This window comes from Acomys minous, assembly GCF_964271855.1.
Source record: "Acomys minous genome assembly, chromosome: 7".
NCBI lineage: Eukaryota > Metazoa > Chordata > Mammalia > Rodentia > Muridae > Acomys > Acomys minous.
Window position 1 is genome coordinate 42,360,634 of NC_140488.1, and position 288,358 is coordinate 42,648,991.

Below are 288,358 nucleotides of genomic sequence, written 5' to 3' on the forward strand. Positions count from 1 at the left end.
TTATTATTATTTCATTTTGGTTCTGGGTGGTTGTTGTTGTTGTTGTTTTGAGACAGGGTTTCTCTGTGTAGCCCTGGCTGTCCTGGACTCATTCTGTAGACTAGGCTGGCCTTGAACTCACAGCGATCCGCCTGCCTCTGGCTCCTGAGTGCTGGAATTACAGGTGTGCTCCATCTGTGCCCAGCTAATTATAGTCTCTTATAAGCAAATGGTGCTGGTGTCCCTTCCTATTGCCAGCCAGCATGCTCAGAGGAAAGTCATTCATGAAGTCATTAGTTTGGCCCATAAGTGTACTTTAAGGGGCAATGCTTCTTAGACAGGGAAAAAAGAAACAGGAAAAGCACCAGAGAAACAAGAGGCCTGTGGTGTGCAACAGTCACACACCCTTTGCATCCTATCCTGAGCACCAGAGCCATATTGCCAAGAGGAAAGAACCTGTAAAGGCATCAGAAGACAGCAATGAAGACGATTAAGGGATTGAACAGGGGGATGAAGAAGAAAAGGTTAAAGGTATTAGGATTATGAGGACAATTTAGCCCCGAGAGAGAAAAATATAAAATGTTCTTCCTTTCATTAATGACACAGAATAAAAGAAAGGTGTCAGGAAACATTTTGTCTTAAATAAAAGAAAGCGCATCATAACTAGTGTCTTTCGTCAGTAAAGGCCGTTTGTTCTTCATTTCTTTTGTCTGTTTGCCTTTTACTAAGATTTCTCTGTGTATCCCTAGCTGGCCTGGAACTCACTCTGTAGACCAGGCTGGCCTTGAACTCCAAGATCCGCCTGCCTCTGCCTCCCCAAGTGCTGGGATTAAGGGCATGTGCCACCAACGTCTGGCTATATTTTTCATTTCTAAGGCATCGTGTGAACCTAATCTCTGGGACAGATGATATTCTAGGCCCTGGTGGAACTCACAGAATAAATGAGGGAGACACACAGACCTGATCATTAGAAGACTGGGGTGTGTGCTACAATTGAAAGAACTCAAAATGCTTGCGATTGTACAAAGGTGATAGAACGTATGATACAGCATATACTACATATCTTCTCTGGTGGGGTCTAGGCAAGCCCAGTCGTCAAGGACCTAGGTACATCTTGAGCAAAAACACCCAAATTTCCATCCAGGGTGTGGTAAATAAGGAGAGCACCATACCAGGTCAAGTTTGGCTGCCAAGCGAGTTTGTCTTCCACCTACGAAGGCTGTCATTTGTTCGTAGCCCTTATATATTTGGAATCATAGATATGGGCCTGAGAGCCTGTGTAAGGGGAATCTGAGCCAGCACTAGAGCATGGGACTGCCAGACAGCTGTGGGCTCTGGAGAGTACGTGGCTCTAAATGCCTCTAAGGCGCTCTAGCTCTGCTATCTCTGCTCCTTCCCTGACCCCTCCCCTCCTCCCTTGGTGTGTCTCTGTCTCTCTGAGTCTCTCTGTCCCTCCCTCTCTCTCCCCCTCCCTCTGTGTGTTTCTGTCTCTCTGTCTCTATCTGAGTCTCCCGCCCCGTGTGTGTGTGTGTGTGTGTGTGTGTGTGTGTGTGTGTGTGTGTTAAACTGAGGAATGCCATTCTTCCCCACATGTCCCCAAAGAATAAGGCCTTTTGTAACCTAATGCCCGTATGATTGCAAACATTTGTCTTAGAGTTCCTAGCAAGATTAACTTTTCATGGGAGAGAATCCCTGTGTTTCTGTGAGAGGAGTCCCATCTCTAGCCTTTTGTGTTCTGTGAAGAGTTGGGGCGGAAAGAGCTTGGCCACCCTGTGTCCTCTCTTACACAGGCTCCAAAAGATGACAGGGTCTAGCAGGTGATAAAGCTGCAAGTCCCACAGGGAGGGGCCCCGCCTTCTGGTTATCTGGCTTGGGGAACACCCAATTATCCTCTCCTGGCCAGGCAGCTTCACATCGGGACCAGCCTCCCTGGTGGGAAAACACCCAGCAAACTCAGCCACACCCTCCCAAGTTGTTTGCTTCCCAAGGAAAAGGAGGCATTCTGCTGGCTTGCCTTTCTTTTAAGAAGACTCCTGTTAAGCACCATTTTCTTCTTTCACCCCCCCCCCCACCCTCAACCATCTCCAATGACTAAGCTTAAACAAGCCACAGCACTCTGTTCAGCCTTAGCTGCCTGAAAACACGTCTTCCCCTTTGGCCCAGTCTTCCCCTCCGCCCTCCAGGAATCTCAGCTCACATCATTTCAGGATGAGCTAAGTCTCTAACCACTCCCTTACTCCCTCTGAGGCCTGCCTTCCCAGACCCAGTCGTTCCAAAGCACACATCTGTTGCAACACACACACACACACACACACACACACACACACACACACACACGTACGCACACACAGCCCACCCTAGGCAAAAGCTGGGGCCACGGTCCTTAGTCCAATGAGTTCCCACACCCCCACACACCACCCCTGCTTACACTGCCTTCTTTTTCCTTGGGGAGTCAATTCCCTGGAACCCTTCCCTCCGTTCTCCCTGCCAGGAAAGTCTGTGATAAAGGGATTTGTAGTGCGATATAAATAATAACACTGCTTTACAGAGGCACCCACCCCTGCCAGACCACCCCTTGCAACTGGATTCAAATGAATTCTACAGTGATGATGGAGTTCCTGGCATCATTAACAACTTTAAAGGGGGCAGGGCGGTATTTGTGGATGGGATGTCTTTCTGGTGTCCATTGGATTGTGGACCGAGGACCACCAAGCCAGCTCTGGCCTTCTTGACGTAACATGGGCCATGGAAACACTCCTCACAGTAACGGACTGTTTTTGTTGTTGTTGTTTTTTTTTTTTTTTCAATTCAAAACCAGTTATAAAATCAGACATCTGGAGAGATTATCTGGAATGGGGATGGACCTGGAAAGTCTGACCTATAGGGCTGCCAAAGTTCCGATGTTCTGGAGGAGAGGGAAGAAGCGACTTAAAGCAGGCATGTGCCGATGAGAAAAGGAAGGAAGGGAAAAAGGCCCAGGGAGGGAAGAAGCAGGGAGGGAGAGGAATGTGGATGTCAGGAGGGTGAAGCAGATGGCTAGTAACAATGGACTGGGGAGAATAGGGAACTTTTCAGTGCTCGCTTTGGACTGAAGTTTTGCAGCTGTGTTATTTCACATCATCTCCCACAGCAACTCAATGAGATGCGCATCGGCATCACATCTATTTTCTTTAAATATTTGTTTGGATTGCTTTGAGACAGGGTTACACCATGTATCTCAGACTGACCTGGACTATGGCATGTAGTCCAGCCGGGGCTCCAACATGTGAAGATGTGTGACCCTCCTGTCTCTACCTCTCCAGTGCTAGGATTGCAGGCATGTGCCACTACAACAGGCTCATGAGAGCTGTTTGAAAAGGGAAGAAACAGGATCACTGAAGGTGTGTAATTTGTAGCAAATCCCAGCAGGTTAAATGTAGACGCTAGGGTCAACCCCTGATCCGATTGTACATATCTTGGGTATCTCTGGAAGAAGCCAACCAGTTTTCACTTCTAGGAGGATCTTCCTTGGAATATCTCAAAAAAAAATAGTTCCTAGAAAACCCATTCCCCTCACCATAGCATAACATTTGCCACATGAGCAGGCTGTGGTGTGCATCAATTAATCCAAGCACTTGGGAAACTGCAACAGGAGAATCACCACAAGTTTGAGGCTATCCAAGGTTAACTCGTGAGTGCCCAACTAAGAGGCCACAGAATGAGGCCCAGTATCTAAAAGAAAAAGGAAAATCAAACCCCGTCATTTGATGGCCCATGAGTCTAGCCTAACTTGCCACCTACTCCTCTGTAAATAACGTTTCATTAAAACACAGTCACAGCGTCTTCTGGCTTATAGATTGTTTGTTTTTGTGCTGTGGTGGCAGTGCTATTGCATCCCAGTCTGTATGGTCTGTAAGGCCTGAAATACTTATATTCTAGCCATAAAGCCAGTGTGTGGCAGCAGGCATGGTAACACAAACCTGTAATCCCAGCATTTGGGAAGCTGAGGCAGGGGAATCTCCAATTTGAGGCCACTCTGGGTTATATAGCAAGACCTTATCTAAAAACAAAACAAGCAAGACAAAAAGAAACCAAATCACCCACAATTCCTCTCACAAGAACCACCAGCTCTTGGATTAAACAATGCTTTCAAGCTGGGTGTTGCAGCACGTGCCTTTGATTCCAGCTCTCAGGAGGCGGAGGCAGGCTGGCATCTCTGAGTTGGAGGCCAGCGTGGTCTACAAAGCAAGTTCCAGGACTGCCCAAGACAAAACAACAGTAGCAGCAGCAGCAACAACAAAAGCCCTAGCACAATGTAGAGTCCAGTTCCAAGGTCTTAAAGAAACTGAGAAGGAGAGGTTCTCAGAAAGTGGGCTGTCTGATTTAGCCACAGTACACTATGAGGAAGTGGAAGATTGGCAGGATAACATTTTGGCACATCAAGTCTGTGAGATATGCTTGGAGTCTCAGGACACCAAAAGCAAAGGCAAAGTGCTTCACTGTTTTGCCCAGAGCTGCCTATTGTGCTCCATACTGACCCTGAAGGAAGAAGTGCCTGGGCAGTGAACACAGGGATTAGAGTGACAGTAGAGTTCAGGTCCTGGTTTGCTAACTGACTAGCTATGCATCCCCACCCTTGTCAACCTTATTCTATGCTTTTAAAGTGCAGTGGCTGGCAGTCATAGTCCCATTCCAAAGGGGAGGGGGGGGGAGAAATAAGCAAGAAAGGAAAAACATACTGTAAACAAGTTCAAGAAGAAACCAGCAGAGGATATTAAAGCTAAAGACTTTAGAATACTCTTCCTTTAATGTGCCACCTCTTGAATACATTGGAGAGCCTGGGTGCCCAAAATATTGGACAGCCCAGTTCTTCCCCCCCCCTCCTCCCCCTGCCCTTAGCACATTACAGCAGCATGCAATGGCTAAGGTCACACAACTGCAGTTTTTCTAGGCTACTTCTAGGCTGCTATTGTACACTAGTGACTCCATAAATCTTGGGCCTCTACGATAGCCTTTTACCCATGCCTCCACTGGGCAATTGCCCTGGCAAGGGCCATTTGTTGTAACCTGCTGCCTGGAACAGGTTTCTAGCTCTTCCTCTAAACCTTTTTCAATGCCGGCCTTGAAATCTGTCTGGAGGCCTCCTGTGTGCTCCCACAGCTTAGCTCAAGTACTCCAAGCAGCTGCAGAGTCAAGCACCGCATGAATGCCTCTAAGTATCACTGTCTGTTCTCGCCAAAACTATAGCACCTTGGAGCCATGGAGGAAAAATTCAGAGGAGTGCTATGCTAAGACAAGGGGAATGAAGGGGGGTGCGGAGAGCAGGCCCAAGGGAACAAACTCTACAGTTTCCTTGGCTGCCCTAGTATGATTTTCTGTTGCTGTGGTAAACATCACCACCAAAAATGACTTGAAGAGGCAAAGGGTTTGTTTGCCTTACATATCCCAGATCACAGTTCATCACTAAGGGAAGTCTGGACAAGAAATCAAGACAGGAACCTGGGGAGGAAGAGACTGAAGTAGAGGCCAAGGAGAAATGTTGCTTACAATTTTGCTCAGATTGCGAGTGCTACTTGCTGGCTTTCTCCTCATGGCTTGCTCATATGGCTTTCTTATACAAGGACCACCCAGGACCACCCACCCAGGCGTGGAACAAAGAAGGAAGCCTCTTATCAAACATCAACCAAGAAAATGCCCCCATCAGATTTGGGGCACTTTCTCAGTTGAGGTCCTCTCTTCCCCGATGACCCTAGCTTGTCAAGTTGACTGAAAGAGGGAGGGGGAGAAAAGGAAAGGAAAATCACCTGACTAGCACATTGATTGGTCATTCTGGAAACCTGCACTCCAAGGTCCTACCTTGTTTTGAAAACCACTGCAAGGCCTATGGAGTCACTCTCCAATTATGTAAAAGTGCCCAGCTTCCTTTGAGTCATACTGACCTCTAACAAGAAGCTGCTCGGGGGTTCTCTCCCAATCTCAGTCTTTAATTGCATACATGGGCAGGAGGAGAGAGGTTTCCAGACTTGGCGCCCTCCTTCCTTTTGGCTGTAAATGCCATTATATCTTATCCCTCTTCTCTTTTTTTGCCCATATTTATAGTAAATAGCCAAAAGAAGCATTTGTGACACTTGAAATTTTGGCTGCTGGTATAGTTCTCCTCACAGATATGCTAGTGTGTCACTCTTCAGTTCTACCTCCCAGTAATTCCTTGGGCCTGGATACAATTCAGTTCATTGCAACCACATAACGAGTATGAGCTTTATTTACTTCAGCTTCTGTTACAGTACTCCTCATTTCTACCTGAGCCCTCAACCGAATAGCCCTTAGTGTCCATATCTGCCAAAACTCTCACCACTCTTTTCTTCTGATCACTGACCATAACCGTCTTGAATACATGCTTGCTTGCTTATTCCCCATTCTCTACAGCTGAGAGCCTATCAATTTCTGTCAATTACAAAAATACCTGGTCTATGATATTGTGTTATGTTGTACAGTTTACCCTTGCTCATTCAAATGTTGATTTCTTCACCGCACTCTCTGGATCAATCTGGACATTGTATTGTGATATTCATTCTAAGTATCTCCAGTATCAACTTTGTGCAAACATGTCACCATTTGTTCTCCGTGTTGTCAATAAAAATGAATTAGCCAATGCTGAATAATAACAAAGAATTGGATGGGACATCCTGATCCAGTGAGGAGAGGAGAAAGAGAAGGAAGGAGAGGATGGAGCCACATGGGAAGACCAGGAAACATCAAGAGAAATGAACTGGGCCTAGGAGATGAATTAAAAGCAAATACAATGTGGAAAATCTGAATGGGAAGAAACTATACTAGTATGGAGGTTTAGGATGCAGTAATTATTGTGTAGCATTGTGTGATAGGCTAATTAAATAGATCGTGGTCTCTCTGTGGGATTATTTGGGCATAAAGTTGGTTAAAGAGTAATGCTGATTTTACTAAAATGATAATTCAATATTAAATATTAATAATCATTCAGTGGTGTTACAATTGTGCCACATGTACAAAGGAGAAAATTAGGTGTCTTGCAGGCATTGAGGTCACATGCCTGCAACTCCCCTAGGCAGGACTTGCACAGTGGTAACTCAACAAACCTGAGGGCTCTGAAATAGCCTTGTTTTATGGCTCTGCTAGGAATTTCCCTGATTGAGACTGTCTTCAATGGTTTTATGCCTTATAAGAAGGCTGGTTGAAACGTGACTGCATAGCCCAGGCTGGCTTCACATTCATGGCTGATGGCTGTCTTCTGCCTCAACCTCTCAAGCAGAATGCTGACATTGCAGACATGTATCACAATGCTCAGCTTGGAAATACACCATTCATGACAATCTACATTTCCTCAACCTGATGCACCCCAAAGTTTTTAAAAATTTCTATACACTAGTAGATTCCAGTGTTGGTTGTGCTTTTTCAGGTATGTGCTACAGAAACAAACATGCTTCTCAGTCCCAATTTTCTCCTTAGTGTAAATTGCACTGTTATAACACGATATCATAGACCAGGTAATATTGTGATAAACAGAAACAAATTGTTTCTAAGTTCTAGAGAGTTCCAAGATCAAGGGGCTAGCACACAATGCATTCCATCCTGCCAGGTCAACCCATGACAAAAAGTGAGAGGACAAGAGGAAGTGGAACTCATTTTTGTACCAGATCAAATTTCACAAAAACAGATTCACTCCTGTCATAGCAACATTAATCCATTCCCACTCAAATGGTCAAACCCAACAAATGATTGATATACAGTGTAATTGGTTGTAGCCAAGGCATGTGAGCTGTGGGAACTCAGGAATTCTGAGAAAACTTAACAGAGAAAGTATTTCCTAGAGCATTTGAGGATTACGCGGCTATTTTTAAGCAGATGAGTAAAGAATGTGTAAAGAAGAGGCAAAGAGTACAAAGTACGGTAGGCTTCCATGGAGCATGGAGCTGACTCCTGAATTTAGGACACGACACAGTAGATGTTGATCAATTATGCTAGAGAAAGAAGTAAGGGGGTCGGAGAGTATTGAGCGACAATTCTGAGCCTAGAGAAAGACAAAATAGAAAAGTTAGAATAATAACCATGTGACATGGTGCTAAACAATCAGAAAATGCCTACAGCAATAGGGAAGGCCATATTGAGGCCTCTGCAAAAGTGAATTCCTCCTCCTCTTCCCCCTTCTCCCCCTCTCTCTCACTCTCCTCCTCCTCCTCCTCCTCCTCCTCCTCCTCCTCCTCCTCCTCCTCCTCCTCCTCCTCCTCCTTTTCCTCTTTCTCATCTTCTTCCAGCAATACCAGGAACTGAGTCCAGGACCTTGAGTAGTGTGTGTCAAGAGCTCTGACATGTAGTTATGTTCCCAACTGATATATCTCATTGATTGATTGACTGAGACAGAGAGCACTCCATGCTGCATGCTTAGATTTCCAAAGACAAAGCACCAGACAGAGGCTGTTGATCCCTTCTACTGTATGGCTCTCAGGGATCAAACTCATGTTGTCAGTCTTGACAGCAAGGACCTTTACCTACTCTGCTATCTCACCACTACTCCCTAGCTAGTATTTCTTAGATTTAGGACAATTTTTATAGGGGAATATAGGTAGATAACCAATAGATTTGTTATTACTGAGGCCTCTGTGTCCCTTGAACATTTAGCCTGACAGTAACAGTTCCCTTAGTCGGTCCTATATATATATATATGCACACACACTGGTTTTCAGAAGCAATTTTACACATCTATGTGCATACAAGAGTCTTTACTACCAAATATATTCAGATTTTTCCCAGGGAGGGAGAGTGGAGAATCTTAGCAATCCACCTAAGCACATAAGCCACAGCCAAACATTTAACATTACAAAGTCAGTGGTATTGAATGCCTTCCCTTTGGAATTTGAGATCTGTCAATTTCTTTTAAACCTGGTACTTAATCATTCTAATTAGCTTTCTTCTTCCTCCTATCTGTTCATTGCCTTTGCTAATAACTCCAGATATCCTTAGGTTAAAGAATGAATCTTTTTAAATTCTTTTTAAGTTCCGTGGAATGCCCTCTTCATTATCTTCTGATTCTCTCTGACTCATCCATAGCCTCCCACACTGTGATCCCAGGCTAGTAGAGATGTTGTGTGACCTGTTGTTTTTCTGTTCCTCCCATACAAGAGAATTAGCAAGGCAGGGTAGCCTCACAATGAGGTCATATTAATCATTTATTTGTAAGTGAGCCAGGTCACCTTTCACATCAGCTCTCCTAACATGTCAATTTTTAACACATTTCATACAAAATAGACTAAAGAAATCAGTTCTACCTAGATAAGAGCTTGCTAGCAAACCTTGTTGAGAAAACTAGTTAAAACCAAAAATGAATTTGTTTCATCTAGTCCCAAAAAAGTAGGTGGGACCAGGGCCACCACCACCTTCTGTAGACTGTGAGGGTGAATTCAAGGTTGTGTTTGTAAGACGTGAGAGCCCAAGGTTTCAGCTTTGGAATTAGGCCAGCTTTAGTTTAAATTTCAGCTTTATCATTTTGTGTGCTGTGGACTTTGGTGTTTTTTGTTTGTTGGATTTTGTTGTTTTGTTGTGTTTTGTTTTTAAGCTTAACTGAGCTGACGCTTCTGGATTGGTAAGTCAGGGGGTCCAACTACCAACTTTGAGGGGCTGAGTAGAATTAAGATAATGTATAAACGTGAAAAATGCAGGGCATGGGGCCTGGCAGTATATGGACACTTATTAAGCTATAGTTATTACTGTTACTGCTATCATCAGTCTATGCCACCACAGAGCAAATATAAAACTATGAATCAGGAACCCAAGTTCTCTTCTTAGCTATAGCACTAATAGGGCGGAGACATTGTCCCCACTCTGCACCTTAAGAAACCTTGTCTATAAAATAAGATCTGCGGATGGATGTGTAATTGATAGCATGATTCCACCTCTCTTTTCTCCAACACCCAATAATTAGTACCATCACTCATTCCTAATAAGCAAAAGCATGGGCCTCAAATCATTCTGAATACTGGGTTCCAATTAGGTTCCCTCATGCAATTAAAGTTGGCAAATAGAATGAAGCTTATTTGCCTTCCTTCAGTGAAGTGAGTTCAGATGTACCTTTCAGGACAGGCATTAGATGGCTTTAGTGGGGAGAGTGTCCTCTAATACCGGTGGCTACTCAACTGAGATGAAGGTAAATGCAGAGAGTGACTTCCTGTGTTAAGGAGAGCAAACAAGTCAACAGTGTGTGACACATTAAGATTCACCTAGATTTGTGCTTATCCCTTCAGTTGTGCCTGAGCTCTGTGACCTCTGGCAAGTCACTTAACCTCTGTAAGCCCTAGTTTCTTCATTTGTGAAAGGAGCTAAGAGATGGTTGTGCAACAGATTGGGTTCACATGGTGGGAAATTGAATGAAAGACATGTGTATTGCCATTCCAACTGTTCTGTGGATCTAAAATGATGCTGAAGTTTAAAAGCTTATTGAAAAAAGGGACATGTGGATGGGAAAGCTAGGTTGGTTTCCTTATTTGATCCCTTATATGTCTCCCTTTATGTACACATTCAAATCTGTAGAATACCAAAAGAATCAGGAAGATTGTTTGCTGAACTATGATGCAAGCAGGTTGACCAGTCTGGCAGCATTGCAACTCTGAGCCTTGTTGCCAAGCGGAAGCCCAGAAGGCAAGAAGGCCTGATCCCCCTTAGAGCCAATGAATGCATCACACCTGGCCAGAAAGCAAACAGGCCTGCCTGTCTCTATTGACCTCTACCTCGTAAAGTGGTGGGGGTGGGGCTTGCACGGGGTTTAGTAAGAGAACTGGAACAGAATCTAGATGATGAGATGGGCTCATAGACAACCAGGGAAGAAGGTTCTCGCTTCACTCCCCATGCTCATACCAACATCTGCTCTATCATCATGCCTTTGGGCAAAAGCACTGTATCCAGATGCACCTTGAGATAGCCAAATATGTTAGTAGGCGAGGTGGAAGGAGGCCAGAGGAGACCAGTGCTGTCCTGAGGCCCCTTGGACCTCCAAATTCATATCTCCAGTTTCTCTTTTCTGATGTCTATTGAAACATAGAAGTGTCTGGGTGAGATAACCTTTGTAGACTGCTTCCCAGTTTTGGTGGGTTTTGGCCAAAGGATAGGAAAGGTAACATGTGAGAAAGCAGGAGAATTAGAGAAAGCAAAGTATTACCTCTTTTTCCTTTTCTGTCTTATTTGGTGTTCCTAGCAGTGGCTGGGCCTCTTTTGTCACTATGGGTTTTACTGATCAGGCTACTGATGCCATAATCCGGCCCTGACGATTGTTTTAGCAATGGGAGTCAGTAGCCATTCCTTGACTGGAGCTGTAGCTCTTTCATGGCCCACCAGGTCTCTACATTGAACCCTAGTCTCCGGAACTAGTCAGACATTCTGCTTCCTGGCTTGGTTGTTAATTACCGGGGGCTGCTAATCCTCTGCTCTGAGTCCAGAGACCCTGAAATACACAGAGTCTGCACCATGGGTACCCAAGGTTATCAATCCTCTATTAGCCCATAGCCCAGAACCCTTCTTCTCCCTAGACAACTTTCAATTTGGAATTCAAGACTTTCCTTTTTTTTTTAAAGATGTATTTATTATTGATACAGTGTTCTGCCTGCAGAAAGAAAAGGGCACCAAAGCTTATTATAGATGATTATGAACCACCATGTGATTGCTGGGAATTGAACTCAAGACCTTTGGAAGAGCAGCCAGTGCTCTTAACCACTGAGCCATTTCTCCAGCCCGAATTCAAGACTTTCAGATGATTAGGTGGAAATCTTGGTGTGCAGTCAAGGGAGTAGAAAAGGCCTGAGGAATTAGAGATGGAGGGCGACTTTAGGGGTGTAGGAGGCTCAGGCATCTAAGAAGACTTCCTGGAAGTGGGAGAACAAAAGCAACAGTGTGGCTATGCTAGTCGCACTGCTCCTTGAGTATGGCCCATCCTCTGCACGCTCTGGGCCTCCGAAGCAAGTCTAGGCCTAAAAAGGAGGGAGACATGAGAGCCCCAGAGCCGAGTCCAGCAGCAAGAAGAGACAAAGGAACCATAGGGAGGTCATTGCCCTGTCTTTAACTGGAGGGTTTGGTGGAAAGCAAACATAGGAGTCAAACTGATCCTCTCAAATCAGACTGTCCTAATGGACCATTATCAGATTGTCCTATGGAAAGAATTTGCTTGAGGTTAAATGCAATGACTTCAACAGCAACAGGAGCCATACAGTCCCATCCTAAAAACAGGAGTCCCTCCACTTAATTTCCTTGCAAATTGTATTGGGGGCTGTAGAGACCCAGCCATAGTACTTGAGTCCCATTCATCAGCCACTAATTGACTGCATGACCTTGTGCAAGGCACTTAATAGCCCCATCTCCTCCATCTCTCTTTGTAAAGCAGGGCGAGGAGGTGGGCCTAGTCCCCTGCTTACCTAAAAGGGCACATTTTGAACGCATAGTACACGTCAAGCTGCAATTCCAGATTTGTGTTGAGTGCAAGAAAAGATGCTCATGAATGCTTCCTATGGGGGTTGGGTAAGATAGAAGTGTAGGGTAGCTCTGCGCTCAACAGCATGGTTAGAAAGAAATTGTTGGTAGTATACTTAGGGGTAATAACAACTGCCATTATTTATGAAAATATGTTCAATGTATTTAAGAAGCACACTGAGCATTTAAGGATAAAGGAGAGAGTACCTGTGATTTCTCTCAAAATATTTAGGCAAAGCCAAAAAGAAAGAAAAAAAGAAAAAAGAAAGAAAGAAAGAAAAGAAAAAGAAGGTAGTTAGAAGTAGCATAAAATATGTTGATAGTTGTTACATATGTGCACATTGGGAGTATAATACTATTATATTACTTTAGTATCTTAATTTTTAATTGAGTTTCTTTTTTCAAGATTTATTTATTATTATGTATACAGCGCTTTGCCTGCATGTATATGCGAAGGCCAGAAGGGAGCATCAGATCACATTATAGATGGTTGTGAGCCACCATATGGTTGCTGGGAAGTGAACTCAGGACCTCTGGAACAGCAGTCAATGCTCTTAACCTCTGAGCCGTCTCTCCAGCCCTTGTGTCTTAACTTTTTTATAATACTTTTAAAAGTATATGTTTTAGAGTCACGTCTGGATTTAGCTCCATTAATTCAAGCACTTACATGATGAATATATTTGAAGCCTTGAACTTTGACTCAATAGCACTAGGTGGATGAGGTATAAAACATAGAGTCAAGATTCCCAAGTGAGAAAAAGGCATTTAGCTTGGTAGGGTGGCTGAGGCAAGAGTATCAAAAGTTTGAGGCCAGACTGTATTACAATAGGAGATCTGGAGTTGGGGAAGAGGAAGAGGGAAAGATGGAGAGGTGAGAGGGAGAGAGAGGTGGGAGAGAGAGAGAGAGAAAGAATATGAATTTAGATATTTTATGGCCAGAAAAAAAAATTAGATGTCCATTTCACCTTCTCTATTCTTTCTGATTGAAGATCAGAGTGTTCTCTGATAACTCCTCTCCTAAGCCCTGCAGACAGAAACTACCCCCTGCTTAGAAGTACACTCTGTGACCTCTGCTGTGGTAGCCAGCAACTAAGCAGGTCTGAAGTTCTCCACAGGGTATACCATGGAAACTAGGTGTGGGCTGCTTTCCTAGTACCTGAGCACCCTCACCTAGGCCTACCAGATAGATAAGTTCTCCTTCCCAGGAGATCTAAGGCCTCCTTAGATCACAAGCAAACTGTCTCTTACCTCCCTTGCCTGTCTACTCCGCACAGATTTGTGTAACAGAAGTCATGAGGCAAAAGTTAACCAGCTGTGAAGTGACTCCAAGCCCTCCCCTTCAGTAAGATTGCCATTTTGAGCAAGTCCACCCTATACTCCCTGTCTTTTTCTGTAAAGGTACAAAAAGATGGTTCGTCCCTCCTTGCATTGTAAGCATTAATTAGGCAGATTAATTAATCAATAGGCAGATTACTCAACACCCTACCGGGTATAAACGATGCTGTGCAAAACCTGGGCACTACTGTTATTAAAGGAAAGGAGAGAAAACAGTTCCATATCTCCAGCCATGATGAAGAGCAAACAAGATGTAAGCTGAAGTGTCTTTGAGACAGGGCCTGAGGGTTCACTTTAAAGGGGTGCTCTTTAGCATGGGTACTGGGATAAAAGATGTGATTCACCTCGCAGAGGCCAGAGATTCCACAAAAGTGGTGATTAGAAGCACCTGAGATTTTAGAAGAGATTCAACAAGAAAAGCCAATGCTGACCCAGCCAAATACTTCCATATCATTACAACAAAGCAGCCCTGAACCAAGCCCACACCATTCCTCACCTCTCATGTCATATGCTCCATCTACATACTGAGAGTTATACAAAAGGAGCCCCCGAGGACTGGGCATATAGCTCAGTGGTATAGTGCTTGCTCATTATGTAGAAGACCTTCCATTCCTAGTCCAAAAAGGCTCTTGAATTAACCAGGTTCTTTAACCCTGTAATCTTTCTGGATCTAGAATCATCAGCTACTATCCAGGCACAGCAGCACAGACCAATATTCCAGCACTTTGGACATTGAGATTAGAGGACTGCCATGAATTCAAAGCCAGTCTGGATTATAGAGCAGTCCCTGTCCTCTCTCAAAGTTGAGGTGGGCACAGAACAAGAGAGACAGAGACAGAAAGTTCCCTAGCTGCCAACTCCAAATCTGGACTGAGAATAACCTTGGGACAGCCCAAGGCTGACAGACAACCAGCTGAATGACACATAGCACCCCCCCCAGCTGTTCTGCATATGCTAACTGTCCTTATAGAGAGTTAGCCTTCTCTTCCTAAAGGCTAAGCAAAATGCCACAAAAGCAACCCAAGTGCCACACGTTACAGATCTCATTTTCCAGCTGAAGAGACAGAAGCATGGAGAGGTGAAGTGGGTCACGCAGCATGGTCCAATGCCTGTCCAAGGGCTGGAAAGTGGCACCAGTCCTCCGCACCCTCCAATCTTCCTCCCCCTCCCCCTCTATTGTCGCTGGACACAGTGCTACGGCAAAGGAAGTCCTAGGGTAGAATGCAAAAACTGATGACCGCTTGGAGACGAGTGTCCCTTTTCTAGAGCAGTGCAACTTGGCTAGTATTTTCTATGACACAAAGAAAACTTTAGAAGCATAGGCAGAGTGATGTGTTGAGGACCTGGAGCCTTGATGTTAAGGAAGAGAGGGATTTGAAGCCTTGCTCCTGCTTTTCCTCACAATGTGGCCTTGGGCCCACTCACCTGCAAATGGAGATAAAGAAGTAATTGTTTCTGTCATACAGGGTTGTGAAAATCAAAGCTATAAAGTACCTTGTAAATAATGGTCACTTATTAATTATAATGACCAATAGGTGCCTGCTCTGTATATGTGAAGAGAGGCTAGGCTCATGGATGTTAACTAACCCAAGATGACACAGAAAATTACTGATAGTAAGAACATCTATTTTATCTTAGGGTGCAAATGCATATGTGTGTGTTACATGTGCATGCCTGTGAGTGTACATCTTCACATATGTGTAGGACAGCCTCAGGTATCAGCCCTAACATTCTACTTTGTTTCAGACAGGGACTTTGTCTAACCTGAGAGCTTGGAGGGATTCTTTTAGCTCTGCTTCCCATCTCTGAAGGAATACTAGAGTTATAGGCATGTTCTACTGGAGCCCGGTTCTCCATGTGTTGGGCAGGGGGGGGGCATTAAAACTCAGATCTTCACCCTAGATCTGAGTGTATAGAAATGCAAAGTTTCCACCCACTGAGCCATGTATATCTAGTAGGACCCATCCCTGGCATTAGACAGTGTCCAGACTCCTAACATATTCAATCTGTCTCTGCTTTCATGGGAGATCTATGTATACATACAGGAGGCAGGTCTGGGAATCAATCAAAGGACTATATAAATGGGGCCAGTGTGGGCTTTATCCAGGAAGCCGTGCTTGTTTGAGCATATACCCCCCATCAGGAAGTTTCAAAGAGGCCAATTCCTAGTCCTCATCTGTTATCTGTCTAGCCTGATGACTCCTAATCCACCTTGTCCATATGTTTACTGCCCAGTCTTTTAACCATGCCTCCCTGGTTTCATAAGATACATAGAAATATCTATGTTTAAGTCTCAGAGACCCTTTTCGGCCTCAGGCCTCTTCTAGACATTCTGAGTGTTGAAGGATAAATGTCATGACACACTGAGTCACAAGCCTTTTCTATACACTACAGATACAATGCCCTAACTATAGATTTCCAATTCAATGCATACTCAAGAGGCACTTCAACATGTGTCCTCATGAAGGGATTTTTAGCTCCTCAACAATTTTTGGCTCTTAATCTTTTACTATATTTTGAGTTTTGGGTCCATTTCCTTCCACATACGTTTGAAGCTGATAGATGACGAATTGCCTGACAATATCACATTGTCATTTTTGTACATGTTATTTCAAAGTTCTAATCACTATGAATCCATTTGTCACTCTTTCCTGAAAGCATGGAACATAATAAAGTCATTCGTGATTCATGAGAATGTAAAATATACTGTCATGGAAATTTTATTTTAATTCAATATTGTTGGTCTTTTAAAATGAAACATTATCTGTTTTCTCTTCTGAGCAGAGAATTCATTGGTAATGACCTAGCAGAGGGCAAGAATAATAGTTTTCATAGCTTTTTTTAGCACTTGACAAAATCAAGGGTAAAATTTAGCCATGTCTGCATGAAGCTAAAATATCTAGATGAATAAAAAGATGATCTTGTTTGATGACTATACTGTTGCTCCAAGTACTTCTTGTATCTGATGAAAGAGAGGTGATGCATTTTCTTTTCATCCACATAGAAATCTTGTATCCTATCTGTGCCTTCTGCTCAGGCTACAGCTCTATGGCCGAGGCAGACTCCTTTTCTTTTCTTTTTTTAATATTTTATTAATTTATTCATATTACATCTCAATTGTTATCCTATCCCTTGTATCCTCCCATTCCTCCCTCCCTCCATCCTGCTTTCCCCCTACTCCCCTCCTCTATTACTGTGACTGAGGGGGACCTCCTCCCCCTGCATATGCTCATAGGGTATCAAGTCTCTTCTTGGTAACCTGCTATCCTTCCTCTGAGTAAAACCCAGAGTCCTTTTCCAGAATGACTTGTGCCATGGTTTCCCTTCATCTCATCATTTTCACTTGAAACTCTGAAGCTCTTTATGCCTGCCTGTTTACATATTTTCCTATGCATTGGAAGATTAGTAAAGCAACACTAGGAGGCTTCAACAACGATGGAGGCATCGTGCTTACTATAAACAACACAGGAAGGGGGATGAGAAATCAACAGTGTAGCGCTGGCCAGAGACTTGTTTAGTCTGAGTGAGGCCTTATTACTCCAAGCTCAGCAGAGGCTAATGTGATAGTCCTGAGCATGATGGTTGGGAAAACAATTCCTGGCCCCTGAATGCAGCCGCAGAAGGCCCACATGGTAGTCACACTCACTTTTAATACATTATTCAGTTGTATCTCTGAATTGAGTTAGCACATAGAGGATGAGAAGCAAGACAAGGGGATTTCATGTTATCAAAGCAAGCCCCAAACAGCTCTGTCGATAGAAAAGCAGCCCAGAAGAGCACTGCTTTCAGCACACCTTTTCAAGTTGCGGAGCCATAGAAAATAACACCAAATTGTAGAAGGAAGGAAATAGGCCGAGAGAAAGGACTTCAAAATGATTCTCTCTCCATTCCACATCCCAGAGTAAATCGGGCTCCTTTTGAAGTAGTGGCTACTCTGAATACCCATTGTGCCCTTTGGGGGAAAAAAAGAGGGTGGGAGAGAGAACATCAGCACTCTTCACTACCAACGCTGACTGAAGAGTGAAAGACGGTGAGCTCTCTGGAGAACGAAAGCCGTACTGCGGAGGTTTATAAGCGAGATGCTGAGAGCCTCTGTCCTGAAGGACCTCATGATCAAAATCAATTCCACTTTCTTCTTTTTAATCTTCTTTCTTTCTTTCTTTCTTTCTTTCTTTCTTTCTTTCTTTCTTTCTTTAGAACACTGCCTCACCATATAGCCCAGGCTGACCTAAGCTTGTGATCCTCCTGCCTCAGTCTCCTAACAGATGGATTACAGAAATAAATGCCACCGCGCTGGGCTTCAATTTCATCTTCCTGATAGCGCTGCTTGGCTGCGTTTGTCAGCTGCTTGTATAGAGTAACCAGACAACTGAGTCAATACATCTTAGCACCTTCTGACCAAAAAACACATGACTGCTTTTGCTTTCTTCCTTTTTTGGAGTGATGGTGGTGGTGGTGGTGGTGGAGGAGGAAGAGGAGGAGGAGGAGGAGAAGGAGGAGGAACAGCAGGTATGATTTCTACTGAGCACTGGGATCTTGGGCTCTACAGCCCAATTGTATCAGGGGACACAAGTGGAGTGTCCCCTGAGCCCCTTTGGCCATATTCAGTTCACACAAATGCAAGAGCCACCTGAGATCTGATTTGAAAATGAAAGATAAAAATGAAACTTCTGAGCTGTACTTCTCAAATATTTTAGGCAAAGGCAGCACTGATGTTCTTGTCATTTTCTGTAAATCAGAGTTATGAGAATACAGATGCTTTCCAATCTAAAATGGTCTGATTTTCAAAATGTAGGCTTTACAATGGTGCTGAAATAATACAAATTCAATAAGGCCATACTATTAGTTTTGAATGTTGATCTTTCCCTTGGATAGTATTTTATGCTCTGATACGTGCTGGGCCCCAGCAGCAGGGTGCCTCAGGTCCTAGTCAGCCATGTGATCAAGAAGAGAAACAAGTGACACTCTACCGTGTGCTTTGTTGCTAGGCTACGGTGTTTAGAAGGTTGGCTGTCTTCAATGTGTTTACGACATATTTTCAACTTACACTGCCTTTAATGATATTGGAACCTCATTGTACTTCGAAAAGCCTGTGTGTTTATGTGCCTCCTACGGGTTCAGAAAGTAGTCACTGAATTTTAAACCTACTCAGTTTCTTTACAAACCATTGTTTAATGCGACCATGAAATTTATGTGTATATCGATGTGGATAGTTTGTGACAATACACAGCTTCACAGTGTTTCTGTACTGGTTCCAGTTTCTATTTCATTTAAGCGAAACAATGATTGAGGTATAAACACACTTCCAGTCCTCTATGGTAAACAAACAAACTGACTCAGTGTCCTTGGTGAGACACAACTTTTTTTGAGTGCCAGGAATAAAATAAACACAGGATGTGTCTGCTTCTCAGCCTGGTCTTTCAATGGCTGGTCTGCCTTTCTTGTTTCTGCCCGTCCTTTTCTTCTCCACCCTTTTCTTTTCTCAGCATAAGGCTCCTTACCTTTCTGACTTGGAAGACAGAATGTCTCTTTGGGCCTGTTGAATTTTATATATATTTTTAAGTGTGTTTTGTGTTTTTTTTTTTTTCCTTTTTGGCTAGATGTCACCATTCAAGACGGAATGATGTAGTCACATTATATGAGCAGGTCTACTTGTGACAGAATGGAGTGACCCAGTGCTAATTCCATTGTTATAAACATCCTCACCCATTGATAACGTATTTGGGGACTCTGGATACATCAAGGTTGCTTATCCCATGCTCTACAAGAAAACTAGTTAGCTGTTAATAAGGGATGCTTGGCCGACTAAGTCTGAAAAGAGTGAGTAATAAGAAAAAATGGCACATATCCTATCTTTCTGTGGAGATTGGTACTATATTCACTCGGAGCCATGGTGCAGCAAAGAATGCCACAATTATAATATAGAATGTTCTCACTTCTTTCATTGTGCATACTTTCTCTTAACCCACTGATAGGGGAAACGCTAGTAGAGTAAGTCAGAAACATGTGGCTCAAACTTACTGTATTCTGGACACCGCTTAAGGAGACAGGATCCCCTTAGTACTGGAAACCATTTTCTCTAGGTTCCTGGCCAGTCACTGATCTCTCTACTATGGATAGCACAGGATTTCTCTATGTTCTTTTTAAATGCCAGTTGCTAGAGGATGCTCAGATATCTCTAAGCAGCTACCCTTTAGACAGATCTCCTGTTAATCCAAGGTCATTGTTCTTGATGGTGTAGTTCCTAGACCAACAGCGTGTCACCTCAGAATGTGTTAGAAATGAAAAGCCTTGTACCCTACTCACTTTAAATCTACTGATCTAGAAACTTGTGGGAGAGTATGTCAGTGTTTAACTAGCCCTGCAGTAGATTCTGATGGTTTTTGAATGACTACTCTCCTAGGGCAAGATGTAATTTGCTTTCCCAAGAATTTCTATTCCTTAATCTATTGTCACTCAAAGCATTCAAGGGAAAGCAAGGTTCAATCCGGAAGTGCACAGCTGCATAAGAGCCATCTCTCTGTCCTTCCTGCAAGTAAAATGAAGAGTCATTTGGCAAACAAATGTTTTCCTTTAATGCAATTGTTTTAGTATAAAACAATATTGAATCTGGGTGGTTTAATCCCAACATTCAGGAGGCAGAGCCAGGCAAATCTCTGAGTTTGAGGTCATCCTGGTCTACAGGGTGAGTTCTGGTAACAATAAAACAATGTTGAGTTGAGAAGCAGAGAAAATGGATTTAGTTAATATTCTATAAAATAATAATAATAATAATAATAATAATAATAATAATAATAATAATACAATTCTAAAACTAGGAAATGGAAACAGATGTATACTTTGTGTACATTTCCATTTATGACCCATGATTCTAAAGGTTTCTCACTAGTAAGTCCTCAGATACAAACAGGAATTCAATTGACTATGGCCTTGAAGAGTGAGTGCTGTAACCCAGAACTACTAGATCTTTCTGCCATTTTTAAGAAAAATGCCATTTTTTCTAAGTAACTCACATGAAAATTGGTCTATGAAAAAACATTTCAGCTCATTCTGTGATTTTAATTGGGAGAAACTAAGTAAGGCTGTGAGCCAGATGTGGCGACTTGCCTTGCTAGCTCACCTCTGGACAAGACAGAGGCTACAACAGTCTTAATCAGGAAAGTTGGGCTATGAAGATTCCCGCTGAAGTGAAATTAAATACTACTATCAATTTAATCATTAAAGTACCTCACTTCCAACAGAGTCAATATTTTTTTTCTCTCCAAGGCTTTGTTTTGTATTACACAGGACTGGCTGTAGTCAATTATAGACTGCTTAGATTCCCTCCTTCTTAAAGTTTTCCCTGACCACCCCAGCCCCAAGTGCTTTTTTCCTCTGTTGAGTTCCCATAGCAATTATTTTCTGTGCAATTCATTTGGCAATTAATCACACAGTGCCTTGTGTCGTCTTTTCTATTGTGGTCTTGATCTGCTATTTAAACATATTATAATTATTTAAGTTTCCACATGCTTGTATCTTCTCTCCCCTCTGAGTTAGTGAGCCCTTTGAGGATAGAGGCCTCTTGCTCCCCACAGTGCCTGGCACAGAGTGGAAGCTAGATCTGTTTTGGATTTTGTTTCAAAGGAAAGCTGTAGAGCAAGTGAGTGTACCTAAGGACATCTTCTAACCAACTTTTAGATCTCATCTTTTTGACTACCATTTTTCCTCTTTATTATATGTGTACTTGTAACTTTCTACCTAGTAAGAACAGCTTGAAGAGCATTAAAAGACCATCATACAAAATGTTCAAAATATTCACATGTATCTGAGGATGACTTGTTTTCAGAATACAGTCATTGAAACTCAGTCATAAAAAGACAAATAAACAAATAGACAATTAGCTCAACTGAAAATTAGACAAAGGATTTGAATAAGCAGTTTCCCAGTGAAGACACGGGAACAGCTAATAAGTACATATAAGTTATCTGCAATCTCATTAGTCATCAGGGAAATAGAAATCAAAACCACAGTGGGATACAACTTCACACCCTCTAGGATGGATATAATAAAAGACAACAGGAAAATAAAACAAGTATTAGTAAAGAAATAACATATTGTAACTTTTCTTTGCACAACTGGATGGAATTTAAAATGGTGTGGCCTATTTGGAAAACAACTTGGCAGTCCTTCAAATGATTAAACACCAAGGTACCACACGATTCTACAACTTGACTCCTGGGTATACAACAAACAAACAAACAAACAAACAAACAAGCAAAAAATCCTGAAAACATATCTTCGCACACAAGCTTGTAAAGGAGATAGATGTGCATGCCTCTAATTCCAACACTTGGATAGGGTCAGAGTCAAGCAGATCTCTGTGAGTTCAAGGCCAGCCTAGTCTATATATCGAGTTCTGGGATAACCAAGATTATACACTGAGAATATGTCTCAAAACAACAACAAAATCTTGTAAAGGTATATTAATAGTAACATTATTCACAATAGTCATAAAACTAGAAACAGCCCAATATATTTATGCAAACAGTGAATTATCATTCGTCCATGAAAGGAAAATTCTGAGACATAGTGTATTGTAGATGAATGTTTAAAATGTTTAGCTGAGTGAAAGATGCTTGTGGCCCATTTATGTAAAATGCCAAGAAGAGGAAACTCTATAGAGATAGGAAGTGGTTACTTAGGACTGGCTGTGTATGAAAAAAGCACAGAGATAAGACTAGTCATCAGCAAGTTTCTCTTTGAAGTGATGAAGAATTTCCAGTATTAGATTATGGAGATGATTGCACAAATGTTGCTAAAAGCAACAAAACTGTAAACTGGAAAATGAATAAATCTTGTTTACTGCAATGTGAATTATGGCACCATGAAGCTGTAGATGAAGCTGCTCATATTAAAATATGAATGGCTAATGTCTGCATTATACTTACTATATTACAGACACTCTTCTAAGTGATGTATATTTACTCAGTCATTACCAAAAGTCTGTATCAGTATGTGTACTGTTTTAATTGACAGATGGAGAAATGATTGCACAGAAAATTTTTACCAATTCACTCAAGGGCTTAGTGCAGGTAAGTGGCAGAACTAACCTTCCAACCCAGGCTATTTGGGTCTAGATTATTTTGTTCAATCCATTGTGTTATTCTGGGCTTTGCTATTGCTCCTCTAGATCCATAATGGAATGAGTTTAGCACTTTCAACACATCTTTTCTTTATCAATATAGAGTATACTGGAGGTGAATATAAGGAAAGTTAGTGATTAAAACAGAAGGGAAATTGAAGTCAAAATAAGCATAGATGCATAAACCCTCAAGCTTTTCAATAATTGTGTAAACCCTTCCACTCATCACAGCAAGAGAGTATACCTAGCATTTAGTATGAGAGGCAGAGTCCAGTGAACTACAGTGGGGCTACGTCAATCCCTGCATAAGAAAGTGCTTACAGTGACTCAGCTGACTACATCTGTTGCCTTCTGTGTGATGCTGTCCTGGTTCAGAGTGACCTATGAAACAGAATGAGGATGATTCACATTTTCTTCCCTGGAGTCAGTCAGCCTGGATCCCCTTGACTCCATGGTGATTTTTTTAAATGGTTGGTGAGCTCATTCAGTGCAAGATATTTTTTTCCTTTTTCCATCACCATGTATGGTGTGTGCATATGTGTGTATACATGTTTTGGGTATATGTGGACATGTGGACATGCATGCATATGCATACATGTGCCCATGTGGATTCCAGAGTTTATGTTAGGAATAATCCTCAATTGTTCACCTTATTCATTAAGGCACGTCTCTCAGTCAAACCCAGAGCTTTAGATACAGCTAGTCTCCCTAGCTCATTTACCTGAGAGATCTCTCTGTGCCCTCCAAGGCTTTAATGACAGGCAGGTTGACATACCTACTTGGTATTTATATGGTTTCTTGGAATCTGAACTCTGGTACTCATACTTGGGATGTAAGCCCTTAAACCTCTGAGCTAACTCCCCAGCCCCAGGTGCAAGAATTTATTAATTTATATGCAAGGATAATAGCAACCGCTTAGGTTGTATCTATTATATGTTGAGGTTTTCACATACTGATTTATTTAATCTTTAAAACATTCATATGAGGTATGTACTACTATTATCACCTTTATTTTCTTCATGAACAAACTTATGCTAGGAAGATTAAACAGTACAACAATTAGAAATAGAGTCAAAAGTCGAACCCAAATCTACCAGGTTACAGTGCTTTTTTTCTATTGTTATGTATATACTGCCTCTGGCACATATTTAATGATCCCACATTTACACAAGGCACTATGAAAGAGAGGATAATACAAGTGTTCTGTACTCAAAACACTGGTAAACCATGTGAGGAGACATAGTAAAAATTATACAACACTATAACAATGCTGCCAATATTTGTATAATATGCATACAAATACATATATGGTAGCAATGAAACAATAAAGGTTCATGTCTAATATTGATTAAATTTTGTGGGCTTTTTTTGTTTGTTTGGTTGGTTTTTTGTTTGTTTGTTTTGTTGTTGTTGTTTCTTTTTTGGTTTTTCAAGACAAGGTTTCTTTGTGTAGCCTTGACTGTTGATTAAATTTTGAACTATGGCTGACTATTCTAAAGACTTTACAAGAATTATCTCATCTACCCCATATGGAAAAATTACCAGGGAAGTGAAGGTAAAAAGAATTACGGATATGGTCGAGCACCAGATAATTTATTAGAGGCAGAATCTATTCAAGTTAAAATAATCTTCCTTAATCCTCCATCTCTTTAGTTACTACATTGCATTGCCACAATCAGTATGGCTCTATAAAAAAGAGTATGACAAATATTACAGGAGCTCTAAGGAGGATGACATCAGTTCTAGGTGGCAGAGTTGGGAAAGGTTGGGAAGCAGCATGTATGAAATCTTAGAGAAAGACAGGAATTGACTGGCAAGATGAGGAGAGTAAAGGTGTTCTAAGCAGAAGGAACATCATGTGCATGAACTTTTACAAAGGCCTGGTTATTTGAGAAATGTTAAAAAGTTCAGCACGTCCAGAATCAAAGGATATGGTAGAATTATGAAGGGTGGAGAAAAGCAGTGAAAATGCAAGATGAAGCTGGTGCAGTTGTCTGGGTAACCATCGAAGGCAAAGCCTTATGTATGGTAGAAGAATCCATTTTTAAAATGATGTTTAATATATATTGTCTACTACAAGATTCGATCTCTGCTCCCCTTTGCTTACTCCTGCTTTTGAAAAATATCCCTTTTCTTTCTCCATGTGGAGGAGTTGAGTTTTAAGTGCTAGACACAGACAAGAGTTCTTGGCTTGGGGAACTGAAGTTTGAATGAAGGATATACTTTTTGGAAAGAGGACAGACCATGGTGAGAAAGAAGGATGTAATGGGACAGCATCCTGGGAAGGGGAGCCTTATATATTCAGCTGAGAGGGGAATGGCCAATTTTTTCCCCAATTTGCACATAGGTTAAACACAAGAAAAAGTTACCCATCACTTCTCTACACAAGCTCTTGGAAGAAGGATAAGTGCTGAGATGAGAAGGAAAAAGGTATTATTTATTTGTATTAAGAGTGTTTCAGCCAGATGTGGTGGTGCATGCCTGTGATCCCAGCACTCAGAGGCAGGTAATCTCTATAAGTTTGAGACCAGCCTGGTCTACAAAGTGAATCCAGGACAGCCAAGGCTACACAGAGAAACCCTGTCTCGAAAAGCAAAAGAAAAAAAAAAAAAAAAGAAAAGGGATAAAAAGTTCTTCTTCCTGCTTGTAGCTCCTTAGTTACTTTATCCTCCAGGATCTGAAGAATTCTTTGGTTGTTTTACCTTTACATCATTGAGAACTAAAGAAGTTCTATGATTTTCAGTACGCATTGGGCGGGAGGGCAAGTTTTATAAGCAAAAAGGTATAAGGAAGCTCAATCGTAACAACACTGGAGCCCCCACTAGAGGAACTGGGGAACTATGGGCAGGAAGTATGGTCTGGGTGAGGGAGAATATGTTATTTAACATGCTGTTTCTGTTAGTAGGGGAAGGAGGAGAGTATTGGTTCAGGATACCCTTCTAGGGTAGACACACGTGACTATGACAAATTGAATTTGAACAAAAAAAAAGGGGGCGGGGAAGAGAGTGAATAAGAAAAGACTCTTGAAATACTCAACAAATCTGGCAAACTCATCACCAGTAGTTCTCTTTGTAATCCTCATGTTGTTTTGGTAGCGCCCTGTTGAAAACCAGTGAGCTTGTCTGACTGGGTTCATACACCCACACCAGGTCTGTATGGTAGCCTCCCTCCCCAGTTCCCTTCTGTTTCACCCCATTTCCTCTACCCTTGAATTCTATGGTTTTCCTGTGCCTCTTGTTTTAGTTTACCTCCTGCTTTTGTAAGAAAGAGAATCAGCGGATCCAAAAGTGCATGTCTATAAAACCTCCATGAATCTCTTTCAGATCTGACCTGCCTTTGTTTCTTGCTACCGAGGGTGGTGTTTTTGATGCTAGTTTTTTTCCTCTTTACAATTGGGACACAGCTTATTCACATTCCATTCAAGAAAGTTTGTCATGACCCACTGTGCTCTTCATTCCAGAACTTGAACATAATTATCTTGTGTTTGTGTGTGGCTTGTTTTTTCTGTGTCTTTTTCCATGTGGCCTCCTAAATTTTCACTAAAACAGTTGAAAACAAAGAATTTGGACCAAAGCATAGGCTTGGGGTGAGTAAAGAATTCTTAGTAGAGAAGTTTTGTTTGGTTTTAAAATACTATCAATGGCAAAAAGGAGCCACGGCTTCAGTACTGAGTCACATTAACCTTCTTAAAGTACATCTCTGATTACATTGGCTCATTCCAAAGGCTTTTACTGTTCCTTTGGGTTAATGGAAAGGAGGTCATATTTCTAAACCCTATGTATTCTTTTATGTTGCAATTATAACTCCTACTACTTTCTGATGAGTAAGCTGTGCTTGCTCATGTCTACACCTCTAGCCATTGTCACCTTTCCCTCTTTCCCATCCTGTCTTATTCCCATGTACCACAATGCCAGCTCTTCCTTAAATCTGGAAGACATAATGATGATAACGAGTCACACCTATTTTCTCTTACTGACTAAGCAAAGTTGGGCAAGTCATTTCTTCTGAATGAGATTCATCTCTCAATGTTCCTCCCTGTCAACGAGGATCATAATGATCTCTTCCCAAGAACATACTGAAAAAATAGTTATGTGACACATACAGCAATATCAACATTGTGCCCACCATGTAGTAGATGCTTAATAAATTCATGGATAAATTTCAGGAGAATACAAATCACCCAAAGGTTGTCTGTACATTTCAAATGGCAAAGCCCTGAACTTTATTTCGTTACTATTGGGAAATGAAATAAATGAAAAACAATGTTTGTGTCCCTATTTACCATTGCTTTCCTCATCCTTCCAAAGTCTTTTATAATTGTGTGTGTTCGTGTGATAGAGTGTGTGTGTGCTTGTGTGTGTGGTAGAGTGTTCTGAAAAAGGGCAGTGGGTATTTATTTCCATGACTACATTTCAAAAAGAGTCAAGAAAAGAAGCTATATTTTCCAAGTAAGTGAAATAAAGTGCATGTGAAGTGGGGTCATTCTAAAGAAGACCCAGAAGAAAAAAAAAAAACAAGTGGGAAGGAGGCCTGCATAGAAAGCCACGAGGGACTGCAGTGTTCCCTAGGTTTGAAGTAACAACTCATCACTGAAGAAAATAGCTTGAAATAAAGGTGACAACCTGACAGAAGCCTCCTGCGACTTACAATGTAAAAGAACAGCTGAAAGCGGCGTTCTTTCCCCCCTTCTTTTTCTGTCCTTCATAGAGAAAGAGTTAATATTAGATGAAAATCAAAATTCTACTGAAGCATTTGCTAAGAAAGTAGGCCAAGGAAAGGCTCTCCCTAGAAGCTATCATGGAGGTGGAAAGCAATCAAGCCTGGAACACTAGAGAGCAATTCAAAGGCACAGTGAAAGGGGCTGAGGGTGGTGTGAGGTGGAGTAAGGCATTGTGAAAGGAGCAAGGCTGTTGTTAAAGGAAAACGAAGGAGGGGTCTCCAAACTTCATCTGAGGGATGAGAAAAATGACGAGAACAGAGAGACAGAAAGAGCAGGGTCCCTTGGGAGGGTGTGTTTGCAGTTTGAAGAAGTCCGTGCTCCACTAGACTGTCAAAGCCACCAGAGGAGAACAACAGCTGCCATTTCAGTGACTCTCATGACCATTCAAATATGTTCCCTGCCCCAAACATTTCATATGAAGGAACAGGTAGATCCCAGGGCACACCCAATTGGCAGCTGGTTAGTATATTTAGATTAGTTGTACCCACTGTGGTGTGTTCATTAAGTAATCATTATTGACATAAATGAGATTGCCTGGGGGAGCTGTCTTTCCCCAATCTGTGTTGCTATCCAATTTGGTAAATTCCACATAATACTCATCTGCATGATATGTACCCTGTATTGTGCTTAAACACTCAAGATCATTCATTCATTTACTGAACACTCGCTGAGCATCACGCAGCACTGCACACAAATGCCTGTCCCTATGGAGTTGCCACACTAATGAGGTCAAAGAAGAAAGCAAGCTGGCTGCTACTGAGAATCTCTTCCATATCTGATACAGGATCACATTTAATCTGCACAACAATAACCTGTGCAAAAAGTTTTTTTTCCCATTTTATAGGCGAGATAAGTAAAGTTCAGATTAAAAATAAAACCAAGCCTAGTGATGGTGGTGGCACACACTAATCCCAGCACTCAGGAGGCAGAGGCAAGTGGATCTCTGTGAGTTTGCGGTCAGCCTGGTCTACAGAGTGAGTCCCAGAACAGCCAGGGCTACACGGAGAAACCCTGTCTCAGAAAAAAAATAGTAATAAAGACTACACAGGTAGGTAATGGAGAAGCTGACATTAGAAACCATTCATTTGTCTCATCCACAAGTCTATAGATCTCTCTTAACCTTCTTAAACCATAGGACCAGTTTCACGAATGCCAGTATTATTTACGTTAAAGGCCAGCAGGTTCAGAGTCAGACCCTAGGCATACAGAGATGCTAAGGCGCAGCCTTTGCCTTAACCTATTCACTAAGTAGAAAGTCACTGTCTCATAGTGCTTAAGAGCTGAGGCAGGTACTGAGAAAAGACTGAGTTCCAATCCCTGATCTCTGTACATTATGACCTATATATTCTAGACCATGTTATCTAAGTTCTCCATGACTTGTTTCCTTAGAGACCATAAGGATTTGGGAAAGCTATTGATGGTAAGCACTTTTACAGTTCCTATTATGGAATAGACCTTATTCTAAGCACATCATATATGCTATGTCTTTAAGCCAGGCCAGCAGTTCCCAAAGCATGACTAAGAAACCGCTGTAGAGCTATGAAGTCAAAATTATTTCCACAAAAACATTAAGAGCTGGGCGGGTGAGATGGCTTAGTCAGTAAAGGTACCTGAGGCCAAGCCTCATGACCATGACCTCAGGGTTAACTCCTACTAGATGTTATCTGAATATCTACGCACATATTGTTGCGTGTGTGTGTGCGCACACATGGGGGGGGGGAGGATGGAGAGGGAGAGAGGGAGGATATGTAAATAGAAACAAATACACTAAGAGCTGCTTTGTTTGTTTCCACCTCATCCTCTCACAAGTGTGTGCTAGAGTTTCCCAGAGGTTGTGTGAGGTATGACATTGTAATGACCTGAATGCAGAAGCAAATATTAATATCTAGATAATGTCTTTAAGGCCTTATACTGAAATGGTCTGTGAAAATAAAAGAATTCTTTTCTCATTGTACCGGAGGAGGTTAAACTAGGACTAGTTTTCATTGAAATGTGCTTATTAATACATAAAATGGATTTAATATTAGTACATTAATAAACATTTTAAAGTTAGGCATGGTGGTGCACACCTTTCATCCCAGCACTGGAGAGGTAGAGGCTGGCAGATCTCTGTTAGTTAGAGGCCAACCTGGTCTACAAAACAAGTTGAGGATAGTCCGGACTAAAAGAGAAACCTCGTCTCGAAAAACCAAAAAATAAAATAAACATTTTAAGTATCTCAGTTACAGTATGTAATGAAAAGCACTGATTGAAACGCTTTGTAGATTAACACTCTTGAAGGTCTTCAATTAGTCTGTAAAGATGTAAACATGTAAAGAACTTGAGGCCAAAACATTTGAGTAACTATGATGTACTTAATACCTGGGAACTGTTTAGGACAGTGCCTGGATGACACTTAGTAGTGAATATGTGCATGGTAATGTTTATTATTATCCACATAAGCATAAATGGCTCCAAATGATTAGTTTCATAATAAGAATACTAAATGTTAATGTTATAGAAATTCACAGGGAAAAAAAGTTTGCATCCTGCTGAAGTGTTCTGGAAAGGCTCCATGACGTAATTAGTGCTTGACATGTGCATTAAGGAATGAGTAAGGTCGGATTGGGAATGTGGCTCAGTGGCAAGGCACTAGCCTGGCAAGCATGTGCTGGTGGGGCTCAGATTCTATCTGTTACATCAATAGAGTAAAACAGGAGAAGGATAAATGGAGAAAAAGAAAGAGAAAGGTAGGAAGGAGAACAGAATGTCTATTGAGTGGAAATTCTTCAAAGTGGAAAAAAAAAAACAAACTGAAGCAGTTTCCTCTGGAAATGAGGAGTGGCCCAATTTGGCTCAGGCCCATATGTAAGAAAGACAACAAGGAAGACTGGTAGACTGGTAATTACACAACCAAGGGGAGCCTTGAATGCCAACATGAAGTTTGTATATTACTCATTAAGGATCTTTACTCAAGAGTTGTGGTTTAGACAGATGATCAATGGCTGTGTTTAGGGTAATTTGAGGAGAAGGAGACTAGGCATGTAGTAACTTGTTAGCAGGCTATAGCAACAGTCCAGAAAGAAAAAAGAAAGAGCTGAACTAGTGTGCTGACACCGAGATGAAGAAGACCCAGGACATGAAAGAACATGAACATCTGTTAAAATCAACAATTAGGCAATAAATTTCCATGTTTCACTTTGTTTCCCCCTCCAACTTAAATCTCCCATCAAAGGTAGATAATGATGGAAATATTTCATATTTATGATGCCAAAACTGAGCCTTGTGGACCAAACATTAGATAGAATAAATATATAAGATCACAAGAATTATGTCTGCAAGGAAACAGAGATGCTAATATAAAAGACAAAGCTGGGGAGACAACAAAAGTGTAAGTGTGCGTGTGTGTGTGTGTGTGTGTGTGTGTGTGTGTGTGTAATTCAAAGTCCATGCAAAATGAAAAATATGTGTGCAGACATATGTCTGATGTAACCTAGTGAAAAAAGAAGCTATCCTATGATCCCAAGGTCAAATAAAAAGTATTGTTTTTCAAAGAAAAGCAAAAGAAATGTTCCACTCATCCTGAGTAAGAGATTGCAAAACAGCATGTGGGCATGAGAGGGGGCGCTTAGTACATAATAGTTAGGGCCTTTCTGCTCAGTTAATTAATGATTTGATGTGAATGTGTTTTTGTAATTATCAAAAGGAGAAAAAAAAAGCCAGGCTACTCAGTGATTTACCGCAATGCCCCTTTAGGTCTTGTATACTATTCTTTCTGTGCTGTGTTAAGGACAAAGAAGTTCCTTGGAACCCTCTGGGTATCTGAGCTCTGCTGTGCAGGTCATTCCACAGGATTGTGAGGAGGTAGGAGAGGCCTTCCAGACAAAGGTGGTAAGATTATTGCTATTTCAAGTACCTACCACATATAGCTATGCTGGGCCGGGAGTGAATTTTATTCTTAGTTCTCATTCTGTGAAAAAAAAAAAGTCAGTGTAAGAAAAACACTTCCCTGGAAGAACTCCAAGAAAGGATTTAAACTGTTCTCTCCAGTGAAGGCGTGTCTTCCGGATGAGGGGTAGTCCTTGTCAACTCCATTCACCTGGAAGGTGTGCCCACTAGAAGATTCCCTTCACTTTAATTCATGGTCAACTACTGACGTTGTGCAATGCTTAGAATTAGGGTGTAAAAGGCTTTCCGTGTGAGATTCAAGCATCCTCCCTTAGGCCCTCTTGTTGCTTAACTTCTTTGGGTCCGTGGATTGCAGGATGGTTATCCTGTATTATGTGGCTAATAACTGCTTATGATTGAGTATACACTATGCGTGTCTTTCTGGGTTTAGGTTACCTCACTCAGGATGATCATTTCTAGTCCCATCCATTTGCCCGCAAATTTCATGATATCTTTGTTTTTGATAGCTGAGTAGTATTCCATTGTGTAAACGTACCACAGTTCCTTTATTCATTCTTTGGTTGAGGCACATCTAGCTTGTTTCCAGATTCTAGCTACTATGAATAAAGCCGCTATGAATACAGTTGAGCAAATGTCCTTGTTGTATGGTGGAGCATCTTTTGCGTGTATGGCTGGAACAGGTTTCTATGATTTCTTCAAAGCTTAGCTAGTAAGTCTCAGAGTTAGAATTTAAACCCACATCTGAGTATATTATGCTTCAATGTTACTAAAACTGCTTGTGGTTGTGTTCAGCTTGGTTCTTATGCTGTTTGTCGTATCCCAGATCATTATAGCACCTTGCTGTCTTTCAGTTCTCTTGTAGCATTTTCTCTCATCTGATTATCTCTAAGTTGTCATGTCAACCACTCTAGGAAGTGTCATTAGCCCTTCTGATTTAATTGGTGCAGAACGTTGGTTTTCAACCTGCATATAAGATATTTACATTGCAATTCATAACAGTAGCGAAAATACAATCATGAAGTAGCAACGAAATAATTTTATGGATGGAGGTCACCACAACATGAGGAATTATATTAAAGGGTCACAGCGTTAAGAAGGTTGAGAACCACTGGTGTTGGACTGCAAAATCTCAATTTAAAGCTGCCTATATCTGTGTGTCAGCTCATCCTGACTCCTGTCTAACATCCTTGTTCAGAGGCTGGGGAATTTCTCAAAAACATCTACTGACTTTATGTCCATGGGGCCATTTCATTTTGCACTGGGCTCTGTAAATTATGTAGTAACCCTGTCTCCATAATGAGAAACTCATTAGCTCAATCTGGTCCACCTTTGGATTACTGTGTCTCCTAAGAAGGGCATCTTCTTTTAATTTTATTTTATTTTTAAAATTTATTCACTTTACATCCCACTCATTGGTATTGATGTTTGTATCTTTTGTTCCAAAGATTCCATTTCAAATCATCTGTCCTACAGAAATACTTTGCATCATCGTTTGTCTCTAGTAAGCTTCAGCATTTTCCCTTTCTCTGCAGCTACACATAATGCACGTGCAGGGCATTGATTTGTCTTTATTTATTCTAATTAGGACCTGATATGTAATCTTAACCTAAGGATTCCTATTTTATTATGTTTTGGAAAACTTCAATCATTTCTCTGTGAGCCTGTTTTATCTTTGTAGGACTTTAGATTATATGAGGTTTATGTGTGTTGTCCATGTTCTCATTACCGTTTAGTGTTCAACAGTGCTCTGCTATGCTCTATGGTCATGTCAGCTCAATTTAGTGTTTTACTCCTTCTCTCTTAACTTGAGTCCTATTTATAGTTTAACCTGTCAACTGACTTTTAAGACATTTTCATTGAATCAGTGCTAAGGGCTTCCAGTGCTTATCACATATTGTATATAATCCTCATTTTTACAATATTTCTGTGATAAGCATTGACACAAACACTCAAGTTGTGTTCTTGCTTTAGGTACTGTGCTCCAGTTTATATCTTTAGAGATGCACTATCTTAACATCTTTTCCTATTACTACATCATTAGAACAAAATTCTTTCACTTGGTGTATGTAGCCATGAACTCTTATTCTAGTGTGGTTACTCGTAAGCTTTCTCAGTTTTGCATGTGAGAACTCTTCCACGAGCATTTTGACTAAGAGTTGAAGAAATAACTTTATGTACTCCTTCATCTTCACTGTGCCAGGCTTCTGTGATATTCTCATTTCTGGGTTAGCTTTTATACTAAGCTCTCAGTGTAGGATGAGGAACACCTGCATCCCCCAAACATGCCAGGAATATTTGAACCCGCACTGTACTTACAATCATTTTTTTTGTCAATGTAACAGATTTTTACGCAGGTTCTATTATGTGCTAGGTGTTGGGGATATAGCAGTGACAGAATAACGCTCCTTCCTTCCTGAGCATAGTGGTGAAGATAGACAGTAAGCAAACAGGCACCTTTTAATGTATTTAGTAATAAATGTCTCAGAAAAACATAAAAATGATTAATGTATAGGGAATGTGTAGAGAATGGTGACCTTCAGGAATGGAGGTCAAAGAGTTATCATTGATAAGATAGTTGCACAGAGAGCTGAGAGCACTCCGTAAGCCCATGGCTGTATGGCACAAGAACATCGCATTTATAGAGAACTATGAAGGCCCTCTGGGAGGTGTGTATGTGTGTGCGTGCGTGTGCGCGCGCGCGCGCACGTGTGTGTGTGTGTGTGTGTGTGTGTGTGTGTGTGTGTGTGTGTGTGTGTATGTGTAAGGAGCAGCAAATAGGTTAGAGAGTAATCAAGGGGAAATAGTAGGCAGACAAAAATGTCAGGGAGACAATGGGAAAGAAGGAACACCATGTACCCTTTGATGATCAGTCTAAAGACTTTGAGTTTTACTGTGAACAATTGAAAAGGACATGGAGAAGCTTGAACAGGAGCAAATTATAACCTGACTCACAGAGTCAATGGTTTCCTGAGATGTCCCAAGTAAGAGGTGATATTGGTTTCCACTAAGATGACTGTGCTGGACATGGGAACTAACAAAGTCTAAATATATCTTTTAAAAAACAGCAGAGCTAAGTGCTGATAGATAGAGGAATTGAGAAATAGTCCAAGGATTTGGCTTGAACAACTAGAAGGATGAATAAAAATGACTTGATGATGCAGGTATAAAGGAAAAATGTCATGTTTTCTTGGAGAAACTATTCTATAAAATATTTTAAAATAATTTTTCTCCTTTATTAATTTATGCTTGTTACATCTCAACGGTTATCCCATCCCTTGTATCCTCCCATTCTTCCCTCCCTCCCATTTTCCCCTTATTCCCCTCCCCTATGACTGTTCCTGAGGGGGATTACCTCCCCCTGTATATGCTCATAGGGTATAAAGTCACTTCTTGGTAACCTGCTGTCCTTCCTCTGAGTGCCACCAGGTCTCCCCCTCCAGGGGACATGGTCAAAGGTGAGGCACCAGAGTACATGAAAAAGTCATATGCCACTCTCCACTAAAACTATAGCTTTGAGAATTTCATATGTGTATACAATGAAATATGATCATAGCTACCCACCATTTTCCCTCTCTGATTCCTTCCATATCCTCCCTACTAGGCCTCCCTCCCAATTTTATATATTTATTTTTTGATTACCCACTGAATCTTGCTAGTGCTGCTCATATGTGCATGGATGTGAGGCCATTCATTGGAGTGCGAATAATCTACCAGATTAATAGAGTACCATTTGATATACATCTATAGGGAGATATATACATTGTATGATGTTCACTCAAGTGAAGAAAATCTGTCTTTTTAAATAGTTGTCATTTGTTTGGCTTGTACAAGATACTAAATCAGACTAATTACTGAAGTGAGAGTGGAGCCTAAAATGTGTGGTATTCAAGAAGCCAAGTGGCTGGAACACCAGTGTTTCAACGAAGGAGTAAGCAACGGTATTAAGTGCTACTGCTGGATCAAATAAAATAAGAGGAGTAAAATGACCATCGGATTTAACACTAAGGAGTTATTGTTAGCCAGGCTGTCACTCCTTAGTGTAACCCGATGATGACATGTCTGATTGGCTAGGTTCAAATGAGGAGAACAGAAGGGGAATTGGGACTAATGAGCTGAGATAACTTCTTCGAGCATTTTTGCTTGAGGGAAAGAGAAATGGACCTTCTTTGAGGAGCAAAGGTTTTAGATCTTGTTTTTCATTATATGCTAGGATGTTGATTAAATAAAAGAAAATGTATTGATGTCATATGAGGCAAAGTGGTTAGATCAATGGCCTTGACAAGAGAAGAGGCAGAGCTTGTGGTACAGATAGGAGTACACTGGTAGATAAGGTGGTGATCATTCTTTTCTGCCTGCCTCTGTTTTCTCAGTGAGACAGAAAGCAAGGTCACTTTCAGATGAAGGCAGAGGGGCCAGGGTGGTCTAAGGGAGATGCAAAAGTGACTATAGTGATGGACAAGTAATCTGAGCTGTGCAAAGAAGAAATTGGAGCAACTAGGAAGCTGAAGGACACTACTCTAGTGTTCAAAAGGCAGCTCATTTCTTGTTCATTTTTATCATTTATGGCTCAAAGGATCCATATTTCTTAGCAAATGGGAGTCACTACTTACCTTATAGCAGTTTTCTCATAACTGTGTTTCTGACACTAGTCCCTGACCACTATCCCTGGGAGTAAATGAAAAAAATAAATAAAACCTGAAAGCTGTGAATTCCAGCCTTTTCTAGGAGGTTCACATTGCCTGCTAACATAGAAAGGACTTCAAATATTCTGGCAGCTGGGAAAACATATTGACTCATGCAGTGGTTGACAACCTTGCTTGTTCACAGACTTGTTTCTGTAAAAACTATCAAGGTCACTTCCCAGAGACTAGTACACCATGGAATGCAGCATGAGAATTGCTAACTCAGAAAGCATGTTGGGGATTAGAAACTGAGTTTTAGGACAAGACACTGGCTGGGTTGGAGGCACCACAGCTTTTTTTTCTAAAGCAAAATGTGTCTGAAGCTACTCATGCCTTTCCCCAGACTAACTCCGTATTCTGTCACTGAGCCAGACTGCAGAGATGTGGGTTCTATCTTGTTTGCCTAAAGTCAGATAAACACAATATTGTCGATGCAGCTGATTCCCTAGTTTTCATTCAGAGGCAGTTCTCCAATTTTATATTTTCAATAATTCAAGAGATATTCTTGTAGCAGCGTAGCAGAAGCAGCATGAACATTTATTAACCATTTCCTTGCAGCAGGAACATGGTGCTCAGCATACTGCATATATTGTCTCACTCTTCAAAGTACTTAAGAAGGAATGTGTTATGAGAAAGCATTATCTTTTTAAGAAACTCATTATCCAGAAGGGAAATACATCCCTTCTGCAACAAGCAGTGTCTCTGTTACAAACATATTTGAAGCTCTAGGAATGTTTCTAGGATCAGAATGTTGGAGTGGAAAGAGACCTTAGGGATTAATTCAAGATATTAGGGAGTGGTTATTGTAGCCTCCTCAAAACTTATTACATACATTCCTTTTGGAGAGTGAGATTAAGAAACCTTACCATAACTGTTTTTGCTTTGATTTAAATAAAGCCATATGGAATTATAAGTGTGTGAACTAAAGCCTACACTTCATGATGCATTGGCATCACTGGTTATTGAATAAGACTGTAAATGAGTATTTGGAGTTGGGTTTGTGTTTCAGAGTCATGGAAGTCTCATTTAACTAGAATGCAGTGATTCTCAAACTCAAATATATGTGTGTGTATTTGTGTAATATTATTTATATATTACTTGAGGTACTGATCAAAAGAGTAGACTCCTAGACTCCATCTTTAAAAATAACTAACTCAGCAAATGTGGTATTAACATTGGAGAGTTGACATTTTTAACAAGTTGCCTGGATGAGACCTTGTGGACCTGATTACAGTCGAAGAAACACATCTCTAGGGATATTCTCTTCATAATCAAGGTGTTGGGTTTGTGGTGTCAAATGGTCAGCTGGGGCAATTGCTCTGCACTCCCACCAACTCAAAGGCATAGGAAGTCCCATTTCATTATTTGAATTTTTTCTAGAGAATTCTCGTCTTACAGTGACACTGCTTGCTTAAAGATCTCTTTTCTATAACTTGATGTAGCTAGCTAGGTCTGGAAGTACACAGCATAGGTGCTATGAGGCATCTTTTTTTGTATATGATACAGAGGTGGGTGTAAAAGTCCTGTAAGCCTTTAATAATTAGAAATGTTCTCAAGCATCTTACCAATTCATACCCATTTACATAACAAAGACATGGACAAGGATGGAGGTCTTTGGGATGGCCATACCTCAAGAAATGTTGGTCTTTATACAGAGACCAATCCCTAATTTTGCTGGATCAAAATAAAATTTTGTCAGTTTTAACCAGGAAATGATCAGATTCTGGAGGACAGGTTGAATGCAATATGAACACTTGCAACAATATTTTAGAAGCCAAAAATTATCTTATTAATTCATCTTGATGATTAACCATAAAGTTCACTCATGTCAATCTTCACTGTAGGAAATTTACCAAGGAAATCAAATAATGGCAAAAGACTGTTTGGTAGAGACAGCCTACTCTAGTAGAAAATCCAACAAATTACAAACAAATAAATATTGACTAGGCCCCTGTCTAGGTGATTTGTACTGGGTTGAAGGGTATCTCCCAAAAGATATGCCCAACTAGAGCTTCAGAATTTGGTGAGATTTGGAATAGGTGTCTTTGTAGATAAAATTATAGTAAGGATCTGCACCGGTACTCTCCCAAATTAGAGTAAGCCTAGAGAGATGACAGGCATACAAAGAGAGGTCTTGTGAAAAGGGTGGCAGACATTGCACCAGCCAAGCAATATTGGAGCCAATGAAAGTTTTAAAAAGGCATGGAACTGAATCTCCCTTGAGTCTTGGAGACTTTATGGCACCACCAACACCATGATCTCAGACTTGTAGCCTCTAGAACTGTGGGAGAGTACATTGCTGTTGTTTTCAGCCACAGCGTTCTGAATCCTTTCTTATAGCAGTCACAGATAGCTCGTATAACTTCCATGTCATTTTAGTCGCTTGGGTAACTTTTCTGAGCTTCAGCTCACTCATCAGAAAATGGGGCTCATAATAAATACCTATGAAATCACAGGCTCACTGTGATGATGAAATAAGATAATTCATATAAATTGCTTGTCTCAGAGTAGGCTCTCATTACATACTGGCTGCTGTTACTGATGCTTGAAGAGATGGTATAAGGTGTGCAATGATCTGAAAAGATGGAGTCTTATAGTTTATGCAGTCAGACACAACTATTCATGTCCCTAATCAAAAAGACAGTAAATGCACCAGCAAGTCAGGGCACAGATGAAGAAAGAAAACTTCTCCCTCTAATTAGTTTTATGTTTGTTTCTACAAGGGCCAAGTCACTTGTTTGCACATGTCAGGATATGACCTTGTTCTTAGTTTTCTATGGGCTTTCCAGCCACTGCCCTTCCAAAGCTACAATGCAGTTTTCCAGTGTTTCATTAAGCAATGCTGTTTATTGACATATTGGGAGGTTCCTTATCAGTAAATATTTTTTTTCTGTGCGCAGCTTATCCAGATTCCATGGAAAAAGTTTTTATAATCATCTAAAGCCCTTCAGAATTGCATGCTCTTGCCTCTTTGTTATCATTACATCTAAAATGATAGACTAGATAAGGGTCATATCCTTTCAAGTGTCTAGCCCACAGGTGCCATTTAATTTTTCAGGATGCTGAATTCAGAGCGCTATGCCCACTTTCTCACCAACTTCTTTGTAAATAGGAAATTCCCTAGTCTGTTAGCCATGCAAGCTAAAGGAAATTATTTCAGTTTTGGCACCCCAGAGGGCCCTTCCCTCCTAGATCCTTAATAACAATGAAATGGGTTAGTCAATGAAAGCCCTCAGCACACCACCACATACATCTGGAATACTCAGTAGATGCTAGCAACATGTGAAAGACCATATGATAGAGCAAAGGAGCTTAAGAGACAAGACAGCATCTACAACCTCAAGAAACCTGTAGAGCCCAGTAGAGATCCAGTGAAAGATGAGACAGCAGTAAGGAAACAAACAATGGATACTTAATTTAGCATAGTCCTTATCAAGTGTTTCCTACTGTTGGGAGTACTTGAAAGCTACAGCATATCAGGACAAACCATTCATATCAAATGCATGGGAGGAAAATCACACTTCCTAACATAGTAGTAGCAGTTGTGTAACTTCTGAGAGTCCTTCAAAATGTGCCAAAGTGTTAAAAACTGTAGAGTTGTCAATAAGAGCGATTGCTAACATTTGCTTTAAATTCATTAGAAACACTGATTTCAGCATTCTGGTTTTAGTGCAGACTATTTGAGTTCTTATTGTTATTAGAGAGTCTGAGTCAGGAGGATTGAGTAGACAAATGACAACATTAAAGGAAGTCAAATGAAATTTCACACACCAGGAGAGTTGCATAGGCAATGAAAACAACTTTTATTTACTTCACAGAACAGGCTTAAGTGGTAGTGTAGGGATGAGAGGGGATGGGAGGAAAGAGAATTGATATGCTATAAATCTAACCAAAGCCCTTTCTTGCTCAATATTCTGTGCCTTCAATGGTACTATTATAATTCCTTTGATTATTCAGGTCTCTGGCAACCCATTAATTTGCTAATTTCAAAATATATCAGGTGCCTACTATACGATGGCACTGTTCTCATCATTTGTTGGAAATGTGGAAGTAAATGAAACTCTTTTGTCTTCCTGGAATGTATACTGTAGTAAGAACCAACACTCTAGCTCCCAACATTTGAGTCTGGCCTGCTACCTACTATAGTAAACACAACCTTATTGAAACACAGACATGCCATTCTCATGCACATCATTTGCAGATGCTTTTGTGTATCTTTTAAAAAAGATTTATTTGTTACATATATAGTGTTCTGCTTGCATATAAGCCTGCAGACCAGAAGAGGACAATTGATCACATTACAGATGGTTGTGAGCCACTATGTGGTTGCTGGGAATTGAACTCAGGACCTCTGGAAGAGCAGCCAGTGCTCTTAACCACTGAGCCATCTCTCCAGCCCCCACTTTTTGTATCTCTATGATATAAAACAGGATACTAGCAATGGAAATGATGGAAATGATAGCATCCTAGTTGTAACCTAAGGCAAAAACAAGGTTTGTCAGTATAACAAAGGATGTGAAAGAAAAAATAAATAAATAAAGGCTAACTCTCCCATGATTCTCTCATCTAGAATCCCACTAGAATGTCCTCTCCTCTGTCTCAGTTTCCTGGTAAGTGAAGGCTTCCCAGAGGGTCCTAGAAGCCTACAAGTAGAACATTATGATAGGCAGATTTGGGCTCAGGGGTCCCGCTCAAACTAAGGCACCAGCCAAGGACAATACAGGCGGTAAACCTTAAACCCCTACCCAGATCTAGCCAATGGACGGAACACTCTCCACAGTAGAGTGGAGAGTGGGATATTACTTTCTCACATACTCTGGTGCCTCACCTTTGACCATATCCCCTGGAGGGGGAGACCTGATGGCACTCAGAGGAAGGACAGCAGGTTACCAAGAAGAGACTTGATACCCTATGAACATATAGAGGGGGAGGTAATCCCCCTCAGGAACAGTCATAGGGGAGGGGAGTAAGGGGAAAATGGGAGGGAGGGAAGAACGGGAGGATACAAGGGAAGGGATAACCATTGAGATGTAACAAGAATAAATTAATAAAAAAAAAAGGAAAAAAAATAAAATAAAATAAAATAAAGGCTAACTCCTAGGTCTTCGGCCTGAGCCATTGGGAGAATGAGATCAGATTTCAGTGAGAAAACTGAGGGTCAGGCTTGGCTAGTGCAGTCAGGGAACCAAGCATTCAATTTTGGACAGGGGATGTTAGATGTTTATCAGGCATCAAAATCCATATGCACAGAAAATGCAGGTAGGTGGACATGAAAGTGTGGTCTGAGTGCAGCCGTGAGATGCAAATCCAGGAGTCATTAGCGTAAAAATAGTATTTCAAGGCATGAGAATGGATGCTTCAAAGAACAGGAGAGATCTGAGGCTTCCAGATAGTCTCTATCTTGCAAGTCTATAGTCAGTCCAAGACAAAATCTGGTCAAGTCTTCCTTTGTAATACATTTTAATCTAGCATTTCCTTTCCATTCTCACAGCTGGTATCCCAATCCAGGATTTCATACTGTCTGGCCTGGCCTTTTGCAATGGTCTTCTGATTGGATTCTTTGTCTCGAAGTTTCAGCTTGAAACTCATCACTTCATCTGTCTTACCCGGGAGAAAATAAAAATCTTTTTGAGCCAGTGAGATGGCTCAGCAGATAAAGGCTTTTGCTACCAAGGCAAGAAACACGTGAGTTAAAATTTCACACCCCTCATGGTGGATGGAAAGAGCTGACTCCTGAGAGCTGTCCTCTGGCACCCCATCTGCACACTGTGATACAGTCCTTCCCTTCTCATTTGTAGTCACTTGTTCATATTTGAAGCCTGGAAGCCACTGATTTCTCTTACCAAACCATATCATTTTCTTTTTCTAATTTTATTACATTTTTACTTGCTTATATTGGGTTCATGTGTGTGTGTGTGTGTGTGTGTGTGTGTGTGTGTGTGTGTGTGTGTGTGTACATGCCACAGAACACATGTGATAGTCAAGTCAAGAGACAACTAACTTGCAGGAGTCGGTGTGCTCCTTCCAACATGTGAATCCTAAGGATAGGACTCAAGTCATTAGGCTTAGCAGCAAATATCTTTATGTGATGAGCCATCTTGCCCGCCCTGAAACCATGTCATTTTCAATTCCACAATATAATTCTATTCTGCCTACTGTTTCTTGCCTCTATTACAGCCGTTCAGGACCAAGGTACCATAATTTGTCATATGGAAGATGTTAATAACCTACCAACTACTTTTCTTCCTTAGAGTACATCATTCATGATGATGACAAGATTGTCCTAAAGTAACGCTATGTGCATTTTATCTACATATTTCTCTTGACTCACAGAATAAAATTAAAGAATCCTTTATCATCTAGCTATAATTTTTCTTTCCAATCATATCTGCCATGGCATGGCTCTTTTGGAAATTCCCTCCATCTCTTCTGCATAGCCATGTTAATAGTATACCCTGATCACACTGCTGTAACTTGGTTCAGACCATCTCAAGATTACTAAAAGTATTTGAAACTCTGAGTCTTGCCTTTTGCCCTCAAAGGAGGGCAGGCACGCTACAGTTGAAATGCCTGGAATGCTTGCCTCTGATGTGTAAGATTCTCCCTCCACTGAGCCTGCATACTTTTCAAACACTATGCTTCCATCTGCCCAATAACATGACAGATATAGATACAGATTGCATTAGTGTACATAATACCCACAGCTTGGAAAATGTTGCTTTAATTTCCTTCTCTCACTTCTAAGCACCCTCCTATGCCAAATTCGAAACCGGCTTCCTACTAAAGCAATCTTTGATGTTATGAATCCACTTTCAAAAATCCTATATGACTCAAACAGACCACTAAGTATATGCAACTGTGCTGTTATTCAGCTCTTTATGTGAGACATCATCTCACTTCCATTATCAGATCCTTGGAGGCATAGAGCTTTATACTGACCTTTCTTATCCCCCAGTGCTTTGTGTGTGGACACAATGGATTGTTATAATAGTAATGAAGAAACAAGTAGTTAAATGAGTAAGTTCATGAATTTTCTCAATTAATGCAATGGAAAAAAACATTGGGTTCAGAATAAGAGAACCTAGAATCTAGTTCATTTTTGCCACTAACTGGTTGTGTGAGACATTAGGCAACAGGCTTACTTTTCTTTTTTGATTCATGTAATATAAATCAAGCTTTTCTTTCTTTCTTTCTTTCTTTCTTTCTTTCTTCCTTTCTTTCATTTTTCAAGAAAGGCTTTCTCTGTGTAGCCTTAACTGTCCCAAAACTTGCTCTGTACACAAAGATGACCTCAAACTGAAAGAAGTCCTCCTGCCTCTGACATGATGATAATGGACTAAGCCTCTGAAACTAAAAACCAGCCCCAATTAAATGTTTTCTTTTATGACAGTGGCAGTGGTCACTGTGTCTTGTCACAACAATAGAACATTGATTAATATATTTCCCAAGTTAAAAAGGGATAATTTATGGAACAATGTTAGGGATGTAGTGAAAAGGTGATATTTGCAGTAAGTAATGTCAAATGAGTCAGGATGAAGGATGACAAAGGAACACCAGAACACTGAAGAAACAAGTGGGAAGCCAAGAGGTTTGGGGAAATTTGCTAGCACAGTACACTTGCTAAGGGGTAGCTGAGAAGTAAAAGTACAAGAGAAAGGAAATTCAAGCTTCTGTGCTGAGAGGCAGTATAACAGAGCCACTATGTCTTGATTGCTTAGATTCAAAGCCTCACTCTGGTGCTTACCAGATGTACCAACTCAGATATGCAAATTAACATCTCTGAACTTTAGTTAGATTATCTGTATATAAGGATAACAGTAATACCAATTTCCAGGGAGTTGTTACAAGATCGGAAGGTGCTAATGATTGCAAAGTCTTCAAAAGCACCCCATCACCTCAACTGGCACTTCCTCCTTGAGCCACACAAGCTATGAGTTGCATCCCATTGGTCAGAACTTTCCGAGTTCCAGAGGCAAATCTTCTAAGCCTAGCCTATATATCTCAAAGGACACTGGGCTTCCAGCCTACAAAATGTCCTCCCCATTCTTTGGCCTTTTCAGAGCTCAGTGGGGTCCATAGTAAAGACAGACAGACATGAATTCCAAAATCACTGAAAACAAAAACAGGCAGCACAGCCTTATACTTAAGAGCACTGTATCTACAATCAAGTAAAAGGGAGTTTGAAAGTCAAAGATCAATTGTGTGACCACTCTGGTCTGTAAAATGAGACCTCATAGGTGGTTGTCAGGCAAGATCAAAGGAGAAAATGGATGCCAGGCATTTCCCTTAGGACCTCGCACATGGTAAGCACTTTTAAAGTGTTAGCATTTATCGTTAATGACTGCTATGATTACGGGGCTAGATTTTGCCAGTTACAGTGCCCATCCACTATTCCTCTGTTTTCTCAATTTGCCCTTTCTAACCTTAGCAGGTGTAAAAATATTCCTAGGGCCAGTAAATTGAGAACACTCTACATTTTATACTCCATTTGATGTTTATGCCATGTTAAGAAAATATGAAAAAAGACCAGCAGCTCTTTGTACACCACAGATTTCAGTATGTCTGCTAATGCCCCAAAGACAGTGGGGTGCACCAAGTCTAGGGTAAACATCAAATCACGTATTTATCATTAAAAGGAATTCTGCTTTTGCACATTTCTACACATTTAACAATTTCCATTGCTTTTCATTTGAGTTTTGATGCCTTTCATCTTTCATTAGTTCTCATCATGTAAATTTGAATTTAATAAAAAATTTTAAAGTAAATGGCTTTTCAACACACAAAAATACAGCTTTTTTTTTAAATGTCAGAGAAATAAATCTTTTCAAAATGCGCACACATGCTTCCATTTTCCCTACAATGGTCCTCCAATTGAAATAAATTTCCCATGTGGAGACTGAAGGCTAGGCAACTGTGTTTTCCATAACTTATCAAAATGGGTCTTGGAAGCATCATGGTACCACAAGGGGGACTGGAAAGTGAGTTTGTAGAACAAGGTGGGCCCTTGATTCAAGAAGAATGCAAGAAGGACAAGCATAACTGCCCACATAAAGTAGATGTGTAGAAACCCACCTATGCTCACCAGATGAGAACATGGTGTTTCTCCCCATGTGTCAGTCACAGATGGCTTTTCTCCTACAGTTGCATAGACACAGCAATTGGAGTATTGTTCTTAGTAAGAATGAAAATGTTTCCATTCTTTGAAAATCCAACTATATTTAATGACTGGATCAATTACTATTTAAGTCTGAAGGGAGGAAGAATGGTTACCAAATAATCTAATTATTTTTGGTTTGCCACATTTGTTCTTGAAGCTAATTTTTTGGCTGGCAAAAACTGGCCGCGGTTACTATCATTAATGAATGTTCATATATTTTACATAAAAGAATCCATCTCTCAAACAGCCCTAATCAAATCAAGTAAAAACAAACAATTTTGAAAAGAATAGTAGAAAGCAAAAAGAGAGTGTAAAAACTCATAATTTATAAAGACACCCCTACATCTGTGAACACATGTAAAATGGTATAAACACTCCTACTTTGGTGGTCCAGCAAAACCATAGGTTGTTTCCCCCTATACTATCTCTTTTCTTGGTAGGGGGAGTAAATTTCATTATGTTGCTTTGTCTCACCTGGAACTCACTATGTAGACCACACTCACCTTGAACTCATACAAATTCGTCACTTTAAAGTGTATTTTTATTTAAGTTTTTCAAAAGTAGACTTATTTTATATCAATGTAACCTATGATAATAGGTATATACTAACAGATATATACCTAGTTCTATTTTCAAAATTGTTTATAGCCAAGGACATGAAAATGTTTGAAAACCAAACTTAAAAAGACATGCTACCCTTATTTTAATATTTAGTGCAAATTTTAATCTATAAATGGGATATACAGACTCAAAAGTCAAATAGAACTGATTTGATTTTCATTCTGATTCCTTTCTTTATCCTTTACTGTCCCCACACACCTTGGGTAATATCTTTCTACTCTGTCTTTTTATAAGATTGATTTTTTTTAGATCCCACATATAAGCAAGACCATTCAGTGTTTGTCTTTCTCTGTCTAACTTATTTCACACAGCATAATGTACTCCAATTCCACCCACACTGTCGCAAATGACAGAACTACACAATTCTTAAGGCACACTATCCCATTGTGTATATGTACCATCTTTTCTTTATCTAATCATCAATTGATGGTCATTTAGATTGTCCACATATTTTAGCAATAATACAGAGATGAACACAGGGGGTGGAGAGAGAGAGAGAGAGAGAGAGAGAGAGAGAGAGAGAGAGAGAGAGAGAGAGAGAGAGAGAGAATGGTTTCCATTTCTGACCATTCTCAACAACACTTGCTATCTTTTAAAGAAAAATACTTGCTATCTTTTACAGTAGCCATCTTAACAGGTGTCATGTATCATAGGATTAGTTTGCACTTCCATAATGATTGGTGGTGTTGAATTTCTTTCATATTTCTTGAAAAAAAATCTGTCTGGCTTGTTTGTGTCCATTTTGTCAGGTAATTTGTTTTCTTGTGATTGAGTTGCCTAAGTTCCTCATATCTTTTAGGTCTTGGCCCTTTATTGGATATATCTTGCCTTAAAACATTGGAAGTGGCAGAAGGATACCAAATAGGCCAGCCTGCACTGCATACTGAGACTCTGTTCCCCCCACCCTCCCCCATACCACCAGTCTCCATCTTCCAGAAAAGCTGGGCAGTCCTTCTTTTCACCTCAGTGCATTCAGTTTCCCTGACTTTCTCTGTTTCACCTGCTCTCACTTGCTATCTCCTTAAAACAGAAAATAATCTTTCTCTCTCCTCTTCCTCTGTTGGGAGAAGGGTCAATGTGGTCTAAATAAATAGCTAATGGTATTATTTTTATTTTTAAAATAATGAATAATATGGCTGGAAAAGTGACTGCATCATTTTCTTTTTTAAAAAAATGAGAAGAGTGAGATGGATGGATAGGTTCGATTTGGGAGTTAAAAACTGGGTTGAGTTCCAAAGATTGGAATTTAGTGTTTGATTTAAGTTTAGGCTCCAAACCCAGACCTCTTGAAGATTCATTGAGAAATATTACAGAAATTTATTAAACACGTATAGTGGGAGACATTTCCCTGGATAATGCACTTACTTGGTGAAGAGGATACACATAGCTCATCTCTCAAAGAATTATATTCTAGTATGATCATCCACAGGATGATTAAGACTGAGCAAAACCAAATGCATAAGGATATTGTGAAGAATAAATGAGTTATTGCAAGAAGAACATCGTGATAGGTGGATCGGGGCCCAGGGGGGTCTGCTCAAACTATTGCACCAACCAAGGACAATAAAATAGTAAACATCAAACCCCTACTCTGATCTACCCAATGGACAGGACACTCTCCACAGTTATGTGGAGAGTGGGGACTGACTTTGACATGAACTCTGGTGCTCCATAGTTGATCACCTCCCCTTGGTAGAGAGGCCTGATGGCATTCAGAAAGAATAAGCAGGCTACCAAGATGAAACTTGATAGCCTATGACCATATAGTGGGGGAAAAGGTCTCCTTCAGTCTTAGACCTAGGGGAGGGGATTAGGGTGAAAGCCAGAGAAAGGGAGGAATGGGAGGATACAAGTGATGGGATAACAATTGAGTTATTATCTGAATAAACTAATAAAATTAAAATAAAAAATAAATGAGTTATTGTGTTCTAAAAATGCTTAGAAAAGTACATGTATTAGTCATACTTATCCACTATGAACAATACCTAACCAAACAACTTACCATGGGAGAGATTTTTTTCTGCTCACAGTTTAAAAACTTTCAGTATGCTGTGATAGAAATGTCATAGATCAGGGCAAATGACAGTGTGGCAACCAAGAAGCAGACAGGCTTTGGGGTGATACCACCCATATTCACAGTTGATTTTCCTCCCTCAATTAACCATCTTGAAATTAACTCATAGACCCAGCCAGAGGTACCATTTACTAATCTCTCAGGTGCTTCTTAATCCAATCAAGGTGACACCAAGATTGACCATCCCAATATGAAAGCACACAGGACAATCTCTGGTACCATAGTAAATTGCATTTAAGTAGTTACTACTGGGCTATGATGTGATGTTCAATAACAAAACCATGCTGTAAGAGCCAGCCAGATAAATGAGGTGGAAAACTCTACTTGGCTTCTATGGGCTGAGGATTTGTAGCTTCCAAAAGTTCATGCTGAGGTCATAGTTTTCAATATGGTCATATTTAAAGACAAAGGTGAACCTTTTAGAAGGTAGCTGGGTTTCAGAGGTAAGTGGAATTTCCAAGAAAGGAAACTATGGGCAACTTGTCTTCAATCTTAAACTCTGAGCTTCTGGAACTGTGGAAAATAAACGTGACTTTTATACTACCCAGTCTATTGTGGACTTTCTACAACCCCCTGATCAGACTAACAGATGGTCTCCAACAAACTAATTTCTATAACCATTGGCTTTTTAAAATTATAAATGTAGAGCAGAACCTACTTTGCAAGGTTATTAAAAGGAATCAATTACATAATTCCTATGCAAAACCTGGATGAATGGTAAGTATTATTGTTGTTGCTCATGTCCGTATCTTGAGAACAATGCATTCTGATTACTGACATTCCCCTATTCTGGCCTGGGAAGGGGGGCATGTAAAGAACAAGTTTCTTTCTTTCTTTCCGTAAAGGAAACAATTTATAAGGAACTTCAGTTAAAGAAGATGGTTTCCATAATTATAAAATTATACATATTATAGAGCTATATAGTGAAAGGTAAAACTCTCTATATATCTATTTCAGACCCTTTGTCCCTTCCTTTTCTAAGGATAACAGCAATAAAAGCAAGTTTGTATTATATACACCTAGACTTTTATGCATACATAAGAACACATACATTTGTATTTTCATAAATAAACCTTACTGTATAATTTTTCTGTGATTTTGTAGTTCTGCCACAAGAGTGTATCTAACATTTTTGCATTTGAGTCTATAAAGATTCATCTTTTTCTCCTTAGAAGCTATTTGGAAATCCATAAAATAGACATACCCATGGTTTGGTTTCCAAAAATCTGCAATCATCATTTTCAGAATAGTAGCATGAATAGTATTATAAGATGCCAACCAGAGTCTCTTTCCTTCCCAAGCTGATATTTAACAATATAGTGTATTGGCATGCAGTTTAAGATAGACTCATGATTTGCATAGATGATGCATAGTTTATTGAATCCTAAGGTGTAGGGATACAAAAGATAGCTTTAAAAAAGTTACTACATTATTACTACATTTACATTTTTCCTTATAGATTCTCCTATTCCATGACTGAATAAAAAAGAGGGCTGGAATGAAAATCAAAAGTTCAAGAAAGAGTTACTAAGTACGGAAGTTACTCAATCCAGGGATTTTAAATCCATTTTAAATCACTATTGCAACTGATCTTTTGTACTATGAAACTACTATAATTCTTTATGCTGAAGAGTTACAATAAAATCACGGCTGGATGAGAAATTGGTCCATGTATTTGAGAAACTATGATAGCCATGCATTCAAAATGATTACGTTTACATAAAGAAACCCACAGAGGAACATTCAAGGTTCATAATTCAAGAATAAACAAAAGAGATTATGTTCCTTTTGAGCAGACCTCAGCTACTAGTGTGTTGCTGATAGAGGTGTCAGGATTTCAGGCAAGCATTCACGGAGTTCATGAGCGTGAGAATGCTGAAGCGATGTGTGGTATAAGGGAAGAAAATGAATGACTGGAATCATGTGTTGAGATGGAAATGCCACTCACTGTAGTCTCTGAGCAGGAGGTTGTAATCAAAGCAGTCAGCAATTAGAAATCACAGGGTCCCAACTCCCACAGAATTTTTGAAACAAGCAGCTCTGACAGCGGACAGAACTGTTATCAGATACTTTGTAAGAAAGCTTTGTCAGTGGTAATGCCTGCTTTAATGACATCTGGAAACAGCTGTCTTTCTCTAAAAGACAGCAATATGTCTAAGTCTGCCAAATACAGATAATAAGGTGCTTACCTATCATTAACAAAATTATGCTTTCCTTATTGATAGAAAAGATCTGTTCACATTTTGAAAAGAATGTATTACTGAACTAGCAAAAAGCTGTTGAGAAATATCATAGGGATGCTTCAAAGGAGGCATTTAAATTTGCCTCCCTCTGGAGTGGATACAATTATCCTAAGGAGCACCATGATCTTTCTGAATACTTCTCAAAACAAAATTAAATATGAGGTCCTTGAATATTTAAAAAATATATGCCATACACAATTTCAAGGAAGAGAAGGAATTACATAAAAGCAAGCTAATAATAGCAGGGTATTGTAAACTTCCAAAAGGTTTGGAACCAATAATAGTAAGATTAGTAGAAGATATAGACTCATTGGTAGGGTTTTTAAAAATGAATTCAGAACCCTGTACTAAGAAATCCATGAAAAAACAAGTTCTAGAATAAAAATTAAAACTGGTAACAATGAATTGTATGAGTTTTCTGTGCATTTCACAAAAAAGTAGTCTGTGAATTCTGTCCTCACTTTTTGAATACATTTTGTCATTAAGAATTGTATGGATGTCTCAAATGTATTATGAAGGTTATAACAAAATTGTTGATTCATTGAAGAAATATAAAGTGTTAGCATACTATATGGTAGGTATCAATAAATACAGTGCCCATGGGTATATGTGTATCAGCAATGAATAGGACTGCAGGTTTTCCTGGGCCTTCGTAATAGCATATTAATATGCCTTTAGAAACCTCATATTGTTGAAAATTGTTTCTTATTGTATTTTATTATTCCCTGGAAGATGAGACTAATGAGACTGAATGCTTTTGCATGGATGTATTGGCTATGTGATTATTCATAATTCTAGTTAAAATAATCTGCTTACATTTTTTGCCCATTTTTCCTGATCATTCTGATGTGTAATAATTCTTTATATGATACTGTGTCATTTATATGGAGTTGATACATTTGAGTAGGTATTTCTAGAGATAGGAAAATTGCTTCATATCTCTCAGAGTGTTAATACAAAACATACTGGTTAATATATATCTAAAAGGGTTTATGTTACATCAACATTATTTTCACGGTGTTCACATACCCTGTTTCTACATGAGATCTTACTTTATGTACATTTAACCAGATTAAGCTTAAGTCAAACAAATTCTGGGACAATCTGAATTGAATATTGTTCAATGATCCATAGAGAAGGATACAGACTATAAATTTTGATTTAAAACAAAATATAACAAAGGCCCCTAGAAGATGTTAATATTGTTGCCTCAAGTTTTCCATTATTCTTGGTGTTAGTATTAATAGCATCATCTTTGGACTATTTCAGATCTTTTTCCTGAGAAAGTTCTGTTCTGGCATCCAAGCCAGATTTTGTCACTTGCTTTAAAAAAAATCCTTGCAGGCATACACAATTAGGTACTGGGGCCTGGTAGATATGACAGCAATACTGACCTTTTCACAAGAAATGGCAGAAGCTAATTTGAGGCAATACCAGTGCTGTGCAGCAACTTGGGCCTTCATTCTCAATGATAAAGTATTAACATCTCTGCAGAATTATTCTTTCCTTGTGATTCAGGCTCAACAAACACCCCCTGCATACCTAATATATGGCAGATGCTTTAACAGGAAATCTTTCTTCCAGTCTTCACTACTGATCAAGGTATTTTGAAGTCCATGAGGAGATTAGAACTTAAAGAAGTTACACACTTTCTTCATAGTCATAGCAGTAGTCATTAAAAAAGCAGAGACAGAACTCAAAGCCAGATTTTTCAACTCTAAGAATATACAGTTCTTCTAAAATAATGACAAAAATTCATCTCTGTGTGTGTGTGTGTGTGTGTGTGTATCAGGAACACACTCATGACTTGGAGTATGTGCATGTACCAAAGCATGTGGAGACCAGAGGGAAATTTTGTGGGAAGGCTTCTCTCCTTCTACTTTTCCATGGGTTCCAGGGATGGAACTCAGGTCTCCAAACTTGTGCAGCAAGCAGCTTTGCCCACTGCACCATCTCACTTGTCCAATTGTGCTTTTAGCTGCGTCACAACTCGTCTCCTCACGCACGAGCTATGTGGATTTTCTAAAGTGACTTGGGACTGTTATTCCAGTGGCTCGTCCCTTGAAAATCTTTGCTCAAAATTTCATTAATGAAAGTAGACAAAGACAGAACTATTACTAAAAATGTATACCTATTTATATTCGAAACAGAAAATGTACAATATGCACTGACAGCAGTAACATTTGCCATGTACTAAGTGGTTTCCATATGTGGTACGCCTTACACGCCTTGTGTCATTTCACCATTTCACCATTGACAAAAATGGTGATGACAACTCCTCCAACTCCTCCTCTTCCTCCTCTTCCTCCTGCACCGTTTTCCTTTCTCTTCAACCCTCCCTTTTCTTTTCTCATTTAACATAGCAGACCCCAAAGGTCAAGATGAATAAGCCATTATCACATAACTAGAAAGTGGAAGAACCAAAATTTGAGCTTTCAGACTCTGGCACCTGAGCCCACGGGCATGAACACAGTGTTTAACTGCCTCCAAGTACAGGCAAAACCTAATCTGACATTTTGACTTACTCATTTCTTACTTCATTTGTTTTGTCATTTTAAACATGATAGCCCTAACTTAAAGAGGTACAATTTTAAAATGAGTTAAATGAGAACATGTTTATAAAATTACATTGAACCCTCTCTCTCTATTTTGTTTGGTTGACAACAGAGCATTTTCCACTTCCTGGTAATTGGTATTCTGTCTTCGGTTTTATAAACCAGGCAACTCATAAGGAAGTATATTAGAAGACATAAAATGTGATAAAAATAGAAATCCCCAATTCCTAATGCACAGCATTACGGCTGCAGTATTTTGATTCCAAATACCAACTGACAATGAAGAGTTCCCTTCTTTAAGCAAGTACCCTCTTGTTAATCTCAAAATCGCTGACATACGGGTTGACTTTCTTCTACTCCTTGCCAAGAATGTGTGGGTCTGAAGACTGCTTGAATTTGGTACTTTATTTAAGGGGCTCAGACTCTTCTATTACAATTTCATGTTTGTTTGGTTGGTTGATTGGTTTTTGAGACAGGAGCTCATGTAGGCCAGGTTGGCTTTGAGCTCACTGTGTAGCTGAAGATAACCTTGAACTTCTGATCTTCTTGCAACCACCTCCCAATGCCAGTTATCAGTCTTTAGCAAGAGAAATGGCCAACTATTGCATCACTTATCATTTTTGGAAGTACTGGGGAAAACAAGATAATTGGCACCATTACAATGACTTATTTGTGGCTTAAACACAAATTTTATCTTATCTAATTGATGATTGGTTGATTTTGAGACAAGATCTCACTTGTATCCCAGGCAGGCCTTGAACTTTTGATTCTCCTGCACCAGCCTCCTAAACATCCATTTTAAATTATCATCTCAACAACTTCCTTGTTGGCCCATTGTTCAATATTCTTGGCTATCTCAGAAATGTTATGGAGGAACAGATGGGTCTAATACATATCATAGTAGTAACCAAAACGCATAAGTTGATGAATATATACATATATTAAATGACAATTTTCTGTACCTCTTGGATGACTCTAATGACCATATAGATTGCCAAACAAAATTTACTTTGTAGTGTTTCTTCATGCTATCATTTGTAAACAGGTGGAATTTAATTGTAATTCATGTTAAAGGACAGCCGTAGCTTGCAGATTGAATACTGATGTTGACAACTATGCACTGTAATTACAATGTTATTTTATTTATTTATTTTTCTTTGCCTGTCCCGGTCTACAAATGTAATTTTAATATAGGACATTTTGTTTGTGTAATTATGATGAGCTTTAGATAATTACAAAAAATGATCATAAGCAGTGGAAGGACATTTATAATCTGAGCTTCACCTATGTGTTAAACTGAAGCAAAATCTTACACTGAAAATGAAGTGTAACATCCAGTGACAGGAGTCGCCCATGCAGGCTTCTAAGTCAGTCTGCTCAGTGAGCATGTACATACTTCTAAGAAAGACTCAAAGCTTTACTCATTGAGTTCCCCTAGAATCAAGATCACAATTCTTCTTTACCCCATTTGTCATAAGTACACCTCCCCAGTAGGCCTTCTTATTGCCACATGTATTGCATTGAAATATATACAACATAAAATGTATCATCTTAACTGCTTTTAAGTGTGCAGCTCACAGTTATTAACTGTCTCTACACTGGTGTGCTGCTATTATACCACCCACTTCCAGAGCTCTTCGTGTTTAGGAATGTAAACAATAGTGGTTATTCATCAATAATCCCTATTCCTTCTGCCATCCCACCCCAGGTCCCTGGCAACTAACACTCTACTTATTATCTGTTCTGTCTCTGTGAATCTGATCATTCTAAGTATCCCACAGAAATGCAATTATAAAGTATTTGTTTGTTTGTTTTTCTTGAGGTGTTATGTGTATATGTATGTATTGTATTTTGTCTTTCTGTGGGTGCACTTGCACACACATGGAGTCAAGGGGTTACTCTGGGGTGTCTTCTTCAATGAATTCTCTGCTTTATTGTGTGAGATAAGGTTTCTTGATGATTGGCTAGACTGCCTTGCCTTTATTTCCCATGCCAGCCATAGGATTACCAGTGCCCAACACCACATCTAGCGTTTTCCACGGATACTGAGGACATCAACTCAGTTCTTCACATCAAGCACTTTACCAATTGAGCCATATTCCTGGCCCTAGTGCTTGGGTCTTCGTGTGTGTGTGTGTGTGTGTGTGTGTGTGTGTGTGTGTGTGTGTGTGACACCAGCTTTTTCAGTACAGTGTCCTCCAGGTTCATCCACGTTCATGCATATTTCAATATTTTTCTCTTTAAAGGTCAAATAATACATTGTACATTAACATACCACATTTTCTTTATTCACCTGTCAGTGAAAACTGGAGTTGCTTTGACATTTTAGCTACCATGCATAATGCAGCAATGAGTATTCAAGTACAGCTATCCGTGCAAGATCTTCATTTCAGTTCTTTGCAATGCATATCCAGAAGTGGAATTGTTGGATCATATGGTAATTCTATTTTTAAAATCTCAAGGAACCACCATACTGTGCTCCACTGCAGCTGTACCATTTTATATTCACACCAGGAGTGCAAGAATTCCAATTTCTCCACACCCTTCACAACACTTGTTATTTTCTGTTTGTAGATAACAGCCATCATATGCTTTGAGTATTAATAAGATAGCTCATACTTGTGGAGGTTTTGAAATCAAGTACTGAGAGAAGTAGATTTACATCTTGCTACTCAAACAAACAAACAAACAACAACCCCCCAAAAAAAACAAAACAAAAACAAAGCTTCCTTAAAACTCTAAAGAGAAATTCAGTGGTCACATTTTGGACTTTCACATGATAACAAATAGACTGAAAGTGTAACGGAATATTTTAAAATGAAGACTGCCCCAGAAAACTTGGATAATTATAGCTATAATATATTTTGAGCGCTTACTATGTGACAAGCACCAGGAAAAGTACTTTTCTTGTATATTATCTCACTTAATCGTTTCAACAAGTATAAGAGGCCCTGGATCCACATGTCTATAGAAAAGAAAACTAGTGTGAAGTGAGTTTGAGACGATTCCTCCAGGCCACAGAGCAATTAAATGGCAGATCTTGGATTCAAACCCATGTCTAACTAATACTGAGAACCTATTATCAGCAGTAGGTTCTGTCAGACCTTAAGATGTTTTACCTTTTTCATTTTTATCTCACAAAATCTTGAAGGTACAAAAGGGAAAGTCACCTGGAAGCCTCCTCCATGACAACTAGCCTTCATAGTATCTGAAGGTGCCATGCAAGATGCTAAGGAAGAAAAACAATCAATATTTCTACATATCTGTGAAACCTATGAACCACAACAATGATCAGCTTGGCAAGATATCTCCAAGGATGCAATACTGGCACACATGTCTTTGGAGCAACCAACACCTGCCTAAGTGCACCTAAGCACCACTCAATAGGAGGGAATTAATGCCTCGTACTGGTACTGTAAACCTAGCCAGTACCTGTGACTAGGAAGGTCATGGATCCTAGAAGAGAAGCTACTTTTACCGCTTTCCTAAACCAGTATAATTTCTAATCTCATTCTAAATACATATCCTTCTACTCCCAGATAAGTGGAACTCTCACCACTCATCAAAGAATCTTCTTTTGGCTGTAGACGAGGATCATTATAGACATCCACAACTGGTCAAATTGCAAAGAACAATTGACTCTGGGGTATCCATCTCCCACTGATACATCTACAACACAATTTGTACATCTAAAGATTCAAGGAACAGCATAGATGAGAGGTGGAAATTTTTTTAGAGCTGTAGATGAGAGGTAGAAAATTTTTTAGAGCCGGAGGACCACGATATCTGCTGCAGAGTAACGCCTGCATATGACAGTCAACTGAACCCACTAAATTATCATCTCCTCCTCTCCTTCTCCTCCTCCTCCTCCTCTTCCTTCTCCTCCTCTTTCTCTTCCTTTTGGTTTTTCTCTGTGTAGCCCTGGCTATCCTGGAACTCACTCTGTAGACTAAATTGGCCTTGAATTTAGAAATGTGCTTGCCTCTGCCTCCCAAGTGCTGGAATTAAAGGAGTGTGTTTACCACCACCCCACACGCCCATGAAATCTTAACAGCATGATTTTTTAAAACAAGACTTGCCAATCTCAAGACCAGTTGACATGTCAACACGAGTGAGGGAAATCTCACAAAGTCCCACCCCTATATAAAGAGCTACAGGAAATTAATGGTTTCTGAAAGCGAGAGAATCAGTCTTCTCAAGAGAGGAGCCCCTGATCCCAAGAGATCAGCTCTAAACTGGAGTCAAAGGCTTAGTTTTATATACATATGTGTATGAGTGCTCTATCTGCATTTATACCTGCATGCCAGAAGAGGGTGCAGATCACATTATAGACGGTTAGGAGCCACCATGTCGTTGCTGGGAATTGAACTCAAGACCTCTGGAAGACCAGACAGTGCTCTTAACCATTGAGCCATCTCTCCAGGCTGGGCGGTGGTGGCGCATGCCTTTAATCCTAGCACTTGGGAGGCAGAGGCTGGTGGATCGCTGTGAGTTCAAGGCCAGCCTGGACTACAAAGTGAGTCTAGGCCAGCTAAAGCTACACAGAGAAACCCAGTCTTGAAAAACCAAAAAAAAAATTATATACATATGTGTCTATATATGTAACATATGTGTGTGCCTGTGTGCGTATGTATGCATGTGTACGTGTGTGTGTGTCAATAATGGTAGAAGAGGTCATGAATTTGAGAAGAAAGTAGGGAGTGGACACAAAAGAAGTTTAGAAGGGGACAAGGAGGGCTGGAAATAATATAGATACAATAATATAGGCATGAAGCTCTCAAAAATGTTTAAAATTTATAATGGAAAAGAAAAGTAAGGTGGCACCCACCTAAATATTTTCATGTGTGCATAAACTGCACAAATTTTTGCATTCCAAAGACAATGTTAATCAGAGACAGAAATGTTTGGGTATTCTCTCTTTTATTCCCTGGGGATAAGGGTGGCAACTTTCCCAAACTTTGGCATAACCCATCTATCTAGCATCCATTCCGATCTATCCAGGCTGCTTTCTGAAAAGTAAACTTTGATGCCCATGTTATTCTCATTTCAAGAAACAATTCTTACAGAAATATTCACTGCACATTAGTTACAGTGATGATGGTGGTGGTGGTGGTGGTGGTGATTTAGTTAGTTAGTTTTTGGAGACAAGTCTTCATAAGGTAGGGGAAGTGACCTGGAACTCCCTGTGCAGTCACGCTAGCTTCAAATTCATGATCTTCCTGCTTCCATCTCATGAGGGCTGAAAACACAGGTGTGTACCATCATGCTCCACTCTAGATGGAGTTTTAAAGGCATCTTAAAAACTGTTCATCTGTGAGCAATAAAATTCACCTTGTGTCTCCCATAGGTTCATATATAGCACATATAGCAAGCATTGATCCAGATGATCTTTAAGTGACTTTCTAATCTTGACATTCAATGAAAGAACCTGTAAAAAAGGGCTTTACAATTTTTTTTAAAATGAGACAGGTTTTTGGCAAGATGGCAATTTGCCAGTCCTTTTTCATTTTCTCCTTGTGCCATCTCTAATGTCTGTTTAACTGTTCATTTTCTCAAAAAATTTTTTTCACAGCTTTTCAGAAGAAATGGTCCACTTCCATACAGCAAGCTATTTCTATTTCTGCAATTACTGATCGTAAAACTTGGGCTCCGGTGTTGCATCCTTGGGGAAGCCTTCTGTGACCACTCACCCTAAAGTAACCTCCATGAAATGATACTCTTTTATTTTTCTCATAGCACTCACTTTTCACTAGTTGAAATCATCTTGTCTACTGACTTATATCTTCCTGCTGAATGATAAGCCTCTCAAAATTCCTGGAATCTAGCATAATGCCTAACATATTTAGCAAAGAGTATTTGTCAAATAAATATCTGCAATGAACTAGGAAATTTAAAGTCATGAGGGAAACATACAGCTCATAAAACAGAGTCAACACAAGGAAAGCTGACCTTTGGATTGTACAGTGCATCCAAATAAGGTCCAATGGGTACAAATATGGAAAGGTGTGTAACTGGGGTAGATAGCACCACCCCTTCTTTCTTGAGAAATTACTGTAATCAGGCCATTGTGCTAAGCTCTCCATTGTGAACTGTTATTGAGCTCTGGGGACAATTCCATTGGTAACCTCCACTTCCATCCATTTTATTCTTGTTGATTGAGTGACTAGAAGCCATGCATTGTTCTTTGGGGGTCTAGAGCAATAATCAGGACACTACTTGCCCTTCAATAAGAGTAAGTGACTCTTTCCAATAACATTATGAGGATATTATTATTGCACCCATTTTTTTTTAGAGAAAAAACCCAAAAGCTTAGTGAAATAAGATGGTATGCCCAATACCATGTACTTCTTCCTTATGACAGAATATGCAGCAGTACCTCTTATGTATTACATATGCTCTCCCTTCAATTAGAAAATAGGACACTGCCAAAACACTCATGCTATAGGGTTGTCAGAGGATCTGGCAATGGTAAGCACAGGTTTTCCTGCATGGTCCAGAACATGAGGCAAAAGTGCACTTAAGCTATAGATCAGTTGTATCAGTTATTATAGTAAGTAAATTAGGAATTATTTGAACACAAATGTGATATGGATGTGACAAATAAGATAGCTTATAAGTGACTAATGGAAAGGTAGTTTAGCAGCATGGATATACTTGAAAAAGGATAATTCATATACATATAAGATTTCAGTATGCTATTTAGAACACCCAGCAACTTAAAATTTCTTATTAATTATTCCTGGAACTTTCCATGTAATGTTTTCAGATGGAAGGTGACCTCAGCTAACTGAAATTCTGGAAAGCAAAACCTCAGATAAAGATGTTCTACTGTATTGAAGATATACTTTAGGAAGACAACAGTATGTATTTGTACTTTTTTGTTTGAAAATGATTAAACACAAAGCAATTAGAAGCTGAGGAAAAGAGCTAGTGTGTTTGTAGAGAAATATTAAAACCATAGCTCAATACAGGCAACCAAAATTCTGATAACAAATATATTGTGCTATCATTTTTATCACAATATATCTTCTATGTTCAATATAGAATTCAAAGCTATACAAAATGTTTTGTTCTTATCCTGATTGTAAATTTTACTGAACCTATTTATTGCTTTTTCAAACTATTTTTTTTTACCTTTTTCATTTTTATCTCATAAAATCTTGAAGAAGGTGCAAATGGGAAAGTCTTGTCTTTGTTTACAAAAGTATAAATTTAAGCTAAAGTGGGGAAGTAATTTACCAAGAATGCTAAATTACAATTGTGGCAGTAAAACTTGGTCCACACCACCAGACTTCAAAAATGATGTATTTCTCTATGTCATAGCCACAGATTCAGTCTGCGCTGAGCATTTCACCTTTCTAGCTGAGTCAGAATTCAATCTCACTCACTCATCGTTATTAATGGTCCTAGCCCTCCACACCTCAAAATGCCAGGATCGTAATTTTCAGGTTAAACCTTTAGCTTTTTTACCCACACTCTCATTGCTCATCTGTTTGTCAAGAGAATCCCCTACAAAGTACACAAATCATTTGTTCCTGGGCCACTTTACATGTTGCTGGTGAGTGTGGGGGTATTTTTTGTTGTTGACCTTAGCAGCCTTATGGCATAGAATCTATGTCTTCCTCACATGGGGCAGGCTTAGATTTTCCTTTGTGGCCTTGCTTCTTCTTTAGAGGAATAGGAAGGGGGTAATTTGCTTGATGAACTTTTTACTTTTCCCATCTCCTCTATGATCTAAAGAATCCTCCACCTTAAGATCAGACAGCGTCTGCTGCTTCTCAAGTCCTTACCTGTTAACCCTGTGGAACCAGTTTGCATAATTTCTCACAACATGCCTAGAATTTTGAAATCAAAGCTTTGGATTCAGGCAATTTAAGTCCCTGACAACTTCTGCCTCATGTTTCTAATTCTAACATCCCTTCCCTGGACCTAAAGAAAAAGGGAACATATGGCACAGCTGGCATGTTAGCACATGTATGTATTCCCAGAACCTGGAGAAACTAAGGTAGGAGAATTGGGAGTTGAAAGTTAGCCTGGGCCTAAGTGTCCCTCAGTAGAAGAATGGACTAAGAAACTGTGGTACATTTACACTATGGAATACTACTCAGCTATTAAAAACAAGGAATTCCCAAAATTTGTGGACAAATGGATTGATCTAGAAATTATCATAATGAGTGAGTTCACCCAGAAGCAAAAAGAGACAAATGGTATATACTCACTTACATAAAAACACTAGTCCAAGGGATACTTCCCATGAAAAACTTTATTTAGCAAGAAAGTGGGTCAGAGGAGAGGACATCCTATTGAGACTTTAGGAGAGAGTAGCATGGAAGAATGGGGGAATAGTAGGATCCACAGGGTCCTGGAAACCTACAAGAAGATCTTTATGACAGGCAGATCTGGGTCCTGGGGTCCTCCTTAAACTAAGGCACCAGCCAAGGAGAATATAGGCAGTAAACTTTGAACCCCTACCAAGACCTAGCCAACGAACAGGATATTCTCCACCATTGAGTGGAGTGTGAGATCTGACTCTCACACGAGCTCTGGTGCCTCTTTTCTGACCACGTCCCCTGGATGGGGAGGCCTGGTGGCACTCAGAGGAAGGATAGCAAGTTACCAAGAAGAGACTCGATATTCTAAGAGCATATATAGGGGGAGGAGGTCTCCCTCAATCACAGACATAGGGGAGGGGAGAAGGGGGGAAGTGGGAGGGAGGGAGGAATGGGAGGCAATAGGAGAAGAGCTAACAATCGAGATGTAATATGAATAAATTAATAAAAAAAGAAAGTTAGCCTGGGCTTCAGAAAACATTCAAAGCCAACTTCCGTTACAAAAATCTCACATCAACAAGGAAATACCAAGGCAGAGAATATGAAACTGCCAAATGTCCAGTACTAAAGGAACATTCCACCTTTTCAAAGCTCAGGAATTATTGAAGTGGGTGGACATAATGTAAAAGACAGAGGCACTGGATGACCACATGAAACATTATCTTCTGGACATAGCAGGAATAGATGTGGAGCAAGGGGAACACTCCTTCATTGCTGGTGGGAGTGCAAACTTGTACAACAATTTTGCAAATAAATGTGGGAATAGCTCTACTTCAAGACTCAGCCATACTACTCCTGGGTATATTCCTGAAAGATGCTCCACCATACAACAAGGACACTTGCTCAACTGTGTTCATAGCAGCTTTATTTGTAATAGCCAGAAACTGGGAACAATCCAGATGTCCCTCAACTTAAGAATGGACAAAGAAACTGTGGTACATTTACACAATGGAATACTACTCAGCTATTAAAAACAAGGAAATCTTGAAATTTGCAGGCAAATGGATGGAACTAGACATGATCGTGGTGAGTGAGGTAACCCAGACCCAGAAAGACATGCATAGTATATATTCACTTATAAGTGGCTATTAGCCATTGCATGCATTGTCCTTGTTTGGTGTAACAGTTTGTGCAGGCACCCCTGGGTCCAGATCCACCAGCTTTGATGGTCTCCTTGTGGGGCTCCTGAACCCTCTGGGTCCTTCCATCCCCCCATTCTTCCATAGCACTCTCACTTGGAGTCCAGCAGGAAGTCCCAGCATCTGTCCCAATCCCCCGCTGAGTGGAGACTCTCAGAGGACATCTATGTTGGGCTAATACATACTCCTGAAAGAAACTTTATTATACTACTTACTGGTACTTTTTTTTCTATTACTATCATCTGTGTGTATGGTATATATAAGATATGGTTTTTACTTTTTGAGATACAAATCTTTGGAATAGAATGAAGGAGGGCAGAAGCAATTCCCAAACCAAACCAAAATCACTATAAAGAAATGAACCCACACACTGATCCTTAACACCACTCTCTTTCTGATCACTTCCTGTTTGTAAATATTTCCATATGCAATGCTAAAAAGATTGAGATTCTTGGAGGCAATATGAAATGAATGGAAGGTCACTGTGATGTACAATTTGAAATTGTTGCTTTCTGACAGAGGGCCCCGGTGGGTTAGAGGAGAGTAATAATAGTTATGGAGAGGGTAGTCAAATGGCCATGGGTGGATATCAACCAAAATATGGAAAACCAGAAGAGGGACAAGGTTGCATGTGTAAGGAAATTCAGAAATGATGGATTTCGAGTGTCTTTGAGATACCCTATGAAAACTATCTAATAATCTAATTGAAAATTCAGCATTCCAAGGAAGCCAAGAATGGAGTTAAAATACCTAAAGGTCACATGAAGCATAAAGAAAGGCTTGAGGGCTGAGTCCTTCAGAACAAGGAACTGGAGTAAGGGTAAACACTACAGGACATAGAAAAATAGAAGCAGATGAAAGCTGGAAGACAAATACAGGAGAGGTCTTTGGAGGGCAGCCTGGCTATGAACAGAAATGCAAAGTGAAATCAGAGCATGCCAAGGTCTAGAAGGGACAGTATGGACTGGAACTTGTCCCTTTTGTTGGAAGTGTAGTGAAGGTATGAGGCAGATTACTGTAGTTTAGGTGCTAAATTGAAAACAAGGAAACAGTACTGAGACCCGTTCTTTCAAAATTAGTTCGTTAATGTGAAAGAATGTCTGTGCAAAGTGAAGCACAAGGGAAGAAAGAGATAATGAAGGCAACTGAGTCTCAGACAAGTTGACAGAGGATAATGAGCCCCTAATTGGGTATCCAATCCAAAGGGGCCAGCCCCCAAAACTGTATACACACAAACACGTACACCAATGATAGACTCAGCAGGTGGTGTGAGTGTGTGTGTGTGTGTGTGTGTGTGTGTGTGTGTGTGTGTGTATGTGTAACAATCATCAAATAAAAGTGGGCTATCAATTAGATGATGATCATCCATGGAAGGAGATGGAGGAGGAGGAAAGTGATGTGATTATATTTTAATCAAAAATGTATATAAGAAAGAAAGAACCAGTAAATACAAATAAACAAACTTAAAAATAAGATAGGATGTGTTTTAAAGTAGTTCTTCTAAATTTATCTCTGATAAAGGGTCATTACCTTGAAATGTCCAATCTGTCCTATATTTGTACTTTTGTGAAGTACAACAGAAATTAATCATTAGAAAATATGTTGTGCAAAAACAAAGATGTTCAAACTATTAGCTCTTATTTTTTATTACAAGATTCAGTAAGAAAAAAAAAAGTTATCAAATTCCTGTAAAGGTCTCTAAATTATTGCTCTTGGTTTCAGTACGTGTGATGATGTGGATCCTTATAAAACACACTGACCTTATAAAACACACTGAGTACCTGAAGGGATCCAAGGTCACACACTGAGGAGTTACTATTGTAGAACCTTTAGTAAAGGTCCCTGGAAAAGCAGAAAGAAAGAATACTCCAAGAAAGGGGACAACTGAAGGAAAAGAAAGAACTTTGGAATAGAATGGCAGAGAGTTGAGGGGATTTGAAAACAGGAGCCACTGTTAGTTAGTGAAGTAGGAAACTCCATTTTCTTTCCAAGAGGAAGGAGCTGCCTTGGGAGCATCGGAGGAGTGGAGTTACTGGCTAAAACAGCTGCTGCCGGAAATGAGCTGTGGAGCAGAGGTAAAGGAAATCAAAGGACTGTAAAAACAGCCCATCATATAGAAGGTGCAGCTTAGCCTGCAACTAGTCAACTTATCATGGAGGCAAGCATTTTAAGCGTGTGACTTTGCTGCCACAGAGCAGAAGTAGAGAAAACAGATAGTGGTGTGCCAGTAATGTAGTATGCGGACTTACTCTCCCTCAGGAAACAACCAAAATGCTAGATGAAGGGAAACAAGGATCTTTTTAAGGATGTCAAGAAGCCAGACAGATAGTGAATCATTTTAAACGCAGACCTAGCAAAAGGCAGAATTAGGAAGTTACTGTTCAGAACATTCCCTGATGGTAATTTTCAGCTTTAAGGAATGAGCTCTAAGGCACATGAAAACAACGAGGAAACCGATCAGAAGCAAGGAACTTAATAAGACTTCTTCCCAGATAAAAGTTAAATGACAAGAATTGAAATGACCATAATATTGGTGAACTGGAAATAATGCTACAGACTCATACGTACGTCTGCTTCAGAGAGTTTATATAATCTCATCTATTAAAGATATATAACACACATTTATATTTCCTAGGTACTCTCAAGTCCCCCAAGTCCTGAATTAAGGTAAAAACAAGTGCAGACTGTAGTATCATCAGGCACCTGCCAGAATGCAAATGCTCACTGCTAGAACTTACTCTTGTCTTAAAATTCTAAATATCCTCAAAAGTAAGAAATGATATCTTATTTATTTAAAACTCACCAAGTATACAAGGGGGAAAAGACATCACAATTAAGACAAATAGTCACTTCAAAACAATATACCTTTGAATAAGTAATTATATTTAAATACAAGTAAGAAATTACAGTAAACACATAGACTAAATGTTTATGTTAAAAGATATTCATCTAAGCTCCCATGCTTATTGTAATACTATTTACAATAGTAAAGAAATTGGAAGAATTTAATGTTCCATATTAATTACTTCCTAATTAATGTTATGGTGTGTTACTGTATAAGAAAATAACTAAAGCCATGTGCATGAATGTATGTGTGTATATACATATGTATGTGTTACTATATGTATACATATACTTTATGCTAAAAGAAAGTATTGTGAGTATTTTTCAATAACAGATGATAATTTTGAGATCGATATGTGCTACCTGATTATACAACATGTATAAGTATTAAGAAATCACAGGGTAGCCCATTAATATGTGCAATTTTATGGCCTGTTTACTTGACATTGAGTTTCACTGTGTAGTCCAGACTGGCCTTAAACTTACTATCCCCCTACTGCAGTCACCTTAGTGTTAGGATTATAGTTATGCACCACTACATTCAGCTTAATTTTTTGTTTTTAATGCACCAACAAAAAAAAAAAACTTGATTACTACACTAACTTTTAAGAATCCAACCATATAAATGGGTGATGATGGCACATATCTATGATCCCAGCACTCAAGAAGGTGAGGTAGGAAGACTGAATATTGAAGTTCCACTTGCTTTGTATATAGAGACCTGTGGTAAAGATTAAGCTTTGTCACAGGTGGAAGCAGTCTTGGTGGGCTTTACCCTTGGGGCACACCATGAATACCTTGTGGTAGACTTAGTGGAGCCAATCTGGGCCTGGAATTCAGGAAGCAGACCTGGGAACCCCACCTGGGCTATTGTTTTCCTCATTGACCCTCAACGGGAGAAGGAGACCGCCCTTTCCATGTGACTGAGGGAGGTGGGGAGGAGAGAACAAGTTGAGCCCAGGCGAGAGCGTGTGGAGAGCAGCAACCAGGCCGGACCAGCACGCGGGCCAGAGAGACACCTAAGGACCCGTCCCGGGGAACGGATACCGGAAGGTTCACTCTTTTGTCCCTTTAACCTATTTTTCCTTCTTGTGTATGCTAGTTGGGTTGTATAATAAAGTTTAATTGTTAAGAAACAGAGCCAACAGAGACCCAGTCTTCAAAAATGTCTCTATATAAGCTACTTATAATAGAGGCATCAAAATACAGAGAGATATGACAGGTAAAAGTTGAAAGCACAGACATCACATAAATACAGACCATAAGAAAGCTGGTCCTGTCATTTAGATTCAGACGAAATAGAGTTTAAAAAATAAATCAGGGTTAGAAAGATGGCTCAGCAGTTAAGAGCACTGTCTGCTCTTCCAGAGGTCCTGAGTTCAATTTCCAGCAACCACATGGTGGCTCTTGACCATCTATAATGTGATCTGATGCCCTCTTCTGGTGTGCAGGCATGCATGCAGGCAGAACACTGTATATGTAATAAATAAATAAATCTTTTTAAAAAATCTTTAAAAATCATTACTAAAGATAATGAGGGCCATTTCATTATTTTTTATCCAATCCAATAGGAAGACATAATGATGTTAAATTTGCATTAATATAATATTTACTTCAAAATAAAATGAGATTAACAAAACTAAAAGGAGAAATAGACAAGTGCATAATCATGAGAGATTTTAACATCTCTCTCAGTAATTTCCAGAAGAAGTAGACAAAAAAAATCATTAAGTGTAGAGAAGATTTCAATAACACTATTAGCGTAACTGATCTAACAGCGTATGAAACTATTCTCCTCACGATTGCAGACATTCCCCCAAATTAACCATATACAGATTCATAAAACAAAGACTCTTATAGTAATAAATGACACTCTATAATCACAGTGTAATGAAGCCAGAAATCAACACAAAATCACAAAAAGAAAAGACATATCGGAACATTTAAAAACATACTTTTAAATAAACTGTGGTTCAGGGAAGAAATCATATTCGAGTCTAACTCACAGAAGCTAGAACAGAGCTGCTTCTTGCCATTCTGCCAAAGATGCTCTAATTATTTTCAATACTATCCTCATAGAATCAGTTTCTTTCTTGACAAGTCAGCTTCTCTCATAACCTTCCTACACAGAAGCTTCTTGCAACTGTATTGTCCTTATCTCAGACGAAGAGCTTAGTGGCTCCATCTTCCTTGCAAATCTACATGATGTCCACAGCTTCCTTTAGGAGACCCTTTCCGCTCTAGACGGTGTACTATGAGATCACACCACATCATGTACTTGGTTTGTTTGTTTGTTGTTTGGTTGGTTGGTTGGTTTGTTTTCACTGTGACGGGACACTTGAGAGAAACTAGTCCATGACTCACAGCTTGGGTTTTGGTCCATATTCCTTAGTTCCATTGCTTCTAAGCCCATTGGAAAGAAAAGTAATGGTAGAAAAAAAAACTATGCAGAAGAAAGAAGCTACTCACCTCAAGGAAGGCAGAAAGGAAAGGAAAGAAATTCAGGAAGCATTCATGGAGGAATTGTAGTTCCAGAAAAAACATGACCCCAGCAATCTATTTCCTTCAACAAGACACTCTACTTTTCACTATCTTTCCATAAAGTCACCCTATTGTGAATCGACCAGGAGATTAACCCATTGCTTCAGCCAGAGCTCTAGGAATCCAGGAATTTCCCACAAGCCCATCAGTCAGCAACCAAGTTCTCAATATGGTGTTGGGTGAGTTAGACTATTTAAGCCTTGGTTTTTCTCATCTGTGTAGAACTGCAATAATGACCCCAATATCAGAGAATTTCATGAGGCCTAAATGATAGACTCTGCAAAAGTCCAGTACAGCGCTTTTTAGCATAACATAAACCCCACATAATGATTAGCTTTTCATTTCAAATGCCACATCATTAACGCTCCATTTCTTGGGAGACTTTGTCCAGATATCAAGGTATAATTCATAAGAATGAGAACTAGATGTTTTGAATGCCTACCTTGTGTCATATGTAATAAAGGTGTTATACACATGACTTCATTTAGTCTGTAATGTAGCTCTACAGGAAGCTAGGCATGGAGCCTTACTCTTGTGGTCACAATACTTTGGGGGTAGAAGCAGTAAGATTAGAAGTTCAAGTTCATCCTCTTCTATATAGCAAATTTGAAACCATCCTGGGCTACATGAGACCCTGTATAAAATCAATCAGTCATTCAACTAATAAAATGCAACAACAAAAGCTATCCATGGAAAATAGCATGGTTTATTTGTAATAGATAAGGAAACTGAGATACACAGCAGTAGCATACATTCCTACAGGACCTCCCCAACTCGCAATACTCCTGGAATGTTATTCTTTTCTTAGACTAGGCAAGTGATAGGTTGAATTTTCTAGTCTCCTTTCATCTCATTCTTTGTTGTTGTTCTTGTTTTTAGAGACAGGGTTCCTCTCTGTAGCCCTGGCTGTCCTGGGCTATGTAGATTAGGCTGGCCTCAACTTCACGGAGATCTCCCTACCTCTGCCTCCCGAGTGCTGGGATTAAAGGTGTGTGCCACCTTGCCTGGTTCTCCTAGTCTCCTTTAAAGTTATATATGGTCATATGACTATATTTTAGACAATGGAAGTGAACAGTTTATTTGTGTGTGTGTGTGTGTGCATGTGAATTCTTTTTTTTTAAATATTTATTTATTTATTTATTATGTATACAGTGCTCTGGCTGCATGTACACCTGCATGCCAGAAGAAAGCATCAGCTCACATTATAGATGGTTGTGAGCCACCATGTGGTTGCTGGGAATTGAACTCAGGACCACTGGAGGAGCAGTCAGTGCTCTTAACCTCTGAGCCATCTCTCCAGCCCAATGTATATGAACTCTTTTAGCTACATTTTAAAAATATCTTTCTACTACATTCTGAATTCACTTCTAGTTGGACAGCAAGGCTCGTAGGATAACCAAGTTACAAATTGGATTTAGACTGGGTTTTTGAATGACCTTGTTAAGAGAGCCACTTTACTGAAAGGAATACTCACAACTGCTAGGTAAGAAACTGAAGCCCTTTACTGAGCTGTTATATCTTTGAATCTACTTGTTAGAGCATGTAATCTACTTTAATCAATATAAACATCATGATGAGGTATTTAGGCATTCTCTCTCTCTCTGTCTCTCTCTCTCCAAAAAGATTTATTTATTTATATTTCATATGTATGAGTGTTTGTCTTCATGCATTTATGTGTATGCAACATATGTGTGGAATTCTTCTATTTAAACCCTAACAGCCATTTTATGAAGCATATACTGGCAGACAATTGGTGATATTAAGAGGGTGAGGTTAAATACCATGCTTGAAGTTGTGCACTAGATGAACAAATGTTGTGGGGATGACCTAAGAATAGATGCTTCCAGTAGCCTCAGCCAAGCTATGTGAAAAGCAACCTTGAGATTCTGGAGAGCAAAAGTTTGCTGAACCGGTAGGAATACAGTCTATCACGTGTGACTTCTTTGACTTCAATTATGAGCTTTTCAGACTCCACCTAGATCCTCTAATTCGGACCTTGTTCTTGGATTGTTCTGTCTTATTGATGCCCTTATTTATGAGACTAGAAAAGAAGAGTTGTTTTTTTCAAGATAGGGCTTCTCTGTGTAGCCTTGGCTGTCCTAGACTTTGTAGACCAGACTGGCCTTGAACTCACAGAGATCTGCCTGCCTCTGTCTCCCAGAGTGCTGGGATTGAAGGCGTGCGCCACCATGTCCAGCAACAGTTGACATTTTTAAGATCTAAGTATTTGTTATTTTCAGGATAGAAGTGATTCTGTCCAACAACTGCTTGTAGATGAACTTCACAGAAGACTTTAATGATGGCCATCAAAGGCATAATTCCAATAAAGATAATAACAACTAGCAATAAGAGCTCTAAAACGTATCCTTAATTAAATAACAGCCCTTCTTTGATCCATCATTCCTCTCTAACTACTGTCTCATGTCTCTGTTTCTCTTCAGAACCAAATATTTTTGACAGACTTGTCTATGTGTTCCTCTTGACCCTTTTCAGCCCACTCCAATAAGGTTTGTGGCCCCTTGAAAGATCTATTCATGTCATTGCAGCAAGCAACCTCTAGCGTGCCAAATGCAATAGATATTTCTCTATTTTGTTTTATTTGAATTCCTTGTGGCATTTTACATTGCTAACGATCACATGCTTGTTGAAATGCTTGGGGGAGGAGGAAACACAACATAATCTGCTAACTTTCCTCCTATACCACTGGTGAAACTTCTTTTTCATTTAAAATTATTAATTAAAGGTGAACTTTGGTTTTAGTGTTCAATCTTAGTCTTAGAATGTTTTTTTGTGTGGGTTGTCTGTGTGTATGTGTGTGTCTTACATATTTGCATGCATGTGAAAGCATGGTGATAGGGTCTTTATTGCTCACTCTCCACATTGCATGTTCTTTCACTAAATCAGAATTCACTTATTTGTCTAGCCTGGCTGGCAAGCTTACTCCTCCATTTAGTCAATCCCTATCTCTGCCTCCTGCACACTGGCATTATATACTAAAACTATACAAACCTTAAGTAGCAGGTATGGGTGTAAATTTTCATAATCTTGTATTTGGCTACAGTTTGTTACATAAGATATCAAGAGTATAAACGATAAAAGCAAGTATTGGTGAGTTGTAATAATAAAAGAAAACATTATTTAAAAAGAAAACATTATTAAATTGGACTCTGTAATAGTAATAACAATGATGATGATGATGATGATAATGGTGATGATGATGATGATAATGGTGATGCTGCATCATAAAGATGTGGAAAATTAGAATCCTAACATACACTGAAATAGGATAGTAAAATGTTGTAGCCAGTTTGGAAAATTAGTCTCTCACTTCCTGTAAAGGTTAAATGTGATTAAATATATAACCCAGTCATTTCAGTATGAAGTATATAATCAAGAGAAATGGGGACATACATCTAATGTCTGTCACTAATTTGCTTAATGGACATAGTATCAAGCTGCATTCTAAGTATTTATCTCTCTACCCATAGATTAGTGCAGCTTTCAGCCCTCAGAAGAAAAGCTTCTTTTTTTTTTTTTTTTTTTTTTTTTTTTTTAACAGTGAATGATCGTTAAGCCAGCGACTCCCAACTGTGGAATTCTTAGCCCTAAAGGGGATGATCTTTATCACATGTATACCCCCATGGCCCAGGAAATACCACAGAAGGGTAGAGAAAGAGTAGAATATAAGAGCTAGAGGCTGGGGAGGAGTCCTGCAAAACATTGCCTTCTTGACATGACGTGGCTGATACACTCAGGAACTCATAGAAACTCTGGTTACCTGCACAAGATCAAGCCAGTCAACATTCCAGCAGTGGTAGGGGAGAGACTCCCAAGGCCACACCCCCAGCTGAGAGCTTTCAGCAGTTGATTTCTGCTAAGGGAGGAAAGGAGAGTCAGTTTCTTTCAGGGCGTGGCTCTAGCGAATGGGCCCCACACCCATGTGTGCACACTGGCACCACTAGATAGATTCAGCTGGTTATTTTTAAAAAGGTAAAGAGAGGAGGACATGAAGCTAGGAGGAAGAAATGTTGAGGAAGGGTGCAGGAGGAGTTGAAGGGGAGAAGGAAGGGGCATATGATAAAAAATACATGAAATTTTCAAAAAATACATTTAACATGCTGTATATATAATTTTTCATGGCAGCATTATTCATAATAATATGTGCAAACTCCCAACTATCAATGGTTGCATGAACTGGCGAACAAAATTTGACCTACCTATATGATGGAAGTCTAGTTATTCATAAAAAGGAATAAATTACTGGTAGATGCTGTCACATGTAGAAATCCTGAAAATATTGTGGTAAATGAACTAAGTCAGCCATAAGGCGCCAAACATTGTGTGACTCCATTTATGAGAATAAGAAGGTAAATCCATAGAAATAGGAAGTAGGTTAGTGGTTGTCTGAGGCAGGAGGCAGTAAGAAGATATGGGCAATAACTGGTAATTGGCACAGGGTTTTATTTTGGGTGAATTTGTTTCATAATTGATAGTTGTAAAACTACAAGAATACTTTAGAACACTGTGAATTCTAAAACTTAAATGGGTGGCTTGTATGCATGTTGCGGTTGGAGAAATCCAGAGCAAGGTAGAGCATGAGACATTGCAAGTGCTTCTGAAACTGCATGCTCATAGGAAAGCAAATGTAGTAGAAATGGCCCCTTGGGTTTTAGTTAGAGAAGCTCATGAAAGAAATGCAGACCTCCTGGTGGAATTCTGTGAATTCCTTGCAGATGCAGGAGACAGCTGGGGGATTAAACAGCAGCTGACTTGTCAGGCAGTTTTTGTGGCACGGGGGTGGGGGTGGGGGAAGGGTTGGGGTGACCTGTTCAAAAGAAGAGTCTGTGGTATGAGCAGTCGATGCTAGTTGGACAGAAATTGGCTTCATGGCTCCACTAGAAATTGGGGGCAGGAATTCAGGAAAGTAAGCACCCAGAGACAGCAGCCCTCCAGACCACCATTCTCAGGATGGATTCACTCATGCTGAGAATGAGACATAAACTGTGGACCTTTAAGCAAGGGATACAGTGGAACCAAATGAATATGATCGTGTAGAAACTCTGGGGTTCAGATCCCCGCTCCTCAGCTTCGTAAGTGAATCTGAGCTTGAAATTGTGTATTTGCACAAAAGAGAGATCTAACTCAGAATAAACTTTTCACATTTTAATTAACAAAGTTAATCCTCACCTTGCCCAACCAGTGCCTCTAATAAGCTGGAATAGGTTTTCCAGAATGTGATGTGATTAGCTATAGAAAAGAACTATATTTTAATAATTAACTTAGAAGCTGAGTGTTGTAACATATAAACTTCTACACACTAATGGATGTATAGACAAACACCTTAAAAGAGAAAGAAACAATCAAATTAGGATTCTCCAAACTACAGTTGAGACCTTCATGTCTTGGTTGCTATAAATTGCTCCCTTTCATCGTCTCCTGCCTGAGAAGTCTCCCTTTTTAATTTACAGTGTGTTGGCTCTATCATTTGTTCCAGACTCACCTCATATTAGCATATCTAAGTCTCATTAAAGAGTTAAAGAAACTCTGTCTCAAGGAAATAGGTAGCAAAGCATCATTCAACAAGCGTGTACTCCAGTAGACTATAGAAAATGTCAACAGTGTAACTGGAAAAACAGAAAAACTGGAAATACTTTCACCTCTAAACGTTTCCTTTAGAGAAAGCAAAAATGTAAGAGGCAAAAATATATTTTGTTACCAGGAAAACAAAAACAGATTCTTCAGTTTGAATTAAAAATCAGGTAAGGAATTTTAGTATTAACTCATATAGTAATGAGACAGAAAGGGGGAACTACTGTCCACTTCTACCACCATAACCATGGGTTACATGTGTACAAGGTTAGATGAAAGTAGTAGCTAAGAATATTCCATTCTGCAGTTGTTCAAGGATGACAGTTGAGAAAGTTGGATAGCAGAGGATAAAAATAACACTTGTTTAGTCATAAATGGTGCTTTGTTTTTAATTTAACAATGTGAATGTTCCTTATCTTACCACAAAGTCCAGAAACTTAAGAAAATAATTTTGCAACACTATGAAGTTAACTTATCACATCAAAGTACAATTATTCTTTTTTTCTGAAAAGAAAAAAAACTACAAATATGAGAACAAATTGAAGTAATGATAAAATAATCAATAGCCATAAAGCTTAATTCAATTTTTAGTTTACCATGTAATAAATGATGTGCATATTCTCTGTTTGAGTAGTATTTCCACTGTTTCAATAACAAAATATTTGACAAGGTGGTTAATAGCAATTTAGAGGCAGAAGAAGCCGAGATGGTTTCTATCTGAATGTCCAATTTGAATGGTGATAGAGAGCCAGTGGCTTATTTACTTATTTTTAATTGCTTAAGAGAAATGTGGAATCTTTAGCTTCCAGCTTGATGGTTAGTTACAAAGGGCAAAAAGTGTCTTAAAGGTTCCTTGGGAAAGTATTATCACTGTGCTCCAGAATCAGCAGAGTGTAGAAACACCGTGCTATCTTACTTAGTTGACATTTGTATTTGTGCTTTGAGTCAAGAGAAGACTGATTATGGTCAGTTTCCCATCTAGTATACAACTTAGAGATATATCATTTATTTTGTAGATTTCATATGTTCGAATTATATCCGTGTATGTATCTGTATGTGTCTATATAAACTGGTTTCTGTGTTAGTGACTTTATTATGGGACAGGAGCTAAGTTAGAAGTTAACACACAGAGAAAGTTTACTATTTATTTCTTTTCATTTCAGCCAACCAATACAACAAAGGACTAGAGATGAGTAAGATAGTCAGGTAAAGATGTCAGGTAAAGACAGGTAAAGACAGGTAAAGATGTCAGGTAAAGACAGTCAGGTAAAGATGTCTTTTCTGCAATGATCACATTTGTGGCAGTCTAGTTTCCTTGTGATAGTGAAGCTTGGAGTTGGAATTTTAAAAACCTTGGGGGGAAAGCTATTTTTGTAATTCAGCTGGAGTGTCCTTGTCATTGGGTTTCCCATTGCATCAGTCAGTCCCTTAGCCTGGCAAAACAGCCGAGACAGTGTTTTATCTTTTAGATGAAATGCAGAACTAAAGACATGTCTACTGGTGCTTATTAAAGAATCCTTGCTATTTTCACGAGAGTAGGGGCGTTAGACTCTTGTCTACTGGCCAAAATGCTAAATCAGGAGATTACATTCTGCTTTCTTAAATTCCCTCAGCAGAAGCAGCACCCATGGTATCCTACTTTGAAGTGTGATGTCATAAATGGTTCAGGCTTTAGACTCCACAAGTGCTCTCACTTTTGCGGGTGTGAGGAGTAAATTGACACCTATTGTATAATATTGTATTTGATCTAGTTACCTTCTCCCCATTTTATTGAGATATAACTGACAGGCAAGGTGTATTTGTTTCAGTTTCAGAATGTGGTATCTCCTAATATATGTATATATTATGAAATGGTAAATGAGCTGCATAACATAGTCATATCACATTAGTATGATTTTCTTTTTCTTTCTTTTAAAAATAATTTCTGTTTAATTGAAATATAATAGTTGTTCTTATTTAAGGGATGCAGTATTAGAATTCAGTACTTGTATCCAGTATAATATTGATTCAGTTTCAAAAATAGGCTCATATGTAGAATAAAGAACAAAACAGAACATGCAGTGTATCACTTATACTGCTTTTAATTTTTAAAGTACTTTGTTTTCTGTTTTTCAACATAAAAAAATGGCATACATTCACTCCAATAGTAGTTGGTAATAATTACTTGCCTTCTTTATCACAAACCAGTTAAATCTTTTTTTTTTTGTCTTCCTCCTCCTCCCTTCATCTGATTTTTTGACACAGGGTCTTTGCTATGTAGCTTGGGTTAACCTTGAACTTGTGATTTTCTTGCTTTAGTCTTCTGTGTACTTGGATTACAGGTATGTGCCATTCTACCCAATTTAAATAGTGTGTGTGTTGGGGGCGGTAGATAGTGGTTAATCATTCCAGTTGATCTGCCCATTTCATACAGTATTTTTTTTTTTTGGAGTGTGTTTCTTTCTTGGTAACATATTTTAGTGTTTTCCAATCTTTCAATCCCTAAAAACAATTTTTTTCTTTCTGTTTAACCTTGATACTACTCTACTAGAGTTTAATGTCATTTTTCTTTCCTTACTTTTTTTTAAAGCATGTACTGTGGCATCATAGTTTGTTAATTATTTCCTGATGCTGGAGCTCAACCCCGGGTCCTTGTACTCAGTTAGGCAAGCACTCTACCCACTGGCTATCTACACCTCCAGCCCCATGTCAAAGGCTTAAGAATAAGACATGCTTGCTTTTATTGTTGGGCAAGCTACTTAAGAATCGGTGAGTTCTGGTGCCCCATATTTGACCACGTCCCCTGGATGGGAAGACCTGGTGGCACTCAGAGGAAGGATAGCAGGCTACCAAGAAGAGACTTGATACCCTATGAGCATATACAGGGGGAGGAAGTCCCCCTCAGTCACAGCCATAGGGGAGGGGAGTAAGAGGAAAATGGGAGGGAGGGAGGAATGGGAGGATACAAGGGATGGGATAACCCTTGAGATGTAATATGAATAAATTAATAAAATATATTTAAAAATAAAATAAAAATACACTGTGAAAAAAAGAGTCGGGGAGTTAGTTCGTTAATTTACTTGTTTATTTATTTATTCATTCACTTTACATCCTGGTTTTAGCCCCATCATCCCTCCTTGGCTAGCTTTTTGATTATTTAAGAGTTTGAACTGAAAGCTGCCTGTGGTGCACACTTTTAATCCCAGCACTTAGGGAGGCAGAGGCAGAGGCAGAGGCAGAGGCAGGTGGATCTCTGTGAGTTCAAGGCCAGCCTGGTCTACAAAGTGGGTCTAGGACAGCCAGAGCTGCACAGAGAAACCCTGTCTTGGAAAAAAAAAAGGTTTTACTGAGGAACTCATTCTGTGAAGATAAAATGAGATGATCCATTATTTTCTGGAATGATTGTGTAAGACAGCTATAATACTGACGCCTAAAAAGTGCTTACTAATAGCTGCATTTTTTTCTGATGGCATAGACATATCTGATTTAATTTATAAATGTGAGAGTGGAAAGTATACATATCTTCGGCACACATCTCAGCTTTTAACACAAATGCACTAGGATGTGCACAGAGGCTCATGTTTAGTATGTAAATAAGCCTCTCTTTTCTCTGCCCTGAGTGGTATGAAATGCTCTCAACTATTTGTAAGGTCCCACACACTTAGATCAAAGGGACCAAAAACAATCTTCTACTGTTTACATACAAACAGACAGACTCCTGACTTTGTGGATGATGTTTTGGCATGATGTAGACACAATGGAGATCGCTTATTTTCTATCAGGCCCATTTTAAATGAATTTTTGCATCTGATTATTGTCATTTTACAGCCCCTTCTTCAGTGCCCAGAATGGGCTGACTCAATCATATACCTCCTCATTTATTCAACCAGTTTTTCCTTTGTTTGCTTGTTTTGTTTTGCTTTGTTTTTTGAGACAGGGTTTCCCTGTGTAGCCTTGGCTGTCCTAGACCAGCTTTGTAGACCAGGCTGGCCTCATACTCACAGTGATCCGCCTGCCTCTGCCACCTAAGTGCTGGGATTAAAGGCGTGCACCACCACACCTGGACAATGTTTCAAAAAATGACAAAAAGCCCACGGTTGCAAGTCTGAAAACGTAAAGAATATCTATGAATCTGTGAGGTGTTTGTAAGGCACTTATTTATATATTTATTTTTGCTTTTTAAAACATTCTTCATGGGCTACCAGAAGAAGATGGAAGGAACAAGTCATAAGATATACAAGATATATTGAATTGGGCTAACAGAATCTCAGAACAACAGTGGTGTCTGCTTAGGGTAGCATTGAAGACTGTACCGTGGCCACTTCCAGGACTGCTTTGTACATTCTTTACAGTGGCTGTCTTAGGTGTGGAGCTCCAAGGAGCACCTACTTGCTCACACTCCAACAGTTCAGAACCAGTGTATTTGAGGCCGGGTGGCTCAGGTTCCACCTAACTGGGCTCAAGTGTCACTAACACTACATGCAATGGGGTATCACCAAGGTGTGCTTTGGAACTTGGATGCTTATTTCACACTTTCTTCTTTCTTTCCCTCCATACACTAGTTTCTGTCTCCCTGCTTCTTCTTGGAGCTTGCCCACCTCTCCTCTTTGCTCCCACTCCTCCCAGTCTCATTCTCTCTTTGCTGCTTCTTCGCTTTTCCGTCTTCCATCCTAGGACCAGAGCCCAGCTCCTAGGAGGCGCGAGTCGGGCGGGACCCACCATAGGCGCCAAGCCACGAAAGCTAGAGGCGCGCGCCACAGGCGGGGCCGCGCGCACGCTGGAGCAGTGGCGGGGCCGGGCAGCCGGTCCGCCGAGCCGCGTGCGCGCGCAGACCGCGAGCCCCCAGCGCGCCCCCGGCGGCCGGGGCCGCAGCGTGCTCGCCCCCGCCGCCAGCTCGCCTCACTTATGGGTCGGAAGCGCTGCGTGGGGGAGATTGTTCCAAGATGGCGGCGGGTTGCTGTGGGGTGAAGAAGCAGAAACTGTCCAGTTCGCCCCCCTCCGGCTCGGGCGGCGGTGGTGGCGCCTCCTCCTCCTCCCACTGCAGCGGGGAGAGCCAGTGCCGAGCCGGGGAGCTGGGACTAGGAGGCGCCGGGACGCGGCTCAACGGGCTGGGCGGGCTGAGCGGCGGCGGCGGCGGCAGCGGCGGCGGCTGTACCCTCTCTCCCCCTCAGGGCTGCGGCGGCGGCGGCGGCGGGGGCATCTCGCTGTCTCCGCCTCTGAGCTGCGGAGTGGGAACCCTACTTTCTACTCCGGCCGCCGCCACTGCCTCCTCGCCGTCCTCCTCGTCCTCATCCCCGGGCTCCAGGAAGATGGTGGTGTCAGCGGAGATGTGCTGCTTTTGCTTCGACGTGCTCTACTGTCACCTGTATGGATACCAGCAGCCCCGGACCCCCCGCTTCACCAACGAGCCCTAGTGAGTACCGCGCTCCCCGTCGCCCTCTTCCCCCGGGCTCGGGATGGGGCTCAGAGTTGAGGCAAAGTGCAAGTCCTCCGCCTCCTGCTCGCGGGTGCCCCTCAGCCCCTCTCGCCGCCCGGGTCCCCTGAGCCGCCCGACCTGAGGGGCACTCGGCGCTCCTCTGCTCCACGAGGCGAGCAACCCACACTTGGAGCAGGGGGCTGCTTGCCAGACATGGCCCCCTGGCTTCCAGACTGCTCCGCTTCCTCTTTGCGCTAACTTCCAAGAGTTTTGACCCTTTCCTTCGATTCTTTCTACCCCTCACCCTCCACCCCACCAGCGGTTTTGGATATCTGGATCACTGTTGGTACCGACCTCTCCTCACTTTGCTCGCCATTACCCCACGTGAAAGCCCCGCTAGTATTCCCGCCCGGCGTACCTTGCACATGGAGAGCTACTATCCCATTGCAGGGTGAAAAATAGCAGTGATCTAACTTCTATTCTGCTAGTGATGGAACTTAGCTCTCAAGCTCCAGAGAGATTGCCCATCCTTTCCTCCGGGTTTCCCTGTTCCTTGGGGAGGGGAGAGGTTTCTTAAAACACCTTTCACCTTCTATTTTTATCTGAACATACCCATTAAAATGTGTTTCTAGTGAAACTAGCATACTACCAGCTTCCTCACATTTGAGAGTGAGACTTTTTTTTTTTAAACCCCTTCCTTCTTCATTCCAGTGTCTGGGTATAGAACATTCAAAGAACGTTGTCCCCAAAGAGGCACTGTCAATTTGTACCAAGCGTGTATTCGCTTTTGTGTAGATTTCACATTTAAGCAACCTATGTTAACTCAATGATTTGAGGGATAGTTAAACAATCCAGTAAATGTGTAGGCACTTTTACGATTTTCTTTGGTTTTTGTACTTTACATGCTTTTTACCCTTCAAGTATATGGTTGAAATTGTTTAAAATAGCACTGTTACAAGCTAAAAGCCAGGTTACCTCGAATCTCTGTCCATTTGGATGTGTGGGAGATGGGGCATATGGTTTTTCTTTTAAAATGTGTAAACTGAGTGTAAACTGACTTTCTGCGTTAAATGCTAGACAGAATGTAAAGTCCAAAAGAAGGCAGAATGGAAAAAAAGACGATTGTTTTTATTATGACTATTCTCATCCACAAGAAAAATGCAGAAAAAAATTCAGTACTGAAAACCATCAAACCCCTCCCTTCTGCCTAAGAGCGCCTTGTCTCCTATAGCGTAAATACCTGAATTGATGTTCTTTTTAACTTGCTGCTTTTCATCTGTGAGATTAGAGGAATGAACTGCTGCTGGATACTTATAAACAGTCTGACTCTACTAAAATATTAAATTAATATGTAAAGTGGAAATTACAATAAAGTGTCCTGGAAATTGTGCATTTGTATTGTTTGTTTTCTTTGCTTTCATTCTTTAAATGTCTTTAATTTGGTATGACTCTGTTGTGCTCTGTGCATTTCTTTAGATTTGGTTCATCTTTGGGTATCAGTTTATGAGACATGTATGAAAGGGTGTCCAGGTGGACACTGCCAAACAAGTTAAGTACTTTCGTACATTTCCTAATGTTAATTCCAGAAGTTTAAATCCAAAGTCTTCACCTTTATCCGGCCTATTTATTTTTTCATTAAGAAGTAAAATTCATTAAAAACAAAGATGGCCATGTTAAAAAAGAAATTATGAAATTCTCTCTAGCTCAAGTCACTTCTTTGTGACTTTTCCCTCCTTCTCTTCTTTGGGTGGCTGTGATGTAGTAAAAGCTAGACCTGGGATGATTATTAGGTTGCCTCTGTAAAGTCATGGGACTGTAAAAATGTACTCCTGTTTGGTTCTTGAGCTGTTACATGAGTTTGGCAAAGGCTGATTTAGCATTCACGCTCCATTGCTCCAAAGCATATGAGAACACACTTTCAGGAGGTGCTATTTTCGCACATTTTAAAGTGAGTTTGGGTTAACTGAATGACTATAACAACAGTTAAGAAGAAAATGAGCTTGACCAGTTCATAAAGAAAATGCTTCTAAAAAAAAAATTCAACCGTGGCCACTTTCCACACATACTTAGGTTGGTTCCTTTTTAATACCCTAGTTGCTGAATTGCTGCCTCTGAAGTTATTAAACAGATAAATAAGACACCCATCTGACCACTGTGAATATGTTGAGATGGTGGTGGCAGAATTGTAGCTATGGAGGGTTAGCAGGCGTTCAATGTGTCACATGTCTCTAGATTGGCTAGTTTATAGAAGGCACTGAACCCAAGCAACCAGAGAGTGAAGGACTGTGTCTCGTTTTCATCTAAACAGAATTTTTAAAGTGTACTATGTCAAATTCAAAAAAGTCTTCTGATTGTGGGAGTGAATTCACTATTTCACAGTGCCTTGGTAACCACCACACATTTTCTCTATTTTCCATACTTAATGATAGTGTGTGCTTATTAATGTGGCATTGTATAGGTTTTAACATTTATTTTTTCCCCACTGACTTTTGGATATAATGTCATGGGCAGCATGTTTAAGCTCTGTTTTTATTTTCCTGTCTAGCAAAACACAGGATTTGGACAATTTCAAATTGTTACATGTAAAAGCACAGTGTTGCCATCTCCTCCTAGGCCCTACCTATCAGAATGTTTGTAACTGGTGGAATCTGCCTTTTAGAGATTTAGACATTGCAGATATGTCCGTTACTCTGCCACTCTAAAAGGTCACTAGAAATTTCAATTATTTATGTGTTTCAGGGTTGGGAAAGAGGTCATCTATGAAAGGTCATGTAGATACAAGTACTCCATGGTTGCCCCTGTCTTTTGAGTACCCAACCATTGCAGGAAGCACATTTTCTTCTTCTCCAGAAATAAGATTCAAGACACAAGGAAACCATAATTTTGGGTACATTTTCCTATTGAACAATTAAAGCACTTTTATGTGAGGAAGCCCACATAAGCCATTTTAGAAGAACCTGTTGGCTATTATAAAGGTTCCACTGTGGCAGGTGTGGAACCAGTTAGACTCCAGAGCATTCCTTCTCAACCATGACTGCGCATCAGAATCACTGGGAAGTTATTCCAAATGTGGACTTTACCCCCAGAGATTCTGATTTAGTCCATCATGGGTGGGACCTGGGAATCAGGATTATTCAAAACTCCCCAGGTAATTTTAGTGTGTAGTTGGAATGGAGAACTTCTGGCAATTTTCTAGTTTTTTTTTTCTTTTGAGATTTGGATTAATTTGATCAGGGATAGTGCCATGAACTCCATATTTTATGAGCATCTTAGGTAATTTTGGCAAACAATCAATTTGGTCCATAAAAGACCTCACCTGGGAACTTATTAGAAATGTAGGATCCCAAGGCCCACCTCAATGCCCCTGAATTAGAATCTGCATTTTAAACAAGCTCCCCAGGTAACTTTTAATGCACAGTAGTGTTTATGGTGGACTTGTTCTGTGACTTGAGCATACATTGTAGTTTTCTGTTGTGCTTGTTAAAACTGCAAGTTGCTGGGGCACTTTCCCAGAGTTTGATCCAGTTGCTCTGGGGTGGAGCTGTACATTTGCATTTCTAACAAGCTCCCTGGTGATGCTGATGCTACAGTTCCCAGGGTCACACACTGAGTAACTGTGGGCTAGAGAGAAATGAGGGCCTGAATTGGTGCTTCAGTGACTGTCAGTGGCAGTTTGGACTGGTCCTTAGTCTGTTTTTCTGTCCCTTATCACTCTCACATAACATTAGGGAAATTGAGTGCTACTGAGAGGAGGAATGAGATTCTGGGGATGGTCTGGAGATGGGCTTACTCTAGGAATCTTGTGATATAATTTTAGGTTTTAAAAGGAAAATGATTCATGCGAAGGTTATATTTTAGGAGTGAAAAACAGCACAAATGGAATATCTCAACGTGAGGCTTTTTTTTTTTAAGTGAAGACCCCTCTTGTTTTCATGAAAAGTACTTTTACAGTTGGCTCCCTAAATAACAGGATGAGTTAAGATTTTTAAAAGGCCCTTATTTGTATGTATGTTTGCTAGAACTCCATTCAAGAATTTCCCTCATAAGTAAAGACATATGAAAACAGTCCTGCTTAAAGCACTGAGATTGTATAGAGCTTTAATGTGTTATATCTCATGAACTTTTTTATTATCTTACCATCTGGGAAATTAATGTAATGCTAGATTTTGTGTAGACAATTGCACATAGATCTTTTGCTTTTAAATACCAGTAAGTGTGATTTTCTCTTACAAGGGAGAAAACCTTTTTTTTTAAAATCCACTCTTGGACATGCAGATCTTGTTTGTGATGCTCAAGTCAGAGGATTGAGCATTAACTCTTGTCTTAGCACAAGAGGAAAAGTACTGTTTTCAACATGTTTGGGAGGACTTGGCTTGGGTTAGAGATGTAGGCACTTTGTTCTACCAGAGTAGTAGCAATCTTGTTTATTGAGCTGCCAAAAAGATGATTTGATAATGCAATTCAGGTTAAAATGATAGTAAATTAGCATTTTAAACAGAAGCTATTACGCTTCTATTGTGGTTTGTTTGGCTGAAGAGTGGCAAAAATAAGTAGAAAGTGTATCTCTACTGCAGATGATACAACTGGACCATGACAGGTATCCTTATCCATGCTAACAGAATGGTACTAACTTCCTTTCTCTGACCATATTGTATAGCTTTTCTTATAAAAGAAAAACTTTTTTTTTCTGATACTTATTGAGACTTTTGAGGGTGTAGTATGTTTTTTATATTGGAAAACAACTTAATGTCTTTTCCTACTGAGAAGACAGGCTTATTCTCACTTATTACTTATGCCACAAAGCATCAGCAATTGACATAGAAAGGTAGAAACATAAATTATAAAGGTATTTTTATATCTGTACATACAGGTGTGTGTGCAGCTGAGTATATTTAGTTTTTAAAAAGTGAAGCTGTGTTTATTTTTCATTTTTCCCCATATGGCTGAAAGGAGTGATAATTAGCCTATAATTTTTTTTTCCTTGCTTATAAATTGTGGTTGAGTTCAGAATCCAGTTTGTAGCAGGCCAGGAAGAGTCTCTGCTAGGATCTTTCAATTCAATGAGAAGGAAGATCATACAGGAAAATGTAAAATATACTTTGTTAGCAATGTATGGGTTACTTTTCTATATATGTTACTATCTCTTACAAACTGTCCACTTTCTGAAACTGAAGCTGTGTCACAGACACAAAACCCTTTTGCTACAATGGATTCTTTTTTTTTTTTTAAGTCAGTTGGGTTTCCCCTTTCTGTGGATAAATTCACTTGTTGAGAATGTATATGTATGGAACACTAAACTTGTGTAATGAGATTAGTCGGAGCTCCCAGGTTTCCTGGATTTCAATAGGCATTATTCTGTGCTTTCCATGTCACACATGCTCGCCTGTTTTAAAGCAGCACAATGACCAGAGCTTTTGCATTTACATTTCGTAAGTAGTCTCTTTTTCAAACTTGTGTAATAATGTCTCTTTTTATACTGTTCTGAATCAATGAAGCTAAGTAAGTGAAGACTAGCAGTAAAAGCCAGTGGCTGCCAAGAATGGACCTCAGTGTGTAAGCTGTCTTTCCACATTCAGTAATTGGGTGGTTGCTCACAAGACACTGGAGGCTGTGGGAAGCCAGTGGTTGTGTAGGTGGGAAGACTAGATTCCCAACAGTAAACTTATTTAGGGTTGAGCTTCTGTAGTTATTGTTGCTAAGAGCAAAAATGAACCACAAGCTTATGTAGTATAAAGAAAAAAAATCCAAAGCAAGATGTATGGTGTAATAGTATATTGTTGGTTGGAGGAAAATTATGTTTGCTTCAACTATAAGTGGCATTTTTTTTGTATCAAGTGTGGGTGTATTTTCTGCATTTCTTAATATATCATACTTTACATCTTGCTGAACCTTAAAATATGTTAGTGTTGAATAGCTGACTTGAAATTCTGTGTCACTGTGTTGGTTTTGTGTGTGTGTGTGTGTGTGTGTGTGTGTGTGTTAAGCATGTGGAAAAAATGATCCCATTCTCTTCAAGTTTCCTACATTATTCAAGCAATGATACAAATAAGAAAGTTGCTTAAAATTATTTCAACACAATGTATACATGCTTAGTTAATAAAACAGGTAAAATGAGAAGGCGTGTCATAAGAGAGTGATCAGGAAGAAGATATTTGGGAAGGAATGACTTAAGTTAGCTTTTTAAATGGAAAAAGTACAGGGATTACTGGTGAGGAGCTTTTATGACCAACAGATTTTGAACTCTTGGCTGTTCTCAAACCAGTTGCTGTTACTGCCACACCCTTTCCACAGTACTCGGGGATTCCCAGCAGCTGTCTTCAGTCAGCAAGTTGCACTCTCAGCATTCTTCACACCATTCTGTTCTGCTGCGGTCTCTTTAATTCATAAAACTTCAAAGAAATTACACTTTGTGTTGGAAGTTTTCAGGGAAGTCTAGCTAAGAGGTTTTGAATTAGATAATCATTTCTGGTTTTAGAGATCAGGAATATAAGAGAGTCGTCTACAGTGTAAGAGGAATTGGAAGGCGAGTCTTCAGATAGGAGACACCAATGTGAGACGCTGTGGTAGGTAGTAGGAAAGTGGTATTGGAAAGTGGGAAGGTTGGCACTGAGTGGGGATTGTGGTAGTGGGAATGCTGCAAAATGAAGAATTGGAATCAGCTGTCGGCATTTTCAGGTATTCCTTCTCTAGGGCCAGGTTTTGTGTAGGAGTGGGAAGATTGCAGCTCACCTGTTTTTTGGCTTCCCTCATTGCCTAAGCTATTCCTGTGCTCAGAAAAGTTAAGCTACTCTATTGGAATGGCTGTGTAATTTGCTTAGGAGTGTATCTTATTGAAGAGAAAGAGGACATTGGTTTATGGAATTTGGATCAAGTATAAAGATAGGATAGCTTTTGGAAGGGGATTTTATGCTAGTTGACTACATATGAGTGAACAAAACAAAACTAAAAAACAAACAGTATACTCATCAGAGTTCTGGTTGGTGGCATTGGGAAATTAAAGGAAGAGAGGGTTGAACATGATTCAGAGGTTAAAAGGCTGAGGCCTGTGGCAGGGTGCACCAGAGAAAACAGGAAAAACCAAATGGTCCAACAGGTGAAATCATATTTCTTGGTATGGAAAGCCCCACATTTCGCCAGTTATTAGATGCCATGTCTTTTTCTACAGTTGAGTCTGTCCTCCTAACTTTTTTTATATGGGGATTGAACTTGGATCATCAGACATGCATGGTGAGCACCTTTACCCCTGAGCCATTTCTTTTTGAATTATCAGAACCACAGAGCAGCCATAGAGCTATTGTGATGTTTGGGTTAGGCTTTTGGGATCACGTCTGCTTCTCCAGCCACACGGTGCCTTTGAACTGCACAGATGGACAGAGATCAATGATAGCTTCCGGCTTTGTACTGCTGGTCAAAATAACTGGCAGAAGATCGCATTTCCCTAATGTATATTTTTACATTCAGTTGTCAGGCTTACCAATTTGTAAAGCAGTCAGGGATTCTTATATTTTTTTAGTTATGTATTATAATACAGCCTTCAGCAAACTTGTCTCACGGAGGCGCACCCTAGGAATTCAATAGTTTCAAAACTTCAATTATAGGAAAATTTGAAGGACTAGAGTTGTTGGTTGGTACTAGATGCTAGGTTTTGTGCCCTCAGGCTTAGCAGGTAAAATAGATTGACTCAAGGGCAGTCTTTTGCAGCTTTGCTCAACAGTAGAGGAAGGATTAGCCGTCTTGCTTTATGATCTTTGCTGTGAGCCACTGTAAAAAATCCTGCTTGAGTCCAGGCCCTACTCATATTAGTTAAGAGAATATGATCTATGATAGTCTTGATGATTCTTGCCTTTCTCCTATCCGTTTTGTTTTATAGATAATCTGTACTGTGACCCAAAGCCACATGCGACGGTGGGAAAGCAAGGTTGACTGTGTATTAGGCAGTATCCTGCCAGAAGACGCTGACCAGCTCTCTAGTAATGGAAACTAACGAGACTGACTGACTTACCAGCTTCTGTAGTCTGCCTTGCCATTCCATATATTTTAATGCGGCCTATAATCATATCCTAGAACCATATTTTCCCTCCATTGGGGTTTTGACGTGTGAGGTGACAACAGCTTTTATGCTTTCCTTCAGGTACTAGTGGATCTTTGTGTCATTCTTATAGAATGACTTACAGAAATGGAAGGTGTGAAAAGTAATTTTTGTAGTTTTGGCTTAAGGTTTCTACAGGACTGTGTCTTCCTTCTATGTTCATGTAATTGTCACTTTCGTGTGTTTCTTCTCAGTGGTATCATAATTGCTTATAGTAGCCTAACAACTACACAATTAATTATAGGTGGCTTGGGTGCAAATTCAGTCTCATAGCTGGGAAAAGGACCCCAGTACATGTCTCCATATAGTGTTGGCTGATTTTGAACCATTAGGAGGTAAGTATTTGTATATAATGGGTGCTTTTTTGCATCCTTTTTATGTGGTAAGTAGACAGTGGTATAGATTCATTCACTAAAGATGAATCTTGCAACGTCCTTTGACCCTGTTTCTATGTTGCAGTGGTGCTTTCAACATGTTTCACGAATTCCCTCATTACAAAAACAAAAATCAATGTTTGGTGAAGTCAGCAGTAGGTGCTGGAGCAGTAAGTAGCTATCATTTTTGTTCAGTTCCAGAGTCCACCTATTGCTGAGGTCTTCTCCTTATCAGTTCAAAAAAACCCTCTCAAGAACAAATGGGAGTGAGAAAACCTTCTAGTCCTCTGACATTAACAAGGCGATGTGTGGCTTGTGGGGTGCTTTACTCCACGAACTCCTCCGACTCACTTTCTCTCTATTCCACAGGAATATTGTTATCTGCAGAAAGAGAGTCACACAGAGCTGGAGGCAGGGACTAGAGGGCTCATGGGCGTCAAGGAGGGTAATAAGTGGTGTAACCTTGATTTAGGGGCAAACTCTTTTTGACTCCTCTGAGTCTGAGCACATGGTCTGGAGAGGAGGGCTCTAAGAGGCATGTTTTATAGTATATGAACTGAGGTGTTTCTCTTCCCGAACCAGTGGCCATGGCACTCCTGATAAAAAGGAATTATTTTAATCAGAAACAAATATAACAAACGTAGGTCCTCTGTGTACGTTCAGCCGACCACAGTAACAACTAGTAGCACATGCTTTCATCAGAGTGAGGCCTTTGTAAATATTTGAAAGCTATAAGACAAACAATTTCACCCTAGTTATAATTGCCTCTGAGCGTTACCTTTATTTTTCTTATACTGCTGTGAGTATAGTTATAGATTCTTGGCTATTCAGCTATATCTTATGTGTATGCATTTATATTTATATAATAATCACCTCTACCTAGATGTATGTGATATTTCTTTTATTTAGTTTGCCCCCACTTGTTATTTATAACAGAGATCATGGGACAGGTAGTATTAAAGAATAGACCCAACTATAACTTTTTTCATCCTTCCCTCCTTTTCGTAGTACTGGGGATTGAATGCAGGGCAGCCCTAGCCCTGCACTCTAGTTTCTATTCTACAGCTGCATAATACGGCTATATGAAGGCTCCTCCCTATATGTTCTACGTTGTTGTCTCCCAAAACCCTTAACAACCTAATTTACACATAATGTTTGCACAGTACCAGCCATCTTTAATCATACATGTTGCTGATTTTAGTTTCTTTTATGTATATGAGACTGATAGTCTGCCTGCTGTGGCAAGGAATTACCTATTTTCTGGTTTTTAAAGAAGTATTCATTTTAAATGCATGTGTGCATATGTGTATGTCTCTGTGCATGAACACATGTGTACATGTCTCTTTAGAGGCCCAGTGCTCTGTTGGGAAACTTTTACTGGTTGTTTTCCACCTAATTCCTTGAGGCAAAAATGTCTTACTTGGAACTATAGTTCCCTAATTCTGGCTAGTATAGCTGGCCAGCTTGCTCCAAGGATCTTCTCTCTGCATTTCACATAGCTGGAAATTACAGCTGGGCCACCACACATATTTACATGGTTTGGGGGAGGGATCCGAACTCGATTCCTTACACTTGTGCCAATAAGTGCTTTACTTGGTGAGCTGTCCATCCAGCCCAATTTTTGTTTTCTTTTGGACTCAGAGTCTTACTCTAACCCAGGCTGACCTGGAACTCACTCTATAGACCAGGGTAGGCTTCAAATTCATGGCAATCCTCCAACTTGAGGTTCTCATGATAAAATTAAGGACGTGAACTACCATGCCTGGCTACTTTTTTTTTTTTTTTTTTACTGTAGTAAAGTCATAACAAGATTTATCTTTCCTCTAACAACTATTAAAGAGTACTTATTTTAGTGGCTCCATCTTTTTCATAGGAATTTGGGGACTACTTTAAAAGTTAAATTTCCAAACATATAGTAGAGAGTACAGAGCTATTTACAGTATAGCTCAATTTAGGGTTTAATATGTTTTTCCAAACTTGCTGATAATTATGACTAAACTAGGTTAAAATGTAATAACTGCAAATCAATATCTAAAATGTTTTAAACTACTAGAATTTCCAAATTAGCTTCATACTAATCATTTATTGCTATACTTAATTCTAAGGGGTTTTATTTGAGAAGAACTTGACCTTCTAGTTTTCTTTTTAGATTATTTTTTTCCTCTCTGTCCTTTAGGGTTTTATGTTGAATCTTCTAATAATAATATACAGAAATATCTTTGACAGGTAGAAGCTTTGCCTTTGTTCACCTACTTTTAAAGGTATGAGGACTAAGGCATTAAAAGAGAAAATTGTTTTTGACGGTTTCTGAGAAATCTGCCTGAGAAAATGTACTTTCTAGAGAGATGGAAAATTGGAAGAAGATAAATTGCATAAAGGGTATTATAAGTAGGGCCTTTATGTCCATGTGTATTGTAAGCAACTTTAAGTTAAAGTACTTTATGAGCTTGCTTTTTATACTGTATACACTGGTTTCTAATGAAAAATGTCATTTAAAGGTGGGAGTAGCACCTATGAAATAATACATGTGGTCAAGCCATGGATCTACGTTTCTTTTTCCCCTCTTGTTGCTACCCAGCCAATGTGTGGTTCTTTGTCATTAGTGGAGGATATGAAGATATTTTAATATATTGCCATTGAATTTCAAACTGTCAATTTGGATGTAGAAACTTTTCCCCCTTCCATTTAATGATAGCTTTTCAGTTCTAAATTAGAAAATGGAATTTCTACCATTCTTATCACTTTTAAATTGACTTTAAAAATGAATATTCTTCAAACTTTAAAAATGTAATGGCCAGTGTTATTTTAGGGTAGTACATTCTTTATGTTATAGATAGTTGTAATACTATATGCAATTCAAACAGTATGGTTGTTGTGGGCAGACAACTGTGCTAGTGTAGTTTTGGAGTGGATGTGAGAAGTCTATAAAAAGGCATTTCTTTCCTTTAAAAACTTGAGGAGTTGAGGTTCATGAAATTCATAATGAAGTTACACATCCTTCTGTCACTGAATAAGTGTTAGAGACAATGAGGTTCATAGGAATTTTCACCAATTGATGTGGGCTGGGATTGCATAGAAGGGCTTTACAGACAAGAGAAATTCACTCTGGGTAGAATTTCATAGACAGAAAAAAACATTCTAGGTGGGGAAACAAAGAATCAGATCAGAATGAGCATTATACAGTGGTTATTGAGTACCAACCAAGGGTACATTGAAGTTATCAGGAACCTAGCAAGAAGGGGACCTGTTAGCTGTTAGTTGAAATTCAGGCGTTGGGAAATGATGGCCTACCAGTTGACAGTTTTGAGCCAGTAATGTTCCTGTGAATTTTCTCTTTCTTGCTAAGGCTTCCCTTTTGTTCAGTTAATTATGCTTCAGCAACTCTTTTAATGCCATGAATGTCTTGAAGCCTGGACGTGAGACTGGGAAATAACACAAGCAGGAGTCCGCTGCATAGACAAAGTGACAAAGTGCTTTCATTCATCAATAACACACTCAGCATAAGTCAGTTAAACATAGGTTACATCATACTATGGTTGAGTGCTTTCTCTACTCAGTATCCTTTTCCTTTATACCGCCATTCTTAAATGTGAAGTTGGAAAAAGTGACTTACTGCGAAGATTATGTATTTTAAAAATAAACCACTCCAAATTATTGTTGAACTAAATAGTTCAAACCACTTTTTTCCTCCACATTTAATACAATTTTGCTTGGATACTCAAAATTTATTTAATATAATGAAGGTACTGAAAGTTATATTAATTATAGGAGGATTATATCTTAATTGTTGAATAATTTCATTTTTAAATTGGTTTAAACATCTATTAGTCTAATGAATGTGCTCATTGTCGTTCTTGACATACTCTAAAACTGTTTCAACTTTGGGACAAACCATATAAGCAAATTTCATAAAGGCTCTATACTACTATTTTGGAACAGATTTTAGAATCATTTCCTAAATTATCATAGAACAGCACTTCATTGCATATTGAATACTGATTATTACTCTTTGCAAGAAAAAAAGCAAAACTTTCCATCTGTTAGCTAATAATTTATCTTTAATTATATTAAGGCATAAATTTAAGATACAGAACTTGACGACTGTTAAATGAGACCTTTCTTTCCTTTGTGCTTTTTAAAAACAATCTCATTTATTTCAGGCTGCCTCCTAGCTATGGAGTGGAGGATGGCCTTAAATTCCTGGTTTTTCTGCTTCTTTGTCTGAATTGTTGGGTTTCAGGCATATGCCACCATGATTGGTTTATGTGGCACTGGAGATCAAACCCAGGGTTTAGTGCATGCTAGGTAAACACACTCCCAATGGAACCACATCCCCAGCCCAGGCGTGGGAGCTAATATTATTTACATAGGGCAATATTGTTTATCCATGCACGCTAACTTTATTTTTCCCAGGTTTCAAAGACTGTACATTTCTTTTTGTTGGTAGCCACCATAGAGTAGGTATAATAGTGAAGAAAGAGTAATTTTGGATATGGCAGTAAAACAAATAAATTCCATATTAAAGTGGAAAGCTGGGCTTGAGTCCCATGGTTCTTCATTCTTGTCTTGAATAGGCTGCTCCTAAAACCATGGCTCATGTTTATTGCAATTCAGTATAGCAACATGCATGTCAGTTCTTACAGAAGACTTGTTTAATCTTGAAGCTTCTTTTCACAGTCATGAGGAATTATTACCGTTTGCTAGCTTAAATAATTTTTCAGGCAACCCAGGATGGTCTCTGCTGCTTTCATGTATCAGAATTGCTATGCTAATTTGGATACTTTCTTCTCCTAGTCTGTCTCACCTTAAATTTAATATATAAATTTAGGAAGAGCCATTTTCCCTTCCATTGCATAATTCCTCCTCATTGTTTTGCCAATTTCAAGAATGTTCAATTTCTTGAATGTCTAAATGCCTGGTAGCACCTACATTATACAGTTTTTACAACTTGAATTCTAGCAGTGCTTATCCCTTTATATCATATGGAAAGTTATTCCCTAGTCTTACTTTTTCTTCCATTTGGGGAACCTAGTGTAGTAATGAGTGGAAGGGACCATAGACTTATGACTGTCAAGTTGTCTCACAGAGTGGATTTGAGTTATATAAAGAATGTGTATATGCTGTTTAGTGGGATCAGTTTTGAATTTGTGGTAATATAATTCTGAAAATTTTATAGAATTCCTGGACTGTATATAAAGCAGAGAATAAGTGAGATGTTCTGTACTGCATAAACTTTCATGATGTTCACCAAAGCTCTGAAATCTACTCTTCCACGCAAATATACTTGAACATACACATATTAGGAAACAATGAAGTTTATCTAGTCATGAGTGCCTAGACTCTGTGTTTGGATTCTAGATTATACTTCCTGACTGTAGAAACATTTAAGACACACACATTAGCCTGAACATATTGATACCTGTCGTAGATACCTAGTAGAAGACAAATAACACATGCTAGAAAATAAATGAAGATAGCTTTCTGGAATTAAAATTTAAAACACAAATTTGATATTAAAATAAATAGATATTAGCGTTGATTATAAAGTCATAAAAATAAAACATAAGAATACCAAGAAAATTGCTATTTGTGAAGAGCTACTGTTATTGTTAGGACATGGAATGTTTCCCAAAGGCAATTTATTCCTTATCTTGGTAGTATTGAGGTGTGGTGGAACCTTTAGGACATAAATCCTTAGAGGAGGAAGTTAGCTCATTTGGGACATGCCCTTAAAAGTCCCCTTCATTTCTTTTCTCTGCTTCCTGGCTGCCATCAGGTGAGTAGCTTCACTCCACCATGTGTTCCCCACAACAGTACATTATGCTGCCACAGGCTTAAAGCAACAGAAACAGATGACTGTTGACTAAAACCTTTCAAACCACGAGCCAACAGTAAACCTTTCCTCTGTTTAAGTTGATGATTTCAGGTATTTTGTCACCTAACAAATGACTGACCAACTGCTACTCACTGCAACTCTCATCAAAACCAACCCATTTATGCTTTTTCATCTTTTGTCTATATCATGATACTTAAATTGAATAGTTTTAAAATATTTATGGTATATTGGCCCAGTGATTATTTACCAGTAAGACTCCTTTGTTGAGGATGGCTCAGCCAGCTAAGAAGAAAAATAATAAGGCAATGTAATTGAAAGGTGACTTCTACCATATACTCACTTTGTCATTACATTATTGCCATATATTAGATAGCCTACATTTTGTGAAAAAACAAATTCCTTTTAGCCCGAATAGACATTTCTCCTAATTAGATACAGATAGCCACCAAGTACATGAAAGATGCTTAATATTACTAAATATTAAGGAAATAAAAATCAGAACTATTAAAAATATATCATTTCATACCTACTAAGATGGCTGCTATAAAAAAAGGGAGAACATAGCAAACATTGGTAAGGATGTGGATGAAAAGAACTCTTAGATATTTTTGGAGTTAATGTTAGCCAATTCTTAACAATCATGGAAAGTAGTATATAGAAATTCTTAAATATAGAGAGCTTCCATATGACCCAGCTAAAGCACTCTTTGGTATACATTTGAAGAGAACAAAAGCAGTGGGTTGAAGATACATCTGCATGCTCATGTTGTTACATTATCGATAGTAGTCAAGATAATGACTTAAGTGTATAGTGATAACATCGATAGGAAATTGATGCACACATAGACATACATGTACGTTGGAGTGATATCTAGCCATAAAGGAAGGAAATCCTGCCATTTTAACAACTTAAATGAACCTGGAGAAGATTATGCTAAGTGAAATAAGCCAGGCACACACAAAAGGCCACATTAGGTCCTTTATCTGTTGAATCAAACTCATAGTAAAACATGGATATAGAGTAGTATGCCAGGGTCTGAAGGGAAAGGCTGAAAGGAATGCTGACTCGACATGTATAGACTTAGTTGTAAGCTGAATCAGGTTTTAGGGATCTGATGTACAGCATGGGCATGATGGATGTTCATTTGATCGCCATAAATCATTATAAAAATATATGCATAAAGTAATCACTATACCATGAATATATGCCATATTTTTTGAGGCAGGGTCTTTTTTATGTAACCCTGGCTATCCTGGAACTTACTGTGTGGACCAGGCTGGCCTTGAACTCACAGAGATCCACTAGCCACTGCCGCATGAGTGCTGGGATGAAAGATGTGAACTACAATGTGATGCTTATACCATATTTTTAATTGAATGCTTTGCAAAGAAAAGAGAATGTCTTTGTATGTGTGGCAATTTGTGTGTGTGTGTGTGTGTGTGTGTGTGTGTGTGTGTGTGTGTGTAGAGGGTGTGTGCATGTGTGTATATGTGCCTGTGGTGGTCAGTGGACATCTTGGGTGTCATTTCTCTGGTGCTCTTCATCTTTCGTTTTGAGAAAAGGTCTGTCATTGACTTGAAGTTTTGCCAGCTATGTCAGTCTAACAGGCCAGCGAGCTTCCAAGGAGCTTCTTGTTCTCTGCTTTCCGTCTCACCATCACTAGGATTAAAGGCATGTACTGCTGTTCCTGTTTGCTTTTTTAAACATGGGTGCCCAAATGGAAGTCCTCATGCTTTCAAGCACTTTACCTACTAAAACATCAGTCAGCCTTGTTTACATAAAAAGTCTTGATGTATCTGTACTTACATTAATAAAATGTAGAAAAGCAGATTTGGGGACGCCTGATCCACGGGATTATAAGGTATCTTTGAGGGCACAAATACTATTTTCATATGTAATCACCCTCAAAAATGTTCTATGGCCCACTTATTTATTTTGTAGCTCTGAATCAAAACTGAATTCAACACATTAGTCTTTAACTTGTGCAAAATTAATCTTTTGTCTGAGAGCCAACACTAATTTATAACTCTTAAACCACTCCTTATGTTAATCTCCAGCAAGAGGTATTTGAGAAGAGTGTCTTTAAAAAGAAAATGTTATCACAGCTTGAATTATTACATAATTTATAATGCAAACAAAACATCCAAGCCTGGTCAGGTAACATGAGAGACACACTAAGCACCTGATTCCCAGATTACCCTTAAAACATATAAGATTGACAATCTTCAAATGAATGCCCGTCAAGTGAAAAATTATTTAATCAAGGACCTTAATGGCTGTCCATAAATGTCTTTTTGCCCATAAATTTTTGAAATTGCAGACTTTAATTCCATAGATTTTAAGGTTTAGTAATGAAAATACATGTCGTACATTATACATACGTTGTGTGTCCATGCTCTCTTTGTACAATCCATATGGAGTACAACAATGAGGCAATGAAAAGGGGACAGCATCATAAATAACAGCACAGCTGTTGCTGCTTGTATGAGTGATTTCTTATATTCAATATCTGTTCTTTTAAATTGGTTTCCCAGAAAAGGGCTTGGATTTTGCAATCACTTATAAATTGCCACTGATTTTCAACATTTTTCTTCCTGCAGCAGAAATATATATATATATACTACCACATGAGTCTCCAAACTAGTCTCATATATAACTTCAGGTGCTATTCTAATAGGGGCAGAAAAAATGTGACATATTAGTCCGTCTACCTGTCCCATTATTTCTTCTCTTTCTTGCCTCTCATGATCTCCATCTCTCTCACCCTCTTCTCCTCCCCCGTATTTCCTTCTCTACACATCTGAATGCACACACAAGCATGCGCACACATTATTATATTTATGTTGTTATTAATCATACCCGAAAAGCTCTTTAAGTGGAGAGTCACTTTTATGTTTTCTATCTCCTAATCTAGCATTAAGATGATGTTACTGTTGTCAAACTTTCATAGCCTAGTATGTTTTGGCAACATCATGATGAATAGTCAGTTGTAATGCATAAAGCAATAACTTTGTACTGAAATGAATTTTTAAAGATTTTTGGTTGTTTATGAAAGGCAAGACTTAGAGCTTATAATTACTGTGCTCTTCATTTCATCATTGATTCCTCTTTGAAAACTTTCATCTCTTGAGTTACAAGGTTAGGCATTGAACATTATTGTGTAACTAGCCCGACTGGCTAGCATCAGTCATTTTTTCTCATGTTCTTTTATATAAAATTGACATGTGAATCTTTAAAACCATAGCAGAAATGTTGATAGTAACAAATACATTTTTATTTTATCTTTCACTGGAACTCACATTTATTTCTTTGTATTCTTTGTATTCACCAAAGGTTTTTTTGTTTTTTTGTTTGTTTTTTAAAAAGGAACAGGTATCAAGGCCTATCATATTTTTTTCCTATATTGATATTATAGTCTTTTATATAGTACCTTAGAATATCAATCTAGGTGTTGATATGACCAGGGACCCTACATATTTTACTATGTGAGTTTAGTCTCTGAAGGTACTTTTTAAAAGGGACCATTACCAGTATCTTTTTCAAACTCAAGAGAGGGATTACTGGATTTAAGAACTTAGAAATTTTATTCCTCTATAAAATCAATGAGACTATTGACAACAATTGCCAAAAACAACTTTTTGAGGCCAGCAAGATGTCTTACCAGGTAAATGCTGTAAAGACTGATGACCTGAGTTTGATCCTTGGGGCCTACATGGTGGAAGGGGAGAAACAACTCCTATAGATTTTCCTCCGACTTACACACACACATACACACACACACACACACACACACACACACACACACACACACAGTATAATTAAAATATGGTTCTAAAAATTTGATTAAATGCTCCCAGTAGCATGAAAGAACATTTACTTTATAAAATATCTAAATATTGTATCAGAACAGTAAACCCTCTTGTGCCTTAATTTCCTTTATTTTTGTCTTCTTTCCCATCTCCGTGATAGCCTTAAAAGCCAGCAACTTCACAAACATGTTAACTGGAAATATGTAGACACCTCAAGGGGAAATCTGTATGGTATCCCTGTCTTCATACAATTTTTATTATTGGGACTCTATGAGAGGTCTATGAAATGTTGTATTCACATGAATTGTATTTTTTTGTACTTTCTCATCCTCATTCATTGAAAAAAGCACAGGGCACTTGTTGAAAACCATCAGGGATAATATTGTAACCCTGAATCTTCCTGAAGTGCTTGATTTTAAAGACCTGCATGTAAGCAGAAAGCAAAAGCTAAGATAGGATTTTATCTACCACACTATTGAAGGTACATCTCTATATAGGACACTTGGATGAAGAGTGGATGATCTTTTGATTATAAACTTATCCATATCCCTAACTGACTCTTAAGGTAGAGAGACTTTAGTGGCCAGACATGACAGAAAATACAGGCTTTACAGAATTAGTCCAGAAAACTCTCAAACAACAGTGAAAAACAAAAGAGGGAGGGAATTTGATTTTCAAACATTCTATATCATATTATTTAAATGTCTAATTTTTCTAAACAGGGCACTGCATAAGTAAATAAACAGCCAGTAGAAATTGTGCCTGAGGAAGCCCAGATATGGTATTTATTACCTACTTTAATTTAGATATTATAAATAAACTCATTTAAAAGAAACTATGTCCAAAGAATTTTAGGAATGATGTCTTGACAAATACAGTAGAAAAAGATAAATTATAAAGAAAAATATCTGTACTTAAAATTTCAATAAATGAAATGGAAATTCACTAAAATTACATAACAGGAAGAAGAATTAATAAAATTTATTTTTGTTTTTTGAGACTGAGTCTTGTTAAATAACTCTGGCTGGCCTAGAGCTTACTGTATAGAGCATTCTGCCTTGAACCCACAGAGATCCACCGTCTTTTTGCCTTTAGAGTGCTAGGACTAAAGGTAAGAGGCACCATGTCAGAAAAAAAAAATCAAGAAATTTGAAAGTAAGTTAATTTAGGTGATTTTTAAGGATCAACAGAAACATTGAATGTTTTTTTAATGTGGCATTATGCTTATATCAAAGTGGTAGATACTCACTAGAGGCTGTAGTTTGAATTGTGAATCTGTAACTTTTACCAGGCTAAGGATATGAGGTATTACGGTGTCTCAGGGTACCAAGCAGTTAAAGTCCCAGCTCCCTGTGAGCCATGTGATCTTGAAGGTAAACAAGGGAGACTCCAGTGTTCTCTGTTGCTAAGCTGTGTTGTTTGGACGGGCTGGTTTTATTAAATGTATTTTAGACTTAGGGTGGTTTTTAATTCATGATGGGTTTATTAGAATGTGATTCCATATAAGCAAAATATCTGTAGATATATATATATATAAACTTAACTGCACACAAATAAAGGACAGTTGCAAAATTAACTATAAAGGTAAAAAGAAAAGATACAAGTAGTTTGATTACAACTGCTTTCTCTGATTTAAAAGACAGCAGCTGCGTAAAACTGTTGGTGGGTTTATCACTTACAAATACGCTGTTTGAAGTCAGGCATGGTGGTATACAGCTGTGATCCCACCATTTGGGAGGCTCAGGCAATAGAATCATTTTCCAGAACAGTCTGGGTTATGTAGTGAGTTCCAAGCCATCCTGAGTTACAGAGAGACCCTATCTTAGAAGAGGGAATGTAACTGAATGGTAGAATAGCACAAAAAAGGGAGGTGGTAATGAACAGATGTAGAGGTAGAGGTTTTTTTTTATATTGCTGTTTTTTTTATTAATATAAAGTAGATGGATTTAAGATATCATTCCCAGGTAATCCTTAAGAAAATGACTTAAGAATTGATATTTAGCACTAGAATCTCAAGGCTTTGTCATATACTCAGAATCTAGATTCTGAGAGTAAAAATAAATGGTATTTCCAAAATTAAGCTTTATTTGACACTTTCTTTCATTTATTCTAACTAGGTACAAATATTTTGCCTATGTAGAATATTTTAGTTTCTTTCTGAATAAACTTTAATAAGATACTTAAAAATTCACAACAATCAGCTCTCAGAACATTAAAGTGAATTATGAGTTCTTATAATTTGATGTTGATAAAGCTCTACTGAAGAGAATTTAATCTTTGCTTGTTTGGAACTTACACAAACTTACATAACTTGATTAATTGCAGAATATACTGATGAAGTTCTGTGTCATAAGTAATATTATAGTTTATATAACAATATTGTTGATTTGTTCCTATGGGAAGAAAGTATCCTCTCCCTTGGTTTGTTTGTAGTTAAGTTTACTTAACAGGGGAAATGTGACAGACAAAACGAGTAAAAACGGAATAATTTTCAGTGTTATTTTGAGTTGGTTGTGAGCAGTACCACACAAGCAATGCGTGTTTCTATGGCCTTCAGAATCCAGGATGTGAACAGACAAAGCAAGATGCTTTGCTACTAGGAAGCCATTGAACTTGTGCTCTCAGAAGGGACTACCATCTTCCATCTGCCTCCAGGGATCCTAGCCTCCTTATTTAGCATTTGTTTACCAAGTTTCAAGAGAGTAGTTTAGTGATTTTGTAGTAATGTTTCAGCTGAGAAGCAAGCTCTGCATGGTGAATGGCAGGAGAAAGGAAACAGTTTTCCTTAATGCATGAAATGCTGGTCTCCCACCCACAAAGTCAAAACAACATCCTCAAGGGATAAAGCCTTGTTAGTTATGAGTGCATAATTTCTTTCTATAACACTTATAAAATCCTTTTCATTGCCTTCACAATAATACCACTGTTCTATTTTAAGCAAATGAGTTTGGCTTTCAATTCTATTTTTATAGTTACTTAATTTTTAAATTTTGAAATGTTAATTAAATAAACTATCTTCCAAGATGAGTGACCTACATAATAGTTGCTGTGAGGAATGCTATGACAGATGCAAAGGCATCCCTATCCTTAAGAAAGTTATTCTCTAGAGCAAGAACTAAGTGGAGAAGCTCAGAAAACTCCTAAGTGCCTTATAGAGGTCCAAATAAGGCTTAGAGAATTTTAGCAAAGGTGGCACATGATCATGCTTCACAGACATATAGAAAGAATATTATTATAACAAAGATGTATAAGTAACTCATTTCCACAGGAAATTCTGCCTTCACTATATAAGCTTACATCCTTTTCTGTATTGATGCTAAAGGTTAGACAGGTGACTAGAGAAGGACTTAGCTTGGGAGAGGCTACGTTTCTTCTCAGTGTCATCCCAGGGAGCAGCACTGTTGGTAAGGAATTTTTCTGGGGGTTTAAGAGTAAGTCAAATGGAAGGGTCAGGCTAATAGGTTGAATTAATTGGTGATGGTCTGTGTCTGTTACTGTGTCAGTCACTGTGACAGCAGCAGCTCGTACAGTGGTACATTGCACTTGAGTAGCTCAGAATACTGCGTCAGCAGAAAACAAACCTATCCCTAAATCCCATCCTATGATCTCCAGAACTTCTCAGCTGGATGAAAGGCAATATGCGAGATGGAGGAGATACCTTAAAAGTTTATAACAGGAAAAATGTGCCCATGAAGAAGACTTCTTTTTTGAGGAAATAGTATATGCTCATGATATAAACATAGTATGTTCAAAAATGTATGAAGAAAATGCAGCATAACCCTACCCCATCTCTCAGCTACCTAATTTGTCTCTGCAGAGGTAATGTAACCGTCATTGTATCCAATTGGTTGTGCCTTTGCAGAGAGTTTCTATGTGTAGACTGGTATTTATAGTGCATATACTTTGTTGTTTTATAAAAAAAACAGAATAATATATACATAATTTTCTACACATTCTCCTCAGCATTTCAGAATTGATTTTGGGTGTCCCTTTTTTTTTTTTTTCAGTTTTTTTGAGACAAGGCTTTTCTGGGTAGCCTTGACTGTGCTAGACTCATTTTGTAGACCAGGCTGGTCTAGAACTCACAGTGATTCGCCTGCCTCTGCCTCCTGAGTGCTAGGATTAAAGGCATGTGCCACCATGCCCAGCTGGGAGTCACTTTTATAAAATTTTTATTTTGGGGGCAGAGAGAGACACCATACACACACACACACACACACACACACACACACACACACACACACACACACACACACACACCAAGAGTACATTTTTTCTGAAGGAAAATAAAATGCATTTTATTTATTTTTTATTCTTGTTACATCTCAATGGTTATCCCATCCCTTGTATCCTCCCATTCTTCCCTCCCTCCCATTTTCCCCTTATTCCTCTCCCCTATGACTGTTCCTGAGGGGGATTACCTCCCCCTGTATATGCTCATAGGGTATCAAGTCTCTTCTTGGTAACCTGCTGTCCTTCCTCTGAGTGCCACCAGGTCTCCCCCTCCAGGGGACATGGTCAAATGTAAGGCACCAGAGTACATGAGAAAGGGACCCAGATCTAGCCAATGATCAGAACATTCTCCACAGTTGAGTGGAGAGTGGGATATGACTTTCTCAAGAGTACATTTTTTAAAATTGATGACCCTACATTGGTAAGCCATCATCTCAAATTTCAAGCACTGCGGGACTCACTTTTGTGGTATACATTTTACAGACTCAAACATACATAAATGTCTCCTGTCATAGGCTCATGTAGAATAGTTTTACTGTCTTAGAACTCCTCTGTGCTTTATTGATTCCTTCCACCACTGAAACCATTGATCTTTTTTGGTGTTGCCATACTTTGGCCTTTTCCAGAATACCTTGTCATTGCAATCATGTAGTAGATAGCCTTTTCAGATTGGTTTCTTTCACTTAGTAATTTGTGTTTAAGTTTCATCCATGTCTTTCTGTGGCTTGATAACTCATTTCTTTCTTTAAGAAAATTTATTCATTCCTCTACAGCAGAGATAGGGAAGTAGAATAAGTCTGTGCAAAACGAAGTGAGTCTCGTATCACATCCTTTCTAATGCAGGCTTCGTTGTTGCAACCTTACTCCAGGCTCTCCAGATCCAGCAGGAACATTTCTACTCTGTTTTGGCCTGTAGAGCTGCCTCCTCTTTCAGATGGGCTTTCCTTTCTAGGTTCAAGGTTGATAAAGACTCATGTCTTTTCGCAGCCTTCTTGCCCTCAATAACCGTATAGATGTCTCCTGCCATGGTCAGGGCACTCATTAAATAGCTGGCCTTCACTTGGAGCTTGTTCTTGGTGGCATCAAGCATCTCAAAAGAGATCGTCTCCAGGATCTCTTCTTCCTTCTTGAAGAAGCCTGACCACAGCAGTACCTTCTCAAAGTTCATGGGTTTGTGCAACTGCACTCTGTGTCTATAAGACTGGATTGTAGCTTTGGGACTTTCTTGTGGCTTGGTGCAAGATCCATTGATCCCCTTCAAGTCAGTGTTTCTGGTAAATCTTAGAGACGAGGAAGCATTTTTCACATAACCTAAAACAATATCCAGCCATCAGGCACAGGCTGACTAGGCTCCCTGTGACTGACTGCTCTGCCCACACGTAGCACCCACAGTGGCTGAGGTGCTTGTTTCAATGTCACCAAGTGCCTCTTGATAGCTCATTTCTTATTAAGTGCTGAATATTACTTTATTATCAGTATATAGCATGGTGTATTTATTCCAGTTGTCCAGGTTTGGGCAATTAGGCATAAAGCCACTTTTAAATATCAGTGTACGGGGTTTTTATGGGACAAAAAAATTGAAGTCATTTGTATAAATATCAAGGAGAATAGTTATTGAATCACGCAATATGAGTAACAGCCAAACTCTTCCAGAGTTGGCTGGACCATTATCCCCCTGCAATCCCTATCCTGCCCATTACCGAGTTAGAGTTGTGTTGCTACTCCAAATATTGGACATACTTCTGTCAACAGTGTATTTACAAATGCCAAGTTCTCTGTTTACTTTTCATTTTTATTTTGAAATAATTATAGACTCATAAGATACTGTAAAATGAGAGATAGCTCCTATGTATGTACTCATCATAGCTTCCTCCACTGAGAACCATCTTACACCAATATAATGCATTATCAATACCAAGACATTAATTTTCAGTATATAATTTACTATTCTACTGTCTTTTATCTTAATGCCTTCAAAGTATAACATTATGTAGTATAACATAGTTTATTTAATCAGTTCTTTATAGATGAGCATTCAGATTGTAGTATTGCTGGCATAAAGAAGGACACGAAACAGGACATATCTGTATAGTCACAACCACATATGTTACTGTGTCAATTAGGAAAAATATGCTCTCTTGATGTATGTAGCTCTATAAACACATGCATTGGAAAGCAGAGTGCAATCAGAGCAATTGCATTTAGCACCTGTACATGCAATTCTCTGGATCTCTGTTGGAATCTGTGTCTGATAGTGCACTGTACTTTGGAATTCTTCAGCATGAAAGTACTGTTCCAATTTGAGCCTTTGAAGTTGCCCATTTCAGAGTTAGCACACACGGCTTCTTAACTTGTTCTTCAAGTGTTGTATATTTTTTATGGTGTATATGTCTGCCCGTTACATTGGATTGTGAGCTCTCTTAATACCAGAGACCTCATGTCTTCATCTTTGGTCACCTCTCCTCATGGAACATTTTCAAATAAAAGTGCTGCAGGAATTTTTGTTGACAGTTCTTTAAGTAAGCCATGAGCAATGAATTTTCAATCTGCTTCTGAACACTTTAAGAAAGTGTCTTGAAATTTGAAAACTCAAATTACTTGAATTAAAATACCCCCACACACCACTCTTGCAAGGGAGCAAAGGAATATGCTATGAAATCAACCCGCTAATGACGGAGTGCTGCAGTTTCAAAAGCTTGAAGGATTATAGCTTTGGGAAGAAAAACCAGAGTAACAGCACTTCTTGTGAATAAGCAGGTTGTTGAGTTTTTGTTCCATTGAATATTATAACATTGGAAGAGGAATAATTTTTTACAAGGGTATCTTAAGAACTTGATGTATGTGAAATAATTTTATATTTTTATAGGTCAAAGAAAGCATATCAAGCTCTATTTGGAACAAACCTAAAGTCTATTATATGCTTTTGTGCTTATGTTAAATAAGTGTAGTTCTGAGATAGCACATATATTTTATATCATAGAAATCCTTGATTTTATCAGATCTTAATTTATCATTGATTTAGGAGGGAAATTGCATTTTTAAGAATGACCGTATTGTAACTCTTAAGCACTAGAAATGCTTTATGAATTTATATTAAATATTTCATTAAAAACATATCACTTGAATCACATGTGATATACACACACACACACACACACATACACACACACACACATATGACTGCTATAAGCAGAGAAGGAAGAATGGAAACTATACTGTTTGGTTAAATACATTATCTTCTGAGTAAACTTTGTATTAATAAATAAAATTAGTAGATTGACTGTTGAGTCAGATCAGGATATCTTACACAAGGGACAAGTGAAAATAGGTAACGATAGCTGTAAAAATGGCATGATTCTGAAAAGTAATCCTAAGATGAGGGAATGAACTGTTTGACATTCATAATGGGGAGGTATATGTAATAATTAAGGAGATAGTAGTAGAAGTTGTGTTGAAAGAGACTGTGAAAGAGATTATTCTCCATTTATAATGTTTATAGTGAATTATCAAGTAAGAAATGCTTTACTAGCAGCACATGAATATTTTTCATTATAAAAGATGGTTAGTACCTAAAGAGAATTGGAGAAAACATTTTTTTTCTTGATTATTTGCTGTAAACAGTTTTCTTGGAACCAAAGCAACAAAGGATTATGGGTTCAATGTGAGACTGAGCATTGTTTCATAGAAGCTCTGTTAACCTGCTGTTAATTATAACAGGCTTTTACCTGTATTTCAGAAAATACAGCACGTTGGGTTGATTCCAGTAGGCTTATTTTTCAACATTAGTGCTAAAATCAGATTATGTACAACTCTGAATCATAATTCTATAAATTCTTGGCTACACTAAGTAAATTACAGTATTACTTCTAGTATAATTATAAGAATGCTTTAACATGCAGGATGTTGATTTTGAGAATTTTTATGATTAAACATTAATTTTCTCCTGAATTTGAATTAGCACTGTCAGCTATCATTCCAATGCTATGTATGTTTTTGACAGCTTATTGTATACTAGTAGGAATGTAAATAATAGAAGATACCTTTTTTGTTTCACAAGTTTTTATAGTAGTGACAAGGATGGGCACATTGATGCTGTGACTATGTGTGCACACATACCTTATAGTGATCTTGGTCTGAATACTTGGCATATCCATCAAATAAACCCATGTAGTCTTATAGCAGAGCATATGTAAACATGCAATCTTTTCTATGGAGCAGAATGATGGACTATTTCTGTGGCTGTGAGGTATGTGTCAGTTTATTTTACAAATTGACATCACATTTGTATGTCGATATGATTCCTATACCCATATGTATATAAAGACAATGATGACTATCCAACTTTAAATATATAGAGAAATGACTGTCACTTTGCATTATTCTTGTTTTTGTGAGGGACCTTTGTGCTACATAGTACTATGATCTTGATTCCCTTTCTTGACCTGTCCCCTCATTTGTATGTCTTTTCCATTTTGCTCCATTGCTTTTAGTGGAGTAGGTGGTTTTAGAAGTTGGGAACTTAAGGAGCGGAAATGTCACACGGTGAGTTGAATAAGTATGTTAGACAATGGGAATGGCAGTGTACATAGTGGTCATTTTTCAGTTAATGAACTGTATGTTGAGGAAGGATTCAGGAATAGGCTTGAATTATAGTTCAAGTCATAGTGATTAGACTTTGATTGTGAGGATGACAGTTAGATATTCCAGTCACTGAGGGCTACAGGCTGGGCTGTGTGACTAGTTTTATTCAGAGAACAAGGTACCGAGGATATTTGAGAATGCTCAAATCAAGTGTGTTCCAGATTATTGGAATGCATGTTTATTTTGTTTTCTGACCTACAGGAGAATGCTGTAAGACTTATATGGATGAAACAGAGTAAGGGAAGGTCATATATAATAAAACCAGGTTTTGTTAAAGAGATCACTGGAAGTGTACAGCCCAGAGAGTGCTCTGGTCTAAATAAGAATTAGTGGTGAAGTTAGATTTGAGAAGAACAAAAGAGTGCAAATAATAAGACATCAGTTGTACAGATCTCCAGTTTAATGCTACTGAAAGAGAACACAGTTTGTGATGTGTGCCTGGCTAGATGCTTCACATACCATTATTTCTCTCTTTCTCCACTAAGCTAATCCATGTGAGGGTATGTATGCTAGTGTGTTAGTAAATGGACTCTTGGTTGAATGAAAACTGCCCATCTGTCAAGTCCTCTGTCTTCTAAAAAAAATTAACTACTCTGGCCTTTCTTTTCCTTTTTCTCTATTGATTTATGGTTTCTGATGGCTCCAAGACATATATATGATATAATATACTTCCTCGATAACCATCATCTTTTCTTAGTTACTTGAACTTGAAAATTGGGTAATTGGCCTTCTTCACATTTCTCATTCATAGCTACATTTTTTTTTTGCTTCTCTATACAATTTATTTTTTAAAATTTTTTATTAACTTATTCTTGTTACATCTCAATGGTTATCCCATCCCTTGTATCCTCCCATTCCTCCCTCCCTCCCTCCCATTTCCCCCTTATTCCCCTCCCCTATGACAGTTGAGTGGAGAGTGGGGTCTGATTTTCACACGTACTCTGGTGCCCCATATCTGACCATGTCCCCTGGAGGGGGAGACCTGGTGGCACTCAGAGGAAGGACAGCAGGCTACCAAGAAGAGACTTGATACCCTATGAGCATATACAGGGGGAGGAGGTCCCCCTCAGGAACATAGCTACATTCTTACCATATATTCCTTTCATACCACATCTGGAAGCCCTAGGAAAAAAAAGAAGCAGAAACTTCTGTTTAATTTTTCTCCCATTCTTACTAGCCCCTGAAGACTAGGGATGGTGAATGGCCTGTTAACTTTTGATTCCTAGAACATGGCACATAATAGAGAAGATGCTTCGTAATTCTTTCTCCTTGTAGATTAATTTTTACTTTTAGTTGTACATGCGTGTCTCTGTGTCTTTATGTATACGAGTGCAGTGCCAATGGAGGTTACAAGGATATATCGGATCTCCTGGAGCTGGAGTTGTATATAGGTGGTTGTGAATCACCTGGTGTGGGTCCTGACAACTAAACTCAGGTCCTGAGCAAGAGCAGGGCCTGTTCTTAGGTGCCACGCCGCCTCTCTTATATTAAATTGACTTGATCAACTGCAATCTGGGTTCTCATCTTGCTTGTGTTATGGGATTGTGTCTTGCATACTCTAACCAGTTCTCTCTACAAAGGAAAACCTCATAGGCTTGTTTGGAGTCTCTCTTAATATAGGCAACCTATGTCTGAAATCCCTGCAGTGGCTTGCCTCTGTGTAACACAGTAATCCTCCATGGGTGTAATGTCTACATTCTACCATGTACAAGATGCTGCATAGAGGTTGAAGAGTATGTAGTGATGGAGACAAAGAATTCAGAGCAGCAGTATACATGCTCATTTCTCTCCCAGAACAATGAAAGCCAGGAAAGTAAGGATCCCCCCTGGTTACCCAACAAAGAGTCAACTGCTCCAGGTAGAAATTAGAATAAACTATGCCAGTTTTTGTCACTATTGTGCCCGGAGTCCTGATATCCAGGTGTCCTTTCTCCTACAGCAGCAAAGTGGCCTCTCTTTCAGGACTGGAGAAGAAACTGGAACTTCTTGAGAGTTCTTAGTGAGTTAGGTCTGGAGGGGAAAAAGCTTTTCCTTTAGTGACTCCTTGTAACTCAGGTTAGATGACTGAATTTTATTCTCTTGGTAATTGTTGCAGACTATAGACAGGTACCCTACTGGACAGGCGAGAAGAGATTTTATTTCTCCTGTGGTAACTTGGTATGCTTTGACTAAGAAACCAATATGCCCTCTGCCCTTCAGCCTCCAGTAGTTTTCTTGCATGAGTCCAACTATCTACATATTTCATTTCACATATGAGATGAGATTACATGGCGTTTACAGTTCTGTCAAAAGCTTATTATATATGGCATGTTCTCTATGTTTTCTTCTAGTAGTTTTCTAATTTCAAATCTTATATATAATATTTAAGTCTTTTATCTCGAATTTTTCTATTTTTCTTTCTTTTGGGGAGTTCCATACATGTATACAATATATATGAGAGAAATAATATATATAGATATATTTGCTTAGCCAATCAGCTGGGCAGAAGGATAGGAACTGGAAGGCGGGGCTTCCACAGGAGGTGGGAGGAGCCAGGAGCAGGAGATTTGACAGTTGACAGAGGGAGTTGGTGGAGGAGGAGCAGATTTGCATATATGTAGCTTATGAGGACATAAGATTAGAGTAGTTTATTTTAGCTGACTAGATTAGTACTACTAAGATTCTGCCCAGCATAATGCTTGCAGCTTTAAAATACAATTCAGTCTCATTGTATCAGTTATCAGCTTCCTAAGCCATACAGATCAGATAATTGCAACATAATTGCCAGCTACGGCTGTCCACAGCTGGCTACATTCTCACAAAAAAATGATCTTCCCTCCCCCAGAAGGTATCTGCCAGTAGCTCCCTAGTGAGACGGGGAGCTTGGGGCTCATATAACCCATTTACACTAGGACTTTAGCCAGCTTATTTTTGTGCTGTGAGTTCAAGAGTATGACAGCCATGTATGTCATGTCCAGAAGACAGCATTTCATAGCATTTTCCCAAATCCTCTTTTGCCCCTTCTTGTTTGATTACCCTGAGCCTTGGTCAAGGGAGGTTTTGTATGTGGCATATGGTAAAGGTCTGATTTAATTCTTTTGCACATGGATATCCAGTTTTCATTAAACTGTTTTCAAAAGATACTGTCCATCGCTCACTGTGTACTCTTAGGCTCTTTGTAAAACAAAACAAACAGTTGACCATAAATGAGTGCATTTATTTCTTGCTGTTATGTTAGTTAATGTGTTTGCATTTATGGCAGCAGCCCGGCTGCTTTTATTGTTTGTGGTGGCTTTATAATATGTTTTTAATTCAGAGAGCACACTGGTTCCAGCTTTATTCTTCTTGCTCAGCATTGCTTTGGCTATTTCCTTGTTTTTCTTACTCACACATTTAAGGGTTCTTTTTCTATTTCTAGGGAAAAGGACATTACAGTATTGACAGAGATTACATTGAATCTGCAGATAACTTTAAATAGTATGGTCATCTTCTCAACAGTTTTCCCAGTTTCTGAACACGGAATAGCTTTCCATATATTTTCTTTTTGTCTATCAGCATTTCATATTCTCAGTCTATAGCTCTGGTGCTTGATCTTCCCTGTCAACTGGAATGGATTTAGACTCACTTAGGACTGTTGGTAAGCATTTTTCCAGAGGTCAACTGCAGAAGGAAGAGCCACCATAAATGTGGGGACATCATTCTGTGGGCTGGGGTACTGGGTGGAATTAGAAGGAAGAAGTGAGCTGAGCACCAGCATCCATTGCTCTGTTTCCTCTCACATCTATCTACCCCACAGCTAGAGCCGCCATCACCCCCACGCTTGTCCCACCACGAAAGCTGGACCAGCAAACTATGAGTCTCAAGAACCCCTTAGTAGACTTTTGTTGGGGGCTTTCTTTGCAACAAGAGGAACTATAATGAATATCTAGCCTTTTATCTCCTTGCTTAAATTTGTACATTTTAAAAAATACTATTAAAACGAAGTGGTTTTCTTTACAAATACTAAAAAGTATATTTAAAATGTTATTTATTGTAGTTGTATGTCTATATGTGTTTTGCCTGTGTGGATGTCTGTGCACCACGTGCATGCCTGGTGCCTGCAGAGGTCAGAAGAGAGCAGGGTGTCAGATCCCCTGGGACTGAATTTATAGCTGGTTCTAAGCCACCAATGTAGGTGCTAGGAATCAAGCTCAGGTCCTCTGCAAGTGCAACCTGTGCTCTTCATGGCTCAGTCATTGCTCCAGTCCTGCTTCTCTTAATGTATTTCTGAATAGGGTTTGGCTAATATTTTTCTGAAGACTTTTGTACTTATATTTAATAGAAATATTGCCTTGTGGTTTCCTTGGCCGTCTTGATGTACACCTACCTATCTTTGACTTTTTCAGTTGGGGATGTTTTTTTACTGTGTTTAGTCCTTTTACTTAATATTGATGGGTTCAGATTTTCTATTCCTTCAGTTTGTTTTGGGCTTGTTTTATGTCTTTAGGAATTAAGGTTCTTCTAAGCTATCCTGTTTGTTAACATAGAATTGTCCATGGACATCACTCTGTGTTTTGATGATATCAGCTGTGTAATGTTTTTAATTTTTGGTCTTATTCCAATAGTCTTTCTCTTCATTAGTTGAGCGAGGGGTTTGTCTATTTTTTTCTCTTCAAAAAAAGAAAGGAAGAAAGAGAAAAACTCAATTTTTTCATTGTTTCTCCTTATTTTATTTTATTGTTTTTAGGACATTCTATTTGTTTCTGATCTTATTATTCTACTAAGTTTTGAGATGGTTCTACTCTAGCTGAAATATAAATGTTTGCTGTTTATAAGTGATCTTTGGCTTTTTTTATTATATTGATTTACTCAGTTTTATTATTTTACTAATAGAGTTGTTTTTAAATTTGGTTTTGATATTTTTTTTCATTTTATTTTTCCCTGTTTTTTTTTTCCTAGAGCTAGAGTCGCTTACAAAGTCTAGGCTGTCCTTGGCTTCATGGCAGTCCTCCAACCTCAGCCTTCTAGGTGCTGAGATTGTAGGTGTGTATGGCACTGTGCCTGGCTTCCAGTTTCTTCTGACTAAAGCATTTTTATTACTTTTTAAATTTCTCCTGTAGCCCATTTGTTGTTTAAGAACATGTGTTTAATGTCCCACTATTTGTGTGTTTTCCAAGATTCTGTTAATAATTTTTAGTTTTATTACATTATGATCTAATTTAAGAATATTTTCTACCCACCTGCTCTTATCATTTGGTGTCAGATTTTTAGTCCTGAAGTTTGATGACTTATTCTTTTTTTTTCCCACTGCTCTGGACCTTCCGTGCTTTGACTTAACTGGCTTTTGTTTAGAACATTCTGTCTCTGGAACTATTTTCTTGCTGTCCAGTTTTATTTTGTTTTGATTCAAGTTTCTTTGGTATTTTGTTCCTATGCAGGAAAAGAGTCTCTTTTTGTTTTGTTTTTCAGACAGGGTTTCTCTGTGTAGCCTTGGCTGTCCTGGACTCGCTTTGTAGTCTAGGCGGCCTTGAACTCACATTGATCTGCCTGCCTCTGCTTCCCGAGCACTCGGATTAAAGGCATGTGCCACCATGCCTGACTGGAAAAGGGTATCTTAACAAACACTATGATATAAATATTTATTTCCTCTCAAACTTCATATGCTGAATCATAATTCTCAAGTTAATGGAATTAAGGAGTAGAACCCTGGAAGGTGACTTAGAACGTTTTCATGTAAGCCTCATAAGTAGGACTTCGAGCCCTTTTAGAAAGAAGGCACAAGGATTCATATTTTCTCTTCTACCATGTTAAAATACAGCAAGAAGTTGCTATCTATGAGCAACTGACCCTTACCAGACAACTTACCCACTGGTGCCTTTATCTTAAAATTCAGTGTATGTAACTTTGAGAAATCAATTTGTCTTGTTTATTATTATCTTGTTTATTACCTACTTAATGATATTTTATCATGGCAATCCAAATGAATTGTGGTAGGCATTTCTTTTAGGTATTTCTAGGAAGAACACTTACTTAATCAGCTATATATGAGTTTCTAAACCAGAGAATATCAGATGGACAATATTAGAAATGGACATTTCTAGTTGACAAAGATATTTCAAGTTTTAGAAGTCATCTCATCCATATTCAATAGACTATTTCCTATTTCTCTGCACCAAAGGGCTAGATTTAACTCTTTTCCCCAAATTGAGAAGCAATTTTTACCAGCAACTTAGAGATTTTTCCTTAATAATCTAGGTCCCGTGGCAAAGAGTGTACACATGTATTTGAGCCCAGTTATTAACCATGTGAGTGAAATGACAGGAAAGGAAGTGATGTACAAGTGGCCTCATACCTGGAAATGAGAAGCCTTTTCTGTGTCTTTGAAGTTAAACAGTCATGGTTGGTCCTATTATGTCTGCTCTATATTATGTCGTCAGCATGTAAACTACTGTCTTCAAAGATAGAATTATACTTATTTTTTTACCATTTTTCTAAACATGCAACAGTTGTATATAGGTAAACCAATCATGCTGTGAAGGTTAAAACACATATGAAAACACCCAATAGTATTCAATGCCTAATGTGCTTTCACTCAATGCTTATTCTTATTTTCCTTCTTGATGTTCTTAACTCTGAACCATTTGAGTGACCAAGGTACAGTCTCTTGTGATGTGCCCATATCAGCTCCAGAAGCTTACAGTTTCTAGATGTGGAATCCTTTCATGAGATACCTGCCAAAGGATTTTCATTGTAATTTATAACAGTCCTTAGAATATCCCTTATTCTCCCAGCTATGTAAGCAAGGGAATTGAGAGGCTACGTACCTACTTAGTAGCATCTCACTGAGCCAAAATGATAGTAACATTTAGAGTTATTGATAGGGATCTACTACATGACAGTTTGCAAAATACCTTTAATCAGTAGGGTTATGGTAGTGTTATGTAATAGTTATTTTTCACATTCCTGTGACCACATCCCAACATAAGGGAGTAAGGGCTTCTTTTCACTCATGATTTCAAGTGATCTAAGTCCACAATGTATGGGAAGACATGGTGATAGAACCAGCTCATCTGTTGCAGTAGGAATATGAGGCTTTGATTTTTTTCACATCTCTGGGGATCTGGAAGCAGAGAGAAAAGGAAGTGGGATCTGACTATAAACATCAAAGTCTGCCCGCAGTGAACTACTTCCTATACCTAGGCCTCACCAGCCAGAGGTAGCACAGCTTCATAAAACAGCACCACAGCCAGATACAGTGGTGTGAGCCTATAATCCCAGCACTCAGGGAGGCGGAAGCAGGCAGATCTCTATGAGTTTGAGGCCAGCCTGGTGTACAAAGAGAGTCCAGGATAGCTAAAGCTACACAGAGAAACCCTGTCTCAAAAAACTAAAGAAAAACAAATAAACAAACAAACATAAAACAGTATCACTAGCTAGGAGCCAAGTTTTGAGATACATGAGCCTACAGGAGGCATTTACCTCCAGACAATAACAGATCTCTACAATAATTCATCACACGTGTGGCCTTCATCTTGAATAACCATGTCTGTGGATGAAGAGAATAGGATGGACCCCTTATACTTTTTACTGGATATTGTCCCGTAGGCACATGCTTTCTGATAACCCTCTCCTCCCAGCCCTATTCCATCACCTTTGTCTTACTAAGCAACAGTGATTTGAACTGTGAAGTTCTGGTACATGATTTATGTAATTACTGGATTTCTAAAAATGAAGTTTTTCTTGCCTTCTCCCAATTTTATCCCTGGGATGCCTCTCTCCATATGATAGTCTAAAGTGTGTGCTGTCTTAGAAACTCAGGAAACATTACTTATGCCTTTGGTATACATTCCATGCACTGTACATTCAAAAACAGTATTTTTTTTTTGGTCTTAGATTTGTGACAGAAATGATTTTTATGTGACAGATTTGTGTTAGAACTGTTAGATTAAATTATTTCCTCACATTTTTTTCTTCAACAAACCTATTTCATCCTTATTATATGCCAGGGCTATGGTCATGCCCATTTGAATGATTGGCCCTCTGTCCTCCTGTGACTTACAATCTAGTGAGATAGAGGATAAAAATTAATTATTATTATTATAAAGAAAAATGAAAGCACTTCAGATTGTGCCTATGTTAGGATATTACCAAATTGTAAGAGCTACCATTGATAGCCCCCTTTACAAAGTTGATACAGGGAAGGTGGCCTTAGAGGAAAAGCATTGTCTTTGAAAGCTCTCTGCAGGGCTCACCTTCTTTTCCATCCATTTGGGCTATTTCTTATATAGTTGTGACAAGCTTGATCAGATTGGAATTTAAGGGCATGGCCAAGCAACTTGTACAGAAAAGAAGTTAGGAGTGAAACAGCTTTGGAGAAACAGACTCATATCATTTCAGAGTTATTTTATCTGTTATTTTTTCAAATGTTTTGCCTGGTAGTGTCTTTTACTGGGAGCAATGAAAATTGATATTCTTAAAAATATCTATTAACTCTGCTATGTTTATGAAGAGTGTATAAAAAGCATTCTACTTGGATGCTTTTAGTTCTGTGGCATTAGGACCATAGAATAAATGCTTTTTGACATCAGTTATGAGGAAGAGGGAGCCTGTAAGATGGAAAGAAGCAATTTTTTTTACCATGGAGTAAACATACTTGAATGTAAATTTTAAACTATAACTGTGGTTTGACCATAAATTAAAACAGCCTCTGTAACAATGAGAAAAACATTTAGAGCAGCTGCCATCAATTCAACCGTGCTGGTCATAAATAAATATCCGTGGAGTTTTAACTCATTGAAGCCAGTCTCTTTAGTGCCAGTGTCTTCCTGGAAAGCATTTTGATAAAATGCATAGAGTGATAAAATATTTTCAGACTTTGATCTGGTAATTCCATTTCTTAAGCAATCTGTACTAAAAAAAAAAATCTGATATCCTGATAAACCATAATACACGGGCGCTTTGCCCAACAGTTCAACACGAAGGAAATGATTAGCTAAGGATTGGAATACTTGCGTAATGAAATATCATGGAGCCCATCAAACATTGTTAAAGAGTATTAACCATGCAGGGACATGTTTATACAGTTCAACTGAAGAAAACAAGCTATATAAAACCAGGCCTGGAAATCAAATCTATGGCCCCACATGTGATCGGCTGACACTTCACTACACTGGGTTTATACCTCCAGCCGGCTTCTATAGACAACATTTCCATTATAAACCTTCTGTTCTTTGTGTTTGAAGATGTGGATTTTTCTTCTCTCTAGATATCTGTGTTACAAGATAATGTATAGCCAACATGAATTAAATTCATACCGAGTAAGCATGCTCTATAAGTATATTTCAGCCTTTGCTTCAGTGGGACAATTTTTACTACTATGTAATCCATTTCTATTAGTATCATATAATTTTTAATATTTTTATCTTTAGAATATTTTTTCTTTGTACTGACTTTTTAATCTTAAGTTTATTTTGATTTTTTGGTATGGTTTTATCTTTGTTGATGCCGATTTCTAAATATTCTCCAAAAGACCAACAATTTAGTTCCACATAATAAGACTATTTTTCAGTAAAGTGCTTGCCTAGCATATGCAAGACCTTGGATTCAGTGCCTAGTACCACTAACCCCCCATACAAAGTAGGTACTCTCATTACTAGCTATGCTAATCTATTATTTGCCTAATGCACTGAATCCCTAATGTAGTGGAGAAAGTGGATAAGGACAGGTGTCAGTATATCCCAAATTAAAGAACTATATTTGTTTCTTTTAAAACTCTATGATTGCCACATGTGGTGGAGCACGCCTTTAATCCCAGCACTCTGAAGGCAGAGGCAGGTGGATCTCTGTGAGTTTGAGGCCAATCTGGTCTATAGAGTGAATTCAGGACAGCCAAGGCTACACAGAGAAACCCTGTCTAGAAAAAGAAACCCTCTACACTCTATATTTCTCTAACTGAATCTTATCTTCCCAAACATATTGGTGATGTGAAGAGATGCAAAGAAAATTACCTTTCATTGAATTGGTCATTGAGATAGACACTCTGATGTATTTTACAGTTTTGCAGTCTACTACAAGAACTCAACGTAAAACAATAATTTGGAAATTGTACTCTTACATTAGAAAATTACAAACAAGTTCCCGCAGAAAGCGATTTGAATGTAACTAAATTCTAATGGTTTATTTCTAACGGATTAGTTCCTCATAGCTAATGAATTTAGCCCTTGCTTCCTTTCCTTCCACTGAAGAAGAGGTTTGTTCATGGCCTCTACCCACTCCTTCCTTTCTTGCTGCCTCCAGCTTCTTTGATCCTGGATACCAGCACCCTAATACAGAGTTGTAGTTCCCAGGTCTCTTTCTTACTTTCTATTTTAAGAAGGGTTTCCACTAAGTTACCCAAGTTGTTCTTGAACTCACTATAGCCCAGGCAGACCTTGAACTTGCAATCCTTCTGCCATAGTCCTTTGAGTAGCTGAGATGATAAGGCCTGTGCCAACAGGCCTGACCCATTGTGCTTCCTTCTGTTATCACTGTGATTAATCTAACCAGGTTGCTCTCATTCTTAGACCATATATTAGTCTCTATTTTACTGTGTACTTAGCAGTTTAGTTGGAGACATTTTAAACCCTAGCATTTAAATACACAAGGGAGGTATTAGACGTCGTTGGTAGAACTATTGTTTTTTTTTTCTTTCTTTCTTTTTCTTACCTTCCTAGGGGATTTGGTCCCTTTTTTAACCTTCTATTTGATTTGCTTACAAAGATGCAGGCTTTGAAGTAGACAGTTATGTAGAACTCTTAAAGAGAAGGGTAATGCAAGTCGGGTGCTTTATAGGTAAGCAGGTAGTCTCGTTTTACCGTCTTACTGCTTGGCGTTCTCAGCCATTGTTGTGGATTTTCCTTTTCTCTCACTTGTCTGCATTGCATCTCTTACTGTTATCCTAATTTTCTTCAGAAATTTACTTTGTCCCCCCGAATTAGAAAATAGCTCATGCTACTTTATAAATATTGAAGTATCATAGTGCTGCCTGATGTATTAGTGGGGTACTTTTTAAATGAATTTTTGGATATAATTATTTTATCGTATTCTTCCCCCCCCCCCCCCGCGCCTCTGTGTGAATAGAGGCTTTTTATATCTGCTTTCTTTCATATGGAGTTCTTGTCATTAGGGAACTGCTCCTTTTTAGACATGACGTTGTCATTGCAAGATTTGTACTAGTAAAATTGATACATTTCGTGTTGTCTCTGGTCACAGTGAGATAAGTAGCTGTGATGTAAGACTGTTTAAATAGTCACAGCTGAAATGTCCTTTTTAAAAATAGAAATTTAAAAAAACATTTGATATAGTTCATGATTACTGAGAACATCCTCAAGTATGTAAGGTCTTATAAATATGGTTCTTCACATTGCTTTTATTTTTTAACTCATAGAGGGAGAATAAAAAGAGTGATCTATTTTTGTCAAGGTGTGACTGTTAACTGGCACTTTTGTCAAGTTCAATTTCTACCTGAGTTCTTTGGATTTTTTTTCTTCCTTTCTTTCATTACTTTGGACATTAGAGTTTTCAAAGTGAAAAATTTAACAGTGACATCTCTAACCTTTAGGTCTAAGCAGTGTGTTACCCCTGAAATTGGTTGACTCACTTAATATTTTTCACTGCCTGTCAAAGCTGAAGAGACCTGTACCATTTGCCTTCTGCATCCTGAGCCATTTTCCTGTTCAGAGTAATCTTCTATTATGTGTGGCAAGTTTTTCCCCATTTCTGATATGAAGCCTACCAGAGTTTGATCCTTGAAGTTCACCCAGGGTTATAAGGCTTCAAGACTTACACTTTTGTTCATGAAAGAGTAACTGTTACATGACTGGCTACTTTTCAAGTCTTACCTCCCATAAACAACTGGAAACCAGACAAAATGTATGAAAACAATGTCTTCAGACTTTGGGCAGCAGGCATATAGGCTGCCATCTCTAAAAGGGAATGAATGAGTGACATTTGTGTTACAGGGGCCCTGACATTTTGCCTGCAGGCACTTTCAAGATCTGTGAGCCTGTGGTCTTGCTGAGCTTAAGAGACAGGGAGGAGTGGATAGCAAGAATTGGTGGAAGAGGTTGTTAGAAATGGGGAGCTACTCACAGAAATGTCTCTCAACTGCTGCACAGATGTAAATCTGAGCATGGTCAATTATAAAGGACATCTGAAGTCCCACACTAAGCATTAGGAGAGACTGTCTAACTACCGTGTGCATACAGTAGAGACCCGTAAGTGGCCTTACCATAGTAGTAGAGCTAAATTAATCCTAGACTAAGGCTATTCTGGTCTCAAATGAACAAAAACATAAAACCATACCTTGAAAAATGACTAGCAGTAATTTCACTGCACGTAAAACTTGCATACTCCTTAAGGGAGTAGAGCAAAATCCAGATACTCAACAATCTAGTTATTGTTTTTTTTAAACTTGCACTAATGTGTCTAGCTTTTATTTTATTATTTATTATTAATTTATTCAGATTATATCTCAATTGTTATTCCATCACTTGTATCCTCCTGTTCCTCCCTCCCACTTTCACCCTATTCCCCTCCCTAGGTCTAATTATTAAAAGATCTAGTTTCCCCTCCCCAGATTATTAGATCTCCCAGGAAACAGTGAAATGTGAGCTGTAATTATGAGAAAGTGAGTCAATAGAAATAGAACCAAAGATGATTGCAATAGAATTAATAATTAAGAACAAATAAAAGGAATTAATAGAGAAAGCCTTAATCAACTCTGAAAATGCATTGAAGGATTAAACAAAAAGCAGAAATCTAACATAAAAAAAATAGAAGACTAAGCAGGGTGTGCACCTGTAATCTCAACGCTCTGAAAGGCAGAGCCAGGCAGATCTCTGTGAGTTTTAGGCCAGCCTGGTCTACAAAAGGGAGTACAGGACAGCCAAGGGTACACAGAGAAACCCTGTCTCAGAAAAAAATAGAAGACCAAAAGGGACTTCTGGAAAACTGTGCCGTATGAAATGAAAATTTACTGGATTAGATAGATAGCAAATAAAACATTACAGAAAAAAAATGGACTGATGAATTTGGATATATTAGGGTGGAAATTGTCCAATCTCAAATAGAATGGGAATAGCCGAGCTGGGGCAAGAGGCAGTGAACTATGAGGAAGTATTAAGGAGATTTATATCCCATGTAACTAGAGAGTTAAGGATATGCAGAACATAGTTGAAGTAATGAGTATAAAATGCCGGAGTATATTGAAAACTTTGGACCCTTCTCTCCATAGATCCAAGAAATTTAGTAACCAGAAACAGAAAAATCTACAAAGAAAATAAGTATAATAATTATAATCAACTTGCTAAAACCGGTGATTGCATTTTAAATGCTGCTGGAGAAAAACAAAAACATATTAAGTGCAGAGAGGGTCATTTACTTCTCATCAGAAACATTGTCAGTCAGAGGACAGGATGCTGGCATCTTTAAAGTGCTTAAATTGAGAAAAAAAAAGTACTTGTGACTGTAAAATCCCTAGGTAACAAAAATATCTTTAAAATGGAGAAGAAAAAGAAATATGGACGAAGCACATGGTTTGAGATGAAAATGGAAAGAATGGGCACCAGCATACCCCACTTGTAAGAAATATTAATGGCAGATGGGAGCAGAGACACGTAGGTCCTGGGGCTGGCTGGCCGGGCAGTCCAAGCAAACACCGAACTCCAGATTTGGTAACACAGTTTCAACCTCTAGCCCACAGATGTGTACTCACATTTCTCACATATATATGTATATATCATACGCATGAACACGTACACACAAATATAGATATTGTAGACTTAAACATAGCCATACAGTAGTTAAATACGAGTAATGCAACCACTGCTATTAAAGGTTGCCAAGCTGCAAGACCTAATGAAGAACTAACTGAACTAACTTTAAGAATAAGCACAAGTTAAAAGGAAGAATATGAAAAAAGATACGTAATCAGTAACCATGAGGAAGCTAGTATACCCTATTTATATGGGATGAAGTAGTCCTTAGGAAGAGTGCTGTTACCAGAAATAAGGCTAGCCATTTCAAAATGATAGTGATAAATTCATCAAGAAGCCAGTGACTATAAATATGCCCCTAACAGAACTTCAAAATACATGGCAAATAAACACATTCTGATGAGATAGACAAAACTGTTATCAGAATTAGATATTTTAACTATCTAAACATGGTGCTTGATAGAACTAGAATTAGTGGATAAAATTGAATTGAGGAGATGGAAGGCAGATAGCACAACTAAATTAATCTAATTAACATTTATAAAGTATTGGACACAACACGATCAGAATACATTTTCTTCTCCAATTCATGTTACATTCACTCTCAGCCATAAAATACACTTTCAGCACATTTAACAAGAAAGTTAGACAATGTATGCTCTTTCATAAAAAATAAAATTAATTAGTAGTAACAAAAGAATATCTGGAATTTCTCAAATATTGGCCTGTACACAGTATATTTGTTTGTTGTTATTGTTCTTCCAGACTGTCTCTCAGTGTAATCCAGAACAGCCTAGATCTTACTACGTAGCCAAAGTTGGCCTCGAACTTACGATCCTCCTGTCTTAGTTTGTTGTGTGCTAGGATTGTTGTCATGAGCTGCCATGCCTGGCTTTTAATATACATCTAAAAAGATAATGGGCCAAAACCATAAGAAAGTTAGAAGATTTTTTAAATAAATGAAAAAACAGCATATGCAAATTTATGATATGCAGGTGCCACAGTGCTTGGATAGAAACGACTTTAAAATGACTTAAAGTCAACACACTTCTACTTTAGGAAACTAGTGAACAAGTGCAGATCCCTCCAGGTAAATGAGAGACATGGAGAGAAGTAAAAATCAGTACATAGAAAATAAGCAATACAGGAAAAATATAAAGCAGATGTCAGCTCCTGGTAAGAGCAATAAAATTGCTAAGCTTATAGCTAGACTTACAAAGATTAAAAGGGGGAAAAGACATGTTCACACAAATACCCAATCTTGGAGAAACATAATAGACCCTGCTAACAACTCTTAGAGCTATTAAAAGAATAAGAGACCATTCTGAATGGTATGCTAGGGATTTCTACAACATAGATAAATGAAAAGATTTCTTGAAGGGCATCGTTGATAAAAATGAACTAAGAAAGAGCTACGACATCTGAAGAGCTTGACATCTGTCAAAGAAATTAACTTTGTAATTAAGAATCCTCCCACAATTAAAATTCTACCGTCTGATATATATGATAGTAAATCCTATAAGATGTTTAAAGAACAAATAAGACAAACTCAGAATATAGAGGACAATAGGATTCTTCCTACTTCATGCTGCAAGGCAGATGAGTTTGGAACCTGTTGGCGGGAATGTGCAGCAGCCATAAAGAACAGTATAGAAATTGTTCAAAAAATTTAATTCAAAATTGCCACAGTGCTCGAACAGTCCCACATTTGAGTATTTATTCAGAAGAATTGAGACCAGGAGCTTAGGGCTTATCCCCAGTCTAGTATGCATTGTGTCATTATTCACGGGCCAAGGTATGGCAGTAACTCAGAACAATCAGCACAAAAATGAATAAAGGAAATGTTATACAGTTTTTAAAATGCAAGAAATCCTGGCATTCACAACAATGGGGATTAATCTGGAGACTATTGTGCTAAGTGAAATAAAGCAGCCACAGGAGGACAAACACTGCGTGATTACAAACACCATGTGATGATGCTTGTGTGAGAAATTTGTAATAGTACTTACGAGCAGCTTAAGACAGGGCTGGAGGGTTGTTCTTTGTGTGTTAGGATATAGTTACACTTGATGTAACCTGTAAGAAAAATGCCTATGTGACATAGTCCTACAGTGAATAGCATGTGCTTATATCAAAATCTATGAGGGTAATATGATGTTAAGCATCCCTACCACAAAACAAAACTAAAAGGATATAACTTTGGGCAAGCTGACAAATGTATTTTTTACCTTGATTGGGATGACAGTATCATAGTTGTTTGTAATTATACAAACTCATCAAATTGTGTATTTAAATTTATCTTACTAAAGCTGTTAAAACTTGAGGGAAATTAAATATCAGTGTCCTTATTTGTAATAATCTCAAACTTGAAGACACCTGCATATCTGTTGCCAAACTGGAAGCAACCTACACATTTAGCACCAAACTAGAGGCAACCTACATATCTATCAGCAGTCTATTGGATGAAGTCCTTGGTATATTCATTCAATGGAGTGATAAGCAATAATAATAAGCATCCAAGAGGTTTAGATATCCAGAGCACTATGCCAGGTCAAAGAATACTGACACAATGGATGCTAGATAGAACAATCCTATTTATATGACATTCTAGAAGTGGCAAAACTACAGTGATAGAAAGTATATTGGTGTTTGCCAGAGTACAGGGTTGCAAGGAAGGAGGCTATTACTAAAGCTGGGAGTGTGGCACAGGCCTTTAGTCCCAGCACTCTGGGAGGCACAGGCAGGCAGATCACTGTGAGTTCAAGGCCAGCCTGGTCTACAAAGCGAGTCCAGGACAGCCAAGGCTACACAGAGAAATCCTGCCTCAAAAATCCAAAACCAACCAAACAAAAAATTTCCAGACCTACTGTGGTTCAACTTATATATAATGTGTGTGTGTGTGTGTGTGTGTGTGTGTGTGTGTGTGTGTGTGTGTACACTTGCTACAGTTTGTTATATTTTACATTTTATTTTGTTGCTTTTTTGCATAAAAATGATATTTAGATAAAAGTGATGTTTAAAGAAGAACTTTGGAAGAAAGATAATGATTTTATCTACAAAACAGTGCAGGCCAAGCAAGTATAGCTAGCTCAGTGCTTGCCTATCTTGTGTGAGGGCTTGGGTTAAATTCCCAACACCACACCTCCCCCCCCCCCTTTCTCTCATTTATGGAGTTCCAACGGTTTTCTGGAAAGTAAAAGAAGAAATGCAGAAAGATAAAACTAGACTGTCAATTGTCTGCTTTGCCCCATAATTGTGATTTTCTTCCCTCTAAAATGAGGTCCTGCTGATATTTCTGCTCAGAGTGATGTCTCTCCAGCTCCTTTCCCCCATGGGAGTATGCAATCCAAAGAAGGACCTTAAAAATCAAGAGACTTAACCTTGGTAGGCCCAGAGAGCAGATGACAAACAAATGCATCTGTTTTATTGCAGGTCTTCCTTTTAGGCTGACCCATTTCATCCAATCTCCATGGAATGAGAAACAAGATAAAATCTCGAATGGAGAAGCTAAAATGATTTTCCAGCACATTAGTGCTTAAATTAATCAGCATATTTATTTCCTAGTGACCCCATTTCTCCTGAGTGGGCTCCACAGCAAGGACAAGATAGTAAAGGATAGATCATTAACTGAAGACATAGAATATAGGCACAAAACTCTTGTTTGCTTTAAAGTGTTATGATTTCCCTGAATGTGCAACATACTTAGTCTCAGGAAGGTACCAAAGCGAATCCCCATTAAAAAATCTATAATGGTAGGGAAAAATGTCCATTAATTGTGTCCATTAATATTCATTGTAAAACTTCTGGACCTAATTTTGTTTTCTTAGTTTTGTTTATGACGAAGAATCTTCAGATGTCAATAATAAAGTCCCTTTTTATTTGGTCTGTTTCAAATTAAAATAACCCTCTTCAGAGCAAAAGCTGAGTCGTAAGGTCTTAAAGCCCTTTGGGAAAATTATTTTGGAATAGGAAATTATTTCACTTTTAAATCTGTAGTAAATTGTCACCTAAAATTAGTGAGTTAGATACTCAGGTAATAAAAATTCGTGGTGTGTTCTTCTTACCAGGAGAGAAACCAAAGCTCAAAATGTTGCTACGTATTAAATTCAATGCCCACTGCAGTGTAAGTTGGGAAAAGAAAATGTGTACAGATATATTATTTTTTCCAGGCTAGGTAATCATTCTTATCTAAATTGGACTGTAATAAAAAAATAAGACAGCCTGTCGACATGAAACTGATTTTTTAAAGAAGTTTGCTGAAAATGGTTGATTTAGTCGTGCTAAGTGGAAGAAATGGTTCTTTCAGTTCAAAAATTGGCAGAGTCATGATAATCTCTGAAAGTCCACTTCTTATTGGGGGAACTGCATGTCCGTGGTGATTATTCTTGATTTATAAAGAGAATTCAGCTTCCCTAATCCTCTGTTAGACTTTCCCTCTTCTTCCCCTGGCATTTACCAACTAAATTAGAAATATGAAAATGTGAGAGAAGCATTTGATGCTGCTATTGTTTTATTTCTGTGAATAGCAGACCCCAAAAGTTATTAGACATCTATGATCTTCTATACTATTCCTGCTGTCTGCTCTTATTGCCTTAGTTTCCCAGGGACCATGGGGTACAGGCTGCAAACAAAGGTTTAAAGGGGGGTGTGTAGTATAATGCTGGGGTTTTTGTTTTTGTGTGTAAGGATATTTTTTATCTATAATAAACAGTGTAGACAAAAAAGTGTCAAGTCCATTTGAACTTTACTTTGTCTCTCCTGACTCCTCCCATTTAGCCAGTTTTTGCCTCATTTCCAATCAATTTGAAATTCAGATTCTCTGGAGCTTAAACATTATTCATTCCATAACATAGATTGTATAATTAAATGATCAGATCTCATACCTACCTGAATAATCATTAAGCAATCATTTCACTTGGAGGACAGTTTGTAGAGAAGACCTGAAATTCACAAAAGCTGCTAAATAACAGGAGCCCATGAAATGAGAAGGCAAGGAAGTGGTTAGAAAGGGTGTTGGTAAGGCATCCTTGTATTTGTAAGCAATCAAGGATGGAATGGTAGGCTTTGATGTGGGTTTCTAACAAAGTGTAAGAACTTATAAGTTGAAGCCCGTCTTCCTAGATCAGTGATTCTCAACCCGTGGGTCACGGCCCTTTTGGAGGGGCAAATGACCCTTTTCACAGAGGTCACCTAAGACCAACAGTAAGCACAAATATTTACATTATAATTAATAACAGTAGCAAAATTATAATTATGCAGTAGCAATGAAAAAAATTTATGGTTTGGGGTCACCACAATGTGAGGAACTGTATTAAAGTGTTGCAGCATTAGGAATGTTGAGAACCACTGTTCAAGGTGGTCTGGCATTTCTAGTGCATCCTGGTATCTTTTCAGTGAATGCTTCCACTCCTGAGCAGAGGAAGCGGAAGAGACTGTCCCTTCTGCTTATCTATATAGTTAACTGTTTGGTATCCACAAAATTATCCTATTCTGTTGTGATTTACATAACAGCTGTACTTACTACCCTGAAGACACCACCACAATATGCTCACAGGAAGTGGCTTGTAAAGACGAAGAAGCTTTCTAAAAGCCTGGAAGAGGGATTTCTCTCCAAGAATTAAGCTCTCTTATAACCTGGATCATGGGATTTGTACCTCTGAAATCTATAGGAAAAGTTTCTTTAAGCAATTATTGATAAATATTCATATGATATTTATCAATATGACAATTATTGTTGCAACCCACTGATTAATTCAGGATGTAATGATATTGGGCATGTTTCATATTTAATTTATATGGCTTGGGAAAAAAAACAACTTCTTTTCATTGAAATAGGAAGAAAAATGTCTTAATTTGGTGGTGGAAAGAAGGCACCACCTTTTTGTCTTTACTTAAGCTTCCTAGATCCCAGAGTTTAGTTGCATGGTATGAGGAGCATAATTATATTTTTGAGCTAAATTGCTGATGAGGCCAAGTAAACATGACAATCATTATTTGGCGGTGTAAGAAACAAACTAAGATACATGCCTTCTCTCTTTTCCTTTTCATCTACCTTTAAAATAATCTTGTTGAGTGCCCATAGCAAATAGGGATGGCTTATATTGTTGCATTGTGTTTTGTACTATGTTTTTGCTACCTGTAAGCTTCATTCTAAACAGGAGACCTGAGAGCTCACTGTGGGCTCTATTGTTTTTAACTTCTCATTTTATGTTGGTACAGAAGTAGGCCTTGAGCTACACTATTGTTAAGGAAACACATCTTTTGCATTGTCTCATGTAATTGTACTCCAGTCCTCCAAACACATTTCTAATGTATTGTGGCTTACATCAATAGACCATCTCAGAAGAGGGCATTGCAAGTGGCATGAAAATTTGTACTGGGAAAATGCTGTGCATATTTATATTGCTCTTTGTGTCCTGACGGTTCCATAACAGCTGCATCCCTGAGAGCCACTTTTGATCTGACAGTACTGGCTGCCAGTTGGCAGAGAGGATTCACCTAGATTAGGTGGGTTTTTTTTTTTTCTGTTTCTATGTACAGGCTTGGGAAAATGGGGTTTGCTTTCCTCTGAAGGTCTCTCAGAACAGACTCGTACAAAATGTTCAGAAGGAAGATAATTCCTTTAAAGGCTACATCTGGTTACCCTCAGATAAATATTTCCATTAATATTTCAACTCATTTTGAGTCTTTTTGTAGCTTGTAGTATTTTTTATGTATGTAGGTGGCCTTAAACCATATGGCAAAGGCATTTTCCAGAAAACATTCAGTCTTTGTCTTACTATGAACTATTTCTCTTATTTCCATGTTATTTGAATAAATTCTCTCTGCAGGCTCAAAACCCCCTTTTCACTTTGATCTGATTCTTCTTATGCTGATGGCTTAGCTTACATACTTTGGCAAACTCGTACATGTTTTAATACCATATTTAAGAATGAAATCACCTATTCTTTTCCTCTGTTTGGAGTGTAAATATGTTGTTGCTATTTTTAGATAATACGCATTGAATGTTCCTGTAGTCATTGCCCTGTACAAAGTCATTATTATGCACACAATGCTATCTTTTGGGCTCAGTGATTTGTTTTGTATCAGTCTATTTTAAAATGTTCAGCTGCCTAGATTTTTTCCCATTAAATGATGCTTTTAGGCATCTTATTTTTAAGTCTTTGAACACTTTTTTCAAGATAAAAGTTACTGGGTGTGCATTTGTACATGACAATTCGGAGATCCAGACATTTAAGGAAAAACTTTATTCTGGTCTGCTAAACGTCTGAGCTCTTACATCTTCAAACATCTGTCTTAAACTTAGTTGGGTTCTCATTTCCTCCCATTCTTGACAGCTGCTTTGCTACAATCTTAACTCCCAAAGAGAATATTGACTGGGGCAGGTAAGGAATAGGAAATAGCATAGACAATTTACCTGTTATGAGGACTCTTAACAACACATACTCAATAGCATCAAAAATTCAAAGAACGTTCAATCTGGAAGAGACCACAGCAAGCTATAAAGGCTGTTATCAGACTACCAGTCCCCTGTGTGGTTTGACATCCCCATATCCTGGGTTATTGTGAAGTGCCTTTGCTTCTTAGACTGCCTTGCAAAAATACACTCTTGTAGATCTTCTATTTATCCTTTATACTTTAAGTATTTACTGGGGAAGATGTGGTTATAGTAAGAATGACATATGTATGTATTCTAGTGGGGTAAATAATTGAAGGCATAGTACTTTTAAATGGCTTTCAATTGTTTCGGTGAGAAATGATTTTACTTCCACTTCTTTGGTTTCTTAAGCCACTGGTAATGAGAATGTACAATATAGGTAGGACCGTGCTGTTTGAAAAGTACCCTGAGGTACTTTGAAACCACAACATTATATACATTACAGGGTGACTCTCTTCATTCTGAAGCTGTCAAAGTTGTCAGAGGACCTGTCTTATGTAGGGATGCCATCTAGCCAATGCGGTCAGAGAGGACTGATGGATGACCTTGCTGTCTGTAGAGGTGGTTGCAGATGTGGGCTACACCAAGTTGGAAGATGGAAAAATAAGGAGCTTAAATTTATCTTCAAGAATGCATAAATCTTATGATACTAGTGTTTCTCTGAGTAATGGGAGAGTAGGTGGCAGTGTAACCCATCTAATTCTTATGAGCTGTGACTCAGAAGCATTTAGAAGACAATTTTCAAATGGATGATTATAATCTCAAGTTATTTATATTTATCACATAACAGCTAGAAAGCAGAAAAGTTGGGCCATCCTTTTTGCTTTTTCCATTTAGTGGGGGTCACCCAGTGCCTGAATGCCACCTTTGCTTCAATAGCGCAATCATATTTTTCAGTACTGTTGAACATTGAGTTCCTGGAGGAAGGGAACTTTTCATAGCGAGCCCTCATTTGTCCGTGGTGTTTGTTTGGGACCCAGTCTTCCATTGTGCCTATCTGTCAGAACTTATATGTTTTAATTGTTTAAAGTGGATGATTAAACTGTCTTTTCTCCCAAGAACATTTAAAAGAATTTTAAGACTTTTTATTGATATTTTTTGTGTGTGAATTAAACATTATGTACCCCAACCCCACTCATCTCCCCATCCCTTTGTATCAACCCTCCACCCTTGCAACCTCTCCCACAAAAGAAAACAGCACAACAAGAAACACACACACACACACACATACACACACACACACACACACACACACACACACACACAATCTCACTGTGGAAGGTGCAGTGTGTCATGGTATCTCACATAGTATACTCTTTTGTCCAAACACCTTTACTTACAATGAGTCCTTGGTGTGGTTCAAGGCCTCTGGCTTCCGCTACACCATCAACACTGGATTCTCACAGGGACTCCTCTCAGTTCTTTTTGCTCTGTGTCATAGAGATCCTGATGCTTTATTTTTCTTTTTGTTTTTGATTTTTTTTAAAACAGGGTTTAAACAGGGTTTCTCTGTGCAGCTCAGGCTGTCCTGGAACTCATTCTGTAGACTAGGCTGGCCTCGAACTCACAGAGATCTGCCTACTTTTGCCTCCTGAGTTCTGGCATTCAAGGTGTGCACCACCATAGCCTGGCCTCTTAGAAATGCTTTTTAAGAGAGAATATTCTCTAACTCAACTAGTGAATAATTAGAAATATATCAAATATGGTATATTCCTTAAATGTAAAGATTTTATAAAGCAGAAATATACCACTATTATTGTGAATAGTCTTAGTAATACAGATCATTTGTTTATTTATATTTTTGCAAAATGTTCTAAAGTCTATAGGTTGTATAAAGTTATTTCTTATTAGAACATAATTGTTTTCAGATTTAATCATTAATTGAGGCTGCCATTGGTTTGCTGCAGAACTCAAGTGTCTACCAAATTGAGCCACATTGTATCTACTACGTGTTATGTAATATCTTTTGGGTAAAAAATTAAATTTCTGGCTTAAAGGAATTTGCTGGTTAATGTGTACAGGCACACTTCACCTACTGAACCATCCTGATTTTACTCGGGTAAACTGAAGACACATCAGGTCTGATGAAATGTTTTTCTATCCCTATAGCTTTATTCATGGCGTTTTTGTCCCTGGTTTATAGTGCTTATTTTCACCTGCCTTGTGTTAGTTAGCTGTGAGTGTGTCTGGCTCTGTACTGGCTTCCTACAAACCAATGACTGCCTTTTAATCTTTCATAGCCTCTACACTTTCAGGAAAGGTGTCTGTTGAAGTTGTTGACTACCTGCTCCCAGTTTTCTAAGTCAGACTTACAAATCAGTCAGTGATCCTAGGTTGAAACAGGTAATCCTGCAGGCATCTGTGATGATTTAAGGCTCTACATTCAACGTTACCAAGTTTGAGTGTTTATTTTACTATGTTTTCTCTGTTCACAGGAAATTAATATCAGTCTGTGAGAAGTGCTGATGAGAATTAACATATATATGTTGTTAAAACATTCACTTTGGTGCCTAGTATACTGAGCACACTCAACACAGTGCACAAAGCACTCTATTACTAAGTTAACCTTGAGCTGAGGGCTTGTCTTTTAGTCTTTATTTCTTAGGTACCTAAGCTAGCATACGGTACCTACTCAATAAATGCTGTCTTGGTTGAATTGACTGATTTACCCTATTTTATGTTCTGTTACAGCCCACTGTTTGTAACATGGAAGATTGGTCGAGACAAAAGATTGCGTGGCTGCATAGGTACTTTTTCTGCCATGAATTTGCATTCAGGACTCAGGGAGTACACACTTACCAGGTGAAGACCAATTTTTGTTTCATTTACTTTTACTTACCAAAAAAAAAAAAAAAAAAGAAATCTTATGATACTTGAACGAAGTACTTTAAATCCTTTTCATTCACTAAAGTTTTGCCATTCCTCTCTCGTTTCTTGTTAGGTTTTTCCTTTTTGGTGTCCAGCTACCTTCACTTATAAAGTATTATTGCTGTGTATTAGTATAAAAAGTGCTGTGATGACATTTATCTTGCCATTGATTTTTAAAGTAATTTTTCTCTTCCAGTGGGCAGCTTATTATAACTTGAAAAGGAATAATTGAATGTCCAGCAGTTATCAAATGTGTTATTTCTACCCTAACAGTCTTTATTTGTTCCCCTTTAAGACCTCTTAAAAATACTAGTTTTTCCTTCATTTTATACATTTTGCTACACTCTTATGTGCATTAAAGCTTCAAAAGAAATCCTAGGAAGAAAGTGACTGTTCATATTCACACTTCACCCTCAACTTGATTGTAGCTTGCTTATTTTGCTTCCCCTAACACAATGGGAAAGTTAACAAGTGCCGCATTACACTTTTTAAAGACCTTGCCTTTAATTTCTAGACTCTCAGAAAGCTATCTAACATACCATCTGATTTTTTTTTTGAAACGCAATCTAGCAAGTTGTGTTCCACAATTATTTCAGAAGAAAATGTCTTAAATAATGAGCTATTGGTAAAGGTATTTCCTGCTTTTGTTCATGTTTTAGCATGGCTACCAATACATAGTTATAATCCAACAGTATTGGTGCAATAAGAAACTGGTCTGGGGCTGGAGAGATGGCTCAGAGGTTGAGAGCCCTGTCTGCTCTTCCAGAGGTCCTGAGTTCAATTCCCAGCAGCCACATGGTGGCTCACAACCATCTGTAATGAGATCTTTTGCCCTTTTCTGGCATACAGGCATTCATGTACACTGTATACATAATAAATAAATTTATTTTAAAAAAAGAAGAAAAAAGAAACTGATCATTGCTAACTATTGGTACTTGAGGCAAGTTGCATAGCTTCCATAGGTAAAGTAACAATTATAGTGTTTTCTTCTGTATATTCAATATCGGTGTTAGGAGGATGTTAGTAGAATGAAATAATATATTACTATTTTACCACAGGATTAATGTGAAAATTATCTTTCTATAGAATTGTATAAATTTAGGCCTATAACCAGTTAATTGAGAAAAACTATAAGGTTACTGTTCTCATATTAAGGTATGCAATAGCTCAGAGATGCAAGGTTTTCTGAATCACAAGAAAAAAGATACAATAATGTGGAGGGTCACATTTATTGTCTCTTTCCAACTATTAGAAATTGTGTATTTGGACTTGATTAAACAGCACAAAACTGTGAGAAGTCAAATATCTATATCTCTATGTCCATCTCTCTATCCATCTATCTATAATCTATCTACCTATCTTCTAGAAAGAACTCCAACTCACTAAAGTGTACAAATGCTACCCTTGTAATTTTTTTAACATGAATTAAGATTGATTCATTTGAGGACTTGATCAAAATTTTTTAAGTGACTACTTTTTGGGGAAGCAGATATATATATATGAAATTATGAAATTCCATGTTTACCACATAGAATGAACAACTTATTATACATTTCTCAGAGTTACTTGTTAGGAGGCACACTGGCTCCTTGACATTTCCCAAGAAAGGGTTCTGTGGCCAGGTGTGCTTGGGAAACATTAACACCAGTTGATAAATGTAACAAGTTCTCCTTCATTGCAGCAGGTTTCAGGCCCTTGTGTGCAAGTACTGTTTCAACTCTAGAAAACCATGTGATGCAGCCTGTTCTAGACTACAGTTTATTTGACTACCGACCCCTTTTATCCTTCAACTCTACTGTCTTGTGCCACTAGGATTCCAAGGAACACAACTTTGTAAACACAAGCCTGTTAAGAAATTTTCAAGTATTATAAATTGTACTTTATGTTTAGGCACACACACACACACACACACACACACACACACACACACACACTATAGAGTTTCTTTGTGCTTTCAAGTGAAACTGCGGAAACAATTCCATTATGAATATTCCATACTTTACAAATCTTGGGTAGCAGTGGTAACAACTTGGTTTTGAACAGAGACGTTCTTTTTCGTAGGAGATGAGAATATCCAACTTATTTTTTTCTTTTGAGCTTGTGGGTCTTTTCTTTTCCACGACAATAATGTGAACTGACTGAATTTTTCACACAATTGACATTTGCCTGTATTTGTGTACATTTTTACTCTCATTGCATTATGGTCTGTGGCTGGGAACTTCCTTTTAATTTTCAGTCTTTTCCTTCTAATTCTATACAGCTTCCTTTAATTGTATATAGGACATTAAATAGGTTATATATATATACATACATATATATATATACACACACACATATATATACTTATTTTATATTTTATATGCATACATATATGCATCTGATTTACTTTCCAGTTTTGTATCAACATAATCTAATTAACGTATTTAGAAGACATAAAAAAATAAATCTTAAAAATTTAATTAGTGAATTATAAGCAGTATGAAGTAATTTTTAGATATTTTAATGTAATAATGCTTTTCAATCCCCCAGAGTGGGCTCACATACCTCTACCTCTGTGTGTCTGTGTGTGTGAGAGTGAGTGTTGGTTGGTTTGTTTGTGTCTATGGCAAGAGAAATGTATTTTGAATTAGAATTTTTAAGACACATAATTTTTGATTGATTAGCGTTGTTATTTGACAGTCTTATATAACACATCCTGATTATCCTCACGCCATTTTCTTTTATCTTCTTTTCATCACGGTCAGCTCCCATCCTTCCTATAAATCCCTTTGTCACATCCATGCCTCTTTTTCGTTTATGACCCACTGAGTGTAGCCTAGGTTGTCTGTATAACTATGAGTTTGGAAATATTTATTGAAGCTTGGTGGCCTCACCCGTGGGTACACAAGTGAAGACACTGACTGCCCTTCCCTGAGCATTTATTCACTACTGAGGTGCTGGGCCCCATGAGCCCTTCTCTCATCCTTGTCTCCCTCAAACAGTGCATTTGTTCCCTCCATGTTAGGCTGTTGTCAGGAGCTTTGTACATTCTTTGTAAGAACTCTGCGGCATTAATATCTACATTTTTACAGTGAGGAAATGGAGATTGAAGAATTTACATAATCTACTCAGTCTTGCATCTCATTAGTAAGTGGTAGAACTCAAATTCAAATTCAGGCCATGGACTGCAAAGAACATACTTTTCACTGTAATATATACACAAAATTCAGTTATGTGTTCTCATAAATGAAACTTGATTAAGTTAGATTAAAATAAGACCTTAGAAATAAAAATTATTGTGATTTTTGTTTGTAACTTCATTGTAAAAAAAGAACTCAAAAGATTACTATGAACTTAATAAATCAGTGATCAATAAGTCTTCAAAGAGTCTAGTAAAAAGTTATGAATAAAGTTTACTTGAATTGTTATTGTATAAAATGTTTATATAAAAGTACTACCTTGGGATAGGGAATTATAATTTTTTTCAGCTTTTTTATTAAATATTTTTTACATATTCACATATACAGTAAACTACATACAGCAAGAAGAACCATGAAACTATCAGGAATTATATAAATGTTACATTCATAGTGTTTTGGCTATTTGTATTTGGCATCCTTAAATAAAATATCTTTCCTATCTTGGTGAGTCTAAAACTCTGAATGTAAATTAATATCTATCATATCTCATCATTATCAACTTAAAATATCTATCTAGACCTAAAAATATCTTAACCCCCAAACAATTAAGCTTAATTGCGAAATTAAACTATCTGGTCTTCAACCCCATCAGAGATTTGAGAAGGAATAAAATTGATTACCTGATTATACTGGGAGTGCAGGTTAGCAGCTTCCCAAATGAGAAGATGACAAAGACAGTTTACTGCCAGAACAGTCACTCAAAACTCTCTATAACATTGAAGCATCATCTTCATCCTTCTGGCCCAATATATCTGACAGACATATTTGTGAGACAGGAACTATTGAGGACTTGCTTACCCTGTCTTGCCAGAGTTTGGCCATCGACTCTGCCTGCATCTAAGCTTGCCCATTTTTATGCAGAATTCTATCTGTGGCAGAAATGGGGACATTTTGCCCAGTGGCTTATTTGCCACATTTGAAGCCATCTCCATAAGGAAGTTCTTTGATGCTCATCATCTTCTTTGAAGTAAGCTGGGTGTTGCCATGAGTTAACCTGTCTCATTGTAAATTTGAAATAATAAAAAATATCTTTATATGCCTTAGTCTGTGTGTCTCTGAGGTTTTTGGAAGACCTTATAATTATTTTACCTTATCTTTCTATAGAATCATATCTGTCTGTGACACCTAGGATGTATATTGGAAATTGTAATTTTTGGTAGTGTAGCCTAGACTTCAAGAAGAATCCAGAGTTTCTAAACATAGCAAGTAGTGATTGTTTTGGAGTCTGGTCTTTCCATCATAAAGTCTGTAATTCACAAACGAACAAACAGAATCAGAAAAACTTAGGGGCCTGGGGAGGTATTAGCAAGGGAGCATGCAGAGCAATAGAATCACTCTTCAGCAACAGGTTAAAAATGAGACTATCTAGTTATTTGTTGTCTTCATCTGCGATTAGGTGGCTATTTTTCATAATGCTGCTCACTTATACCACTTTTATTTTAGTAAAATATAAATAAAATTATATTTTATCATGTTAGTCATTTTAAAATGTATACTTCATGTTGTGTTTTAAGAATTTTTTGTTTGTTTGTTTGAGGCAGAGTTTCTCTATGTAACAGCTCTGGCTGTACTGGAACTCATTCTGTACACCAGGTGGCTTCAAACTCACAGAGATATGACTGCCTATGCCTCTCAAAGTGCTGGGATTAAAGGTGTGGGCCACCATCTGGCACTCTCAAGGACTTTTTAATCTTCCCCAACTGGAACTCTTTACCCACTAAATGTTTATCCCATTTGTTCCTCCTAATCTCTGACAACCACTTTTCTACATTTTGCCTTCATGAATTGACCTACTCTAGGTTCCTATTTGTCATCACACAGCTGGCTTATTTCACTAAGCATGTCTTCATGGCTTATTTGTGTGCTAGTATATGTCAGTTTGTTTCCCCTTTACGGCTGAATAATATTCCTGTTGAAGTGTCCATATCTGTGATGTTTTGTGTATTCCTTGTTCATCTGTGGACCCTTGTTTAGTGTCTACCTTTTGGCTATTGTGAATAATGCTGCAATGAAAATGGCTATGCAGATACCTGAATACCCTCTTTTAAAGATAGCTCTATCGGGGGTTGGAGAGATGACTCAGTAGTTAAAAGCACTGTTTGCTCTTCCAGAGGTCCTGAGTTTAATTCCCAGCAACCACATGGTGTCTCATCCCATCTATACTGGGATCTGATGTCTTCTTCTGGCCTGCATGTGTACATGCAGATAGAACATTCATATACATAAAATAAAATTTTAAAAAAGATAGCTATATCAGATGGTACTCACATAGCTTGTTTATAGTCCATTAACCTTTTAAAATAGTTCTTTAAAATTTACCAGGTATTTTTGATATGAAATATCTACCCTGGATCAAGTTTTGATTTGTAAATGAAGATTTTAATTGAAAATTTGTCATAGTCAAAGTGTTTTCTTAATTGAAAATTTGATGTTTTAGATTGAAATTAGACTATGAATTGTCCGATGACTTTCTCCCAATTATTACTAATACATAATTTGAAAGTATGAAAACGTCATTATATGAAGTTACAATATGGAACTGTGACTAAGACAGCATTTCCCCTCTTCTAGAAGGCTCTTTTAGCAAAAGCAAGAAAGATTATAGTGAACAAGAAGCAGGATATAGAGCAGAGAGTCACAGATAGTCATAAACATTGGTGTCCAAGTCCTATCTTTTTCAGTGCCTAGACTTTGAAGGAGAAGTAGTCCTTTGCCTCAGAGAATAAGAAGAGTTTCTAGTATTTTCCATTTTTAAACCAGCAGCATAGTATTAATGTGGATATATAGCTTTTATAGGTTAGACAATAGAAAGTCTTCTTTTTTGGTAGTTAAAACCATACTTTTGTCTGTAGGAAAATGAAGATGACTCTTTCAATGAAGGTGTCCTAAAATTTTGGTGTATAAATTTCTCTTGAAAGCACAGGTCCAATTCTTTATGTCAAATCATGACGATAATGTGTTCTTTTAGAATACTTAGTAAAGAGAGGGATGCAGCCGGGCACCACCATTTTTTTCCTCATCTATTTCATGGAACAGAGATGCCTCCTCTGAGCAATGAAGTAATTATGTAGGTTAAGGCAGGACCTGGAGCTTGTGTCTTCACTGTGCTGCTTTTGTTATGCTCTGAATTCTGAGAATTAGCAGTGGGCGGTGACTTCTTTCTAAGAAATGGAGTAACCATATAAGAGGAGAATTTGTTTTAATTTAGAGTTTTCTTTCTTTTGTGTGCATGAGTGGTGTGCGTATGTGTGTATGTGCGGAAATGGAATAACAAGGAAAGTGATCGAGGCATTGTTTGCACATTACAAATATTTGCTTTCTGTTATATTGTTTGAGATATTGAAAATTACAAACAAGCTTTGCTTTTTTTTTTTTTGAAAGGTCTTATTCAGATTGGATACTTCTGGGTGACTAGATGCTTTGTAAACTGAATTTTCTTTTGTATGTGGTAGCAGAATCTCTCATTTCTTGTAGTGTAGTATGAGTTTACAAGCACTATAAGCAGCACAATTATGTTTTTCCACTCAGACAGAAAAGACTATTATGTGCTAATTCTTGTGATTGATTATTTTAGTAGTACACATGGCTCATTGTGAATAATTCAATTAAAGAAGTTCTTCTCCTTTTTCGTGTAATATTGGTCCTTATGTTAGCATCACCCAGATTGATTTTCGTTATGAAAGCTCAGTGAGTCACTTCTGACTGTACATTATTGTCATGACAGCTTATTCTGAGATGTTGGGGACAGGCTATTTTTGGTAACTGTTTATAACAAGACTCTGGGCTCATGTATGCTTTGGGGGAAAATAGATTTATCAAAAATACAATGCAAAATTAATAACCTAAATTTCCAATCTATGCTTTCCTATTTGAAGAAAGGACAGTGGCCCGAGTTCTAAAACTTATACCTACTGTGGTCATTTCTTCTCTGTTACCAATGAAACTTTGCCCGATTTTATAAAGTATTTAACTTAAGGTACAATTTAGAACCTAGCCTGCTGTATGTTTTTGATTCACTGTTAGCCTTAGGAAAGCATAAACAGAGTTCTCTGTAGGAATCTGGGGTCTTGGTTCTAGCTGCTGGGTTAATGCACCCTAGTCATTATCCCAAGGTTGTGCTAATGTGCAGATGTGGTAAGTGAAACAGAAGAGCCTGGACCATTCCCGGGATGGCTAATGGCTCCTGAATTATATAGCATGGGCTGCAGTCATCTAGCACCTCCTGCTGTGGAAATTAAATGCACTGAGTGTGTCAGAGTCTAATTCCCTATCACATCTTTCAGATCTCCAGGGTCTCCACTTGGAATTCCCCTGATGCTTTGATTAAGTGTCACAGGCACAATGCCTTAGGGCAGAAAAGCAGAAAGGGCCATCTGTAGAAAAACTTTGAGAGAAGCTGCAAATGGAGCCTTTTCAGGGTCAGGCCTCTTGATTTTAGAGTTTGACAGGTAAAGAGTGAACTACAAGAAATCGACTGCATTCTTACATACACCTATGACCTTAACCTCTTTGCTGCCATGCTGCTGCTATTTCCTCCTTTTAATAGTGTTTAAATAATTCTTCCTGAGATCTGTCAGTGTTATTTTGCCTTAGGAATTTGTGAAAAAGTAGGAGTAAGAAGGTAAATAAATAATTACAGTGCAAGGCAGAATGGATTTTTACCAGAAACAAACGAGATAAATATAGATACTTTGCAGTGTGATAAAAACTGAAACACCTTTAATGCAATTTACTTCAGTCAGCCAATAGTTTTACTGGCTATAAAATATTGTATATGACTTTTTTCTACAAGGATATATATATATATATATATGTATGTATGTATGTATATATTCAGATTGTTGTCAGCCAACTAACCTCATATAAAATTTTGGATATTTCAAGAGATTAAAAACATTTAGTATTTTTTTATTTGTTTGCTTGAGACAAGATCTCATCATGTATTACACTTGGTCTGTGGAACACACTGGTCTTGAACTCAAAAAGAGCCGCTTCCTCTGCCTTCCAAGGGCTGGGTTAATTACATGTACCACCATGACCAGCAATACCATGTTTCAAAAAGGATATGAACTTAGTATGAAAAAAATCCTTTGAATAAAAAATGACTTGTACAAGTGTGCATATTGGCATGGAGAGGTAGCTCAGGAGTTAAGAGCAAATAGCTGCTCTTCCAGAGGACCCAGGTTTAATTCCCAGCCCTGACATGGTAGCTTCCATATTCTGTAAATCTAGGTCTAGAGAATCAAAAATCCAAAGGCCTTCTAGAGTCCATGGGCACCATGCATACACACAGACAAAACAGTTATACACATAATTTTTTTAAATTAAGTAGTTTATTTAAAAAAGTATGTGTATGCACACTTAGGTACATGTACACACACCACCACCAACAGCAGCACTATCACCAACACCAACACAACCAATACTACCACCAAACAATACCTAGAATCTAGTTAAGTTATAGCATATTTTTTGATGAATAATGAGAAAAATTAGATTTTTCTGTGATCCATCTACATTAAAATGAATTCATATTTTGTTGCAGAGTAAGCTGATATCCACCTCCTTTCTTAAGAATCCTGAAATACTCTTTATTTTTTTCTGATGAAATATTAAATTGGCAAAGCTATGTTAAAATAGAAATATTGTCTGACACTATTGTATTAACTGAGGCCTAAAATTATATTCAAGTATTTAATATGTTTATTGCTTTTTTAGAGGGAGGTACAGAGTCTTTCTATGGGTACCATCTGACCTCAAACTCATGCTATTCCTTCCACAGTCTCTGGTGTATCTGGAATTTCAGGCCTGTCTGTGCCTTCGTGGCTGGCTTTAAAAGTATATTTCTTTTGGTCTGAACATTTTACTGATAAATATTGGTTCTACTTATAAATGTCTACACTGAGTTAGTAAGACCTGAGTGAACAAGAAAATAGATTTGTGTCTTAATTAGTCAGGAAAAATAAAGTAGTCATGTTGATGTAAGCTTAAAGTAATTATTCCAAAATCTCACACAAACCAGAAAATTTTACCACATTAGGGACTGGTGAGGGTGGAAGTTGATACTGCTAGTAATCTGAGTAGTTTAAAATGATGAATGTTGAGGTTTGGGTGTGGCAACTTCATATTAAATTTCTAGCTATGGTAATTTTGAGCATGAGAAAATACTTTTGAAAAGATTTCCTTAAAAGGCAAAAAAGAAAGTCTTTCTTTGTGACCCTTGCCCTTCTCTCTGACTGTAAAGTGTTTCATATGTGAATATTCAAAGTAGCAGTTACTGAAGGAAAAAAATTGTTTTATTACTGATAACAGTTTGTTGTTCTTCTAAGGCCAAACACTTTGTTAGCCTTTCATGTTGCATCAAGAATATATTTTTCTTAGAAACAACTTCCAGATGTTTTTACATTCTTCTTCACTTTTTAAACAAATCACAAATACTGGGCATAAAATGAGGTACTAAAGAGCTACATTGTTTGAACTGCTTTTAGTTAACAAAATAAATGTTATGAATATACACCCATACATATCATCTATGTGGAAAGAGTTTATGTACCATATTTAAAACCTTTGACATGAAGAGGGTAAAAATGAAGCCTAATAACTGGTGTCATGATCAGAAAACATTTTCACTACTTTTTAAGATTTTCTTATTTTATGTATATGAATGTCATGGTAATGTAAGGTCAAAGTGATTGCCTGTATGTATGTATGTTCACTACATATGTGCCTAGTGCCTGCCGAGATCAGAAGTAGGCATGGATCCTCTGGAACTTGAGTTACAGGCTACCATGAGGATTCTGGGAGTCAAACCCAGGTGCTTTGCAAGAGCAACAAGTATTCTTAACCTCTAAGCCATCTTTCCAGTCCCATTTTTATTAATTTTTACAACCTTACTTCAGCTTGCAAAATTAACCTGTTCAGCCACGCTCAAACTGTAGGGATATAATTCAAACAAGATTAGAATATTATTGTCCCCTCTTTCCACCCCTCTTTCTTTTTTAATATTTCCACATTGAAATACTGACTTATGTCCTTCCTTATAGTAAAAGGGAAAATTAGAAAACGCCGTATATAAAATTCTATAGAAGCTTTAATTACAGGTATTGCTGAGAGCCTCAACTTCCTGTTGCTATACTCAGTGACCCTTAGGCCTGCTTTATGTGTTCTCAAAAGTCATTGTAGCCACTTGATTGGCAATGGCAGAGCAGGCTGCTTTTAACCCAAGTCATTCTCATAAGATGGCCTTTTGTTACTCCTCAGATAAGGGGAGTTGGCAGCTGGATCTTGAGAACGAGTCTGAGTCTTTGGAATAGGCGGCAAGTTTGTATATGAAAAGTAGCGAACTATTCACTGATGGTTAGGCTTATGCTACTAAAAGATCATTGGTTTAAGCCCTGACTTGAGCCAGTTTGCTTGTTTTGTTCCTCATAGCACCCTGTACTCCAGGCTCCAGGATGTTGACATGGTGCACGAAGCTCAGGCAGAGTGTACGGATACTCCAGTACAAAATCCAAACACGGTGTCAGGCAGGCTACATTAAGAGTTCTAACACTGAGCCGCCGTTGCAGGAAGAGTTAATAATAATTGCTTTGACTCTGTAAGAAAAAAAAATGCACATATTTAAAAATTGCTGATTTGTTTTCAAAATCTCTCTTAAGAGAGCCAACATGGCTTTGGGGGAAGGATTAGTTCTTTGGAGTAGACGGGAAACTGAGAACATAGATTTGCCTTCAACAATCCTCAAACTACTATGGAAAAAAGGGAAAATCTGGATTTAAGATAATTAGTGCGAATCATTTTAGATAAGACTAGAGTTAAGCTGCTGCCACTGTTCAATGACTCGGTGGGAAAGGATGACTAGATTAAATTTATCAGGGTGAAAAATCCATTGAGCACAGTTGCTTCTCATGTAAAAGTCCACCTTAAAAGGCTACATTTTAAAATGCCCATCTGCTGTGGGTGGAGATGTTGCCATGCCTCAGGTAACAGCTCAGTAAAGTGGGTATCTGCCATGCCAACCTGTGTGCCCTCCTGTGCCTCTTCCACTCCGTAGGTTTTATTATTGCTTAGGGCAGCACACTTACCCGTTAGCCGGTGTGGCCACAGACACTGATTGGCCTAGCTACCTTGTCCCTCTGAGACAAGCTCTCATCTGTCTGCCTCCACCCTATTTGCCTAGAGTAAAAAAAGCCAATGTCATTATAAAATCTACATTTTACTCAAAGTAAAATTAATATCCTACAGTGTTTCATTGCGCCGCTTGCCTCCACTTTCCTTCTAATCTTCTGCTTTGCTCTTCACATTTCCCCTCAGTTCGCCAGCGTCTCTGTTTTTCTTTGAACACGTTGAGTGCAGTTCCTCCTCAGGGAATTTGCACATGCCATTTTCTCAACGTGGACTAGTCTTCTTCCAGAAACCTATGTCCTTGGCTCATTTCCTCCCTTTTATGTCTCAATTCAAGTGGCGTAGAATATTCTTAGGTGTGTCTTTTTGATAATAGCAACCTCTCTTACATCTTTTTGATAATCAGTTTTTAAGAATAGAGGCTGTGTGAGAGTGTGCCAAGAGCCCGGGCTTTAGAGTCAACAGCAGCTGCATTTCGGTGCTGCTTATCCCAGGCCTTAACTTCGTGAAATTAGAGAAGCTAAAGAATTTCTATGGCGTTCTGGTTTCGTCAGTTGTAAAATAGAGATGATACCAATGTGGTAGGTTTCTTGTGAAATTTAAGCATCATATTTATATAAAGTATCAACACATTCTGGTTATCCTATATTTCTACTTCAGAAATTCCATACTAAAAATAACAAACAAGTAAAAATTTAAATACACTTGTAGGAATTTGAATTTTCCTTTATCTCTTGCACATGTATAGTATGAAAAGGCACAGCCATCGTTAAAAAATAAACCAGTGGCACCGGGTGGTGGTGGCACACGTCTTTAATCCCAGCACTCTGGAGGCAGAGGCAGGATCGCTGTGAGTTCGAGCCTGGTCTACAAAGTGAGTCCAGGACAGCCAGGGCTACTCAGAGAGACCCTGTCTCAAAAAAAAAAAAAAAAAAAAAAAAAGAAAAGAAAAAAAGAAAAAAATTAAAACAAAAACAACAACAAAAAACAGTGGCAATATAATCTGTCACCATTTCATTTTTGTTTCTGAAACACATACACACACACAATGTGACCATTGAACAAAATGCCACCAGTCAATATCCTCTGTTGGTTCTACACTACCACGTGAGTATATCCTCAGTTCATCTCTTCATCTCAACCCTTAATGCCTCTCTTTCACTCAGGGCTCTGATTTTGACTCAGAGGGTTCACATGTTTCCCATCAAAACCATTTCAGACTAGTCTCCAGTGTTGTCTCATTGATACAGTTCATGTCACTGCTTAAGGGAGTTGCTTACTCTCTGCACAGAGGCAATCCCATCCTTCTAAACATCAGCCCAACCAACCCCCACCCCATACTCCAGCCATGCATGTTTATGCACCATTTTCTATGTATATTCTTTAATATCTTTCTGGCTTTGAACATTTTTTCCCTCTGCCAGCTTTGCCTCGCCCCATTTCCACCCAGTCAACTCCTACTCATTATTCAAGACTCAGCTTGCTTGTTACTTCCTCTATAAAATTTCTTTGACACTCCCCAGTAAAGCTGGTTAGTCTTTTGTGTTCCCACAGCACTTTGTTCAGGCCTCTGTTGTAAATATTTAACCCACTGGATTATCATTATTGACTTTATATGTTTGTCTCTCTGGTATGAAATTGCCCTTGGTGGTAGTTTACCAAGCCACGTCAAAGCAAATAAACACAAACTAGTCTCGCTCATTGCTTGGTAGCAACCTTACTTGATCCTGATAGCCATGTCTACTTTCTTCCTTTCCATCTGCCTCTGTTGGCTTTTGTCACCTTTCATTGCTGCCAGTGTACTTGAGCTTATAAGAGAGGCTGAAGCTGATTGATAGTGATGAGTTGATTTAAGGCCATTTGCAGTTTGACTGAATTGTAGGGCAGGAGCTGGGTATAGAGTGCTTTACAGAACAGACTAACACAAGACTAGTATCTTGTTTTAGTAACCATAAGTGATGGGGAAAGCTCCCTGTGAATTGATGCTTGCTGTAGGAGCAAGGAGCTGGAAGAGACCCTTAGGAGTCTTCTAGGCTATACCATATTTGATTGTCTTTAAATCTTCCAAGAAGTGAGCGGTTAGCATCTGTCTCAATAATCTCCATTGACCTGGAACTCACTATCAGCTATGTAGACCATTTCGTCTTCAGATGCCTCTAACCTCACTACCTTGACTCCAGTTACTCTTTCACTAGGCACCAATTAGTCGGAATGCCTCAAGCCACAGACTGCCTGCATTTAGCGCATTATTCTTCATGAAAACCACATTAACCAGCCATGGTCAAACTTACCCTCTGAGTAATAGCTTCATCTTCAGAAGTTTAGGTATGGTAAGATTCAATGTTTCACAAGTGACTTCCATCCACCCAGCCCTAAGATTTTTAACTGGCTCCTTATTATAGCCCGTTTGAAGCTACTGCCGTCACAGCTTTTTTCACTGTCTATAAACTATGGCCCACTGGGCCATAGATTCTAGAAATTTCAAGCTAGAACTAGAATTATATCTTCTAGTTGTCTCTATTTTCTGACATAGAATTGTAACTAGACTTAGAACATAGACACTGTCTTGAACTATCACTCAGTTTATTGATAGACGGTATACAAGTATGCACATTTATGTATTTTAGTTTTACATTAATATGTACATGATTTTAAGGAACCCTATAATAAAAGAATCATTTCATAGACTAACTCTCAAGCTACATGCCTTGTATATTTTTTATATTAATTCCATAAAATATACAACTTAGAGCTTTTCAATCCAAAGAGCAAGATTGGGCCAGCAAGATGGCTCGGTGAGTAAAGAAACTTGCTTCCAAGACAGGTGACCTGAATTTGATGCCTGGAGCCCAGGTGGTAGACAGAAAGAACTGACCACCACACGTTAACCTCTGACCCCTACACCCATGTTTATATACACTGACAAAAGAAGTATAGTCATTTTTTAAACTTGCAGTAGTAGAAGCTACATAGGAATATGAAACAAAGCCTTTAGTTTATTGGGTTAGGTATTCTTTTTTATGAAAAATATCTTCAATAATGGCAACAAACTTCCACTCGTAAATGAGGACCTATTGACAGTTGATGTCTTCTAAGGGAGAGAGAATCCATTTCTGTTAAGGGTGTGACATAGGTCAACTGTACCCTAGTAGGTAGTCCCATACTCAGAGATATATGGGCTGAGAGCATGAATATGATCAATGCACATTAGATGAAGTTCTTAAAGAATTAATAAACATATATAATAAAAGTAACAGTGTCTCATAACAGTAACAGTACTAGTTATGTTTTCTAATCATAATAATGAACTTTATTTTCCGTGTACTGGCCTCCTTTAATCTCCTTAGAAACCATATCAAGTTGAAATAATTTCACCGATATGTAGTTAGGGAAGTCCAGAGCTTAGGAAAATTCAACTTTATTGAGTGACAGCAAATACACAATAGCACCTGGATTTGACTCTGAGTCAAACTCCAAAGCTTGTATTCCAAACCACAGTGCTACACTGCCCTTCCCCCAATAACTTACACCTAAGTCTTTATAGAGGTACTTGCTTCATTCACTCAACTAATCTTCCAGTTTCATCTCAGATTTTTTAAAAAAAATGGTTGAGCAAGTATTCGTATTTTTCGGGCAGTCAGTTTCTTAAGTCTTAGTTTCCCACAACTTCCTATATACCCCAGTTTGTTTATTCCAGTGTTATTTATCTTCTCCTTGGTTGTCTTCTCTTGTAGAATCCCAAGGCATATCTCCCTTAGCAGAAATTGACTTTACTTCCCTGAGAAGCTTTCAGCTGCCATTAGCTGTTCAGTTAGGAGTGGAGGTTTGTTCCCACCATTTTCTACACACACACACACATACACATACGTGCATACATACAGATATATATATATATATATATATATATATATATATATATATATATATATACACATACACACATATACATATATATGAAACCTAATACAAGAAACTAAAGGTTTTCTTCACAGTGCTCTTCTTTTTTTTTTTTTTTTTTTTTTGCGGGGCCAGGGGAGGGTTTATTTGGCTTATACTTCCAGGTCACAGTCCATCACTGAGGGAAATCAAGTCAAAGACTGAAGCAGAAACCTCTCCCCCTAGAGGGATGGGCCCAACCACATCTATCACTGATCAAGAAAGTACACCAGTCTTGTAGAGAGACCTTTTACATTTTTTTAAAGTAAGGGTTCTTTCCCCCAGATAGGTGTAGGTTTGTGCTGACCAAAGCCAGCAAGCACACAGTGCTCTTCTTAGTCCAGTCTGCTCTTATGAATTCCCATACTTCCAACGAGAGCTTCTCCTTGTGGGATGTAGAGGCTGGAAGCTTTGGTTTTTCCCTTTCTGTGTAATGTGTGCACCCAACCTCAGCATGTTTACATGGGAGCACTAGTTCAGTGCTCAGCCTCTACAAAAGCACAGCTCTCTGAAGTCTACTATGACTTTGAGGGCTTAGGGAAAGATTTACTATAGGAGGACGGGGGTGGGGGGAATCATCCTGACACTGCTCTTCTCTACAACTGGTCATGTAGGAAACATCATCTCAGGAGGAGGGAGAAGTTACTCCATCCCTTAGAAATTAGAATAAAGTAAGTACCCCAGATTTCTAGGTAATTTAGGTCAAGCATTGATTTCATTTTCTTTTCTTCTTCTTTCCCTTGTAGTTGAAGTCCCTTAAGAAAAGTTAGCATAAAAGAGGAAACAGTTATATAAGTGGAACATAAATGTACCTATGACTGAATTTTCCTCATAGGGGAAAATACTTATTTCAGGAAGGAATTGTGTATATATGGTAACAGGCTATGCCTCTTTTACCATATTTAGATTTTTAAGAATCAGTTTTTTTAAAGTAATAGAATCATCCAGAATATGTCTTTTTCTTAGTGTAGCAGAGATTTGAGGAGTAATAGGAAATCAATGAACATACTTTAAATGTACAGTAGTATATATTATTTTATAGTAATTATATATATTGATTTTTTGAGACAGGGTTTCTCTGGGTAATAGTCCTGGCTGTACTAGAACTCTTTTTGTAGACCATGCTGGTCTTGAACCCACAGAGATCCACCTGCCTCTGCCTCCTGATCTCTGGGATTACAGACGTGTGCCACCTCACCCAGCTGTAGAAATATTTTTAGAGATGGACTCTCTTTATTTTTTTGAGTTAAAGAATCATGAGAACTTTAGAAGCATAGGCATTATTGGATGTCTGCTGGGTTTTCTCCTGATCCATGTAAAAGCTTTGTCAAGATAGGTATTTTTAACTTTGACAGTGAAAACATCTTTCTATTTTTACTCAGATATTGTCTGTTAATTATCATGAAATTAATAGCAGTATTTGGGGGCATTGTGCATGTTAAAATTGCTAGTGTAAGATAATCTCATTTCATATATTCAAGGCCTCCATAATTGTTATTGGCAACATTGCAAATTAGGGCTGGAGTGGATAAGAAGCCAGCAAGTGGCTGGAGGTGCTAGCCTAGAAATTGGTAACATTTTGTTCTTTTAGGATGTCAATGAGTTCAAGCAGTATTCATGTCATTTTTTTATACAGAGAAATGGAAACCAGAGTGAAGCCAGAACCAGAGTGAAAGAAATTCTCAATTTGTCTCTGCTTTGCCTGTAGGAAAGTTACAATTTATAGAAAAGATGAACCAGAAAGCAAGACTTTTCATCTGTAGATACAACTGTGAGAACAACCTGCTAGAACTGGGAGATGAGTCTTTCTTTCCCTGAGAAAAATCCTTCTTCTGGCACCAAAGTTTCCTTGAGTAGCCTATAGTCATCCCCATTATAAAACTTCCTGTAATACATATATTCACTGGGACTCTCTTGACAGTCCCTTTGTCTTGTTAATTTTCCAGTCTTATGGAATTTGGGGTGCTGTGCATTGTGTTGCTGGATTGATTTATAGATTCTACTAGTGGTTCCTGAAATGTGTAGGTATGAAAGAGCCATGTGCCTGCAGGACAACCCAGGAGCAGAGTACAAGTCGTAGCCTAGGTTAGAAGGCATCCAGCTAGACATTAGAGCCAGGTCATCCTATATAAAAACTTCTCCATTGCCTTCTACCTACCGTATTTTTCGGACTATAAGATGCACCTGACCATAAGACACATCCAGTTTTTAGAGCACTAAAACAAGAAAAACAGTAAAAACAGCAGTCGGACCATAAGGTGCACTGTAATTCCCCCCTGCCCCCACTTCTCGGGTGTATGCATCTTATGGTCCGAAAAATATGGTAGTTACATTTGGAAGGTCTAGCACTAGTGATTCAAATTTTTGTAGGTGACTTTTGAGATGGGGTCTCACTGTGTAGTACAGGCTGGCCTCTAATGCACGATCCTTCCACTGCAGCCTCCCAAGCCAGGCTCTGAGGTTACAGACATGCGCCATCACCATCAGTGTGCCTTCATGGTATATTCCAATTGCTTTTCCTCTTGTTGCTGCATCATTTTTTCAGCAAGCATCATTAACTAATATCCTGTGGCTTGTTCTTAGTTGTTCTTTCCAGAATGAGATGTGTTCCTGCTGTCTGTTTGGGAGTCTACTCAGTTTTTATTTAGTTTTCATGTGGGCAATATCCCAGTAATTTAGGGTATTATGCTAGAAGATGTGTTTTTAGACAACCGGTCAAGCTATCTTTAAGTTAATAGGACGAGTGCCTGAATGAAGTCCAAAATTATTATTGGCCTACTCTGTAGGAGCACGTTCTAGAGGTACACCTCAAAGATCCCATGGTTTTCAAATACCATATGCATACATCTATATCCTCACTCGGCCTCAAGCAGAGCTGGCTCAACAGAGTAATGGCAACATTAAACATAACTGCATCTGGAACCTTTGTAAAGTGAACTTGTAGGTTCAGTGCTATGGATTCTGATGCTGATGTGCCTGTACAAGAGAAAATATCAGCATCTGGTGACAAGTGTCAGCAACACCAGCTTCAAAGGGTTTTTTTTGTCCACATCGGTAGGCCACTGTGTAACTCGCCAATGGATCCCAGATCAATTAATCGTGACTAAGAACAAAGACTACAGAGGTGTGACTTTAGGGTTCAGGTTAAAAGGTCTCTGGGACGTAGGATGAATCTGCTCCTGTCTGAGTCACAGCACCATGACTTTAGTAGTGTTTCCTGAAATTGCTAGCTAGTATATGGATTTAGTAGGAGTCCTAATTCTCTTTCCCAGAATACCTTGCTTATTTCATTGTCCACATCTCCGTACAGCCTCTATGCTGTACAAGATGTGCTGGCCCAGAGCAGACATACCACCTCCTCCCTACCACTGAAGAGCTCCAGCCTACAACTTTAAGTGTCATTTGTAGCCTGAAGTCATAGGCTAAAGAAGTAGAAAGAAGGGTGATAGGGCCTGGTACAGTGGTAATTTTGACAAATAGTTGAACGTCAGAGCTGGTTGTTGCTATTCTGTTCTTGTGTATGGCATATGCTATTTTCAGTTCACAATTCCAGAAGGAAAGTTAAACTTTTTCAAAACACATAAATAAATAAATGTGTGCAGCTTTATACTTGTCACACTGTAGATTTCCTTTTCTGTTTCCCAAAGGAATCACCTAGAAATTTCCACCAACTTCCCAGAGTTACTGTTCCTTCCTTTGTGTGCTCACGTCATACTGTGTGTGCCTGTTATATCTCTTGCTTCCTCTTGCCTGCTTCATTTCTTTTTTTTAAAAAAGATTTATTTATTTATTATGTGTACAGTGCTCTGCCTTCTTGTACCCTTACAGACCAGAATCAGATCACATTATAGATGGTTGTGGGCCACAATGTGGTTGCTGGGAATTGAACTCAGGACCTCTGGAAGAGCAGTCAGTGCCCTTAACCACTGAGCCATCTCTCCAGCCCCTGCTTCATTTCTTGCACACTTGTGTACCCTATATAAATTGATTATCCCTTCCCAAGACCTAGTTCAGATATTTCACACCTTTCCATTTCCTTGGTGATTGCTAGGAGTTACATATAAAGCAAAATAAGTATTTGACTAAGAGCCAGTTCTCTCAGTACATTGAAGTATCTGTTTATGAGATGATTAAGGTAATTCAAGCACTGGGAATGAGAATCCTATAGAAGAGATGTGAGAAGCAAGGAAAGCACTGAAAATGTGTTAAGGTAAGTCAGCAGATGATGAATCACTTTGCAAAAATGGGCTCTTTTCATTTGTAGCATTTTACTTAGGAATTGAGAAATATCTATATTTTCTACTTCTAATTTTAAATCATGGACATTCTACCTTAGTATGCTCTAACACCATCAGTCATTACTTAATAAAGGATGGGGATCCTCAGTTCTTATGTTTAGATATTCTAGTTGTGGTAACAAGGTTATGCTACCCTAAATATGAGGCAATTGAGACACAAGTTTGAAATTTGTTCCCAGGGGGAAAAACCCTAGGTATAGACTAAACATAACATGAAGAGAAATGATAAGCACAGTGCTCTGTGTGTGTTTGTGTGTGTGTGTGTGTGTGTGCGTGTGCGTGTGCGTGTGCGTGTGTGTGTGTGTGTGTGTGTACATTATAGCACACAGTTATAAATCACAAACATTTTTAAGAGAAGATACAATGAAGCCACTATTAGAATTGTTTTGCAGAGGACATTTTATTCATAGTTACACTACTGCATGTGTATTTTTGAACCCCATGGAAGAGAGATGGCCATTTCTACAAAGTGTTGTTTATAGTTAGTTCCTTGCTTTGCAAAGTTTGAGTGAGGAGGCGAGGGTGGCTTTCCAGAAATGACCTTTCTGTGAAACCAGAACAATTTGGAATCACCAAAGTTGTAGGTAAGCAACCCAAGTTCATGGGTTCATATTGTGCCGTGTATTAGGAGCTAACTAATTATGAATCATTTTTACTAATGGATGAAAACGCTTAGGTTCTGCTGGTACCGAAATGAAACTTAAATTCAACAAATGAAGTACTGCTTAATATCTTTTTCCCAGGGATGACGAGTTGAGCTAGGGACAGAATCATTTTTTTTTGTCATTGAATTTAGCAAGTTCATAAAAGTCCTGTTGAAAGCCAGCCGCTAAGAGCTCCTGGTTCCAGTCATTAATTGTGGTAGCATGCACTCCCCAGAGGACTCCACCCCTTTATGAACTTGACTTTCCCATTCCCTGTAGAATAAATATCACATCACACGGCCACTGTCTCTGTGAGTAGCACACAGCTTGGAGGTTAAATGGAGGACCTAATGTAATAAAGCCGAGCTGCAGTGGGGGAAATGTCCTTTTGATATGCATTTGGTAGGAATGTATTCATTTCAGCAAAACATGTGGTACTGAAAGTGGTGAATGGAAGACATTTGAGTGAGTTGGGGGTGGGGGTGGGGCTCCAAAAAGAGAAGGATTTACTGTGTCTAATATTTGCCAGCAAATTGTGATTTTTTTGTCATATGTGGAAATTAAGTGGGATTGGCTCTACTCAGCCCTCCAGTTGGAGAAGGTCCAAACCTAGCTGCAAGACGGGACTGTGCGTGAGTTAGTACCAATACACAGTGCACATGGCTCGCAGTTAGTTCTCAAAACTGCGCTTACTATTGCCCTTTCCATATTCTGGACTTTAGAAAAGAGGTCTTTGTGGCTTATTGGTTGAACTTGTACAGCTGGATTCCCTGTAAAGGTCTTTCTTTCCCAGCTGGCAGCCTGTTACTAGAGATTTCAGTGTGTTTGCTCTCCTACATCTTTCTTTTTTCTACTTATTTTCTTAATAAGATAATTCCAACTCGGGATAATCACTACAGTTCCAAAGCTTGGTTGAAAGATACAGTCAGTTTTCTCCAAATATGCAGCAATTATAACAACACAGCTGTAGTTAAAGATAGATTTTTTTCATAAATCTTCATGGTTTTGCTTCTTAATCACATCAGGCTGAATTAAGGTTTTATTCACTTGAGTTTCACATTTATTGAGCACTTAATTCTGAAAAGGCCACTGTGCTAAGTACGACAGGGCACTAACCGTGAGCATCAGGATGCATCTACCTTCAAAGGAATAGTTGTGTGTATACAAAAGATCTGTGATGAAGCAATTAGGTACCACCCACATTCAATGGCAATACATTGCCACTGAAAATGGGAGGGATTGGTTGAGGCTCAATAGATGGGCATTTTTAAGGAGCAGACTTTAAAGCTGAATCTCTATGGACATTGTAAGATGCAGTCTCAACATTCAAGGGTGGAGATATGGAAAGAATATGCATTCTATATCCAAAAAAGCACCTTGAGCCAAACTTAAGATGGTAAAATGTGTGTTATCTGGGGAAGGATTGTAACAAACACTGCATGGCCTCTAATGGAAGCTGGAAGATAGAGTGATAGACTGTAAAGGCATTGAGTTGCCACTGGAAGATGTCAGCAGAAGAGCAAGGTTATCAGGGATGACTCTGGTTACTTACATAGAAGATGACTTGGAAAGGACAGATATGAGTAACAAAGGTGGGCACAATGAAACAAATTTGCAATATCTTCTAATGTCAAAGTAATTTTGAAATTGTCTTAAGCTATCTTTTTCCACAAATTTAAGCATGGATGATTTATTTTTTTATTTGTGTATTCATGCATGTGTGCAGGTGCCCATAAAACTAAAGGAAGGTATTGGATCATCTTGGATCTGGAACTATAGACAATTTTGAGCCTCCTGATATGGGTGCTGGAACTGAATTCAGGTCACCTAAAAGAGCAGCAACTTTAAACTGCTGTGCCACCTCTCTGAGTCCTCAACATCTAATTTTTATGTATATGTGTGTGTGCCTATGAGCGTGAGATTTCTTTTTAATTAAGTATTGGTTATCCAATAACAAATGGTCATCTCTGAAAAATACATATGAATAATGCTATATAGACCAAGCAGATTGTACACATGTATTTATATGTATGTATGAATGTATGTATATATGTATGTATATATATACACTTATACATATATATACATATATATATATAGATATATATATACATACAAGTATATAACAACAATTAATGAAAGAAGTAGTGAATTTGGGAGACAGCCAGGAGGAGTATATGGGAAGATTTGGAAGGGGAGGAGAGAAATAACATAATTATATTATAATCTAAAAAAATTAAAAGGAATTTTAAAAACAGAATGAGTTTCTCAATTATACACGAATTGTTTTTTCTAATGGGGTGGATGACGAGATGGCCCACTGGGCAAAATTGCCATACAAGTCTGACAACCTGAGTTTGATTCCAGACCCAATACAAAGGTTGAAGGAGAGAAAAGGTTCCACAAAGTTGTCTCTGACTTCACATATTATAACATTTGTTAAAATACGACAGAACCTTGGAAAATTATTTCTAACTAAAAATACCATTGTGGATGAGAAATAGGCAAAGAAATGAATGTTTGTAAATACTGGACGGTTGTTATGTAACTTAATATCTGTGCTTATTACTTAAGTATGTCTCCATTTTGTGGCTAATGTAAAATCGATTCTAGGCTTCCTTAAAGGTAAAGACCACATCCTTTGAGTAACACAATGGAAACTCAAGTTTGAGTGTTATAAAAGTCAGTGTCTTCTCCTCTATCTATTTAGCAATTCTTTTGAGTAATCTGGTCTCCCTTGGGGAGCTTTCCAGATGTTTTGTGACTATGACTCCAATTTACAAGGTCTGTTTTTATATTGTAGCTATGTGATGTCCTAACTATGAAACATTTAGATGGGGTAAAATTCTATCCAGGCTTTAGAGGAGTGCCCTGTGACACTTAGGCCTTGATTTTGACTTTCAGATCTTCTTGGGAGGAAATTCGGGACAGTTTCCTGGAGGCAGAGTTTGTTGTAAAAATGTACATTTCCAGAAATCAGCTGTGGTCCCTAAGTTTTGAATAATGTTCACGAATGTAAGACAAATGAATAGGTAGTTATACACACACACACACACACACACACACACACACACACACACACACACACATATATATATATATATTAGATAGCTCATTGAGTGCAGGTGTTGATAAAATATTCTAAAGGGAAACTTGTGAAATTTAGCTAAAAGAGGGGATGGATATTCTATACATGTTGTTAAAACAGAAGCATTTCCAATAACAAATTACTTCATTTAATGCTGATGTGTTATAATAGATTAGCACTGTGTAGCAAAACAACTTCAGACAAGTAAGTATCCGAATTATTTTATAGCTATATTTATCTATTTTTTTTTTGTATTTTCATTTTGTGTAACAGAACCTTGGCTGTCCTGGAACTCCCTCTGTAGACCAGGCTGGCCTTGAACACACAGAGATCTGATTTTGCCTCTGCCTCCCAAGTGCTGGGATTATCTCCTGGCAACTATGTTTATTTTTAATATTTGTTTGGTAGTCCACATTTAGTTTTACTGAGTTTTATAGTGTTCCATAGAAAAGCAGTCCCCAAATGGAACAACTCTGTGGCTGGTTTATGCCTTGTGCACGTTGACCATCTTAGAAACATTGTCTTAAGAAAATTCTTATTTTAGAGGTCCCAACCTTCTGCTGTCCTGTTGATTTTTGGACTGATAATACAGAGCTGACCTAAATGAGTAACTCAAAACATAAAGATGTATGCTTCTATTTAAAACAGAGACTGTTTGTGACTCTCCTGCCCAAAACCATTTTTGACTTTTCCCCTGTATAAAATTTACTGGTTAGCATTTCCCTTTTGTTGGAACATTGACCTGTGATTACTTTATCCAGTATTCCTATATAGGCCTTTGAAACGATACCTATCAATTTTAGTGTCCCAAATTTTCTTAAGCAAACACATTTGGTGGTTCTGGTGTTTTCAAGGTTTCCATAGAAACAGAACATCTTGTTGCCTTTTTTTCCCCCTTAAATCGCTGTGGTTAACAATTCTGTATATGAAAAGGAGGCATCTTATCCTGACCAACCAAGCAAAACTAGTAGAAAATCCATGATGTGCTAGTTTAGTGTGTCTTGTGCTTTATGGAAACCTGTATAAATCCAGAAGCTAACACTATAGTTGGAGTGGCCAGATGTATGTTTTTGACAGGGTAGCACTAGCAGAGTTTCCTAGGCAGTGAGCCATGCTCGCAGAGGGAATGGTTGTAGCGAGCTGGAAGTCTGCCCTGTGCTGTTGAAGTGAGAGCCAGTGTAGATGCATGAGGAGTAACAACTTCCAGGAATGCTTCCTTTGGACAGTCAGTGTATTTTGTTAGGTTTTTACGTGGTATATATTTCATAATGACTAGCTATTTAGTACTTAATGTACAGTGTTCCAAAAGATTTTATTAGTTATTTTGGCTTTCTATTTTGTTTGGTTTGCTGTGTAGATCTCTAACCCCAGAATATAAGCCTTTGTTACCCTCTTTTCTCCCTCTTTTATGGCTAGAACTATCTTATATATTAAACTTAATTGGGTTAGTCATTGAGCAGGTAATCAAGCTCGGTCTAGATGTTTTTGTTTTATTTTCTGTTTTAGTTATTAGTGGCTTCTTGTAAACCATAAACGTTGTGGCCATTGTCACAGTGGGCAAGTGGCTAGTACCATCACCGTGTGAGCCAAAGCTCCCAAATTCAAAACACTTGCAGGATGAATGAAATATGTATTTTAAAGTTAGCTTGCCTGGTTTAGTGACACAGATGTCTCAAAAGGGTTGAGTTATCTAGTAGAAGTTCACCAGAAATCTGCATTTTCACCTACACAGTGGCTTTGTAATTAGGATGTTGTAGTGCTTGTAGATAAGTAAAGTCTGTAAAATAGTTTGTTGTCTTTGAGCAAGTTCTATATTCCCCTTACAACCTTAAGTATAGACTTGATTTGCTTAGCAGACCCTTATTTTCCAGACTTGCTAAAAGAAACCCGTCAGCCAAGGCCTGTTTGAATTAGGCCATTTTTTTTGAAATAGTAGAGTTGAAATTAATGAGGCTTTATTCTGTTTGCAGAGTTTGTTTTCCACCATTGATAATTATTTCCAGGAAAGTTAAGTCCACAGAAAATATTCACTCAGTCTCCTTAATGTTGTTTACCAAAGTCTTAAGAAGTGGCTTTTAGTTTCATGGGGCTACAGAGAGGACATGGCAGTGGCCAGTGAAAATGAGGTGCTATAACCTGGTCTCATACCTGTGGAGCAGGCTCTGAGCAGCATTCTAAACTAATATTATTCCATATAAAAAGCAAAGCAGACCTTAGAATTTTAAAGTGTAAAGTGATTGACAGAGTGCATGCCAGTGCATGCTAATACTTCAGCCGCCATGAGCCTGGGGAGTTGTAGGACCTTAGAAGTTGACAGTCCTGCCAGGTATGCACTATCCCCACACATTGTCCACAGAATATGCCTTTTCCTATGAGATAATCCTCACGGTCTCCTTTTGTGTTTATTTTTTCCCTATGATATATTATATACAGACCACAGTTTCTCTTCCCTCCTCTCCCCTAGTCATTCTCGCCTGCCTCCCTTCTGCCCCAGATCCATCCCTCCCTCTAAAACAGCAGGCCAGAGGCTTCATTTTTCAACAAGGCCTTTTCTCGCTTTGGACGTGAGACACTTACTGGCCTGAAATCTAACAGAGAACAGGAAGTGACCACGGGCCTTGTTTTTTTACAGTGTGTGTGTGTGTGTGTGTGTGTGTGTGAGAGAGAGAGAGAGAGAGAGAGAGAGAGAGAGAGAGAGAGAGAGAGAGAGAGAGAGAGAGAGAAAGGGAGGGAGGGAGGGAGGGAGGGAGGGAGGGAAGGGGGGCAGGCAGGAAGAGAGAATGGTAGCTGATTTCCTCCAGGCTATTTAAAGAGACTATTATGCTTCTTTTATCATCTGTACTCTTGATGTCTTATGATTCATCCAGATTATAATATGTCCTTTATAAGAAAGTGTGAAAAGCATAAAATAGGTTAGTAACATGGCCCTCTATATGTTTGGCGCTACAACAAAATGGTAATAATAACAACATAAACATAAAATGCTCTTGAGCTCCATCAGGATGCGAGCATTCATGTTTTCCTCAGGGGGAAAAGGCTTGTGAGATCAAAGCTACTCTGTGACTCTATCATGGAAGATTATTATGTATTTATAGCAGTATTTGAATTTCAGATAGAAAAATATTGCCAAACAGTGCCACTGTGAATGCACAGTAATCTAAATAAAAACTAGAAAGACCAGTTGCCACTTTCTAAATGAATGCCATTTAATAGCTATAAAGAAAGGAAGATACACTTTAATGGCATAATTTTAAACTGAGTAATAAAAGATATGCATAAAATATAAGGATAAAAGAATTTAAGGGAACATTAACCATTTAATCAAGTATATGTAGCAGAAGTCTTTTAATACTTATTATATTACCAATAAATGTGTATTAAATGAGACTGTATATTTTTGTTTCATTTATTAAAGACCTACTTACTAGCTACTGTATATTATGTACTAGGTGTATAGTAATGAACAAAAATAAGAATAATACCCATTCACCTTGGATGTAATTAAATTATAATATATATGTGCATACTCCTTTTAAATTTGGGTTCCTATGGAGTTTTGCCTAGCCTAATAGATATCTCTGTGAATAGACTAGTATCCATAAAAGTCATGATGTAGAAAGAATTTGAGTTTAAGTATCATTCTGTTTCTTTTTTATTATTTTAATTTCTGAGAAGTTTATAAGATTTGTACTTGTCATTAGGTGTTATGAGCAGCACATACGAAGTGTAGCCATGTTACTGAAGTGTAGTAAAACTTCCATGAAGCAAAGTATTCCACAAACCTGATTAGAATATTGCAAGTCCCTGCAAGAATATGTGAACGCTTGTGCTTTGCCTGTAGCAGGCACTCATAAATATCTGCTAAAATAAGTCATGTTCATTGATATTCCCTGCTGCCCATCGTCATTACAGCTGCCACATGTTCATCGCAGGTCTGATCCTATGGATGATACCACTACTGTCACATGACTATGTTTAAGTTACATGGCTTTCATCCATTGTGTTTTCTCATCCTCAAATAATGCTGTCAGGCTTTTCAGTATCAGGTGTGTGTGTATATATTTACTAATGTTTCATCATGGGACAGAATATGCAACTGGTATTCCAGCTGCACATTATGAAGCTTTTTCAATATATTTTATTACCCCATGTGCTTTTCTCATGGAAACAAAATCAAAGTAGGAGGCTCTTTTCATTGAGTTATTCCAGTTTTGGTGGTAAAAGAATGGAAAACTGTACTAGTGAAATTTTTCTTTGCCTTTGAAAAATTAGGTTTCTTAAGCCACAACCAAACAAGAAACAAAGAGTTAAAATGTTCTTTTCTATTTATCAGGTTCAGTTTAAACATAATAGAGGGAGCAAAGTGAAATTTGTTCCAGTTTAAGAGACTGGGGTGGATTAACGTCTGCGAGAGCTTTAGTACATCAAGCACCACATTTCCTCATGTACTGAATCTACATGTGGCAGTGTGCTATTTACCTGAAAATGAACACTGAGGTTATCTTGCCCTGACCAGCTTATAGTCTGAGATATTTGTGCGTACACAGTCAGAACATACAGTGGCTTTTACCATGGGGACAGGACTCGCCAATTGTTAGACTTTAATAAAAGGGAATTAAATGTCTTATTTTTAAAATATGTAACTTTTGCTATTGAATGATCCTTTATGTAACTAAAGAGGAATGATGCGTCAGAATAGATGGAATGCAGGCTGAGGCAAGCTAGCGAGAAGAAGGAGAGGGAGAGAATAATGCTGTGTAAGAGTGGATAAGAGCAGGAGAGGAAGGAGTGGGTACGAAATCCAAGAGGGCACTAATTGAGACTGCACCGGCCAGCTGGTGCCCTGCTGTCTGTACCCTTAACTGTTCAGTTTCTAGGTTGTCCTTGGCCTTAACAGGCTAATGAGTGCCAGGTGCTCAGCATTGTTGTGTTACGCTGAGTAGTAGCCCACTGTTTCCTCTTTGCTCCTTCAACATTTGCTATGAAGTGGTATTGGATCCGGATGGAGCGGATCCAATACTATGTGGCAGAATAATGGAATGCTCAGTGAAAACAGGAAGAAGTCGGGGGATGGAGTCTTGGTCCTGCTGCCAGGTAGCTGAGTAACTTTTGGTTGGTGAGCTGAACTGTTCTGTGAAGACTACATGTTCTCTAAGGATTTCGAGCAGTGCAACTTGCCTGAACCCATGACTATAGGGAACTTGTTCTTGGAGGACTCCTATTATAGTTTCTAACAGACTGTATTATTAGCTTTGTCTATTTTCATGAGGCTGCTTTCATGAGGTTCATCCATGATAAAAGGTAACTCTATATTGGAAATAGTGAAATACCATGGAAAATGAAAATGATGAGTGATTAAGAGATATCTCCCCCCAAAGAGACCATGTAATGATCAACACTAAAATAGTTCAGTTTAAATGAATGTATGACAGATTACAGTGGGCTTATGAACTCATGTGCGCTTATATGTATTGTAGAGAAATAGGCATGCAAAAAGGACAGATGACCTGTGGAGTAGAAGTTAACTTAACATTGGTTGGTTAAGCAGGTAGGCTGTGGGGAGGAAGTACGCTACGTTTCTTCCCAATAATCCCCTCTCTGCTTATCCATGGCTTCTCTAAAATCCTTAGAGAGAAGTAGACAGTGGATCACTCACTTTTCTCTGTCAGGATCCCCTATGTCATGATCAAAGAGTGAACTGGAGCATGGAAACCTATTCAGAAGGGAAAAGGTCATCTTGACCCAGTGGGAAAATATGGGAATATAAGCGTACGACACAGGTCCTTCTTGCACCTGTATTCACAGGCGTGTGTAATGTTATAGGTGGCCACTTCATACCTTTATCTGGTAGTCACCTCTTCTCTACATCCAATATTTTCATTCATGTCTTCCTTATGGCCTTTTACTATTCGTTCTTCCTTACCTTACAAAGGTAAATAGGCAAGAGAGGAAAACATGTAGAAAGGTACAGTAGAGGGGGAATAAAGATGCAAAACATTTTGGTGAAATAGCAGGGAGAGTTCATGTCCTTCTCTCTATTTCTTAGTTATCGTAGAGCTCATTTTATATCTGATCCCTTAGTTACCTTTAGTCCCCTGACAGTGATAACCATAAAATTATCAACCAGCCATACAACATAACCATCATGCTCTCTGTCGCCAGCCCCACCATCTAGGACTGACAATAATGTTAGAAAGGACAGTAAATCAGTAGGTAAGACTGAATGGCTCGAACATGCCACAAGAGTTAGAGTAATAACACTGGTCTTGCATTTATGAAATTCCAATTATCGACTTGATTGCCATGGAAAGGTCGGGGAAATAACATGACATTTGTTGCAAACACAAGACAACTTATTCAGGTCCAAATAGCAGATAAAAATCCAAAACAGCCTCACCAGCCTAGATAGGACCAAATCCTAGTACTTCAGTAACTTTATTATGTCTTCCAGTAGATTAACTTTCAAGCTGTGGAAAGGTTTCCAAATTAAGGGAAGGCTTAGTATCCCCCTTACTAAGACTTACTCACTTTAGACAAAACAGATGTTTTTCAATGGCAGCAGCTGTGAATCACCAAGATCCAAATGGGAGAAGGAAGAGGAGGAAGGAAAACAAGCAAGGGTTTTCACTGCAGCAATTTGGGAACCTGCTCATTCTTGTGCTTAAAGCTTCTAAGAAAGCTCGCTGAAAGGAAGCCTCCGTTGACAGGAAATTCTTGAAACTGGTTAGTAGATGTAGGAAGCCTCCAGTGAGAGGAAATTCCTGAAAGTGATCAAATGGCTGTATGTATATTGATGGGTATTGGCTATATTCTGGGATGTAACACAGTAAAAAGAGATCGGGCTTTTGAAGTGGACAGTGCCAACTTCAGACAGTAAGTTTCTTTCATAATTTGTGACCTTAGACAAGTTGTTTAAACTCAGCTTCAGTTTCTTCACATACATAATGGGATAATTTTGAGGACTAAACAGAAGACTCCATGCAAAGGACCTGGCTCCCAGTAAATGCTCAATAAATCTTGAGTATTTAGTGGTTCAAGCTGTTTTTTTTTTCTCAAAGCCTCATGACTAAGTATATTGGGGCCAGTCTTCTAGAACTTGATAAGAAGAGTCAGTTAGCTGCTCCACACAGAGGGATGTGCCCAAGTGAGGAGTGGGAAAAATACTAGAAATTCCTTTCAGGGTCATTTTATCTAGAATATGTGTAAATATTTAAGTCCTACTAATATTTGGTATTTGGGTTGACCTTGGTATGCACATTTCTTCCACACTGGAGGGTTACCATCATATTAAAATGAGGAACTCTGAGGAAAGCATGCCAATTCACCATTTGGTGCCATGTGGTAGTGGAGCACATTGTTTCACTCACACTTAGCACACTACAGTGTAGTTCAGTTTATACATGGCTGCTTACGCCTATTCTTTCAACTTGTAGTTTCTTTATATCAGTCGTCTTAAGCTGTTCAACCAGTTCATACAAAGCTAGGTAAACGAACCCAAGCAAAATGATAAACCTTAAAAGTTCTACAACAGCATAAGTAACAGTTTTTTTTTTTAAAGAACAGCATTTTTATAAAGCTGAATATCATGGGCTGTGCTCGAGTTCACTGAGCTGAAGCTGTGAGCAGATATTTAAGCTTTATTTCTCAGTTTGTGAAAAATAATTTTCTGTTTTAAAAATATATTTTATTAATTTATTCATATTACATCTCAATTGTTATCCCATCCCTTGTATCCTCCCATTCCTCCCTGCCTCCCATTTTCCCCTTACTCCCCTCCCCTATGACTGTGACTGAGGGGGACTTCCTCCCCCTGTATATGCTCATAGAGTATCAAGTCTCTTCTTGGTAGCCTGCTATCCTTCCTCTGAGTGTCACCAGGCCTCCTCATCCAGGGGACGTGGTCAAATATGGGGCAACAGAGTTTGTGTGAAAGTCAGACCCCACTCTCCACTCAACTGTGGAAAATGTCCTGTCCATTGGCTAGATCTGGGTAGGGGTTCAAAGTTTACTGCACATATTGTCCTTAGCTAGTGCCATAGTTTAAGCAGGACACCTGGGCCCAGATCCACCCATCATACTCTTCTTCTTGTAGGTTTCTAGGACCTTCTAGATCCTTCTATTTTCCCATTCTCCCATGCTTCTCTCACCTAGAGTCCAATAGGATGTCCTCCCCTCTGTCCCACTTTCCTGGTAAGTGAAGACTTTCATGGGACATATCCCTTGGGCTAGTGTCCAGATATAAGTGAATATATACCACTTGACTCTCTGCTTCTGAGTTAACTCACTCATTATGATCATTTCTAGTTCAATCCATTTGTCCACAAATTTTGGGAATTCCCTGTTTTTAACAGCTGAGTAGTATTCCATAGTGTAATAAGTAAGAGTTTTAGAATGTGTGTTCAAGCTTTTTTTTTCTTTGTTCTTTTCCCTGATGTAAATCTTCAACCCAAGTAGTTTGGAAAGCACTGGTTTACATAAAGAAAGAAGCTGCTGCCTTTGGGGTCTCTGATTTTCTCTGCACCCCAGCATGCCTCTCTCCCCCTCTCTCTGCTTCTCTCTGCCTCCCCCGATTCTGTGCCTCTCTTTGTTTCTCTTGCTCCCCTGCCTCTTTTGGAAATTGTTGTTTTTTGTGTGTGATCATTTTGTTATAATGCACAGCGATTATAATTTCATGAGGACTGTTTCTTTATATTAGTGTGTGTTAATTATACAAAATGGGTTTCGTTTTACAAACTTCACTGCTTGATAGCATTTCATGCACAGAAGTAAAATTTGCCCTCGAGAGTTAAGATAAATCTAGTTCAGGAAACCCAAGAAAATACTACATAATATTTATTTATAGTATATAATAATAATAATGATAATATAATACTGCATTCTTCTGTGTTGATGTAATTCTTGAAGAAGGCATAACTTACTTGGTGAAATAGGTTCATTTCTGTGAAGTTATCTACAATCCTAGGTCATATGGCAACTACTCAAAAGGGAGTTAACCTAGTCTGATCATTCCTCTTGACATCTTGGAATTTATTACTTTTAATGGGTGGTTTACACATATCCATGTGTTATTTAGTATTCTACTTACTGCAAGCAAAGGACCCTTTCTCTGAAATGCTCAGGATCAGATGTGCTTCCGATTTTGCATGGTTTTCCAGTGTTGGGGAATTTCCATACCTAATGTGAATCTGAAATCTGAAACACTCTAAAATCCAAAACCTTTTGAACTTTCTGTTGGTGCTCAAAAAGCTTGATTTTGGAGCACTTTGGACTTTGGGTTTTTCTCAGTAGAATAGTCAGCCATCTACGATAGTCTCCACTGTCCTCACAAATGACAGTAAATGCTTCACAGATATTTTGAAAATGAAAGAAAGTGACGTAAAGGCTTTTCAAAACTGCTTGTTAAAATCTTCTCATGGTGCATCTAAAGGATTAATCTTACTGCTGTACTTACCATCCTTTCGCCAGACCAGTCCCTGGGTATGAACTTAGCAAATATTACCCGCTGTCAGAGTTCTTCAGCAGGCACTATTTATTAAACAGCTAGTGTATGCAGATCTTTTTTGTAGCTCTTATTTATGCTTTTTATTTTATTATTTCTTCTGCAGTTGTCATTTATTCTTTTGTTGTCATAGTAGCACTGTGAGACCTGGGGCTGGTCTGCTGAAAGGAAGGGAGCTACAGGTCTAAGTTTGGCCCTTTAATCACACAATGGGAAGATTTTAACAAGCATCTTTGGAAAACATTTGTTTCTTTCATTTTTCAAAATATTTATTAAGTAGTTACTGCCATTTATGAAAAATACAAAGGTACTATTATTATCTTCATTTTATAAATGAAACTTCCACAGGTTAAGATAGCACACAGCTAGTATACAGTGAAGCCAGTATCCACAATGCAAGGATTTCTGATTCCAGGACCCAAGCTCTTGACCACGGTAATATATTAGGTTTTATACAACTGCAAGTGTGCTAGCTGCAACTTCAGTTTTGCATTTTAGGTGCTGTTTTTAGTGGCTCCACCACTGAGACGTGCTTCCAGTGGCTGCAAAAATATATTCATTCAGGAATATATACAAAGTTTGGCAATTCTAAGCATTTTAAGAAACAATTCATTCAGAGACAAGTGTGAAGGTGCTTCCCTGTAATCCAGCATTTGTAAGGCTGAAGCAGGAATATTGTGAATTGGTAGCTAGCCTGAGCTACATAGTGAGACACTGTTAGAAGAAATTGAACAAATTGGGTGTGGTGATGCATGCCTTCAACCCCAGGACATCTCTAGTCCTATGCAAAGGCATGTAGACCTCTAAATTCAAAGCCAGCCTTGTCTACAATAGCAAATTCCGGGATAGCCAAGGCTACAGAGTAAGATTCTGTCTCAAAAAACAAAAAACAAAAAACAAAAAACAAAAACAAAAACAAAAACAAACAAACAAAAAACCCAACAGCAACATAAGGTAAGTTATAGTACCTTAGCTTAAATGAGAGTGTGCTCCTTGGAAGATTTTAAGTCTGCACCAGCTTATTATTGTATGGCAGCCACTTAGAGTCAGAAATAATCTTGATTTGAAACTTGCCAAAATGGAAATTGTTTTCCAAACCCACACAGTCTTTCCTTTCCAATATGACGAGAGTAGTGTTCTTATCGTGTGTAGTAATGAATGACTCAAATTCATGTTGAGTCTTAAAGATGAACCTGACTCATAAAGTGAAAAGTAAATTACCATTTACTCTGACAGAATATATTTTAAAGATTTTCATCAGAAAAAGTAAAATAAAAAAAATGGTTGTTTGTTTCCAAAACCAGGGTAGAGTAATGCTGAAACTCCTCGGAGAAAGCACTATGTGGACACTACGTAAGAGGAAATGAGCTATATCTGCCATATGCACACTTAGCCATCTGTTTCTTTTGGTAGCATGTATTTTACAATATTCATCTTGCTCTACTAAATCAAATTTATAGCCAGTCCTTCTAGTTTACAAGGAAAAAGCTTGCAGCCTAGAGAAGATTCAGATGATACCGTTGCCCAAAGAAGAGATTCCTCAAAGAGCTCAGACTTTTAAAACATGATTTCTTCTTCCTTTTTTTATTTTTATTTTTTGAGACTATGATAAAAATATGCAGGTATTTTAAGAATCCAAGAACCCTAATAAAAGGCCAGCGCAGTGATAGCACTCTCGAAGGCTTTTTCTTTTCTTTCCCTCCTGTCAGCCCTGCTGTTTTATTAAATTAATTAATTTATTTGCGTTACATCCTGCCCATAGCCCCCTCTGTCCTCTCCTCCTATTTCCAACCTCCTTCCCTCTTCACCCCCCCCCCGTTCCCTATTCTTCAGAAAAAGGGAGCCCCACCCACCCCAACTCATCAAGTCTCATCAGGACTGAGCCTCTTCCCATGTGGCTTTGGGAGGCAGCCTCTCTTCGTCACCCCAGCCCCTTACTAGGGGACCCACAGGAAGCCTGAGCTGCCCATCAGCTCCATCTGTGTAGAGAGTCAAGGCCCAGTCTATGCTTCAGAGCCCCTGTGGGTCCTGGTTAGTTCAGCCCTGTTCTTTTTATCCTGGCCCTCTGTTCTTTTTACCATTCTTTATGAATTGCCCATTATTATACCACACTAAAATGGGCATCAAAATTCACCAGCAGAAATGTTTCTTATGCAGCAAGTAGGTTGCCTCTATAACTATTAAGGAAATAGCACTTTGTGGTCAGGTAACAGTGTGCATATGATGTAGAGTTGGAAATTTCCTTTCCCTGCACAGCCTTCACCAAAAGCAAGTTCTCTTTCCTCTCTCCTGCTGGCAGTGTGCTTAGGTTGGAGCAGTAGTTACATATTTCCATTTTGTTGTGTGTCCCATTGTTTCTTGAATTTGAAAAAGCTAAAACACACTACTCAATGAGAAAAGGAACCTATATATAAATTTTCAGATGTGGGTTTGGGATTCTAGGTTTCTAAGTTTCTGAGGGGCAAGCACATCACGTGTGCATTCTGTTCCAGGGGTCCTAATGCCTGGAAATGACAAAACAAGACATTTCCTAGTGGCCTAAACCTCTCAGAAAGAATTTTTTTTAAAAAATGCACTCTTCACTTGCTTCTCTTTACCTATTTCAATAGCAGTGCTTAATTGCAGATTTAATTACTTGTGCTGCAAAATGACTGTCTATAATAGGAAGCCCCTGTCACTTTGGTAACTTCCCACTGCTTAACTGATTAACGAACCCTGTTTTGGGAAGCGAATGAATGTCTCGACAGGTGTACTTCAGTCATTGCTGTTGCCTGTAATAATATTACTTAGGATGAGCCTCATAATAGCTAATGTTGTACCTCTTTTCAGCTATGTTTTGTTTCATTTTTAGCAGACACTCTCACAAACCTCTTCATTCCTTGATAGCTGAAGTCTTCTTTTCTTAACATATTCATTGAAGTGCTGTTTGACATTAGATATTAACTTTGACAGATGTTAACTCTGCTTCCCAATTATGTGAAATGTGTGCTTGGGAAGGTGCCAGATTGAACTGAATACATTTGAATGTGGTATTTGAACTAAATTGTTTTTTAAACCTTTCATATCCATCATCTGGTTGATGGGGCAGCCAGCTGATTTTGTGCATAAACATATTGGTTATTTTCCCTAGTACTATTTAAACATTAGAAAATGGCTGCCTATCACTTCAAAGAGAAGTGATTTCATGATCAGTTCACTACTAGATCCTCTTATGGGTTTCTTCAACTCCCTAGAATTTAAATTGGCAGATACTCATTGGGTATAAAATGTTTTCAATGGACAATATTAATAATTTATTTTTGCAGATTTCCAATAGCCAAGAGGTCTAGGAATCTTTGCCATTTGGCTACTAATGAATGCCCCTGGAAGACTGTGTATCTTGGTTTAGGCAGAGACACTGCGGGTTTGAGATCAGAATTGCCAAGTAAGGCATGTGTATCACTTTCAAAAATCAAGGTATAACCTATTCAAAAGGAAAGAATAGCATGTGGATACTAGAAAGAATTTTGGATGTGACCCTAAAAATCTGGGTTATAGAATTAACTTCCTTTTTAGACTTCATTGGATCACCTCATATACGTCATTGTCCAACTTCAAAATGCAGTGTCCTCTCCAAAGCCCGTGGTTTATCAGTGTGTATAGTGTATTCTAAAAAGAGCTTGGTTGAGATAAGCTGGATTCTCTTGTGTATCAGCTAGTCACACCAGCCTGGCAGCTGGGAGGTTAGTCTCCAGCTCAATTTTTATCTCTTTAGGATCCCTTAAATCCTTGCTAGGCTTTCATTGTCAGTGTATTTCTCTACGTATTTGCATTGAGAGCCATTGATATTTCTCTGCTCACAACTTTAATGAAAAGTTACTTATAGATGGGTGAAAATGTGACTACCAAAATTTTTGTTTGAATTTTTTGATACAATCAGATGATTCCCATCCTGACTAGTGTCCCTTTATTTATTATTTTGGAGCTTTGAAGCACTGTGTTTGAATCTTAGGATAGTGAAGTACTACTGTCATTTTCTATCCGTTCTTACCTCACTTATTGTTCTAAATATCCCTTTTTTTCCCTCTTAAATCCTAGAGTGACTGAGCAGCAAGGCTCCACAGCATGAAAACAACTTGTTCCATTTTCGGTACTTGAAATATGCATCCATTTGAAATAGGTTGAACTTTATTGGAGTTGAATTACCCCTTTGCCAGTCAGTTTATGAAATAAGGCAGATCGAGTAACTTACTACAATGTATTGAGAAATTAACTGTATAGTGATTTCATTATATGTATTAGTTTAGTGAAGAAAAAAAAAAGATAGGGCTGGATGCAAAATGTATCTTCTTAAAACAGGCCCAGAATTGCACAAAACAGCACACAAACAGAAAGCAAAAGATGACAACAAACATTGGTGAGGCTGTCGAGAAATGGGGACCCTAATATATTGCAGGTGGGACTGCACGATTATCTGGCCTTTGTAGGAACTCTCACAAAGTTAAAGACAGAAGTACATTTTTATTTTAAAGATTTGCTTATTTGATGTGTGTTTTCCTTGCAAGCATGTCTGTACACCACATGTGTGCCTTGTGTCCTATAGAGTTCAGAATTGGGCATCAGATCCCCTGGAACTAGAGGGAAACTGGAGTTGCAGGTGGTTGTGAGCTCCCAGGTAGGTGCTGGGAATCAAACCCTTGTCCTCTAGGAAGAGTAGCCAGAGCTCTTTACTGCTGATGAGCCATCGCTCCAGCTCAGCAGAATTGCCTTAATGACAAGTAATTCTACTCATAGGTTACATACCCAAGAGAAATGAAAAATTGTGTCTTTATTAAAATTTATGGAGATATTTACAGCAGCACAATTCATAATAGCTCAAAGATGAAAACAGTCTAAATGCTCATCCATCCATGAAAAAGAGCAAAATATGTTTTTTCATATAATGAAATACTATTAGATAATAGAAAAAATAAAGTGCTGATACACAGATGAAGTCCCAGAAGCATTATGCTTAGTGAAATAAACCAAACGTAAAAGGCAATATTTTTATTTTTAAATATTGTTTTTACTTTGTTGTAAGTCTGATTCTACATATATGAAATAGCCAGCATAGGCAAATCCGTGAAGGCAAAAAGTAGATTTGTGGTTACCAGGAAACTGGTATTAGAGAAAACTTAGATTCATTGTCAATGATTTCTTTATGAAGTAATGGAATACTCTAATATTAAGACATAGCTGTACAACTCTAAATATACTAAAACTTATCAAATTGTGTTACATTAAAAGGGTGAGTTTAGTGATATGTGACTACTATAATAAAAACAACAGTAAGTATGTTATAGCATAACTATTTGAAATTATAAAAGTATGCTTAGCTTATATTTTATGCCAGGAACTGGAGGAAAGAGAAGAATGGGAAGTTAGTGTTTAATGGGTATATTGTTTTAGTTGAGGAATCTGTGAATTTCTGGAGCTCAATGGTGGTGAGAGCTGTGAATATACTTAATTTTACAGGAACATAGATCTTGAAAAATGATTAAGACATTGTTTTATGAGTACTTTACCACAATAAAAAACCCTTACCTAACTCCAAGAATTGTGTTTCATATGATAGTAAGTATAAAGATATTTCTTTTCTTTTCTTTTTTTTTTTTTTTTGTTCTTTTTAATGGGAAAACTGAAAACTGTGATTGGCCTTTTACCTATGCAGGGGATACTTCTGCATGATATTAATACTTTCTAACAGTATCTGTGTGTAATAGAGGTAGTTAAATATATGTATGTCTTCAACTTGCCTTTGGATGAGTGCTTGAGAATATTTTTTAAAGAACTTTACTGTCAAGAGGAAAATAAAAGGAGCCAAACCATAGGCAATTTATGGTGTTGAATTGAAAAATACTGAAATGCTGCCTTCAGAATATGAGTTTACAACTTCCCAATTTCCTTGGTTGATCTTGGCTTCTTGAATGACAGGGGCACTTATACTTTATAAATATATAACATCTCTGTATCTTCCTAAGTGGATTTTCTTTTGTATAGTGGGATGGGACCAAAATGCACTGAAATTTTAAATGCAGTGAGTTTCAGAAATGCTAAGGAGGGGACGGAAAGTGGGAGGGAGAAAAAAGGGTACATAACGAGAACCTGTATTAAAAATACAGAAAGTGCAAGGAGTCGCTTAAAAGGGAATTAAATTATTTCTGAAGGTTGTGGGACTTTGTTATTTCCCTGAGTTTGTAATCCATGAGAATGAACCAGTGAAAAGGGTTCCTAACATGCTGTGTCAATAGTTTCATTTATATGTTAGATAATCAGAGGTGTGTTTTGCTTGACCAGGAAGTGGTTTCCTATAAAAGTACAAGGAACATGGTGTATGTGACAGGCAGAGAAGAAAGTAAAGGGGGGTGGGGGAGAGTGCCATTGATTCAGCTCTTCTACTCTTGGAAGAAGACTGTTTTTTATCCAAGGGTCTCTCCAGAGTTTGGCACAGTAGTACTTGATTAAAGGGTCTAATCAGAGTTGATGTACACAGAAACTCAGAACTCCACTGATAGGATTAATGACCTCATGCTCTCCTAATCAGACTTCTGTTATACAGATGAGCCCTTTTTCTTGTAGTTCCACGGTTTTTTTTAACCCCATCTTCAATTGTCCTTTATAGGGCACACTGAATCCTTTTATTTTTAGTCTGTGATTTAAATGATTACTTTCATTTTCTTTGATTTTTTCCTTGATGAAAAATTCATCTTTTTGAGTTATTTAATGTTCTGTGGTAACTATTGCAACTTGTATTAACTTTTTTACATTTTACAATGTGATTTTCAATATAAGCTGTCAGTTATATATGATAATATATACATTTTTTTCTCTTTCAATCATTGGTTCAGGGGCCTTCCAGCATATTTTTGCTACTCTAGTTTTTTTTTTTTATTCTCCTCAAACATAAATCAAGCATGTTCTGCTTTTACAGATAACATGGAAAGACATAAAGAAACTACTCTTTGGGAGGTTGAACAAGACTCTGCACAGTTGAAGTAGTCCCAAGATTGACCAGGAAACAGAATCTGTTAATGAAAAATAGTGACTTGTAAAGTCTCTGGGATTTAAAATGCCTTTGATGATCACTTGCGCATCTTTCATACATTTCCAATTCTTCTTAGTTATTTATGTCTTTCAAACGATTGTTAGTATTTGAACTTAGGAACCTTACTATCCACTGATGACTTTAATCGCTGCTCTGTCTTCAACAGTGCCCTTAAAGACAGCCGTTTTCCACCAATGACAAGGGATGAGCTGCCACGGCTTTTTTGCTCGGTGTCTCTGCTCACTAACTTTGAAGATGTCTGTGACTATTTGGACTGGGAGGTAAGATTGATTATAGACACTTTACATGAAGGTGACTCCCGAGTAGATGTTAACAACTGGGTCCAGAAAATAAGGTTTTCCATCCATTCTAACACAGAAATAAAGCTCCCCATAGAACAATGAAATATGAGCGAAGGATTTTTTAAGTGGCAGTGTAACCTATGGTGTTGGAATCTCTGAAGTGAATGTGGTGTTCACTTTTATCCTCCTGCCTTACCTAAGCACCCAGTAAAGGCTGTTAATAAGGAGTGAGAAGGACTGGCTGGAATCTGTTTCTCCCTGTATCTCCATTCCATTCCAGTACACTGTGCTGTCCCTGCTGCCAATGATCAGGCAGTCAGAACACACGTGTTAGAAAGAAGCAGCAACAGGTAGTACAGTGGGCCACTTGGGAGGAAGCAGTTTGGGACAACAGCAGAGTCTTAATAAACTAGAATGAAATAATGTGAATTTATTTGTGGCTACATTAATATACACGATTGAAATTACCTTGACAATACTGTTCTACCCAGAGTATGTCTATGCATCGCCATCCTCAGAGAAACCCATAATTAATCAATCAATCATATTTTTGGTCTATTTTACTAAGTGGGATTCAAAAGTTCTCATGGTGATTTACTTTGGGGGTTGAAATACTGGAGTGGCGGTCATGCCTGTCTTCTTGAATACCGGCTGTGTTTCAGACTGTATTCTAAAAGTACTGCAGTGACAAGACGATGCAGGCAAATATATATGTAAGGTATAAAGGAACTAGAGGTAGAAGAATGAAACAAGGGGAATTTGTTGATAAATGGCATCCTCTTGCACCCCACTTATGAACAGGGTTCCTGTATCCTTACAAGAGTATTTCCTTCTGCAGGTTTTGAAGAGTCATTTCTATTGGTACTGAGATTGCCTTGGAAGTAGATTGTTATCCTCACAGTTAGCTGGCCTTGAGTTTTAGTTTTGCTTTCTCTGTTATCTCCTGTGAGACTACCGATGGTTTGATCCACTGCTGCTCACTACTTCTGTGCACAGAATAAGATTCTGGAGATTCATCTCAAAAGGGCTCCGATAGGAATGATTTTCGTGACACCAGAGCTATTTTATAACTTTTTGCATAGAAGAGGAAGAACCTGTCCCTTCTGGGTCTTTTGATAAGCTTTCCATGTCATTATCAGAACATGATAGCATCCTAGGGTCTTTATAAAGGAAGAAATGAAATAATTTAATAATACTAGGAAATTTGAAAAATGTCAACTCTTTTATAGAACTAAAATTTTCTACTTTATTTTGTGTTGAGTTTGACATTGCTATGTGATGCTCCCTGTCTTCTTCTCTTCTTTCCCTCTATCATCAACCTTTTTGTTTGTTTGCTTGAGATAGGTTACCCAGAGTGCCCTAGAACTTAAGATCCTCCTCTTAGCCTCTGCCTTCTGGGTAACAGAATTACAGGTGTGCTTCATAACACCAGGCCTGTTCAGGTGTTTTGGGGGGGGGTTAGGTTTTTCGTTTGTTGGTTGGTTAGCTTTTTTAAATGAGAAGTTTACTGCTGGTAAGGAACTATCCCCAGTAGTTTTTACTTAATGGCTCCAATTCATGTTCCCACTGATGAACATTTACTCTAGTCTACATGGCTATTTTTACTGTTTCAGGACTATTGCTTTCTTTTCTCTATGCAGAGTTTAATTTTTCCTTTCTAGATTGGAAAATGTAATGTATACAGTGGTGGTGTGGGGACTGAACATGAGGGAAGGGGATGGGAAAGGTACGGTACTTTTATCTTTACTTACAGCCACGGACTGAAAATAAGTCTGCGCATGTGTAAACGCATGAATATGTTTTATTCGTGTATGCATATTGAGTAAGTGTGTATGTATTTCACAGAAAAGAAAAAATTGAGACCCCCAACCATTGATAACTAGATATGAATAAGCACAGAATTAGTAACATCACCTTTAGTTCACATCAAACACTCAACAGCTTTCACCTTGCTACTTGGCTTTGATGTTCATAAAATGCATCTGTTTTCTGCGCAGTGGATGGGAAGTACAGCACTTGAAATATTAGTACTATGTATTCTGTCAAGTGCTATTTATCTTTTGTGGTCACTGTCTGCCAGCTTGAATCTCTGCAAGATTCTATATTCTTTCGACTTGATGTTTGGGAGCATAAATATTTTACTTATTATGTAACATTCTCTTGTTGAATTAAAACAACACACATGGTTTTTTCTTTCAGTATATCAGCATTCGAAAGTGAATTACACACTGCTGGAATGCCTGTACTAGGAGGAAAAGACTGTCTCTTTCTGTTATTTCATCACTGTTTAAAATAAGACACCGGAAACTTCTTCTAAGAACGATATTCGCAAAGATTAACATTTGTATTTTTAACTATAAGAATAGGAATTAGTTTTTGGTGCACTCACTAGTATTGTGGTTAAAAATGGAATGCTGACCTTTTCGGAAGTTTAGCCTAAAGATTGCCTTTACTAATTATGAAAAATATTGCTACTTAAAGCAGGGTGTCAAAATGGATGTTAAAATATTTTTAGTTGTAAGCTGATACAGTTCCACTCCTAGATGTATGCCCAAATTAATTTAAGACAGATGTTGAAGCAAAAACTTACACAAGAGTGCTCATAGCAGTACTTTTCACAATAACCACACAGTGAAAACCCAACTGTTTATCATTAGGTATATCCATATCAGCTGTAATCCATGGATGAGCCTAGGAAGCATTGTGCTAAATGAAAGGAGCCACACACAAAAGGCCACATACTATATGATTCCAGTTATAGGAAATGTCCAGAATAGGCAAATCTGTAGGAAGATTAATAGAGCAATGATTGTCAGAACTTGGGGAAAGGGTGAATAAGAAGTGACTACTCAGTGGGCACAGCATTTCCATTTGTAGTATTGAAGAAGTTCTGGAATTAGTGGTGGCTGTATGAGAGCATAAATGCATTTTATGTCACTCAATTATATACCTTTATAATTATTCAAATATAAAACCAAAAACTTAAAATGGTAAATATAATTTGTATTTTACTAGAATAAAAATAGTAAAATACATTTTTATGAACACACACAGAGAGACAGACAGACAGACAGACACACACACAAGAGAGAGAGAGAGAGAGAGAGAGAGAGAGAGAGAGAGAGAGAGAGAGAGAGAGAGAGAGAGAGAATTCTTAGTAATTTTGACTTACTGAAGAAAACTGAAAACTTTAAATTATAAAAAAGGAATATAAGTCCCTTCTCTCACCATTTCATTTTTTAATACAATCAGAACCTTAGTAGCATCTGTGAGAGCTACAAGCACAGATTCTAGCAGCTGCAGACTGAGAATGGTTGGAAAACATTGCATCTGTAGGAAATATGTACACGTCCTGTCATTGGATTTGGGTATTCTAAACTATGTTTCTCCACATTCTTTGTGTATCAGTACATTTGTATGCTTAGTTATATACTTGATTATTTGCAAAAGGAAACATGAAGATGGCCTTATGGCTTATCTTTGTATATTAGTTAATTATATCTTTCATTTTGAGAAACCAAACTGTATTATGAAAGCTATAACCTTCTTTTTGAGAAATTTCACACTGCCAAATAATTAGAACTCTTTTACCTGAATAAGTACCCTATTTTTTGTATTTAATTTTAATGTGAAATACAGAGTCTTGCATGTGCTTTTACCGTAGGCGAAATAAAATTATTAAAGAATTTTAATAGAGAATTTTAAAGAAAAACTAAGATAGTACATTTGTTATAAGCAGAAGTAGGAATGGGGCCACTGATGGCATTTGTTACTTCAGTAGAATCAAATAAAGGAATCTTTTAAACGTATGAAAAGTGAGTAATTTGGGGGAAAATACTCATTAACTGATGTGTTGTGATATCCACCTGCAAGGCTAAAATGATTGTTAAGTGAGGAAAATTACTCTCCCAGGGAGAATTCCAACATAATCTCTCTTGTGTTTGAGCATTAGAACTTATCGCCACTACTGTTCTGTGTTCTTCTGCTGACAGTTACACTAATTCTGAGTGGCGGGATGATTGACAGATGTGGCACTTTAGAATGAAAGAAAACTTCGTGTAGTGTGTCGTACCCTTCCAAAATGACACATAGCCTGAAACTAGTGTAGCTTCACTGGGAGTTGTGTTTCCTTTTAAAACAATGGGAAAGGGTATAAGACAAATGACAATGGGCATTTGGTGGGTCTGTTCTAGGTATAGTCACCTCAACTGCTCATATTCAGGATATTGTACGTGAACACGCTTTGTGTTAGTAGGTCCTGGATGGCTTGCATGCAACCCATGATTTTCTTGAGATCTAATGACTCCACATCGCTGATAGGAGTCAAAGTATCTTCTAAATTATAATCAGGCATCATTTTCTTCTGAGCTTTAGAGGGAAGATCATTTAAAGGCATGGAGAGCAAATGTTTTCTAACATATCCTAAAGTAGAAGATTACATCATATTTAGATAAATGAATGGCACTTGCACAAACCTGAAGATGTTTTCTTCCTTGTCTGGCTTTCAAAGACAGCTGGGTTTGGTTCAGTTTTAGTATATCACTCTTACATGGAATCAACCCATGCTTACTGAGGCTGGCCAGCATGCTTCTTGTGTGTTTCAAAAATCTGTACCTGGACTATTAAAGCTGGATCTCACGTCTCTAGTCTCTCCGTGTCCCTAATATAACAAAGCATCTGTCACTATATGTGAGCCTTGAGGACTCCTGCTACTCAGAGAGCTGTGCTTCATTTTCAAAAGAAGCTCTAATGCACACCTCTTGAGTGATCACAGTTCCATCTCTGAAGTATCTGGTTGCAGTGATAATAGGGCACTTTTGTAACATCCTTCGTGAGAATAAACAGATGAGATGAACAAATTGGCTACTGTCATTATACCCCCTATAGTTTAGAAGCTAATATTCTCTCCCTTTCACTCTCCTTCCTCCATAAAGGCTTCTTCTTCTTCTCCTTCTCCTTCTTCTTCTTCTTCTTCATCTTCTTCTTCTTCTTTTTTAAGATCCTCTTAATGTACAACCGAAAACAGAGTCCCCATTCATACACAGATGGCTAGCATGACTCACAAACTCACCAAATGAGATGACTTCTACTTGCGTGTATACGGTCTGCTTTCCCCTTGATTATTTTTCTGAAACTATGATGTACATTATGTTCTGATTCTCCTCTGCCCTGAAATTACTGCCTTTATGAACACAAGACAAGCAACAACAACAAATAAATAAAATAGTCTACATCTATCTGGAAATTGCTCCTCATTGTTGTTTTCAGAAAAACCTTGAGATGTAGTGGAAGATGCCACTGTGGTGATGGAAATTCAGTCCTTGTCATGAAGCTCTGCTTTGAGTGTTGGTGGAGTGCTGTGGAATATTGGGGAAGGAACGCTTTGTACTTACTGGCCATCTACAGTGGATTTTCTGGGTATCAACAAGGGCTCCTGGGGAACAAGAAGCCTAATAGAAAAGTAAGCAGTAAAACAACCTCTTAGATGTAGGTTTAGTCCATTAATATTTGCATTGTCCATTTGGACCTTTAGAGAATGGGCAGCAGAGTCTGTTCTCAGGTCTCTTGCCTTCCTGTCTGTATTGTTTGGTGGAGGAAGTTCTTCTGGTTCCCCTGCACCGCCCCCCCAAAACACACACAATCCAGACTGCCTTCCTTCTCCTTCCCTGGAGGCTGTTGCAGTTCTTTCATATGCAGTTTGCATGTATCCCCAGCACTGAATTTTTTCAAAGTGCTGAATTCTGAGAAAGAGGAGGCTTGATTTCTGTGACCTTTCTGGACCTCAGTTTCTATACTCGGAAGTTGAAAAGGTTGGACTAAAGTCTTTGGACAGAGTATGGTTCTGTGACAGACTCCCTTTTTTTTTTGAAAAAAAAAAAAAGGCTTCTGTTTTATTTTACATCCAGAGAATGAATCAGCCATTTAGGAATCATAAAAAGAGTCCCCTAACTTTTGAAATGACCATTGTCAATGTAAATGTTGGCCAAAAAGTGTCAAAGAGTCCATTTTTTAAAATTATGCATTCTACATTTCATTTTCACAAAGAGTTCTCTTTGGTAACAAAATATTCTAAGCTATTAATGCCTCTATTACTGTGTCATTTCCTCCCCTAAGTCAGCATTTTACATCTAAATGTAAGTAAAGCAGTTGAGTTAGGAAGATACTCATTTTACAAATAGTACTTTGCTTTGTAGAAGGACACAGTATAGTTTCTTTATTGTCTTCCTTGTGTCAAGATTAATTTTTTCATAACTCCAACCCCCTTATAACTGTTTAGAATAAAAATCTCTTTGGTAAACTAAGCTAACCCTTATTGAGCCACCTAGAACTTGGATACAATTTTTCTTAATTTCTTATCAGGCAAATATTTCCGACAGAATGTGTTTGACCAGAGATGCTCTCACAACTCCAACCTTTGAACAGTACACTAAGTCATAGCTACAGGTTTTGAAAAATATAAATAACTTCACTTTTCTCATACTTAAATTTTTATCCTTTATTATTAGTTTTTTAAAAAAATGGTAGGAATGAATTCTTATAACTTTTGATGAAAAACAGGCTTTTTATTTAAAGGTCACCTATGTTACCTGAACTTTGCTTGGGAAGCTTCGATGCATTCAGTTTTTTTCTGAATGCTTAGTATAATTAGCCATATAGTATAGAAGTGGGATTTTTTCTATAATTACATTCTGAGCTGTCATTTGTTCACTGTAAACCTTTGAGTAAGAATATTTTCTTTCATTGCAAATGATCCATAAATATGTTTGGCTTCATAGCTTTTTAATGCACCACTTCATTAATCTGCTCTATTTCAAATCTAACAGATTCATTGAAAGTTCATAAGGGTTATTGTCAGACCATTCAGGACTTTAGAGTCAAGCTATTAGATAAAATGAATGTTATATCTGATTTTTATTCATGGGCCTTTGTGACTAAATTAGCTTGTATTCCTTATAGATAAGTCTAAGTCTCCTACGTGAATTGACATTACTACAATAGCTAAAAGCTGCTCCTTAGAGGCTGAACTAATTTCTTGCTAAGCTAATGTGACTAATTTACTCTTCCTAAGCTAAGGTGACTAATTTACAGAGATTTTTGACCAGAGCAGCATATATATTTTTTATTCAAGGGGACACTTGTGGTTGTTGTTACATAACAAGAAAAAAATAACTCATTAGCTGAGGTACATGACGCAGGCAAGTTTTTATATTCCGCTATTACTAATGTCCAAGTGATGATTTTGTAAGCAGTTATCCCTTTGGATTTATATTCCTGGTATTTTTTCTACCAAACTTCTCAAGGGGTATTGAGAGTGCTCCGAGAACTGGGTGTGTAACAGATAAAAGCAAGCTAAGATGCACTTCTTCTTGGCTCAGTTTGAGAGAAAAATATTTTTAAGTCACTAAGTTACCTGTTAGTCATAGTAGGGATTACAGGACAATGACAACGCCTTTTCCTCCTTCTAAAAAGGAGTCCCTGGGTGAATTTCTTATGGACAAAAATACTCATGGTCACAGTTGTTACAGTTTACAAATTAAAAGCTACTAAGGGAAAGGAAGGAAGGGAGGGAAAAAACAAAGAAACAAAGAAAGAAATCTAAATACTAGAAAGACTTTAAAATTTTGTAACTTAGCTAGTTTCTAAAGGGGTCCTGTTAACCAGATAGACACCTGCAGAACTCCAGAATTTCTGCTCACACTGGTGGGCAAAGAGATGCATCTAGCCACATGACTCAGATTTTGAATGAAGGATCTACAGAATATGCAGTCTGAATTTTTTTTTCTGAGACAGGGTTTCTCTGTGTAACATCCATGGCTGTCCTGGAACTCCCTCTGTTCATCAGGCTGGCCTCAAACTTATAGAGATCCACCTGTCTCTATCTTCCAAGTGCTGGGGTGAAAGGTATGCACCACCACCACCCAGCTAAAAACATTTTGGTACTACTGAGTTTGAATATAAGTACTGAGCAATATCTACACAGACCACTATCAGCTTCTACAAGTAAAATCTTACCCACAGAATGATTCTAGATTACAAACTTGAAGTAAGGAAGTCCAGCTGTGAGGTATTGTTATCTCTTATGTTGAATTTGCTTTCAGTAGGAAAAGTCACTCTTGTTCAAGGCTGAGTTGGAGAGGGACAAAATGTACCGAGATGTGATGAGTTTGAGAGAGCAATATAGAGCACTGTGGGTTTGTGGTATTTTCAGAGAAGGGAATCATTGAGTTTTCCACCTAGAAGAATGGGAGCTACAGACTCTAGGTCAGATCTATGGACTGTCCTATGCAGCATTTTTTTCTGGCCGCAATATCCTAGGCTTCTTTCCGGATGCTTATGTTTGTCATCAGCAATGGAAGCCTTGAAAGAGTTGGGAGTGTGCCATGCATCCTGCTCCTCTCATTAAGAACTGAGTCCTTTCATTTACTTCAATGGTGCTGGTATATTAAGCCTGGCAGGTCAGTCTTTTGTGAATGGCCAGTAACTGGCTGTGTTGTTAATTACAAAGTATATTTTGCCAAATAATTTCATCCAAAAGGCCTGCCAAACAACTTTTAATTCTCTGACCTCCTGCTATATATTTCTGTATGTTAATCAAGATGAACTCACTGGAAAGGAGTATGGTGAGCCATACAGTTGAAAGAGTACAAGGTCCCAAAATGGGATTTAATGGAAGTGGTCCTGCCACTGGCTGAGAAAAGATAACATCCGAGGAAATTGATTGATATTCTTGGCCAAAATATCATCAGGTGCAGATTTAGCTTCAAAGGTCAGGACTTTGGACATAATTGTAGACCACAGTAGTCAAAGGTTTCATGAAGCCCATTCAGCTTAGCTAGCACACATTTTATAGGCAATTATACTGTTGGCCAGATGACTTTTTTCTTCATCATGTTTTAACCTATTCAGATTGTCTGCTCACTGATTAGGCTCACCAGTAGTGCTGCTAGCGTATTGTAGGACAAACACTTACCTTACAGATAGACGAGGGTCTATTAAGCTTTGTCTATGCAGCTGTAGAGAACATAATATGGACCATGTATTGTGACAGAGTGGAAGAGGGCACTTTTTAATGCTCTTAGGTTGAGGGTCACTGCATTAGAGAATAATAACTTTAAGTGAAGCCCACGTTTCTAACAAGGGGCCAGATAATGAGGATAAATGAAATCTGCAGGCAGTCTCGGTTCATATCAGCCATTAGTTATAATCTCTTCTACCAAACCTTTTACTATGGAGCAAAATGGATTAATTTGCATGTATCTCTTTTCCCTGTACCCACATTGCTGATAGAATGAGCAAATAGAGAAGGAATGATGATGGGAGTTGAGGCCCAGTGGACTCAGCGATACAAAATCCCCAAACTGGATAATCAACTAGGGAATAATCAAAATTATATAGTTAGGGGTCCAACATTAACCTTGATATGTGATCATTCTGAACAATGTTAAGAACAAAAGGTTGTATAATATCATTAGTAAAAATTGCTTGCTATGGAATGGCTCGGAATAAATATAGCTTTCTTTTTAGCACGAAATAGAAATCTGTTGAACTGGTCTTAATGTTCTCTCAGCACACACAAATAGAGTTCTCTTTAATTCCACATCCTCTTATCTATAACTCCTACATGTAATTTACTACAACTCTAGTTGATTTGTAGCTCTACATAGCAAAAGTACAGTCTTGATCTTTTAGCATTTTTTTCCTCAGACAGTCTAATCATTTTGAAACCGACCTGCAGAGTCCCTTGTAAGTCTCCAATTTTTTGCCAACTTGCCTACATTTTTGGAGAGTGAGTCCAATTAATTAGGGATATATTACTATTTCATTGTCATTCTTTTCCTAGATACTTTCTCTTTTTCGATCCTAAGACAGCTACTAAGGTAATTTGAGAGCAGACTTGCTTCAGGGTAATCCTGATGCTCTATGTAACTAACTCAGTACCTCATTGATAACCGCAATAGCTATGAAAAAAACCAGCCCAGCAAAGCAACTTAAGGGGGAAAGCATTGGTTTTTGCTTACAGCTCCATCAGGAATATACTCCATTATAGTAGGAAAGGCACGGGGGCACCTCACATTGCATCAACAGTTAGGAATCAGGCAGGAAGAGAACAAGAACTGAGGTCAAGCTATGAATCCTTACCCCAAATTACTTCTTCCAGCTAGGCTCCACCTTCTAACGGTCATCAGCTAGAGACCAAGGGTTCATACATAGATGCTTACTAGGGCCTTTTCATATTCAAACAGCCTTCTTTTTGGTGAAGAAGACTTAGTCTGCGAAGCCGATGAATTCCATTGGCTGATCAGAAATGGGTGCTTTTCACAGAACACCAGGTTCCACTCTCCTTTGATTCTTCAGTGTAACTATTTGTTGGCATCTGTATTCCAAGCATGATGAAAAAGCTATTGCTTAACAAATACCAAAAAGAACGTTAGCTTTGTGGAATATCTTTCAGACATATTAAAATTGTTGCTTCACACAAAGCAGTTATGTAAAAATCACCGTGTTTTTAGGAGCTTCCTGTTGTTCAAATCATAGGAACCCAGAAAAGTAAAGTTGTTTTATTTTTTTTTTTAATCCAATTGGATGCCTGGGCCCTCTCACAATACAAAAGTAAATAAACAATCCTGTTGGCGAGTAATTTTTATTTTGTTCGACATGTCCTTCAATTTTGATCTCGTATAAACAGGTTTTTCAAGAAGCAAATTATATACCATACAATTAGTCTTAGCCTGTTTTAATTACTAAATTACTAGGATTTAAAAATCTCAGAGATTGCTGTTGAAAAGAATGTGTTCCTATAAAGAAAGGATTTATATGTCTAAACTACCCTTCCATCTGACTAATAATTTTTCCCCAATATGTAGGCTTGTAATTTGTCAGAGCTTGCGTGGTTAGTAGAGATTATCTAGCTTAACTATGCTAAAAATCGCCTTCAGGAATTGTCCCTGTTCCAAACTATACTTGCTGAAACGTGAGCTGCCCTAGGCTTCAGATAAAGTTTTTATCCCCTTCCTCACCCCAAGACAGTTAAATATTGCTCACTGTGCAGACAAAGAACTCGTCTCAGAGTTTTAACTAGCTATCTTAATCACACCAGTTGTTTTTTTTTTCAATCTTAACATGACAGATTTTTGATAGAGGTAGATTCAAATTTGACTCTGGTGAGTGATGGACCATAAATTACTTGTGCTGTGTATTTTGAAGAAACAAATTAGGAAGCATCTGATACTGTCAAAGAAGAAACTCTCAGAGTCACTGATCAGGAAGTTAGTATAGAAAAAGCATGCCATTTATCAATGACTCAGTGCTCTGTCAGGCACTGGGAGATTGGTAGATGCCCTTCATTTTGGAAATATTTAATAACCAAACATTCATCTTTCCTCTCAGCTATCCACAGTCACTTCCCATGGCGTCTGAGAAGCCTTACTGTGATGGTTTTTAAACAGCTGTCCTGGTTGCATTTTTAGCAGGACATTCATAGGGATGTTGATATTGAATAGATGAAATGGGCACAGGGATACACTTTAATAATAACAATTTTTAAAAAACATAATTGCTTAAAAACATCTGATAGGCTCAAGGGGTATATGTATGAAGACAGGATGAAATCCATTTCCCAGAGGACATTTTGTACCCTGAAGAACTAAAAAACTTGTGCCTAAGGGCAGAACAACAAAAGAGGTTTTCACTGGCACCTTCTCTGGACACACACACACACGCACGCACGCACGCACGCACGCACGCACATGCACGCACATGCATGTACATGAAAAGCATAAACATCTGTCTTCACTAGTCTTTCCTGAAAATAGTGTGTGCCTGCCTTTCCCTCTGCTCTCCAGTACTTTATACAGCCTTATACTCTCCTCTTGGGGACTCTTGATGTGCCACAGCTAGAGACATGGGAGAATGGAAGAGTGGTTGTGCTCTTCCATCTTTCATTCTTTATTATCACTTTTTCCAAAGAAGTTAAGAACTTAGGCTAATTTTGTCAACCTTGTGTACTATTTATTCTATGAAGGAAAAAGACAGCATCTTTCTGATTATATGCTAATCGACGGGAAAGCACATTGGTTTTGCCTAAAAACACAACATAAAACAGAAATAGTAACAGCATATCTTCCGACAGCCAATAGACTTCCCTTTTGGGTACCACCAAAAGTTTCATACTTTCAAATGTTAAAGGGTTTCTGGGCTGGATAATAAACTACAAAAAAAAAAAAAAGCCCCGTCGCAGGCTAATTGCTGTTACATTGAAAGATATAATGCAACTTACAGTCTGATTTTTTTAAATTCATTTTTAGTCCTTTTTTAAAGAAGGGTCTCATGTTGTCCAGGCTACCCTGCAACCTAACTGTGTAGGATGGGTTAGCCTCACATATATGATCCTCCTGGCTTGCCTTCCATGTGTACCATCCAGCCCAGTATACCTTTTCCAGCTTATCAGACAGTGTTGGTTTGCCTACATATGAGTTAAGGTTTTAAAGGAACTAAAGCTTGAGAGTGAGTCAGTGCAAAAATTGAAGTGGTGAATGTGACTACATGGGGTTTTGCTATGTTTTTGAAGTAGCTTCTTCATTCCAGCTTGGGAGGTGTGGCAAGATTCTTACCATCACCTGACCTACTCTGTGCATATAATTTGTTTCAGATTTCTAAACAAAATAGCATAGCCTGACATATGTTGGACACATGCAAGTCAGTGTTTTTTTCACTCTATGGATATCATACTGGCCTTCCAATCCAAAGTCAAAGGTTTGGAAAACAGAAAGCTGATGCATATTTAAACAAGGGGAAAGGACTGGGGACTTAACTCAGTGGTAGAATACTTGTTTAGCGAGCATAAGTCCCTGAGTTTGGTCCTCAGCTCTGGGAAAAGTAAAAATACCTAAAAGGGGGAAGGGAAATTACACTGAACCTTAAAGTTAAATCATAACCTTTTCTTTCTGTTTCCATGAAGAAGTTTGTACTAATAAAACTGCCAATTTCTTTCAGGTGGGTGTGCATGGCATTAGAATAGAATTCATCAATGAAAAAGGATCAAAACGCACCGCCACCTACCTACCGGAGGTTGCAAAGGAACAAGGTCATTTTGCTTGATTTTATATGCTGTAGTGATGATTCTAAACAGGCTGCAGTGTGGTAACTGACCTTGCAGTTCTGTCTGATAATTGATCAACATCAAACGATGATAACCAACTTTTCCATCATTGCTGCTGCAATGGCTGGCTCAAATTGGTGAACCACTCACGCAGATTCTACAGTTTTTGCAGTGACGTTTGACAGCATGCTCATAAATGCATACCTTTAAAATGGCACAGATTTGTAAAAAAAAAAAAGTTGGGGTTTATTTTAGGCAACAGTTTATTACTACTTTGAAACATAATTTTCCCATGCACCAGTGTGCAGTAATTATGATGGTGGCATTAACCGGTTTAGAGACAGCCATGTCATTCTTCATATGAGATTGCCATTACTCATTTGGGAATAGTGAAACTGTAAGCATCCCATTAAGACTGGGAGCACTGTGAATACATGAAGGATTTTATGTTTACTCTATACTTCATAATCAAAAGTAATTTTCTTATTGCACAGGTATGCCACACATCTTTTTGAACCAATATAGTGGCAGCAAACAACTTCACTATAGTACTTTGGTTCTTCCTAGCCAACTACTAAATTTGGTGTTCACATTAGTTCAAATGAATGCTTTTTTAAAAAGTCTGTAGAGCTTATCTTTTCAGACAGTCTTTAAAATGTGCTTTTCCCATGTATGCTCATATAAATATGAGAGATAATAATGATAAATTTTAATATGTTAATCCTCAGGTGAAAATGTTAATCTTTAAGGCAGTTGTGCAAAGAGTTATTTGGATTGCTTTAGAAAATGTCTTAATACAACAGGATCATCAAGTTCATAAGGATATTAGAATAGCATTCATGCAAGAAACAATAAAATGCAATTGGATATTTCACACAAATATAGATTATTGAGCATAAAAGATGCCATTAAGACCAACAATTACCAGGAAATAGTTATGGGAGCCCCAAATACCCATGAGTTGACGCAAGCCATTTTATTTATTTAGGCTTTCCCTTCCTTTAGAAGGTATGACCATTGGAGAAGAGTACAGTAGTCGTGATTTGTTACAGAGGCAGGACTGAATGGTTTCTTAGACAGTTTAAGGCATGTGGTCTTGAACCTGATTCTGTACAAGAATAAAACCTTAGCTCTTCTGTATGACTGTTTTTAGGACCAAAGGATTTGATGACATTTGGTGACAGAGATAGCTGACCTCCACAAAGTCATTTTTGTCTTTAACCAGAAGTGTTTTGTGGCACGTGCTTGGCTGATATTTTATCTGATTGCCTCTCCACAGGATGGGACCATATTCAGACCATAGACTCCTTACTGAGGAAAGGAGGGTATAAAGCTCCAATTACTAATGAATTCAGGAAAACCATAAAGCTGACCAGGTACTGTGATGGCATTTTGTACCACTAGACTAACGAGTACATGTCCAAGTGTATGCCCATAACCTTGATTTTCTTTGTAGACTGTCAAGCTATACTTGCTATTCTTGTCTAAAATACTGGAAACAAGTGGCAGGGCCATACTGAGAGTAGATACAATGGAACTCAGCTTGGCAGTAAATACTGCACGATACATTAGCCCATCCTTTCCATCTTTAACTCCATGTGATTATTCTGGCTTTGTACAAGCAACCCCCTGAGACTTTAAACTACTTTATTGGAGAAAGTACCAGAATTAGCTATTCACTAGCTTTTGACATCGTGTAGCAGAACCCCAGGATTCTGATGAGCAGTCCTAAAATTTAAATTTAACCTTAGAATTTTGGCAGTGATAGGAGTCTACTATGAAAGCTTATTGAAAAACACAATTGAGCTGAACTTGAATGCTAAATAAATTTCATCATGGCATAATAGGGATATTTACTTATGAAGAAAAGTATCGACCATTTTAAGAAAATGGGTTACTGCTTCCATTTATTTCAATTCCAGAAAACTGCATTATGTGCCTGTGGTTAAACAATGGATTGTTCTCAGCTCTGCAGAGTTACAAAATTGAGAATGTCCCCATTTCTGTTCTCCCCAAGTTTATAGTTTGAATAAAAATAATTACTACTACTACTACAAGGCAGAATATTATGGATGTGGAGGATCATAATGCTGGGGAAGTCAGCAGATAACAGAAGACCTCAAAGAGGAGGGAACTTAAATCTGGGCTTGAAGAATGGGTAGACGATTTGACAGGTAGAAAGCAAGGGAGGAAAGGGATTCCCTGAAGGTGTGCTGTGAATCAGAGTGTGTAGGTGGTAGAGTGCAAAGTTGGGTTTACGGAATAACTATGACTTGGCTGGTCCTTCAGTGCACATAAGAAACATCATTAAGCTGGGCACAGTGGTGCACTCCTAGAGTCCCAGCACTTGGGGAGGCAGAGAAACCCTGACTTGAAAAAAGGGAGGAGGGAGAGGAGGGAAATAAATGTCATTAAAGGAAAATGAGGTCCAGAAAGTAGATTGACCCAGACCATGGAATGCTTGACATTCTAGGCTAAGCATTTTGTACCAGAGTCTATAGGCATTTAATGTCCATTATAGGAATTTTAAAAAATGTACTTCAGGACAGATATGGTGGTACCAGCCTTTGATCCCAGCATTCAGGAAGCAGAGGCGGGATGGATGTCTGTGAGTTCAAGGCCATCTTGGTCCACATAGTAAGTTCCAGGACTATGTAGAGACCCTATCTTGAAAAAAATGAACTTAGGAAGTATAGGATTGGGACAGGTCAGTGATGTAGGAAACATTTGTTATCTAAGAAACTGTGCAACAGGGTAAACAAATGTGATGTAAGCCTTTAACTGGAGCTATAACAGCAGGATAGGGATGCTAGGCCAGAGAAGCAGACTGTGGAAGAAATGATGCACGTGGCCATCAGTTAGGCATGAGTGAGGCAAGGTAAAAGAATCACTGTCAGCCCTTGAAAAAAAAATAGAGGCACTACAAAAGAAGACTTAGGTTTATGTTGCAGTCCTGGATTTGAGGTGTGTCTGCATAGAACTGTCTAGCATGCTACTGAAAATGTATATGTATAAAGTTCATGTTACAGCTGATAGCCTGGAATATTCTGTGAGCAGGTCAAAGGTGAAGGTGGAAGGGCAGATCCCAGTGCACTGAGGAGGGCAGAGTGTATAGTCTAAATAGCAAGCGTGAGAACCTAGGAAAAGTCTCCAAGGTAGGAGTAGGAGCAACTGTCAAAGAGATAAGAAACCATCTGAGAAGCAAGGACAGACCCAGGGAATAACCCATGAGACTACAGAACAAGTGATAAGTGGGTCTATGATGGAAAGTTCCAGCAGAACCCAGCGCAGTCTCTGACAGCCACGAAAGAACAAAGGCAGAACGAAAGAGCACTGAGCAACTGATAAAGTAGGAAGGAGAGAACCAATGCTTATTATCTTGAAACCCAAGGCAATGGACCAATAGATATAAGCAAAAGAGACAGTCCCAGTACCAATGTGTTGTAACATAGTGGCAAAACTCAAGATATGTGGACCAAGAAAGGAATAGTAAAGGGGGAAGGGATGGAAGGTCACTGAAGAAAGGCATCCCAAAGAATGAGAGCACATTAAACAAGGGTAGTAGTGCAGAAAGAGCACTGGACTCAGTTTGGATTCCTGTGTTCTGATCTCAGCTTTGCTATTTACCAACTGTGACTTCGGGCAAGGAACTGTTTCCCATTCTGTAAAATGACTTCTTAGGCCCCTCCTGCCTCTGATAATAGCATGTCATCATCTTTTTTAATGTTAACTTTTCTCTTCCCCAACTCTTTCAGGTACCGCAGTGAAAAGATGACCTTGAGTTACGCTGAATACCTTGCTCACCGCCAGCATCATCACTTCCAAAATGGCATTGGGCATCCCCTTCCGCCATACAACCATTATTCCTGACACTGAGCTGCACAACCAGTCAGTGGGCCTCTCTGCAGACCTCTTCCCAGGAGACCCTACACCTTCTTGGTCTAGCTATCTCTTTTACTGTACCATTTTATGATGATAGTTTCCGTTGCCATGGTGAAGCTTTGACATAGTCAGTTAAGACCATCATGGTAACGGGTAGGAGAATGATATTTGTTAAGAAGACCGCATTTTATTAATTTACATCACTGATTTTTTGCAGCACATACAGCTTTTCTTTTCTTACAATATTAGGTATATTTTTGCTTTACTATCTCAGACAGGTTTCTGTTTTCTTTCTTTTTTGCTTCCTCCTTCTTCTTTTGACTGTGGATGGAAGAAAATATGCAGTTTTTGAGGATTTATTAGGTTTGTCTTTAAGACAGTCATTTTTTGATAGCTGAGTTGGGGATTAATTCATAACAAATTCAGGTATTTGTATATTACTCTTGAATTTGCCTAAAATTCTCTTTGCTATGACAGTTTAGTAATTGGGTCAAGAACACGTTTTTCCCATGGTTAAAATAAGTGAGCTTTAGTTTACGTAATGAACATTCAAAGGTCCATGACAGGACTTGTCACAGAGAGCAAGAACCCATTTATGCCTTCTGTGCTGGTTATTGTAGAAGAGACTGCCTCATGTTATAGAACCAACTTACAAACTAAAACACTGTTTTAGAAAAGCATACGCTACCTTTCAAATGGGCTGCAGAAATCACTTTGAAAGGCAGCCAATATTAGGAAGAGATCAGATGCAGAATTTAGTGCCTTTGAAAAGACTATAATTAAGTCAAATTAAGAGGGGTTTAAAAAGGCAATTTAGAGAACTATTCTTATAAAATTTTATTGTTTCTATATAAGAAACAGCAGATTACACAAATTCCTTACTCCAAAGTATTTTTTTAGCTGAAAAAAAATTATTTTGAGCAGATAACCAAAAAGACATTTGTCTATTTTGTATTAATTTAAATTTGTTAGTTTTAGGTTTCAATGAGTCATAATTGGTCAGAGACAACTTTAGCTACTATCTAAGATGTGATAAAGATAATCTAGTGAAACAAAAGTTCATGCATACTATGATTTCAAATTTTTCTCTCATGGAGACAATGCTGAGTTTCAGAGAATCTATAAAGAGTTTGAATCTCTTTCTGCACTACATACTTTTGATAGAAACACATTTCTATGTTGACAGATATTGTGTTGGACCTGTAAGGATGGCATTCAGATATATTAATTAGAGCCCAGCCCATTTGCAGGGCTATCCTTCCCATGGCACAATCAAAGAGAACTTACCACTGTCAATGGGAAGCCCTTATGTTTATCCCCAGGAAAACCCACAGATGATTTTGGCAAAAGATGACCTTTGTTTATGGTAGTATATATGCATATATAGGTATATAGATATATATTTGGGAAATATATAATTTTTTCAAACGGGAAGTCAATATAACAAGTGGTGAGTGAATTTATGCTGCAGAATGTATATTCTAAAACTATGACATACCGCTGATTATTGAAATGTTCAAGCTTATACATTTAATTGCTGTGATAAGTGACAGGCTGGTAGTTCAGAAAATCTTTTTGCAGTTTGTAAGGTTATTGGCTGAATTCATTCTCTTTGTCACCAGGGCAAAGCTTCAGTTTTTGATGAGAGTTCTTTAAAGTTTGGTACTCCTTCATCCACAGCATTCATTGTTGAAGTAACCATTTTCAGTTCTGATGCCTTAAGTAAGAAGCCAATTGCTAGCCTGAAAGGCACTCTCAGTAGCCAGTTCCAACGACTGAGGAGACAAAAGAAGCTGCTGAGCTTTAGAAAGAACAAGCTTTAAAGTTCTGTTGTTTCTACCTGGACACATTTTGGGACTAGATTAGTCTTTCAGTATAAAAGCAAGTGGCTACCTGATGTTTCTTGCCCTTAAAGGGAAAGTGAGCACAAGCTAAATGGTATTGTCTGCTGCAAAAAAAAAAAAAGAAAAGAAAAAGAAAGAAAGAAAGAAAAGAAAGAAAAAAAGAAAGAAAAGAAAAAAGTAAAAAAAAAAGAAAAAGGAAAAAAAAAGAAAGAAAAAAATTAAGCGTAACATACAAACTGAAGAGAGACAGAATAGATCAATATTGTTGCAAAATCCATCTTATCCATCATCTCATCATTTCAACAGCTCCTCATCCTGGGTGAGCTTATGGCTAGTTTTTTGTTGTTGTTGTTGTTTTTAAAGAAAAGATCTATCACATACATATATACATGTATGTATAAATATACTTACACGTGCATACATGCATATGTGTGTGCTCATGTATTTAACGGTGCTAATCAATCTTGAGCAGGTCACGTGACTGGTCATGCGGACTCTAAAATCATATCAGATTTTTTAAAAATCCTTGATATATGCAGATGTTATACAGATTTTCTTACCAGTGTAATAATGTTATACTGAAGAATAACCATCCTGCAGGCTTCAAAGGACGAGGTCAGCAATATTTCCCACCATGGCTTGGGGGAAAAGGATAGTTTTGTCTCCTTTTTGTATTCAAGTTGATGCACAGTGCATTTTTGTGTCTAAATAGCTGTTGACTAAAAGACTTTGTAGTGTAAAGGGTGTTATACAAACTATAATGGTGTGCTTCAAACAAACAAATGCTAGGCCCTTTCACTTTGTTGTATATTACAAAGCTGTTAAATATGTGGTTTGAAATAACTTTGAACATGTGGAAATATGTAGCATGTGTCTTTAACTCAGACAAAGATTCTAATTGCACAAGTTGTGTTCTAGCCAGTTGTGGTTTATTTGTTCAGAAACACAAATGTGAATTGCACTCTTTATCACCAGAATATTGTATGAGTTCCGTGATCTTTAAACAGCTCAGAAGTAATACTTGAACTTCATTTGAGTAGCACAAAGTTTACAGAGCCCCCTTTTAAATGTTAATTAGTTCCAGTTAAGTTTTCCTTTCCCCTGCCCCCAAATACAACTAGGTATTTTCTTGGAAAACAGTGTGTATTTTATTTTGGTATGTAGCAAAGCTTCCGCTTCTGGAAGGTTTTACTGTTCTTAAACAAGGTCAGCCAGGTATCAGATTTGAAAAGAACAATTGCTCCCCCCTTAAGTGGCCTTCTGATTGCACAATTGTGCTACTACCCTCTCCAATCTCCCCAACCCTGAGGAGGTCAGTGAAAGTGATGGAGGAAGTGCAAGGCTTGCTCTCCCCACCCGACCCCCACTCCTTACCTAGGATGTCCAGTCCAATGCAAATGGTTTCATCACACGCTAGTACGTGCACACACATGCACACATGAAGGCATGTGCGTGCACGTGCACACACACATATACACACACACACACACACACACACACAGCACACCGGAAGTTTGTATACTGGCCTCTTTTCCTGTCTTCAAATGTGCAAGAATTCGAAACTGTCATCTGGAATAGGTTCCATCTCTTATGTGTGTTAGATCAAACCAAAGAAGCCCCCAGCCATGCCCAAATGCTGCTCCAAAAGCCTGCCTTCCAGTCCTTACAAAAACCTTGCAGGATTAAATGTGTTAACTTTTTTATTTTTGTACAGTTTCTAAGTGATTTTTTGCTAGTGATGTTAAAATGAATTAAGTTTATTTGAGGAGTGTGAGCATCTCCTCCATTTAAACAAACTGGTGACTTTCCTTTTATTTTTTACAAGTGGAAACCCATTGTGTGCCTCTCGATTTAAGGGTTTCTGATTACATTATTCTTAAGACCAGCATTGATTCTTTATATACAAAGATATGTTTTCCTTGTTTTTTATTACTGTTTCAGAAGAAAATAAACCTCTTATTTTGCTCCAGACCCAGTAACTGCGCTGGTACATAGACGCACTGAGAAAAACAAAACAAAACAAAACAAACAAAAATACTTTTGTAACCACCTCTGACTGCTTTTGTATATCAAAGTTGATTACTTTTGAGATATTTGGATCTAGTTTCTAAGTTATTTTAGTGTTTTATATGTTCCCCAGAATTACTTTGAATTGGTCACCAGCATAAAGAGTTTTTGGTGATGCAATGGTGAGACTTGTAACAAGCAAAAAGCTACCTGGAGTAGCTTTTGCTTCCCTTAGTAGCCTGCTGTTTTGATTACAGTGAGACGTTGCAGATTATCTGAAACCCCTTCATTATAACTAGGTCCTCCCTCCTTCCACCTTGATTGCTTAATAGTCTGAAGAAGCTACTGGAAGTGGGCATTTTATATGACATGTATGGCTTTAAAATGTTAAAAAAAAAAGAACAAAAAGAAAAAAATGAAAAGGTTTATGTGGGTCTGTAAGGTATGGCTGTGGAAAAATATTGAAGTAGTTTTGACACTATTGTTATTACCTTTAAATCATTTACCCAATAAAATGTTAAAACTGACTCTTTGTTTTGGATTTATTTATTTATGTAGCCTCATGATAGGATGTTAAGCTCAATGGTACTTCTGTGTTTAAAAGATGGGTTCTCCTGTGCCTCAGGCTGGCCTCAAAGTCACTTTGAGACCAAGGGTGATTATTCATGAGGTGGTGGGGGACATTGGTAAACTATAAAGAAAACATGTGATTAAGTGCAAACCCTTTCTTTTAACATCAGGCCTGGCCCTTTTTTCTGAGTAGATTGGGTCCTGAAAATGTTCTTAATATAGTGGCCACCCTGTGGCTGCACACAGTGGGCATGGCCTATACTGAGGCAAGCACCATCTGCTTTACCAGTGACTTCCAGCTTGGGGAAAATGCCTAGGCTTGGGGGTAAGGCAACTAGTGCTGTGACTTTCAAGGGCGAGATAAGATCTTGCGTCAAGGAAAAAACTACTTGCGGTGTGGCTCTCTGGCAGCTGCTGCTTGTGTCTGTTCTGTATGGGAAGGCTACCAACCAGATTGTTGGCATACCTCTGGCTCTTATCAATCCTTTGCTGCTGTGCTCTCATCTTGCATGTCTCAGACTTAGGTGTTAACTTGAATATAAACAGGAGAATTTTTCAGTCACAATTGCCTCAAAACTCTAGTACCCTGTATATTTTATAGCATGTGCTTATGCCAATCATGGTAGCTAAAAACACCCGAAAGGACTATTGTGGTTTGGGATAGTACTCTATTAAGACAATCATTATCTGTGGTTTATTCATTTTCATCATTTCTATTTAATGGGACATTAAGATTTCTTAATCATTTAAACAATATTAATAGTTTCAGGTAGAATACAGTAATATAACAAGCCCACAGCATTCTTTTTATAGCATCAATAGTGAACTCAATGGTCTGGGCAGATTTCAGCTTCACTAATCACTTTCCACCTCCCTCAGTTCTTCCTTAAATTTCAATATTCCGTCTTTAGATTTCATGCCTCACTGGGCACCTTTTAAACAGCTCTACTACTTCACAAGGCAAGTGTGGCTTTGGAGGCTGAGGCACTTTCTCTATGTTCATGGGACAACATCATCACCATAGGATCCTGCCAGTGTGAGGTGGGGGAAGTGCTAAGGGGAAAGCACCCCTGGTTCTGCGATGCCAGACAGGAGAACTGACTGCCTGTTCAACATGGCTCCCACTGGTTGCTTTAGCTGTCCGTTTCTGAGCTGAACCCTGTGTGAGTTTGGATCAGTTGAATTCTTGAGAATGGCCCTGTGTTTGCCCAGGCCTTTTAGTTTCCAAGAGGGAAAGCTGAATGGAAGACTGCAGCTAAGGCAAGCCCTTGTTACACTGGTGGTGGTGGTGTTTTGATAACTGTGTTGGAAGGTCCCCCTCCATACATGCAGCTCCCTACTTTCCAGATCCTAAGCCCAATATAAGAAATGGAAGGAATTTTCTTAAGTACCATTTAGAGGCCAGGCTTCTTTTGCCAAAAAACTTGTATGCCATCTCTTTAAAATGACCTTGTAAGGGGGGGGGGGCGGGTATAGCTCAGATACAGAGTTTCTCTCTAAGGTGTGTGAGACCCTGGACTTCATCCCCTGTACCACCATGAAAAATGGCCCTGGAACAGGATGCAGATTCCTTATCTGTGGGGGAGAGATGCCAAGTCATTGAATGGACACCTGAAACTTGAAAATAGAAAACCCCAATATACACTATTTTCCTATAACTACCTATAATGTAGCATAATTTACAATAGGCACAATAGGAGTTTAATAACTAAGAATAGGTGCATTAACATGATGTAGTACAATTGCCAGCATCACTACACTTGAATTTGTGACCATTATTAAGTAAAATAAGGGTTCTGTGAACTCAAATGCTGCAGTCTGGCAATTGTCAGTCTGATAATGAGATGACTGCTGAGTGGCTAACAGGTAGGTACAGGGGGTACAGTAGACAAAGGAATGGCTTACGTCCTGCACAGGAGCAGGTGGGGTGGTGCCAGATTTCTTCATCTGCCTCTAACACAATACAATTCAAAACACAAATACTTGCTTATTTCTGCAATCTTCCACTGAATATCTTTGGACTGTGATTGGTCATTGGTATCTGAAATCAGAGAAGGTGATTGGAAGCTCGAGTATTCAGCAGGTCCTGTGTATCTTCAGTTCTTTCAGTGGGACCACTCAGAGAGCTGTGAGAGGACCAGCATGTGCTCTATGGTAAACAGGTGTGGACCTGCATTTGCAGATTTTCCTCCTGGCCACTGATTATATACTTAGACTGAGGGAGATAGAAAGCCTGCTGTCTAAGTTTGCAGCATACAGCTGGATACTGGCTGCCTTGAATGCCTCTGTACTCATCAACTGCCCTGGCATCCTTGAACTCTTGCTCCCTTTTCAACACATCTATGCCATAAGAGGTGGCTAATTTGTCCAACCATTAGTTTCCTTTCAAAGTGGAAGAAAGAGCTGTTTGGTTTTTTTTTTTTTTTAATCCAAATCATAGTCATCATTTGACTATGTTAAAAATAGATGTAAAGTGGTATTTCATCACTCTACAAATGGATGCCAGTTGCTTATCATGTTAAGAACAATAAGGCCGCTTCAATGACTACAATACAGTTGTGATTGGGGAGAGGAATGGCAGCGGTAGCTAGTTTCAAGACTCTATAGTTTAGTTTGGCTGGGCAATACCAAGAAGGCTTTAATTTGTACAAAGAAAAAGGCATGATAGTGTGCCTACAATCTCATAGCAGTGGGTCCATATCAGCCTAAGCTATAACCAGCTACAACCTTCTGACCCAATCAGTCAAAGCTTACTGGAAGTTCCAGCAGGAAGAAGTATTGCCCTCGTGGTTGGGCAGGAACAAATCAACTTGCTTCTGCTAACTCACCAGTGGGTATCTATTACCCTTCTAAGTGCCCATGAGGTGTTTTCTTTAGTTTTTATTATATTTTTAAAATAGTATATACTTAAACACACATGTAAGTATTGTAAGTGTGTTGTTTGAATTGTGTTGTGGAAAACTGGAACAGTTACAATAACCCAAGGATCTCACAGGTCAATCCAAAGATGACAGCTGGAGTCCCAACTGCGAGGTATCCTTGAGAGCCACTGAGAAGCTGTCATTAGATGCCAGGTTTGGCCTTTTCCTCCCAAATGTCAGGCTCAGTGTAATCCATCAATATTTATTGAGTGTCTGTGGCCTCAGAGTCACAGTGCTTCGCTTGTTTGCAGGATGGCTATCATGTAATTGCAGAAAACAAATTACTAATCTGGGAGGGGCATACAAGTTAGCTCTTGCTGCCAAACTCCTTCAGATACCCAGGCAGCAGTGCCCTGTCATCATACATCTTTTCTAAATGGGTTTCACCTCGGACCAAGGTTAAGAAAAAATGGCATTTTAATTTCTGGCCCTCCAACTTGCCATTGCCATAAACTCCTCTGTATGAAGCACAATAATGATTTGTGAGTAGAAACAGATGGTTTTCCTACGCTCACCACGTGCCTGTTTTAATCCCTATGAGAAACGTGCAAGGTGTCTGGGATCATTCGAGAACAAGGTTTATGGACATCCAGGATGGTATTCGGAAACTGAAAATCATGTTCCTTCCTGTGAACCTGCCCTCTGAGAAGCACATGGCCCTTCCTGGAGCCAAGACAGAGGACAGAGATAAGAAGAGACAGAGTCTAGACCATTTGCTCTTTAGGCCAGAGATGAAAGTGCACACAGCAAGACTTCCTAGTCAAATGCCGATCCCATAGGAGGCAAAAATCTCTTCATGGGGCAGGAGGAGAGGAAGAATAACAAAGTCAAATGACAAGGAAAGGGAAATCAGGGTAACTTTATGAATCACCTGCTATGTAGGAAGGGCAAAGAGGCAAAACTAAGTTGGGGCTATTTTGAGACAGGAAACAGCCATTCTATAAATGCCATGTGAACTGACAGCTGCTGAATCGTGGCCACTGAGTGAATATCAGGTGGATCTGAAACTGGACATTTTTGTCACTTGTGAAATTTGTATTTCCCCCTAAGTGATATTCTGGAATGATCCACAATGGTACATACACACTTTGGGTTTCAGCTTAAGACGTAGTTGGGGCCTGGCCAGATACCTGAGAGGGAACATAATGTTGCCTACTCAAGCTTAGCCTGGCAGAATATAAAGAGAGTGGCATGAACTGGAAGGAGTGGGAAACGTCATGAAAAATGTGTTTTCTCTCTCTCTGTGTGTGTGTGTGTGTGTGTGTGTGTGTGTGTGTGTGTGTGTGTGTGTGTGTGTCTGTAAAAGTACTATTATACAGAAGCCATACACACATGAGTGCAGATACCGACAGAGGCTAGAGGTATCTGATCCTACTGACATGAAGATCAGATATTTTGAAGTTGTATGCCATTAAACATGGGTGCTGGGTCCTCTGGAAGAGCAGTACATGCTCTTACCCACTGAGCCATCTGTCCAGCCCTAAAACCCCTATATTTTTGAGGAACAGTGCCATATTGGGTAATGCAAATATTTCCTCACACACTCTGTACTTCAAACATCCAAGGGAATTCCAGGAACTCTTTGTAGAGGCATTGTAACCCTGGGGCAGGTGCCTCTGCAGTGGCCTCTTTACACAGGCAAAGGCAAAAGTGTATAGCCTTCACTCATAGTGTAAGTGAAGCCACATGCCTTGCTGTCTTTGTCTGGCCTAGCCTATCTAATAATAGCACTCCCACCGAATGACAGGTTTAAGAGATATGGGCCCGCCTATTTGTTCAGATAGAATGCATTGCTCTTCTGCAGGTGGGTTGCATTCATCTGCTCCAGTAGGATCTGTAGCCTTGAAGAAGGTTAAATAGACATTGTACTGGCGTAGGCTGGGAAAGAGTGGGCAACACTTCTTACTTTGTGGATGGTTCTATCAGAAGGTAGTGTGAGAAGGGTGCACAGGGCCCTTGAGAGTGACAAAGAAACTGCTTGAGTTAATTCATTTTTATTGGACATTTACTTTTATTAAGATAAAGCTCAAATTGCATACAATTAACCAGTTCATACTGCGCATGTTCCATAGCATTTAGTGTCTTCAGTGTTTTACAGTCACCAACTTTCAACTTCAAAACACTTTTGCATCACTTCATAAAACACACCCCACAACATGGCAAGCCACTTCTCAACCCACACCCATATCTTCGTACGGTTCCTTTTTATAGGTGAACAAAATTTCACTGTATCATGTAACCCAATATGTTTACCCATTATAGCATACATTAGGCTTGTCTTCACCTCCTGGCTGTCAGCAACAGTGTTGCCATTTGATAGACCTGTACAATTTTCTATGTGCACTTGTTTTAATTTCTCTGAAATATAAACATAGGCCTTTGTTTTAAAAAATTCAAGCTATCTCAGTGGAGGTGAGTTAGCACCCCAATGTTATGGTTTGGGTAAGTGTTCCCCAAAGGTCTATGTGTCAAAGGCCAAGTCCCCAGCTTGTGACACTACTGGGAAGTGGTGGAATATTTAAGAGAAGAACTGGAGGGAGAAATCTATCACTCAGGCATGTCCTTAAAGGGGGAGGGGTACTGGAACCCTAGATCCTTGCTGTCTGCCTTTGCATCAAGTGGCCATGAAATTCACACCTTTGTCCATCATTGGCTCTGACCATGATGTGCAATAGCCCAAGCCATCAAGGAGCCTCTACAGCTGGGAGCCAAAGGACATATTTCTTTCTTGTAAATCCAGTCTCTTTGGTATCTGTTGCACTCATTTTGACAACTGTTGTTTATTTGAGAGAGGGTCTCATGGGCAATGGAGGCCAGCCTGGAACTCATGAACCTCTGGCTCCCACATCTCTAGATGTGCACCACCACACCCAGCCCCATTATGGTTTGCAATTGCTCCTTAACGACCAGTAATGTGGAATGATTTTTGGCTATGATGTATCATTGGGGAAATTTTCTATTCAAATTCTTTGTTCTGTTCTTAATTGGACAATTTGCTTCATGTGCTTTTGTTTGTTTATTTGGTATCAAGTTATAAGAAAATTTTTGTACACTCAGGATAGTAAGCCTTTATCCAAATTTATTAGTTACTAAGTTGCTGCTTTGTGCTTTCAAAACCTAAGAACTCACCACCAAATCAGAGACCATAAAGATTTACCCTATGCATTCTTTAATAGTCCTGTAGATTGGTTTAGCCTTTGCATTTAAGGATTTGATGTGTTGAGCTAATTTTTGTATGAATGTAAGGTAGCTTGTCAAATTTCATTGTTTTGCATGTGGTTACATGGCTGACTCAGTACCATTTCTCCCATTGAGTGGTTGGAGCATCCTTGTTGAAAACAAATTGATGATAAAGGTTGGGGATTATTTCTGCATTTTTCTATTTTTTCCATTGGTCTGTCTTTATTCTAGAATTGCATCATCTTGGTTACAGTATACTTTTGCAGTAAGTTGAAACAAAATTTTTTTCTTTTTCAATATTTTTTCAATGCTGTTTCAAATATTCAAGACGCTGAGATTCCATATATAAAGTTGAGGATAGACATGTCCATTTTGAAGAGAAATAGGCCATGGAAACTTTGATAGGGACAGTAGCTCTAGTAGCTAGCTTTGGAGACCATTGCCATCTTACTAATTTTCCAACAGGATATTCTATTTATGTACATGTTTGAGCGTATTTTGTAGTTTACTATGTACAAATCATTTATCTCCTTGATTATATTTACTCTTAGTTTTTAAAAATTCTTTTATGTACGATCATAATTTCTTCATTTTCAGGTTGTTCCTTACAGAAGCATGACTAATTATGGTTTTCTAGCCTGCAATCTTGCTGAATTTACTTATTGCCTCGCTGGTAACTGAGTGTATATGTTTTAGAGGACTTCACTGATATATTAACATAATAATATTGTCTGTCTATAGATAGTTCTGCTTTTCTTTGTATGTGTGCTCACACTCAAGTGCATGTATGTCAGAGGACAACAGGTGTCATTCTCAGGAATGCCATCTACTTCCTTTGATACAGCGTCTCTTATTGGTCTGCAGCTCACCAGGTAAGTTAAACCTGCTGACCAGTGAGCACTAAGGATCTCCTGTCTCAGCTTTTCCAGTGCTGAGAGTACAAGCATGTGCCATGATTCCTGGCATTTTTATATAGGTTTTGAGGCCCTAACTCAGGCCCCCCACCTCAGTGATAAGTGCTTTCTTTATTGACCAAACCAGATTCCCAGTCTACCTTCTCTCAATTTTCAAATTTAGATGTCTTTCCTTCTGTTTTCCTTTACTGATCCATATAGTAGTAGTAGTAGTAGTAGTAGTAGTAGTAGTAGTAGTAGTAGTAGTAGTAGTAATAGTAGTAGTAGTAGCAGCAGCAGCAGCAGCAGCAGCAATATGTAATATACCTTGATCATTTCCACCCTCATCCCCTCCCTCCATCTACTCACTGGCTTCCATAACACTTTTCCTTCCCAGCTTCATGTCCTTGTTTTATTGATATTTTTGTGTGGTATTTATCATGATGAAATTCTTTTGGCCATACATAAAAATGGAACTACACTGTTTGCAGGAAAATGGGTGCAAGTGGAGGATTAAGTCCACCTAAGAAAGGAAAATGTCACATTTTAAGTTCCATTTCTCTAATTTGTAGTTTCAAGATTTTACTTATATATAAACTAATATAGACATATAAACTAATGCAATTTTTATTTACATATATATGTGTGTGTACACACACACACAAACATGTATGTATGTATGTATGTATGTATGTATGTATGTATGTATATGATGATAGTAGAAACAAAACTGTCTTTGGGAACAAAACCTTTTGCTTAGCTAGTCTGGCTAGGAGTCCCCCAGTACCATGTTAGTAGCAGAGGTGTGTATGATGCACTGGTCATGTTCCTGATCTTAGGAGACAAACATTCAGTCTTTTATTAGACAAGGGAAAAACCATCATCCTCTCATCAGTAGCAAAAAAAGGCTTTTGAAACCAGTGGCAAATTCAGAATGGAAGGCAATTTCTTTGCTATGATAAAACCCACTTCTAAGAAAACACACCATCCAACTCTATGATGGAGGCTCTGTTTGATGCATCCATATTTTGAGTTGCTATATCTTCACTATGAAGGATTTCTCTTATCATCGATAAAAATGAACATTTTAAAAATCATTTTTTTTACTTCAAATTTATTATGTTTCATATTAGTGTAGCTACCACCTCAGATTCATTGTGGCTATTATTTGCATGGGAATGTTTTTTTTTTATGTGTATTATGTGTCTGTTTCTACCACATGTGAGCAGACACCTTTAGAGGACAAAAGTGTCGGATGGCTTGGAGCTGGAATTACAGGTGGTTGCAAGCCGCCCAACATGGGTGCTAAGAAGCAAGCTATGATTCTCTGGAAGAGCATGGTCCATTCCTAATCTCTGAGCCCTCTCTCCAGCCCCAGAAGGCTTTTAATCCATTCTGCCAATATCTTTATTTTAGGTGGTCAGTTTTATTCATCAATATTTAAAGTGAGTATTGATAATTATATAGTTTTGACATTGAGCATTTTTTTCTATATATCTTTTTCTTTTGTTTCTCAATCGTTCCCGTTGCTACCTTATTCCTTCCTCGTTTCCTTTTCTTTTCTTTTTTTTCCTTGTTTTTTATTTAAATAATTTATTCGGATTACATCTTGATTGTTATCCCCTCAGGTGTATCTTACCGTTCCCCCCTCCCGTAGGCCTGTGACAGAAGGGGACTTCCTCCCCCACCACATTTTGTTTTCTTCTATAATTTTTAGTGATTTTCTTAGTGATTCCCATGGGAAGATATTCAACATCTAGCTCGTCATTCTTTTCTGAATTTTCCTTTAAGACAGATTTTTATTGTTTAGAACAGTTTTGATTTCACAACAAAATTGAACAGAAAGTTCCCCCTTCCTCTTCCCAGTCTCCCCTGCTATCAGCCAAAGTCTATATTTACATTAGGGTATACTGCTGCCTCTGTGTATCCTTTAGGCTTGACAAGTGTGTCCACCACTAAAATATCATATGGAATGATTTCACCATACTAAGTATCCCTTGCTTGGCATATTCATACCCACAACCATAAATATTTTAGGCACAACTATTCATGATCATTCTTTTTTTAAACAATTATAAAAAGGCAATAGTAATCAATTCTTCAATAGCCTGATGAATTTGCCATTTTACAAAGTAAGAATGAAATCCAAACAAGCTGTCCCTTATACATGACTACCTAAAGTGGCAAAGCCAGGATTCAAATCAAGCTTGTTGGGCTCCAGAGACTGAGATTTTTCACCATTCACTCTTGGTCTTGATGAAGATGACGGTGATAATGTTGGTGGTTATGGTGGTGGCAGTGGTAGTGGTGATGCTTAGCACTGACGGCAGAAGCTCTTAAAATATGGTGTGAGACACTGCACCAGTCGTTTTATGAGCTAGATAGCACTCTGGGGTGGCTACTGTTACTGTTTTCTTGTAGATGACCAAACTGAGGTTCAGATAGGTTAAGACAACAAACTTTCTCAAATGCAGAGCTCTACTGAGTGGAGACTAGTGACTGCCTCTTGTTGATGACCCACCATCTCTCTCAACAAATGGAGATATTCAAAGGTGTAGGACTAAGTGCATTCCTGAAAACGAACTGGTTAGACTGGTCTTATAGGTCTCTATCCAAAAACTGATATGTTGGTTTGGTTTAGTAAGATCAAAATCCACAGCCTTGAAATATGGCTACTCTTGATTTTCCAAGGACTCACGGTGTCTGACAGTAGAGCTTTCCTACCAGCCTGGTGGATTCTGCCTCAGCCCTGGCTATTGTCTTTCTAGTCAGGATAGCAGTGCTCCCGGGCTTGTGGGTACATGACTAGTGCTCAGAATAGCCCCCTAATCGGCCTCATCAGCTTTGAAGGAGGCCACAGCGGGAGGGGCCTAAGTAGGCCAACACTTTGACCCAGTTACGTGAGGGCAGCTCATCCGATGATCAGATCTTGCTAAACCCTCTAAAGGGGAAAATGTCCAAAAGCTGTTTCTTGACTCCAAGTATCCCAGGTTGGCTGTAGACATGCCTTTCTCCTTCTGGAAGAGCATGACCTGGAGGCTATAATGGGCCAAGCTTAACTTGCAAGGCAGCCGGGACTGAGTGAAGCCTATTATTAACAGTTGCTAGCACCTGCAGCTATTGGAAATACCCAGGGTTTAACCTGCCTCAGGTCAAACCATTGCTTTTCCTTGAAAGGCCCACTGGCTCCCCTTCCTCCACCCTGAGAAATCCAGGAATCATTGCTTTCCTCTGTGTGGCCCACACAATCATTTAAGTCAACCTAGTAGCTTCTGGACAGGCTAGGCTCTACTGCCCCTGTGTTCCCAGTGCTGCCAGCTCACCTCATGTCTGGCATCTACTAACTTTAAAACTCCTCAGGGAACCAGACTGAGCTGTCTTTCTAGGCTGTTGTGGGGAAACAAAACAAAGCTGTTGAAGCCGGCCTGGTCTGGTTTGTCTGGCTCCCTCCCCATCATTTGGCACAGTGGTCTTCCCAATGCAGGTGTACTTAGCCCCCACACTATTGTGTCCCAGAAACCATGTGTCTTTGGAGACAGTTCAACAGAATGAGCCCTCAGGCAGGAAGCAGAACGCTGGTCTGACCTCATGGATGCTGGTAGAGATAGAAGTCTTAGGTTTATGTGCTCTCTGATTGACGAGGGTGGGGGGGTGCTTACTATATAGCCTAAGCTGTTCTCTGATTGTCAGGGGGCTTACTATATATATAGCCTAAGCTGTCCACCCAACTTATAATCCTCCTGCCTCAGCATCCCAAGTGTGAGCATCCGAAGTACTGGGATTTCAGGCCTGTGCTATCACACCTAGCTAGGATAAAGTGTTATAACCGTGTTACATGCTAAAAGTTTATTTACAATTTTTCACAAAGGGATTTTGCATATCAGGAAGGTGACTTCCTTGAAGGAGGAGGGAAGAGGAAACACAGTATTTTAAATGACTCTAAAGTACTTTAAGTTATGTCTCTCATTGTATATTACTGAAAGAGGACAAGCTTACATGTCATTGATCATAAGGTACATTCTGCTTTATCGAGGTACTAAAACAAGACTAAAAATGTCTAGAGCCAAAGGATTCAAGAAAAATCCATTAAAAACAAAACTATCACCTCTTCTCCGGACGTCACACGCCCACAGATTTCCATAACACAGGGCGCATAAATGCACAAGGGGTGAGTGCTGTCAAAAACTCAGTAGCTGCTATTGGCTACTCTGAGGAAATGCAGAGGCCAACTCCTCTGGCCTCTGGCCCTCATCCCCAGAACGGCCCCTCTAAGGTGCCTCCTCACAATCTATGACGTGTGGAGGGATAATTTCTAAGAACCTGGAGGAAGGGAGTGCTTCCTCCCTTCCTGGGTAATGCTCACTGCCATAAGCTGGGTTGAGCTGTTACTCCCCGTGCTTTTTAGATGTCTTAAAAGGTTTTGAAACAGCACTGGTATAGACTGTCAGGTCAAAGAGATGACTCAGGACCAGGAAGCTTAAAGTAAGAACAACAACAGAAAAGTTGGCTTGGAATTACGGGCTTGAGTCAGGCCTCAGCATTGACCTTCTCGACCCCCAACCCTCCACCCCCACTGCTGCCACCCAGGCCATAAATATACAGCATTTATGAGCCTGTCCACCCTGGAACAGGCTGAACGTAAGAGGGTATGGTATGTTCAACAATGCATAGGAAGGCTTGAGTTCCCATGAAATGTAAAGCTGGAGAGCTCAGGATCTTGGTGAAAAATGAAATAGGAAAGGGATTGTGCACTTGGCTGCCAGGGAAGAAGACACTGGGGACAGAACAGAGGCAGGGCCTGAGAAAAATGAGGTGAAGGACCAGGGTTGGCAGGGAAAGCTGGTGGCTGGTACAGAGGTGAGGCTGGGATTGAGTTGAACACCTAGACTAGATCAGTGGTTCATACTATTGCCCTTAGACCCTGGCAGAGATAGTGTTCCAAAGGTAGTGTTCACCTTTATTAACTGGGATGTGCCTTGTGAGATGCTGGGAATCCCAGCCAGCTGACACACAGGAGTCACAGGGGCAAGGTTAGGGAGCCAGCTGTGGTGGAAGATGTCTACTGTCAACTGGAACAATGTCTCCTACTATTTTTCTGGAAGGCCTCGAAGGCCCTTAGCCCAGAAACTTTCTTATCTCAGTGGTAACATCTAAGTGCTATGCAGAACCCTGACCAGGACAGAGCAGTCAGGCTGACTTTGAATGAGGCTGGCCATGTCTGCTGAAACTGGAGCTCACCATTTCTTTCAGCTAGGCTGGCAGGACAGCAAACATTGTATTCTTCGTGTCTCCTTCCCACCAATGCTGGGGCTATAGGAGCCTCTAGCCAAATCTGACTTCTTTTACATGGATGCTAGAGATGGGAGCTCAGAGCCTCACGTTTTCACCACAAGGTGTCATCCACCAGCTCATCGCCCCAGACCTCTCCGCCCTTTCCTCTGAGAGCTGGGACCCTAGGCCATGGTTGTCCCAGCACTCTAGTACACCAAAAAGGGCAGTTGGGGCCCAGAGAAGGATCTAATAGTACTAGTTTCTAGATCTTTGCTTACTACTGAGCCTCATTTGACTCAGTTTCTCCCTGTAAGTAGAAACCACATTGCCAGGCAACTCGCAGAGCATCCAGGGGGAGGACTTCAGGAAAACATGGAGAGGCATTGCACAATGAGCCTATCAAACAATTGCAGGTGTTGCTTTGCAGACTGAGGACTTGAGCATCAAAAAAAAAAAACCCAACAACAACACAAAGAACCCCCAAAAAGCAACCCCCCAAACAAAAACAAAACAAACAAACAAACAAAAACCCAAACTGGTTGCTTCTAGTCTAGGACTCTAAGGCAGGTACTGCATGCTGCCCAGCCAACAGCTGTCCAAGAGGAGGGAGGATGGGAGGGGATCCACCTGCACTGATTGTCACTATGTACCCCATCTAGAAGTGGCAGCAGCAACATAAAAAGGAGGGAGGACTTTTGATAAGCACAGCTGGCTGTTCCCAAAGGACAAGGTTATCTTGCTCACTCTTCTGCATGGGACAAGCTGACCTAGTGTGGACACTGCTAACTTAAAGGGCATTTGGAGGCTGTGGGCCAGAAGTCAATGTGTTTCAAAGTTGTGTGTGTAAGTGTGTGTGTGTATGTGTGTGTGTATGTGTGTGTGTATGTGTCCCACATTTGTGTGCAGAGGTCAGAAATGAATGACCAGTATCTCTGTATAACTTCTCTTGTCACTGTATTTTTTCCCAGAGAGTCTCTCACTAAACCCAGAGTTCACACTGATTGGCCAGACTATCTAACAAGGCCCTGGAAACTGTCTCCACCCATAGGGCTGGAGTTAAAAGTTCATGTTGCTGTACTTGACTTTTACATATGTTCTGGTCTTTCAAAACTAGGTGCTCTTGCTTATCCAACAAACACTTAACTCATCTCCAAAGCCCCAAAGTTGAATTGTTGGCCATTTAGCCTAGCACACCATAGCATATAGAGAGTAGAGAGCCTGTGTCCATGACTGATAAGCTCCCCTTAGAGCAGATGGTCTGGTAGGCCCCAGGAAGCTTGGTGGAAGTAGGCAATGTGTGGGAAATCAAGGCTAAGTCACTGTTCTGTCCATGGGGCCAAGCTATGCTGAGAGCCCCGCTGCCCTGGTTTTGGGGAGTGAGTAGCTACTTCATGACTCAGAAGGCTAACAAATGACCCTCCCTTTTCTCTGCTTTGCAAAATTGTCTTGAAAGGGTTCTGAGAAGCAAAGCCAGGACGCCTGAGTTCTCATAAATCTTTTAATAACAGTAAATGAAGAAAGCATTGTAACAATAAGGCCCATGGGGAGGGTTCCTTTCATTCGGGGATCGTCAACAGCACAAACACCTGAGGCTAAGATTCAAAATGCTAAGTACACAAATTAAAGACCATTTATTTCCAGAGGTGGCTGCAGAAACCACTTCAGTACAATCAAAGGGGGGTTTTACAAATCAGAGAAAACACATTACAAAAAACACCCAAAGAGGGGAGGTAGACTGGAGCGGGGGCACCCCAGAAGCAGCCTGACAAAGAGGCTCAATCTTGCTGCCGTCTAGGGAGCTCAGACTGGCTCCCAGGGGAGCCCTGCACATGAGGGTGACAGTACATGGCAATCTCGGCTTGAGAAGAAGGCTGGAGGCTTTCACCAATGTCCCAGAAGAAATAATTGTACCCCATTCGATTCTGTTCTCCTCACTACAATTACATCAAATAAACTAAGAACGCTTTATAAGCTAACATACCATTGACACAAAAAGAAATCAAGAGTCTCTAAAACATCATTCAAAAGAGCAAAATGACTTTTGCTTTTGCTTTGTTTTTCATTGAGTAGGGATCGGGGTCTGCTCAGTGCCAGGAGTAGCAAACCAGTGTCCCAGATAAGGGCAACAGCAAGCAACTTTGGTCTTCTTTCGCACAATGAGCTCACTGCGTACACCAGAGGAAGACTGACTCCTCTAACAGGCTCCTACCTCAGATCAGGGGAGATGGGGTGGTGGTGGCAGAGGACAGGACAGTTCTTCCCAGTATGGGGTGTTCCCAGGTAGCCTGGTCCTGGCTCACTAAAACCAGCAGCTGTGTCTTGGCCTACAGCATGAGAAGAGCCCCTTTCCTCCCCTCCAGGCCTCCCTTACAGTCCCAAAGAAGACTGGTGACAGAGAATCCCAGGGACGTCTATTTGGCAGCAGGAGCGTTTAAAGAGCCCTTTATCATCTCCTGAACACCCAGCCCAACACAGCCCAGGGCATCACTAAACCCCGGGTCCACTGCATGTAGCCCTGCTGACACTGCACTAGCCACAAGAAACATGTAATTATGTCACAAAACACTCAATCATCCGGGAGCACACAAAGCAAACCCCTTGACAGAAGCTCCAGCAAAAGGGATGGTCTGACAGGTAGGCTGAGGCACCACAGGATAAAGTGCACAGCTGACCCCTCGTAGCCCACTCGGACCCGGGAGACCATCCCTACAGGTACAAGAAGTGCACAGAAAGACAGAGGCAGGACTCAGAGGGGTGGAGGTGGTGCCTCCACAATCCCACAGTGTGTCACAGGATGACAGAAGAACATGCTGCTAGGCTTCTGAGGGGATGCGGGGCCAAGTTTTATACAGACAAAACCAAATCCTGGGGGTGGAGACCTTTAAGGAAAGAAGTCGGCTTACCCCACTGTTACTTGGTGGCCCAGCCCCCTGACCACGGACAAGGCAAGCTTGAGACTACACTGTTCTCTCTTGCTGGCCACCTCTCTGAGCACTCTCACACAGGCACCGAGGTCACACATGCTGGCAAATCACACATAGCACTTTGCCCAAGGTGTTTAGGGAACAAATAGCCTTCACATGGACAAAAGGCAGGCCCGAGGAGGAGCGGCAAAGGCAGAAAAAACTGTTTTCTCTGTCTCTGCACCACAGACAGTAGAGGGTGGCCTGTTGGACATAGCTGGGGGCAACTCCCAAGGCAAAGTGCTAAGACCCCTCTCTTTCTTTCCATGTGGGTTTGGACCAGCATGAGAGTGAGATCTAGACAGTGAAGAGGTCTCCTGTTTCCCAACACCCCAAACCTAGGCCAAGGCTCCCTGTGGACTCTGTTAAAGGAGCCACAATCTGTTTCTTTAACTTCCTTCTATATGAGCCAACCTAGGCACCCTGCTTGCCCCCTTTACTCCCTCCTTCCTGACAGCTGTGTCGGACTCTGACCTGGCCTTGCCAGGCAACATGGCTTTGAATTTCTTCTCTTTCTCCGAGCACCAGACAATGCCTATCAGAAATGGTCTGCTGAGCTGTTGCCAAAGCAGAGGCAGGCTCCTGGAGACATGCAGGGAAACCTAGGATGCCTGGCAACCTGGGCCATGACACCTCAGATGAGAAAGAAACAATGTGGCACTCCCACCTCTGTGGGATTCTGGAGTTGGTCCCCTCAGCTAGGCTCTACATCACTGCAGGCAGCACCTGCATGGTGTGGCAGGGGCCATGCCAGGCCTCATTGATTCCTCTCTCTCTCTCCACAGACTTTTCTCAGTGGACAGGGCAAACTAGCAACTGAAGAAGCAAGGAGGTGAGGGGCAGCAAGGCAAGCTCGGCATGGCCCTCAACAATGGAAGATGGGGGAGACACCATGGCAGGAGCTCAGGGGGAACAAGCTTACTAAGAGTTAATTTCCTGCTTCCGGCTGGATCACCTCATGGCCTGGTGGCCCCTCCCAGAGAAGCTTCCCTTAGTTTCCATTTGCTCCAAGAGACTTTCCTAGACTTGCTTCCTCTGAAAGTCCATTTGGTAAAATCATGGCCACTGAGTCATGTTTAGGCCTAATAATGCCCACAAACTCACGTTGAATACTGCAATTGGCATAGGGTTCTGGAGTGGTCATGACACAAACTTCTCTATTCGTAAGCAAATCTCTACATAATAGAAATTGACAAGGAGTCAGCAGCTACCCAGACACTGGCACCCTTTTTGTGGTCCCCACATGACTAAGTACCTTTCAACCAAAGTGCATCTCTTCATAGCATTTGAACTTCTATATACAGGGACCTGATCCATTGGCAGTGCCCTTTCAACCTACACACAGGCTTTGGACATTGTCAAACTGCGAAACTAGTGATGTTTCCCCACAGAGAACACTTCAGCAGAGTCTAGCTACAAGAAAGACATCTTAACCCTCCTGAAACTACCTTCAGGAGCCGTGGACATGTCCTCTATGTGCCAGGAATGGCTCTAGAGTACCTTTCCGAAATACAAGGGTTCCTCTATTTCAGACATCCAAAAGACAGACAATCAAACAGCACCCAAGCCCCAACTCAAGCTTGCTCCTCCATGAAGCTGCCTCAGACAAAGAGGACCAGACAGACACATAGACCAGACAATGAGGATGGTTCAAGGGGCAGCTGAGACTAGGCGGCTGCCTATTATCCATGTGACATAGAGTGTGATTCCGATCACGGCTTTCTCCAGTTGCCATTCAACTTAGTTGATTTTTTTTTTTTTTTGACTTTCTGTGCTCGCTTCAGACTGGGATGTGGATCTGATCTCAGCTTTCATAGCTTTTTTTGGGGGAGGGGGAGGGGCGGGGAGAAGTCCTGCCTGGTACTGTGGACACCTTTACCTTCTTCTTCAGAGTCACTGTGGCAACAGATCTCTCTGACACCTCTCTAGAGAATCTTGCCCCTTGGGCTGCACATTGCTATCACCGTCCATCCCAGGCAGCGCCCTAGAAGGAGTGGCTGGGTGGCTCCCTGCTTTGAGTCATGGGACACCAGTCACTGGAAGAATCTCTTTTGGCTGTGACCTGGGAAGTCCCTTGGTTCTGGGCTTTTACGGCTGGTATAGAAACAAGGCCTTGGTCCCCTTCTGGTGGGGGGCTATGCTGGAGATTAAAGGGGATCCCAGCATGAGCCTGGAGGTCCCTGGCAGTAGAGATGTGAACCCAACACTATGTCATTGCTGGGGTGCTGGAAGAACTACGGCTTGTTGTTCCCTGCTTCCTCAACTACCTGTTGTTAAAAGTGCCAAGAAGCACTGTGAAAGGGGCCACTGACTGACTATCATTCCCCTGGGTAAGGCCACACAGAGGGAGCGGGCACAGTAGGGACCCAGAGCCCAGGGGTGGAAAGGAAGTAAGCTCCAGCCCCCAGCACTTTCCCTGGGCACAAAGAGTCATACACAGGGAGGAACTGGGGAGGCAAGAGTGGAAGAAAGGGACAGAGAGAAGGGGGAAAAAAAAGAACTGGATCAAGGATCCTATTTGCCCTCTCCAGTAATTTCGTCAAGAACTGGGTGTTCTTTGGGTCAAGGCAGGACTCGCTTCCTCGGGGAGAAACAAAACAAAAACAAAAACAAAAACAAAACAAAATAAAACAAAACAAAAATCCAAGCACCTTCAGTCTATTTTCTTGGCTGGAAGCCGGAGCAAATCCAGCAGATATTTACACAAGGGCCCAGCCATGTATGAGAACAGGATGACCAGCTTCCCGTGGGTCATGGTCATGAGAGTCTGGTGTCCCGAGGCCCAGATGCGATACCAGGGGCCGTAGAATGGGTCTGAGATGGCCGGACACAGCATGTTGTTCAAATTCACTTCGGTGACCTGCAGGGACAAGGGAGGTAGAGTGAGCGTTCGCCATCCGGAGGCTTCCTTTGGCTCCTGCCAGTTCAGCCATCTCTCCCTAGGGCTCATGGGACAAGGAGGGACTGACCGATCCCCATCTGTTCATTAAAGGGGCTTCTTTGCCCTAGGCTTTCTGAGTGGGTGATGGGTCCGCTGTCCTGGGCGAAAGCTGTTCAGTTCTTGCTTTCCAGTTGGGCCCACAGTCCATTCTCATTCCTAAGCATATGTGGTGTACCTAGCTCCTGGAGAGATATTATTGGATTTAAAAAAAGAAAAGGCGTTAACTGCATGGTCTCTGTCTCCAAGTAGTGAGGGCAGTCAGTTGACTGCCTATGACCTCCAACTAGACAAGGCCTGCTAAGCCTTACGTGCCACAAGGAGGCCGCAGTAGTGTCCAGAAGATTTTGTGAGGGAAGTGGCGCTTGAATGAACTCATGAAAGATGGACAAGGGTTATGGCAAGGAGTGAGTTGGATAGAGCTTTCCTGGTGGGAGGAGTAGCAGAACATAGCGTGTATGGTGACATGAGCACACCGACACTCCTGGAATCCAGCATAGCAGTGGGGAGCAGCAAGAGGTAAGGAAGGGTGTGCAGGGCAGAATCATGCTGAGTCTCCCCACAAGCACAGGCAGCATTCACACTACTGGCAAAGAACCCAGGCTACCTCTAGTAAACCAGAGCAAGGAAGAAAAAGTGAGCGCTTCTAACAAAGGCATTTTTGAGGACATCCAGTTGGACACGCCTTTATCATGCAAGGCTGCATGAGGCTTCACATGACTAACACTATATTGATGCCAATTGCACAGAATCAAATATGGCATTCCTGCCCCAAGGACAGCCACAACACCTGCCTTCCAGAGCTCTGAAGACATTAAAGACAAGTCCTCACCATCTCTCAAGGAACATGGGCTTTTGTATCATGTTACAATGAGATGGAAAATTCCCTGTCCCCTCCACCAGCCATGACCTTCCCTCCTCACTTTGACACTGATATATACCCTTGCATTATCGACGCTATTGGACTCTGGGTAATTCAACACTGAGGCCAGCCATTTTCCATATTCCAGGCAGTTCTCGGAATACAAAATTCTCCACACTCCCAACACCTCACATCCACTGGCCACACAACTGAAGGACCTGGGAACAAACCCAGAGTGGACTCAGCATCAGAGGCCATCACAAGGCCCAGGCCCATCAGGATAAGGGACCTATGTGCCATGCATTTGCCAGTTACAGGTCGCTGTTTCAGACCCAAGCAGCCATGAATGCAGGATATCCTTGCCTCCCCAGAAATGAAGAAACAGCCATTACTGAAGGAATCCAAAAAACTCTTTGGAGAGGCTAGGGCTGTGGATCATAAATCAGTATCCCAGACACAACAATCTGATGTCCTGGCCTTTAGCGTCGTGTATTTTTTTTTTTTTTTTACAAAAACAAAATGATACAACAGCACCAACCAGGATTATCAAGATTTATGAAGAACTCCAAACAGAGGGGAGACAAGGGGATCTAAGTAAACTTACCAGGCCGAGGATCTGCAGGACGCTGAAGTGGTAAAAGAACATGAGGCCCGTTGAGAGAAGAGCCCAGTGGAAACTGCTGAGGGGCTCTGGGGTGTAAGCACCTGGGGGAAGAGCGGAGATGGTGAGCCGAGAGGACCAGTGACCCACTTCTCTGCTCACACGGGTGCAGGTGCTGAGGTCACGGCCACAGCTGCAGCAGGCTTGGTGTCGCTTTCATTTAGCAATGATAGCATCTCCCAAGGGCCCCTACGCTTAGCCGGGAGCCATGATAGCCCTTTCTTGACCCTCGTTTCTGTCCATCGATGCTGAGCCATTAGAAATAGAGGGTTCTGTTTTATTCCAAAAGTAATTCATGCTTATTAAAGGTGATTTAGAATTTAAAACACCTGGAAAGAAGATGGAAGCAAAGCAGGAAAGCATCCCTAGCACTCGACTACCAGAAGAGAACCTTCATGAATATGTTGCTGAGTCTCCTTGGTCATTTTCTCTACACATCGGAATTAATTTTTTAAATTAATGCTTGAATTAGTACCACATATGTGTATATGTAACTGTCTCTGTGTCGGTGTTTCTTTTCTCATGATTCTAAGTAGTATGAAAATGTTCATGTTGCAGTCACATAACTTTAGGCTCAAAGTTTGACTCTATCATTCATGAACTATTTGGCTCTGAAAAGCTTTTAACTATGTTGCAAATCTTACTTGCCCATAGAATTGGGATAGTTGTGTCCCCAAGGTCTGGCATAACATGCTGGCTCAATGAGCCTCAGTGTTCTCTTATTGTCATCCTTAAGTCTAGAGCACTTAAAATGTTGTCTTCAGCGGTTGTGGCATTTCTCAACTACTGAACAACTCCCAGGAAACCGAGTAACAGCTTCCCTCTTCTCTTGTTCCTAGAAGCTACCATCTTTGTAGGCCTGGGGGAGTTGCAGAGCTTACAGAGCAGGGACGTGGTATACAGGATGCTGCAGGTGTCTCTCTGGTTGGGCATTTGGAAGGGGTGCTTCAGAAAGGAACCTGAAAACCACATTCCCATCCCCCAACACAGGGGGACACCATCTGCAGAATCTTCCACTGACTCTTCCCTTCGTCCAACAGTGTTAGTACCTAGTGTTTCGTAAGATGACAAGGTCCCTACAGTTTGGGAAACAAAGGCAGCAGTGATAACACAGCAAGACTCGGGGTGGGGTGACTGAGATCAGCCCTTCCTGTTAAGGGAAGACAGCTCAGCCTGGGACTTAGAGGGTAGAGGTGGGGTAAGGAATGTATCTTGATATAGGCAGCATTGGAGCAGAGTCCTGAGAAAGGAATGGAACATTGGGAGGGGCCTAGGCCTTCCAAGCTGCACACAGGCAGACATGAAGCAGGCAATTCAGAGCCGTTCAGTGGTGGCGATAGGGGAGAAGTGTGATGGCTCAACAGGTCAACTTGTGTATTGCTCATGCCTGGTGACCTGACCCTGGGACCCAAGTTTTAAAAACCAGAGTTGGTAGTGCATATCTGCAATCCCAACACTCATATGGTAAGATGGGAGGCAGAGACAGACGCATCACCTGGAAGTTTGTGGTCCAGCTATCCCAGAGGATGCAGCACGGCATAAACAAGAGACATCATGCCTCATAACAAGGTGGAACAAGCGAACCAGTTCTCAGAAATTGTCCTCTAACTCTATATGCATGCTATGGTACAGGCTTGCCCATAGTCACATATATACATCTCTCTCACATGCACCTACTACTACTACTACTACTTCTACTACTACTACTACTACTTCTACTACTACTACTACTACTACTACTACTACTACTACTACTACTACTAATAATAATAATAATAATAATAATAATAAATTCAGTAAAGCCACAGGGAAAGTGTAATGGAGGCAGTGAGTATGACATTAGTAAAGCTTGTCTGCCCCAGCTCGGCCATGTGAGCCTCATGGAACTAGGCTGAGGCTTTGGCCTACATGTATACAACAGAACTGCAAGGTAAAATGTGTCATGTCTTACAAAGGTTCTAGCAAGCCAGAGCATGACTAGGCCTAAGACATACTTGGGAACACTACAGACTGGTAAGCAGAAAGCCCATACATAACCTTGTAAAGAGTGCAGCTATCTCTCAGCTCTGCCATCCATGGCACTACAAGAAAGCCAGAAACATGAAACTTTATGTGAAATGTCTGATTTTTAAATGCAGGCAACTATTCGAAATTGGCTCAATGGACCAAACAAAACATGTATTCCAGATGGATTTCAGTCCCTGGGAGGCCATCTCTGTGCTCTGCTACAGAGCCATGGAAAACTGCAGGCAGTTTGAGGCATGGGAGTGCTAGTCATTCTGACTAGGGCGAGGGCCAGTCTAAGGCAGAGAGGAAAAAACAGGTGTTGGCAAGGAGGTTGCCTCAGGAGCCTAGAGGCCAAGGTGTTTTCTGGAGGTAAAAAGCACCAAGGTAGAAAGTAAACAGAGGAGTAGAAAATCAGAAGCAAGAGATAAAAGACAGTAGGGTGGAGTGAAGGAGAGGACTAGAGGGGTGTTCTAATTGCTTGGCCATCACTGGCTTGGTGATGCCATTTACTGCAATGAAGACGAGAAGCAACAGCAGATTTGAAGCAAGGGTGAGGAAATTATGAAGCCCAGTTCATGCATGTTGAAAACAGAGTATGTGTCTGTAAAATATCCACATGGAAATATCCCTGCAGTGACCGCATACACTCTAGAACACAAAGCCCAATGGGTGACACTGTGGACACCTGGAACCTAGAAGGTGGAGGTATTCAAATCCGGCTTCTGTCGCTTATGGATCTCAGAGCTTTGGGCAAGTCTCGGTATCTCTTAAACTCAGCTTTACTAAGCCGTATAACAGAAAAGGCATCCCATCATATGCAGAGCTGTTGGTCAGATGGGATAAGAACAGATACAGTATGGCACCAGGGATTTAACAAATGCTTGTTATTTTTATGATATGAACCATAAACTCCTTGACAAGGATGAGTTGAACGTACAAAGATGGGTGATAGCACACAGAAGAAAACAAAGTCATGGAAACATGTACACAGAAGAAAACAAAGTCATGAAAACCTATGTACACACACACACAAAATCCCAAAGTCATGGAAACCTATGTACACAGAAGAAAACAAAGTCATGAAACCCTATGTACATACACACACACACACACACACACACACACACACACACACAAAACAAAACAAACAAAAAACCCACAAAGTCATGGAAACACATGTACATGAAGAAAACAAAGTCATGAAAACCTATGTACACACACAAAAACCCAACGTCACGGAAACACATGTACACAGAAGAAAACAAAGTCATGAAAACCTATGTACACACACACAAACCAAAGTCATGGAAACCTATATACACAGAAGAAAACAGTCATGAAAACCTATGTTTATAGAAAAAAAAAAACCAAAGTCATGGAAACATATGTACACAGAAGAAAACAAAGTCATAGAAAAATATGTATACAGTGAGAGAATAAGAAGACAAAAGCAAGATAGCAAGGAACACTTGCAGGAATAAGGAGTAGGCAGAAGGGGATAAGTGGAGTGGCTGACGCTAGGGGATCTCCTGTAAAGGTCACTCTGGACATGGTGAAGTATCTGTGGTTTATGATTTTGTGTCGGGATATATTTATAGCTATCTTTGGACACATTTGGCCAATGGGTTGGACATACCTTTGGGACCCAATGTTACACACACACACACACACACACACACACACACACACACACACACACCAAAAAACAAAAAACAAAAAAAAACTTGCATGTCATTTCAACAGCCAAGACAGCACTTGGTTGTTGAGCAATATACTGGGAGTGTGAACACTGGTCTGCCTGATAAGTGAGTGTGACCTGGACACCATGTTGTTGCCCTGGTTTCAGAGGACACACAGAAGAAGAAGAGACCTGGAAGGCTGGCAGGTGCCCAGGCTTTCACACATTCTCCTGGAAAGCCTCCATCCATCACTGCCTCAGCTGTCTTTTCATTCCTTCTGAATTCTGTTCAACGCCCCTCACCCCAATGCAGCTGAGTGGCAGTGACATGCCTCAGACACCAAATGGAGATACAGGAATGGACGTGTGTGTGTGTGTGTGTGTGTGTGTGTGTGTGTGTGTGCGCGCGCGCGTGTGTGTAAGTCCTTGGCCAGTAGATAGTTCAGCAGGCATCATCCTAGGGAAGGGACCGATAAGGATTCCAGAACAGAAGAGCTTTTCCTTCCCTGTGCCTTTCCTAAGTAGTGTTCTGTGTTCTGACAGGAAAGGAACATTCAGAGTGCATCAGTGTTCTCACTGACCCTTAGCAGAGCCCCGTGTTTGCAACATCCCTTCTGTGTTGCATCATCTGTACCAACCAGGCTGACTGTTGATGGAAGGAGGGGCTCTTCCCTAAAGCTCCTCATCATTTCAGCCCCAGATGTATGGTGGACACTCAAGCAATGCTCACTACACAGGCAAAGCAGTGGAGCAGATTGCTGAGGAATCATAAAAGTGTAACTTTTTGGTTCACTGCTAGCACCCTGAAGACTTATCTTCAAAGACTTATTAAACCCAACCCACAAACCACCCTTACCTGCAGAAAGAGATTGACATTTGTTTTCTCTATAATATTGAGAACCTGGAAACAAACCAACTAGGGAGATAGGTTAAATAAACTACACCATCTCAATATTGTGTAATAGTCCACTGCCATTCAAATGGCAATCAGATTGTCCAATGCATGAAAAAAGCAGTCCTGGGTGAGTAGCAACAAGTATAAAAGGCAGAACATCAAACAGTACTGACATGAAAGAAAATACAATGTAGCAGCTTAAAAACAAAAGCCTGGAAGGGAGGGGAGGAGTTAGTGTTCAGACAGCTTCAAGTTCCCCATGGGAATGACCCTGAGCAAATCACACTTCCTTTAAAGTTGTTTTCCTGTGTAGGAAGTAGAGACAGCATCCACTTCTCAGGGCTGAGGAGTGGAATAAGACATTACAGAAAGCAGATCCAGCAGCTAGCCTAGCATGGAGTTATTTTCACCCCAGGGATCACAGGCATACAAACTCATACACAGGCAGGAAGAGGAGGGGCATTCTGGGGAGATGGGGAAATGGACATTTCTTCAGTGAAGGGAGACTGCCTGTGGCAAATATAATCCAATATTCCATTTCCTTCTTTAAAAAAAAAAACACAGTAAAAAAAAAAAAAGCACTTCACGCACTGATAACCCAGCCCATAAGGGTATATGCAAATTGTATGCAAACTCACATAGTTCTCTTTGCTGGATAACCTGGATGTGGCCCTTGGGATAATCCTAGTGGAAAACCAGTTTTCTTCAAAAGGAAAATAGAAACTGAATTGCTTTGAGGAAAATTCAGCACATCATAAAATTCTCTTTTTTTTTTTTCTACTTTAAGAAAGTATGTGACATTTTTCTGCTAGCATCTTCTATCCCAGGAGGATAGAAGCACGTCATCAGTAAAGGTAGGGGGAAACCAAGATAATAGTTTCTGTAAAATTGATTTCTGCCAGAAGGAAGCCGTAGGAGTACTGGGAGCTGAGGCAACTGCTCCATCAGTAGCAAAGACCCCCAGAGGCCCTCCCAAGGGAACTTTCTCTCCTCCTACACTCTCACTCACAGAGGATGACAGCAAAGACTCAACGATGGGTAGGGTAGCCTGTCATTACCTTATCTTCCTGCTTCCCTCAACTCACTGACTTATTCGTGTTACCCACTCATGTACTATCTATGACGCACACTGAACTCCAAGACAAGAGTGGGAAACAACCGTGGCTAGCTCCTGCCCTTCACACTCAGCTGCAGTTGACAAATGAAGGGGGAGCCGACTTGGTGAAGGAAGCATGGTCGGGAAGAGAAGAAACTGGAGATGGTCATAGTTCAGGAGATTTGAACAATAGGAAGCAACTGGGGTAGGGCATGACAGAAGGAACATGCCAGGTTGAAGGTGTAAGGTGGAGAAGGGGTAAACGGATGTCAGTGGCATGCTATCGGTGTGCAATTATGTGCAGTTCCTTGTAGGAGAGCTCAAGAATGCAAGAAGTGTCCTGTGTCAGTAGGTAGCTGGAGAGACAAGGAAACAGGATCTGATAAAGGAAGAGCCTTGTCATCCAGGCCAGAGAACTTGGCCTTTATCCTCTATACAGTGAGAGACCAGAAAGGTTGTTAAGTGATAGACTTAAAAGGTCAGGTCTATGTTTCCGGCAGCTGGATGGCTCCCGCAGCCCTGGAGACAGTGGGCCAAAGGGAAACAGAACTGAAGACAAACTCAGATACCACCATGGTGACACAGATGGCTTGGCCCTTCGCCAGACACAAAAGAGGATCATCTACAGGAACTTCCTGGTCTCTGACTTCAGGAACTGACAGGAGGTTTAGGGGAGAGAGGAGCTCTGGTTAGGGCACAACACTGAACGCTATATGTAAGCTACACCAAGCTACACCAGCAGATGCCTCCAATGGGTTATGGCTGCCCAGCTTGAGAGAGTGAAATGGCTTGGGAACACAGATTGGTATGTGGCTAAAACTCACAAAGAGGGGTCCACAGATGAGGTTATAGTTCTAAGAACAGGGGTTTGGAAAACAGCAATATTTAGGTGGCTAGGGGGAAAAAAAAACATAAGAAGAGAAGTTTGATGACCAAACTACAGAAGCAGCCATAGAATTAGAACACTGGTGTCACAGAAGTTGGGAGAACACAGTTACAGAAGGGCTAGCAGTGTTAAGCACTATCTCTCATTGGTACTGGCCAGTAGACACATGCAATAGCGTGCATTTAAATACATTAAACCAAAGATCCGTTTCTGTACTCATGAAGGCCACATTTCAAGTGCTCAATAGCCACACGTGCCTAGGGACTGCCGTCTCACACAGGCCAGACAGAAACCATTTTCATGACCACAGAAAATTCCTTCTCCTGGGGGTGGGGGTGGGCATGGGGGTAGGGATGGGGGTGGTATTAGCCAAGGCAACTCAAACATTCCAGAGTTCAGAAACAAGCTGGCTACTGGTGCTCTTTGCTATGACAATTTCAGGAAAAGAGCTCTGAAAGAGTGAAGTGGCAGAAAATGTTTTCCTGTTAAACAAAGTAAGGAAGTAAATTCCAGGAAAAGGTGTTAGAATACAAAGCTACATAGAAACGATTGGGCCAAACCTCCTGCCTTCTCTGTCTCTTCTCTGAATGCCTCCTGCAGCCTCCTGTGGTTTTCTTTTATGTTTTATTTTTGAGACAGGATCATGTACCCAAGGCCTGATCTCAAACTTGCAGAAATCCCCTGGCCCCGGCCTCTCAAGGTCTGGGATTATAGGTGTGCACCACACTTGACTCAACTTTTTGTACCTGCCCAACAGACTGGTCCCTACAAGTCATCTCCTGCCTAGGCAACCCTCTAAAGAGCCCTCTCTCTAGCCCCATGGCACCATGTTAGATAGAGCAGTGTTTGCCTGCTCTTTCCACACCGCTACTCCTCCCTTCATCCTAAAAACCTCACAACTGCTAGTGTGACGAATAGTACTTCTCCCTTCCAGCAGAAACTACAGATGATGGGTGATGGCCCTTTTTACTCTGAAAATATTGATACCTGGCTTGGTACCACTCTCTCCAAAACCCCTGTACTAATTGTTGCTCAATGCTACACATATCCTGGGAAGAATCTTCCAGAATCCACTCAATTTCATAGCCTTGTCCCTATTACCACACTTCGGCTGTTCACTTTCATGGTCAAGCCTGAGACCCTGTGATTAGGAGCAGCTGCATCCTCTCCCTGATCTCAAAGCCAAGCATTCCCCCTTTTAGCCATTATTATTACCTTTTCTGCTCACTTCTTCGACCTCTGGACCGACCTGGTCTTTGACCCCAATAGAATCTGTGATCAGCTCTTTGATTCTACCATCTTTTCATTCAACAGTCTCCCTTCCTTTCTTAACCTCCCATCTCCTATTATTCTGATTATCCTTTGCTAACACCTTTGCCTCCGCTCACTATGGCTGAAAAAAAAAAAACAACAACCCTCTCCCCAGGTGACATTTCATTGTCTTTCTGCCCCTACACAGCTTAGCATGGCTGGAGAACAACAGCGGCGCTGACTAGCCTCATGTCCAATTTGTGATTGCAGACCCTGAAGTGCATCTTTCATGTTGCCGGGGCAATCACACCATATTCCCCTGCCCATTCACTCTCTTGCTTTCTGAGGTCACAATTTAATATCTTCTCCTGTCTTCTCAAATCTTTAATACTTTCCTCCCAGCCTCCCTGTCAAACGATGACCTGGGTGCCACTTCCTGCTTTGCCTCGGAAAAAGGGACTCACACAAAACCTCTCAAGCCCTCGCAAGCACATTTAAACGCCTCCGCGAGTTAACACTTGCCGGGTTTGCTCTGCCTTCATCTCTGTGAGCCAGAAGAACTGTGAAGGGAGGGTCTCAGTCAAGGCCACATTTTCCTTTGGGACCCTGATACTATTTCCAGGTCTACCTAGCACTCAACAAGAGCTCTTCTTGCTCTTGTTTCCTCTTTGCTACTGATTATTCCTGTGACCGTGAAAACAAAGTAAACATACAGTACAGAGATTGCTCTCATTTGAAAACAAGCACTAGACAGCTCCCCAGAGCTCCCAGTAAGTGCTTGTCTCTCCTTTAAAACAAAGATAGAATGTCTTTACAACAAATATAGAGTTGGCTATATCTGGACTGGCCAATGTGGTAGCTACTAGTCACAGGTCACTCAGAGCTTCTAATGTAGTTTGAATTGAGCTGTGCTCTTGGTATAGACACTGTATAGCAAAGTACATCATAAATTTATATTGCTTAAATTTGAATCGTAGTTTTTGTATAAACTATATATAAGTAGGTATATTTCTAATATTAATTCCACATGCTTGTCTTACCTGTATTTAGTGTGGTTATGAACACTTGCAATTACATGCAGAACTCACCTTATTTCATTAGCTTCTCTGGTCTATTCTTACCCCAAATCCCTGTCTTCCTGCTCTGTCTTAAGCCCCGTTATATCGAGTCCCTCTTCCTCCATTATAACTGTTCCCATCCAAGTCACAAGTGACCTTTTCATTACTAAATCCGATGATCAATCTTCAGGCTTCATCCTATGTATCAGTTCCTGAGACACTGGCCACTTGGTTTCTAGGATACTGCTTACTCACAGTGATTTTCCTGCTTCCTTCCCTGCATCTTTGCCTTCCTTGTCATTTCTTCTCCTGGTGCTGATCTTGAAACAACCGACAGGAAGAGGCAGCAGAACTCAAGACTCTGCTGCTTACTTGTACCCTATAATTGGTACCAACAAACCTCACGGCTCTAATATGGTCCACATGCTGATGACTCCAAAATTTACATCACACCACTGACCTCGACCCTGAACTCTAGAGTCAACAGCTTAGTGGGTGCCTGAACCTTAAGCCAAACTTATGGCCTTAGCTCGTCACTGTAGTAAAGGCTGCAAGTACCTTACACTGTCCCAGAATGTAAACCTTTCCACAAAGACTTGTCTGTGTGACCAGCAGGGTTCCGTCACATGGATTGCCTTAGCCAATGGGACCTCACCAAAGAAGATTCAATAGGAGGTTTGAGGTGCACTTGGCCACTGGGGGTTGCCCTCTTTGAAATCCTACCCCGACATTCACATGCCATAAACAGCTATGGGACTAGTGAGGCCCAGCCAGGCATGCCAGGGTCCCAGCTGGGTCTAGTGAAGACGAGAAGAATGTCTTAGTCAGTTCAAGCTGTTTTAACAAATCACCATAGAGCAGATGCCTTAAACAATATAAATTATTATTTTTCTGTTTTTGAAGACTAAGAAATCCACAATCACCGTATCAGGTGGTTGTTTTCTACTTAGGGGTCACTTCCAAATTTATAGATAACGCCTTCTTGCTATGTCTTCCTCACATGACAGAGAGAGGGTAAGGTTGTCAAGTCAAGGTCTGTTCTCTAACAAGGGCATCGATTCCATCATGAAAGAATATCTTATGACTTCATCTATCCCTAACTATGTCATAAAGACAGAATTCTGAAGTATCATCCCATTGTGGGGCACAACTTCAATATATGAATGGTCTTAGATGAACTCAATTAGTCCATAAAGAATAGGCCAATGGACCCACACAATTGCAAGAAGTAATGTCGCTGAGTTTTAAGGATGGTTATTACCTAACATTACTTAATTGAAACAATACCCCACACACGTATGCACACACCAAACCAAAAAGAAAAAAAAAAAAGAAAAAAATCAATACACAATCTCAAAAGCCTTTCTTATTTCAAAAAATGGCCGTCAATTTCATTTAACCAAGACAAAAAACCTTAGACACACTATTAACCCTTTCTTTTTTTACTTCCTCACTCTATATCTGATTTGTCTACACACTGATGGCTGTACCTTTAACATGTATTTAGACCCCAACACTTTCCCCCATCTTTACAGCATCCTAGTCCAAGCCGCCATCCTTCCACTTCCTTAAAGTATTACACAAAGACTTACATTTCTCCCTGTATCTCCCATTATATCCTTGCACCCTTCCAGTCTGATGTCAGCATAGCAATCAAGCAGCCCTTTACAAATTTAAATTAGGAAAAAAATAAAATAAATTTTAAAAAATTTAAATTAGGGCTAGAGAGATGGCTCAGCGGTTAAGAGCACAGACTGCTCTTCCAGAGGTCCTGAGTTCACTTCCCAGCAACCACACGGTGGCTCACAGCCATCTATAATGTGATCTGATGCGCTCTCCTGGCCTGCAGGTGTGCATGCAGTTATAGCACTGTATACATAGTAATAAAGAAATAAACTTTAAAAAGAAAAAGAAAACAAGAAAGAAGATATATAGTAAAATGGGGGTGGAGCACGAAGGGTTCCCCGGGGCACACAGAAACGTAGGGAGTTGATGGATGTTTATAATAATCTTGACTGTGGCGATGGTTTCGCGGCAATGTCTCAACTTATCAAAATGTAGGTTTTAAACATACAACGTATTGTATGCCAATTATTTTTCAATAAAGCTAATTTCAAAAATTAAATCAGACTCACAGATCTTTCGCTCAAAAACCCTCCAATAATCTCTCAGCTACCTATTAATTTCCCTTGTTTGTCTCATCTAATTTGAGTGTGATTATCATCTCTGACCCCATGGCCTGCTGGGTTTTCCCCCCTTCATATGGAGCCAGCCACAGTGGCTTATCCATAGTTGCTGGAATCATCTAGTATCAGTTCTGTCTGGCGGCCATTACCCTTGTTCTCTCCTCCCCTTGCCATCTCTTTCCCATAGAGACCAAAGGCCTTGCTCTTTTTGCCAGCTAGCCTTTGCTCAAATGGCATATTGTCAGTGAAACCTTCCCTTTAAATGAGGCCACCTCATTTAATCTAGCAGCCCTCCGTGCCCATGCGGCAGCATCACATACTTTATTCGGTGTGATTGCCTCTTGCACTACACTTTGCATCTAACTTAGGTACCATTTCCTTATTGCTTTACTGTCTATCTCCTCCCACACAGATGGAATGTCTCAGTTAGCTACTACACTGGCAGACACCAAGTGAGGATTCCAAAAATATCTGTTGAAAGAATGGCATGAGCAGGCCCGCAGGCGGAAGCACTTCATGTGGACTTGGGTGATCTGCTTCATTAGACTTGGGTGATCAAGACAGAGTAAGGGATTAAGGCCAGTTTAAGATGAATCCAGCTTACTACTTGACCTATCTGGGGCATCAGAGAGCACGTCGAGGAGACTGTGAGGGTCTGGGCCCAGTGAGAGCCCTGGAGCTATTGAGGCTCAGACTACCCTTTGAGGAGGAAGGACTGGAGTTTGTAGACTGAGAGGGAGACCAGACGTAGGGAGGTCAGGGAGGAAGCTGTGACAGGAGACTGAGCAAGAATGAGCTAATCTGAACTAAGAAAGCCTAGTGGGGTTAGATCAGAATGGATCAGAAGGTGAGATCGGCAAGATTCCATCACTGGCTAAACAGAAGTTGGGACTGCAAAGCATTGAGAACTGACTAACTTCCATCTCTGGCCTGACTAATAAGCTAATTAATCAAGAGGACTGGTAACTCCAGAAAAGGTGAAAGTTTGGACAGAGGAAAGGGAATGACAAGTTTAACTCCTGACAGTGATGTCATCTTACCATCAGTGTCCTATGAACGAGACCGCTCAACTTCTGCTTTTGTAAGCCTTTGTCATATTTTGAGTATTCGGTGTTTCTCCGTAATGTTCCCCCACAGTGTTCCTCCTTCAGTATTGGTGGAGCCAGTGTCATGATTGGGTCCTGATGCTGTTAATCTAATTCTATGTATTAATCCACTGACAGATTCACAGTCAAGTGCGCTTACTGCAGGGAAGTAGCTCACCAAAGGGACATCTTGACAAGATCTGTTTTCTCCAGCCCTTTCCTTTGTCTCTCTGTTTATTGCCATCAGGAAGTGAGCATTTCTATTTCTGCCCCACTACGAATGCTCTGTCTACCATGGTGATCTGCTTTATCATGCACAGGCCCATACACAGCAGAGCCAATTAACCATGGATCAAAAAAATCCAAAAACTATGAGTCGAACTCTGTCTTCCCACTTTTAAAGCTGTTTCTTCCTTGGCTATTTTATCATGGTGACAAAAACAAAATGAAACAAAAGCAAACAAACAAACAAACAAACAATCTGACTAATGAAGTTTTAATTGCCCAGAAGCTATCTTCCTGTAGTAATGCCCAAGATGACCATGGATCTCTGATTAAATATTCTTAGCTACCAAATGCTAGTGGGTCCAAATGAGCCCCACATCCACACTTAGTATGAGTTATTACAAAGGGTGGGGGAGAATTGTGTGGTGGGTGCTTCTGAAGGAGGTACATGTGGTCAGCACCTACTCCAACAGGCTAGAGAACCCTCATGGGTTAAGCTTTGCCCTCAGCGTGTGCAGTGGGGGCTGACTGGCTGCTGGGCCTGTGACTGAGGCATCTTAGAAGCCCGCCTTCATCTCGGTATCACAGCCAGCACTTCGGTTAGAGTTCTGAGCAGGTACAGAAGCCAATGGATGGACCTGACCTAGCAGAAGATCTGGAGTCTGAAGCGTCAGCTCCCAACTTCTTCTACTCTTTCCAAGTTGCAGGTCAAAACCTCTCAAAAAGCCTCAGGGGTCCTTTAGCAGGAAACTTCAGGACCACCACCCCTCCCGACCCCCAATTTTGCAGGGATGGAAAATGGAACAGTACGGAGACACTCTGAACAGAAGTGCTACTTAAACATAGCGTAGCACTACACAGTCATGGTAGACACTGGGTCCAAACTGAGTTCCTGGTGAGTTGTGAGCAAGGAGACGCCAACTCCTGAATCATTTGAGGCAATGAGGCTTAACGTTCATTATGTATCAACCATTTTGAAGGCAGAGACTCAACCTTCCATGACACAGGACTCCCTGGGTGGCTGATTAAAACACAGTTTTCTGGACTCCAGCCTGCAGGCAGGTTTTGAGTCAATAGGTCTGAGGAGTGGCCTCCAATCTGAACTCAAAGAACCTGTGTTGTTATCAGTGGATAACATGGCTCAGCTGCTGCTGCTGATGCAGGTTCTTAGGGCTTCCCGGGACTCGAACTCTGGAGGTAACGGTGGATTCTGCAGATCCTACATAAGTAACAAGCACCTCAGGGTGATGGTAAACTTGGGTTTTGTGACAACACAGGAGGCCCACTGATGTAGAGAGAAGCCTGGAGCTTGCTTATATACCAAGAGGCCTGGGGAAAGTCACTCGTAAAGGAACAAACAATATGGCAGTGTTTCCTGGAAGGTGTTAAAATTAAGGCAGAAATTACTTGACTTAAGCTTTTGTTCCCACTGAGACCCACTGACATCCTTTCGCAGGGAAAAGTCAACGGTATTCGGAGCCTCTGCTACCTGCCCTATTGTGTAAGGCCCAGCCCGTGGCCATGGTTTAAACTCCTCAGCTCTGTTCCACTCCCTACCACTCACTCTCCTGGGGAGCCTTCATGCGTTCTCTGTGTTTCTCACCCTTTCCTCTGGCCTTGTCCAACCAGGAAAACAAAGTCAGGAAGCCTAAGTGCTAAGAACTTTCCCAGAACCCTAACCTTTGCCAGTCAGGATGGGTGCAGTGGCTCACCTGGGCAAAGAAGCAGGAGAACCAACCTGGACCGTGAGGTGAGTGACCTTTTGGGTCGATGATGAAGTGTTCCTGGGCAACAAAGAGCTTTGGTTCTAGCAGGGTCCTGGAAATCAGCTAGCAAAGGGGCTGTGCCTCAGTTCTAGTTGCTGATGAAGCTGAAAGCCAATTGGAGAAGTAGCTTTCCCAGATCATATAACACGAGGGTTCTTAAACCCCAGTCTCCAGAAATGTGCCCCCTCCACGGGCTGCAGAATTGTCAACACTTCAAAACAATCACCTCCTCACTAGAAAGACTCTGTTTGCCAATTCTAAAGCTAGTACGCCCTCTGGTGTATGCAAGAGGGGTTTCAGCCTAGAGACCAGGCAAAGGCAGGACCAGCAAGCTGGGGTGTTGAAATCCCCTTTAAAAAAAAAATACCTTTTGTCTTCTATATTTGTGTTTTAAAAATATAAAACACAAACCATAAAAGAATTACAAAAGATGTCACAGTTAAAAAGAATTATCAAGACATCTATAATGTTCTGTAACTCAGGTATGTCACTTTATAGATGATGCATGGTCTGAGATTTAGCAGTAAATCTGCCAGTCACTCTTTTCAAAGCGCTGAGGAGCATTGGTAGTATTTGGAGGTGACTGCAGCTATTATTATGTGGTAGGGAGTAGACTATGTTGGCCAGTGACAACAAAGGCACAGGTGTAGCTAACAGACCAGTGACCTGATGCTTACAAGACCTTCCCCCATCATGCCCGCCCTTAAAGCTTGAGAATCCTTATGTCCTGTAGATGGACCACTGGCTAAGAACCTTACATTCAGATTTTTAGATGCACCAAGATAGGAAAGATGTCTTCTTCAAGGCTGTCAAATACAAATAGCCAAAACACTAAGAATGTAACATTTATATAATTCCTGATTATTTCATGGTTCTTCTTGCCATAGGTAATCTATTGTATATATATGTAATCATATAAAAGTATATGTACAAAATTAAATTAAATTAAAAAAGAAAGAAAAAAAACCAAAAACCTCTGCCTAAATAAAAGCTGACACACTACCCAAATGACCCAACTCCTCAACACTGCAAGATGACGTCAGAGAGCTCAATAAGGAGGGCTATCGAGTTGGTCGCCAGCCTAGCAGGCAAGGACTAAGCCTGTGCCCAAACTATGCAGATACTCTAGCCACTAACCTTGTGGCTTGCTTCCCTCTCAGTCCTCCAACTCCTGCATAAGGAAAAGAAAAAACCAGGCCACCATCAACTAATCCTGTATCTGATACCTTTCTCCAAAGTCCCTTTCACACTAGGGAGACCGGTTCTGTCTCCCTAGGATGCAGCTTTCAGCAGGGCCAGCACCTTCCAACCTTTTCAGTCCCACTGTCAGCCTCTGGGCAAAGGAAATCTGGTGCCTGCGGCCCTCTATGCCACTAAATACTCTCTCTCTCTCTCTCTCTCTCTCTCTCTCTCTCTCTCTCTCTCTCTCTCTCTCTCTCTCTCTCTCTCCTTCTTTTCTGCTTTGAAGATCCCACTCTTCCGGGTCTTGTCGCTACTGTTCTTAGGGTTGCTGTCAACGTCACTTAAGACTAACATTATTTGCCTTGCCGCCTTTCTTTTCATGTTACTCTCTTTCCCAAAAGCATTCAGGGGGCTGTCAGCATCCAGGTGGTGTCTCTTTTATTGTCCTCAACTTGTGGCATCTTGGACCTCCACAGGTCCAATGGACCTTGTTACTCACAACCTGCCATCTGACTTCATGCTTATGAGCCCCACATCAGCGAAGATAATCTGACCACTACCTCTGACCTGTTCAGCTTCCCTAGCCTCATTCTTACAGTGTATGGGGCTCGAGACCTCCTTAAAACTAAGCATTCCTTGCTGCCCTCAACACACACACACACGCACACACGCACACACACACACACACACACACACACGCATGCACATGTACATGCACATGCACAGAGAGAGAGGGGGAGGAGGGAAGAAGAAGAGAAGAGGAAGAAGAAGATAATGATGAAGAAGAAGGGAGAAGAAGAGAAGAGAAGAGAGAGAGAGAGAGAGAGAGAGAGAGAGAGAGAGAGAGAGAGAGAGAACAAGACCAAGACTGAGTCCTGCTTGTTCCTCTGCTCTGTCCTGTCCTCCCTTCCGTCCATGCCAGCTTGGACCCTTTTGACCTTAAACTCTGGCACGAGCCCTTCAATTTGATCAGGTGGTCAGAAGGGATTTTTCCGTCCCTCTCCTTGGACTCTTACTATCCACACACTACGTAACTGCAAGGCATCCCACACGAAAGATGGGAGCTGAAGAACCTGCTGATCCTCTCATTTGTTGGGTTAGAAGACAGGGTCTGGGAACACTGACAAGCAGACGCCATCCCCATGATCAGAATAGATGGTATAAAAAATGTATTTCCAACACAAAATAAAAGAAAAAAAACCAAGAATTATGGTAGGTGTTTCTAATTTCAAGTGGTGGAGAGACATGGACCCCTGAGACATACTGGCCAGCTAGCGCGGCCTGCTTGGGAAGTGTCAGGCCAATGAGGGGCCTTTTCTCAAAAAACAAAGTGGATGGTGCCTAAGGAACAACACTGAAGGTTGACCTCTGGCCTGTACACACACACACACACACACACACACACACACACACACACACACACACACACACACGTTGTATACATGCACCCACTCACATACATGCACACATGAACACACACACATACACACGCACACACACACACCCCAGTTCTACGGATGGTGCTTAAAGAACCTAGACTCCTCTTCCACGTCCTCATCACCTCGTCCTCTTGTCACAATTTCCGATGCCCTCCCAAGCCGCTGTCGTTGCGCACCTGCCATTCACTTACTCCCACTTCTCTCGAATACAAAGTTTTCTCACACCAGTGGCCTTGTCATGGCATTTGAACTGCTCGGTGCTAGGCAGAGGAGACAGCAGGAGGAAGGGAGGAAAGGAGAGCAGGAGAGGACAATAGATATCTGTGCAGCCTAGGGAAACGTCTTCCACTGGCTCTGTGGTGCCCATGGAACCTTACACTGGCACTCCTCACTTCCTGTCTTCTTCAGCGGCCTGTTCTTGCTGCACTTCTCTCATCTCGTGTGGTTTGGTTAGTGCTCTTCAAGGAAAACGGCTATTGGGGTTTTTTGGGGGGGTGGGGATGCCCCCTCTGTCCACCTTCTGCACCTTGTTTTATCCCAAGGGTTTTCTTCCCCCAACTTCTCTTTCTTCCCCAACTACCTTGCTCCTCTGGACCAACTCATCCACTACTTCTATACCAATGACCCTGAAGTCAACCCCTTTTCCAGAAGTCCCCAAATAGTTCTAGAACTTCCTATCCTACTATCTCGTGGACAGCTTAGCCTGATAGGTTAGAAGCGCTCAAGGTCAACCACTTCTTTTCTGCTATAGATTCATGGTGAAGCCTTACTGCAATGTGATGGCACTGGAGAGTGAGGCATTATGGGATAGAGCCCTTACAAATGGGATCAGTGTTCCTATAAAATAGTTCAAAGAGGTCCTGTTTATATGTGGCATATGCGAGGATGTGGGGATGTCGACAGACAGAGGCACTCATAAAGGGCCCTCACCAGATTGCTGGTACCTGGACCTTGGGCTTCCATGCCTCCAGAATAGAACCGTAAATTTCTGATGTTTGTAAGCTATTTAGGACATGGTATTTTTGTTACAGCACTCAGAAAAAAAGTCACCTCCTAAAATAGGCTTCTACCTTCTGTTAGTGGTACTCTATCCTACATTGTCGCCTAGGCCCAAAGCCTAGAAGGCTTGTGCACTTCACTGTCACCCTTGCTCCCACACCAATTTCAATTATAAAAATAATTATTAAGTTAATTGATGTTTATTATCCATTAAATGATTTAAAACAAATATCCAACTGTGTCATAGCGCCTGAGATTAAAAATAAATGTGTGACTGCTGCCACCTGGTGGTGAAACACAGATAAACATCCGCTTGCTGTGGAAATTATTACACATATTACAATGCACATATTAAAAATACAAGAGAAAAGGCACCTAAAGGAAAATGTGCTTTCCAGCCACCTCAGTGAGAGACATCTCCAGAAAAAAGGCAGCATCCTTAAGTTATTTGTAAAGGAGGTCCACCAGTTTATAGGGGGAAATTGTGTGTGTGTGTATGTGTGTGTGTGTGTGTGTGTGTGTGTGTGTGTGTGTGTGTGTGTAATACGTTGGCGAACAGCAGATTGGTTACTTCAAAAGGACTAAATAAACTAGGCACAGTGGTGCTCTCCCAGAGGCAGAGGCAGGTGGATCGCTGGGAGTTCGAGGCCAGCCTGGTCTACAAAGCGAGTCCAAGACAGTCAAGGCTACACAGGGAAACCCTGTCTTGAAAAACCAAAAACCAAACCAAACCAAACTATGTTTTAAAAACGGACTGAGTGATGGGAAACAAAATTGAGTTATGCAAGGTCAGATTGTAAGTGAAATGGGCATGGACATGGGAAGTGTTTTGGACAGTTGGTCTGATGATATGATGAACAGACATGGTAGAAGGCAGGAAGGGTAATGGGGGGCAAGGATACAAGTGAGAAAACAAAGTAACCCCCATCTTAGAGGATGAGAAAACTACACTAGGTTAGGGGGGGGGTGTGTGGGGGGGAAGGTGCCAACAATGTTAGGAGTTTGAAGGCAGAATTTCTGAAGTGGTCCATGGAGAAGATGAAGCAACTGAGGGAACTGAACTGCAAGGAAAGCAGAGGCAGATGAGGAAGAACAAGTTAGGAGAAGGGGTCTAAAAAAACGAGGAGTTTGGTGAGGGCCATATTCTTTTGAAGTGCCCATGGTGCTCCCAGTTTGCATTGGCTGTCCACAGGCATTTTGCCTCTGGGGTGGACAAAACAGAGAAGCCCAAGCAGCAAGCTCAGCCAGAGTAAGAGAGCCAGGAGATAGGAGCACCTGGCCCTAGGGAGAAATCAGCATTTCAAAGAAGGGAGTTGAAGCTGTGAAATCCACTGCTAATCATGCAATCTGTCTATGCAGGGTTTTGTGGCTTTAAAATTGATCAAGGCATAATCCTCCTGTCCCCTTCCCACAGCCCACAGTCTAGTAAGGAGACGCTGATGTAAATTCATTAAGGGGCAATGGAATTAGTGGTGAATAATAACATCTGTAGTAAGGGGAAACCACCTCACGTCTGCCATGCACATCAGCTCTGGAGATTCTCATGACAATCAGGAAGGTAGGTCCTAGTCCTACCCCGCTGCCCCCACTGCCCCGCTTGCACAGAGACTTCAAAGCGCCAACCCCTATGCCAGAGCCGCCTAGCAATTGGCAGTGTCAACTTTTGAACCCTGGGCTGCCAATCCAGTGATTCTATGGTAATGCAGAAGCCAGCCTGACTGCTCCTTTTCAAGAGCCAGAATCAACTGTAGAAAGCACGCCTCAGTTTCCCCTGGGACAGTTAAAGAAGCATGGCTATTCAGAGAGAGGGGGGGGGAGATGGGGAGGGTCTTGAGTAGCCCAGGTGGATCAAGTCTGGAACAAAAGTACCCAAGGATGCCCTTGAAGTCCTTACCCTCCTGGTTCCACCAAGCCAGCTGCTGGGATTACAAGCCTGGGATTTGGCAGGTCAAGTCCTCTATCAACTGCCCTACAGCCACAGCCTTGATTTCCCCACCCCCACCCCCCCAGAGACAAAGGTTTCCTCGGCTGTCCTGGACTCGCTTTGTAGACCAGGCTGGTCTCTCAAACTCACAAAGATCCACCTGCCTCTGTGAGTGCTGGGATGAAAAGTGTGAGCCATCATGCCTGGCTTTGAATAAAAAAAGGTTAAGCATAGGACATGGAGACTTATAAAAGAAGCCATTTGTGTCACAATCTAGGAATTAAAATATTCTCTTTTTTTTCTCCTTTATTAATTTATTCTTGTTACATCTCAAAAAGCCTACACGTATGTGGAAACTAAACAACTCTCTGCTAAATGACACCTGGGTCAGGGAAGAAATAAAGAAAGAAATCAAGGAGTTTCTGAAATTCAATGAAAATGAAGGAACAACATACTCAAATTTGTGGGATACATTGAAAGCAGTGCTAAGAGGAAAATTCATAGCACTAAGTGCCTTTAAAAAAAATGGAAGCATCGCACATAAGCACCTTAACGACACAACTGGAAGCCCTAGAAAAAAAAGAAGCAGAAACACCCAAAAGGAGTAGACGTCTGGAAATAATCAAACTCAGGGGTGAAATTAACAAATTAGAAACTAAAATATTCTCAATACGCAAATATGCACTTCAAAGGGAAGGCCCTAATAAACACAAAGGCCTTTTTGGGATACCTATCTTCAGCAACAGTGAACTAAAAGGAGATCAGTGATTTGCATGAGGAAAATTATGCTGGAGTGGTTGTAGAGACTGTGGTTTGTTGCTGCTGTTCAATAACTGATGGACAGGCTTCATTTCACTTCGAGTTAATGCAGAGGGTTTTTTTTTGGGTTTTTTGTTTTGTTTTGTTTTGTTTTTCATTCAACTTTGTGGGCCCCAGGTGTGCTAGACTGCCATAAGTCTAGGGGACGGGCGGAGAGTAAATGAGATCAAGATTCTCCAGGTAAAAGTACAAAGAAAGTGTGTGGCCCATAACCAAGAAAAGCCAGCTTAGAAGACGCATTTTCTATTATATGTATGTATGTGCCTGTGCACGAACATAGTCTGAGCAGAGCTTTCCCTCCTTCATTCCGCTCTCAAAGCCGACAACAAAAGAAAAGCCCCCTGTCCTTCAGGGCCCCTGAGTGGAAGGAGACACCAAGAGACAGATGCTAAGCAGCCAGCAAGGAACAAGACAGCCAGCAGGAGGGGAGGGGGCAGCCAACTGAGTGGGGAGTTTCTGTGTGCACTTCCTGGAGAAGGCTCAGGGGAAGTCTAGAGAATATTGGCCAGGCCAAGGGCTGGCCAGGAGAAAACCAGAAGCTGCAGCCCTGCGAACTGGAAGCTCTGGGAACACAAAGGATTCTGGGATCATCAAATATTAGACTGCAAGGAAGGGGTTAAAACACATGGGATAAGAGAAAAGGTAGAGGGCCTGGTTCCATGGGGTCTCCTGGGGCACTGGATATATGGAAACAACTGAAAGCTTCTAGCCAGGGAAATGCTTTAAAAGTACCTTTAGAACCTAGTAGAATGGGATGTTAAGATGAATGGAAAACCACAGGGAGACCCCAGGAGTGGCCCTAGAGAGAGCAATAACTGTGTGGTTTTTTAAAATAATAGTTGTCAGTACTACTTTGTTATACCCAATTTATGAATGAAAACATAATCAAAGAAAAAAACACAGTGTATACAAGGTTGGGTGCTACCTGAAGTTTCAGGCCCCCACGGGGAGCTTTGGACTATGCCCGCCCCACAGATAAATAAGGGAGGATTATTACATGTTTATATATCACCATGGAGAGGAAAGGACTTCTTAACACAGCTCAAAATCCAGGAGCCATGGAATTAAAGACAGGTAAATTAAAATTACAAAGAAATTCTGCATGACCAAAACCACAAAGTCAAAAGACAAGTCTGGGGCCCATGTCTGCTACCCACTAACACCCACGTATAAAGAGCTATTGGGATTCAACTTATTTGAAGACTGACAGAGTGGGAAAGAGAGCACATAGGAGAAGCAGGGTTCAAAGAAGGGGTAATGAAATGCAATCTTAAATATATGTACAAGGGTCCGGGAGTGTGGATTAGTGGTAAAGTGCTGGCTGAACACACACAGAGCCCTGACTGAGCTCTATCTCAAGGAAGAAAAGAGAGGCAGGCAGACAGTAAACATGTTTTTAAAGGGCTCAGTTTCTCTCAGAGCAAAAGAAATAGATAATAAAATTAAACTAATACACTATTTTGGCTTTGTTTTGCTTTGTTTTCTTATCCACCAGATAGGCAAAAATACAAAAGACTAGGGAAACGCCATTGTCTTGGTAAATCTGTGTGGAAAAAACCCAAATGCACGTCAATAAATAAATTATGGTCCACTCTTGTAAATCGATTTCACTATATAAAGGGAAGGGCCCTCAACCCATAGTCTTGAGCTCAAATGATGGCTCACCATTCACTAAGCATCCATTTCCTCATAAATGGAAGATAACAGGGATACTCCCCTACAGGTGTTGTTGGCATCAAATGAGCTAACTCCTAAAGGCACTACTTATGTTAGACAAGTACTGTCATTCCTATTATACTATATTCTCTCACCAATATTATAGAATATTAAGCTGCCATGAACAACAAAGGGAAAGGTACCCGTGAGCCCGGCTGAAACAGCTCCTGAAGCTAAAACACAGCAACAGCCCTGATAACAACAGCAACCGCAGACATGCTGCTTTTGAGTGTTCGTCATAAGGAGTAAAATAATGTTTTTCATTTCCTTGTATAGTTATCCCTTGATATTCAAGGGGCTAGGTTCCAGGAATCCACATAGATACCCAAATAAGCAGTGCTCCAGATGATTATACAAAACGGACCGGTGTTTGCACAGAACATACACAAACCTTCCCCATAATTTAAATCATCTCTAGATAATTTACAGTACCCAATACTATATAAACACTATATTAAACATTGCTATACTATATTGTTTAGGGAACAATAATGGGGAAAAAGTCTGTACATGTTCAGTGCAGACAATTTAAAAAAAATACTTTCAAATAACGTTTGACTGAACCCAGGGATGTAGAAACAGACACAGGGAGCTAGTGAGCTGGTGCAGTGGGTAAAGGCCCTTGTCGCCAACTTGGGGGCCCTGAATTTATGCTCAGCTTTACCCCCGCATGTCAGAAGGAAAGAGCCAAGTCCCGCATGTTGTTCTCTGACCTCCACATGCATGCTGTGACACATGTGCATGCACACAAATAAACAAATATAACAGAACCAGGGACACAGAGGTCAATGTATATGTATGAAAAGAAACAGTAGAGGCATATGCAAAAAACCAAAGTGCTCGCCGCCTCTAATAGTGAGGGCAGCGGCGTTGTGGATGAAACAAGAGTAGAAAGGGCCCTTCACTATCACGGTTTTTTTGTATTTTAGCTATTAAACTAAGGTTGTTAAATTGTATAAAGAAACTTGAGTCAGGAAACAAAGTTAAATGTGTAAAATAAGCCAGCATTATGGCTCTTCTCAAAACTCACACTGTCTCCCCTGTGTTGTGTAAGCAAGACGAAGTTCTATTGATTCACAAAGCCTTTTATCCCTCAGCCCACCTGCAGCTTGGGTCTGGTGTCACACACCTCCTCCCCCACTCTCAGCCTCCTCGCTACAACACATGACATTCTATCCAACAACAAGAGTTCATGGCCTCCAAAAGCTCTGTGTGCCTGGTAAACTCCCACTTATCCCTCTGATCTCCATTTAAGCGTTATGTCCTCAGGGGAACTCACTCTGTCTCCCTTACGGCGCCAGACTAAGTCAGCTTGTTTTGTCCTATGCTCTCATAAGCATGTGCTCCCTTCCTTTAGAGCACTCATCTGCATTTTACCCAATTTCTGTAATTGATTCATTTCTCTCCTTGGTACTGGCTCACAATTTCAGAGTAGGAAGAAGTACAGTCTGAGGTTTGCTCTTTAGCGCACCCCAGTGGCCAGTGAGGAGATTGCCTGAAAGAAGGCACCAAATAGAGTATAGATGAAAGAGTCTACCTGGGTGATTTAGTGATGCCATTGGGTAAGAGAAGAAAAACAGAAATGCTGGAGGGGAAGTGAAGCCGGTAAAAAGAAAGTGCAGTCAGGCTGGAGCGGGTGTGCTGGGGACACTCATGTAGAACAACTGATGGAGCTTTCTGAAAAATAAACCTCATGACCCACTGGCAAATGGCTCAGCAGGCAAAAAGCTTCTCCCACAGGCCTTACAATCTGAGTTCAATGGCTAGAATGCACATAAAGATGGAAGGGGAGAACCCCAAAGGTACTCTTTTGCCTCCACATGCACGCCATGATGCATGCTTCCCATCACACTCCCCAATATATGTGTTCCCTCTCCCTACACACACACAGAGGAGTAGTAGTAGTAGTAGTAGAAGTAGTAGTAGTAGTAGTAGTAGTAGTAGTAGTAGTAGTAGTAGTAGTAGTAGAAGAAGAAGTAGTAGTAGTAGTAGTAGTAGTAGTAGTAGTAGTAGTAGTAGTAAATGTTAGTCCCATGATTCAGAGCAGTGGATGGTGGGCAGCAGTCACACCAACTGACAGTTAAGCTAATAAAATACACAAAATGGTGTCAGAATCACCAAGGGAGCATGTGCCTAGAACAGACCTCTTGTGAAGGCCATTGTGAAAGCATAGTCAGTGAGGCGAACAGGCCAGAAGAAAGGGAGACTTGGGAAGGCCAAAACCAGAGCCTTCCAACAGGAAGGGCTCAACAGTCTCCAGTGTAGCAGTTGCTGATAAAGGTTGATTATGAGGTTTGGTCAGATGGATGTTGTCAGCGGCAATCTTTGGCAGTGCCATTTTTATGAGGGTCCTGGTGACAGAGGGGATGCACTGGATTACACTCTTGCAAGGAATGGTACTTAAAGGAGAAGCAGACTCAGAGAGAGCAGACGTATGTTTTCCACACAAATCCACAACGTTCATGAGGTGATTTTCAGTTGTAAATCATTTTGAATAGTGATATATATTTCAAATGTCTAAAAATAGCCAGGAAATCAAAGCTATATTTTAATAAACATTATGAGGGTTGCCTTAAGAATAAACATATTTTGTGGGGATTTTTTAACTCAATAGATTGAAGGACATATACTACATTTAGAATAATAGATGTTCACATGAAGAAGGGGAAAAACAAAACAAAACGAAACAAACAAAAACCCCAAAACTCTTATCTAAAGATGAGAAATTTTGGAAATAATATTATACCACACATGCTCAGCCTCTTGATATTATGGCCTCTCCAAAATCCATGCTAGAGAATCAAGCCACCAAAACAAACAAACAAACAAAACAAAAAACAACAACAAAAAAAACCAACCAACAAACCAACACAAAAAAAGCTCACAATCTTAAAGTAAGTTTACGATTCTGAGCTGAGCTGTGCTCATAATTATCCTTGGACTGGACAAGTCTTTAAAATGTTTAAAATGTTTGAGAAGAAGGAAAAAGTAAAGACAGATCTGTGCGGGGCTTAATTGTTTGAACAACTCATCAAAGAAAAAAGAAAGAAAATACTGCTGTAGGGTGTTGGAGGCGAAGTTAGAAGCCAGCTTGGTCTACAGAGAGAGTTACAGGATAGCCAGGGCTTCACAGAGAAACCCTGTCTCAAACAAACAAACAAACAAAAAACAACAACAACAAAAAGAACTGATAGGCTGGGTGTGGTGGCACATACCTTTAATCCTAGCGCTGGGGAGGCAGAGGCAGGAGTTTGTTCAAAGCCACCCTGGTCTACAAAAAGAGTCCAGGACAGCCAGGGCTCTGTTACACAGAGAAATCCTGTCTCAAAAAGCAAATTAAAAAAGAACTGATAAAATGAGGTACCCTAGGAGGCACGGAGGGTGACAAAGGTGTGATTGGCCACTGTCGGGCCTACCTCTTCTGAGACAGAAGGAGAGACATGAATCAGTGTGGGTAAAGAAGCTAAAGAAGTGAACAGAAGTATTAAGAGAAAGCCCATATGTTAATTTCTATCTTGTTCAGTCATGGGGCAGGCAGAGTTTTGAGCATTCAAAGAAGAGACAGTTTGAATATAGTGGGTAGGACATGTGAAGAGGGTGGGAAAGGGTTACACATGAGCATTAGTAAGGGCAATGTGTGCAGGGTCCAAATGGAAAAGAACTGAGCAGTGCTGCTGACCACAAGGTGTAGTGGAGACCTTCATCAGAGTCACTTGAGTTTCTCCACTAGGCTTAAGACTGGACACACCACAACAACGGTCTCCACACTCCTGGAAACTGCACCTGGTTAGAGGGACAGGAGGGTATAAGATTTTTCAGAAGCTTGTGGAAAGAAAATTCCAGTAACTGGTCATGATGGCGCAAGCTAACTAGGGAGACAAGAAGTTGAAAACAATGAAGTTACAGGATCAAAGAAGTGGGCATAGCAGTTTATTATCTCAACCAGAGAAGTCTTGGACAGGGAGGAAAGGCCCCAGTAGCCAAAGAGAAGGCCATTTGGAATAATGAAATGTGGAGGCCCAAACGTTCAAAAGGTAGGGCCCAACTAACGTATTCTTCAGTAGAAGACCTTTTTTTTTTTTCTTGGTCATTCTATTTATTTTGTTAGAACCATCCCTTTAAAAATCACAAATCAACTCCACGAAGTTATATAAATGAGGTATTTTGCTTTGAAATACCTTAAGATACTGTGACAATCTAATAGAAGCTTCTTGAAATGCTGCCTACCCGGGCAGCCACAGTCTTCCAAGAATGTGAGGGAAGCGAAAACCAAAACCAAACCACCACCACCACAACCACCACCACCACCACCACAACAACAAAAAGCTCAGGTGAAGGTGGTGGTGAAAGAGGAGATAGAGCAGGGCTGGGAATGCAGGTCAGGTGACGGACTGCTAGCCTAGGAAGCCCAAGATCCTGAGTCTGATGCTGGCCCTGCATCAAGCAGGCATGGTGATGCCTGCATCATAGGATCCTCTGATGCATAGGAACCTCTCATTCCACGCTCAGAAGATGGAGACCCGAATAGCAGAAGCATGAATGAGGGGGGAGGATGAGGCAGGTGCTGGCAGCAGAGAGAAGGAGAAAGGAGAAAGCATTGTCTCCTAAAGTCCAGATGACACAATAGAGGAGTTGCCAGGCAACACCCGGCGCAGGATACACCGCACAGCCTTGGAATAACACAGGACTCTTGTTTCTTCAGAGAGCTGCTGGCCAAGTATGGAGGTGTTTCCAAGAAAGGAGCTTTGAGAATCCTTGTATATGATATGCGTAGCTGCTGGCCAGGTATGGAGGTGTTTCCAAGAAAGGAGCTTTGAGAATCCTTGTATATGATATGCGTGTCAATCAATTTGCAGTGCATGTAGTAGGTATCACAGAATGCCTTACACATATATAGTCGCAGCGTGAGAGATACAATAAAGAACAACACAAACATTAACAACAACGACAAAGACAGAAGCAAAAACAAAGACAAGAACAAACAAACAAACAAAAACGCACAAACACAAAAAAATTTAGTTCAGGAAACCAAAGGCAAAGTGTTGGGAGGAAAGGAAATTGGGAAAGGAAGGGACAGGCTGAGCAGGAAATGACCACTGTGGACAAGAATGGCCACGTGGCCTGCAATGGTATGTAAGGATGGTGGAAATTAAGGAACGGGATCCCCACTCAACGTCCCACATCCAGCTCCAGGAACAGGACCCTTTGGCTCACGCCAAACAGCACACTTAAACACTAGAGACTCCTATAGGACAGCGATCTTCTTTTAAAACTGCAAAGCATTTACTTTGGGAAAATTCCCAGAATCTTGAGGAGAATAGAAACCCAAAACTGTGTTTTCTTGGCTTACAAAGGACTTATCATCTCATCTCTCCAGTTCGTGCCTCCTCCTGAAAGAGCCCAAGGCCCAAAAACAACACTGTAAGAAATTCAGAATTTTCTCTTCACGTGCACAATTCCCATGTGAACAGCAGGTGGCAGCAGAGAGCTTAGAATTAAAAACGACGGGCCCTGGGAATCGCTCTCTACCATCAAAATAACAAAGTGGAGAGAGGGCCTTTCAAGTGCCATGGGTTGGCTAGATGCTCTTACCCAGGACCTGGAGTGAAGAGGACATCAATTCTCCCATCTTTTCAGTTAAATCCTCACCACGCTCAGGTGAAAATGACACATACCCCTTCTCATGGTCCTATTTTCCATCTCATGAGTTACGGACCTAAGATCCTAGCACCATGTCCGCTAAGAATACACAATAGTCTTCCTGGAAATGGTGCAGAAACAAAGAGTTGACCTTTGGAAATAGCATCCTGCCCCCACACTCCCCTCCCTAGCACTTCCTATGCTGTGTTTCCATGCTTTACCTCCCCGCCCTCCAAACAGGTCGCCCATTCACAACTAGGAATGTGTGATACATGGGAGGTTTTCAACAAATCTACATTGTTGACTTGAATGGAATCCACACTGGTTAAACTGAAGCAGGGGTGAAAGGGCACACACACACACACAGGACAAGATTCCCAGGCTGATGTGGTAAAGACAAAGACATCTGGCCTTCTGGACAGGATTGTATGTGGGAGAAAGCCTTAGTCAGTGAAGGAAGGTTTGCTAGCCTTTGAATTCTAGCTTTGCCGCTCAGAGCAATGGGCGAAGTAGCCAATGCTTCTGAGCATCAAGTTTCTTGTCCATAGAGGGGTCCATCGATAGACTAGTGAAACGTGTACAAGAACAAACCATGCACTGCGCACGCTGTGCACAAAACAAGTAGTCAATGAAAGGGCAGTTACTATTATTTACTGTGGCTCTTACTACTGTTGCTGGTGCTACCGCTTCGCCTCAAGGGGAAGAGAAGGAATCTCTAAAACTAGGGAACAAATTGCCATAAAGACTCGGAATCCCTATTTCTTCAGCTCAGTGGCCTCAAAGAACACAGGAACAGACCCAACGGAGGGCTGCAGAGAATCAACCCAGTCCAGAGGGTATGGCACCCCAGGATGTCTCTCCTCTCTCCTCCCCACCCCCACCCCCCACCCCCCACCCCACCCCGGCCACTCACTCCCACCCCAGAAGGAAGAGGGTTGGCTATCTGGTATTTTCCATGTTAGACTAGTGTCACCCAGCTAACGGATAGCTTTTTGATGGTGACCTCAGAGTACAAAACCATTTCAGCGACAGGCATGTAGATTTGGCCTTACTTCCCAGCACACATCTCAGAAGTAAGGAGTGCCCTATGGGGCTGAGAGTCCTGGTCCCACTTGGAATGCACGTACTTCTGAGATTTGACTAGCATTAGGCCATCGCATATACTGCCAGGGACAGAGCAGAGAAACAGCAGGAGTCTCCGGGATGCAGGAACATCAGACTCCTTTGGAAGCTCAGTAGGGCAAACAGTATTTTCAGAGCAAACTAAAGGGAAACGTTCTTTGGCAGTGTGAGACCCCTAGTGGCATCACCAAGTTAAAGCAGCCTCAAAGAGCCTTCGGTCCACCAGTGGAAAACAGACTGGACAGAACCAGGGAAGAGGTGACAAATCTGGGGCGTTTTTTTGTTTTTGTTTTTGTTTTTAATTTTTTTCTCCTTTATTAGTTTATTCTTGTTACATCTCAATGGTTATCTCATCCCTTGTATCCTCCCATTCTTCCCTCCCTCCCATTTGATAGGCAGATTTGGGCTCAGGGGTCCCGCTCAAACTAAGGCACCAGCCAAGGACAATACAGGCGGTAAACCTTAAACCCCTACCCAGATCTAGCCAATGGACAGAACACTCTCCACAGTAGAGTGGAGAGTGGGATATTACTTTCTCACATACTCTGGTGCCTCACCTTTGACCACGTCCCCTGGAGGGGGAGACCTGGTGGCACTCAGAGGAAGGACAGCAGGTTACCAAGAAGAGACTTGATACCCTATGAACATATACAGGGGGAGGTAATCCCCCTCAGGAACAGTCATAGGGGAGGTGACAAATCTGAATAATGAGGCAGCTGAGCCCAAGGTATGGCAAGAGAGCCAGCTAGTGATCTCAAGGCCCTATGTGGCCTCAGGCCATCTCCAAAGGGATAGAAAGGGAGCTTTGCTGCCTGTGGTGCAGTAGGAAAGGGGTGGTCTTCCAGAAATTTCCAGCAACCTGGACAGGCAAGGCCCTGGTGGCTGAGTACAGAAGAAAATCGTCCAGTTCTGGAGGCTTTCAGGATGCCACAGAAAGCACAGCGACTGTCTTCAGGACCCCAGAGAAGACACAGGAACTGTCCTTTCCTTCCGTCTACAGCAGAGGTCACCACAACTTCATCTTCCTTTGCAGTCTGTCTCTACTAGGTCAGTGCTAGCTCCCTTTTGGCCACAGTGATGACACTTTCATCTGCCTTTCTTGAATCCCATAATCCCCTAGTCTGTGAACTTATCACCCTCTCAGTAGTTTCTCTAGTTCCAAGACCATGAACACAATGAGCAAGAATGCAAAATCTCTCCCTTGAGAGAATGGAGTACCTCCTTTTCTCCTACTCTGAGGTACACGCTGATGCAGGGGAATGCAGAAGCACAAGAAAGACAGCGTGCTGGTGCCATGCAAACCCCAAGACACCACCAAGAACCCAAAACCTAGGTCCTACGGCAGGCAGTCAGCAATACCATGCTCACCCACAAGGGATGGTTCTGAACAGCCCCCAGATTCACGCTCACTTCCCCCATGCCAGGGGACTGACATTGGGTATGCTGTAGATACTCAGGCAAACGGTACCCCAACATCCTGGTAGGCACCCAAGAAGGTGTGACTCCTCCCAAACAGAGAGGTGGGAGAAGAAGGTTTGGGGATGCCAGAGGCATCTGGTTTGCTGGCCTTACCTCCTTTTCTAAGCAGGTAGATGGGGACCACGTAGAGCATAATATGCTGGATGTAGTAAATCTCCAGTTCAAAGGGGAGCTGTGGGGATAAGATGGAGAGGCATTTCAGAACAATCGGCGCATCAGACTCTGCTGAGAACCCCGACACCCTTAGTCTGCAGGAGCCACAAGGTGGCAACTCCTACATTTCACCCATTCATCTCCCTTCACAATTCAAGGAGGAAAAAAAAAAAAGAACAAAACTCACAGTCTTCCTCATCTCAACTGACACCTTCCAAGCTGTATTTTACAGACAGTATCTGGAAAGCACTCGACTGGAAAAGGTGTTTTAAAATAGAACGGACGTTACATATAGCTGGTGCACTCAGAGATTGACCAGGCATACCACTGGTGAATGATGGTTTAGGCAGTGGTTTATGCCGACAGGAAAGCTACTTTAACATGGTTTATCCACAGCTTTCTCAAGTGTTTCCTTAAGAAAAAAATATTTTTTAAATCACTAAAAGTAATAGTACTGTACAAAACACATTTGAAGAAGCAACCGTATAGTTCCATCGCTGGCAAGCAGATAGCAGAGAACATAAAAGTTTATTCCTCATTCGACAAGAACATTCCAAGGAATATGTAAATTCATATTCCATATGAGAAAAAAAAAAGGAATCCTAGGTCTGGTCAAATCCAGATCCAAGAATAATGAGTTTTCCTATGGGGTACTTGGGAGTCAGTTGAGGGTTTACCTACTTTAGAGTAAACTTCCTCCCTTGCCCTCCCGACACCCAGGGTCTCCCTCAAAACTAAAGTGCTTAGAGGATGGGTAAGAATACGATAAAGATATGCTGTATGAAATCCTCAAAGAATTACGTTTTTAAATGACCAAACCCAAACCAAACCAAACCTCAGCACTAGACTAACTCTTTAGGAATTTTGCCAGGTGGTTCATCTAAGGCAAATTCTCAAGCCCTAGTATACGTGTGTGTGTGTGTGTGTGTGTGTGTGTGTGTGTGTGTGTGTGTGTGTTAATCATGGACCCCCAAGACAAGCCCAGGATACAAGACCTCCAGGGAAGGTGTCAGCTGCTTCCCTGTTCCCTTCAGTGCAAGCACAGAATCAAGACTGTTTGCTAATGAGAAGAAACAGTTATGGGTGCCCAAAGCACAGGAGCCCATGGTTGCCTTGTGCCAAGAACTGAAACCAAGAGCTGGCAATGCTCCCAGAATGATAGCTGGGCCAACTGTGGGCCCTGGACACAAACAATGGCTCTGACTCTTGACTACAGAATTCTACACTGAAGGAAAATTTCCCAGGGGCCAAGATGATGCACAGCTACTGCCTTATGTTCACAGAGGAATGTCTAAACTCAGAAAGAGAGATAAGGCTCCAACTACTCTGTAGAATATGCTACAGCTGGCCATGCCATCTGTCACACAGCATCATTAGCAGAAGGCTGGTATGGCAGCCTTAGAGGCTCCAATGTGAACTTAATTGATATGGTTAGGGATGACTATCATGGTTTTAACTGGGGTTTCGCTTTATGCTTTTCAAATCTTTGTATACCATGATCTATTCAATTTCTCACTTGTGACAGATGTGGAACCCATGGCACAGAGGCCATAAAAGGGTTAACTGAGTTATTTCAAAGAGGTCACCCAAAACTAGGCAAGAAGAAAAGTATCCCAGAAGGTTCAGCTCTTTAGGTACAGTCACAACACTGGCCCATGCCTTTAATCTCAGCATTTAGAAGGCAGAGGCAGGTGGATCTCTGAGTTCGAGGCCAACCTGCTCTACAGAAAGAGTTCTAGGAGAGCCAAGGCTACATAGAAAAACCCTGTCTCAAAAAACAAAACAAAATAATCAACAAACAAAAAAGTCTTTGAGGCCAGACTGCCATCCTAATAGCATAGAGCGCAGAACCAGATAAAGGCTATGTGTTCAGCAGTCCCTGTGAATCTCCGTGTAGTTGTGCTGTATCTAGTAGCCATGTGCACATACCTCCTGTGGAGCAGCCTAAAAAGCAGAGTATCCACCTGCGTGTCTTCAAGCCTCTTATATCTGTGTTCTAGATTTGACTCTGCTACTCAACACACTGTCTTTGGGCAAGTTACCTAACCTTTCCACCCAAATTCCTATTTCAATAAAATGGAAATAACTATGGTGTTCTAAGATGGTGCTATTTTTCTTAAGACTTATATAGTGTTTCTTGTGAGTCAGGAACTATGATTTTTAAAAACACTTTGAAAACTATTAACTATACTTCAACGATCTCCATTTTATACATGAGAAACCAGGGTCCGGAAAGGTTAGGTTGCTTGCAGCTCAGGACAGAGGCAAGATTCAAATGCATACAGTCTGATCGGAATTGATAATCTCAAGCAGCATACAGTCAGGTTCTCAGTATCTTTGGGGGACTGGTTTCAAGAGCCCACTATCACATACCAAAATCTGAGGATGCTCAAATCCCTTGGTGAAAAGTACTATGGCCTTTGGTATAACCTATAAACATCTCCCTAGACATTTTAGGTATAGGGGGAGTTTCTATTCCATTTTTCACTTTTACTTTTACTATATTGTATGAGTGTTTGGCCTGCATGTATGTCTGTGTACCACAAGCATACCACAAAGTTCAGAAGAGGTCATATGATCTCCTGGAACTGGAGTAACAGGTTGTTGTGAACTGCCATGTGGGTTCTGGGAATTGAACCTGAGTCCTATAGAAGAGCAGTCAGTACTCTTAACCAGTTAACTATCTCTCCAGCCTCCTTTAGATATGAATTTGTTTACTTCTTTTATGTGTATGTCTCAGTGCACATGCGCAGTGCCACAGAAACCAGGAGGGCACTGGATCCCCTGGAAATAGAGTTAAAAGTGGCTGTGAGCTGCCCAATGTGGATCCTGGGAATTGAACCCAGGTCCTCTGCAAGAGCAACGCATGCTCTTAGCTACTGGGCCATCCTTCTAGTACCTACCTAGACATTTTCAACCAGGCCTGGCCATGTGCCTCTTACGACAACTATGAATGCAGGCCACACATGTATAAATCACAATGTCATGTCACAGCATCAAAAGGTGAGATACTACTGTTAAGTTGTATATAGATGACTTATAGTCCCTAATATAAAGGTAAATGCTTTAAAAATAGTTCCCATATTGCATTGTACAAGGAACAATAGTAACAGCAAAAGTCTGTACAGGTTCAGGACAGACTAATATTTTCATTACATGCCATCCAGTTGATGAATCTGTAGATGCAGAATCTGTGGTGGACAGACCTGTGGCTGAAGAACTCCACTCTTCCCTGCTCACTACCCCTCCAAAAGTCTGGTATGCAGAAGATGTTGATGCAGAAGGCATCAACCAGAGTGGTAATAGTGGTAGCAAATATGGGTGCAGGAATGAGACTAGAAAATATCCCTACTTGTTCCCCTCCACATGGTTATGTGGTCTATGCCCAAATGAACGCCAACTTCACAGCCTGCTCCACCCACTGTCACCCCAGCACACACATGGTAGTTAGGGTGTCTGATCTGGTTCTTTAATGGAGGATTCCTGAGCCTCTTGGGGCCAGACCTCAGCTGGAGTACCCAAGCCCCTGTTCCCACCTGTTTCCTTCCTGTGAGGGTTGCCTTGCTCCAGGAATTCCCTACAATGGAATGCCACAAAGAGAGCTGAATTAAGTACAGGTACCAAATCACCACATGGGCTAGGCAGGGGAAAGACATAAAGATGGAAGCGAGGGAGAATGGGAAAAGAAAGGAAGAACAGAGAGCTGTAAGACCACCATACTAGTAGCAGGGAAAAGGGATCAACAAAACAAAACAAAACGCACAGCGACAGCAACAAAGATAAAGGGAGCCAGAAGGCAGCTGGAGATCCAGCACTTAGCGCTTACTGCACACTATACTCACTAAGCACTGTGTGATCTATTAAGTAATTTCTTCTGCAGTATTATAACATTTAATTAGTGCAAATTTCCCACAAAGTGGTAATACATGAGGAAATGGTTAGACACACTTGACAGATAATAAAAATATATGTAATGGCTCCTTTTTCGCGGCAAGAATCCTGGGGCTACAGCCACAACCTTCTTACAAAGATGCGACTCAAGTCAAAAGCAATAAGGAAATCTTTTGAGCAAAACAGACCATTAGCTTTTTTTCTTATTTCCAAGCCAAGCTAAGTTTTACAATGAAAGGGAATTGGGTGGGGAAATTATCTGTTCCTTTGGAGTCGGTCTGGCCAAAACATTAGAAACATAGACCTGGTCCATAGCAAGGTCTGCAACCTGCTTCCTTCATCTCACAAACCTACTGGTTCCACCATCATATTCTGCTGTGGAGGCCAAGGCCATTGTAGCCTCCATCTTTGTTTACTGTAGTCACCAAAAGATGGCCAAGACACCCAGGCCACCTGAAAAAACCCTGAATTCCAACTTTCCCTCTGCCCATCACCTCATCGATCTGGGTTCTCATCTCTTTCCAGGTTTTGAACTCCTCTTCTTTTCTCTGGGTCCCCCCCGTCCATCACTAGTGCAATCTCTTAAATTCTCAAACTCTTCCCTGGACAATCCAATCCCTTCTTGTCTTAGCAGATACTTCAGTAGATCCATGAAGATCCTGCTGCCCTCAGAACCCTTCCAAATGGTGGTGTTTTCTTTCCCCTTCTGCCATATGCTATTCTCTGCTCTGGTGATTAGCTTTCCTTATGTAGCAGAACTACAAGTCAGGGGGAACGTGGGTCTAGACTGCAAGGGAGCTGGAGAAGGTGAGAAGAGATCAAAAGAAGGCAAGTGAGCCACAGGCGTGACTAGGTTATAAAATAGCTACAAACACACATGCTGGATGAAATTCTACAATGCGCAGAACTCATAACACCTTCGTTACGTGCTCCAAAATAACACCTTCTGCCCTCCACCTTGCAGAACCCAACCGATTTTAAGAAGCTGGAATAGATGGAAATATAGAAGCTATAACTAAGAGGTAGTGGCAATATAGAGATATAGCAGTTAGCTCTGGTAAAGCCTAAATGTATTTATAGAGTGAAAGGAGACAGAGAAGAGGAGACATCAAGAAGGTCAGAAGGCACTAGACAGAGGACAGGAAGCAAGCGGGAAGGCGTAGGGCCCACAAAGCATGGAGCATAGGGTTAGCCTTAGGCTACCTGGAGATAAGGAAGGGCAGGCTGCGATAAGAGTAACTGTGTGCAAGTGGAGTACATGTTGTGTGTTGGAGGAACTCATACCACACTTCAGGATACTGGGCATCACTAAGAGAGTTGTGTGTAAGACTGGCAAGATTGCTCTGCAGATCAAAATGCTTGCTGTCTACGCCTCATGACATGGCTTCAGTCTCCAGATGTCATGGTGGAAGAACAGAACCAATTCCTGAAAACTATCCTCTGACCTACACAGACAGACAGACAGACAGACAGACAGACAGACAGACAGACACACACACACACACACACACACACACACACACACACACACCTCGCTCCATACACACATACAGCAGGGACTGTACAAAACCTAATCTGTAGCCCTTTAAAGGAGAAAGGATACAGCCCTTAGGCACAACTGCTCTTGGCATTGTTCTTTTTGGTGACATTTGGCTTTGGTACAGTTTATCTTCATTAACTAATCACAGACTTTAACTGGCAGAGTTGGGCCATGAACTCCTTGGAATTAAATATTGCCTGTTACAGGAAGCACAAAAAGAAGCCCCACAGCTGGGAGCAGTGGTGCACGCCGTAAATCTCAGCAGAGGTAGGCAGATCTCTGTGAGTTCAAGGCCAGCCTGGTCTACAAAGCGAGTCCAAGGCACCCACGGCTACACAGAGAAACCCTGTCTCTGGGGATGGAGGGGAAGGAGGGGAAGAAGGGGAAGGAGCCCCACAACCTAGATAACCGTAAATAAAGAGTTAGTTAAGCAACTTTCACGGGACACTAAAACTAAGGAAGCACTCAAAAGATGCAGAATACGGACTATGCCATAGGGTGACTATGCAAAGCCGTAGCATGAAAGAAGAAAGGGGGTGATGGGTTCTTAGAATAAAACGAAACAAATCAATAAAAACTAAAGACATAGACTGGTCAAACCAATACTTAAAATCTAACCAGACCAAGAGTGAAGGAGTGGGGGAAAAGACAGAGAGAGAGAGAGAGAGACAGAGAGACAGAGAGACAGAGAGAGAGAGACAGAGAGACAGAGAGAGAGAGACAGAGACAGACAGAGACGGAGACAGACAGACAGACAGACAGACAGACGGAGACAGACAGAGAGACATGAGCACTGGAGATCTAATCTCAGTTCCTCATGCTTGCATAACAAGCAAGCACTCTCACCCAGAGAGCGATTTCCGAAGCCCTAGACATTGGTTTTTTGGTTTTGTTTTTGTTTTTAAAAATACATTATGTATGTTCTTGGGATAACTGGGCAATTTTTAATATAAGTTACTATTAAAATAGAATCACTGATGATTTTCTGCCATGTGGCAAGGCTATTGTGTGGATTTCTTAGTCTTAGGAACTGTAGGCTGAAACATCAAATAACCATAAATTTGTCTGTTATAGTCAGCAAGTTTGGAGACAGGATACACTTACAAAGTGAGTGTGGAGGAGTAGCAACAATTGCTCTAGCAGAGGGAGAGAGTAGTTGATGCTGTTACTATTCTGACTTTTCAATGGTTCAATTGTTTACTAAAAAATAGTGGGGATTCTTTTAAATTTAAATGACATTTGTCATCATGAGCCAATATTGCAAAATTGTGTGGTGGGGGAAAAAGAGAGATAAAATTCTTTTAGGAGAACAATTTTTCAACTGTTATAAAAAATATTAAATGGTCCCCTCCCTTCTAGAAATTTATTGTGACTTAGATATTGGCAAGAAATTTAATAGATTTATTTTTTATTTTATGTATTAATATTCTGCCTGCATCGTGGGTCACAATTCCTTTTGAGTTTGAACTTTAGCTATCCTACATATCAGATACTTACATTATGGTTCACAAGACTAACAAAATTACAATTTTGAGGCAGCACTGAAAATAATTTTATGGTTTGGGGTCACCACAACTGAAGAACTGTATTAAAGGATTGCAGCATTAGAAAGTTTGAGAACCACTGGACTAAAGGAATGTGCCACCACACCCAGCTTAAATATTGTGTGTGATTGTGTGTGCCTGTGGGGGGGGAAGGGAAGGGGAGAGGTGGAAGAAAAGAGGACTCTTTAGCCAAAACAATGCGTTAAGCTACTAATGATGACTAAAGTTCATATTTTCTATTCCTTTTACGGTTCTTTCCCTCAGTGTATCTAAACATGTTTAAAGAATTTTCAGACCCAGAGCATTAGAGCTCTTGCAAAGAACATTCAAGGCCTTGAGCATTGATCCTCAGCACAGAAAAAAATAAAAAATAAAAATTACACACACACACACACACACACACACACACACACACACACACACACACACACAGACCCCCAAGGTCCTGTGGTATCACTGTATCTGTCCTGGTGAATCTACTCATAGGAATCTTTTGAAGTGAGATGCCCACAACCCAAGTAGACACATTGTCATCTGCCTCATTCCTTTTTCCGATATGGTAAGAAGGTGGAATGAAGTCAGAGCAGACAGCAGTCTTTCCTCCAGCACTGCCTCTGACTTCTTTGTACTCTGAGTCTCAGCAAACACAAACACAGTTATGCTTGCCATAATGGCTGGCCCTAGTAAGCTCCTTAGTGTCAAAGGAGATATTTTGGGCCCATGAAGGATGCTACTTGATCTGGTGACACAGCAATTGTGCCAAGTATATTTCCTGGTGTGAAAGACATAGCTGCCCAGACCTGCCTATCTCATTTGGACAGGCTCACAGAACTGTGTGGAAATGTGGTTCTAGCTCTTTTAGCCATGCTTCATTTAGCTCTTTATTTTAACCTGTCCCTCAACCTCTGACTTTGGATCTGCTACCTGTCCTAGTGGGAAGTAACTAAATTCCACTCAAGGTAACTGTTACTGGTACCTAAAGTCACACCTAAAAGGAAGGGTGAAGCAAGAAGATGCCCCGATGGTATAATGATACTTACGGATAACGACAATAATAATCACAGCAGTAATAACAGTGTTCCTAGGGAATATACTCTAACAAAATCTATTGCATTTTTCTGACTCTTAATGATGAAGAGAATAGTCTTAATTAATTAATGATCTTAATGACATACATCCAAACTCTAGTGAATTGAACTATCTTCCCAAATTGCAAGTATTAACATCATAATCCCCAATACCGAGAGATAGAGCCTTTAAGGCAATCAAACAGGTAGGCTCTAATTATCATTAGGGCCTAATTCAACAGACTGGCCCCATCCTCTAGAGAGGAACAGACAGAAATGTAGAGAAAAACATGGAAGGCCATCAACAAATGAAAGAGAGGACCAAAGATGAAAATGATTCAGCTGACCCCTCGATCTTAGACCTGGGAGGAATACCTATTGAGCCAATGTATGGTACAGTCCTTACTACAGAAGTCCTAGCCCTGGCCAACTGTGGGGTCTATTCTTCATCTTCAACTTGACTAGACTTAGCATGACCTAGAAAGCATACCTCTAGAGCTGTGCTTCACGACCTTCCTAATGCTGCGAACTTTAATAAAGGTCCTCATGTTGCGAGGACCCTCAACTCTAAAATTATTTTTGCAGCTACTTCATAACTGTAATATTGTTGGAGTGGAGTCCCAGTTCTCACTTAGACTCTCAAATATATGTGTGTTCTGATGGCTGTGACCTACACAGGTTGAGAACCACTGCTCTAGACTAGGTGCTATCCCTCCCCCCTTTCTTTCTTTCTCTCTCTCTCTCTCTCTCTCTCTCTCTCTCTCTCTCTCTCTCTCTCTCTCTGTGCTTTCTAAGAAGTTTCACTGCAAAGAGAAGAACCTCCCTGAATGTTGATGATGTCACATGGGTTGTTGTTCTAGTCTGAATAAAAAAGGCAAAAAGGAGAACGAGAGCTGAGGACAGTGTTTACTGTCCTCTGCTTCCTGACTGGATGCAAGGTGACAGCTGCCCCATAGTCCTGCTGCCACTGCTAGAGCGACTCTCCCCATCATGGAAAACTTGAGGCAGAGACAGGGTTTCCCTGTTGTTGTTGTTGTTGTTGTTGCTATTGTTGTTGTTGTTGTTGTTGTAATGGCAAACTACTAGAAAGCAAATGGCTCTTTTAGATAGAACATAGAAAGGCACTGTCATCTATTTATGTGATGGAATGTCACACTGAAAAATGTAACTACAGTTATAGATGCTCCATCGTCGGACTAAGTTATGCTAACAAATACTTGTATATACCTAAAAAGTCCCAAAAGCCGGGCATGGTGGCGCACACTTTTAATCCCAGCACTGGGAAGGCAGAGGCAGGTGTATCTCTGTGGGTTCAAGGCCAGCCTGGTCTACAAAGTGAGTCCAGGACAGTGAGGGCTACACAGAGAAACCTTGTCTTGAAAAACAGAGGAGAAGGATGAAGAGGAGGAGGAGGAGGAGGAAGAGGAAGTGGAGGAGGACAAGGATGAGGATGGGGAGGAGGAGGAGGAGGAGGAGGAGGAGAAAGAAAGAAAGAAGGTCAGTCCCAGAATATGACATACACATGATACTTTCCACAAAGACCAATAAACAACTAAAACTAAATAACATCTTATTTACTAAGCTATAATTACATATTCATGTTTATAGACATATCTGAATATCTAAGAGACAAAACTATTTTTGAGAATTTTACCCATGCATATAATATATATTGATCAAACTCCTGGTACTCTAATTCTTTCTCTATGGCCTCCTTCCACTTTTCTCTCCCGAGTTCATGTGCTCGTTCTCTACTTCTCTGAAATCCACTGAGTACACTTGGTGCTGTCTGCACAGGCATGGATGTAGAACACTCTAGTGGAGTAGGGGTCCCCTGTGAGATCCAAATGCCCTGTCCTACCTGGCAACTATGATAGCAGCACTACCCATGGGAACAGACACAGAGGCTCTGAAATGCACCAGCTCCAGCTTTACCACTTTTGAAATGTTTCCGAGCTGTGCCTGCCACAGGTCAAATGTGAAGCAATCTCAAAAGTCAACCTTCTGAGGACACGAGAAGGGACATGAAGAGTGGAAGTCAAGCAAGGAAGTCACTGTTTGATTTTTCACTCAAGGAGAGGAAGTCGGTATTTGTTTTCCCCTGAGAACTGAAAGGAAAGTCTAACACCAGAGACAGTTCAAATGCCTCCAAGAGGAGCAGAGGGCAAGTGTAAGACTCTGTTTAGAGGCCAAGCGACCTGCCCTGCCCAAGGCTCGGCCTCATGCTTGGGTAGAGGTGGCAAGGGGCTTAAAGGGGCCTTTCCCACCACTCACCACACAAACATCTTTGTCTTCTGCCTCAGGCTGCAGATTCTCCCTAACCATTCAACTCCCGGAAAGTTAACACCTCATTAGCCCAGGCCATCCACCCTCCCCTCCCCCTGCTTCCACATTCTAGTGACTTCAAAGGACTTCACCATCAAGTGGCTTGAGATAAGGTCAGTCTACTAGCACTAAATCAAAGGCAAGGAAGGACCAAAGCCTTGACAGCCCTGTCAAAACAGCTCAAGGACACTCAATTTGCCCTCTATCCCACAGCTGCCAACCAGGCAAGCTGATTAGTCTTCCACTCTCTGGGCGGCACATTTCCAGGGGGTGGCGTGGGGACTTTTCTCAGGCAGGCCTCCAGGAAGTGGCAGACCTCCTGGTCTTGCTACCTTCAACATTTCCCATGACACATCCTATAACCCCTGCTGTCAGCTTCAGCCAAGTTCACCACTCTGTACATCAATGATAGTCAAATGTCCCATATTCCTTTGAGGCTGCAGGAGGTGACTAGGTCCTGACTATATCCTGGCATGATCAGACTCTGTTCATTTCTCTTTCTACGTCTCTTATACTCCTCTCTCTCTCTCTCTCTCATACTCTAGCTCCCCCATACCAAAAGGCTTCAAGGCTGCTGTTTCCAGATTCTCCATCAACAGTGATGGTTGTTAAATTTAGACTCTGAGTAGATCCTGGCTCACCCAACATAGAATGTATACAACTTATATCCATATCAGATTGGCACCAAAATAATCTTCTTTGGCTAGAACCCAGTGATTTTTATTTTCATAAGCCTCCCTAAGGATATTTGGGTATAGAAATGCTCAATGGACACTTAAGAGAAATAAAAGTTCCTCATCTCTGAATGGGAAATGTGAACTCTAGAGCATTATCACAAAGAAATGGAAGGCAGCTGCCAGGAAATGTATTTGTTAGAATAGCAATGTGACCTGCTCAAAACAACAAAAGTCAAAATTCCAACCATGACAATGAATAAGTGCTGCTATATAGCATCACTCTGCCAAGGACTGGCTGCAGAACCTTCTATATACAAACTAGTTCTTATGACAAGTCCTTAAGATGGGTTTGAAAATTTCACTTTATATACAAGGAAACTGAAAAGAGAAACGAACTGGGTAACTGGTCCAATGTTACTCATAGAAACAGTAAGTAAACTAGACAGTCTGACGGTAGATTTGGTGTTCTTAACCATACCACCTCGATGAAACCGTCTTTTGGAGCAAAGGAATACATTTTAACTTGATGTACAAAGGACATGATGGCTTTAACAACTGCTATTTATTCTCCCCACCCCCACCGCTACTCCCCAACCATATAAACTAAGATAGGGAATTATCTGCGAGTTGATCAGCACTGGAATCTACCTCCATGCCTCCCAGACCACAACATATTCACTTAGCAAATATGTATTGAGCATCTTCATTATGACAACCACTAACAGTAAAATACAAATGGTGTCTTGCTGTCATGAACTTTAAAACCTTCTATTCACCACACCCCAAAAGCTAACTTCTAGGATATAGACATTTGCTTTAAGTCATTGTTTCAGGGACTCAGGGACACTGCTATTGGTGTTTAACTTGCTGCATAATAGACTATATAGACTTCCTAATATCTCACTGAAAATGGCATAATACTGGACAAAATGTAGGCATTTGTTGACTGATATAAACCTATTTCAGAAGGGCATGGCTATAAAAAGAGATCGAAAAGGGTTAGAAAACAAAATCAACACACTCATTTTCAATCAATCAAATATTAGTTGTTAAAGAGATCTTCTATCAAAAAAGTCCAGCATAAACTATTGTTTGAATTATTTTTAAATCCTTGGCACTATTGGTAGATGAAAGAATAGCATAGTTATAGAGCACTTGTCTCGCATGCATGAGGCCAGGGGATGGATCCACAGTACCCCCCAAAATCTGAAACAAAAGGAATTTTCTAGCTCTTTTCACCAAGAGAAACCAGGACCCCCGTGAAATAATTCAGCTTTCCAGTTTTTCATATTGAGACCTGGGGAATGGACAAATATTTTTCAGAGAATCTAAGAGAAGTAACCTTCACAAGGCTGAGACCCCCCCCCAAAGAACTACCCTTCAGTATAGAGGTACACAAAAAACGCAAATCACCTCTTCATTTACACTGAGAAGGGAAACCTAGTCTCTCCCTCTCTCCCTCTCTTTATTTGTTTATTTGATTGTTGGTTTGTTTTGTTTTTTGAGACAGTGTTTCTCTGAGTAGCCTTGGCTATCCTGGAACTCACTCTGTAGACCAGGCTGGCCTCGAACTCACAGAGATCTGGCTGCCTTCCAGTGCTGTGATTAGAGGTGTGTACCACCACCACCCATCTTCCCAGGCTCATATTTTAATGCTGAGTTTGGTCAGTAGGAGTGAATGAGGCTGCTCAATTAACACCTTAAAAGCACAAGGAGCCTCACAATCTGAATATGCACTACGTGGGTAATCCAAACACTGTAGAGTGAGAGTTTCCTATGGTATGTCTCCAAATAATAGCTCTCACATGACTAGCAAGAACAAAGACAAGTGCTCTCTCGCTCCTGCAGGCCAGAAAAGGGCACCAGATCCAGATCTCCCTATACATGATTATGAGCCACCATGTGGTGGCTGAGAATTGAACTCAAGACCTCTGAGAGAACAGCCAGTGCTCTTCACCTCTGAGCCATCTCTCCAGTCTCTGACAAGTCCTCTCTTGAGAGACTCAACACCCCAACAATCCACACAAAGAAAGATCCTATAGAAAATAAGACACAGTAAAACAACAACGCTATTTAAATACAAAACCTACACACAAACAAACAAGCTAAAGATCACATCAGGACCAGACATGATAGACTTATATACCACTTGATGTTCTAACATTTAAATGTAGTAATTGAAATAAAAACTCAATAGGTGAACTGCTAAGTAGATACAAGTAAAGAAAGAGGAGCTGGACTATAAATGCTGGACTATGATCTAAAATGCAGTATAGCAAGGCAAAGAAGTGAAAGATATGACAGACTAAGAGCTGGAAAAACAAGAATGAATAGTGGTACCTCAAAATATCGTTCCAGAAGAGAATGGCCAGACTTAAAGGTATTACAGCCTAGACTGCTCAGAAACAGTGTAAAAGACACGTACACAGAGACGTAAACAGCTCAGAGGAGCCAAGAGTAGATTATGGTAATCTCGTGTGTGCCATAGCCTGAGTTTCAAGGGGCTGGGGGAGGGAGGAGAAAAGGAGAAATGGGGGAAGGAGAAACAGGAAAGAGAAAACTCAATAGAATGTCAAAAATTGAACATCAAACCATATCATAGTAAAACTGCAGAACATCCAACACTGAGAATTTCTTGAAAGGGACCCAAAAGAGCCAGTGCACAGAGGTGCATGCCTATGATTCAAAGTGTAAAAACCACAAAATAGGAAACTTATAATTTAATTATAAGAGGGAAATATGAACCTAGAAAAAATGAAGCAATGAAAAAGACTTCAAGACAGCTGAGCCATGTTGGTGCATGCCTTTAATCCTAGCCCTTGGAAGGCAGAGGCAGGTGGATTCCTGAGTTAGAGGCCAGCCTGGCCTACAGAACAAGTTCCAGGACAGCCAGAGACACACAAAGCAGCCCTGTCTCAGAAAACAAAACAAAACGAAATGAAAAGAAAAGAAAAAGAAAAACAGAAAAAAAAAAGACTTCAAGAATATATAAATACATGCATATACAAAAAGCAGCTAAGAGTTTGCCATCAGCAAACCATCACCAAAGAAGATTCTAAGCACTATACTTTAAGTAAGCCTAAAGTTATGCCAGAAAGAAGGTCTTAGATTCAGTAAGACGTGTCAAATGTATTAGTTTTTCATGACTAACTACATTCCTAGGGCTGAGCTACTTAATATAGAAAAATTTAGGCACCTTATTTAGTGTTGACCTTCTTGCTCCAGAGTCACAAGAAAACCGATTTGCCTGGGGAGAGCCAGGGCACTGAAAGGGGTGTTCTTTGTCTTTGTTCTTCTTATAAAGCCATCAAAATTCAACACGGGCACAATAGCGCCAATTATTTATTTTCCAAGGGCTCTATACCTACAACATCATAGCCAGATAAAATTTCCACTATCCCAATGTATCACAAAGATTAAGGTTCAGTACCTAAAGCCTTGGTTCAGGAAAGGAAGCTTTCCAAACCATATCTGAATCACAGTAATGAGTAAAAACAGGAAAAAATCCATGGGTTAATTAAATGAACACTGATTATATAAAACACTGCAATGCTTTTTGAAAAAAAGGCTAAAAAGAAAAAGCTAAAACTTTACAAAATAAAACTATTTGCCAAAACAAACATCTAAGTTGAGGGTGGTTAATTAAGTATCCTGGGGTCTACATGTAAATAAGTAAGATTACATTCCTACTTAATATACACTGCTAGGGACATATCCAAAAGAGACAAAAATCAAAACCAAAACCTCAAAAAAAAAAGTCTATCCCCAAAAGTTTACAATAAGATGGAAGCCAGGCATGGTAGTACATGCCTTTAATCCCAGCACTCAGGGAGGCAGAGGCAGTCAAATCACAAACAAACAAACAAACAAATAAAACCAAACACCTCCAAAAGGTTACCATAGTTACAGCTGCATTCTTTCCAATAGCCTAATGTAGAAGTAATGAAGATGCCCTACAACTGGTGAATGAAAAGACAGGGTATATTCACACACATATATTGAATTCATATATATCAATATAATTGAATGTTATTAATAAGTAAAAAGGATGAACCTTGAGAAGTACATGCTGAGTGAAAGAAGGACAGAACAAAAGGGCAAATACTACATGGCTACATTTGTGCACAGTTCACCGAACAGGCAGACCTACAAAGGCAGAAAATAGACTAATTGTTGCTTAAGCTTGTAAGAGACTCTAGAGCACTATGGAAACACTAGCTAAAGGAAATAGGTTTCTTTAAGGTTGATGCAAATGTCCCAAGATGTATTGTGGTTTGCCTGTTCAAATGAAAATAAGGGGATAGATTTTGCTGTGTGAATTTTATCTCAATAAAGCAGTTACTTAGAAAGTGTTATAAAGGACTGGCAAGATGGTCCAGCAGGTGAAGGTATAAAGGCCTGAGATTAATCCCCCAAATCTTCATGGTGGAAGGACAGCACTGACTCCCACAAGTGGTCCTCTGACCTCCACTTGCACATCAATGCATGTACATGTACACGCACATACACACATCCCAAATACGTCAGTTTATTTAAAGAGCCTATGCCCATGAAATAAGGGGGGAAAAGACACAGCTACAAAGGAAACAAAAAGAAAATAAATCCTAACATGTGGCTCATAACCTAAACTAAAATGTAGTAGTCCATGTGTGACACAGCAGTCACATCAGCTTCTTAAGGTGTAGTGGACCACGCGTTTAATCCCAGAACTTGGGAGGCAGAGGCAGGCAGATCTCTGAGTTCAAGGCCAGCCTGGTCTACAGAGTAGGTTCCAGGACAGTCAGGGCTATACAAACCTTGTCTTGAAAAATCAAAACATAATCCTTTATTTTTATTTCTATGTTGGGGAAAAGGTGTTTAAATACAAGTGCAGGGTCCCCTTGATGGTGAGGCCTGGTGGCACTCAGAGGAAGGATAACAGGTCACCAAGAAGAGACTCTATACCCTATGAGCATATACAGGGGCAGGAGGTCCCCCTCAGTCACAGTCATAGGGGAGGGGAGTAGGGGGGAAGCAGGAGGGAGGGAGGAATGGGAGGATACAAGGGATGGGATAACAATTGAGATGTAGTATGTATAAATTAATAAAAAAAATACAAGTGCAGGTGCCCTTGGAGGCCAGAAGATGGCATCAGAACCCCTGCAGCTGGAATTATAGGTGTTTATGAGCAGTCTAATATGAGCAATAAGCATTCTTAACCTTAGATCCATATCCAGTATGAGAGAGAGAGAGAGAGAGAGAGAGAGAGAGAGAGAGAGAGAGAGACAGAAAGAGACACACACAGAGACACACAGAGAGACAGAGACACAGGGAGTGAGACAGAGACACAGAGACCGAGGGAGACCATGATGTTTATACTCCTAGACTAAAGCTGCTGATACATTGGTCAATGGAACAGTAGGCAATGGGAGTTGCAGAGGCTCATAAATGATCAAAGTGATGAGTGGTACTTAAATGGTTAGCCCTGGGCTCAAGAGATGACTCAGGGGCTAAAAGCACATATTGTGCAAGCATGAGGACATGAGTTCAGACCCCAAGCATCTACACAAAAAGACTGGGCATGGCTGCACATGCCTGTACCACCAAGTATTGGAAGACACAAATAGATTGACTCCTGTAGCTCCACAGCTAACCCGACTGAAAAAGTGAAGTTCTGGTACAGGGAGAGAACCTGTCTCAAGGAAATAGGCAGAGAGATGATAAAGATGTCTGGCCTCCACATACGTATACACTGAGGTGCACACCCACACACTCATGTGCATACACTACATACACATACAACATACACACACCACCACCACCACCACTACTTTTTTTAAAGCTCGGCCCCAAATGTCACATCTATCTTACCCTCCTCCGATGCCTAGAGAACATCACAGAAGAAAAGGCAGGGAGAGTGTGGGAACTGGAGGAGGGTGGCATGGTAGAAAACACTGTCTTCTGGGCATGACATGGCCATTGTAGTTTTATGAGCAGGCTCTTTTGTGTGTGTTCGCATATGGAGCTAGTATGGTCCACGTCCTACCTACCTACCGTCTTCATTTACAGAGCTTATATATTATGGTTTGGATATAAAATGTACTCTAAAAGCTCACGAGTTGAACACTTTGGTCCCCAGCAGGTAGGTTCAAATTATTGAGAAGTGACCAGGTCCAGAAGGCTCCGTTATAATGAATGGATTCGTCTACTATGGATTCATAACAGATAAGGCAATTCTGGGACGTGAGGATTAGTTAGAAGACATGGTCACTGGGTATACACCCTGGAGAGATATCCTGATACCAGCCTCTTTTCCTTTTTTCCTCCCTCCGATCTTTTGTTTCCTGGTCATCACAAATGGCTCTGCTCTACCATGCCTCTCTGCCACAGTACCCTCTCCTATCACAAGTTCAGAAAGCAATGGATCGAGTGAAGCACACGCCAAAAACCATGAAACATACTAAATCTTTTCTCCTTTTAAACTGCTTCTCTTGGGTATTTGTCATACCAACAGAAGAGTAAAATACCATAGTAAAGACTATATATAACCTAGGACCTCTTAGAAGCTACCACATTTTAACATGGCATCCTCCCTCCAGTTAGTAGATGATTCCTCAAATCAGTGGAGACTCACAGCTCTTACATTCTAAAGGAAAAACAGTAATTCTATTGCCAATGAGTTTTCTCAATGGCAGCATCCATGAAGGTTTGAATCAAGGGTAGAAAGGGAGCCTGGCTTCATTAAATCTCTGGCTAACTTGTTCTGTAAGGGTCTAGTCTTCAGCCTGGAAACAATACAGGGTACATCCCTTCCACCTAGCTATGGATAGATAACTTCTGTCATGGTTACAGGTGACTTATATCCTAGTTTAGAGACTTAGAAATGGCAGGTGCATACAGTGAATGTGTCACAGGGCACGGATGGGAGTCACACGATTGTTTCAATACAAAGTAAACACCTTAACAAGTTGACCCTCTTTCAAATTAAGCATATCTTGAATTACCCCTCCATGGGAAAGCTTACATCCTCCACCCCAACATGCATAAAAAGCCATCTTTGTGGAGTTCTATACTCCTGAGATTTGTTTTTACTGTAGGTCTCAGCAAAATGGATGTGGCGATCAGTAGTTTCTATGCACTTGGAAGCTTCCGTCTCGGCCAAGACAAAGCAACAGTTAAGTAAATGGTCAGCTTATGTGAAGAGCCATTAATATCAGGCAGAGCGGAGAGCTGGGAGTACACATGGTTAGGTTTTCATCCAATTCTGAGACATTTCTTTGATAGAAGAAATAAGGATACTGCTTGGTGAATTCTCAACCCCCAGGACTCTGGTTTTTTAAGATGGTTTATTTATTTATTTTTGAGACAGAGTTTCTCTGTGTAGCCTGGGCTGTTCTGGACTCGCTTTGTAGACCAGGCTGGCCTCGAACTCACAGCGACCTGCCTGCCTCTGCCTCCCGAGTGCTGGGATTAAAGGCGTGCGCCATCACGCGTTTGTATGTGTTTTTGGTGTGTTACTGCATCTATGTCTATGTGAGGGTTCCAAATCCCCCAGAACTGGAGATATAGACAGTTGTGAGCTGCCATGTGGGTGCTGGGAAAGAAACCTAGGTCCTCTGGAAGAGCAGCTAGTGCTCTTAAGCACTGAGCCATCTCTCCAGCCCCAGCCCTCTGTTCTTATGAGATGCCTCTAGAAGGTAGCCTATAGGCAGGTTAAAAGCACAGAATGTAATATCTAGATGTTACATTCAATCTCTGTCCAATAATCAAAGAGGCCGCCATCTTAGAAAACTAATTTCCTGGTCCAGATGTACATAGTGAGCTTCTCTGAGCCCCCCGCTTGCCATTTTAAGCCAGCATAATTTACAATTCCCAGAAATGCTTGAGAAGCAGTGTACACACTTCTGGTGCCAAGCCTGGCCGGGTTTACAGATTTTCATTTAGCAGGTGTCTGTTGCTAAATCAGTAGCAGCTGCTAATTGCTTTTTCTCCCTCAGACCCTCAGACAGAATGAAACATCTGCTGTTCTCACTTTGGGTTAAAATCAGATACCTTATCATTTCTCCTTTGGGCTTCATTTTTATTAAAAAAAGCTCTGAGCTGATGCCTAGAGCAGGCCATCTCAGTGCAAGGGGGATTTCCAAGGACAATACAGCAAAGTGAATCTGTCAGAAATCTCCATGCCAGAAATCGGGGTGGCTCGAGGAGGACACTTTATGTCCATGGCCATAGAGAGAGCCAGTGCCCTTTCCTTCTCTAAATAGCTCCCAGGATTGGCAGCCCCCATACCTATATGCTCCTCTCTCCTCCAGGAGAAGAGAGGGTTTTTTCTTTTTTACATATACATTCATATTGTTACACATATATACAATAAACTACCTACAGCAAGAAGAACCACGACACAATCAGCAATTATATAAATGTTACATTCATAGTGACTTGGGTATTTGTATTTGGCAGCCTTGAAGAAAACATCTTTCCTATCTTGGTGCACCTAAAGTTCTGAATGTAAATCAATATCTATCATATCTCGTCATCATCAACTTAGAACATCTTTCTAGACCTAAAAACATCTTAACCCCTAAACAATTAAGCTTAATTGTAAAACTAAACTACCTGGTCTTCAACCCCACCAGAGACTTGAGAAGGAATAAAATTAATTAACCTGAGTAGACAGGAAGTGCAGGTTAGCAGCTTTGAGAGAAGTTTTCAATATCTACATCATACTGCCGTGGTGAACAGGAACCCTAGGGAGCCAGGGAACCACAAACAGCAGACAAGAATGATAAGGATCCTGTTATTTCTATATCTACTTCCCAATTTATACCAGTGCTCTCTGCTAGTTTGTTTTTTTTAGGGGGGAGTCACTTTATAAATATTTGTATTATTGTTTTCAGAAAGAATCCTTTTGCTCTGCTCTACATATGACTGTTGGTTATAAATCAAAATCATTCTCAAAGGCACCTTAATGGCATCTCAAGTGTTTTATATTGCTAATAACCTTGGTTCAATAATCTTTATTGAACATTTACTACTGTGTGTGAAGCTTGCAATATATAACTTATATCCTTGCCTTGCTGAACAATTAACAGTAATAAGATTTTCATCATTTTACAATATGAGAATGGCTATGATGAAACTGAGGGAACGGTCCAACTTGAGACCCATCCCATAGGACAGAGCCAACCCCTGACACTATTAATGATACTCTGCTATACTTTCAGACAGGAGCCTAGCATAACTTGTCCTCTGAGAGGCTTCATCCAGTAGCTGATGGAAACAGATGCAGTGACCCACAGCCAAACATTAGGCAGCACGTGGGGAATGCTGTGGAAGAGTGGGAGGAAGGACTGAAGGATTCAGAAGTCAAGCACACTACAAGAAAACCTACAGAATCAACTAACCTAGGCCCATGGGGACTCACAGAGACTGAACCACCTACAAAAGAGTTTGCATGCGATGGAACTAGCCCCCATAACAACTGGGGCAGGGGCTGTCTGTGCCTCTGTTGCCTGTCTTTGGATTCCTTTCTCCTAACTGGGCTTCCTTGTCTGGCCTCAATAGAAGCAGAAGATGTGCCTAGTCCTACTACAACTTGATATGCCAAGGTAGTTTGATATCCAAAGGAGCTCTCCCCCACCCTTATCTGAGGAGAAAAGAAGGGGGAATGGGAAGAAGGGAGGAGAGAGGGAGGAGCTGGGAGGAGAGAAGGAGGGGGAGTTCTGATCAGGCTGTAAAATAAATAAATAAATAAATAATGAAAAAACTAAGAAGAAAGCCCAGAACAGGAACCTGGATTGACTGAAAGCATGTGTTCTGCTGAATAGACATTTGATGATATTAAGAAATTATTATTATAAGTATGATTATGGCATTGTAATGTGTGCATCCTTATATTTTAGAGATATTTGACAAAATAATTTCAGTTCAAGCCGGGCGTGGTAGCACACGCCTTTAATCCCAGCACTTGGGAGGCAGAGGCAGGTGGATCGCTGTGAGTTCGAGGCCAGCCTGGTCTACAAAGCAAGTCCAGGACAGCCAAGGCTCCACAAAGAAACCCTGTCTCAAAAAACAAACAATAATAATAATAATTTCAGTTCAAATTGCATAATTTTTTCAAAATATTCAGGGATAGATATTTATGTTGGTTAAAGGTAGACTTGAGGGAGACTGAAGTATACTAATGAAACAAAACATGAGCCAAGAGTTGACAGTAGTCAGAATCAGGTGACAGATGCACAAGAATACAGCCTTTCCCCTTTTACAAATACTTTTAATTTTCTATAGTGTAAATCTTCCAACATAAGGTGATGATAAAGAAGTGTTAAATATCCAATTGGATCACTACATATCATATCTGTGTGTTAAAAGATCAGTGTACCTCAGAAACATATATAATTATGTGACAATAGAAAAGAATTTCTTTCTTTCTTTTCTTTCTTTCTTTTTTTTTTTCAGTATCTCTCTATACAAACCTAGCTGTACTGGAACTCACTCTATAGACCGGGCTGGCCTCAAACTCACAGAGATCTATCTATCTGCCTCTTCCTCCCCAGTGCTGGAATTAAAAGCATGGAACACCACACCTGGCTGAAAATTTGTAAATATTTGAGATGTAAATGCTCTTTACACCAATTTGACCATTACATATCACTAGGGCACAAATCAAATTACACTGTACCCCATACATTCATACAATTAAAATACTAACTAGTAAAAAACTACAGATAGACAATACTACATACACAGATCAATGTTTTTAATCTGTCTAGCTTTCTAGGGCCTCCTGACTTCACACATTTCTCTGCCCAAAACTTCTTCCTTGAGTCAGCTTCTTGGACTTTACTCACCCTGCCAGGAAGTCTTTTTCACTGATGCCCAAGCAGCACTAGGATTGGGAAGGGACTTCTCTCCTGTTTGACTTTCTAAGGCCTTGGTTTGTACTCAAGCCTCAAGTCACTTGGCTCTAAGTCTTAGATGTATAGAGCAGGGCATCTCACCCAACACTTACACAACAGGGGACATAGAACAGCACTCATCTGGGAGTGCTGATGTAAGAGCAAGCATTTGCTGACTATACATCATGTGTGATTTGGAGCTATGTTACCCAAAGTCTCATGAGTCCAAGGCTTAGTTACCAGACAATGACTGTATTGGGAGTTTGTGGAAGCTTTAGGAGGCAGGCCAAAAGCAGTGGTTCTTAATGTAGGTTGTGACCCCTTTGGGGGATCGAAAGACTCTTTCACAGGAGAAAGACAACCTGAATATCAGATATTTCCATTACGATTAATAACAGTGGCAAAATTACAGTTATGAAGCATCGATGAAAATAATTTTGTGGTTGAGGAGTCACAGCAACATGAAGATCTGTATTAATTGGTCATAGCAATAGGACAGTTGAGGACCACTGGCCTAAAAGAAGGAAGTTAGGTCATTAGAGGCCAGCCCTTAGAGAAAATATTAGGATCTCTTCCCTTATTTTCCTCCTCTGCCGCCTCCTCCTACTCTTCTTCATATCCCCTTCTCTCTCCTCTCTCTCCCTTTCCTAGTTACAAAATCAGTGTGAAAATTGAGCTATATTTCTATAGAGTAGTAGTGAGTACTCTAAAATAAAGTTAAGAATTGCACTTAGGGGCTGGAGAGATGCTCAGTGGTTAAGAGCACTGGCTGCTCATCCAAAGTTCTAGGTTCAATTCCCAATAACCATCTATAATGAAATCTGGTGCCCTCTTCGATCGATGTTCTCTTCTGTCATGCAGGCACGCATGCAATAGAGTGCTTATATACATAAATGAATAATCTAAAAAAGAATTATATACATGTGCCAGGTGGTAGTGGCACATGCCTTTAATTCTAGCACTTGGGAGGCAGAGGCATCTAGATCTCTGAGTTTAAGGCTAGCCTGCTCTACAGGGTGAGTTCTAGGACAACCAGGGATACACAGAGAAACCCTGTCTCAAAAACAAACAACCCAGCAAAGAAACAAAAATTGCATTTACCAAAAAGCTGGGCATGGTGGTACATGCCTTTAGTCCAAACACTGAGGAGGTAGAGTCAGGTAGATCTCTGTGAGTTCAAAGCTAGTCTGGTCTACATAAAAAGATCCCGGACAACCAGGACTATATAGAGAAACCCTGTCTCAAATACCCTATGAGCATATACAGGGGGAAGAAGTCCTCCTCAGTCACAGTCATAGGGAATAAGGGGAAAATGGGAGGGAGGGAGGAATGGGAGGATACAAGGGAGGAGATAACCATTGAGATGTAACATGAATAAATTAATAAAATAAAATAATAAAATGCATAGGAACAAATTTAAGAAAAGAAATGTATAGTCTATACTAGGTAACCACAAAATATCACTGAAAAAAAAAAACTGAACGTCTAGACAGCCAGTGTTTATGGACTGGGTGGTTTAATATTATAAAGATATACAAACTTCCCTAACTGATCTACATTCAATGCACTTTCTATCAAAATCTCTATTTACTGCATTGCAAAAAACACATGGTAAAGCAAGGGTCCCAGAAAAGCAAAATCCATCTTGGACGACACATATGTCTCAGCGTTTGAACCTCCCACCACAAGGAATGGTGATGTGAGTCTGTAATCTAAGCACATGGACCAAATTTTCTGGGCCAGCTTGCGCTATACGGAGAGACTGTCTCAAAAACAAAACAACATAATACCTCTTACAATGCTACAGTGACTGACCCAGTATAGTGCATTTATACCAGGCAAGACATAGATAAACAGGACAAAACTGAGGATTCTGAAATAAACCTGATATCTACTTTTGGATGCCTTTTGACATAGATAGCAGTGTAAAGGCAATCATTTCAACAAATGGCACAAAGATGACTGGATGTCAACATATTAAAAAAATTGCTTTAGACTGACAACGCACCATAGTTAAAACTTCACTCAAGAATTATCTAGACACCAGTATAAGAGCTAACCTATGAGGCTCTTAAATGTCCCCTCTTCATTATCTTAACAAATATGTTTCACATGCTATCCCCCAAAGTAAAAGCAACCAAATCAAAAGTAGAGATATTAGAGTTTTTCAAAAAATTTTTAAAATATGTGCTTCAAAAAAACAAAAAACAAAAACAAAAACAGAAACACAACCAAATCAAAAGCAAGTAGTTTCTGGAAATTAAAAAAAAATGTATAGTTCAAAGGACATAGTCAAGAAAATGCAAAGACAGCAGATGCGATGGTGAAGTCCTGCAATCCTAGCACTTGGGAAATGGAGATGGAGGCAGCAGCACGAGGTCAGTGCCAGTCTGCTCTACATGGTGATTTCAAGGAGACCTAAGATATTGTCTCAAAAATTAGGAACAAAACAAGCTACCAAAAAGAAAATGAAAAAAAAAAACCCACAACAAATAGAATGAGAAAGATAGTTCTAATCATATGTCTACTATGAGTCTAATATCTAGAGAGAATTCTTAAAGCTGATTAGTAACAAGCAGCTTAATTAAAAATGGAACAGAATTTGAAAATCACCCCCCAAAGGTATAGAAGTAGCTAAAAGTGCATGAAAAGGCACTCAACATCATTTAGCTTAACAAGGAAATCAAAGCCACAATAAAATTCCTCATCACATCTTTAAGGCTCAAATGGAAGGGACAAGAAAGATGTAAGGATGTCTAGAACTTAGAAATGCTTCGTTGTTGGTGAGGACATTAGCTGGTATAATCAGTCACCTTACAAAGTAGCCTGGCAGGTTACTCCAAGGCCTAGACAGGGTTACTTTATGAGTCAGCAATCCAACTTCAAGGTATACACCTAAACAAACATACATTCTTAAACAAATGTGCACAGTAGTATCAGTCATACTAGGCCAAATGAAAAAACAACAATGCCTGAATAGTGAACTAAAACCTCACATACCCTGCAAAGAGATATTATATGCTCCTAAATATGAAGTACTAATCCATGCTGCAGCATGAATGAACCCCTAAAGCATGCCCAATGAAAACACAAAACATGAGGAAGGTGCCGTGGCACACGTCTTTAATCCCAGCACTCTGGGAGGCAGAGGCAGGTGGATCTCTGTGAGTTCGAGGCCAGCCTGGTCTACAAAGTGAGTCCTGGACAGCCAGGGCTGTTACACAGAGAAACCCTGTCTCTAGAAAACAAAAAACCTAAAAACAAAAACAAAAACAAAAACAAACCACCAAAACATTATAAGATTTAATATATATGTGCCCAGTATAGGCAAACCCATAGAGACTGAAAGTTGATTACTAAATGCCAGAGGCTGAAGATGTGGAAAGGCACAAATGACAGGGCTTACTTTGGGGGCAGGTAATGAAAAACATCTAAAATCAAATAATTGTGATGTGATGGCTGCACAAGCCTGAATATACTGAAATTCTTTTAATATATTAATATATTATGTATATACTATAACTTTTAATATATTAATAGGTACTTTAAAAGGACACATTTGTTATATGTAAGTTGAATCTCAATTAATTCCCTGCTCCAAAAATATTACTGAGTAATAACAGGAAGCCAGGGAATCCTTTACACACTACTTTTAACTTTCCAAAGTCCTTTCTTGTCTACCCATTGTTCTTTTCTTATGTCTAATAGTCTTTTCTCGATGCCGTATCTATGAGGTATGGAGAACAGTTATCAACAATCCTCCTTGGTGAAACGAAATGTTCCAAAGGCCCAAGTACCATCCAAGGCAAACCGGGACTAGAACAACACAGATGCCCTGGCTGCTCACTGGTATGGCCACTGGTCCTTTGTACTCAAGACTAGAAGAAAGTAACTCGAGAAATAAGACTTTTATTACACAAAGAAACATCTCTTATCTGCGTGTGGTGGCATATGGCTATTATCCCAGCACTTGAAAAGTATGAAGGGGGTTTGGAGTCCAAGGTCTTCTGTGGCTAAATAGTGAGTTTTGGATCAGTCTAGGCTATGTAAGACCCTATGTACACCCTTAAAAAAAATCAACATTTAGAATAGTAGTTCAAGGTGAAGAACAAAGACGTTGGGGAGGACTGTGCTCTACAGAGCCTAGGCGAGCCACCAAGAAGCAGGCTGACACGTGACTCCCACTGTGCCGGGCCCTGAATAGGCTTCTCAGGCTGTGGCTTGGGCCAACTGACTTACAGATGGGTCTGATAGGTCTATCTATTTTGGTTTAGAGATAGGAGAGGAGGGAAGGAGGGAGAGAAGAAGAAAGGGGGGAGAGGACAGACAGACAGACAGACAGACAGACAGACAGACAGACAGACAAACAGAGACCAAGAGATCGAAAAACAGGAGTAAGCCTAATTTACCTGTCAGGAGGGAAGGAAAGGGGGAGGGCTAGCCAGTTCCCTAATCAAACATACTGCCACGTCCCTGAACCAAATGCAAAACATAAAAGTAGTGTTCATCAGTGAGAACAAGAATGCCTGCCAAGGAATTTTAATCTCCCTCAGCAAGGCGAAATCAGAAACAAAGCCCCCTTCATGATGTGGAGCAACTCCGGGAGCTGAGGCCAAAGCTCTGCAGAATAACATAAAATTTAAAAAAAAATAAAAATAAAAAACGGCACACTTAACAGGAGCCCACCTCAAAATTTCTGAGACAGTATTAGCAGTTGTAGCAGCCCCACCCCATGGGGTGCTTCTCCATAGCTTCCTGTGGGGTAGGCTAAGTCTGTGCCTCACAAGATCATTCAGCACAGCATAACTTACTGATATGCTCAGATAAGCTACTGAGGACAATGAAGTCACTACCTTATTCAAGGTCATGTGGCTGTACACACACACACACACACACACACACAGAGAGAGAGAGAGAGAGAGAGAGGGAGAGAGAGAGAGAGAGAGAGAGAGAGAGAGAGAGAGAGAGAGAGAGAGAGAGAGAGAGAGAGAGAGAGTCGAGGAACTGACTAGAAATCCACACACAGGCTGGCTCCAAAGGGGGCACTTGTGACCGCTTGTCATCTATGGGGGGGGAAGGCCCTTCCAATGTATGTAGCAAACAATGTTAGTAGTCATTACTGGCCCATAATTTCAGTTTGATTTGGGTATTTTTGTGTATTTTCCTCACTGTAAATATGTTATGCTTCTGGAAAAAAAAAAGTCACAAATCCAAGCCAGGTAGCCCAGGCCTATAATGCAAGCAACTAAGAATGTTGAAGCAAGAGGGTCTCAAATTGAAGCCTACCTGGTGTACTGAGTGAAACCCTATTACAAAATGAAATGGAGAAAGATAAACAGGGAAATCAAATAGGATGTAGCTTAAAGGGTCACTACCTATTAAGAAGGATGCCTGTACTTTCCCAGTATAAATGAAGTTTAGTCTCTCTCTCTCTCTCTCTCTCTCTCTCTCTCTCTCTCTCTCTCTCTCTCTCTCTCTCTCTCTCTCTCACACACACACACACACACACACACACACGAGACAAAGGCCTCAGGCCTCTTTTTAACCTGTGAGGGAACCATCAATGCATTTGTGGTGACTTTTCTGTTTTATTGTATTGCATGCATTTTCAGGAAAAACTTTGTCCTTTGTTATAATAACAGAAATAAATAGGATTTTAAGTGGCTGAAAAGATCTTCTACCACTTTTCTTTCTTCAAACCCAAGATCCCAGAACACATAAAAGGAGCCTCTGGATTTTCTCTCAATATAATTTGCTGATAGGTTTCTTTTATCTTTGTCTTTAAAAAAAAAAGTTCTCTTCATTGTTTGAAAATTTTAAACATGTATATGATCATATCTACCTCCAATTTCCTCTGCCCATCCCCACTATGTTCCTACCAACATGTTACCCCCCCAATGTTGTTGAGTTTTGTTTATTTTTGATTGGGGGTTAAACATAGGGCCTCCCACATGTTAGCCAGGCATTCTACCACTGAACCAACCCTCTTCTTAATTTTTATTTTGATTCAGGTTCTCTCTAAACTGCTCAGACTAGCCTTGGACTCGAATATAATCCAAACAGGCCTTAAACTTGTGACCCTCATGCCTCAGCCCTATACAGGCCTCTGTTCCCAGGTCCTAAAGAGTCAATCATTCTTATCTGAGCTATTTGGAAGGTTCTAAGTAGGAGGGCCTGGGGGGATTGGGCAGAAAGCAAGAGACACTGCCCACCCTCACAGAGAATCATTATGATGTATGATTCAATCCAACCATCAAGCAGCTAATGGGAAAGAATTTAGTGTGTGCCTAATGAGATTATTGACTGCCTAGTTTTAGGTTAAAGAAAAAGTTGGAATAATGTTTATAATAAAATCTCAATTGTGCAAGAAACTTAATCTCAAACCAAATCTTAATCCAGCAAACCAAAAAGCTATGCAAATCTTTAACAGAAGGGTATAAGCAAGAGAGAAGCATGAAAAACCTTTAACAAATATAGTTCTTAGAATTGGCCCCAAACCCTTTTCAACACCCCCAATGTCTCAGACACATTGCATTTATCTGATTTGATACATCATCCTTTCTAGAAAGCAAAGGCCCATTTTGCCTCAGTCACTGATTCAGCAAATTAAAGCCTCTTTTGAAATCAAGCTTTTGATATTGTAAGTATCCTCAAGAAACCAAAAGAATATTCTGCCCTCCGCTCAAGTCTAAAATCCAAACTATAGCTTTTTAAAACAGTTCAATTTTGTCAGTTACATAAATAACTCTTCTAGGTCAATTAGCACATTTCAATGTGCCAATTAGCAAAGAGTGGGATTCTCAAGCCTTATTTGCATTAATGACAGCAAAGCTGTCCCAGCAGCCCACATGGGGACAAGGGGTGCCAGCAGCAAATCTGCATCCCAAGAACACAGAGACGGTGTTTCTGAATGGAGGGGAGCACCCTAACCATACAGAAGCACTACGCCCCTCTTTTGTTGAGTCTGAGAGTGGGAAGAACTTCAAAAGGACCACCCTGAGAAACGAGGAGATGGGAAAAGGGAGGAGGGATGGGAAAGGAAACAAATCTAACAGACCAACAAAGATCCACAATAATGGGCAATTTTGATAATGAGATAATGATACACTGGAGGCCTCAGGCCTTGGAGAAGAAAGAAGCTGCATGAAAAGGATCATTATCAGTCATCTCATAATCTGAGTAGAAGACAGAAGTCTGCAAATACAGACACAGGCCAGGCTGGTGTCTTCCATCAGGCAAAGGGCTGACAGAGTGTCTTAAGCTTGTTTTCTATGGCCCCGTCTCTGCGACTCAGAACCCCTCTCACTGAAAAGAAACCGTCCTGGGAGTTAGCGGACAAAAAGGAGAACAGGCAGGGAGTGTTGAGAGTGCTACATTGGCCCAATGCCTCTATTCAGGGTCAGATTACCAGCTTTGCAAGTAAACTGGTAATCACATCTATAACCAGCTTCCATGGTCATCGTCCATGGCTGCCATGTTTGGGTTGCTCGACCTTGCCAGAAGGTAATTTAGCCAGGCTTACAAGACATTCTTTGCAAAGACATAGGTACAGATGTGGAAGCCAGCATCACCATCAAGACAAAAGGTTGCTGGCTATGACAAGAGATACACAAAATACACAGACCATCTCTTTTCCAAGCCATGATCTACGTGGGCAGGGGACTATAACTCTAGATCCATGACCCGACTGGAAAAAGATAAGGGAGGTGGTGGTCTATGCCCCTCCTGATATTACATACCAAGATGCATGCTTGGGAGTTAGGACTCAATGGTGGAGGACTTGCCTGCCTAGCAAGTACATAGTTCTGGGTTTGATCCCTAGCACATGCATACAAAGAAGCCTATTTGTGTATTTGTCTAGGAAGAGGCTCTGCAGTATCCTCTGGCTACTCGGCAAGGCCTGTGATGCAAATTCTTAAAGCCAAAAGGAGGCTAGAAAACTTTGTCCACACCTTGCCTCACTAGCTAGCATTCATACTCAACCCTAAATCTTCATCACAGAATAGAAGACGTGGGAGTCAGGCCTGGTCTCAAGGCATGACTTATTCTTCAGCAAAGCTCCCTACCAGTGTAGTCCTTAGGTGAATGCTCCTGCCATCGGGAACTTGGATTGGGATACACCCACCATCTCCATGGCCAGACACCTACCTGGCTTTAGAACTGGCCTTCTCACCTCCACCAGGGTATGGAGCTAAGAGAGGTGGACCCTCAGATCTAAAAGTTTCCAAGGCCCTCTAGGTGGGCCTGGAATTGGGACAGGGGTTTGGTCAGGCTTGGAAATGTGGGGGTCTCTCCATTTCCCCTGCTCTATGAATTCTGTGGAGGGATGGCAAACTGTGGACCTCAGTTTGGAGTGGGCCTACTGCTCCAGGTTAGCTTGGAGACTTTGAAGCTTGAGAGCCAGGCAGGAGCTGGAAGGGAAAGCAACTCAGAGGGGGGCTTCCCCTGGGTCCTGTCCTATCTGTCTACCCTGGTGGAGAAGGAGAGGGTGGAGCCAAGTGAAGAGGACTGCCAAGACATGAAAGCCCTACAGAAAGAACTAGAGCACTCTGCCATGATGCTAAAGCAGAAGAAGATCACCTTGGGGTACACTCTGGCTGATGTGGGCCTCACCCTACTAGGTGTCCTCTTTGGAAAGGGTCAACCAGGTCACCATCTGCCACTTTGAGGCCCTACAGCTCAGCTTCAAGAAAAAGTGTCAGCCATGGCCCATGCTGAAGACATGGGTGGAGAAAGTCAACAATCAGGAGAACCTTCAGAAGATGTACAGAATGGAGACCCTGGTGCAGGCCGACAAGAGAAATAGGAGGAGTATCAAGAACCACATTAAAGGAACTCGGATAACATGTTACTGTACAGTCCAAAGCCCACCCTGCTTCAGATCAGCATCATTGACAAGCAGCTTGAATTCGAAAGGATATAGTCTTGTGTGGGTCTGTAATTGCCAGAAGAGTAAACAATACAGCTATTCCCGATGAAAAGGTTATAAGGCTTCAGGGTCCCCTTTCCCAGGGAGGCCTTGATCCTTTCCTCTGCCCTTAGAGCAAAGTTTTGGTGCTTCAGGCTACAGAGGCACCCACTTCACCATGCTCTACTCTTAGGTACCTTTTCCTAAGGATGAAGCCTTTCCCTCTGTTCCTGTCACTGCTCTGGGCTCTTCCATACATTCAAACAGAGACCTTAGCCCTGCCCAGGGATGTGGGGAGCAGAAGAAATGGGGGAAGGGTAAATAAAGAGAACCAGAGTACCTGAAACCTGTACCACCAAAGTTTTGGAATAAAGTTTTTCATTTCCTGAGGAAGGAGTGGAAGCACAAATGTTGGGGGACAGGAAGTGACGGGAGAGGTAGCTGGAGGAAAGATGAAGTTCAGTGATGCCATTGACCATGATTATTTTGTTCTCAAATAAAGAAGCCTAGGACACTGGAAAAACAAAGAAGGAAAGAAAGAGAGAGAGAGAGAGAGAGAGAGAGAGAGAGAGAGAGAGAGAGTAGTGATGGAAAAGAAAGGAAGGAAATGTCCCTATCAGAAGATAAGATCAAATCACATGAGCTTTGAGAACCTGACTAATCTAACGAGTGGTCCCATGATGTGTTTCCTCTGCTTGCCTTTAAGAAGCAAAAGGACACACCACTGAAAACTAACTGCCGTGCAGATGCTACATCCCAAGCTGGATCCTAGCTGTAAGGAGCACTTACCTGTAACGTGTTCCATTTGGGATAGGCGTCCTTCTTCTAGGCTGTCAGCTTTGAAGACAGGGAAACCCATAGAACGGAAAGTAGAGCATTTTCTAGCTAGTTTGCATATCTCGGTGCCAAGCAATCATCGGGCAAAAGAGCTCACATGGAAATTCACTGAGGACCTCAAATGCTTTAGCTGACTGTGGTGACTTCCTCCAACTCCTTCTGACCCTGTCTTTATGTACACCAGTGTGTGTGTGTGGGGGGGGTGGTAGGATGAGTGCACTACTAATTAGTTCTTTTTCTTGCTTCCTTATTATTGCTAATGAGGAGAAAAAGATTAAAGAAGATAAAGGGCCAAGAAGGAAAGGCAAAAGAGAAGTCAAAGCTGCTTTTCCTGCCTAATTGGATCATCGGGTATAATCAAGAAGCTCCAGCCTTCCTGTGTCTCATTTGAAGTCAGTCTGAACTTGAACCACTGCAAAGCCAACTGCCATAAAGGCCAAAGTTACTCAAGGAGCCCCAACTACATGAAAGAGCCAGACCAATAATACTGATTGCAAAGACAAATGCAGAAGGAGATATGAGCTCTGTTCACCTCTATCTTAGAAAAGGGGTATAAAATTTTACTAAAATGGCTGGAATATTTTTTTTAAGCCAGAGTTTCTCTATGTAACAGCCCTGGCTGTCCTGAAACTCACTCTGTTGATCAGGTTGTCACCTTGAGATCCGACTACCTCTGCCTTCCCCCGATTGCTGGGACCACCAACCCGGCCCTACTCATTTTTTAAAACAGCCCACCAAAGAGGTTTCAGTGGCAGGAAGAGTGATACACAGTCTTGATAAGCTGGTGGGCTACAGCTTGGCACTTATTTAGAAAGCACTGTGTGTTATTGTAACAGATCCATGGCATAACAAGGGGTAGAAAGGAAGAGATGGAGGAGGAGGAAGAAATAAAGAGAAAAAAGAAGGAAGAAGAAAGGAGGAAAGGGTGAAGAAAAGAAACTGGGGAGATTAAAAAAAAATCAAGGGGTATCAGGGAAGAAACAATGTTATCTGGGTAAGAAAGTACTGGCATCATGGGTTCCACCAGGTGTTCTGCAATCCCCCTTTATATATCAGCACTCTAACCTCTGGTGCCTTAGACTGTGAGCATATATAGAGACAGGGATTTAAAGAAGAGATTAAGGTGAAAGTAGACTCTAGAATGTGCCCTGACCCAAAGTGATAGACGTCTTCATAAATCGTTGGCCACACTAAGAAATCATAAGAACAGCAAACAGATGATGGCTGTCATCTTCCAAGAAAGAAGCCTAAAGAAGCCAGTCCTGCTGGCATCTTGACCTCAGAGATGATGACTGCACTTAACCTTGGAAGCTGTAAGGATCAACTAAATCCACCCACGTGAACCAATTACAGCAGTGCCTGGCACAAAATAGGCAACCAAGCAGTGGCAGCTGAGGTCATTGCCCCCTTACTTCCAGGTAACGGGCTTAGGAAAATCTCCGGAGACCAGGTAAGACACATCCATTGCTACTAACAATAGCGTCTCCATGAAAACCTCATCACCAGCATCCTAAATGCCCTCAAGTGTATGAACAAGCCTCTTGGGGCTTTCACTCTCCCACTTGTACAATGGTAGGTAGTCTTAACTTCTGCCAAGGGCTCAGGAGGCTACAAGGAAGCACTTCCTTGGTTTTCACCGGGTACAGAATAGCTCTGGGATGGCCAACTTCAAACCTGGAAGCACCAGCTCCATTAGCTCAGGGAATGATTTTCTGAGGTGCCCTCAGCCTGGTCCTGGTCACTGAGAGAGCAGAGGAAAATTAAGACAGCTGCTCTCTGGTGGCCTGGCCTGTGTTGGGAGCTGGAATCAGGTGAGGAGAGAGATGGGCCAAGAGAGCATTGGGTCCTTTCCCAAGCCTTAGCTTGGCAGGCAGAGGACAACTTCTGCTTCACATTCCTCACTTCATGTCACAGGTGTCATTTCACAAAGGCCAGGTGGTCCACAAAGAAGGTGCTTTGGGTCTTGTGGAGGAAAAAGTTTAGGTCATCTATGCTACCTAGATTCTGATGCAGTAAATCTATGGTGGGGCCTGAACCCTAATATTCCTAACAAGCAACAGCCAGTTGATGCCACACTTCGAATGAACCACTTAGAGTAAGTGAGTTCTGAGGGCCTACCATATGGATTCTCTGGAACAGGCTGAGGAGGCCATCTTTCACATCTCTTGGGTCTTTCTTTGCTTTCTAGTCAGTTGTTCTAGGAGGAGATCCTGGCAAGCCTTCTTGTTTACTTGTTACTTTGTTTTGGGTGCAAGGGATGGGCACCAAGGCCTTAAATATATACTAGGCAGACATTCTAGTACTCAGCTAAAGCCCACAGCCCAGCTAGCTAATAATCTGATAAGTCAGTCCTGAACAGAGTGAGAAGGTTCAAAAATCATCACTTTAGATGAACTGTCACTTTTAATTTCTACTGCTAAATCATGTAAATCTGCAGTGGCACAACTTACACTCCTGAGGACTATCTGTGGAGAGGAGAGGAGAGTCTTCAGAAGTGGCAGTGTGTGGCCTCATATTAGGACTAAGTGGCTCCGACTCTGGTTTTTAACTACCACTTACAGTTCAGGTGACATCTTGAATGTCAGTTTCATCCACTGTGAAACCAGAGACTGTAATAATTGTCCTATCTCCCTAGCTTAAAAAAAAAAAAAAGACCTTGTAAATGCAAATTTCTATACAAAAGAGGAATTTTCACCTTAAGGGTTAATCTATGATGTTCATCTAGAGGGAACATTTAAGTCACAAATGCATGCAGCCATATTACCCATCTTTCTATGTAATATTTTCCTGGACTTTTCAATAAGTGGCTTGTTAATTTCTCAGAAGCCACACATGTAAGAGTCTAAAACTCCCAGGCTAAGGGTGTGGGCCTAGATCAGCTTCATTCCGACCTCTCTGATTTCTATATAAAGGTTTGTATTTTCTAAACCTTTGCTGTAGCATAAGTCTAGCCAACTACCACTGGCCCACAAGCCTCCATTAACTCCAGGCACAACTGTGTCAAATATCAGCATTAACATATACAAATTAAAATAGCACACCCCTAAGGGCAACGTGTTATGAGAAATGTCGGATAGCAAAGGAGTAAGCATAGCCTGACGTGGACGTTGCATTTCCGGAAGAGACTACTCACCAGCCGGGTATTTACCACAGGAAACAACAATGCCAGAAGAGCTCCATTCAGCATGTGCATCTGTAACCTGGAGGAGGAAGAAGATCAATAGGTCACGAGAGAGAAGAAGATATTTGAGGTTGAGCTAGGTCCCGTGGGAGAAGTGACCCTCTGTGTAAAACAGCCCAAGAGCTCACCTACAGGCAAAGTAAATGAAAATCAGTACATTTTAGGTTTATTACCTGAAAAGCGTGCTGCCTTAGAATCCCCCAAACACTTCCTGAACACGCTTTGGTTACAACACACAGCTCATTATGTACCAAGCTCTGGGTTTCCTAAACATTCAATCTGCCCCAACCAATTGCTCTAACTGCTGCCACATTTGAAAATGGGCACTGCAACAGCTAGGTGCTTGTTACTACTATAAAAGCCTGTTTATTAGGATGCGGCTGCTTTTTCTTTTTTTAACCACCAAAGACCTGACCAGAAAAAGCTAATACAAGCTTGGAAGCTGTCTGTGAGAGTCTTATTGTCAACCTAACATGTAGCAGGCAAGCTTCCAAGAACACGTGGGAGGAGCTCTCTAGACTAAGGATGACTTGAGAATGCCTGTGATGGACTGTCAAAATTGACTTAGCTGAGGTAGAAAGACCCACCCTGATTGTGAGCAGGACCGTTCCCTGAGCCCAGATTCCTAGATCTTATAAAACAGCCATGGAAATGGCTTAACGTATTGCTCCTTGCTTTTGGCTGTGGATGTAACATGACCAGTTCTCTCAGGGACCTGCTGAGTTGACCTCCCTACACTGAGGGAGTAGAACGTGGAATTAATCATGAGCCAAATAAGCCCTTTCTCCCTTGAGTTCCTTTCATCAGTGCCTTTTAGCACAGCCACAAGAAAAGAAGAACCTAAGAGGCTCTGACCGCAGTGTGGTGCAGACTGTTTTGCTGTTGTCTCAGTGATGCCTTTAGGTGTTGTTGCACAAGGTGGGAGGGCAAACAAGGAAACTCTGAAGCTTTCTCTGGTCTATTTTATATATAGTAGTTTGTAGCTTAAATGCCAAGCAGCTGGGTGTGGTGGCCCACGCCTTTAATTACAGCACTCGGGAGGCAGAGGCAGAGGCAGGTGGATCATTATGAGTTCGAGGCCAGCCTGGTCTACAAAGTGAGTCCAGAACAGCCAAAGCTAACACAGGGGGATCCTGTCTCAAAAAAAAAATTAAATTAAATAAAAAAAAAATAAAAGCCAAGCAATGCTAGGGCTTTAGTTTGGGGATAGAGCCCTTGGTTACCCTATACAGTACCCTGGGTTCCATCCCCAGTATTACAGAAGAGGGGAGAGGAAGGAAGGGAAGAGAATAGGACCATTAAGCATCGATAATACTTCCCAGTCCCAATACCAGACTTATTAAAATGCACACTCCATACCCTTCCTAAGTCAAGAACAATTAACCCAGGGACAAAGCCTTCTTGTGAGGGCTCTGAGGAGGGATTTAAGCAGCTCTCTTCACCATTCCAGGCAAATGGTTGTTACTTGACAGAGAGGCTAAGAACGAGTTTGTTCCTCCCAAAGAAAAGCTGGCTTGATGGGTCATGGACAACCACCATTGAACTGTGCCTCACAGACACACAACAGTAAAGGCACTAGGTGAATGGGATGGATTCTGAGTCTCTCTCTCTCTCTCTCTCTCTCTCTCTCTCTCTCTCTCTCTCTCTCTCTCTCTGTGTGTGTGTGTGTCTGTCTCTGTCTCTGTCTCTCTCTGTCTCTCTCTCTGTCTCTCTCTCTGTCTCTCTCTGTCTCTCTGTCTCTCTGTCTCTCTCTCTCTCTCTCTCTCTCTCTCTCTCTCTCTCTCTCTCTCTCACACACACACACACACACACACACACACACACACACATCCTAGAACAGAATATCTCAAAGGTGAATCCTGCCAGGTGTGTCCAACTTTGGCCCATGGGCTTTATGTGCACAGTATAACTAGGGATGTGGCACAATAAAAAGTCATAAACCTAAAACGTAATGATGGTAGTTTCGCTGTTGTGTCTTTAACTCAGCTGTGCGGCTTTCAAAAGAGAATTTTGTAGACGACAATGTTGTGGTACAGCACCAAAAGTTTAAATACAGCTGTACCTAGACATTTGGCCCCCTCTCTCTTGAAGCTCACAAAAGTGGCCTGACAACTAAGAAATGTTCAAGTGCACAGCACAACACAGAAGCCCTGGGACCACTTTTCATCCCTGCTAATCTGTTTCTTCCTGTTACTCTTTGTCACCAAGGCCTCAATGATAGTGATGATGATGAGCATTTAATACATTTCAGAAACATATCAAATTAACTGCTTTGTATGAACCCTCTCACTTAATTCTGATCGCAAATTTCTAAACAGGCACTGTGGCTTTTCCATTATTTTGATGTGGAAAGCACATTCATTTAGGAATGTAAGATGACCTGGGTCAATGTCAAGACTCGTACCAATTCAGGCTTCAAATTCCCATCATTTGCACTGCTTTTTATCAGTGCCTCCCACTCTTTCAAATATGACCTCAGAGAAGACTGAGATGTCCCTCCGCCCTGCCTTCAGCTTCAGGCATCTCTCTCTACCTCCTCCTGCACCATCTTCTCTGGTTCATCATGACTTTGAGGGTGATCATTAAGGTGAAAGACTCTACGCATACATGTTAGTAGGAGTAGGCAGACCAAAGCATGTTTAGCTCAGGCTGACCAGCTGAGTTTTCAAAAAGACCATACAGATACCCTGTGCTCTGGAAATAAAGTTGACTCTGGCCTAACATTGCCAGTTGGCACGCTTCTATGACAGCCACAGCACAGATTCATTCTGGGAGAGGACAAACCACATGGCTGATCTCTATACCACTAAAATCTGGTGCCAGGCTTTTCCACTGACCTCAAAGGAAAGCTGACATTTGTTGAAGACCAGGTAGACATTTGAGTATCAAAAGATACATCTTAAGGATGACAGAATAGATTCCAAGGACCCATGGAAAGCCAATGATAAAGACGATAAAATTAACATCAAGATCCACAAAATTCTATATAAAAGCATGCGTTGTTTGAAGTTCTCATAATTCTGTTATACAAGGTATATGGTGGAAGGCTAAAAAATGAATTCTTATATTTAATACATAAAAATGACTTGTGTAAGTATTACAAAAATATCGAACATGTGCAAATCACTGGACTAAGTATTCAAATATATCATCTAATTCAATCCTCCTAGGTTTTTGTTTTTATTTGTTTGTTTTTCTCCAGACAAGGAACCACGATGTAGCTCTGGCTGTCTGGCTTTGTAGATGAGGCTGGCTTTGAACTCATACAGATCCACCTGCCTCTTCCACCCAAGTATCAGGATTAAAGGTGTACTCCATCATGCCTAGCTACCCTAGTTTTTATGATAATGATTATTTTCTTCTTCCTGTAACTTAGAAAACCAAAATTCAAATAATTGACTTATATACCTAAGATCACATGGGTAAGCTGTTTCAAATCTATGTTTTTGCCACTGTATTCATCTTCATGTATGGCAGGAGTATTACATGTCCTGTCTAATTAGTTTGTACTTGTATTATATTCAGGAAGGACTGTCTGGTTTGTTTGTTTTTTTAATATTTTAATTGTGTGTGTATTTTGGGGAGGAAGGAGGAAAGATCACTTGCCTCATGTCTGCAGCCCTGGGTTCTCTTCCCAGTACACACACACACACACACACACACACACACACACACACACACACACTCAGCCCCCACACATGCACGTACTCACACCTACACACACTACTCGGACTAGAGAAAGTATGCTCCTTCCAGAGGATCAGTCAGAATCAGAGGGGCTCAGTTGTGGGCAAGTCTTTGATAATTAAGCTAACCCGTCCACAGCTGTACTTCCTGTACCTTAGCCATTCCAGGATCAAGTACCATGCAACTAAAATCTACCCCTACAGGTAAAGTGGAGCTTACAGAAATGGTTCAAAAAGCCAGGAAGTGGTGGAGCATGCCTTTAATGTCAGGACTTGGGGAGGCAGAGGCAGGCAGATCTCTGTGAGTTTGAGGCCAGTCTGGTCTATAGAATGGGTTCTAGGGCAGCCAAGTCTACACAGAGAAACCCTGTCTTGAGAAATCAAAGAAAGGAAGGAAGGAAGGAAGGAAGGAAGGAAGGAAGGAAGGAAGGATTAAATAAATGATTCAAACTAGTCAATCTTGACCCCTTTACCCAACCCTGCCTTATCTTGCCTTTCCAAAGAAACTCAATGACAGTGGCCTAAATATTCCCTTTGTCTCTGCTTTCTTCTTCACTGCTTCCTCTTGACGTCTTTTCCATGTGGCTCTACTTGGAGTACTAGATCCTTTCAAATAAAATAAACTTTGTTCTCTTCAGCTTCTCTTCTATCTCCTCTTTAGCTACACCTGACTGGCCACCTGGTAAAAGAAAATACAAAACAGCAATTACTATCTGTATGCCCTTTATGAATAGTATTGTTTATCATACTCGAACCAACAAAGCCTTCAATTCTAAAAACGCTTCTTAGTCATACTTTATACATTTGTTTTTACATTTGTATGTACTCACAAACGATATACAGTGCTGCTTTACGGTTCCATTACATATGTGGAGTCACAAATATAGTTCCTGCAAATTACACTTTTACTCAACATGGTTTCTTCTAATTGTCCCTGTCATTAATTCAGCTCTGCCTCATCTGTTTTCATACTGCTGGATGTGGTCTTTTGAGGGAGACAAGTGTCTTTGAGATTTATCCACATTGTTGACTCTATCAGTAATCTACTCCTCTCTGTTGCTTAGTGGTTCCCAATGGTATGTGTGTACCATCTTAACTTTTTTAATTTAAAGGTGCTTAGGCTGGTTCTATATTCTGTCTTTGTCTATGGGATATTTCTCCATTCATATTTACAAACATCCAAACTTAGTTCTATTATACCAGAATCCACTGGCTACACTGGCCTTCTGTTTCCCTAAGCTTGGTGTCTGAGCACACACCATTTTGTTCAGCTGTGTGAGGTCCCATCCCACAGTACCTGCCTGTTGTATAACAAGGAATGCTACATTTATCTGTATTTTAGGACTCAGATCCGAAAGTATGACAAATGCTAAATTTCAGACAGGAATTGCATGTGTTTATTCTGTTCTGGCCATTTCTTTGAAAGTTTCAATGTTTTTTAGCATGAAAATGGAACATAAAGGGCTGGAGAGATGGCTTAGAGGTTAAGAGCACTGACTATTCCTCTAGAGGTCCAGAGTTCAAGTCCCAGGAACCACATGGTGGCTCACAGCCATTTATAATGTGATCTGATGCCCTCTTCTGGCCTGTAGGTTTACATACAGGCAGGTCACTGTATACATAATAAATAAATAAATAAATAAATTGTTAAAAAAGAAAGAAAATGGAACATAAAAACTCACATAAAGACTTTTCAAAAAGGTGATAAGTACAGAAGGAAAGTTTGGGTCACTTTGCCTGTGGGGACAAAAGACCATTCCTCTGGCTGCAGCCAGTGGATTTCCCCTACCTTATTCTGGACCAAATGGTGCCACAGAAGTGCAAAGGTTCCAAAACATTCCCCCTCTGACGGAACTGACTTACACTTCCACCTGGAAGATGCTCAACTAGTAAAGAGGCTATTTAGCTGAAGGTCATTTCCATTCTGAAGCTTCACATACCTAAACAAAAGCACTGCTCTATGTCCAACTTAAAAAGGGAGGTACAGTGAGAAGATATGCCATGTGCCATTAGTAGCATTTATGGGAGTACTTAGTCTATGTCAGCTCCATGCTAAAACATTTCCAGGGATCAGCTCCTTTAATTATTATCAGCATTCAAGAAGTGAGGCAATTAGTACCTTCTTTACAAATGACAGAATGAAGGCTGGGGCTTTCATCTTCATTCAGGATCAAAAAGCAAGTAGCAGAAGCACACATATAGCCCAGGTCATGAAATTACATCTATCTAAGCCACGAAAGTAAATGCTGAATTAACAGGACACTGTTTATATACACTCATGTTATATTATATTAAGTGTACTGTAGTCTATTATGATACATTATTCATCCAAATAATAGCTGTTTATATAGCCATTAGGAATAATTTTTAGACAGGTGTGGTGGAGCACTCCTTTAATCCCAGCATTCAGGGAGGCAGAGGCAGGCAGATCGCTGTGAGTTTGAGGCCAGCCTGGTCTACAAAGTGAGTCCAGGACAGCCAAGTCTACACAAAGAAACCCTGTCTCAAAAATAAAATAAAATAAATAATTTTTAGAGATGTTTTAATAATATAAGGAAACAACTCTAGTATATTAACTAAAATATAGAACTAACTATGGTTACTAACATTTGTTGTGTTTTCGTGTGTGTGTGTGTGTGTGTGTGTGTGTGTGTGTGTGTGTGTGTGTGTGTGTGTTTTAAGACATGGTCTAATATAGCCCAGGGCTGGCCTTGAACTTCCTATGTAACTCTATTCCCCTGATTTCACCTCCTAACTGTTGGTAATATAGGCATGTACCACCACATCTAGCCTATTAACTTTAAAACATTACAAAGCATAAAGAGAATAATCATTATTTTTGAGTGCATGCATGACAAAAACTGGAAGAAAATTAAACCACCCTACTAACAGCAATGATGTGTTATTCTTACAGTCTTTTTTAATTTACGAAGTATTTCATCTTGTTTGTACAATAAGCACACATGACTTTTATAAGAATGGAGCATCTCTACTTTTTCATTACTGACTGCACAGCTTCAACACCCTGTATTGCTCTATTTTTCAAATACACAACACAGGAGAGTCCACACTTTGCTTTCTCAAGATGGGAAAAGTTACCTGGAGTGAGAGCTTTTCCTTTTCTTAAATGTACTCAAACATATATTTCAAAGCACAGCTACACAGAAGAAAGAAAAGGAAGAAAATAGAAAGCAGTCCTTACTCACTAGGACAAAACTGAATAGGCACATGTGGAGAGGACGATAGCTTATGGTGTGGGTGTGGGAGGTGAAGAGAGACTTCTAATCAACTGGAAAGGCCCCTGGCTCCAGCACTAAGGAGAGAAAGTATATTAATAAAAGCAGGATTCAGACTATCAAATCTTAGGAAAGCAGGTACCTGAACTCAGTACCACGGCAAAGAGGAAATGGTTTCCAAGAACTATCGCCAACTTCTTAGGCGTCTTCTAGGTTTCCGGTCTCCTTCCCCTTTAAATGCGTAGTGTTCAGCTATACAGCTTTTTCTCCTTTACCAAGACCAACTCTTAATAAGGCTGCAGAGATCAGAGGCCATCTTAGAAACACCTTTCTCAGCAATGACTCCAAAGCTAACTCCCAAATCAGCCACCGCCAGGGTAAGGGTGCAAAAATAGCTGCTCCTCCTTTTAAACACTGTAGCTATGGCTCCAAGCTGAGCTACAGTCCAAACCTCTCAGGCTCCACAGAAGCTCCTTTGATGAGCACTGGGAAAAACAGTGCTGATACAGTAAGACACAAGAGGTTAGGGCTGGGGCCTCAGCTCAGTGGTGACATGCCAGCCTCCCATGCATAAGGCTGTAGGTTCAGTCTTTAATACCAATTAGAGAGGCGGGGAGGGGGGTGCAAAGAAAGAAGGAAGAAAAGAAGAAAAAAAAACTAAACCAAAGAAAGGCAACAGGTTCGAGTCCATCTTATTGCCTCAGAGCAGTTACAGATATGTGAGGCTCACTAGAGAAAGGCATGCTATCTATAATTCAATACTTATATCTCAGAAATATTTAATTCAGAGAGTCCAATAAAGTATAAGTGGGATCTGGAGAAGAGACTGCTAGCAGCCTACAGAATTACCCTCATCTCTTGTGGCCCAAAGAACACCAAGGTATCGGTCTTGCAATGCCATGATCACATGTCAGGCTGCCCTAATTCTTACCTTCACCCACCCCCACATTTCCCTCAGCTACCTACCTTGGCTCACACCTGGCCTCTAGTCCTTTCTCCATCCAGCAGTGCACCTCTGCTCTCTGCGGGCACAGATGAAATTCCATCTCCTCTCATTCAAAAGCCTCCCCAGACTGAGTCAGCAGATACTCATGACTAGATAGTCTCGCTTGCATCACAGCTCCTCTGCTTTCCATGTGCTCAGGAAAATGAGCAGCATTCAGAGTTTCAGAACGGGAGAGGGGGGCATACCCTAGGCTTCCAGAAGCAGAGGTTTTTGGTAAGCCTTCTGCTACACAGGATGGGTGGAGGAACTGTAGTCATTCCAACTTCACAGGTCACGTATTAGGGCTTGCGCTTCTGCCACTCCTGGAGCACATTTTGAATAACCCATCACACTAAGTAGTGGGTGCTCATAATGCAAGGAAACTGTCAGATCATACCCAGAAGCTGGGGAAAAAAAATCTCAGCTGCCATTCCCTTTTCCTTCCATTCCTTTGGGATATCCCAACAGAAAGGGCAAGTCCGAAATGGCCAGTTAACTGTAAGAAGCTCCAAGGCCCTTGTGAAACCCTCTAAAAAGAGCAACTACCTGACCAAGGCCGTGTAAGTCTCAGCACGGGGGGGGGGGGGGCACGGAGCTGGCACGGGGGGGGGGGTCGCTTGAGTCCATGCGTTTGAGGTTAAACTATACAATACCGCAAGATGCAAAGATAAATGGATGGATGGATGGATAGATGGACAGGATGAAAAGTACAACCAGGGAAACAAAAGTCAAGCTGAAAGTTACACTCATCTGTGGCCATAGGATTCAGAGACCAGGAAGCAGGTAAAAAGCCTTCTACCATGAGCTGACAATACTACCTTTGGCCTAGCTAACACTTCCAACAGAGACAGAGGAGCTCTGAAGCTGCCATGGGGTTCCAGGTGGCTTGCATTCACAGGCCTTCAGTGCACAGGACTAATGACTTTTTTGGCCCCTAGCCCTGAGATCTGAGCCTTCTTCTAATGTCACAAGGGTAGTGGAAAATGGACCTGGACCTGCTGTGTTCCAGGAACAGCATTAAAACACACTAGAGCCCTGTTTCCCCAACTCTTGATTTCTGGACAGATTGGAGAGTGCAGCAGAAAGTTAAGACTGCTCATAGTTGTTAGTCAAACAGGGCAGCAAAGACAGAGTTGAGAGGTAGAGAATATCCTCTGTACACCAGCAAGAGAAAAGCAATTGGCTCAGAAGAGCATTGCTGTTTCCAGATGTAAAGGCCCAGGTCTCCAGCTAACAAGTGAGAATCTTCCTTTGAGCTTACAGAAACAGCAGGTGCCAGCCAGGGTCTGCTCTTTCATCTAGTGAGCCAACTGTGCTCAATAACTTAAGAACCACGGTTTTCTAGCCTTGGGAAGGGATGAGGTCATATAGTATGACTACCAATTGTATTATAATCAGGAAGGACTACTGTCTGAGGCTTTTAAACCATATTTTAACTATTAGGGGTGGAGTGGGGTGGGATGCATGCTTGCCATGATGCTTATCTGGAGATCAGAGAAGAGCTTTGTAAAATTGGTTCTGTCTTTCCACCTTTATGTGATGTGTGGATATTGAACTCGGGTCATGAGGCTTGGTCAGCAAGCACCTTTATACCCTGAGACATCTTGAAGACCCCCAATGGGCTTTTTAAGATGCCTCAGATATGAAGACTTGTGTGATACCTGAAGTTTCCCAAAGAGAAAATCCCTGTTCTGATGCTTATATCAGAAGACATAAAGACTAATTCCAGCCGGGCGTGGTGGCGCACGCCTTTAATCCCAGCACTCGGGAGGCAGAGGCAGGCGGATCGCTGTGAGTTCGAGGCCAGCCTGGTCTACAGAGTGAGTCCAGGACAGCCAAGGCTACACAGAGAAACCCTGTCTCGAAAAACCAAAAAAAAAAAAAAAAGACTAAGTCCAACCTTAACGACCAGAGGATGGTGTCACCAGGAGTAATTTCAGCTTTCAAGAACCCCTCATCAAGGTATCCACTTTAAGTAGACAAGACATCACCTACTGCTCTTGAACCATCAAGAATACTCTTCTGTTATAGAGTCCTAACCTCATTCTGCCTCAAGTGTAGACTCTCCATATTCTAGATCTAATTCTTCGAATTAACAAATGCTTAGGATTAGCAGATTATGATCCTACTCTTGCTCTTGATGGTACAATAAAATATCTATCATGAATTCCCTATATTAACTGTTTTTATTTCTACAATTCAGCATTGAGTAATGACACTGTACAACTGTTATCAGCAACAATCCCTACAACTTTTGCATCTGGTCCTCCTGTTTATATAACTAAACTTACTGGAATATAGCCATATTCATTGTTTTTACATATTTCTAGGCTCTTTTCTGACCATCAAAAGAAAGTTGTTTAAAGCCAGAGATTATGTGGTTCTACGTCATGAGGATGTAAGGTTTAAAATGTTGCTATTTAGCCCTTTATTATATAAAAAATGTCACCCCAAACCAAAACATACCCTAAGTTTCTACTTTAAAATAATCCATGGCTAACAGCCACCAACACAGCCTCCCCCAACTTCTCACTCAAATACCTATGAGGTACCAAAAGAGATCAAATCTTCAAACCAGCAAACACTGATGGTCAGAAGGACTGACACACCCAGAATCTACAAGAAATTCTTCACGTAAGCCAGACATGGTGGCATATGCCTGTAATCCCAGCACATGGGGAGAGGCAGAGTTAGGTAGATCTCTGTGAGTCTGAGGCCAGCCTGGTCTACAAATTGAGTCCAGGACAACCAAGGCTACGAAGAAGAAGAAGAAGAAGAAGGAGGAGGAGGAGGAGGAGGAGGAGGAGGAGGAGGAGGAGGAGGAAGAAGAAGAAGAAGAGGAGGAGGAGGAAGAGGAGGAGGAGAAGGGAGAAATCTTCATCTGTAATATAGGTGGTGCTAAAGTGAGGGGAAAATTTCGTGTGGCCAAGTCAAGTAGCAGCTTCTAAAAACCTGAAAAGAAGCTAGGAAGATCCTACATGTAAATCCTTCTGCTCTGATCAGCCTCCTGGCTGGCAAACCGAAGTTCATTTAGTGATGAGCAAATCAGAAAGCCCCTCCGCCCTGGTTTGACAACTGCTTGCCTGTGACAGCAGTAATTCCTGGAAGCTGGCTCTATCTCTTTAGAGGTTGTAATCAATTCTCCAAGGTGAAAACAGTAGAATATGATGTGACTGGTGCTGGCAAACTGAATGCTGAGAAGGAGAGATGCCCCAGGGAGAAGTCTGGGAGTTACACCTAGGGAAACTATGACCTTATTTTGTTTTGTTTTCAAGACAGGGTTCCTCTGTGTAGCCTTGGCTGTCCTGGAACTCACTCTGTAGAACAGGCTGGCCTCGAACTCAGAGATCCACCTGACTCTGCCTCCAGAGTGCTGGGATTAAAGGCGTGCGCCACCACTGCTCAGCTGAGACTATGAATTTTTACATACTTTCTTTGTTCAGATACAGAGCAGGGTAGATAATCTGAACAGTTACTAGACCATGAGAAATGTGCTAAAAACTGTGTGCATTAACCTGCCAGCAAAGAATGGAGCTGAGAAGTGGTCCTAAGCAATCCCATAGAGAATATAAAAATATTTAAAGGCAGTATACACAATCTGTCTTTGACAAATAACAGATCCTTCCTTGAATATGCATAGACATACAAAAAGCTAACGCAGTTCCTAGGAAAATATCTGGCAGCACATGGAGAAAGGCATACCATTCTGAAGACTTGGAGAAGCACAAACATCTGAATTTAGTGCATGAACCAGAAAGGATTTTACAAAGCTGATTGCATCCTGAATAGGATGCAAGAAATCATGGACTCGAGGAAGCAGGTATTTTTAAAAAATCCACTAGAATAGGGCACACTGGGAAGGAAAAAAAAAAACAACCTGAGGCAAAAAAGAGAACTCTGCAAAGTAAGGAAGAATGATGAAGAGTTAAATTTCATAGCAGGGGTAACAGAGGGCAGAATCAATCAAATTCATGGGAAGGAAGCCAATCTAAGTCTCTTGCAGGCACACAGACATGAAAAGAAGAGATTATGTGAGCAGTCCTGCAAAAGCTGCAATTAGGAATGCTATCACTATAGTATACCAAATGAAGATGTC

The 288,358-nt window shown here is 40.2% G+C and overlaps 2 protein-coding genes and 1 pseudogene across 14 annotated transcripts in view; 1 reads left to right on the plus strand and 2 right to left on the minus strand.

Annotated features, from left to right (window-relative positions):
• The first annotated feature begins 78,091 nt into the window (after nt 1-78,091).
• On the plus strand, nt 78,092-191,170 carry AMMECR1 (AMMECR nuclear protein 1). The gene is given in 8 exon segments (XM_084789940.1): nt 78,092-78,514; nt 78,516-78,555; nt 78,558-78,675; nt 129,502-129,612; nt 169,676-169,790; nt 182,805-182,895; nt 184,190-184,286; nt 186,666-191,170. Coding segments are annotated over 8 exon segments (996 nt in total). The 5' UTR covers nt 78,092-78,205; the 3' UTR covers nt 186,781-191,170.
• On the minus strand, nt 101,785-105,186 carry LOC311601976 (protein FAM162A-like; annotated as a pseudogene). Its single transcript has 2 exons — nt 105,136-105,186; nt 101,785-102,422 (listed from the first exon to the last, which is right to left on the minus strand). The product of its transcript is annotated as a protein FAM162A-like (transcript).
• A 13,792-nt stretch (nt 191,171-204,962) lies between the features above and the next one.
• The window catches only part of TMEM164 (transmembrane protein 164), a 161,798-nt gene continuing 78,402 nt past the window's right edge, over nt 204,963-288,358 (minus strand). For 8 of the 12 annotated variants that reach the window (XM_084790918.1, XM_084790911.1, XM_084790908.1 and 5 more), the window contains 4 exons: nt 276,308-276,374; nt 241,449-241,527; nt 210,846-210,946; nt 204,963-209,301 (listed from right to left, as the gene is read on the minus strand). In XM_084790918.1, the coding sequence (XP_084647044.1) occupies nt 209,095-209,301; nt 210,846-210,946; nt 241,449-241,527; nt 276,308-276,367 (447 nt within the window). In that variant the 5' untranslated portion in view covers nt 276,368-276,374 and the 3' untranslated portion in view covers nt 204,963-209,094. Of the gene's footprint in view, nt 209,302-209,410; nt 209,565-210,845; nt 210,947-241,448; nt 241,528-276,307; nt 276,375-280,534; nt 280,721-282,160; nt 282,268-288,358 lie in introns of those variants that run through there. The other 4 variants (XM_084790909.1, XM_084790917.1, XR_014780801.1 and 1 more) reach the window with 4 other exon arrangements.